This window comes from Anabas testudineus, chromosome 19, assembly GCF_900324465.2.
Source record: "Anabas testudineus chromosome 19, fAnaTes1.2, whole genome shotgun sequence".
NCBI classification, from domain to species: domain Eukaryota; kingdom Metazoa; phylum Chordata; class Actinopteri; order Anabantiformes; family Anabantidae; genus Anabas; species Anabas testudineus.
Window position 1 is genome coordinate 9,533,437 of NC_046628.1, and position 237,425 is coordinate 9,770,861.

The following is a 237,425-nucleotide window of genomic DNA, read 5'->3' on the forward strand; positions in this document are numbered from 1 at the left end:
GTGTCCTTCACTTTCCACTTTGCTGCGCAATGCGCACACTCCTTTCTGCTCTGCCACTGCATGTATAGCAGGTTGTGCAGATTCAGCCAATCTGATTGCTATTTTGTACAGCTCTGTGGTGGTTAAAGTGCACAAACACTCCTGAGTAACTGTGCAAGGTTTAGCTTCTCAGTGCAACAGTTGGTATTCTCAAATACGCCAACAATAGAGTGGCAATACAAAGAGAGGTGTGCTTAAAACGCGGCTAATGGTAATGCACAGTGCACCTGTTTTCTAGATTGATGGTGCATTTGCGCCAGTGCACAATGGAGTTAGAGAACGGAGCATGTTTTATTTATCTCAAATTTCATCAGGAAGTGGCAGGTTTTTATTGTTTGATTTGCCTGAATCAAAGCACCAGCGCTTCATTTTTACCAACTCACTCTTTCAAACAAACAAAGAGAAGTCGTTCTGTTTTCTCCACTGACAGTAACCTCAATACATATTGGTAACAGGAGACATTGTGTATTGAGTTATGGATGTGAGTCACTTTTCAAATGGAGGCAATTTTTTTTGTTGTAGCAATAGCTGTGCGCCAATATTGAATGCACCAAGCTTGCATGCATGACTCTGTGAAATGTATTCGGTTGAATAAAGGAGGTCATGAAATTAAGCTAAATGGGTGGAAACCCTAGTCAGGCACATTGCTAAAACTGAAAATTCAGCATTCGATCTTAGCGTTACGTGCCGTACTAAGTGGTGCATGCTTGGCTGTCAGCTCCTTCTAGTTACTGCGGGGCTACACCTGCATCACCGTTGTTGTTTTCTGATCTGATAGTGTTAGAATAACTGTGAGCGGGCCGCTCGTGTGCTCCCGTGCTGACAGAACAGGCAGTGCATCAGTAGATATCACCAGAATACCACACAGAGATGTAGGTTTGTTTAGCTCTGTGTTCCTCTACGGAATAATTGAACATGTAGATATCATGAAAATTTAACATGGGAAAAAACCTGCTTTGTCTCAAATGGATAAATCAGTTTACTTGGATTCTTTTTGCAGTTGTAACACAAATTGATCTTTCTATACAATGCGTGAGCATCGGGGCATTTAGCTGCTTGCAGGTCCATTTTATGAACGTGTGCCTGTTTGTGGCTGCAAACAAATGCTTTTACTCCATGGCTTTTGGTGTGACACACTCGAGGTTGTGTTTATGCAGATCATATGCTGCAGTACAGCCTGAAGTGCTTGCCTTATGCCTTTCTGCTTGCTCAGACCACCTATTATCGTAAATGCAAGTGCAAAGAGAAATTAATGGGATAGGCCATTAGAAGAAGCTGCCCCAACTCCACTGATTCTTTATTACAACCATAAACAGTCCACTGATACTGGGGAATTATGCAAAACCCCAGATAGCATTCAATTCCAATGTCACATCTGCAGTATCTGCACATGGCAACCTGGCAACCATGTTGTTCAGGTCTATTTACTTACAAGTTTGGAGGCTGTTGAACAGCAGCGATAGAAGGTTATCAAAATAGTCGAAGCAAAGTACAGGTTTATTTCCATGTGTTTATACTTAATACTATCCACATGAACATATAAAGTATTAATTTACTCTCACACTCTCACACACAGTTTAATGTCGCTAATATTTGGCCACAAACACACTTTTCAGCCACTGTCTGTATTTGTTTTTGCCCTTTACTTCAAATCTGTGTGCATATTTTTGTTCATCTCACTGAAGGACTGCCCTCACTCCCCCAGTGATGGTGGTATTTTGCTATTGGTACACAAAGACACACGCATTCATGAGCAGACGTCTTGATTGAGTGACAAGGTGAGGGAAAAAGTCACGGGGATAGATGTAATTTTCCATCATCACCTTCTTCCCACTGTCAGCTCTTCTTTTTAAACTCGTCCTCCATTCGCCCTCTCAGACTCATTTCCTGTTGCATTTTGTGGCGCTCTTTTATTTATTTTCAATCTGTTTGTTCAATTCAGGGGTGCTGGAGCTTATCCAGTACACAAAAGGCAAAAGGTGAAGTACAGGACGTGTACTCTGGACCGGTCTGCAGTTTTTAACAGGGGTGTTTTCCTATATACAGTACATGGAAACACAATCAGATTTAGAACATGAGGAAGAGTCCATATGAATTCTTTAATGAGGAATAAAGAAGTTTTATGGACCCACTAATTCACATGAAAAGCCTTTTGCCGTGTATTCGTGGCAGATCATTACCAACTAAAACCAGATATGATGAAACAGTGTTCAGCTCCTGCACAATTTGCTGACTCGGCTCTTCACACTGGATATTATTTCGATTCGGCTTCAATTGGTGTTGCATTTGCTGCTGTTCCGGCCACAGTTTGTTGACGTGTCTGTGGTTGCTTTCACTAAGTGGGTGATGTCATCGATGCCTGAAATTCACAGCATCTCTTACGGACTGAGTGGGACTGACAAGCCTGTCCCACTCGGCTGCTTGCAATTAGGGTTTGAATGATTTGACATCAACGCGGCTTTACACTGTTTGTAGCAACTCGAACTCCCCTGGGATCAGACACTGAAAACGGCCGTGGAGATGATGTCAGTTAATGTCTGTGGGCATTCACTACTTACGGCTTAAAACCACAATATGCTGCTTTAGGGAATCAAGCTAGTGGGACTGTAGCCCGAGACCCAAATCAATCCACTCCACTGTGTTCATTACAACAAATGAGAAGCTGCAAAACCTACCAGTCAAGCAGAGATACTCTGAAACTCTCATTCTTCTTCTTCCCCCGTGCATGAATAGCAGTGAAGCAAACCTAACTCGTTAGGCACATCAGTGGCTGGCTAGATTTATGAACAGTATTATGCAGGAAGTGGTGCAGCATGAGCAAACAAGCGCAGGTAAATATCAAAAGCAGGTAAAAAGTAATAATAATTGGAGAGCGAGCAGAAGCAGGGACAGTTTAGGAACAACATCCAGGAGAATCACGAGTGACTAATGAGTAAAAGCAGCAGCCGATGATCCACCAGGCTGGAGATGGAGGCAAAGCTGGACAAAAAAAAAGTTACTTACTGCAGCAAAACATTTGAATAAATGAAATATAAACATGTTCTATTTTAAAATATGTTTAAACATTATAATTATTAACATTAGTATTAGTGTTGTTGGAACCCCATCACTAGGAAACAGTTTTATTCAAGATTTTAAAAGCTTTTTTGGATCCATGTGTTTATGTTCGAACAGAGGATTGAAATGATTCAGGAATAATTAAATAATAAAACGTGAGTTTACTGAATTGTAGTAATTTGAACATTTTTCTGACACAGATGAAGACTTGAACATGTACAGCCCTCCAGTGGATTTGTCGTTTAAAAATATCATCAATGTCTCAGGTAGCGTCATATTCCTCTTACTCTGAGCTTCTTAATTTTACAGTGGATGACCATTTGTAGGGGGCATTTACATTTTTACATTACATTTACACATTTATTTAGTTTTTACTTAATTAACATGTGACTTAAGTAGTGTGTTCGTCCTTGACACGTCTGTCAGTTGCAAGATTTACGTGTCGGGCACTGGGATGAAAGTGTTGACAAATACCTTGTATACGTGCTGTGTTGTCCATGTACGCAACACAGTTCTGTTCTTGTAATGAACAAAAATAGACTAACTACAGTGTTAAAGCAATTGCTCATAAATTCACTGCGTGCACTAAAAGCTCAAGCAGACTCCTCTTTGCTCCACAGCATGGACGCTAATCAACATGTACCGATTGTGCCGTTCTGCCTGAATAAACTGATTTCTGCTTTTTACAAATAATAACATACAAACATTAAGTAAAGTTACTCACTGCAGTTGCTTTTTTTGTGGGAGTTTCAGAATCGCTGTCAGTGGTACCCCGGGCTGGCTTGCGACCTTTAAAAACAAACTCAGAAGGGAAACACCTTAGCCGCTCATTGCGCCTCAATAACAACTACATCACTGAACTCGATGGGCTCCAGTTCATGCTCAGCCACTTCCTGGCTCAACCATCGAACCTCGGCTGGCTGGACCTGTCCTTCAACAAGATCAAACTCGTAGAGCCGGTGAGAGTTCTTCTCTCACGGCTTATTTGCCTCATCAGTTTCAGTCTTTGATAGTATTTTCAATTCTTCTATAACATCTAATATCTTTGCTTGCTTGTATTGTTTATTGATTTACAGTTTTAACTATAGCATCCTAACTGGGCATTAACACGTGCATCTGTGTTGTAGGTTCTGTGTGAGCTGCGTGGACTGCGTGTGCTGTACTTTCACGCCAATAGCATCTGGAACCTGTCGGAGGTCGACAAGCTGGGGGAGCTGCCGCATCTTCACACCATCACACTACATGGAAATGGCATAGAACAGCACAAAGGTTACAGGTGGAGACTATATTATACTGCATTTCACCCAGAATCTACTCCCACGCGCATGTATTCTGCTTGGTTGTTACATGTTTGGCTGATTGTGATCAACACAAAGTCTCTTGTAATGCAGTCATAGACTTAAAGAACTTGTACAAACCTGCAGCTATACTGTGTGTGTGTGTGTGTGTGTGTGTGTGTGTTTGTGTGTGTTTTCATGCAGTTTGTAAAAGCAAGCAGGTGGATAACGTTTTAATAGGTGCTTAAATGGAGATCAAGCTCACATTAAGATTCATATCCTGTTCCTCTCTGCATAACAACAATAGATACACACTCATAGAGAAAGAAGGTCACCCTCGATTGCTTAGATTTCCCATGCATTGAGGTTTTTGATTTAATATTCATCTCATTTGAGATCATTTACATGAAACAGAAGGAAAGTACAGACAAGGTCTACTTTGCATACACTGAAAAAATATCCATATTCAACATTCACCATGGGTTCATTACATGGTAGAGCACAAAATGTCATGGAGAGCCTGGATTCAGAGCTGATATAGTGTGTGTACGTGCGTGTGTTTAGGAAACATGTCATTTTCGCCCTGCCTCATTTGAAGACGATGGACTTCAGCGGCGTGACACGCGAGGAGCGGGCCTTGGCGAATGTTTGGCATCAGTGCATGAAGCGCAGGAAAGACACAAAGGAAAATCTCCAGTGAACGTTACCAGTTAGTCAGGTCATTGATTTGAATAACTGACCCTTAACCCCACTGTGAAACCAACTCTGAAAATAAATGTTCTCTTTGCCCGACAGCTAATTCTCATCTGTAGTTTGAATCATCTTGAATTCCTTCATTAAATGGTGCCAGTAAAACTCGCTGAAATGTGATTACTGGATACCCTTTGTGACATTTTTGGAGGCTGCCAGTTAAGTCTGCTCTCACCTCTGGCTGACTGGCTACTTCCCTTGGACTTAGTGGGAATAAATTACAGTATAAAAGGCCATTGACTGAACAACACAGTGTTGTAATAACTTTGATAAGAACTTTGATGCGCAAATAGAAACGGGAGACGGTGCGTTGTTCAAATTGTGGTAAGATATGAGAATAACTGCCTGTTTTACTGTTTTTGTGTACTTTTTCTTATTGAAAAAGTACCATTTCTTGTTTTGCCTGTGTGTAGACTTGCACGCAAGATTAATTCACAGATGCATGTACGCATGCAAACAACACACATACAAATGTGTTCAGTTTACAGTTTGCATTGTAAACAGCTTTGGGTCTCGGCTATAGCTGTCTAGTCTTGTTAGTGAAGAAATGTGGACCATAAATCAGCATTGAGGCAGATTAAACTGGCTGTCCTCCAGGCTCTGTTTGGTGCAGAATCATGTATCAGTGTTTCCTCCTGCAAAAATCTTTAGTCAGTTTGATGGAAATGGCCCTGAATCAGCTTTTATACCATGTGACACAAAGGCTAACCACTGAAATGAAATGGTTAGAAACAGAATACAGATGTTGTTATGCTGAATGCCAGAGCTGATAATTGTGTAAAGTTCTGTAAAGTAATTCTGCACGACAGTGTTTACACCTCCGTTTCCTTAGAAGCTTGTGTTAACATGGTTATTGAGGGGAAAAAAAGAAAAAAAAATATTAAGACCGTGTGTTTTGAGCTGAGAAGCCAATACCAGTGAATATCTAGCACCTGCCGTCAGCAGCGTGACCTGCTTTAAAACAGGCATGCAATATAGATTTTGACTGCTACTGTACATGTGCAACATCCCTTTCACGGTTCATATTGAACAATGTCTTTTTGGTTCTTTTAAGTTTAGAGGGAAATGTAATTAACAGACACACACACAGCTTTGAATCGGCTGTCTAAAGAACCTGTGTTTCTGTTGATTTCACAATGTCTTTTTAGTCTGTTTCGCAGTTCGCCTGAGGGCTAACGTCTACATATTGAAGGGGCCAACTTAGGAGTTTGCTTAATTAGGAATATGTTATCTTTTGTTCAAGCAAGGACACAACAAACTTTATGAAGTATTCATGTAGCCCTGCACTATACTGTACAGGCTGAAGTTTCCCACAGGTCAATGCAGTCTTTGTTCACATTTTACCAGTTCTCCCCGGGGCTAAAGTCCACATTTCTACTGTTTTTTTTTTTTTTCCAGAAAGGACGGGAGGCATCTCTCGCCTGTAAGGTTTTCTTGCTTAAGATTGTGCCGTGTTTTGTTTTATCAGGGTTAGAGGCCAAGTTGACCAGTTATCAAGTGAAGTGTAGTGTTTTTTTAGTGAAAAACACACAAAATCACTGTTGAGTATCAGCAGGATTTTCTGTGGTCTCTGCTTGTTCATTCAGCCACTGAAGAACCTCTTCTATTTCTTTGCCTATGTTCTTGTATATAATGCATTATTGCTTGGCCTTACTCTACATGGGTGCAGATGAATAGGAATTTGAGGAATTTGTAGATGTGTGGAATTACAAGAGGAGTGCCATTTAGCACCAGGTGTTTATCTGAAACACTTAATAATTCAAGTGCTTTGTGAAATCAGCGCACATTTTTGTTTGATTTGGATCTTAATGCGACGAGGTGCAGCCAACGCCTCCCGTAACACACTCTCAGAGAACAGCACTGACAGGCACACAGAGAAACTCTCTACCAAAACTACAGATACACACTTGTAACCAGTCAGACAAGGTCGAAACCTGTGTATCACATGCCGACACCAGAGGGTACAGTACCTTGCGTGTATCTGTCAGACCGCCACTGGCTATGACCGTGGATGTATGCTTTAGACAAATATTAGTATCAGTATTTGTTGCGTTGGCGGAGTGATTTCCTGTGTCATGCTACAGCTTGACTCCCAAAAGTTGCATATTGTGGGTTTAGATTTACAATATATAGTACTATACAACCTAATTAAGCAAGACTGTGCTCTACAAATATGCAGGCAAATAATGTGGTTTAATGTTATCTTCAATTCATTATCATTTCAATTCAATCATGCAATTTATGTTTTGTTAAAATGAATTAATACATTTAAATTGTCACAATAAAACTAATCAGTGTGTAGCAGGATCAGATGAAAACTATCTGTGGTTCGATGAATTAAGGAACATCATGGCAGACAGGAGCTTAAATCTACCTTTATTCTTTATAATATAACAAGGGAATATGCTCATTTCTCATTGGCAGGCAGGTGGCGTGAAATTGTGTTAAGACACCTGAATTAGTTGAACCAGCGTCACGGTGATATAAATGGTGCGATCGCACAGGTTTTGGGGACTGGCTGGCTGATCAGCTGCACTGGAGTAAGGATAAACATATCATTAATGGGCGTAGAGGTGGAGATGCTGGCATCTGCCGCAGCCAATCGAGTCGCCTGTTTTCCTTTCGCTTCCAAAGAACAGAGTGCCATGAATGGTGAAAAGAAGAGCCCAGAACACGTTTCTGAGTGTGCCACACATGTACTGTATATTGTGAGAGATAATAAGTCTTCTTGACTTTTGTGTTTGTTAAGTATCAAAGTCAAAGCCATCATCCCTGAAAGCACACGGAAAAGAGCTGCACCTAGCACCGTGTGGCTTTGATGTGGTCTGAGCAGGCAGGCGACACGCGCAAATCCCAGTAATCCTCGACACTAAAACTGTACTGCACAGCTTGATCGTCACTGACACCCCCCCCAGCCCCCCTACCGAGCCTCTCCTCCCTCTAGGTGCAGATGTTTGCCTCTCCCTTCAGCAGATATGACATCACTACAGGACACTGGGTTTTGTAAGGGATTCTGCTTGTCAGGGCTGAAAGCTCAAGCGACGGCGCGCCAAGCAGTTAAATTTTCAGGTTTGGGAGAGAATTCAGCACGGGAGTCATAAAGGACGGAGTCCAGAGAGCCTTACTTTATGGGCCCAGATGTGTTGAATAAATCATTTTCCCCAGACCTAATTAAACACTTACTGCCTAGCCCTGTTAAGCTATTAACATCTGCTCCACCAAATGAGCTAGGAAGAGCTCCAGCACTGGATGAATTTAAGGGCAGCAGGCAGAATAAATATAGCGTTCTCTTTAATGTTGTTCCTCCATCCATTTCTGCTCCGTTTTTTTTTCTGTTTATCCTCCACTTTCTGTCTTTGCTAATTGTCTCAGTGTCTGCCGCTCCCCCTCTAAACATCTCTTTTTTGTTGTTGTTGTTGTGCTCTTTGCCGCTTTGTCATGAAACAGTCTGCAAATTATAAAAGCTGCATTGAACCTCATTTAAGTGTTTATTGCCGATTCTTCAAATTTGAAATGTAGCTATTTAGTGACTGAAATTAAGACAATGCACACACTCATTAGACGGTTCTGCAGAGGATTTAAAGAAATCACATTTAAAAACGTGTCTTTCAGTTCCACCGACAGTGAACACATGCAGTGCCCCTCAAAAGTACTAAAACTGTAATTTGTGTTTGCTCTACTCTGAGAAGATGAATATAAGACCAAAGTTCAGAATTTCTTCTACTATTTTCTTGATGAGACCAAGATTCACCTCTACCAAAGTGATGGAAAGGCTGAAGTGTGGAGGAGGAAAGGATGATTCATGAGTCAAACCATACAAACTCATCTGTGAAGCACAGTGCAGATAGTGTCATGGCTTGGGCTTGCATGGCTGCTTCTGGAAGTGGCTCGCTAATCCTTCTTGAGGATATAACTGGTAGCAGCAGAAGGAATTCTAAAGAGTACAGAAACATGTTGTCTGTCAATTTACAAAAAAAAAAAAAGTGTGTATGTGGGAGGAAAGTCATCAAACAGCAAGACGATGATCTAACATACAGTGACAACGTGACAAAGGACTTCAGCTGGGGGAATAACATGCATTTTACATGCTGAAGAGGACACTGGAGGTAGAACAGAGACCCAAAGGACAGGGCACGATGTAGGTTCAGTGTAATGAGGGAAAATGAAGAATCAAAGCTTGTGGTTACAAAAAATACACTGCAGTGTCTGCACTGCCAGAAGGGGGCGAAGACATTTGCACCACTGTGGATCAATAATATGAAATCCAGTGTATTTCCTTTAGATAAGTGATGTTATCTCAGACATGGTGCCACATGCTGCCCCATTATTTTTTAAATTCCATATTAACATGATCAGATATTCATTATGCCGTCTACTAATTGTGGTGACTCAGATGAGCATTAATAATCAGGAATGATGATTCTTTTCCCTCCGTCCTGTGTTTTGTTGGACAAAGACAAACCTCTGTTGTGCTCGTGGTTTATCGTGATTAGTTCAGGCCTACTGATCTTGGCTGCCATTCCTGAGCTCAATAGGATTTGGTGTAATCCCACAGAGGAGAGGAGAGCAGATGGACACACAGGTAAGATCACAGTGGTATAGGGGCTATAATTGGCCTGGCCTCTGCCTGCAAACCCCCCCCCCCCCCCTCGCTGGTAGTCATTTCAATCCATTGATTATGTAATCAGGTTTCAAAATTAGCGTAATTTCATAAAAGTTATGTCTGCCTGCATCAGTTTATCATTAATGGAGACATTTCATTTAGAGGTCCACTCAGTGTGCAGCAGACATAGTAAATACAGTTATCAGTGGCTGGAGATATAGATAGAGGTATAGTCACACTGGAGCATGTACTGTACTGGTCGATCTGCTCTTGCCATCGTAGTTCATCTTTGAACTCTGTATGTCTATGTATCGTAGTATATACCACAGTATATGTGGTTTTAGGGAGGACAATTGCTCACAGAATAAAAAACTCTTTTGCATATGCCTAGAAAATAATCTTGCTGCAAAACAAGTAGTGAACAGTTCAGCAGGCTGAGAAAAGCCATTATAATACAAAGATGGTGGGAGCTCCGGAGCAAGATTTCACAAAAGTTTCTCCACATAGTTCAGAGATTCATGAAGCCACACCGAAGATGTATACTCGACTTTTGCAGTTCAGTTTTGCTCCTCAAATCTACATATTCCAAGTAATTATTGTAAGAGGCGCTGCTTAAGCCAGCGTGATTTTGGCATCTCCGCCTGTGCCAAAAGATAGATTACAGCAGTAGAATTATTTGTAGGAACAATATATTTTATGTATGAGCTGCCATTTAGAAAGTTGGGAGACACAGATAAATGTAGTAATATACCACGTAGCCTGTCACGCTCTTGGGCAGCATGTGGTCCAGTTATTAGTAGCCTTATGTTTCCTCACAGCAATAATGTCCTGGGTGCCTGTGTGGAGTTCCTTTTGTGTGTAACAAAGATGTAGCTGAGCTGGAAGCTGTGTGAACTGTTTATTGCACAGGGGTGGAGGTGTTTATTTAGACCAGTCCCAGCTCATATTGTGCAAAGAGTCGGGGTACTACCTGGACAGGGTGCCAGTCAATCACAGGAAAAGTAAGAATTAGATCATGGAAAGGTTAGTTGTGCACAGTGCTGCACATGTTAGTGCTTGAATAGATGATATCAATTCACTGGACTACCAAGAGCATTTCAGGTGGGGCTGGAAGAGGTTGTGGGATGACCTCACTTGAAAAAAATACCTTCAGAGAGCTACAGAGGAGGAATAAGGGTTGCTACAGGCGCCGCTAATCCCAAATAAATAGGGCTGCTACAGCTCCAAAGAAGCATGACATCCAAGTGCTAATTGCACTGTCCGATTTAGTTAGTTACATTTTTTTTTTATGCACTTTAAGAATCAAACATCACCTCTACGCCTCATTTCAATAATGTTACTATGTAGTGCGCCTGTAGTAAATTCAGGACTAATGAGGTCATGTTTGGTGGAGTTCAGCTTTTCTCTTGTCACCCTGAAACGTGAGCGGATAGCGACGAGTTAAACATTTGATGAGACAGTCTGACGGTGCTCCTGTGCCTCCCTCTCCGCCACGGGGCGCAAAGAGCGGAGCGGAGCGGAGTCACCACCCAGTAATCCGTGCGCCTTTTTGCCGTGGACATAATGAGATTACCGGCGGGGTGCACCGATCACCGTCCCCGCTGCTGCTGCTCGCTGCTCTCGCGGTAAAAGCTCGGACACAACCTGCCTTTCTGACTCCGCATCGTGTGTCTCTCTCCCTCTCTTCCTTCCTCATGTTACTCAGTCTCTCCGACTCCCCCCCCCATCCCTCCCTCTCTTTGTCGTTCTGGTTGAGAAAGCAAGTGGGAAACTAGAGGAGATGGACTGTTACTGTGTGTCTCTCCTGCACAGCCCGTAGATACCTGTTAAGACCAACAGTGGAGACTGAAACTAAAAGAAGACTAGTGGAGATCAAGACTATTTTCACCGCATGAAGGTCACAACATTTCTTTTTGTGACTTGAACATAAACTCTTTTTTTTCATGTCGCCTTGAAGACGCGGACACCGGCATTTTTTGCTCCATCCCCACCCCCCAAAAAAGTAGGGGTCGGTTTAGAGTTGTGTGGATGTTATTTCCTGGATTTTCGCTTTGGGCTGTGTCTCACCGCGGCCCAGAGACGGCAACAGTGTGTGGAAAAGTACATTTGTATGTAAAACACATGGACTCAACGAGGATAACACGGTAAGTCGCGTAATGTGTGAGCCTTTGTTCCTTAATGACACATCTCTATTACGCGGTGGTGAGTTCACAGACATAAAAGCACCACACTTATCACATTATTTTTATTTATTTAGCCTCTCCTGCCTGTGCCACCTCTAGAATAGCAGGCTGCATATGTGCCACAGAGTTCATCTTCCTCTGCGGGGGTCTGTCTTCTGTTTCTGTGTGGAACTAAAACGCAGCTCCACCGACTAAAATAGGAAAAAAAAAGCAAGGATAAACAGGTGCTGGTGCTGAGACATGCTTTGAAACTCTGCTGTCTTCCAGGAGATATTTCATTGTGGACTGTGGGAGTTGGACTAGTTGGAGCTTCTTTTTTTCTTTTCACGTGTTTCAGGCAGGATTCGCTGTCCGCGGTGCTGAAACGGGCTGAGGAGGAGATTATTGCTGCTGGGTTAGTGAAGAGACGTCGACTTGAATTCATTCAAAGGACAACTCAGCACATTCATGTGCACTTCCTCTCACATCTTCTGTGCACTGTGATCTTCGTGTAAAAGGTCGATTATGCACCAGCTGGAGCTTTTTTTTATTTATGCAGCCATGCGCCTCTCTTGTCTGATCCCTGCGTTAATGTCGGCCCCCGACGTGGTTTTGAGTTCGTTTTCAACAAGTAGACAGAGGAAGGAAGCGCTTATGAGCTGCTGCACCATCCCGTCCAAAGCAGGTTACCTCACAGCAGCCTGGCTCTCGGATTATAAAGGCAGAGAGAGAGAAAGAGAGTCATCCGATTACCTTAAATGACGGCAAGCTGTCGCCTCCTCAAAACAGAGCAGATAGTAAAGGGGAGAAAGTCAAAGTTGACAAGAGGTGGAGGTGGGGAGGGGGGGGGGTCAAACGATGTGGCTGAGAGGATGAGGCATCCTGCTGTGGGTGTCAACGTACGAGCCTAGATGTGTAATGTAAGGTTTGGTCCTGTCATGTGTGACAAAGTGGGTTTTTACGCACAGGTCGGGCTGCTAAACATCAGTGATGACAAACGCATGAGTACGTACTGCTGCTGTGTCTGGGCGCTGTGGTGGACTGCATTTTAATGTCCTAGTGACTATACCCACTGGACTGTGTGTGTGTGTGTGTGTGTTGTGAGAGGGGTCAGACAGACAGAATGTGTTTTGTGAACCCGGGACCTCTCCACTCGTACTATGTCAAATCTTGTTAGACACGCTGGATGACAGAAGCGCCAGGACTTCAATTTAAATAACTGCTGCTTACTTCCAGCCTCCTGCATGGGAAATTGTCCATGAAGTGATGTTTTATTTGATTTATGGAAGAAATTAGCATTCACCATAGCACAATTTAGACAAAAAATGGTTTTACCTCATCTTGAAATCCATATTTGATGCTTTAGTAAATGAATATCTTTGCAGAATTGTCCCTTAGATCTTTGGCACTGTGTCTTCTATTGAGTCTTTCACTGATTAAAGGTTCCCTTGGTTCTCCAACTGTAGACATGACTTAACCTTCTCTAGATTTAACTATTTTGTTTCTGCTGTTTACCTAAAATATCAAACACGTAAAAACAAAACACGATATGTCCACGATACCCAAGCTATTACCAAATGCATTAAAATGCTAAAACTCATGAGTGTTGCCTTGTTTGAGCTAGAAAATCAATACATATTCAAAACATGGAAACATCTCAAGAGGGTTTCACATTTCAGCAAAATAGGTTTCAGCCATTAGACAAACGTTCATCCAGGTGAACACTGTGCAAATATCTGTTATTAGTTTACTAATATTGGCTGTGCTGTAGCCTGCATGTTCTTATTACAACAGCTGTGACCCCGCAGTGCTGTTGTTGCCTCTCTGGGACCAAACAGAGCCAAAGGCAGTGTTCACAGAGTAGCCTGGTTTCCACAGGGCTTAGCATAGCTGGTAAAGCCTTACTCACATTTCATTACAATCACCTGGAGCTGCCCCACTGACAATAGTGGAGCAACTGTGACATTGACCGCATATGCAGGCAGAAATACTCCCCCCCCCCCCTCTTGGCAGTTGTTTAAAATTAATATTTTAATCACAGGCACGCTCCGAAGTTGTAAGGAGAGCTTCACGGTGAGCTCGGAGGAGGGGTGAAGACGTCATCGTAGAAACAATCTGACCTTAAAAAACCTACGAGCGTTTCAATTATTTGACAGATTGAACCATAAAATTCAAATGAGATTCAGCCCTCGTTTTTATTTAGTCGCCCGTGCTTCATAACTAATAACAGCATTTTACCATCATTCATTAACATGCTTATTTATTGCGTTTTATTTTGGGTGTTTGCCACAAAACATTGATATGAAGCCAGTTTCTATTCCTCTCTCAACACAGACCAAGTGGGACTGTTGTCTTAGATAACTGACTCGTGTTTCTTTGGTCATAACTGTTCCAGATACAATGACCTAATGATTTGATGTTGCTCTAGTAGTTATAATATTTACAAGCAGATTGTTTTGGCTGATCTGTTTTATCATAATTAGCAACATCCAGTGAGACTCTAAAGGTCAAATCCAGTGGGCCTCCTCTTCTACAACCAGTTTTAATGTTACTGCCTCATCCCACTACACTTGCTGAAACATGAGAAACCTTCACCGTAACTTTATTTAAATTCTTTACTTCCCACCTGTGATATCTGTCCTCTCTGTATGTGGTCCGATCCCCCCGCTAGCCGGGCTGCCTATTAGAAAGATGTCATATTGAATTAGCCACACTCATGTGAGCAAGGCTAACTAGGCTATTCTTATTCCTGACAGATAGGAGGCTATGGCTGAGCTATCCACTTTCTGTCTCAGAGTGGAAGTAGACGGTGTAATCCTCACAGGTATTGATGAATTCTCTGTGCAGAACTAAAGGATATGTTCCCTATCATTCTCTCTGTTTTACATGTCTACATATTACTATTTACAACTGTAATTTGGTTCTTTTTAGGCTTAGACAATGGTGCTGTACCTGTGCTGTGAGGTTTATGTTTGACTTAATGCCCATAACAAGCTGTCATGGGCGTCTCATTGTGTTAGTCAGGCCTCAGTGAACAACTCAAGCTGCTGCATAACTAAAGACAGACTCTGTCTGTTCACAAACTTAGTTAAAGTTGTTCCTGCCAGATACAAGAACTTCTGGGGAAAACTACACTAAACTACGAGGAACTGCATATTTCATGCATTAAACCTGCAAATGTAATTACGTTTTTTGTAACAGGCATAATAAGTTTTCTATGTTAAGCCCATGCCGTAATCTTTCTCGAACCCCAAAGTGCTGTGAGGGTGTTTAACAACGCCAGGTGTTGCACTGCACCATCAGGTATTTTGTGCTGCTCGTCTTTTAATTACAGTACTTACTTAATTGTCGCTGTGTTAATAGAAAACATAATCCAGTTGCAATTACATTGTCTATAAAAAACACATTTATGATTGCAGCTTGGCTGTATAGGAGTGTAATTTGTAGGAGTAATTGTTGCACCCACACAATGGGCCGTGCAAGTCATGTGTGTACATTGTGGTTGTGATTATCAACGGTGAGTGTCATAATAGCGTTATGTAACCTGTGTAGAACATAAAAGTGAGACAGGATGAAGCAGTGCACTGTGCTGTTGCTTGGCACTTTCAAAATTAAGACTTCTTTTTGAATGTTCCAGCCTCCTCTATGATTCCTTTATTTCTTCAAAGCAGTAAAGACAGAGATGAATCGCTCTACGCCATCCGTGGTGCTGAAGAGCAAGCGCTCTTGCAAGATGCAAGTTTTTCCATTCGCACTGGGTGAAATCTTGAATGACTTCCACTAGTTTGTTCCAACTTCAGTCCGGGAGGAAGGGTGGGGTTGATCCTCATTGACATTTTGTTGGAGTTTGTTGATTGTGGTGCCAGGTGCTGTTTTGAATGCTTCTGTGTGAGAGATTGAGCTTACGTTCGACAATAATACTGAGTCAATTGTTCCTAACAAGATTATTTGCCTGCCGGCCAAAACACTGCCTAGAATCTGCATATCTGGCAACCCAGGCAGGACAAACAAAGAGGGAAATTAGCAAGAGCTGCCTAACTTCCTTTCTCTGTGACCAAATTTTTATTCTGTTTATTATTTATCAAGGGCATTACACGTTTAATTGAAATGTGCACAGCAACTAACCACTTAATATAATTCTAAAAGGGACATTTAGAACACATTATAACTGTAGCAAAGCAAAAATTAAAAAGTAAGCAAAGCAATTTATGTCTTATTATAATGCTTATAAAAGGAAACGTGAACTTTCCAGTTTGCGTATCACCGAGATTTCCATTCCTGCAGACCTGCTTTTTCTTAAACTGGAGCGAAAATTAGTTTTTAGTTGTTTGCGGCAGGGCCCTGTACAAACAGAAATTAACTAGCGTGCCTGAGTCCCAGGGTGAGATTAAATTAACTCAATTTTAATCCTGTGTGGTAAAAGTTCTGAGAACCCCCTGCCCCAGTTTAATACCCTAAGTAGCTTTCTATCTCATCATGGGCTCCTAAACCTCTTCAGTCCTGGACCCAAATAAGAAAGAATTAGCCAGTGAGTCTTACACATATTATAACATGTTTGTGTGCCATGTATATTCAGCATCTCCACTGCTGATGTTTGCTTACAATTTGAATTTCGGAGTTAATAATACATGGCCCACAACAGTTCCTACAAAGACAATCTCTGTAGTCTGGCTGCAAATGTGAAAGTGGAACATAACTGATGGGCAATGAGGTAACGAAGAAGCAGGCTTTCACCTATGTTGCAGCCACCGAAGGCAGCCTCCTGTTTTGCATCATTCTGCATCAAACACAGCTGCAGCAGTCGAAAAGAAAAAGGAAACTGAAAGGAGAGTAAAGCTTGGAATTAAATCTGCCTCAATGCCAGAAATGTGACTCTAATGGAAGCTAATGTCGCTGTGCGTGCTCTGTTTGTAAGCAAGCGGTGTGCTGACACATAAGCCGTCAAAATGAAACGGCCAGACTGAGTTCTGCCCCTGAGCCTCTAAAAATGTACTCATGCAGGTTTAAACCTGCAATAACCGACAAAAATGTCACATTGTCACCTTTTAAGTTGATGAATCACACTTACAAACAGTTGCTTTAGTATTTTATAAAGTCCACTATTAGTCTTTAAGCTCTGTTTTGGGTCTTTGTCATCTCTTGAGGGCAATATGTGGCTCTTTAACTGCTAAACAGCCATTGTGTTTTCACCAGCTAGCAACCACCTGTGTCTGTCTGATGAAGTTTAAGACCTTTTATTCACTGAAAGCTGAAAACAACACAACAAGCCAGGTAGTTAAACAAGACCACCAGAACAATTTTCCAGTTCTTCTCGATAATCCACCAAACATACAGTCTCATTTAGTAATTTTGATGACCCAAACCCGTGTCTGCAGGCATAAGCATAACTTCCTTTTATCATTAGGACAAGATACTGAAAATGCTTGTGTTGATCCAGCAGAGCAGCTGTTTTTATTGTTTTATCGGTTCACAGGCAGGAGACCCAATCAGAAAGACTAAATACTGGCACACAAAGATTAATTAGTTATTTATTCACGTAAAAGTTTCCCTCTCAGAGAATTTGGTGCATTCGGAGACTCGCAGGTGATTGTGGTAGGAAGTCAGCTTGTCTGATGTAAGACCCAAAGGAGATCTGAGGCTGCAGTGTAGCTAAACACACACACACAGCGGTCAGAAAAAAAATCTATATGTGGCAGAAAGGGTTATGTGAGAGTATTTATTTATGTTAGAGAGAATTTATTGTTGCTTTTTAGTTTAGTTTTATTTTGTTTTCTGTGTGTGTGTGTGTGTGTGAGTATTAGTGGCCACATGCTAAGCCACAGAAGGTTGCCAGTGTTAAGTCTTGCCTCTGGCTCAGTGTGTGTGTGTGTGTGTGTGGCGATGTATGTGTGTGAGTTTGTGCGTGAGAAGGAGGGAGATTACAGCGGCCACTGCCAACTTCAAAGTGTCTACTGGTGTTGTGCCAGGTCAGCATGTTTACGCAGGAGAATTGGTGTCGGGACTCACACACACACACACAGTCGCCCATGTTTGTATGCACACGTGTAGACACATTTTATCTCTGGTTCTGGCTCCTGAGCGCACACACACACACACACACACACACACACACACGTAACATGCATGCCGCCCAGAGTGGTCTTATCAGTGGTCCCAGTGAGTTAAGGCAGGCATTTAATCAGGGTCAACTCACAGCTCTTGGCATCTAACTGATTCCTCTATCTCTCACTCTCTCCCTCCTTCTCTCCACGTCTTTCAATCGCTCTCCCCTCACACCAAGCAGTCTACTTGGCTAAATATTGCTCAGCAACAAAATTTTGTTCCAGAAAAGTTCAAACTGGAACAGTGGAGGCTTAAAATAGTTTCACGCTCCCAGTTTTACTAACTTTCTCGGCGGCTTTTGGGAACATGCTGGACTTTATCAATACTATTTGTTACTGTGTAGAAGTAGGTGGAGTTTGATGAGACGACCGACATCACTCTCGTATCTGTGTCCATTGTATACGCTGTAATGCTACAGACAGGAGCTGTACATTTCTACAAAACGAAACGGCAAACACAAATGTGTTTTGTATGGAACGTAACAGCAACTGAATTACGTTTGTGACTGAGTTGACAATTAATATAAAAGTTTCTTTTCCAACTACAAGATTGTCTTGGTCAGGTTTTATATAAAATTATAAAATATTATCTCGGAAATTAGATGTAGTTGATGTTTCCTTCCCCTATATAAAATGTAATTTCATTAAAATATATGGTGTAATGTGTTTACATTTTAAAAATTATCTATTGTTCAAACATACTAGCATCGTAATCCACATATAAAACAACAAAATATTAATGCAGTTACTGATTTGTAACCAAAACTAGACATTCCTAAGCATCAGTAAGGCATATAAGAGCACGGACGGCTATTCTGAAATTTACCAGGGGATTGTATCAGCATTTGAAACAGCTCAGGTGGTAATAGTGTGGATGTTATGTGTGAATTGAGGTTGAGGATTTTCTTGGGTCAGTGAACAACCTTTAGGGGGAAAGATAAGGCTTAGAGCCCACTGATGAGACTTATCTTTGCCTTACAGGAAAAAAAGTGTTTAAGTCCACTTTAGATGTCAGGTATTGTAACTTGAATGTTCACATTTCTCCCCTAACAATGAGTTATTTCGCCAAATATAATGTGAAACTACTTCAAAATCAGCTGTGTAGTCTCTAGATTGTATTGTTTTAGCAGACCTGAACAACTATTTGATGGATGAGTTATGAATCAGATAAACTGAGATGAAAAATTAACATCAGCATGTTTGTCTTTGGACGTGTGTTAGCATGTTTACATTAGCATTTGGCTAAAAACAGTGCTGTGGATAAATATGGTAGACTTTCAGAAAAGCACCAGCCCATCTATTTACTCTTAGCCCTGTTATTTAATACTCTAACACACAGCAACCTACAGTAGATCCTTATGCACAAGTTTGACCTACGCTCTGGCCTGTCCCTGAACACCTCACGCCAGAGCTGCCGATGGCAGGCTGTCAACAAGACAAAATGTAACTTCCTTAACACACAACAGCTCCGTTTATGACAAGAAGAGAGGAAATATCCTATTTGTGTGGATATTACCTATCATTTTTAGGCATCAGGGAATTGCTATCAGTGTTGCAGGCGAGTTCTGGATGTTCTGGGAGAGGTGGCATATCTCCAAAAGCTACTGCTCAAGAAAAATACAAAGCAAATACTGCACATGATGTCCTGCATGGAAGCAGGGAAAAACAGTTTTGCACCACGTGCAATATTGTTGTGAAACACAAAAGCGTGTCTTCAATTGTTACAAACTCCTCTAAAACACACACGCAGACAATATAACAAAAAAAAAATCACTGTGACAAAAGGCTGTTGGATCCACATCTGCCAAGAAGGTGCCTAGATAAGTTAATTAGACTAAATAAGCATTGTGAGTGGTAATGTTAGTCTTTTTATCAGTTCCTCTTTTTTCTTTTCTCTTCTGTCATGTACTTTGTTGAACTGTTTTGTCTGTTTCCCCACCATGTAAAATCACTAATACCCCAAGAAAGAAAACTATAAGAGCAGCTGCAGTAATTTTCCCACTTCATCCATTATTCTTCCAGTATGTTTCGCTCCCTTTCCATTCTACGTTCTCCCTGCTGCCATGAAACTTTAACCACGCTGTCGGGTTTGAAGTGTTTTGAACTGTTGCTTTATTGCTGTTTCTTAGATTGGCCGTGAACTCGAAGAGCCAGATCTAAATCTAGTCTGTCTCTCAACGTGTTTTAGCTGTTTCACATTTGGAAGACATTAATTGAAGACGGGGCGTTTGTTGTTAATGTTCTGGGAGGCAGCGGTGTTCTCGCATTACTGTTGATGAGGTGATTGCTAGGAAACAAAATGTCCAAATGACTATATCTTGACTTTTAGATGTTAAAGTCTCTTTTACTTTTTTACTCATCATCTATCACATCATGATCAAACCAAAACAAACTCTACGAGAGCTGCCATCTCTGGTGGGTTTCAGCTGTGCTCACCAAATCACGAATTCAAGCTTTGTTCATTTATTTATTCATTCATTATTTTGTTTTTTTAAATAATTGCTGAAGTCTTTAAAGGGGAGCTTTGTGCGTTAGCCCTGTGCGTGCCGACAGGTGTCCTTTAAAAGATTGGATCAGGAGCTTTGTGGCCAAACTATGGTGACAACCTTTAAGTGGTGTTGGCAGTTGTGAGCTGCGTCCAAGCCCTGATGCCTGTTCTAGGGGGCAGTATGTCAGAGCTGCATAGTGGGGGAAAGAATTAGTTCAGTAGACTGACAGAAGTCAGACATTTTTAATTCTGACATTTGTATAAAGGAACTTCACCAAGATTTGAGAGAGCAGGTAGTAGTTAGCATTAACTCTAATCTAACTTCATGCAAGTGCAATGTTGCATTCCTGAGCTATTCCTGTAATTTAAATTAGACATTTAAAATACATTTCATGGAAAACCTCTGAACTCAGAAATGACAATGTGAACAGAGGGGTTTTTCTTTTGCCTCAAAACTCCAGCCCATCACTAGATGTTTTCTGTCAATGACAGATGTCATTCCACACGCATGTCCAGGAAGAAATGACTGACAGTAGTTTCCTTCCCTTAGATGTCAGTGTGAACACCCCTGCTGGTCTATTCAGCACACAGATGCACCACTTGCTGCATGTGTTTGAGTTTTCTACCAATTTTTAAAGCAGTGGAAAATATGGTGACAGGTCTGGAAATGTCTGTTTTTCTCTTCAAACCCGTCACTAAAAAAGTGTCCAGACAGAATCGTACACAGTGTTCACAGAGAAACCAGTTGCTTTGCCAACATATTGTCCAAAAATGAACCTCAGGTTATCATCCAATAGCAACACTAGAATGCATTTGCCCTGCCAGAGACTGCATAGTTGACCTTGCAAATATTGATCTCTTACAATTGAAAGCAAAAGTGAAGGTTAATTTATTGGTCAAAAAGAAAATTGACAGGCAGCAATACCTGCAACCAAGCTGTAGATGTTAGTTTAATCTTTGGTGGGCAGGGTGTTTTTGGAACACAACTCTTGGACCTAACACTCAGTGGGACAGCTATTGCACGCCCATGAGTGTGTCCCGCTCCGTAGAGTGACAGCTACAAGCTCACTCATTGTTAGCTGGAGATTTTCCAGACAAATTGAAATTGGAGCTGCCACTACATGAGGGGTGAAATCAACCGCTCGAAATGAGATGCGAGATTTATTACCGCCTATACGACTACTGTATGTGACCGTGAAATAATTGCAGGTGCACCGAGGTGAAGGCTGTCTTGACTGATCAACCATGGTCACCAGTGGCAGCACCATCTGTTAATGTTAACCACCGGGCATGCCTCATTATTCACTCCTTCACATATGGATGGTGACTTGTCAGTACACCCTCAACCAAGTGAGCGATCGTATATCTATGTACATGTACATAAATACATATACACACACACACACACACACACACACACACACAGACAGACTACATTGTGTCTTATATTGAATCACCAAAACAAGAAGCAGGACAAGAAGATCCACAAAAAAAAAAAAAAAAGATGTGAGATGGGGACAAAGGGACAAGATCTAAACAACATCCACCTTCATTAAAAAAAATGTTAACCAACAAAGGAGGATTTGTGATAGAGAAGAAGATTTCCAAAGACAAGCCAATTATGTTCTAAAAAAGATTCCACTCCTGGGATTACTCCAACAAGTGGCTTAGAGAAGCACTGAAAAGTCAGTGACCAGAGTTCAGGCTGGGAGCTGAAGCCTCTAGAAAAACAAAACAAACCTTTCTCTAGTCGCGTGTTCACTTTATGAAGCTAAATATATATAACTAAAGACGACAAAGGAACTTCCTGTGCCTCAATTGGGCCATTGTCTAGAAAGACAACATGAAACTATTGATTTTCATATGAAATGCCAGCTTCTAATCTAATTGAGAAAATTGAACTGTCTCCTCTCCAGTGGCAAATTGTGCCGTGCTTTTCTTTATGCTTTCACCGCCCTACTCCCATCTTTATTTTTTTCCTGTGTTATCACTTCTATCTTGTAATTAAGAAGTGCCAAGCAGTAAAAGAAGATATGAAACATATGCATCAACAGGGTTGATCGGCAGTGTGAGGTGGTAAATTCTGTGTGGGTCTGTTTATAAGTGGCCTGATCCAAGTAGGCATTTAATCCATTATACATAAATATTTACTGTAGCAGCTTTAAAATGTATTTTTCATCTATAAAACTGGATTTTGACCTAAAATATTATGATCATGCTGTGAATTTCATGAGAGATCAAGAAACGCAGAATACTAGGAGCCACTATCCATAATAGTAAACCATGAGGACGCTTTGCAGTGCTGCTTATTAGGTAAAAGATGCTCGTGACATAGACACTTGCTGCACTACACATGGAGGCAGGAGTCCAGCACCTGGACGCTCTCAACATCTTTACTTCTTTTGCCTTCTCAAGTATTTCTTAAGATGCCAGCACAGAACCTTGAGTGTATTTTCCATCCATGCACTCTCAAAAGAAGCGAAGCCCGGATTTCTATAGGATTTGTGTTTTGATTCCCAGCAAAACTTGAATTCAAATGTGCTGTAAGTTTTCATACATCTCCCATCCAGTCAGGCTGGAGCTGGAGCTGCTCTCACTTAACAGACATTAACATGATAGAGGGATTGATACGATTAAACGGCCTCAATAGTTCAACTAGTAAACGACCACACCTTAGAATACATGACAAAGCATACTTTGCTGGATTTCTGGCTACAGTTCTTTTAAGTGGAGCTAATTCATTGGAGAAGCTTCAGCTGTCCTCAACTGACCTGACTTCCCTCTCTGTGTGTGTGTGTGTGTGTGTGTGTGTGTGTGTGTGAGACTCTCTCTGATAATTAAAACTCTCTTTCTCACTCTTGCTTTGAATTCAAATCGTTTAACGCCATGAGTATTAAACAAAGCGAAATTCAGAAGCGTACGAATACCAGAAAAAAACAAAACACATATTTACACCTCAGTGCTTTTTACTGCTTTATTGCATATTTGCTTAGAATAATCAAATATGTGATATGACTGGTATATTTTGTTTTCTCACTCCTTCTTGATCATCCACAGTTCATCCAATCATTCTTTTCACACTGTCACACTTTCTTCCCCCTTCTTGCTTTCTAGTTTTGGGGCTTGCTTCCCTTGTATTTTTATTTCAGTTTGTGGGGTTGAACAGCTCATCAATGCTTCTATTAACACCACACTTTGCTTCATCGTAGGCGTCCAAGTGCTCGGCAGAAACAGACTGATTACATTTATAAAAGAAAAAATCCTTTGAGGCAGATGCGAGCAAATCCCACAAATTGCTTCATTTGCTTGGTAACACTTGAGGTAACATAACTGTAACAAGTGTCATTTTTGTTGACACGAACGCAGAGCGGAGTAATGTTGCCACTTAGTATTCTGGCTTTAATGCTGCTCTCAAGAGCTGTTGAAAATGATTCAAATTACGACACGAGAGCAGACGAACGCGGCAACGTAGAAGGAGAGAACCTGCAAACTTAATGATGAGATACTGTAATCAGAAAAGCGAGATGTGTTTAAATGCTTAACTCAGCAAACCTTCTTTTGGAAATTAATTATCTTTGTTTGAATAATACCTCATATTAATACAAATGAAGACACAGAGAGCTAGCATCCAACTTCACAAAGTGACGCAATCAATTGTCAACACGGTTTCTTCACCTCCGATCCCTCGCTTGCTATTTTTCTCCTCCTCATGCTTTTTTTTTTTGTTTGTTTTCTTGTTTTTTTCTGTTTCTGCGCTTGTGTGCAATCAGTGAAATTGTTGTGTTTTTGGATGCCTCCTCTTCACACTCACAGGCGTTGACTGTCTGTGCGACACTCAGTGAGATTGGCAGAACAAGACGAGCAAAGTGCCCAACCATTAGCTTATTGGACAGCCTGGTCAACACAAACTGTGTGTGTGTGTGTGTGTGTGTGTGTGTGTGTTTGTTTGAGTATGTGTGTGTGTGCGAGTGTGCGGATGTGTCGGCACTCTCTGATCCTGCCAAGTGGGGTAGATTTTGTCATTAATTAGCACGCTACAAACCTGGTTTAATGGCCTTTTTATCCAGAAAATTGAACTAGACATAATTGAATAATTCCAAATGCAGGTGTGCACTGATGTGTATATTTGCAAATAACATTTGCTCTAGCCTCTATGCATCATCCACTTCATTTTGACAGTATTATATAAGCTGTTTATCACATTAAGGCATGCACACAACTGATTTAAAATGTTTAGCTTGACACTTGCCTCACTTGCCTACTTGTACTTGACAGACTCCTGGCTCTCACTCCCTCATCCTGACTATCCCGAGCCATTTACAAAAAAATGAAAAAGTGAGAGAGTCTAGGGGAATTGAAAGAGAATTATATTGTGAATCTGCCCATTTTTGTTTGTGCCATGCAGCAGCCCGGCTCCATCGCACACTGTCCCGCAGCCCGAGAGTGATAGTTGACTCTCTGGCAAAAAAAAAAAAAAAACACTCTCAAGCAAGATGATAAACCTCACCTAGCAAATCGCTCTCCGTAAGCCTGTCAGCCATCTGCCTTGAACGAAAAACACAAAAGAAGAAAATTTCGAGTCTTGTTTTTGCAGCAGAGGCGCCGTGAAAGACGGCGTCCTACAAAGCAGACAGACACACCGACACATCCAGGCAAAACTGACAGAAAGGGAAACAGACAGATGTCGTCTGTGACAGTACAAGGGAAACATTTTTTTTATTTGTTGTCTTCTTCTGCAGACGTGTGCACTCAGTCGGTTTGCATTACAGTAACAAGGTCTTATCAGTCACATGCAATGACAGGAAACTGATCACAAACACCAGCTTAAAGCAGCATGTCACCACATCTCTCAGTCTCGCTTATTGTTCTGGGTTACGTCTTCATTTTTGTCACTCAGCTTCTTTATTTCACTATTTTTAACAGACACATATTCTCCATCAATGTTTTCTTTTCCCCACTTCATGGTCAAAGTTCTGCTTCCTTTTCCAAAGTTTGTCCTCATCGTCTGCTTGTGTTTCCTCCACCGTGCTCCTCTTTCTTCTTCCTCAGATTGCCATTGTTTCCCTCTTCGCCTCATTCTCTTCTATTCTAGCCTACAGTGGCGGTGCTCGCCTCTAATTCACCCCCCCTCCCCCCACCCCCACCCTCCGCTTTGTGATCACTACACATCGATGAGAGGTTTGGTGATGTTCAATGAAACCAGTGGCCTTTAAAGTGCAGGTCACAATCTCTGTCTCGTTCTTTTATTTTCTTTGTCTTTCCGTCTGATAGTGTCGGTGTTTGCTCTCGCTTCCTCGCTTTTTTTTTTTTACCTTCTGCCCCATCTTTCCTCTTGTTGTCTATTCTCTCTCCCTATCTCTGTTTCCTCTGCAGCTCAATGTTTCCTTTATGCTCTCCTCCTTTGTGTGAGTCTCTCTCTCTCTCTCTCTCACTCTGTCGGGTATATTTCCTCATCTCTCTGGAGGGATAAAACTTCCCTCTTTTTTTTTTTTTTTTTTTTACTTCTATCAGCAGAGAAGTGCCTTCAGTCCTTGTGTGCTCCATACTGGTTATTGACACACGCAGCATGGCCTGCTATCATCTGCCACATTGCTCTGTCAACCTTCCCAGGAAATGAAACATAAGCCAGCAACTCCGTCCAACACAAACAGTCTCACAATAGTGGTCCAGAAGTGGGTCAGATTGTGATCGCAACATGACGAGGAGCTGTACTCACTGACATACTGTATGTAAAGTTGCATATTCATCAGTTGCTGTAGTGCTTGTACTGGTGAGCATTAAATACACAGATAACTACTAAATCGTTTGAATAGTACATCTGTTGCTACTGTTGCGTGTAAATCTGTTATTGCATCAACTTGCATAGCACTGGTAGCCCTCATGAAGGGATTGCAGATGAAAATTAGCTTCTAGTTATTTCAATAAGGAGAGGATCAGAAGAGAACTTATTGCACAACTCAAGGAGATGGTTGGCGGATAGACCCCAGTTAGAAGAGCAGCTTTGCAACTCCTAGGTCCGTGAAGATAGGAAATAGGAAGAAACCCCTGGAGTGCCCTTCAGGATAAAGCAGAGCAAAAACCAGATTTCCCTAATCAGGGTGGGGGATTTGGAAATCTGATTTTCCCAGGTAGATTTTGTTGTATCTATTACAACTTTTAAAGAATAATGAGGCAGAGATTTGATTTTCTTTGGCTGTGTTACCTTTTTACTACATGTGGGTAAGTCACAGTAACAAATATCAATGCTCCTGCTGTAGAACATAGAGGAGGCAGGTAACACTCCACTAGTAGAAAACTAGAAGCTTATACATTACAGATTTGTACTGGATTTTCCTGTTTTGTTTACAAGTTACAAGGTTTCTAATCAGCTTTTTACAAGACTGTATGTGTCAGTCAAAAACGACTGCACATAGTAGCAAGCAACTCTCTTTGTTACTATCTAATAAACAGATGAAAGCACAGTGATATTTTGACTTTAAACAAGAATTGTACTGTACTGTCTACTGCACAATGATAGTCTACTTGTTTATATTTACTGGACACACGTCAAAACATTTTGGCAGGCTATTTTCGGGGGCTGTAATGCCAGCACTAGCACAAAATCAGCTAAGCTCAGTTTAAGAATGGGCATGATTAAAGGCAATAATCATTTTTGGCTTATTATTCTCTCTGAAATCACGTAGTTGGCATTAAGAGCAAATGAATAATTGAGGACAGACTTTGAAAAACATGATGTTACATACACAGTACTCTATTTTGAAGCTACATAACATTACATAAGCTACATAACATTTTAACTTATCTGCACATGATCTTATAATGAGCTCCAGCCTCCTCAATTTCCTTGAACATAATAAGTCTAATAGTATAATAATCTAACTAACTCCTGGCTCTCTTTATCTTCACCTTGTGTGTGACTGGTGTAGATTTAATAAAAGGGTTGTTATCTGGGTGTGTAGTGTGTGTAGTTCACGACACGGCAATAGAAGAAGCACTAGTGGAGTCCACCCTGTGTAATATTAATGTCACCATGCGAGCTTTCAGTCGTAGGTTCTCTTCATGTGTTTGTTACTCATACACAGTAAAAGTAAAAGTAAGAAAAGGTCGTTTTAAATATATTGGCAGACTATGATCCAAGCTCCTCCTCATGTGTCCATTGGTATCTGGCTAATATTAAAATATGACTACCAGTACAAACAAGAAATTAGTTGCCTGAGGACCTTATTTATAAAACTCATCACCAGGGTTAGTGTGACATTGGGGCCTAAAGTAGTCGTGAAAACATCCAGTGTCCCTGGGATTTCATAAAAAACCAAAACATCTGCTTCTATGTTGAGAATTGGAACATTTCTGCAATGTCAGAGGTGCTATCGGTTTCCTCTGCAGGCTTCCTCTGATACTGTGTTACTGGGGGCCGTTAAGAGCAGCACAGCGGTATTGGCTTTGTGAGTCTTCAGAGTCCTGGCTTAACCTGCCATGACTGTGAGATGTTACCTCTGGGGTTTGTTAGACTATAACAATTACATTTTTATTGTCAGCCAGCTCCATCTTGATTTAGATGACCGGCTGGTGGTAGTCTGACTCTGTCACAGCAGTCCCCACCATGTGAACTTCATTTTAGGTGGCGACATCATTGGGGATAAACAATGTGATGCATCGATGCATTGCATGCAAATTGGTTTGAGTGATTTCTTTGAACACTAATAAAGTATTATAAATAATATTATAAAAATTAATATTATTTGTTCCAACATATAGCATATTTGGATATATACATATATATATATATATATATATATATATATATATATATATATATATATATATATATATATATATATATATATATATATATATACATATATATATATATATATATATATATATATATATATATATATATATATATACACACATATATGTATAGTAATAGTTAGCCAGACATGCTAATGCTTTGGTTTGAGCAGATAAAAATGCAGTTCAATTATTACACTGCATGTTTTATTACCAGTTTATACCCAGGCATAAAAACCCAGACAGACTGGAAAGATGGCGGAGGTGGAGAAGTTTAACTGAAGTTTACCCTCTTCTTCTTTTATTTTTTATTTTCATTGATTCCTGTGGGGAAATTGAGGACACAAGGCTGAAGGTGTAGTTGATATTTTTTCAGGCGCTCGGGCAAATTGAGGTTCAGCGTGTTGCTCGAAGACACAGTCTATGCTGTGCACAGGCGGAGCTGGGGATCAAATTGCCAACCGAGCACAATGACCTGCTCTACATCCTGAGCCGCGGTTAAGCAGCTTCTGCTGAAGCGTCCTCGCCCTCCACCTACCTTAACCTCCAGCTGGGGCCACTGTGAGCGATCTTTGTTCTGAATGTGAAGCAGGCTAGTGTGGAAAGAAAACAACTACAGCTCCGTTCAGGCCTTTTCTTGGATGAATCACATTTTTTCAAAGTCTATATAACACCTATAAACATCCACCTGCAGGCGATCGCTAGACCGGTTTATAGACACGCACACACTCAGACAGTACACAAATGTCTTTTTGACTGAAAAACCTCCTCTTCCCCCTTCAGCTATACACGTTCTCCCTATAAAATGCAATTCAACCTAAAACACACAAACAAACGCCCCACACACATCAGCTTCTCTCTACTCTTCTGTATAGCATCTTGCACAATATCTGTGTTAACCTATCAGCTGTGGCAAATCTTCCACTGCAAGGTCTAAGATATTGTTTAACACTGCCGGAATGCTACATTGCACAACATATTTCCTTCTCTATCGTCATCCACGGGTTTCTGCACTCTCTATTGTGGCGGCAATCCCTGCGAAACGATCATTTACTTTGATGCACGAGCGCAGGGATTGATCAAAGATTTCAGATTGTGTCACAGCCAGCCACGAAGTGCAGCCACAAAATGAATAGGTTATTAAATGCCATCTGAAGATTAGACTGTGAGGGCATCTCACCACAGGGATGTAATGGAGGGAGCAGTCAATCTTGAAAGTAGATGTTCATTGAAAGCACACTACTGAAGGGAAGGGGGCGAGAACAGATTGTGTAGAGTGCAGAGTGCATCAAACTCTATGACTGCTGCTGTTTCTTTCAGTGATAGATGTCACCCTGTGGATATGTAAATGTGCGCATCTTAATCACTGAAAGCCAGAGCACAGGTAACGTAAGGTACAGTAAAGTAAGGAAGTCTGTAAATTCACATTTTCCTATTTATGAATTGCACAGCCAGGGGCCACCAGATGTTTCTGTGCTTTCCGTGTTGCATGCTGCACGGCTAAAAATGAGGTGAGTGATGGCGACTGACCTGTGTTTATGTGTTCCTTTTCATTTACCTTTCTGCACGCAGCTGGATGCTCGGTGAAGCGTGGTGATGAAGATGGTTAGGATGCACTTAATGAGGCCCCAGTTGTGGGACTGGGTGAAATGGCCGAGTATAACGGGGACAGGAGTCCTTTATCTGCTGCTGCTATCAACCTGTCTCGCCCAAGATCCAGAAGGTAAAGTCAGTCTCTCTTTGTAGCCACTCCACCCTCTGGTAATCTATCTCCTTCTCAGTCACTCTTTTTGTCTTTGCCTTGTCTTTTCTCTTTGTCTTCATCTTTTTTTCCCCCCCTCCCTGTTTTATAATTCAGAGCCCATTCAGTTCTTATCAGCATGACTTCAGTGTCACAACCGCGCACGTGATTTCAGGCTCGTCTTCAGGCGCCGTCAGCCGCAGTGTTTCACAACGTTTTTCTGATTCATTATTGATCCGTGTGACATCTGCTGATGATTGAAGATGCGTAGTGTGTGGTTTAGACAAGCACAACACAATTTGTCAAAGGGGGTTAGGCGGTTTATTCAGTTTTGCTGTTTATTATAGCGTTTTCCACAGCCTTCTCCTGCTCTTATGATTTGATTTCAGTTGATGGCGTTCACGCAGTGCACCATGCAAAATCGCAAGGTAATAACAATCATCATGGAAGATAGCGGTGCAGCAAGATGAGGAAATTAAAAGAACGTCTGTCAAACTATAAATAGTGCTTAAAAAAAAAAAAAAACATGGTGGTACAAATATGGCACTTATATGTGTTTGTCTTACTGATCTGGCAAAGACGGACGCCAAGTTGATCTTGTGCCCATCACAGTCTCTCTGCATCCAATAACAGAGTATGTATATATACTCTGGCACATAGTCTCCACACCAAAAGTCTAGCGAGTAATGTGTAATGAGTGTAATGTAACTAGGTGGAAGTCAAGGTTTTATGAGCTGTGTTCGTTTCCCCAGTTTCAGTGCCCTGGTGTGTCACAGTGTTTTTTCTCTCCCTACTTAATATAAGACGATTGTGCAATAATAATAGCTAATGGTAAAATTATGACAGGGATTTTTTATTGTTAAAATGTTCTCAGCTCACATATCCCTGAAATGAAACTGAAGCAAGCTAAGGCAGAAATTAAGTCATCACCGACGGGAGAGCTCAGCATAATACTCTCTTGACTTTCTGCTCGATTTGTCAGAATATTAATATTCCGTTTAACTTTTAGTCCTCCAAGATTTATCTGGTTGGCATTTAGCTGACAGAGGCTGCAGCCAGGTGAGCGCCTGTGAGTGTGTGCGCTTCCGTGCAGAGGTAAGGGGAGCATGTGTAAGCATCAAGCATGTCTGTAAAGCGCGCGCGGCGATTTTGTGAATTCGGCAAATTCTGCTCCGAGCGTTGCAGAAACGTCGCATCTCCCCAGACCCATCTGTCTCTCGTCTTCTCTCCTCATCACGACTGTCCACCTGTGTTCGGTTACACCTCTTAAACTGCGTTACCTAATCTCTTGGCAGGGTCTGGAAGGCAGGATTGCAAGTGTTATTCTTGTGGAGCTGCACATAACAGAAATAGTAGTTTTAATGAGCCTGGGTTTCCGTTGACAGACAGAATTTTACTCAGTTTCAGTCCCCTCATGACATGAATGCTTGTTTTTAATGAGCTCGAGTCCCAGGAGTGGTTGATTTTAGCTGTTTGGACCCCCACCTGACAAGAGCACTGGTATGTTTTAATTAGCCTGAGTCCCAAGGTAAGAGACTATATTTACTCACTTTTTGTTTCCCAAGTGACAAGAGTACCAGTATATTTTTAATGAGCCTCAATCCCAGAGTGAGAGACCACACAATGTGTCAAATCAGGACTGGAACAGCTCCAAACCCCTTTACTGCTGTATGTTTTCTTCTCTGGAAACTTTAAACTCATTGAGATTGTAATATTTTAAAGCTCATTATTTAAATTGCTTGGTAACACTCTACCTATTGTCACGGGATTGGAACTTAACAACACCTGGTGTTAATGGCGGTGAAAATAGCAGCGTGAAATGCAAACCCCTCTGCTCCGGTGAATTCCTGTACTTGACTCGAATCCGATTACGAATTCATTTGAAGCCGGCGGCGTGTGGGCGGTGCATCAGTGCTTGTTTTTAATTGAATGTGATTTCGCTGCAAACGTGAACAAGACACGACGGGAGACATGAAAAGAGTTATGCCCGAGTTGTCATATATTGAGTGTGATGTGCGCACATCTCTGTGCTCTTTAAAGTTTAAATGCCGGTGGGTGTGCTCCTTTGCACCTGTGTGTGTGTGGGTGTGTGTGTGTGTGTGTGTGTGTGTGTAAGAGTGCATGCCTGTGATCGTGTAGCACAGGCAGCATGTGCCAAATCGAGAGGAGTACACCAGATATAAGCAGATAACCTTCTTTTTCTCAATCATCATGTGTTTGCAGCTTCCTGCAGGACGCACTAGAGAAAGAGCCTGACTCTATGTAAATGTCAGTCCCTGGCGTGACTAAGGCCCTTTCCCAAATTGATTCCAAAGTGTCACTTTGGATGAAGTCATGCTCACAGTCGTGTAGGGCGCTCTGCATTAAGAGAAATAGTAGGAATAAACAGGTAAAGTCACAATAGATACTGAAATATTCTCATTCATCTTTGTTCTATCCACTGTTTAATATCACGTTTAAAACAACTAGCAAGTGCTGCAAAATACATACTCCTGTATTCGGAGGTGCTACATGGAAAAACAAAAACTATGAATATCTTTTGCAGCAGGTTGGTAATTCTAAGGTTGGTATCAGAGGTTTGTCTTTTAGCCTTCCAGCCAATGGAAAAACTTCTTCAACATTCATCATTTCCAAATCACATGGAAATATGATTCACGCACTGTACAAGCGAGTGAAATACTACCACCGGAGAAGTCTATAATGTTCAACACCTGCCACACTGCTCCAGAGATTTACTGCTTCCCCTCTTGTATTAGACACTATTAGATCGTGCTGATGTTCGTGACATCGTGTCCACTCCTCGTGTGACAGGCGAGGACAGGATATGCTCGGGACGTTTGCAACTGGGCTCATGACAAATCCGCTCCGCCATTAATGTCATTTGTGCCAGTGGGGTGTGCTGGTACCGTAGATATATGGTGCATTACAGTATGTGCACATGTCAGTGTGTGTGTCTGTGTCTGTGTGGGTGTTGATGTGGGTGCAGTTGAGGTTTTCAAGGTGAGTTTAATATTTATTACTGCTTATCTTTGGTTTTAGCTGTTGAATGTCTCTCTCATTTGTCCTCACTTGAGCATTATATTATCTTCTCTGTCTTCTGTACCTCTTAGTGCTTTTTCTCCATCTACCATTTCTTTCAGCCTCTGTCGTCTTCCTTGTTATACCCCCATTTCTGAAACAGGCTTGTATAGTTCTGCAGTGTATTCCCCACTTCCTTTGCTTCTGCAACTTTTCTGCAACATCCGTAACACCACACTGTGGCTGTTCTTTGAGTCCCCGCTGGCCAGTGCTAACTTCGACACTGTGGTCCGCCGGAAGATGGCAGACGGATATACAGTCAGGTCCACAAGGGTTTGAACTGTGACACAAAATGGATTTTAAATTCCACAATCCACAATCCATATGTCCATGTGTACAGAAAAGAAGAGATAGATTTTGCTATAAAAAAGTGTTTTTTGATGCACATCTAGTCTGTAACAAGTAATGATAAACGATGAACAATGAAAACAGGAGGATATATTTTAAACATATTTTTTATTTTAAATTGTGTCATTTAAAACTTTGCTATATTACTCTACATGTTTTCTTTATTTATCAGACATGAGGTTAATACCTCTCTCTTTCAAATACATGTACTACCGACAATGTACCTGTAACCGACTGCACTGGTCACAGGGTTTCTGGAGGGTGTTTATGTATTTCTACCATGTGTCCTCACACCACAAGTGTGGTCTGATTACCACCACTACTGCTGTCAGCTGTGTTCAGCCCGGCACTGGTCGAGAACGGACCTGACATCCTGAAACAGAGACAGGGAGAGAGAGAGAGAGAAAGAGGGAGTCAAGATAATGGATAAGCCAGCACGGTGACAAAGTGTTGATCCCCACAGCGCTGAGCCTGCCCGTGTGTGTCTCTGTGTGTGTGGTTTTTGTGTGCAAGCAGGTCCACAATCAGTTTTCTCCAGAGATATATCAATCTAACACAAGGTCACACTGTCTCTCTTCTACTGTCCCCTCCTCTCATGTCCTCACATACTGTACTATCCACAAAACTCTCCATCCACTGCCTCTTTGTTCTTTTAGTCCTCTTCCAGTACTCCATTCCGCGTCTCCCCTTTGATTCTTGGTCTATATCCTCTCCAGTTTTGTCCCCTCTGCTGTTCCTCTGACTTCCATGGATGAATGGATCGGGGCGATGGGGGGAAATGGATAGATGAATGGGTGATGGATGAATGTCTGACTGGTTGGGCAGAGGAGAGAAGACAGAGAGGAATTGCACCCCAGGGAGAGGCGTAGATTGGTGTATCTGCTGATGGAGGCTTAAAAAGGACACGGCACAACTTTTAGAGACAGAAAAAAAACAAAACAGTTTCACCTCTCTGTCTGCTCCTGTATTTCAACCTCTTTACTACAACAGCTCTCAAATCTCTCGTTTGAAAGGTTGTACCATATATTTTTAGAAGGCAACTCTGTCAGCCAACCAGTTCATACAGTGACAAAGGTTGAAATGTTTTTATTTTATTGATTTATTGTGAGCCATGCTGCAGAAAACCAGGATTTGAATGAATGGAAGAAACAACTAGCACCGCTCCTTGTTTTAACTATTGAATTTAAGCTTTAATGATGTGCTTTTAATAAGTAATAGTCTCAAAAGGCATAATAATTAAAACCCCAATATGTAATTAACTTACCCTGTAGAAAGCTATTAATGGCTACACGCCCTCTCTTACCATGAGTTAGTTACACACGATACACATATTTACAATATGACGTCGTGACTCTTCAATATTCTTATTGCCTTCTTGTGAAATAGATGATTCTCGTTCAGATTTTGCTGCACATTGTGTTGTAGACTTCAGCTTTTTTACTGCTCCCTTGGATTATTTTCTATTTCACGCCAACCTGGCTTACAAGACTGGACAGTGGCATCATAAAAAGTTTCCATTGCCCTTACTTGAACGTGCCGCTTTGAGATTCTGTGGTCATCAATCAAGCCGTGGAAACAGCTTGATCGGTCTCTTTTCAGAAATCTGATCACACATGTCTCTTGAGGTAGTGTCTGCTTTGCTTTTATTGCCACACAGTATGTTCACATATCATACCAGCATATTTTGGAGTTCACCATCACTGGGTTTACCCGTTCACAGTCTAGACTTCAGGCAAAGGTAGCCAAGCGGATGTTGACCAGATGGAAACAAACTGAATGCAGTCAAGTACAGCTTCAATCCAAATGAGCATACATTTTTTCACAATATGGTGTGGTACATTTCTTTTTTATGAAAAAGGTTTAGAAACACTTTTGAATTTCAAGCGTTTTAACGCTGTTGCGGGACGCTGTGTCCGTCTATCCTTTGAAACGGGCCCACAGCGCATCATTCACAGGCTCAGTCGGAAAAATCATTAGGTAAAATGAGTCAGGTTAGGTGGAAGCAGACCAAGGTGGATCAGGGATGCCTTTTTCTAGTCTTCTCTGTCTTTGGGAAGAATTTCTACACATTAATCCATGTTATCTGACTCTGTGCTATGGGATTATCCCAGTTTATTCAATCTGTAATCAGTATTGTGTTTTCCTTTCCTAAGTGGTCCACCTTAACTTTATTACCTCAATGTATAGCAGTACCACGCATGTACTTCTTCTAACATGGTAAACATGTTCAGAATATGGTAGAAACAACCACAGGAAAAAAAAAGTTTGTTAGATATTTTGGGAATATTGTGCTCTTGACAAGAATTAGATGAGGTCTCAGCTTATTGCCATTAAGAAGCAGAGGAAGCAGCGTGGCTGTATCCAAGGCCTGTTAAAGCTCACTAATTATGCTTTGTATTTGTTTCTTAACCCATACAAAAGTAAAAACAGAAAATTACCGTAAAAACAATTGCTCACACTATTGTTATTGGAGGCTCATGAAATCTGAAGCAATTCATTTCATATTAGCACAGTAACACAGCATTAAAAGCTGTATTAAAGCTGAAATCGGCATCTCTGTGCAGAGTGACTCATTCCACACAGCCAATGGATGCTGCCTCACACACACACACACACACACACACACACACACACACACACACACACAAAACCACAGAAACAGCATTGTCCTGGTTCCTCCACTGAGTCACAGTGCGAGCATGTATATTTTATGGAAACTCTAGCACGTGTGAATGTGCGAGTGCAGATAGGCATATGAGCTCAGTTGTGTAAACAGCGTAAAGTGGCAATGTGCACATGGAGATGGGTCACGAAGAACACGGTTCCTAAGCAGCATGGGTGTGTGTATCACAAACATGGCCGCTAAGCCGCGTGTCTGTGTGTACTTAACAACAACAGTTGTCTCACACGAGCTCAAGCCTGCTGGGGGACTGCTGTGGTCTTCAGCTGCAGCCACTCTCTCTCTTCTTCCTCAGTTGCCTTTGCTCTTAATGGGGACTTTTTCTTTTTTTTTATTCTTCTGCCATCCTTGGCACCCCCGTACCTGCTTATTCTGCTTGCCAAATTTAGATGGACAGAATTTGAATAGTAAATAAAGAAGATATTGATTAAAACACTCCAGGTTAAAATAAAGAGGCATTGGATGGATGATAAATCTGAACTGGAGTGAGTGTTTCCCATTGACTGCTTATGATATAATCGGAATCAAGAGGTCTATTTCAAAGTTTTAAGTCTTTTTTTTTTTTTAATGCGGTCCACACCTTGAACGCTTCACCCTCATTCCCCTCACATAGCTCGCCGTGGAGCCTTTCATCAGCTTGACAGAAACCTGGCATTAGATGGATTTATTCTGTTGCTCACGCACAAAGTCATTTCAGTGATTATCTTTTCCAGAAACTTTGAGAATAAGTGAGTGCTTACAGGAAGACAAGTATGCGCCAATGCAGGAAGAAATGCTCATAAAAAACCTTTGAGGGTGAGCATACACACTTAAAGGGGATAAGCGCCTGCATACACCAGAACACTAACTGTGCAACAAGGACCCTTTCGTTTCGTACTCTTGGGATGAAATACGCCTGTGACCTATGTGAAAGAAGTGCAGAGTCTGTGCGTTTCAATGCAGTTTGTTCTATACTGTGGTTTACTTTAGTGAGAGGTAACTGAAAATGCAGAGATAATAATTATTGTAACACATCATTGCATTTAGGTCCTGTTCTTGCAGCTGAATAAATTAATAATTAATAATACACATTTCAACCCGGGCCTGTTGACTACATCATCCCATTTCATTTGTATTATTGGGGGCGGACAGCAGACAGATGAAGAGAAAGGGAGGCAGACGAGAAGAGAAAGAGGAGGAAAGAAACCAAAGGAAAGAGCACGAGCGAGAGCCAGAGATGCCCCATAGAGAACAAATGGCTAGTTAGTAATAGATGAGGGGCATCGGTTTACACTGAGGGATAAAAAGGCAGTCAAGCAGGGGATACACATCTGTCATCTGTTGTGCACACACACACACAGACACACACACACACACAGACACACACACACACACACACACACACACACACACAGACACACACACACAGGGCAGCTGGTAGACTGTGATGTAACTAGTGACTATTGTTCCATGGCTCATGCATCTTTCTGCATCTTGCTACCTAGAGACGAACACTGTAAACTCAAAAGGACGCGGCAGTGTTTGTGGTTGGAAAGCTGAACTGAACCAGACCTGCAACCTGTCTCTTTAATCCACACAAAAACAGGAGCTAACATGAATCATGGAAAGTAAAGAATGTTTTAGTGTTTGTAGCATGTGTTTTCGAGGGGTCAGTTTTACATCAGCACGCCTGTGAGCTACCATCGCTCCATTGTCAGCGTGACAAATAGGAAAACCGGTTGTTTTCATTACAGCTTAACGTGTATCTGAGAACATTCAGTACGGCCACCTATAGCAAGAAACAATATCAATGGATCCTGACATAATCCGTGATGTCACACAGTTGTAAAGCTTAATGGAGAAGGGGGGGGAAAGGCAGAGCAGGAGAGAGGGAGTGAATGTGATCATTGTTCCATGAAGTCTATTTTCTAGGTGAGCAGATATCCGTCTTCCAGCCTTCCTGTGGGATTTTTCTCCTGAGCATCCTCGAGAGATGTACAATAACGTTGCCCCGTCTGGTGGAAGTGGGTGTTGTTAGATTTCTCTATTCTGGCAAGGACAAGGGGGGGGGGGGGGATAAAGGAGAATCCTTGAAAGGCTGCACATTTTGCCTCTGAATGGGCCTTTTTAAGCCTCCAGACCCTGGTTAAAATATTTTCTCCTCATAGCTGTACAGCAAGTGGCGGCGGTGGCTTTGAACGGAGCTGGAAAACGCTCATGGAGATAAACACAGCAACTCTTTTGTGCAATGCATGTGAACACGCAGCCCTCGTACTAACTTTCTTTTTGCTTCTACTCTGCATTTGATGTCTTTGTTTTTGTCTGTTGTTTCGATGCTTTGCTTTTCTCTGAAGGTTAATCGCTATATTTCCCCCCCCCCCCCCCCCCCCCCCCATTCCTTTCTGTTCTTCCTGTCCTCTCTCTGCTGCTTCTTCTCTTCACGTGGTCGTTCCTTTCTGCAGATTGGCAATATGAGGGTAAGAACTGTCTCCTTCCTCCTCCCCTGTTAACTGGGTTCAGTTTCTGTGCCGTGTTATTAACAACCTGTGAGATGTTTGTAAAGGTTACATCTGTCATTACCAATGAGAATAAAAACGGTTATTAGTCTCTCTTCCAGCTTCATCTTCCTTACTTCAAATGCTTTACTACTACATTTCATTCCAGTCCCATCGTCCCTCTGCTCTTGTCCTGGGCGAGAAAAGAATGAGGTTGGAGGAACTTATCAACCAACCTCAGTCTTTGTTTTTCTTTGTTCATCTCTATCTTTTAAATTAGTGTCTCTGACTCTCCATCACATTTTCTCCCCTCCTATTTACTTCATTTTGCTAACCTCTTGCACCTCACTCCCTCTCACCACTCATCCTCTATTTTCACCGTCACTCCTTTCTGTACCTTGTACTTTGCCACTCAGAAACCACTTTCCGCGCCTGACATATATGGATGGAATCTATTTCCATTTGAAAAAGATTCATTATTTGTTATATTTTACATGTCAATCTAGAATTGGTACCAAAAAATAACAATGTTAATTGCTTCGTCTGTCTTTTTCATCCTCGCAGAATGTAAACTGTCTCGGTCTGGTCCTCCTGCTACCATTGTTGCCATAGATGAAGAGAGCCCCAATGGTAAAGTATTCACCTGTTTCACTCTTTCATTCAATGCTGAGAAGTGGGTTTAAGGAGAGCTCTGTTTTAAAGACATGACAAGTGAACTACTTGTCAGAAGTACAATTTTTAAGATAACTATCACCTTTTACTGTTAAGTTATCTTGACCTTTTCACCAGATGCTGATTGGCATGACAAGTAACCTGCAACTCTTTCATATGCATTATGAATGAATGTAGAAGGTGCCAACTGTGTCGTAGTTGGAGTCTGATCCCTGTGCCGAGGACAAGACACGAGGTCATTCAGTTTGAGCCAGTCTCTGAGCATCAACAACAAAAAGAGACAGCATGCTTAAAGGGAAAATCTGACATTTTAGGAAATATGGTTATTTGCCTGGACCTGGATAAGAAGATCGATACCATCCTTGTGTAAATGTGAAGCTACAGCCAATAGCTGGTCAACTTAGCTTATTCTAAAGACTGAACAGCAGGGAAGAACAAGCCTCTCTTCTCTTCTCTTCTCTTCTCTTCTCTTCTCTTCTCTTCTCTTCTCTTCTCTTCTCTTCTCTTCTCTTCTCTTCTCTTCTCTTCTCTTCTCTTCTCTTCTCTTCCCACCTTAAACCTCCCGCCTAAACAAAAATAAGGCTGCCACAGTTTTCAGACCCCTTTTATCTGAACACCAAAGGAAATATCTTCTGTGTGTTTTGTCTCCAGACTTAGCTTTTAAGAGGCTCTTTGCCCATTTGTGGCTTCTGGCTTGATGGCTTGTGCCATTTGGTACAGAGGAATAAATACATACTCCCAAAGACTACTTGGGCCATAGCATAATGGGTGTATGTGGCCCATTTTTGTGAAGTTCAGAGGTTGTTTGAGGAGGGATCACGTTTTAATTGATGAGTTTAATCCTAGGATTGGTCACAAGCAAATTAAAGCTTATGTCGGCCTGGAGAAAGGCCACTGAGTCTTACAGAGGTGAAATGTACACAGGCACGTTGAGCTGTGCAGCTGAATCACACTCTTATCTCCAGCCTATAAATTACTGTTCAGAAACAGCTACCTGTCATACTGTTTGCTATGTCTACTTTTCAACAAAAAAAAAAAAAAAGAAAAGTTTTACACTGGGAGACCTGATCACAGTAATCCTAACTGGCACAAAAAGAAATTAGCATGGCGACACCAGACAGAGAGGAGAGCGGCGCCCATCCCAGCTGGCATGTCTGTGTCTGTTGATAGCTTAATGCATGGTATTAAACTATCTATCTTCTTATTTCTTCTATTTTCCATTTTATGCGTTCTTCATAAAATTGTTTACTGTGTATCCACATCGGCCTAGGAATGGTAGTTATGTACAGGTGCAATTTGCACATTTGCATTTCCCACTTTCTACCCATTCTGGGTGTCTATGACAATAACAACAGGCTTTATTAGTTATTTGCAATATTATGTGAATGTTAGCAGTGATTGTTTATGCAGAAAAGCGCCTTCAGTCCATATACTCAGACTGCAGGCAGCGTATGATTATCCACAATGTGACCAATAGTTGTAGCCTGAGAGGTGAAACTCAAGGCCATATAAAGGTGACAAATCACTCATCACTGCTGTGAGCCTTTTGCTACGAGCACGTATGATATAAGGCAACTCAGCTCATCAAAGTAAGATTTAAGTGAAGTGTAAGAGAAAATAGGATTTTGCCTGTGTGGCAATAACACCATTTTTGGTTTAGGTTGAGTGCTCACAGAGAAATGCATTAAGCTGTAAAAGTATATTATCTATTTGATGAGGTGGTACAATGCAATAGAAGGATATTACAGTAAACATTAGAGCAGCAACAATGTGTGTGCATATAGTGAAGAATATGTGTGCACACTTTACATATGCACAGTACATGAGTGTTTATATATCTCCGATATGTCTCCTAATGTGTAATTTCTGCATGTACAAGTGCTTGTTTGTGTCTGACTGTGCAGTTATCTTCCTCGCAGGGCTGTTGAAGAATAATTTAGTGTGGGTATGATTTGTATAAACAATGCCATGCATTTCTCTGTGGCTGTGAAAGAGTCTTACAGATTTAATAGAGAATCTCACTTTAGGGTGATTATCTTGGGTTGGTGTTAGCAAAAAGGAGATAGACTCTAGGACATAAAAGACGGAGAGAGAGAGAGAGAGAGAGAGAGAGGAACACAGATTAACAAGATACAAGTTAGACATTTTTGTGCTGTGGGAGATGTCACATAAAGAGATAGCATTGCCGTCAGGGATGTGATTTCACTAATATCTTGTAAAAGTGTGAGTGCATGAGTTGGTATGAATGGGTATGTGTGAGAATAAGAGTGGAACAGAGCATTGAACCATCTAAGCATACTGCTTCATATTATTATTCTACTGCTGTAAACAAAATCAGCTTTGCTAATCTAGCTAGACCACTGATAATGCTGTAAGTGTCCCAAAGCCTAATGATTTAGTTATTTCTCTAAGTTATATGAGGAGAATAGCAGAAAAATATAGCAGCTTTGGTTTGTCCAAGGGTTTACTACAAATGCACCAGTGTCATCAATGTATCCTGTTGGCAATGAACGCATGAATAACCATTAAACCCTGAATGTGACCATGAAACTGCAATTGGACAGATTTAAAAAATCATCAGTAAGAGCAGTAGTGAAAAACACAAAAAGTAGCAGTGCACACCTGAGGCTTCTTCTTCTTTTTCTCTTTTCAGGTCATGTGAGAAAACCTGACTGCCCTTGGGCTTTCCAAAAAATGATTAATTTTCAGCACACTTTTTATGCACTTTGGCTGAGTCATGCTGCCATTTGATTGGAGATGAACATGCAATGCTCATCTTCATCTAAATATAACATGCTGTAAGATGACTATTGCCAAGAGCTACAACAATATGCACTCCATTTATTTACTTTTGCTGACTTTTCTTCCTTTCATCATCAACTTTTCCTATAAGTTGTGAAAGGTGGTACACAAACCCACTGATGTAGCTGGAAATGAATGGCAGGTGAATGTATTCCAAAGGCTCATGTGAATCCGTACTAAAGGTAGAGGCATTACTGCAGTGGCATCATCACTTTAAAGTGGTGATAACGCCTTTTTAAGTTCTACCTTTAAAGTGCTTTCGCCAAGAAATACAACTGGGAGATGATGCAGAGCCTGTTGAAAATATAGCCATTGAAATGTCATTGAAATAAAGGTTATTTTCGAAAACACTTCACGTTTACAATAAAATTTGAAAAGACCATTTGATGTCTTATTACTGACAATCATCAAAACCTCGCTTATTCTTCCACACAGTTATCAGATTTTCCAGCAACCAACGTGGAAAACAAAGGGGGGTCAAATCCACGAGCATCAAATTAATTTCACGTCAACTGAGGCTCAGTTCCAGTGGAATGGCAGCATCAGGCCAACTCAGGGCTGCTAAAGACTATTGTGCACTTGCAGTTTGAAGCAGATTTTTGCTAGCTGGGCTATAATGACACTTTTTATTAGAATAAGCATATTATCAAATTATAAAGCATACAGCATACATCCAGATTGTGCAGATTTTCAAAACCCATAACAAATACAGATACTTAAAAAACTAAAAAATGTTCTGTAAATCACTGAATTATTAATCGCTCCTATACAAGTGAGAACTGAACAGTGAGAGTTTATCTTGGCCCACGTTCACTACTTCGGCTGTCCTGTCCGTCTACGTGTATTCATCTTGAATCCCTGTTTCCTCACCCATCCATCAGGCTCCATGGCTCGTACCTGCCTGACAGTGACACCACATTAAGTTAAGCTAATGTCCTGTAAAAATTCTATTAATGCACCACCACAATGTTCATTCTTCTCTATTTTCTGCTAAAACTTTGTTCTTTATTTCTACCCCCCTCTGATTCAACCCTATTTTTCTCGCCTCACGTTCCTCTGCTGTTATTCTCATTTCTCTTGTCTCTAAACGCTCCCAATGCCTCTATTTCTATGAATTCCTTTCTTCTGCTCTCTGTGGCGCTAAACACACACACACACACACACACACACATACACACACACAAAGCTCCGTGTGTGTACTCTTTAACACATGGGTCAATTTAATCAGGTGCTGCTGAGTGCTGCATTCAGTCACACATCCTATAAAGTGGGGTCAGTGTAAAAAGACCTCATTGATATTAGACTGTCAATGGAATTAAATTAGTTACAAAAGGTGCAGGCACTGTCTGTCTCTTTCTTCTTTGCCTCTACTTGTGTTTTCTTGCTCATTTTGCAAGAAAACCAGAGGACAGGATGGCCAGAAGATGGCAAGGATTGAAACTGTCTTAATGAATTCTATATTCTACCCCAATTCTCATATAAAGAAACCAATTTAATTAAATTTCCCCCGTTTATTTAACATTGGCGAATTACAGCGAGGCATTTGACACGGTTTCCATGGTAGCGCAGAAGGCCATGACCCAATTTTATGTCTGGCAGATCAGATGTGAGATTGTTCTGTGTATGTGTGTCTGTATGTGTGTGTCTGTGTGTGTGTGTGTGTGTATTCACATGAAGAGAAAATCTGAAGAACACAATTCCTCTTGCCTCTTCAATTATTCTATCGCTTCCCATAAACCAGTAAGTTTTTCTGTCATGTCTAATGTTCACTCTGTCTCTCGCTGTCTCTCTCCCTCTCTCTCTCTCCTACTGTAGTGCTTTGTAGCTTCTCTGGTGACGGTCCAGAGGATGAAGCCAGTTTTATTTGTGTGTATATTAGTGTGCAGGTGTATGTTTGTGCTGGAATCTGTGTAAAGGGCAGACGCCCGGAGAAGTTCTATCTTAGGCTGCAAACCTGCAATAATAATGTTCTAAAGGATCATTTTGTGCTCTCCCCCAAGCAACCAACCAGTACAGTAGTTTTTGATTAATAATGCAGTATATAGGACCCAATGGGTCTCTCATGATTTGAAACTGTACACAGAGTTCAGATTAACTTTTTGCTTCTCTACTGTTTCTCTTTCTTGCTTCCTTTTAATTTCTCTTTGTAGGACATTTAAAAAAATGTCCTATGTCAAAGAAATGGACATTTATTTTCATCCTGAAAACCACATATTGGTTTATGAAACTGATTAAACACACGAATGAGCATGTGAGTGAGTTTGTTGATGACTTTTTTCCCCCTCCCCTCATGTCTTTGTTATTTTCACATTTCTTTGATCGCTCTCTGATACGCTTTATCTCGGCTTTGTATCGATTTAGAGATAATATGCATCACTTGAAAATATAAAACACAGACTTTTCATTCAGATGATGGCTTCTCATCCTGTTTGTATTTGTCTCTCTCGCTCTCTCTTTTGAGCTTTCTCTCTTTCTTTCATTATTCTTCTCATTCCAAAATCGGTCTACCACCCTCAAATGACTGTGTTAAATGAACTAAGTTTTATTCCATCTGTGCCGTCTGTCTTATTGAAATGTTCACTTTTGTTTATTCTGAAGGGGTTTTGTGTGTGTGTGTGTGTGTGTGTGTGTGTGTGAAAATCATGCAAATGAAGACACTGTATAGTCATTAGAACAGTTGTTGCTCACATACAACCAGCTTTGTCTATTTCTCTGAAATGGTGATTTTCTTTTCCAGCTGATGTAAAATAAAGTCCTAAAGAACACAGAGAAGGCAGACGAATCTGTTCTGCCGTCCTTAATTTAATTTCACTTAATCCTAAATGTTTTTTAGTCACCGTCTTTTATATTTATATTCTTGTCCATTTAATTGGTCGTGTCCGTTGGCTACAACCCACATATAATTTCTAGATATATACAACATGAAGAAATGCCAGGAGTTCTCTTGGTCTCCCTCTCCTAACTAATGAAGTTAGACCAAGGATCAAACCATTTATCAGGAGAAGTCATTTGAATCATGCTTTATTTCTAGGATGTCTGGACTGCGTCTGACTAACAGCTGGCTTAATGCAATTGTTTGTATTCTATTCCTAGGAACGTTGCTGGTGGAGAACATGCAGATAAATGGTATTGCACAGGGGCCGAATCGCACCATTTCTCTGTCTTTGAGGGATAACAACGACTACTGGGTGATCCTTGACCCCTCCAAACAAGCCCTTTACCTCAACAGCACTGGACGGGTTCTGGATAGAGATGTAAGGCTGTTGGACCATTTACAGTACAGCTGTGGACAAATTTGTCAGCACATCAAGAAAAAAAAAAAAAAAAAAAAAGAAGAGCCCATAATCTGAAATAGATAGAACCCAAAGTGAATCTGACGTGTCATACAGTATACATTACTACTGCTGCACAAATTGATACCACATTTTAGGTAATGCTGTTTCGGCAGATGAAGACATCTGTTTCTTGGTCCCAGTTTTTCTTCTCCACTTTGCAGCAGAGGATAAAATACAGTGGAGGAACATTTCCATGGCTCTTGCTATTTGCAGCTCATGCATCTAAAAGTCAGAACGTATTTGATGCACCTTCACTGAGAAATAACCCGCATCTTGCTGTTTTGTAATTCAGCAGGTGTTTTTGAAAGTCTGATTTAGAACACAAAGTAGAATACAAGTAGCTTGCAGTCTCCCGTACAGCACTTTTATTTATTTAGTTCTACTTTCTGTTAATAATTTATAGGTCTGTGCAATTGTACCTTCACAATCTCTGTCTGTCCCACTATTTATCTCTTTCCCAGCCTCCATCCTACATTCACTCCATTGTGGTTCAGGTTCAGTGTACCAACGAGCTCATAGGCACGGTGATATTACACGAGGTGCGCATCGTTGTTCGAGACCGCAATGACAACACACCACGTTTCCAGCAGCCAAGATATTATGTTGCTGTCAATGAGGTAACACACTCACACATGCATACTGTACATTGTCACACATATCAACATGCATAGAGAAATGTAGTGAGGTCTAAAAAAAAAAACAAGTTCACTTCTTTTTTATGCAGTGCTGCTTTGTATCATGACGACAGGTACAGGACTCACGGGTTTTTAGACTGGGGATCATTCGGGGAAGGGACCTACTGTCCAGTACAGCATGAGAACAGTACATCAGTTGTACTTTAACAACCTTTTCCCATGTTGCTCTGCTACCAGTGCCAGTGTTACAGGTTGAATCAGCACAATGATGTTATACACTCATAGCTTGACCTAGGTACTGTACATACTGCAATGTGTTTTAAATAAAAAACACCACAAAACAGTATTATATAATTTTGCTGTCAGACTAAAGCACTATAAGCCTTGAAAAAGCAGTTTTTAGGCAGCTGTGAAAAGGATCTAAATCTGTTATTCCAAGGTTTCTAGAATAGTTTTAAAGATGCCAATCCCACAGCTAGTGTGTCCTCCAGAGTCTGGGGAAGCAGAATTTAACTAGACTAGAAAGGGTTCAGTCTTGAACTGGACAAGGATACATGTAGCCTGCTGCCAGCACAGACCTGGGCAGACCCAGTAGAATATCTCATTATACAGGCTTCCACAGCCTGTCCAACTCAATCTGTCTTCTCAACTTCTCTCCTTCTCTCTCTTGGCCTCTCTTCTGTTTTTGCACCCGCCTCCACCTCCTTGAAATCCATGCCCATTCACCACTCCCTACAATTCATTATGTCACCCTTTTTCAACCTCTCCACCTTTCCTCTGCCACAGTCTATATATTTTTGGTTGTCTTTTTTCCCCCTACTCCCCGCCACTTCTTACAGCCCTCTATTTCTCATCACTCCTAGTAAAATAACTCTCCCCCGTTCTCTTCAACAACCAACATTCAATATACGAGATGCATTGTAAAAAAGCCTAGAACACGATTTCCTTTGCCAGGCCAAGGAAAATGTGGTTTGTTTGGGTGTAATAATTTAAAAAAGTGAATACATTTATTCTTATGTGAGCAATAATTTAAAAGCTGCAGCAGATTTATTCAGAATTGAAATGCAATTCTGCTCATTAGGCAGAGAGCTATTGTCTGATTCACTTCTGTTGCCCTCAGAACTCCTACCACCTAATGCAGTAAATTCAATATTGAGAGAGTGACTCAGGAGTTCATCCGGTCTTATCTACATTAAACCTGCTTTTAGTTGTCTATTACAAACAATTATTCAGTGCAAAAAAGCGAGGCAGGCAGATTAATACACACACAGAGGCAATATGGTTATTTATAAGAACGTCTAGGACACAATTTATGAGTTCACTGTTTTCGGGTACAAGGTGATCCCTGTGGCTGATTTCATGAGTTGGCAACAGTGCCTGAGTCTGGAGTTGTTTCATTAGAGCCATATCCAAAAGTGGAAAAGTGACAGCATAAGATGTTCTGAGGACCATTGTTAGATCAGTGGGAGGCAGATATAACCCCGTTCTCGGGGAATGATGTAACAAATCACTGGCGCAGCTGCTAAATTAAACTTAATCTTAAATGTTTCTCGTGCCGTTTGGAGATTAGACTTACATTGACACCTAATCACAAATCCCAAGGCACATGCCTGAGAAAAATACAGCATGAAAATTTTATGGTTGGAAAAATTCTCCCTTTCATGAGATGTGGCAAATGTTCAGTTCCGAGCTGGCTGAGGATTTCTCTCAGAAAAAGAAAACAAACTGAATAGCTTTCTTAATATCTAACTTGTCTTTTCTATAGGTGAGCTTAAAACCTAAAACGAACTGGAGTTAGCCACAAACATCCGTCTGCTAACATCAGCCAGTTTGAATTTATATATATATATATAAATACTTGTTAACAAATTAGCAAAGTGAAGAGAATTATGTAAATTCACCTGCAATCACCTGCATCACAAAAAGCTATTCAGTAGCTCTACTTACTCTCAGCTACTGTTAAACTGGGAACTTTTTTTTTCTTAGGTTTTATTTAAACTGTAACATGAGATGGATCACTACAATGTCATATGAGCGGCTGACTGACTCTCACAAAGCAGATTTAATGCAGTAAAATTAATACATTTTGTAGCTGCTCTGAAGTAAATTGCACTCGGTGTGAAAATGGATCACAAAGTTGAGCAACACATTATGGCAGTTTGTATTGAACTGTTTGTAGTTCATTATTTTATACTGTGAAACAGGGTAGGCGTAATGAGCTATCTGCCTACATCCTTTAGGTCATTGCTGTAATCTGTTTTGACAGTGACTCATTATTTTATAACTCTGAGCATTTGGGTCCAATCTGTTTGTGCTTTAAATTATTATTTAACATTGCTAAAATCAAAGACCAAATTCCAAAAGCACAGTTACTATATAATTTCACCCAATTTTCTACTTTGATCTAGAACGTTATTAGATAGGAAAACGAGGAGCAGTAAACAGTCACAAATGTGAGATAGACCAGTTAAAAAGTTGGATAAGTCTGTATTTTATTTTGTTACCAGTGCAAATGAAAGTGCACAAACAGCTGCGAGCTGATCTTAGTTCTCACGCCCCATTTGAGCACAATATACATAAAACCGCAAGTGGTTTTCTGTTTGTGTTGTTGAAGACAGTAAGAAGGCCATAAGGTCCTCCACTCCTAGATGCATGTGAAGAGTTCTTTAATGTGTTCCTCCCTCATCTCTGCCTCATACAGGCAGTAGAAGCAGAAAACAGACACAACAAGCTGTTTAATGTCAGTGGGAAAGACGGTGAAAGTGTTTTAGCACCCTACATGACATCATGTAGTGTGAGCTTGTAGAAAAAGACACTGACATTTTCGGTCTTGTGTTTTCAGCTGACGCCGGTAGGAACCACCATCTTCTCCGGTTTCTCTGGAAACAATGGTGCAACAGACATTGACGACGGTCCCAATGGACAGATCGAGTACACCATCCAGTACAATCCCAAAGACCCGGTAGGTTGTTCATCTACTTCCTGAACTCTTTCAAGTGTGATGTAACTCGAATTATGATATCATTATAGACCATTGGTTCAGCAACATGACCAATAGGTCAAAATGCAATTTCACAAGATGTATCATAACATAGAAAAGAGCAAATATATTTTTTCTATTTCAAAACCTGACATCACAGCAGCGTTGTAGTATTTTCCTTCAGTGCTCTGGGTATATAGTAAACAAATAACCAGCAAAGTTTCTCTGTTGAACAGCAAATGCTGTTATAGGGTGCACTACTTCTTCCAACCTCAGTAGTTGGCTGAAACCCTTTTGCAGTAATAAGTGATCCCAGGGATGAATGGAATAGTAATTTATTGTTCAAAGATACAATAATTACCCCTAATTTATCGGCAATATCTACTGATTGTATCAATTACTTTGCTGTGTGAGATAAGATATAACAGGCTTTCTCTAATCTCTCATCCTGTTTCCCAAAGAAACATTAATACTAAGATAAGATTATTGTGGTGTTGTGAAAGTACATTAATTTTTAGCCTCCTATACATCCAAATAATATGAGCCACATTAATACATGTATCTTTTACTACTTTTTTGCATCTTTTATTACGTCTCTTTTCTTTTTTTGTCCCAGGTTTACTCATACAGTAGAAATTAATCTTTTGTTTTAGTCTTTTAGCCATGGAACTGTGTTATTTAGCATAATATTGAAATGTATACCTGACAGGTCTACTACACTTTCACTGCTGTACAGTAACTACTGTAACTCTGCCAATGCTAGTACATGTCTTTGCATACAGTATGTCAAAAAGTTAAACAAGACAAATCCTTGTCCTTGTAAGTAACTAATCACGTTTGTGTTTCTAATGTCTCTGTGTGTTTCAGACAGCCAACAGAACCTTTGATATCCCACTGACACTGTTTGGCTCGGTTGTTCTCAGAGAAAGACTCAACTATGAGGAGATAACACGGTACCTGGTCATTATACAGGCAAATGTAAGTGTTTTGATTTGTTTAGTTTTTTTAGTTTTTCTACATAGAGTAAAATTTTAAGGCGTAAGGTTTTTATCTGAGGCCTGTTTTAAAAGAAAAGTAAAGAAAATATGGAGTAGAGGAAGTGTATAGTAACATTACTACTCAGCCTTGGTATATATCTGCCTTACTGCGTCAGCAGGGAACTATAACACATCCTTAAGTATCACTAATATCCTTGGTAAACTCTTTTATTTTACAGCCTCCTTAAAGTTGTTTTTCTGAAAGTGGTCTACAATATAGTTACTCAGCATGCAAAACAGACCTCTGGGGATTAGTGGACGTGTTTGACAGATCTGAGCTGAGGCACGGCAGATAATTGTTTAAGTTGCTGATTGCACCATTAAGGTTTTTGTTGTGACAGGAAAACCTTTCTTTAGTTCTCAACAAAGTATCTTGGCAAATATTCATATGTCTCAAGGCCCATTTACTCCGAAAGCATTATTAAGAGTCAACAGTGTACTGAAAGATTAATGTATTCCTGACTGCTTGAAAGCCTAACATATTCACTGTTCATCTGAATACAATAATAAGAGTGTTTGAGTGGCTGTGAATCTCAGCATAGACTCAAAGATCATGTGCAACCAGGTAAAAAACATCTCTTGGAATAACGCTGATATTTTTAACAGGAAAAAGTTGCATACTGTACACATACAGCATGACTTTGTGTAAATAATTTATTTAACAAACACAATAACAACACGTTTTAATTACTGATTATACTTTATTATACCCATTACATACTTTTCACAAATACTGTATGTGTGGGTATGGAGTTAAAATAATAGAATTGTGGGCAGAGTTAATCTTTTGCTATGTTTGTTGTTTTCTGCATTTATTTGTCATAAAACATGATCTGATTTTTATTTAAGTCAAGAGTGTTAACAAATATAATGTGTCTAAAATAGTAACACAAAAAAATGAAGTATGTGAACCCTTCAAAAAAGCTAAATGGAGTAAGATGTCTGGAGTCTTGTTAAGAAAATGAGTTTGTAGGTGTAGACTAGAGCTACCTTGACTGACAAGAACCACTCAACTTTTTGGGTTTGCTCTGCACAGTGTACTTATGTGAGCCATGCCTGACCAGAAGGAGATTTCAGAGGATCTACGGTCAAGAATTGTTGATTTACATAAAGCTGGAAAGGGTTACAAAGTGATTTCAAAGACTTTAGAAATTCTCCAGTCTACAGTTAGACAAACACTCTACAAATGGAGACACTTTGGGACTGTGGCGACTCTACCAAGAAGTGGGCGACCAGTCAAAATGACCCCAAGAGCACAATGAACACTTATTATTTAGATAAAGAAACAACCCTGAGAGACAGGCAAAGATTTGAAGGCATCATTGGAACTGGCTAGCATCTGTGTTTATGAGTCTACAGTAGGTAAAACAATGAACTAGCAGGGGGTCTATGGCAGGACACCAAGAAGGAAGCTGCTGCTTACTAAAAAGCAAATTTCTGTGAGTCTGAAGTTTGCCAAAGAGCAAATTGACACTGCACAGCAGTATTGACAAAATGTTTTGTGTACTGACGAAACTAAGATTGAACTATTTGGAAAGAACATCATGATTTTGATTTGAGTTGAGTTTTGACCAGTTGACATTAATCAATTTCTAGACAAGTGTTCACATACTTTTTCCACTAGCACTATGAGGTCGTTCTCAATAAAGACATGAAAGATCAGAATGTTTTTTGTGTTATTATTCTAGAGACATTATATTTGTTAATACTCTTAACTTAGATAAAGATCAGATCATGTTTTATGACAAATTAATACAGAAAACCATGAAATTCTAAATTTCTTTATTTACACTTACTGTGGAGGCTGTTTTCTGCTGTCACTGTCTAGTTTACATGTACCCAGTAATTGTGCAATGGATGCAGTATATAATTAGATTCTTTATGTTGTCAGTAGTTGCTTGAAATGAACTGCCTTTCACAATTCAGTTAGATAACAACAAAACTTGAACAAAACATAATTAAGATTTTTTACTTTTTTTTTGTCTTGTTTGGACGTTTTTCAAGTTTGTAAGAAAATATTAGTTAATGGCATGAAAGTGCTTCTTTAAAAAAGACAACCTTAATTTTTTGCTGCCTAATATGCCGATGCCACCAGGAATAATATTAAAGACACAAGTTTTTTGGACATGCGATGAGAATCTGACATGATTGTGTTGTGCTGAGAATCTAAAACAATTGTGTATTAACTATAATGACACCACACTAATAGTAGTTGCTGTATATTTGCCATTTAGATGAATAGCCTTGTTAAGTTGCTGGGAACACTTCACAAGAAGCAGATCAATAAGTGGATACAAGCACTAGATTTTAAAATGTGTTTAAAAGCATCAGTAAAGGTAGATGAATGTGTTTACCTCCAGTTTTTGATCAAAGCCAGTTGTATTTTACAAAGGTCATGCTTAAACCTTGCAGTTTTATTTAAATGGTCTTCTTCTCAGTAAAAACTTAATGTGTAAGCACATCTGTTTTCATTTAGTGGAGGTCTATATGTGTCAATGTCATTAATTTTGCTGTGGAGTTACATTTGTTTTGTAAAAGCCAGGAACATTTGCACATGAACACATTACTTTAGCATTTACTATTAAATATTACTGGAACTTAGTATCTTTTCTGAATAAAACATTCAGATAGAACTACTTGAGCTTCCTGTATTTGTTGTTAGAAATTTCCTAAAACGTAATTAGATTAAATTTATTATTTTAAGATCAAGACTAGAATACAAAAAAAATATGTAAATGTCAATAATTAATTCATATTTCATTTATGATTTGATGTGTTATGAATTCTTACAATACTGAGATCATGCAATGTATCATGAGGGCTCAACGTTACAGAAGCATGAGATCGATGTTGCAAACTTTGCTTATTATAAGCGACTTTCATTTCTGTGAAGTTGCTCACAAAGATTAGTTTCTACAGTAAAGAGTTTGCTTATTTGACCCCGTTTGCCTTTTTCTCTTAACAGCTTTTAAATAAAGTAAAGCTGTCTAGTATGCCCTGTTGTACAATCAACACCATTCTTTTTCACACATTGCAGTTTATCCATTGTATCAAGAAAGATTTTTTTTTAAAATATTGCTTCATTTGATAAATCACTGTGGTTACGGCAGCAGGATCAGTACATGACCAATTGAGAGAAGACCAGGGAGCACGCACATGCTGTTACCAGTGCTCATGCTGACATCTTAAATCTTCTGTATGAATGGTGCACTTATTAACCCAAACATTTTTGTTTTGCACAGCAAGCAGGTGATCTGCAATGAAATCCTGCAGAGCTCGGGATACCTTTTGTAGCATGTCAAGTTATTTATTACAAGGAGGTTGTAATTTGTAATTAATTTGTCATATGTGGAAACATCACTTTGGGGCTGCTGATGAGTTACAGAATAGAGGAGCTGTTATGTTATATGATAATATAATTACAGGTTGGTCCACACAATGACAAAAGCAGCTTATTAGCTATGATAATAAATACAGCACATATGCCACGATTCATCTTGTCAGGAGTATTAATAACAGCAAATTAAATCAGACACACAACCAAAAACACTGATCACGACCTCGTTTCCATTCACCTGCTTACTTGTTTTTCTCGCGAGATTTGGCTCCAGTCGCAAACTTGGTGTCAGTAAATTCCAACTGCTCTCCATCTTCGAGGAAGAAAAATTATCATGCTGAAGCCAAAAAATTTAAATACGACTGCTCTGTCAACTGAGCCACTGCTGCAGTTGATTATTTCACAGGTGCTCGGACACCCACGACGGCAAACATACAGTTTATTGTCACAGGACAACAGTGAGACTAGGCTGATAAACTTTTCAACAACTTGATAGCAGAGGGCAAACAAAACGTGCCTCACACCGTTTGTCTTGCATGTTTAGTCTCTTCTAATTGATGGCCCCCAGCGAAGCCCCGCATGTCCGTTTTTAATTTGATGAACGCCCTTTAATGAAGCCTGCAAGATGTCGAACATTATTTGTTATTGTTTGTATTTAATTACTACATTTTCTCTGGCCACTCGTTGCACAGTGACAGATGGGAGTGGAGGCACCGCAATATTGAGCAGTTTCATGTGGTTTTCTCATTAGACTGAGTTTATTTCAGCTGTTGTCATTGAGCCATTTGTTTGTTTGTGATTTAGCACATGTCCGTTTTTCTATTCTATAAATGAAAAATGCTTTTCCATCATTTTGTAATGATTGATCAGCAATTTATTATGAGAAAGGGACAATCAGTGTTATCTCAACCTAAACTGTTATTTAATACCATTGTTAATTGAATACATTACTGTACATTTTACTCTAAAACCAGTTCTAGAAGTTTTTAGTTGCTCTTGGTGGCGTATAAACACACATGAAGATGGTAAGTGAAGTAGACACCAGGCTTTGAAGACATTGGGTATTCCCTGCAGCTTTAATGCTTTTCTGCAAATATTTAGTGCTATCCTGTGGTCACTAATTACTCAATTCATACATATAAAAATATCCAAATGTAAAAGTACAGTATGATTTAAAGATGTAGTAAAAGCTGTCTGTCTTTGTTTAGGATCGGGCTCCCTACCCGAGTGAGCGTCTTACAGCCACCACCACGCTCACTGTGGATGTTCTGGATGGTGACGACTTGGGTCCGATGTTTCTACCATGTACGCTTGTGGGAAAAACCCGTGACTGTAGTCCCATCACGTATAGGGCTAATGTACTGGAGCTGACAGAACCGGTGAGTGCCTGCCTGTTATGTACATATATTATATTTGTATGTATGGTGCAGAGGCCGTGTTTCTATCTCTGTCTGTGTGAGTATGTGCACTGCTGCATTACTTTATTCCTTCAGTGGACAGTAGTTGGTCTGTCTTAACATCCAAGACCATTAATAAAGGGCGCTACTGACTTTAGTAATATTGCACATTATTTGTCAAATCTTTCAGCTCCTTTGAAACCCAGTGAAATCAGTAAGTTGAATCCAGCTTTCTCCTGCTGGCTCTTTGAGGGATAGGCCTGAGCTATGGATAGTTACTGACTCAAATGTCAGAGGTATAACATGTGAGATGCCACGCCGTCAATGTATGATACCAATATAAAACATTGACAAAGAACATACTGCCTCAGAAACATGTACTTCTGCTGTGTATGTGAACTCTAACAGAAACTAAGTTAAGCTTTTATAGGCCAATGATAGTTTAATGATAAGTTGTTAATAGTCACACCATGTGTGCTATGGAGTTATAAACTTCAAAAGGTTTTTCTGATAGATCACAATGTTAATCCTTTATGTATGAACAGTTGTCATCAAAGTGAGTCTGCAGCATGGAGATATATATGTTTCTATGCTTATAAAGCTGTTTGTGTAGTTGCGCATTTGTGTCTCGGGCGTTTAACTGATGCAGTTATTCCAAGTGACTTACAATGCTACTTTGTTAATGAGACAAAGTTGCTGCAGGCAAAATCAGTAGGCCATTCATCCCGCACCGCACACAGATGCACACGTACACACACCTTTGATCGTGACAAGCTAGCAGTGCAGTCACGCCTTATAACATCCACATCCACACACACACACACACACACATACACACATAACAGTGTAAAGCTAGTAGAGCAGTCACACCTAACTACACATTGTTTAATTCATCTCTTTGTTCAAACTCATGAAACTCAGGTTTTCCCAGCATTTATTGAAAAGGTTATAATTCTACTATTATTGATAAAGGGTTACACAGTCATATGTGAAGGAGGGGGGGCCACACACCTTAATATAATTCCCTCCAGCACTACTTATCCACCCGCTATAACCTCACTAATAGACATATAGTGGAAATTCTCAACTTGTATAAGTAGATTAATGGCAGAGCTGCTGCTGTATCAGATTGCATTAGATTGTACAGGTGTACCTAATAAAGTGAGTATATGCTCACTTTACTCCAAACACACTCAGAACGCTCTTTCTCCTCACACATACACATACGTTTAAACGCACACACCCTTTCCACCCAGCCAAGAGGGACACGGTGAGGAACAACAGGAGTAAATCAACTTTACACCATGTGGTTTTGAGAAGGAGCAAGTGCACCCAGACAAGGGCAGGGTTTACGATTGAAAGCTAGAGAGGGAATGATGCAGAGGTAAAGTCAAACAGGGAGAAGGGGAGAGGTACAGGCACACAGAAAAAAAATATCCATAGAAAATACTTGTGGGGTTTTAAAATCTGAAGTGATAAAATATGTTCCATCTGATTGTTTCTCACTTGTCAATTTTCTCCCAAACCACAACTGCTGCTCACTCCAGATGCCTCACTGATTTTAGTATTTATGATCTTACAACATTGCAGCAATAAAAAAAAAAAAAGGGAGCCGTACAGACTGTAAAATCAACTTTCATTCGCTGGCCGTGATGTCCATGCTGATCTCCTGTTCACTGCAGGGAGAAACTGATCATGTGTCAGATTACAGTTCATATTTAGGAAAAACCTATGGGCGTCTTTCACATGTCATAGCAGGATAATCACTAGTGCCCAAAATAACATCAACTGTGGCAGCATCCAATGTAGTTTTGCTGGTTTCATGGCATGGTTTACTGAACCTCTAAATAGCCGTGGTTTTAGTTATGCCTGTGCTTCTTTTGGTATAAGAAGTGGAAAAACAAATTGCCTCAGTTGTATCCTTTAGATCATTGCTGTACTGAAATCGCGATCCCATTCTCGGATGAGATGCACTCTGCACTAGGTTTCTTCAAGGTCCTTGAGGTCAAGCTGTGTTTGACTGCAATTATTCCCCCAATTCTGTCCTGTCTCTGAACTGTATTATGGAAAATAAAGGATTGAGTGCTTTTGGAGTTTTACTCATACCAGACACTAAATTCCAGATGATCTCAGCTTGTGCTGCAGCAATTTTGACCGTCTCCTTCTTTGTTCTTATCTTTTACAAGTATCTCAACATTGTAGATGTGCCATACTAAGGCTGCGTTCACACACAAACGTTTCAGTCATTGTGGAAAAACTGCTCGTAAAATAAAATGTATCATGCACCCTCACGCGTGTGTGTGTGTGTGTGTGTGAAATGTAGTGTAAAAATGCTGAATCATTTTTCACAGTCGTATATTTAAACCAAACTATTCCAGGTAATTTAAATAAAGGTGTGTTTATTCCGACAGCATGATCTCTTCTATTAGTCACGCTTGAATGCACCCTCATCTAAATGAAAGCTACTATCTCTAAAGAGCTCTGTTTGATTGATTAAGACTAGACTTTGAAGCCATCCAACATGAGTACCCTGATATGTTCTGCTTGAACGAACCCCAATATCATAAAGGTAAGCCTCCCATTTGTTTCCTTCAAACTGCTGTTGCTGAAAAGAGCAAGGCAGAGGACAACAGCTGACAGACAGCCAGATATTGGATGTGCGATGAGAGGGGTACAAATGCAGAATGAGTGGAAAGGAGACGAGAGAGCTGCAGTTGCTGGTTTATAAGGAGGGTGGTGAGGTGAAGCGAGGAGAGGAATGAATGAGGAGGAGAGTCAAGGAACTGTAATAGTTTGAGTCCTAATCAGACTGATAAGATATGACAGCCTCAGAGCCTTAGAGCCAACATAACTACTTTCTGTCTGTGTCTTTCTCCTTTTCTCTCTCTCTCTCTCTCTCTCTCTCTCACTCACACACACACACACACAAACACCAGGATGCTGGTCATTTATGCAGAGGAGTTGGCTGTCAGGCCATGTTCACACATATACTTCACAAACATTGCTGCCTGTGCTACTCAGAAATTCACAGCTGTGAGCGACAAATGATTGTTGCACAGTAAACAACTCTCCCCGAACCTGACCAATCATTTAGTTTGACCTTATGTCACAGTGGAGTTGATTGACTTGTGGGTATATAAAGGTGACAAAAGCCAAAAAAACTACAGCGCTTTGTTGTATCTTAATTTTTTGGCATTGTGGTGAAAGCCATATGTTAGTTTTCTTTTACGTGATAAGGGAGCGCTAGATCTCTGTTGCGTTACAAATAGCATCTTGATGTGCACTCCTGTGTAGCTGAGTGGTTGACACAAGGCCTCACCTGACCACCAGATGCCCTTAGAAATTTTCTCCCCTCTTCTTCTGTTGATCTTCTCTCTGCTCCCGGGATCAGCCACCTGCCTGCACAGCTGCTGCCGATTTGCTCATTAGTTCCCCACTAATATATGAAGCCCCTTTCCCCCACACACACCTTCCAGGTGGTGGTGTTTAGCTGTTGTAGTGTCGGAGTCATTCACGTCTGCCTAATACCTGTTGCTGATTTCTTGCCTGCTGATTTTGTGGTGTTTGCCTGCTTTCCCGCCTGCATGTTCCTGACAGTAAACCTCTGCAGCATTTTATTAGTGCCTCCCCAGCTTGTGGTATCTGCTGTAGAGGTGAACATGTTGTAGATCGCTGATGTCAACACAGTTTGATGTGGATATTTGCTCTTGTATTTGTCTATGTTGAGCTTGATTAATTTAAATATTTATTAAATCCCAATTAAATATTCATGTGATGAAGACCAAATGATAATTGGTTGAAGAGATCTGTGGATTATTTGATGAAGTCGCAGCTCTTAATCAAATAAGCCACTAGTGAGTCAGTTCTACAGCGTTGACACAACTATGTGCTGCAGCCATAATTAATGTTAACTGACCTCAAGTTTGACCATCATTAAGAACCTTTGTATTGTGCCTTTAATGAATAGCCATAAGCCATTCAGCCCTATTGGGAAGAGAAGTTTCATTTGCATTTTGCTGTTCAAAATAAAATAAGTATAGTAACAACTTTAATTACTTGATTAAGTAATCTTAGAACCCCTTAGTCCACTTCGGTTGATTGGAGGTGTGACAGAGTGAAGCCTCTTACTTCATAAGCACCCTTCAACACATACAAGCCCAGAAGAGGATGTACTTCCTGCTCAGGAAACGCAAAGCACGGCAAAAAAAATGCAAAGCAACAGAATGAATGTTATATTCTACATATAATGTTTGTACTAAAAAAATAAGTTTGGCTGTAATTACTTTGTAAACACAATTGTAGTTTGGGTATTTAATTTTGTAAATGCGTAATTCATCACAGCTGCAGGTGTCAGTTAAAACAGTGTGTAGAAAGTTGATAGAATAATAATAATAAAAAGGTTTTGATGAAAGAAAGTTTCATTAACCCTGATGAGAACTTGAGACTGAAGTGCTGCGTCTCTGCACTGTATTGTCAAAAGCCGCGTTTTTAAAGGCAGACGGTATTCACAGTAAAGTGCTATGCTTTTAGTACGTTCTGTGAAAAGCAGTGGAGAATGTATTAGAGCAAGGTTCAGCCTTTCAGCAGGTAAAAGAATAAAGGCGATTTCTCTGTGTTGATGCTTCAGCATTCAGAAGTCTGAAGATGAGAGGGCAAACTGCTCATGGAGAATATGATCAGGACAGCCAAGGGTCAAATTAGCCTTTTTGATGAAGCTGAGCGTGCTGCATGCCACTTTACTATCCAGGCCCACGTTGTCAACATGTTTCCTTTAGGTTGCTGTCACTCTTACTTTAATATCCTACATTATTAGCTGGCCTCATAATTCTGCAGTATTGCCATTTCTTTCTTCTTTAAAGAAAATCATTTTTATTTTAGTGTTCTTTTCTCAGTCATCTGTCTTTCTTAGACCAACATCTTTCTCTACTCCCCGTTTATCCCCAACTCTGAGAAAATTCTCCCTTCTCCCTTTCTACAAATCTCTTTTGCTCCACTTCATTACTTGCCATAACTTCTTCTCTGACTGTCTCCCTCCTGTTCTTGTCATGGTGACAGGCAACAGGAGATATGGCTGTGTGATGACTTGTAGATTTAAGTACTGCATACCAGGTGCAGCAGTAAAGCATATTACACCAATGCATGTGTGTGAGCATCCTCTTGTGCTGCATGTGGGTTTGTGCTCACACATTAGAGCACATTTAAGAATATGTGTAGATTTTCTTTATTTTTTTTATCCTTATTGACACGTTATGTTTCTCCCTTGGATTCTTTATATTAAACACCATTCGTGAACCCATAGGCCTCCTTGAGTCATGTACAGTAGGTGGCTTGGATGAGATCTAATTAAAAGTAATTCAGCTTTGTGCTTTTATTAAATATTAACTTGGAGAAGTGATTAGGTTGTGAAATTTCTAGAGGGCACCAACAGATCAAATTCATGGTCCTAAGTATGCAAGTCTGAGTTTATCACTATTTGTTTATCTGTATGTGTATTGACCTTAAATACAATTATAAATATATTGTTCTACTATTATTTGCTATTTGTCTTTAAATTGTTAAAGGAGTCTTTCAAGCACTGATAAGAAAACTATCGTATTTATATGAACAAAGACGAGTCTTAAACGTAGACATAAAATTAAATAAATAAATAATATTATATAATATATAATATAATATTTCTCTTGGCATGAAACGAGGTGAGGTACATCAAAAAGCTCTGGTCCTCAGACTCTGCATGGAATAAAAGTTCTCTAGTCTGAATAAAACGAGTTCTACAAACTGTTGAGCTAAAAGAAAATTGACATTACAGAAACAAACAACTGCAATTTTTTTGTTTTAATTATACCCTAGAACAAAGTCTGAACAAAGTCTCAGAGCAGCAAGAAATTCATTTGGTAGTATTTCCAATTGTGTGCTGTTTTAAGCAGCAGCTGTTTTCGTTACAGATGTTTGTGGTGAGCTAGGATAGCTTCATTTGATTTATTCATATAATGCAAAATGAAGCCGGTGGTAATTGGTGGAAGGTTGAAATGTTCTGCTACAGTAGTTTGCTTGTCAGTTTTTTCTTTCTTTCCTAGTTTTTCACTCTTAAACTCTAACTGCACACATAAAAGCCATCTTCACATACCCGTCTGAAATATTCTTTCATACTAACCGGTTTTCTGTCATATTTGTTGAACATAGTTGTGCTAGTCTGCTTCAGTGCTCATTTTTGTTTTGTCTCCAGAATAAGGTGAATCCCCTGAATGTGACTCCACCCATACAAGCTGTGGACCAGGACCGAAACATACAACCCCCTTCTGATAGGCCAGGGATTCTCTACTCCATCCTCATTGGTAGGTTAAACATTGTTATGATTACACTGGTTGGCACTATCGTTGTGCAAAAGAACTACACATTCAGTGAGACACTATACTTTTGCCAAAGATTTACTGCAGTAAATGTCCTGTATTGCAACATCATTGTGGATGAACTGTGTGGGTGTGAATTTATTAATCGCACTCACCGTTGCAATTACATCACATCTGACTCCGCTCTCTTATGCTTTGCACCTCTGCTCCTTCATGAACAGTATTTTGTTGACTGTTACAGAGGTAGAAGTACAATATTGAGAGTATATTCATTCATTCAACACAACATGTAAGAATGCAATGACTACTCACAGACACTGACTGCACAATTAGGACTTTTGGACTGACAAACTGATTATACACTGCTGTTCAAACGTTTGAAGTCACTTACAAAATTCCTTTTTTTTTTTTTCATCAGATTAATGATGACCATCATAACAATTTACTTTTTTTTTTTTAAATATCTCATATATCATATAAAGGCCCATTATCTAGTGGCCTTGAGAATGAACTTTTTAGTGATGAAATACCAGTGCCCTTTGGAACCAACTTTGTATAGAGTAAGACGACAGACAACAAATGTGGTATTTCGATCTAACACTAGTGGTATGTTTTGCTTGTCGACCTCAGGATTTGCTTCAGCCAAGGTCATTGTCAGTACAGCTAGCAGAAACAAAATGAAACTTCATTCCGCCCTCACTCACTTCCTCTTCAGGTTTGGTTGTGAATCCTGCAGAGAAACTTCAGTGACATTTCATACTATCAAAAGTCCTGAAAGACAGACAGATGCATGCACGACAAAAGACGCTTTTCAAGACATAATGACCTTTTTGTTCAGCAAGGTATAGGTGAACTAACACTTTTGGTCATGTCCTAAAGAAGGAAACGGTACCTAAGGGAATCATGCGGTCTTGGAACGTACTATCCCTCAGTAGATCCCAATCAAATCAGTGCTAGTCACACACACTCACACACACACACACACACACATAGAGAAACAAATGCACACTTGAGAAATGTATACCTGTGTTGCTGCTCCTCTTGTCAGAAGTTGATTTCCCCACTGAGCAATGCAACATTCCAAAGCACCATATATATATATATATATATATATATATATATATATATATATATATATATATATATATATATATATATATAATTTTTTATATATATATTTGTGTGTGTGTGTGGGAGGGGGGGTACATGCATGTGAGTGTGTGTGCATCACCAACTGTGGAGAGTTGAGATGAGAAAACTGGGGGCATTAGCCATGTCTTTTTCTTTTACTATCCCTCTACACATTCTTCAGACAAACATACCAATAACTCATCTCTCTCTCTCTCTCTCTTTCAGGTAAACCAGAGTCCTGTGCAGAATATTTCAGCTTGAACAGTACAACAGCGGAGCTTCTGTTACTAAAACCCATCAACAGAGAACTGTACCGCAGATTTGATCTGGTTATCAAGGTGAGAACCACCGCTGCTGCAAACGGGAGATGTGCAACTTGAACATTTTTCCCATAGCAACACTAAAGAAACCTATCACCTCACTGTGCACTGCGTCCTTTTACTGCCTTTAACCTCCAGATACCCCTCAAGCTGTTGTAGCTACGTGTAAGCTTAAATAAAGACTAAATGTTTTTCATCAGTTCATATATTTGCTGCTTCCTGGTTTCTGTCAATTAAAAGCAGTCTTCTCTGAACGTATTAAACAAGAGTAATTGTAACGCATTAGAACTACTCCACGCTGTGTGGAGCCTTTTTTTGTCTCAGTTATACCTGTAATAGAATTACACACACATGAGGCACTGGTCTGCTGAATTTGAAAATTGAATTTTTCCTCTATGGGATATTTTGCTATAGTTAAGGCTGCTTGTGGATTTGTGTATACGAAGCTATAACCATGTTCATATGGTGGAATATTATGATTATGTTTATGTAATGGCACTGCATTAAGTGTGCTTTTGCTCCTGAATACCACACAAACTGAGTCTAATGAGTCAGGGGAGAAAGGAGAAAGAGATGTACTGTAGATGACAATGGCAGACAGAAATAAGCTACAGACAAAAAAGAAGACACAGAGGAAAACCCAGGCCCAAACACATCAACAGGCAATCAGCCTGTTGTGCAGTTGTGTGCGGTAGATTGTCAGACTTCAGTAGACTTGTTTTAATAGCTGAATTCTTCTCCAAGCTCCATTCTGATGGGATTAACATTGCATGGGGATGCTGGGAATAAACTATTCACTTTGCTCCTCTGAAACGTAACTAATTGTAAGGTGCAGCTTTTTAACTACTGAGAAGTTACAGGCTGCGGTCTGTAGCAGACCTGGACACGAGAAAGAAAGTGCCTCCACAGGAGAGTTGAAGAGGTGCCACAACGTCACATTTGATAAACTCTTGATCTTCTGATTGAGAAACAATTTTGGCCCATTGTATTTTCACACAAAAGGCAAATTTCATACTAAGCTGAACTAAGCTTAAGAAAAAAAAGCACAAGAAGCTCTTCAAGCAGAAAAGCCCCAGAGATCCACTGTAGAAAATGATGGCATCACTCCCGACAGGGTTTCAATTATAGGAGAACTAGAAAGTTCACAAACAAAACAAAGTGCTGCCAAACGGGGTAGGAGCGAAATATAATCTATACAAGCTCCTGCAAGGAAGGTAGGTTTAGTATCACTCAATGTCCCCTGCAGAAATAGACTAATCCCAATGGAGCTTTAGTAGTACACTGAGATAAAGATCGACTTTGCAATTATACTGTGTTCAACTCAATTAACAAATAATAAAACCACAAAACAATGCTAATGCAAAGACAGAGACTATGTTTGCTGGTTTTCTCTAATAAAGGACAGTTTATTAGCAAGTCACAGATTGATAACACCGACTGACTCAGCCTCATCAAAAATCACAGTGATAATATATCCAACTTTTCATTTAAGAAAATGTTTTAAACCATCATATCATGGCATTAATCAGAGGATTATCGTGTGAATGACTGAACGTGAAGCGTCACAGCTATAAACAAGATTTTATATTTATTTCTCTCACCTTTAGGCAGAGCAGGACAATGGTCACCCACTGCCAGCTTTTGCCAACCTCCAAATCGAAGTTCTGGATGAAAACAACCAGGCACCCTACTTCCTGGAGACCAGTTACCATGGCTACATCAGTGAGGCATCGCCAGTGGGAACCACTATAGCGACCAACACCAGCCTGTCTGCACCACTGGCCATCATAGCCCTGGATAACGATGTGGAGGAGGTGAGAACGAAAGCCTACAGAGCTGACTAAAGACATTGCGAACTACTTAGGATACTTATAATTATCCAACAAATCTTCACGTTGATGCTATTGTTGAACGAAGCAGAAGTTCATTTTCTTTTAATTGATGTTATTCAACATTGTTGATGACTTAAAAATACAAATGTACAGATCTTTTTGACTTGTGCTGTAGTTATGAGAATATTTTCATTTTCATTGAATTTAATACCTTGACAAAGTCATTTTCTGAATTTATGTTGCATCTACATTATAGGTTAAAGCCAATAATGTGCCTGTACGTATGAGATAAGTTCATTTCTTTACCTCCTTTACTAAGTTTTCTGAAGTTTGAACTGGTGTTGACATATTAAAGATAGTGCTGTTGATTTTAATTACCTGCTCATTACATTATGAGTTTTTAATTACAAAAAAAAAAGCCTCTAGTTATCTAATAGGTAAGTGAAAATGTGATCATAAACAATATGTAGAAATCTTTCTTTGTAGTTATACTTGGAAACATATTTTCAAATTACCTAATTTATGCCAATGGGACCTGAAGAATCAATATAGTCAGTGTGATGCACTTTCGATCTCATCAAGAGTTAATCATTTTGTTAATCTAAACTAACTCATCGCTAGAGTTCATCAGCTTACTTTCTATAATTACAGAATGTAATTTCCTATTTTCGCAACAAAGTCAGAGAGGCCAGACTGAGATGGTTTGGACATGTGCAGAGGAGGGATAGTGAATATATTGGTAGAAGGATGTTGGAGATGGAGCTGCCAGGCAGGAGGGCAAGAGGACGACCAAGGAGGAGATATATGGATGTCTTAACAGAGGACATGAGGTTGGCTGGTGTGAGGGTAGAAGATGCCCATGATAGAGTTAGGTGGAAAAGGATGATTCGCTGTGGCGACCCCTGATGGGAAAAGACAAAAGAGAACAAGAAGAATTTCCTATTTTCCTGTAAACTCATATTTAAAACCTGTAACACCCCAACTACTTATTATAATTATAAGGACATTTTTCAGGAAGTTACATAAAAAGTATTAGAACTGTAAAATACGATGTAAGCTAAACAAATAAAGACACATTAAGTCATTAGATGTTGAGTGTCCTCTCTCCACCACACTACGTACACTTGTTTCCTTGTGGAGAACTCTAGATCCAAAGTCTGACAGGCCTGCCATGCCCAGATATGATAGCTAATACTGAATTTGATGCATCCGATGAAGTGTCCATGTCTTTTTGTGCTATTCAATCTGTGCTTTGTGCCATGCTTGCAGTGTGTGAAGTGCCCTTTCTAATTTCCCTGCGAATATGGATATTTAAAGCCATTTCCCTCTTAAATTGCCTCTCAGTGATAATGTAAGAATTTACAGTACTGCAACCCTGTTATCGCTAGAGCATTCCCAAGAGCTTAGCTTGTTTAAGATGTAGCATAGGCATTTTGACAAAAACAAGCTTTGGTTCATTGGTTTCTAAAATATCCCCACAGCAGGGAATGGGCTTAGTGGGGATAATGTGTGTGTTTCTCTGTGTTCTTGAGATTGTTTCTGTGTGTTTGTGACAATTGATATACATTGAGTTGTTTTAAATATTGCTCACCCCGGTTTTACCTCCAGCATCAAGTACCAACAATGATGATTAGTCCCAATTGCTTTTATGTGCCATCCGTGACTTTAATTTATGGGTGTGCATACGGCTGTTAATGTCTGCGTGCGCGCGTGTGTGTGTTTATTTATGACTCAATATCTACACTGGCTACATCGACAAAATTATCAGCCTCCCTTACCCTGCTGAGCCAGCCTTATCTGGAATGAGAGCTCACACATATAGTATGCACAGAGGAGGTGACTGTGTGGGTAATGTCAGGGGAGGACTTGGATGAGGATTGCCTCTCCATCATTGAGAATACCACACACACACACACACACACACACACATACACGGATGCACATACAGAGCCCTCTAAGGAGAATTTTTATGTCAAGAAAACCTTGCAGGAGATGTTTTTCATTCACCCTCTCCTGTCAAAGCTCTTCTTTAATCCTAGCTGTTTTGCATAAGGAAGCATTTGTTTCTTCACTCATGTGTTAAAGTATATAATTTGTAGGAAATATTATTACAAATACATGCCTGAAGGGAGAGACAATATGATTAATTGCACACTCCTTGTCTTCCTAAAATTTGTGTTGCTTTTATTATCATCTGCTTTTTTTGATTAGTCACTGTGTGCGCAGTCAGTCTCCTCCAGATACTTTAATTGAATCAATAGAGATGCTTGGTAGCCAATATTACATTGCAGTAGATATTCTAGGCAGCACCCAGATGTAAATTTACCAGTGAAAGTGCCTCCCTCAGGTGATTTAATGGTAAAAATGAAAAGCTTGCTCTTGTAACACCTTGCGTGTACTTCTAAACACCTATTCTTTCCCCACAGACCAAGGATCCTCAGCTCCAGTTCTCATTGGACAGCTATTCTAATATTTTCTTTGTGACTGCTACCGGAATCAGAAGATATCTCACCTTGTTGCAGCCAGTGGACAGAGAGACCCAAGACTCATATACATTTACGGTACTCTAGAGTGCATTATTTACAATTTGTACGTGGGCGTGTGAGAGAGAGAGAGAAAGCGATAAAAGTGTTTGAATGCATTTGAATAACGCACCTCGATTCTGAGACCCTTGACAAAACTGTAGTAGTGTCTTGAGAAAAGGGGAAAACAGGAAACAAAACAAGATTGGAGAAAAAGAGAGGAAATGGAGCTAACATTTAGAGTTACTATATGTAGTAGATTTTAATAATAAATGTGATTGTATACTGTAACACCACTTCTTTAAGTTGGTTTGGCATGACAATCAGGGGTTCTGTGAATGATTTAGCATTCAGACCAGTACTTAGCTTTTCCATTGTTCAGTGCAGAAATGCATAAAAAAAACAAAAAAAAAAAACAAGATTTATTCCAGTGGTTGCTGCGTTTGTGTGGATACCTCCCTCCATCGGTTTTTCTGTTTCTTTCTGACTCATTTGTTCTCAATGAGTTTCCCTCTGGTTCACTATCCCCTTTTTCTTCTTTCCTTTTGTTGCTGTTCTTGTGCCTCTCAATTTGTCATTCTCCCTCGCTTATTCTCTATGTTATTTCAGTGAAATCTAATTCAGCTCTTTCTTTATTGGTAGGGCACAGGGAGGCTGCCCGTCGCCAAACACAGAGCATCTTTGTCTCTCTGCGCGCCTCACCATATGATATACGGCATTGTTAGTTCATACAGCAGTCTGTTATCTGCCAAGTTCAGCCTGGTCACACTGCGTGTGTGTGTGTGTGTGTGTGTGTTTCTATGTGTGGAAGTACAGCACATTGTACAAGTTGAGATATCTTTGTGTGCGCATGCTGCTGTTTGGAAGTTAAAGATGGAAAAAGACGAGGGTCTGATGTAGTGATTGAAAGGTAGAGGTGTGAAGTAATCATCATGAAAGCCTTGCAGGAGAAATTAAACCTGAGGAAGAGAGAGTTAGCTCTGAGACATGGAGGTTGCTTTTCATTTAAAGGAGTCAATCAGCTTCTTGGTAGATGAGCTTGTTCAGAAGAATGTTGTCAGCAAAAAAGCTTTTATTTGTATGCAGTGTGGAAGTGACGGGTTTTATTTCAATTAGGTGCTTCACGGGAGGGTGGAGTTACAGGAGGATGTGAGGAGAGAGTGCAAAGCATGCCCAGGAGTAACAGCATGGACAAAATCGTTTTATTTTTATGTTGACAGTTTATGTCTACTTTGGGATGTTTGCATTCCTGGTGTAAAGACACTTTTCAGAAATGGTACAGTTACAGTACAGTTAACTTAACAAAGACATTAATTGTAACCGTCTAATTTAACGCAGTATAAAACAAGGTAATGGTAAAATGTAAAAGGATCAGGGCCGTGAGCAATACTTGCAAAATGTTAAGGACTTGAGTACAAAGTCCTCACATCTCAAGATTTTCACAGGGTCTTTTTTTATAGTTTTATAATTTAGTATTTATTTTCCCTTGTAAAAATAACTATACTATACAATGTTGTTTTTGTCTCTTTAGCTTTTAGCATCAGATGGCGTCCAGCAGAGCAATCCAGTTACCGTGACAATAACGGTGTTGGATGCTAATGACAATACTCCGACTTTTGCTAATGTCTCCTACAATGTCAACCTCTTTACTGATATGATGCCTGGAGAAACAGTAATACAGGTACACACACAATCACAGTTCCTGAAATGGGTAGAATCAGCAACAACTTTAATAGCTGCACTTTATACGTGTGATGCACTTGATGTATTTTACAGTTTTCATTCCAAAATGTGAGTGTTTAGAGATGTGACACTTGAGTGCTTCTTTTCTCAGTTGTCAGCAGTAGATTCTGATGCAGGAGTCAATGGCCAAGTCACCTACCGGATCTTAGCTGGTGCCCAGGGACATTTTCTCATTGGAAATAGGTAATTAAATCGCTTGAGTTGAAATATTGTATAGCGAAGAAATATTTGATTTTAATGTTAAAAGAATAATTCGATTTTGGGGAAAATACAGCTAATTTAATATTGTGATGAGAACTAGATGGGAAGATTGATTCCACTGTCAAGATGTATGCTAAAATATGGAGCTACTGGCAGCAGCTTGTTTTTTCTTGTTGTGACCTTGAGTCTGCCAGGCAACCAACAGCGAACCAACCTTTGGCAAGGACGCAAATAAGCATATTTGCCAAAATGTCAAACTATTCCTTAAACTAATTCAGATGATTCTCAGCGTGAAAAAGCCCAGTGCTGCTGAGTATTGTGGATTAGACCATAAATCCACTTAGAGAATGAGAGAAAAATGCCTCAGTTAACAGTCTGAACACATAGATTTCTGTGGTATTGTCAGATTTCTTAGTCTTGATGTTAATATTATGGTATAAAAGATAGTCTAAGACCACTTTACAGTTTATACATTAATATAACTATGATGCTAAGTAATTACCATAAAAAAATCGGGCAATGACAAGACAATTGAGCTTTAAATGCTATAGCCTGCTCTTTTGGTTTAGTGATTTGTTTAAGTATAGTCATGTAATATTGCATGGACTGTTTTCACAGCACTGGGATCATTACTGTGGCTCCAGGTGTTGAGCTCGCTGTGGGGCGAAGCTATGCTTTGACTGTAGAAGCAGTGGACAATGGGGCTGTATCTCATAGAAGGTAAGTCGGAAGTTGTGCAGTTTATTCTGTTGGGTTTTACGTGCTCAGCCATTGTGTGGTGGGCTCTGAACGCTGCTAAAACACAGGTTTGAAAAGTTCCTGAATAGTGGTCAGGTTTCCAGAGCGTTAGCAGTCATCGCCAAACACTTTATTGCTCCCTGTGCGATTCTCTTCTCCTGCCATTCTCTCTATTCTCATCTGTTCACCAATTTCAGGCGAGGTGTTTCATTTTTAGAAATACATATCACAGGTTGTAGTTTTCTATTGGAAAAATGGCAGAAATCAAAAAGAGGAAAATGAGTGTGTGAGAAGAAAAGGGAGAACAGTAAAGTAGAATGAAGGGTAATGAAAGGATGCCTTGCTACTACTTACCCTGTTCTTAAGAAATGGAAAGAAAATTATACTGTCTGCATGTCAAAGAGAGGACAATTTGAGCAAATGCAGGGCCGCATGGCCACATGGCATCTAGAATAAATGCCACAGATAGTAAAAGAAAGTGAAATGTAGTGCACTCTGGCCCTGTCACACTCTAAAGGATAGACTTAGTTGATAAGGTGACATTTTTGTTATTGTTGTTCCCCCTGCGTTGTTTCCTCTTTCCTGCTCGCCATTTCTCCTTCACGGAGTAAATCAATAAGGAAGCATAACTTTCACCAATTCACAAACTCTGTTTATTTATTTTCCAACTCTGTCTATTTGAAGGAAAAGAGGAGCTGCACCTAACATTGTCTAAAGTATGTGTGTATTGATTTGGTATCCTAAGTGTAGTGGGGAGCAGTTGAATTGAATTTTTGTTTGTTTTAACAATTGCCATGCAACATTTGAGAACAGAAGCAAATTGAGACATTTGTCCAGCTGCATTGCACTACAGAGGGTTTGATTCCTTGATTGTTTTTTTTTTCTGCACTCTACCTCAGCTTTACTTAAGAAATCTCACAGAAAAGCAAGACTTGGGGAACATGCTATGTGCTTTTGCAGGTTACAGAAAAGAGGGACAACATCTGGGGTTGCTGGGTTGTCTATATAATTCTCTATACAGTTATACTCGGTAATATCTTAAACCTTACACTGTAAAGTGCCTTGAGATGACTTCTGTTGTGATTTTGCACTATACAAATAAAATTGAATTGAATTAAACATGCACAGAAAAGGTTTTAGCTCCTTTTAATGCATCTTTTCATTTAATTCAAAGCACACTTGGGAGTAGTTCTTTGTGCGGTGCATTTGGGGACTCCTCAAGAAAAGGATAAATTAATGCTGCAGTGTCCTTGGAAAAAGGACAAACAAGCAAAATCATTGATCTTCTAACATGAAACCACGGAAAAGAACCGACATTCAGTAATACACACAGGAAAACCTTTTAAAAGTTATATATTTTTTTACTAAAAAGGTACACGACAGCAATTAGACCATTCATTCATGAGGGTGAGTCAGTGGAAAAATACATTAAAATGTTTGTCTGAAAATACAATAAAGGCATTTTCCATATTAGACTTTGGTGGGAAGATAGTAAAACAAAGGAAATTAGCCTCTAAATCTGCTTTAACGGTCAGAATATATGTTTAGAATACAGTCGAAGACTACATCTTTCAAATTGGCACTTTAATTAGTTTGCCTTGCTTTGTGGTGATTTCATGGTGTGGTCAGTCCTTGATCATTTGTGTTTGAGAGACGAAAAAGAAGGAGGTGAGAAGTCAAGAAAAAACAAATTACAGTGGCTTTAAAAAGTATTCCGACACAATCACTTTTAGCACACTTTAATGTGATGTGGTGGATTGTAAATTGTTAAAATTGCCAATTTACACTCAGTACTTATCCAGCCACTTCAGTGTTGCCTTGGCTGCATGCTTCGGGTCTTTCTCGTATAAAAGTGAATCATTGCTGCAACCACAGGTGGTGTGCACATGGGAGCTGATTTTCTTTCCCCCAAAAACGTTTATTTCACTTTTACTTTACTTTTTTACTTTATTTAGCTGCATTAATTCTTTCATCAACTCTGACCAGTCTCCTTTCCCTGAAAATGATCACCCGCAGGCTGCCACCAACTTGCTTCACTGTAAGCGATGGTATTAGCCAGATGATGAGGAGTGCCTGGTGTTGACTGGAACACTGTGCTTGGAGTTCTGCCCTAAGAGTTCAGTTTTGTGCCATTAGACCAGAACATCCTTTTTCCAGTGCCGTCAGTCCTTTAAATATCCTTTCTAATGTAAACTCAGAGGATTATTTGTCCTTTAAGTAGGTTTTCCTAACATGTGTGGGAGGTAATGTGCCTTTCTAAACTTTGTCTGATCAGTTCTGCTTTAGGAAAAGTTGTCTAGTCTTTATATGTAACAGTACTTAGCTGTTGATCATGTAATGTTATCCATTAATGTTAAGAAAAATGTGGACATGATGCGCCGGAGCACAATTTGTAATCCCAAAGTAAATGATCTGATAAATAAAATAATTATTTTGAACTAATTTAGAAAACATCATCTTAATCAGTTGCAGAGTGCGATTGATGGACAAAAAAAATACAGTTTTATCTATTTAAAATCAAGTTTTCAATACAGAAAGTGTGCAAAAAGGGAAGAAGTCTGAATACTTTCTGAAGCAATTAAAGTAAATTTGCCCAAAAGCTGATAAACGGTCTGTCCTGAAATGTACAAAATCAACCTAGTGCGTCTTATAAATCGGTCTAGTTTAATGAAACAGATATCTCAAGTGTATTATAACAAAAAGTCTTATTATGGTTTATTTACAACTGTGTTAAAATGATAAAGTACAATTTAGTTATAATTCCTGCAGTAGATTGCTCTCTCCTACAATATTTGTCAGCCATCATAAAAGCTAGAATTATCTCTTCTCACATTCAGCTCCAGTTGTGTAGCTGCCAAATCAATACAGAATGTGAGCCACTGAATATTGATGTGGTTCCAGTGATTGGCACACAGATTGTCCCCAAATTTCCCCAGACCCCCTGTTTATCTCAGCTGAAAACATAACCTGCATAACAAATCAATATCTATGTCTGTGCTACTTGATTTGTTGAATCTGTGGGTCAGAGCCCAAAATGTGCTGCAGGTCTTCTTCCTTGTGGCTACCAACAAGACACGAGTGCACACAGCATTCTTTTTATTTATGACTCTTATGTCTCCATGTTATGGGGCTGGACCCGTGTATGAGCCCTCGAGACACATTCACATTAGATGTACTTCTGCATGGCCCAGATTGATTTGTTCTCCAGAATATGAAAAACTGTTTTATGCTCTGGGTGCCATTTATACTTTCATCAAACTCCTAGTGTAAGGGAGAAATGAGGGCACCACCACACAGAAGAGATGAGATTTGATAAAGTCTTGGATAAATAGCTGGATAGAGAGAGATAATGAGGTAAGTTGCAGTATATTTTATGAGGCTCTGGTAGTAAATTATGGGGTAGATACACACTTGAGTCACTTGAATCCAACTTGGGTTCAAGTCACATAACTTCAGTATCTAGTTCTGGTAAAATGCAGTTATATGAAATATGTAAAGTACATTCAAATAAACAAAAATTCAAATTTCTCTCTAGGATGGAGAAGCAGAAAGATACAGTAAATACGCTCCAACTAGAGTAGAAACCTTGACTGAAAAATTTGAATTCCCTCTATTGGTTTTCATTAATAATGCCGATTGTTTTAATAGAAAAGTGGCTCTCACTCTGTCAGCTGGCTCCCATTTTTCCAGCCTTTATCACTTCATTTATTTATTGTTGTGAACGTAAACAGATTTTGTGGCCTATTGTTTAGACCCGAGGTTCTTTGTTTTTTTTTTAGTCGATGATCCAGTGTGAGTGAAGTTAATCTCTCCCTGCTGGAACTCGACGCTCCCGCCAAGTAGGAACACAAATTAAATCCCTGCTGTTTCCTACCATGAAATTCAGGGTGAGTAAAAACTGACACCACTTGTGTCATGCGTGGGCAAAGCTGGCAAACGGGAGTATTTTAGCTTTCTTTAACCGCTTAATTAAGAAGTGTTACTAATGACCAAACTTCACATAAAAATTTAACTACCAAGGCTGGAATCAGACTGAAGCTGTGCATCAAAATAAAGTCAAAACACGTTTATATCAAATTTAAGTGATGATTCAAAACTTTTACAAGAAGAAAGTTTTTTCTGCAAATGCATGCATAATGCACTGCATTATAAAATATTCCCATATGACTGTATGAGTCATACAGTATAGACTGTATTCTGACAGTGTTCAGTAACATCAGCTTTCTAATTTAATAAACCAAGTCTAACTTATAATTAGTTTGCTAACCTTTAATATGTATTTATATTAATTTTAATACCATTATACAATATTTTACCTGTGGAAAAGGCAGAAGATAGTTTCCTTTTAGATATGCAATGGATGTCGACATCTGCAAATTTATTTATTCCTGTTTTCTTTTCTCTGTCATTTTATCAAAGCAAATTTGTAGGTTTTTTTCTTCACTTGATCTCTTTTCTTTCCTGTTATTATTATTATTTGTACCCAATTAAGTGTTTATACATACAATTTCTACTAAATCTGGAAAGCAAACAACAAGCTAGTTAGTCATGACTCAAGATGAGAAACCAGACACTGATTTGCTTTATTTTATAATGGTATAACCAAGAAATTGTGTTCCCTCAAAGTGACCTCTGCTATCATCTTTAAAAAGTCACGTTCTTTTCCAGCAGGCAGTTTTATTTTGAAGTAATTACTGAGACTTCGCCTCTCTTGCATCTTGTTCTTTTGGGGGATTCAGGATCATAGTTTTACACTAAATTATCTAAAATAACTGCAGTAGCAGATGTCAATTCTGTTTTCAGCTCGGTCCTCACTTAAAATGCTGGTATTTCGTAGTTAAGTCAGGTTGTCAGTTCACCACAGGGCTGAAAACTAGACTTGTCCAAACATGACAACTGTGACTCAGGTAGTGAAATATTTTCAAAAAGAAAAACTGACAAAAGGACACAGACTGTTTACAGCACTGGAAATAAACGCCTATGCCAATTTCAGATCATTACGGGGACATGCTGTGCTACGGTGATTAAAAATGTCAGTGATTACAGCTTATTGGACAACCAAAAATGTGTAATTAAGACTTCATTTTACACAGTGAAACACTGTACTGTCAGGTATTACTGCATTTTCTATTGCTGTTATTTCCTTAAAATGTATAATTATCTTTTTTTTCCTTAACTCGCTTTTAAGCCAATTTCCTCTATAAAACCTCATTCCTATTTTACCTAGTCAAGTCGTCTTACCTCTTAAATCCCTTTATCTAGTCTAGTTGGTTGGTTGATTTATGTTTAACCTTATTATATTTAATAGTATTTAGTATGTAATTACTTGGTTTCTTTCATATTTGCTGTGGCTTACATGTGTGCAAATTGCTGAACAAATTCAGTTCAGCATGATGTTAAAGGTGGATGTCTATGAGTTCTGGGCTTAATTGGAAATAATAGTTGTGATTCTTAACGTCTTCAAATATGCCTCTCTGCGTACAGAGGTTCACAACACTGTTCAATGAAGGGCAGACTGGAGGATGGTAATGATAATGCCCTTAAAAGCTAGCGTTCAGCTATCCTTCTGCTAAAATGGAAACAAATACACATTTTATCTCAATAGGATGGTACGTTTGGTAAGCTGCATAGTACAAACCTTGAGCCCTGCAAAAAGATGTTGGAAGCCCAGCAGCAGTACGCTGTCTAATGTCTTTGCCAGTCACAGTGTTGTCGACTTCATGCTATTGATTAGTTAAACACAGCATGAAGTACAAAGAAACTAACGCTGACCAACTCTTAACTTAAATAATAGACCATTCATCCTTTCTGACACTGCTTTTTTTTTGCCCGTTATCCTCTTGTGCTGCCCTCGAGCTCTTTTCATGTTTTTCTGCTCTCATCCCTCTCTAACATTGCCCCGCTACCATTCCTCTTTTGTCTGCCTCTCTCTTACAGAACGATTCTCAGTCTGTTTCTGTCCTAATTGCCTTACCCAATTCTGTTCTGTCTTTTCACTTTTTCCCTATCTCTTTAGGTCATCCATTACTACGGTCTATATTGAAGTTTTGCCCCCAAACAACCAGAGCCCTCCACGTTTTCCCCGGCAACAATACAGCCTGGAGATCAGCGAAGCTATGAGGACTGGAGCTACACTTCTAAATCTACAGGTGCACTCACTGCTGCTTTTATCGAACAGTTTCAACTGCTGTAATTGGTTAACTTTAGTTGTGACCACTTGCAAACACGTTTTCACACTTTTAATTGCAACCATAGTGTTCAGCTGACTGATCTGATCTGAACATATATATGATATATAAAATAAGTTCACACTTGCATTTGTATCTGTCTGTGTTCACTTCTTAAGGCAGTGGATCGGGAGAGGGACTCCATCGTCTATGAAATCCACAGCGGTGACCCACTTGAACATTTTGCACTACAGCAGTAAGTGCCCAGTGTGTGTTTGTGGTTGAAATAGTCTAAATTATATCATTTAGGGCTTGGGCTCTGCTGAGGTCTTCACACAAACACCATACAGACTCTGAGGGCTTTTGTTGTATTTATTCATTTACTGCTCATTAAAATTGCATTTATGAAAGAATTTCGAGCTACAAGACGTGAGAGAGAAACTAAAGAAAGTATGATGAAACACTGGTAGAGAGGGGAGTGAATTGTAAGGGTGGGAAAGAAATGAGGGGGTAAGAGAGCAGGGCTGGGACCGTGTAAGAGACGAGGGGGGAAAATGTTCGAGAGAGCTGGGAGGGAAATGTTGAACAAGAGTGACTGAAAAATAAAAAATTAAAGCAGAATGAAAGAAAAGGAAGAAGTAAATGAACGCCGCACTGAAACTCATAGCAGCGAAGATTAAAATGAATTGAAGACTTTCTACAATCTAGGAATTTTTGATGGGTCCTGTCAGATGTCGTAAAATCTTCAAATGCCAAATTCTTTCAGCTGTGAGTGTTCAGCGTTATGGCACTCTGAGGACAAGCCAAGTCGTCTCTTTCCTCTGCACAAGCGCAACATTTCATACGGATTGAAGGATTTTTGATTTAACTGCAGTTCGTCGTCACATTTTGTAGCAATTATTTAGTGTGAAATAAGACGGAGAAGAGCACTCTGTGTTTGTGTGTTCGCATGAATCACCCATACTGTACATCTGTTAACAGCTTTACATTTGCATTTGTTGAACACTTCACATCCACCCACAGACACACATGCATCGACTTGTGCGTCGAGACAGACGCACACACACTCCTATACATATCGTTGGCACATAGAGAAAACCTGTACTTCGGATGGTTTCTAGTTTATAAAAGAAGCTTAAATTAAAACACTACAATCATTATGTAAATCCTTATATGGCAAATAAAGACGTGTAATCAAGGCCAACATCAAAGATTTCTTCTGATTTTGATTGAAAATCTAGTCTCAGGCAGGCTGCAGTGATGCTGTTTCATCACCTCACTTACCCCTTTAACATCCTCATCATTTGCATCTTTTATTTCTTTGGTGCATTAATAACAACAATCACTGTTTTATACTGCATTATAAAAAATACATGTCACTGTATGGCAAAAAAAAAAGTATGTGAACCCTTTAAAATGTCATGTTTTTCTGCATTAATTTGTCATAAAATGTGATCAGATTATAGATTAAGATTAAGATGTCCTATATTAAGAAATATAATGTGTCTTAAGGAATAACACAAAACAAATTCTGAGGTTTGTTTTCTTTCTTGAAAACATCCATAAAACCTCATTGTGATAGTAGAAGTATGTGAACCCTTGCAATTAATAACTGGTTGGCTTTTTATGCCAGATGTAGTGCTGTGTGTTCTTTCCAAATAGTTGACTGTCTTTTTAGTAAGCATAGGTGAAAGACATGAGATGCCCACTGCACCGCCAAAGTACCGTAATCAGAATAGAAATGCATTTCTGGGTGTTGAGGCTTTTAAGCAGTGGTAATCAGTGCTTGTAACTGTCTGAAAAGATGTCTCCACAGTGGCGTTAAGAGGAATGAATGTTTCAAGAAAATTAAATGTTTGTTACAAGAGTAACAAGAGAAAATACTCACAAAAGACTGGGAGCATCAGCATGGGAATGAGCAACATGGTTTACAATCAACCACTTCTACTACTAAACTAAAAAAGTCACAAGATTCCCGCCTATGAAAACCAAAGTATGCTTTGGCTTTTTTTTTTTTATTATTGTATTCAGTTTTTTATTTTTCTGTTATGCTCTAGTTTTAAGCTCAAGCCTCGGGGGTTAACAGGACTCTCTGTGTTTTCACTCTCCAGATCAGGCTTTTTGGTTTTGGACAAGCCACTGGACAGGGAGTCTCTGGATTATTATACCCTGGTGGTCACAGCGTCAGACGGACACCCACATGGGGTAAGAAAGTCAGCTATACAACACAGATATTAAGTGGTTGTCTTTACTTGAGCTGTTTCACATCCCTGTGGAATTAAACTGAGTGACTGCTGGGAGGGAATTTAAATCCTTCACAATAAATTCCACCAGCGACAGCTGTGTTGTTATAAGAATTACGACTTTTTGGAAATAGTCGTCATTCAATATAACAGGGATAATCATAATTACCACCATCATCAAAATAAAATGCCTAAATCTATTTATAATAATTACCCTAAACAAATATGGGTACTTAATTAAAGACAAATGAAAAATAATGGGAACTGTAAACAGAATAAGCAATTTAGAAAATGAATAGGAGGAAAAAGAAAAACAATTACCTCGTGGGTGAAAAACGTAATCATTGGCACAGTTGAGGCTCATCTGACCTTCAGATTTTTGTTTATAATGCTAATGGTCAGGTGTGTTGGAGATGACCCTGGCATGAAGTTGTTTAGCCACTAATCATATAGAAAAGACGAGACAGCCATTTGATTATGAAACGAACACTTGCATTGTGTTTTCACACAAACAGCGTTTCCAGATTTAGGTGGCTTAGTGAGGGTGAGTCTGTTTACACAAAATACAAACTGGCTAATTCTTTGAATGCGCTTTACCCCTCTGCAAGGGGCCATTTTGCAGCGGTAAAGAGTGTTTGCTCTTCCTCGCTTTCTCAATTACCTAATTGACCACAGGTCACCCGTGTAATTTTCTCTGCCTCCGTTAGTTTGTGTTCTTCTCGGCTTTCTCTTTTAAAAAGTCACATCTTCGGTCATTCTCACATGAAAGTCAAATGAAGACATTAGACGTTTCCCAGCCCGCCCCTTTTTCATTCCTCTTTACTCCTCTGGCTTTCAGCAGTTTCTCTCCTCTTTCCCCGTCATCATCCATTTTTTAGACTAGCATTAAAAGAAGTTTGTCTCCCCTCATTCTCCTCCTCTTCACTGACCCTTCCTCCCCCATGTGTCAATTAAAACAGAAGGTAAAGTTTAAGGTCCCTCTGAGGACAGAAAATGCTGATTTGAATACTCTGACCTTCTCTCTTACACACATCCTTACACTCGGTATGAAGGGACAGAACAAGTGGGAGGAAGTTGGAGGGAGAGAGAAAGGGGGAGAGAGAGATGAGAGGCTTTCAGAGGCCTCTTATTACTTTAACAATTGTATTGTGTGCTGATACACCGTTATATAAAGGAGTCTTGATGCATACACACTTATACCCATGCACACATACTTAGTCAATTGCTCTCTGGACCTTGACAATTAGTGTATTATCTTTGTGCCCCAAAGGTCTTTAAGTCAGAAAATGGCTAAAAGTAGTTTGGACATTTTTCTGCTTGACACTCCATTATATTTTGAACAAGAGGGAAACTGTGAAGAGTGGAATGGTGTGAGCTGCACGGGGAAGACACAGAAGGGAGACGGCAAAGAAAGAAAGAAATAGAACGAGCAGAGGAGAAGATTGTGGTAGTTGCCTGATATAGGCCCATTAATCAGCATCAGTTGAAAAGCCCTGGGTTGTCTTTATATGCACACACTCTCTTTCTCTCTCCCTCTCCCTCACTCTCCCTCTCCCTCTCCCTCTCTCTCTCTCTCTCTCTCCCTGAATTTCCTATTATCAAATGTCCCATTGTGAGAGTGTCAGACTACAAAATGCCTAATTGGCTATTTGGCCAGTGAATCAATCATACTGCCACAGATTGAGGACCTTGCACACTGGTGCAGTAAACCGGCTCTACTGTAAAGACGCTGTGCACTGTAGGATGTAACTTAAACATACATGCAGGAAAGGTGGTGTTGTCAAAACGACTGTCCTGTATGTTTTCATTGCATAAGAAAATCAGTGTCCACTCCTAAATAATGGGAATTGACTTTGCTGGAGCTACATCAGTTAATGGAAATCACATTTCTACACTAGCTAAATAATAAGGATGGCATTTTCCATCTTTTCCTCGCTTTACCCTAGGGGGGTTTAGGTGACGTCTGGAACTGTCAAGAAATCACATAATGTAGATCTGCCTAAATTGAACACAAACATAAACAGCATTATGTGTGTGCTTATAGAGAGATTCACTTATGTGAATGTTAGAGTTGATGATTTTCAATGTAAAGTGCAATATGGAAAGTTGTGATCTATTTAATAAATTGTATCTATTTTTGTTTCGTGGAGTAGTAAAATTTTCTGCAGAAGAGTTACCGCTTCTGCACTTTCCCCTTTAATAAAATACCAAAAATATCAAACCTACTGTTTTTGTTCAAATAAACACATCATTGGAAAATGATTTAGCAAGAAAAGTACTGATGGACAATACTGTATTGTATCTGTGGCACAAAGGAATAAGCTAGATCAGCCCAAAACCTTTTACTACGATTGAAGCCATTTCAAGATTTAACTGGGTTAGTGAGGGTGAAGCCTGTATACACAGATTTGGTCTTTTCTCTGGACTTTCTAGGCAATGAGACAAAAATATAATGTTGGCATATGAGCATTTTATATTTGCTCTGTAGGCAAAGCACTTTGATGTTAAGGAAAAAGGTCCTGAATTTGTTACAGTAAGAGAGTTTTTAAGCTGGCAGACATCAGTGGTTTCCATTTATCACAGGTGGTTGCTGAGTTATTGTCAACAGAGACCCCAGTTACAGGGGGATGACCTTACAGGAAAAGATCTTTAACAAAGACAAAATCACATTTTGAAAGGATGAAGCAAGAGCACTGACTTTATAACCTTTTACCAGCAGTTGCACTACAGGAGCAGCAACACTGTGTCAGAACTGTCACAGACTGCTGGTAGAATAATAGCAGACTATACAGATGAAACCTTAAAAAAGCATATTTGTCGAGGAGGGTGGGCGTTGACCTTTGCGAGTTGGTCGTAGCATCAGCAAGATAATAAACTCCTGAGTTCAGTTTTAAAAAATTATATGCTTAGCCTTCTGAACTTGTGTCTCTCTGTTTTCATGTGTCCTGCCACCCTCTATAGTCGCTGACTTGGTTACCTCCCCTGACCGTTCCCTTCTTTAAAAGTCAAATCTTCAATCTCTCTCTCTCTTCTGTTCTCATTAAATTCAAATTTTAAAAAATTAGGGACCTCCTACCAGCTTCTCCTTCTCCTTCCCCTCTGCAGTTATTTGGTTACATTTGTATTGTTGTTATTATTAGTGAAATAGATTTTTTGAAATACCTGTGATTGTATGTGATGAGTTAATCCCTTCCAAACATTCACAGTTCTATTCGCTGTACATCATCATGAGTTTATAGTAAACATTACCAAGCAATTGATTACATTTAATACATGACTGCTTATCTTCTATTCCTATCTGGCTTCTGGCAAGAAAACAATGGCATGTGGTGTATTAAGCTAATTAAACCCAACAAGCTGTCTGTTCCTCAAGAAGTACCATGTGATTGATTTTAAAAATGGCATCATGTTTTTGATGATCCTGTTGCGGACACACTGCCTTCTGTCAAAGCTAACATATGCACATTTTGGAAATCAAGCTAGTGCTGATATTCAAAAAGCCATCCACGCTGCTCCTCCCACCCTTCGCTCTCCTTTCTCTCCCAGCACTTCACCTACATCCTCGTCGTGTATGCTGTCTCAGCCTGTGAGTCAGCCATAATGACGCCTTCCAGCAGCTAATACTAGATAGAAGCCTCTGTGTGACAAAAAAAAAAAAAAAACCTTCAGATGGGAATATGTCTGCTCTGCTGCCAGGCTGTTGAGAAAGTCTGGATTGCAGAAGCCTTTGACAGCACCTCTCCAAGTTACATATTGAAACTTTTAAGTATCTACAGTATATTGTTTCTACCATCCAGCCCTGCATATAATAATAAATGTTCTTAGCAGGCGATCACACCAGATAAAAAAAAACAAATCCCAGGGTTTGTTTTTATCTTTTATTTTATATGCCTGAGAGTTGCAGCATTCATGATACAAAGTGATCTGCCAGGGGTTTGTGCTTGTGTGATTCTATAATGCAGTGACATGTTGGATGATGCAGCATGGCTTTGAGGCAAAAGTTGAACATGAAGCCACTTGAAGCCAGATGACCATGATTTATTTCCCTGAGCCCTCGGCTTCGACACGCTTGCCGAGCCACTGCAGTGGTCCCATTCAAATTAATAAGCAGGATGTGTTTCTGAACCCTGTGCTGAAGTTGGTCAGAACACAGCCTCCCTTTCTTTGACACTTGGCTACCCATCTCCAGTAATTTTCTTAATGTCCTTAATTATCTGTCTCATTGAACATATCCCTTTTAAACATGGCAAGAGAAGGTGTGAAGTAAACCAAGAGTGAACTGTATTTCAAACCTATTTTTTACATTAAACGGTCATTAGTACAAAAAGAGTGACCAGAGTGTGAGCACATCTTATCTTAAGAGTAGTAGCTATAAGACAGACAGAAAAACAGTAAATGCAAACTGAAATTTAAAGATGAGTTTATTCTGTAATAAAAAAAAAAAAACTTTAAAATGTTTTGAGAACCCATCTAAATAATAACACAAATTTGTTTATGTGTGTGTGCTTAGACTTCCACTGCGACGGTGAACATTGTGGTGACAGATGTTAATGACAACGACCCACTGTTCGATTCCTCACTGCCAGTGAACCTCACAGTCATGGAAGAGCAGAGAGACACCTACGTTGGACAAGTCAAGGTAAGAGGACGCACACAGGGTTTGTTTTTCTCTGCGCTAATCTTTCTTTTTATTTTTATTAAGGTTTTTTTTTTTTGTACATTTACTTTCTGACCGAACATGTGCAACTGAAGCAACTAAACACAGAAGCGGAGCGTGTGCTGTGCTACGGCAGATTACAATCTTGTATTTATTTCTCTAGTGGTACACATCAGCATGTTTGAAACACAACTCCATTTGTCGTTGCGGCACAGATTGTGCCTCAATGCAAGTCTCATTCCTGACAGAAGGTCACTACCTTGAAAGAAAGGTACATAATTAATCAAATTTTATGGGCTTAATTTGAGGCTCCAGCTCCTTGTTTTCCCCTCCAGTCTAGTACAAACACACATGGAGCACACAAAGATAGAGCCACAGAGGCTCTAATTATATTCAGTTCTTATAATCTTTTACAACAGGGACTCAAGATCAGTAACACTACTCTGCAAAATGTAATAGGACTGTATGTTATTATACGCAGGGGACTGTGTGTGTGCATGTGTGTGTGTGATTATAGAGAGACGTAAAGGATAAAAGAATTTGAGAGTGGTTATTTAAGCTTGTGTGCCCTTTTTGCATGTGTTGAATGTTTGCCCATGATATTAAAAATTATTGCTCCCAAGGAGTATTTCCTGTCAAGCACAGAAGGGCAGATGTTTATTCTTTGAATTGCTGCACAATATTATAAAGATTTACACATGTTTTTTCATATGGACATAATGGCATTTCAATATTGTTGGACATTTTCAAGCATTTTGCTGCAATCCTAGACACCCCAAGTCTCCCTGAGGTTCTGTGAGACACCTACAAATCAATAATGGCTTCTTGATGCCCACAAATCACATGTAATAGCTTGTAAATCAGGTTTTAGTTCTCAGGATCAGTATCAAAAAAAAAAAAAAAAAGAACAGAAGGCGTAGCATGAGTAGTCTGTCTGCACCTGTGGAAGAATCGAGGCATTCAGTGACCGTACTGAGTCATTTAAGTCATTTGTGCTTCACAAATGCTCAGATCAGCGGTCCAACTTCGCTCAGCTAATGAAAAACGCAGCTCTACAAAATGAGTTTTTCTAGTTTGGAATGTCTGCAAAGGGTTCAGAGAAGTGTTCTGGTGGTTTTAAATGAATACTTTAAATTTGAAATACTAATACGATAATGTAAAAAAACCTAAAAGGAATCTAGCAACATGATCCCACCTCATCACTGTGCAGTGCATTTTTACCTGCATCAGCACCGTCGTCTTCACTTATTAAAACGACTCCTGGACTTGCTCCAGTGCTAATAACTGACTCATGTATTCCCCAGACATGGGTCATGGGTAAATCTGACACTTTGATAGGCTCTGATCTTTAAAGATGCTCCCTGGGTTGCAAACTTGCTTGGATTTGCTCCAAGCTTAATTCATTGCCTTTGCACACCAGTGTCAAGGGGTCTTTGATCAGCCTGACACTTTGCCAGCTTCTAAATGTTAATCATGCTTCTTTGGTTGAACACTAGGAATACTCCTGAGATGAGTATATGGCCCTTGTACACCCATGTCTTAACAGGTTCAAAACTTCGAAGTTTAATACTTTTTTCTAGTTGGATCTTTGGCCACAATTCCAAACTTCCCCCCTTTATCCATAAAGAGGGTATTTTATTCCAAGCATTCAAAATTTAAATTCTCTGTCAAACCTTTGGACATGTTCCAAACTCAACATCCCAAAAACCCACCCTAATCTTTAGAGAGGGCCCTTGAAAGTATTCCAGTCCTGAACTTCCTCCTTTTCAAGGACCCTTGGATATTTTCCAAACCATAACAGACGGCATGATCCCTCAGCAGGCTGTGCAAGACACGACTCTGGGCCCGATTCCAAACCCAGGTCTGTACCTGTAGGTATTAAACAGATTTCCAGAAGAATGAATGAATCTGACCTTGGTTTGCTTGTGCTGGTATGGTGGTAGAGAGAGATGGAAAAGAACGGAGGAAGTGAGACATGCTTGGGTGGCATGAGAGAAATGGGAGAGCTAGGGGATGATGTATAGGGAGTATGGCTGTATTCTTATTGTAATCCATGGGTGTAAGACAAAGTCTCAGTGTCAGAGGAGAAATGACCAACGTAGAAGATCCTATGACTAATGAAGAGAAAATGAATAAACATATATAAATTATTGAATAAATTCAAGGAATGATCTTTGTTTTAGTCATTTACTCGACATGTACGTGTCATTTAGGTGAATTTGCAAAACCTGGAGAGACTGTGAATGTCCCTGTGTAAAAGGAACTGCAGTAACTAGTAGCACCTGCCCTTGATAAGCACTTTCTGACATACATGACAGTGTGTAGGGCTGGAAGGCTTGTCTTCCTGTCTAACATATCACCAGGTGATTTTGCTGATCTGCACATCCTCAACCACACAGAGGGGAATGAATCAGTAAAATTGCCTGCTGAAGTTGTTGGAGGCAAAGAAAACTAAGGACTGATGGTGCCTCATGGCACACTTGCTTACGTGTGGCTATTTATGTATTGTTAGTGGCAAAGCGCTGATTAAAATTGGTTTGTAAACTTAGCATTTTTCTTTTTAGATTATTTAAAAAAAAAACCCAATTGGAAGAGAAAAAAAACTGACTTGGCAAGTATTCACCATTTTTAGTATGTGTAAATGTATCAAAAACTACACTCCAAAATGACAAAGTGACAAAGTTTATGAACAACTCTGCAGTGAAACTCATGTTTAGGAACTTAACTGCTCATCACATAAAACTAGTACACGTACTGCACAGATGGCAGCATTCAAAGAGCGATAATTGGCCACTCTTACTGTGTTTGCTCTTCATTTGTCCTGCAGCATGGCATGTGTTACAATTTGATGTCTGCACAGTAGGTGGTGCTCAGGTAGATACATGTGCATCCACTGACAAAGTAATCAGTAATTTTCTTATTCCACATCAACCTGCTCATCACAACATTCAAACAACCAGGTATTTGCGTGCCTGCATTTAAAGTTGTACTTGATCAGTTTACGTTTTAAGTGTGCATGGGTGAACCTGTAGAAAAACGCAGTATGTTATTTGTATCTCATGGGAAACCGATGAAAAGAAAGAAATAACGCAGACACAAGACTTCGATAATAAACTGATGCTTGTCAGTATGTGTAAGAATAGACTTGCACACTGTTGTAATACTTGGCTATATTGTGCAGCAAAAGAAAGAAATTAGAGGTGGAGGTGAGAAAGTGATGAAAGGAGAAAAGGGGGAAATTGGAAGAAAAGAGGGACGAACACCCATACACGTAGCAGAACTAATGATGGTAGAGATGGTGTGGATTTGAGGCTTTTTGTTTTGTTTTGTTTTGTTTTGTTTTGTTTTGTTTTTTCAGTGTGTTGAAAAGCAGTAGACATAAGGCAACAGAGACATTAATCCTATTGTGTTCCTGGCTTTTAACTGCCTGGCAATGTAATTATGCTGAGAGTAGTGTGAAAAGACAGGCAGGGAGGGTGAGAAATAAGGAGAGAGAAGAGAAAGGGAAGGATAGAGGCAGAGATAAAGTGACACACACACACACACACTTGCTACAGTATCTAACTCCAGAAGCTGCAGTCATCAGTAGGTTTGACATCAAGGTGATTCATCCATCCAACTATCCAAATAATTTAATTTGTGCAACTCTTGCCATCTTGAAAGCAGGGTTTACTTTGTGGAGTGTCTCTGCCATGTACATGTCCAAACATAAATCAGTTTTAATGGGGACAGATACAATTGTTGTCCAGTCATATGTTTTTAGTTTTGTCAATTTTGTGTATTTGATTGACCTTAAAGACTAGACCTTGAGGCTCTAGTGCACATTTGAGTGTGTTATTATTTTTGAATATATACAGCATATAGCAGCATATTTTCTGACTCATATTAATGAAGGGAGACAGCTTTAAAATGCCACTGTTTGACAGTTTTGTGCAATAAGCTTCATTCTTGCTTGTGGGAGGATTGATACCACTTCCTTTCACTGGCTCTGTCTGAAGGTAATGAAATTTTTCTACTAGCTCACTTATTTCTGTGGTGCAGGTTCTGTTCAAAAAAGCAAGGTGTCAAAACGATAATTGAGTTATCTGCTATACCGTTTTTTTGTCCCTGACCATTTCCTGGAGCCAGGATAGCTCTTTGTTGATATAATTACTGACACACATTTATATAATCACAGTTTGTGGCCCGTAAGCTGTGTTCATTACAACATTCAAGTTGTAATTACGACTGGGAAGTAGTTTAACTCAGAATTATTAGCTTTGGTGTTGTAAACGCTGTCTTTTAATCCTCATGCATAACTGTCAGATTGTGCACCAGTAGTTTCAGCTAAGCTAACCACACTTTGGCTGTAACCTCATATCAAGCATACAGACATAAGAATGGTATAAATCTTCTTATCTAACATGCCACCACAAAGTGGTTTACTGAAAATGTCAAATGTTTCCTTTAAGAGAGATGATTCACGTAATGTCTGTATTACACATCTTGTATGGAATTTACTGTAGAAACACAAGCATATAAACCTATTGCAGCAGTTTCCTTAATTTAACTTAAACACACAAATATTAATTTAAATTATATAATATATATATATATATAATATTTCCTTTTACCACTATTTTTAATCTCTCCCCACCCCTCCTGTCTTTTTTTTTTTACTATGTCTCTCTATTTCCCGCTCTCTGACTGTACTCACTTTCTCTCCCAGATAATCACCCAGAAGCTGGATGCTCCATTAAATTTATAACACACTTTTACACCCAGCTAGTGATGAATCACTGAATACAAATCACACCAAGAGGACTTCATTCTTCTCGCTTAGAGTCTATATAACACTGGCAAGACAAAGTCTTAATTTCTATTAATTCTAATATTGATTGTGTGGGATAAAATTGATATTTAATGAGCCAAAACTGGGGCAACAGGGAAACTGGCTCACTGCAACAGCAAGAAATTACAAAGTACAGCAAATAGAATTGAATATACAATACAGTTGAGTAATAGGGAATAGATAAATATTTAACAAATATTCAACTGGAAATGTTGGCACACGTGCTACAGTAAATATTCACCTTATATAAAGGTGGGGTCAGTCTGCTACAGTAAATATCAGTGTTAACATTGTCACTGTGAGCATGGAGGCCTGCTGCTGTTAGCTTGTTACTATTTTTATCTGCATCATTAATGTCATAGTTTTTCTGGTATTATTCAGTAAAATGTTTGTTATGCATATGCAAGTGTTACAAAGGTTAATCTTAATTATAAGCCAGTACATGTGTTTTGTATTTATCCAGCTTCAAAATAATCCTCCTCATGACTTACTTCGACTGATAACATTAAACATACAGTACTGTACATACCCGCACACACAGACACACTCAAATCAAGTTCATATTTCCTCTCTAACGCTCTACCCCGCTGCAGTGACATGTGTTTTAATGCCATCAGAGTTTTGATTGGGCAGAATGAACTCTCAAGAAAGGGTGAAAGAAACATTAGCTATCAACTTGTCATCTTCTTAACATTTTATTTTATTATTTGAAAGAGATAATGTGGAGGCAAAGCCAGAGTTCGACTTTGACACGCAAACTTGGAAGATGTCAAATGGAAGAAGTGCAATAAAGACACTGTGCAGTTTAAAAGTTAAACCGCTGTTTCATTAAGTGTAACAACTGCTACTCATGGAAAGTAAGTTTTCTTCTGGACACGTTGCAGTAAGGGTAGGAGAATAAAAATGAGCTGACACCTTGGGAAAATGTGAAACATTGAGAGGCAGATCCCCGAGGCCTGTCTTTGTCACCTTGTCAAAACAATACCTAAAAAGTTGGAATGTTTGTGTGAAACCTATACACTGCAGCATTAGCATGAAGGAGAAGCAAGGAAGCAAGGAAGGAAGAGCAAGACCAGCTTTTGCATGAGACTATGATCTCTAATTGAAGTTTAAATACAGTGCATAGAGCGATGTCTGGTTAACAGTCCAAGGTCAAAAGGCTAGAACGAAATGAAGTGGGACTATTAAGGTAAAGTAGGTAAAATTATAAGGCAGGAAGTGTCATTGATAATTGTCCACTGAGTTGTTTCCATTATCTCTCCCTCTCACAATGACATGCACACAGTCCCTCTCCCACTAATATCTTTATTCCACAAGAAAAGCTTTTTAAATGTAGATTCAAAGAGGTTAAGACGAAGTGGGTCACCACATACTGTACATTCCCATACACACACGCACATTTACCTTGATGTTGGAGGCAGTGCATGTTTAATTTAAAGAGTGATTTGCCTCAAAGACAGCCTGATACATTGCACGCATTTCAAAATGACTTATTGTGTGGATTTCTACATGTGTCTTTTCTCCGTGGCTGTTTTTAGGCTACAGACCCCGATCTGGGGGCAAGCGGTCAGGTCCATTATCGTCTCGTCAACCACCAGACGTTGTTTTCCATCAATGCCACTGGAGCTATCACCACTGCAGTGCCACTGGACAGAGAGGTCAGAGATGGTGACAGATTTGCTCAGATTTCACATGGATGAAATAGTTGGCAGATACAATTCATACTGTCACACTCAGACAGCGGTAAACTTTGACAACGCTAAAAAATAGAATCTTTTTTTTGCTGTTCTGTCATTCTTAAGGTTGAAGGTCACTATTTTCTAATCGTCGAAGCCTCTGATGGTGCGGTGGACCCTCGGCGATCCAGATTAACGCTGTTCATCACCGTTCTGGACGTAGATGACAACAGCCCGATATTTACCCAGCAAACTTACAATGTCAACCTACCAGAGAACAGCCCCAAAGATACAGTCATATTACAGTTAAAGGTACGAAAGTGAAATGATGGGTTAGTGTATTTGCAGCTGAATGAGTAGTTTTGTTTTATTTATAACGTGAAGTTATATTTACTTTTAAAGTACAAGTGCGTGTCCCGCACACAGCTTTGTTATAAAGTACTCCACTACACTGGATGGCAGTAAAGAAGATGTTATCTGGATAAGAAGTAGTCTACTGAGTCTCCGCCCGGTGCCGTGCCTCTGTCTGACATTGTTCTGCTCTCCCTTTCCATCACCCTTCACAACTTCCATCCCATATAGTTTTGTGGTTTGGACTTGGCTCGTGGCGTTTCCAGCCTGCCATAGATTGCTATGCTGCCCTGTGAACAATAATCTATAAACAAAAAAGCAGGGCAGTGAACTGACTCGAAATGTGACTTAAGGTTTAATCCACTGATGCAGTGAGTCATTGACTTTTACAGGCACAGTACTAAAAGCTGCCATCGTACTGTGACATCCTTAACAATGGTACATATTCATTAAAGCGCTTTGGACCAGTTTGAATAAAGTTGCCTGGAGGCTCATACTGAGCCTGTGAGTTCAGTCCAGAAGCAATTGAAGTCATGTATTCAGTTTGCAGAAGCCAGTCAGTGAGACTCATCAAAATAGTTCTTGCGTACAGTAGGGTACAGTTCTGCGTCTCCTTTGAAATGACCGGATTAGTTTCATTTTACATTCTATTCAGCAGTAGAATCCTAAAGAGTCTGACTTATTATTTGACAGCACTGGCAGATACCCTGCGAGTTGCAGAAGACTCTACATGTAAGATAGAACAAAGCCTTTCCCTCCAGCTCCGCAGCAAAATAGCTACAGAAGGGAAAAATAAGATGCAGACCACTAGCTGGACTACAAAGGTTACTACCACAGGCACCTCAGACATGCTGGCTCAAAACTGCCCTAATGAAAATGCTACAGTCTGTTACTGGCTCCATCACATGTAGATGCTGTTCCCTTTTGGCAAATATAAAAAATTCAGCTTGCAATAAATTTCACAAGGCAACGACATTACTTTCTTTCCCATTCTCTGACTCTCTTCTCTGTCTGTAGGCAGTAGATGCTGACCTCGGCTCTAACCTCACGTATCGAATCAGAACTGAAGGCCTGGACCACAAGATCATTCAGCTTTTCCACATCAACCTCGTAACAGGGGAGCTGTCAGTTCTCAAGGTTCTGGACTATGAGGCTCTGAATGACTCAGAACCCACATACACGTTCACTGTAGAGGCCTTGGATCCAAACGGAAGCATGCCCCCTGGACTGGCCTCTGTAACTGTCAGAATAATGGTGAGCGTGTGTTTAAAAGATAACTCATGATGCAAAAGATAAGCATTAAGTCTGGGTTTAAGATTGGTTCAGGGTCTTTTCAGTTTGTTTGGGAGTTACCTGTTATTTTCACGTAGCAGGGGGATGTGAGACTGGCCATGTTGAAAGTTAAAGAGTTTTAACCAAGCTAAGAAGTCTTTTACAACTATTGACTTCGGGTGTACTTTTTTTTTTATATGGTCTATGGCATTGCTCTTCTGTATTTCCTTTACCTTCAAGATTTTATCAAGAAATATAAAATAAAGTGCCGCTGGGTACACAGTCACAAAAAAGTTGCAGATGGTTGTGGTTTGCTGGCTACTTACAATGAAAGTGGCTGAGAAAGCATGTTTGGAAAAAAACATCTGCCTCACTCTACAGAAGATTAAAGGAGGACTTGTTAGCTGGTCATTGAAAGACCTCGCTAGCTGCAAATGCTGTATCTCTGCAGAGTACTATATGCTGGTTCACACGGGGTCATTTTCTAAAATAAATGAAGGATAAATAAGTAATAATAAATAATAATAAAATAATTCTAAAGGGTTCACAAACTTTCAAACTCCACTTTAAGTCAGCATTCATTATGGAGTGGTTATTTTACCTGGGTTAGGTGTTACTGTAAACAGCTGTTGCACTGGTGGCACTCCACCTGTTGTAGCCAGATGTCCCAAAAGTTAAAGAGTAAATCTTTTATGTTGAGTAAATGTTAGAATTTGAATTAGTAGAAAAACAACAGTAGCTTATGGGTACTTTATGTTTACAGTGTTAATGCCACACTGAGTGTGTGTTTATCTCTCCGCAGGACATGAATGACTTTTCTCCGGTATTCAGCCAGTCGGTGTATCGAGGCATGGTTGCCCCCAATGCTGTCAAGGGCACCATCGTAACCACAGTGATGGCCAACGACTCTGACCCTGCGGTGAGCATTTCCAGCTGCTGCTATTCAATCAACCTGTTTTTCAGTCTGTTCTTCAAATTGTGCATGGGAATGATGCAAGATAATGAGGCTTGTCCTCTGTGTTTCACTTTGTGCGCGCACTTTGCTGAGTCAGGTGGACTGTTGTTTAGATGCGTATTTGGATTATTGTGTGAAAAATATAGAAAACTGGTAAATTTGGGATTTTACTCTATGGGAAATCAGTGAATAAATATTACTGATTAAGACCAGCAAGACAAAATCTTATCCAATGTTTTTATTTTTATTTAATGTATTTATTTATTTTTTATTTAAGCCATTCCAGAGCCAACAAGTTGCAGTCCCGTTTTTCACTCCCCCACCTCTGTGTGACGTATTGTGTACTAGCAATGTTGTCCTCTAAAATTGTTCCTTTGACTAGTGTGCCTGCAGTCTTCCAACATCAGCTGAGTTGATTTAGACTTGTTTTAAATTTAATCATCAAGCTAGAATCGCAGATCAAAAGGAAACAGTATACTATCCAGGCTGCAGTCCCAGTGCTCAAACATGGCAGCTGGATATAAATAACATCCATATAGGCTAGAACTGAAATTTATACCTAAAATCACTGTGTCACATTGTCACATTAAAGTTTTGCTGACTCAGTACAAGGTGTTGAACAACAGCAGTGTGAAAGAAAACTTTTCTTTCAGAAGGAATTAAGGTTAAAGGAGTACTTTACTAGTGGATAGCTTGTTTTGAATGCAGTTTCTGGAGACCTCTTTTTAAAGTGGAAACATGATGCTGACACTGCAACAGTAAATCTTTAAGTGGTGTTGCGGTAAAGCAGTCTTTTAGTGGAAATATGACCTTAGAGACTTTTTCCATTTACCTGGGATACCTTTCTTATTACCGGCAGAATGGTTTTGTTGCAACAGTCTTGTAAACATAAGACTTGGATCCAATAGCAGAAAACCTTAGTCACTATGGAACATATCAGTTTCAAAGTGTTACTTCTCATATGTTCGACAGTGTTATTAATGAATGAGACTTAACTAATGCAGATGCCATCATCCTTTGAGAAGAAAAACAGGTGACCAGTCTGTTTCCACACATAAATAAGATATAAAAATAGCAAAGTGCATTGAGAATGTGCTCGTCTCACACACACACTTCCGATGAGGTGTACACACCACCAGTTACCAGTTTCCCTCGTTGTGTTTTTATTTTTGCGATGCAGTCTGTAAAACTTGGACACTCATTGATCAACATTGTGACTTTCAATAATCACGACCCCTGCTGGTGCTTCTGGAGGACTTTGTCGATACCCCATAATCAGCTATGCTGTCAAAATGTTAGATAATATTGAATTTCTTATAAGCTGGTGATCTGCTGGCCTGCTACACCATTGTTCTCCATGCTGTGTCTTAATACTGGGTAGTAACTATTCTTTTATTTATCTATCCTATCCAAAAGCAGATGATACACATTCCCACAGAAATAACACCTTGAGGAAACAGACAGTTTCTGTAATACACTTTCATTATTGAAAAATGTTGAATTAATAAAGCTTGCTTATGTGCTATCTAAGTGACACTAATAATAATAATGGCATACTTTGTTGATCCCCCTGGGAAAATTGTTGTTTGGACTGCTGCAGAAGATGAAAGCTTTATAGTTGGGTGTCTTATAATTATATAAGTCCACAGTCATTGTTTAATCAACATAATACTGTCTGGTAACAGTCTGGACAGGTTCAGTGCTGGAGATATAGTATTACTGTGTACCAATTACTTACAAAACTATGAAAGACGCACCGTGCTTCCTACCTCTTTATTACACTTTTCACACTCCTCTTCAAACTGCTACTTACTGAGCCTGCTAACTGCTTCTCAGAGGAAGGGTTAACTATAGAGGACACTTTGCAGGTATCTGCAAAATGTGCTGTCTAATAAGTTAAAACAGGTGCGAGTAAACCTTTTTCCTCTAAGAACTAGAGTTAATTCACTTGCACACCCTTGGAACACGTGCTTATTAAAGCTTACAGAGGAATTGTTCACCAAAAACAGGTTTGCACTCCCTGCCAGATATTGCATAAAGTAATTTAATTTTATGTATTTCCTGACATTTTGAGTCAAATTAGTCATGCTAACGGATGGTTGCTCATTATCAGCAGTACTTGAGAGGTTAATCAATGATCATTAGAGTCCATAACCTTGGACCTCATTTGTCCCAAGTGGTGGTGTGTGTAACTCAACTGCATTATGAGGATTTGGAAGAAGAGACACTATTTGACATTTAGGTCCAAGTTAATTGCTTTGAATATGAAATACTGTAACACTATGTAACAGTACTTTAATTTGATGCTTCTGTATAAAAACAATGGATGAATGATGGTTTTCTGGAATGTTTATTGAATCTGTCATCCTAATCTAAAAGTCTACTTTTTATTTACTTCTAGGGTACCCCAGCAGGTCATGTCCGCTATAAAGTAGACCACGAGGCTCACACATACTCAGCCAGCATATTTGATGTAGAGGAACACACGGGAAATGTGGTCACCAGGGTAAATCTCAATGAGGAGCCCAACCTGAAGTTCAGTGTAAGTATGCACACACACATTTTATGTCACCTCAGCTAAAATTTTAGTCCGAGCCCTGCCTTGAACAAATTTTGCACCAGGAGTGCAGTAAATTTAGATTTTTATTTTGTCTTGTAACATTATCAAACATGTGCTATTACAGTAGATTGAACAATTAAAGATTCTGCCATTACAGTAATGCAGTCAAATTATTAAACAAACCCACATGTCAATGGTCTACTGTAAATAAATACAGTATGCAGTATCTCTTAACATAATTCCCAATCAATCAAATTGATCTTTTCAAACTGTAAACACTGGTGCCAGGGGTGTAATTCAATAGAGACATCATTACTGGACCTTTCTGATGGGTTTTTGGGCTTTTGCTATTTAGGAATTGCACCATCAAAATCAATCAATCTCAGTTTCTACTTTGTTTATGTGAATATGAACTCTTAAATCCCTATTCACTGTACAGGGAGCACTGCAGTAGCATATTTGTTTCAAAAATGCCCTTTCCCAGCCTCACTCCTCAGTGGGACTGGTTTATGCCAATTTCATTGGGCTTTAATTAATACAACAAGGATTTGTGTTCTCTGAAGATGTTGCTCAAGGGAATATTTCTATCCTTTTCAACTGCTAAAGTAAAAACATCATGAATCTATCCAGCACTGTGTATAAGGATGTGCAAGACAATCAAATAACTGCCTGATATCTTAATATATGACCTTAAAAGCAAAAAGTATGTACAGCATGTGCAGGTTTGTAACTATAAAGCAACCAAAACAAATGTTCAATGTCGCTGGGGGAAAAAAAGTCATTGTGCCATTCAGGAACATATGCTTGAGTGGTTCAAAGGACCTATAGGTTTAGTGGGTTCCTGGTTAAAGTGTGAGCTACTGTATGCAATAATTTTCAGGCTAAATTAGAGAGAGAAAACACAATATTTCAGAGCCTTTATATTTAATTGCGGTCCTCATTAGGATTCCTTTGGGTCCTGTTAACTGAGGTTACCCCCAGTTAAATCATGAAGAAAGGCTAAGCAGTTAAAAATGAGCAGACTAGTGGCATCCGCACTTATCATTCACACTAATGTAGTTCAGTTCCCATTCAAATAATGTGCTTTTGGAATCTAACTCTGTTGTGTGTGTGTGTGTGTGTGTGTGTGTGTGTGTGTGTGCATTTGGCTGACAGCTGGTGGTGGTGGCCTATGATGATGGTAACCCTGTAAAGGAGAACACAACTCTAGTAGAGATCACGGTCCTTCAGCCTTCGGTCATTCCTGTGTTTGCCCAGGAAGAATACAGGTACACACAAACACACACACACACACAAATTTGTTTTGCTTTCTGTGATCTAGTAAAAACAAAGGACACTTTAATCACATTTCAGTATTAACTATTAAAAATGAAAGAGACATAACCAACTTTGGTGCAGTAGATGACTTTTTAAAAACTTGTTTTGTCAGTGCAGATGTTTCCGACGGTGCACAACCAATGTAACACAAGGTAAATCCAAACAACATGATTAATTTAAGCATCTAGAATTCAGTTACACTCAAAAGGATTTGCTTTACTGTCATAAAAAGAACTTTATCTTTCGGAAGATTGTTCCAAGAAATCCATTCAAAACATATGTGTGTAGTGAAATCCGACTCTGAGAAGTTGCCCTCCGTGTACTCGTCACTTATGTGTTTATGACCTGTTGTTAGAAGTTGGCTGGCTAGACTATGTGTGTCTGAGTTACTGTGTGTGCTTTAATGAATGTTTGAATCTTGAACCATGCCCCAAGCATTGGAACAAGCATATACAGAATCGAATTAGAACAGGAATAATGTAATGTCTTGACACAGCAGCACACACGCTGCACTCATTCATACGCATACTGTGTACTTTGAAAAGCTAATGAACCCACTGGTCACACACTACAAACATTCTAACAAATTATATTCAAGTGATAATTAAAACCCTTCCAGTTGGTGCTTATTTTATGAGGTTAGAGTTGTGACTGGCTGGGTGAGCTGAGGCTGTGGGTTTAGGTCAGATTTGGAATTTTTCTATAATCTCAGTAACACATTTTTATTCTTTTTACTATATTCTCCATGCCTGTATGTGACTGATTGTTTGTAAGAGGGCTAGCATTTGTTTTGTGTCTTTTTTTTTTTCTTTCCTTTTGTCTACATTCATCACATGTCAAAGCACCACACAGTTTTATATCCATAAAGTATGTTAGACATTTTCTGTGATGCAACTCACTTTCACATACAGCAGCTGATGTGCCAGCTGGCATGTATCATGCAAAGAATCATCTCTGACAGCTCAGTGTTCAGTATTAAAATCAACATCACATTTTATTTCACATCAGCATTTACATTTGATTTACTTCTAACCTGTTGGCCCTCTTTTTTTTTTTTTTTCTTTCAAACTCCTGAGCACCATCAGCTCTAAGCTAATGAGCTTGTTTGGGAGTAAGTGGGACTTCAATGCCAATACAGATGTATTCTCACACAAATACAGACACAGTTTCAAGATGTCAAGCTTTGTCTTTCACGCAGAGTAAAGCTCCTTGCTATTTTTAGGAAAAGGGTTAGAGGCAAGAGAGAGATGTCAGCCAGCCATATAATACTGCATTCATGAATATGTAAAATAGCTTGCAGCTAAAAAAGTGAGCGTGTGGCTCCTAATGTGCATTTTCTAGAGTCTTTGTATATATTTGTGTTGTTTTGTGATTTGTGTTAATCAACACAGTTCACATTATTGCATCCATGCACACATTTATATCCCTGAGCAATGTAAATATCCTTTTATGGGGTATTTGTGTCTCGGATGTGTGTTTTGCTTGTCTCTTCAGATGCATATGCGTCTTGTATTTTAAATTTTTGTCCATGTATTTTAGTGTGTGATTGCATCTTTATGTGCGCCTGTGTGTGTGTGTGATTGTTCTTCAAATTCCATGTTACACTTGCACAGAGTACGGTGTACCAGCTTTGAATGAATTATCCCAGCTTTATTGAATAAAAGCCACCATTGTACCAATGTGGTTTTAAGAGCTTACTAATGCAGCTTAATGATTTTGTATGGTTTTCAGCAGAGAGGCTTGAAGCCATAGGCAAAGCTGAATTAATAATATTGATTCATATAATAAAACCAGCGAGTGAATGAAGAGATATATTTAAAAGTCTCTTTTTGGCAAAGCATGCATTTATTTTTTTTTCCATCACTACATTAAAATGAGAGCTCCCCATGACTTTTTAAATGCAGAATTGATCATCTACATGCTCTTAAACTTTGAAAAACATTTTGTACGTGCTGTTACTTTGTAATGGTTAAGGACAGGGTGCAGAATTTTGAGGGTTTTGATATTGACACCTTTGTGCCAAAAAAATATTGCACTACATTGACACTGATATGACTATTGCATGTCAGACATCTTGAACATTTCAAGTTGATTTCAAATGGTCCTAGAGCATAAAATACTCCACAGACCAGAAAGAACTTAGCTTTAGGGTTAATAATAACTTTGCTTGGACTTTTCGTAGACTGTGTGCACCATGACCAAGTGTGCCCTTACCTACACTTACTTACTGGTATTTGCATGAACTTAAATGCACTGATAAAGTATATACAGTATTATTATTTCTATTTTAATCTTAGGTTTATGTAAATAGTAAAACTTAGTAAACTTAGGAGAACTGCCGGCATAATAAGAGGAGATAAGATAAACTTTATCAAGCCCTGAAGGGATTAATAAAATGCGCACATATACGCTCAGACAAGCGCTCACAGAGCACTGAGATGTGGCATTGGCACTGTACCCTCCATCGTGCCTTTTTACTGCATGTTTCCTTATCTACTGTAGTAAAAGAGTTAAAAGGCTGAAGAGGAAGTTTGTAAAAACATTGTAGTAACTGTGAGTAGTCTAAAAAGAATTTCTCACTCCCCCTCTCTCTCTCTTTCTCTCTCTGTTTCTCTGACTGTAGGACCCTCTGTGCACCTGCAGAATTAGTATGCAGTTAGTATCACATGCACATGAATAGTTACCAGCCCCCATTGGCAATTACCAGTTTTGGGGTTAAGTGAACAGAAAGAAAATATTGCCTTTTCACAGATTATTGAAACAGACAAACCCATCCCACCACCGCCATGTGCAGATCTGTATGCGATTGTGTATGTGTGAATGCATCCAACCGCACTGTCATAGCCTGTTACTTTATCAATGAATCTAATTAGAAGGTGGTGAGAGCGGCGTTAAGAGCCAAAACACTTCTAAACATCAAAGCTTTGTTTTTAATCTAGAAATTATACGATCAAAGCTGGCAATATGTTGCTTTGTCTTGCATCACGACAAAGACAGAGATAACACAGTACGCCATGGCAGGAGATTAGATAAATCAGGTCATAAGTATGAGCAGCTGATATTCAGTACACTCTGTTCAAGAATTACAGGAAGCCAGACAGGAGGCTTCAGATTTCACCATGAGCAAGATGGACAATATAAACCAGGAGCAGACAATTACTTTGAAAGACAATAGTTTGTTGTGTTAACTGTCCTAAACTAGCCTGTTTTTTCTGCAACTAGAATCAGTCAATCAAACCTTTTTTTGCACACATTTCATTTAAAGCACTGTAATTTTCCACTGGTAAGTTGAAACAAACATTTATAATTATGAGATGAAGGCATCTTTGCTCGGTATATGTATATCTGGTATACATCTTACCAATTCAGATGTTTTATTGGTACATACAAACAGGTAAATGCACAACCAGTGCTCCTGGTAATATTATAATTTTGACAACAAATGGTAAACCACCATGGTGCTTGTATGAGATTGCTTGCGGATGAGAGACAGCGCGGGAGAGGGATGATGTATGAGAGAGCAACAAACTAAGATGTTGGGAGAGGATGGTAGAGAGAAACATGTGTGAGTGAGTTTCAGATTGTTGTAAGTAGTAGAGAGGTTGAAGAAAGAATAGCGGAAGAGGGATAGGACACAGGAGATACTAAAAGTTTGAGAGAAAAAGTGACTGCGGTGCAGCAATACACCATTTCAAAAACACAGATGATAGACAGGCAGAAATGCAGACACACATGAAAACAGATCAACATACGGGCAGAAGAGTCTTTAAAGTGGCAGATGAGCTGACAGGTTGACAGATTGAAGCAAACAAGCAGACAACCAGGTAAAGACTTGCAGATGGACAAGAACATAACACAGAACAGCCAAACGAATAGGCAGGCAGGCTAACATTAAATATTTTTGCCTGCTTGATAGGTAGATAGGTTCAGAGCGAGTACTGTAGCGTAGACATACATCTATAAACTCTCATATTGCTGATGTGAAGATGCAGATCTTTTGCATGTTCAACCTTTCCACTCTTCATCTCTCCTGGTGCTGCACAGCCAAGACATACTTTTCCCTGTTCCTGCTTGTCTTTGTGTAACAAATGACAACAGCGTCTTTAGGGCCAAACCGAGCACTTCAATAGGAACTAACTGTGGAGCAGTATTATAGGCACAACAGATGGACAGCTCTGTCTCTGTTGGAGACCTGCTCTATCAATGTCTCTAAGCCTGAAAAATGGGAATTGTGCTATAAATCATGCAACTGTTTCTGTGGGTTTGCACAGCCTCAAACATTGGCAGAGGGTCGCATGTGAAACCCTTGAAAAAGTGAAAAGCAGAGTAGAGCTAGACGGATTCAGCCTTCCTCATTTCCTGCTTTTTGAACAGGTCGATGTTGTTCCGCAGGATGCTGGTTATCTTCTCTTTAACAACTGTAGAGACAGTTTTCTTGGCTTTGACACTCAGACTGCTAAAGCAACAGATCAAAGAAAAAAGTTGAAATGGACTCACTGTAAAACCCCAAATACTGACAGTTTTTTAACCTGAAAAATCCATTGCTGGCAGCGCTACACCGAAAGGTCAGCTGCTGTGGAGTGCTGTCTTGCAGCTTGAAATTGCCTTCATCTTTGGTTACTGAAATATGACTGCAATATGTATATAAACACAAGGAGAACAATTATGATTCAATTATGATTCATTTATTATGACCCAACACAATTATTTTCCAACTTGTTACACTTAGTCCCATTTGTGTGCACAAAGTATTGTACTAGTGCTCTCTGTTGGGAATGCGCAGGCAAAGATACTTATTAATTTTCTTCATGCCTGCAAGGACTTCGACTTAATTAATTTTTGAAAATGTGACCCATTGTAGCTACTTTTTCAATTAAAATTAAAGTCTTTTCTTAGCACATATGAATACTGTACATCTGAGATGGTCACATTCTGATGACACCAGTATACTGTAATATTATTGAATTGATTATCATCTGTTTTTTTATTAATGGTACACAAAGAAAGAGGAAGTTTATGGATAACCTCGAATTGGAGAATCTGACCAGAAAAATCAAATGCAGAACCAATTAATGTATTTTCTGCAGTTCTGTACTGCTGCATGGAAATGTGAGGAGTTAAACTCGCCTAAGGAAGTACTGATATCATTCCCTTTTATCTGCCTCAGACATTTAGCAGATCATTACATAGCAATCAGGAGTTCAAGAGAGACACAGTGAGGATGGCCAAAACAGTAACAACTTTTAAACATGTAATTTTGTTAGTTGTTGTGACATGAAAGCTAGCATACTGTGTCACTAGACTATTTTGTCAAGTCAGCTGTTTCCCAGAACAAATCCTTATTGCTGGAGACAGAACCACAGTGAAAGCAAGCTTGCATCTGCACACAGTTCACTTTAATACTTAATATTACATTAAGACCTGTGCCTCATCCAGGGCAAACAGACATGGAATAGAGTTCAAAAACAGTGGAGCAACATAGTGGATTTACATTAGGAGTATGAAGGAGCATGCCCATTTAGGATTTTAGAAAAACAACAGAAGAGTTCGAAAAACTTCTTTCAAAGTTTGTTCTTACCTGGATTTTTTAGTTAAAGAGGATAGACCGATGGGTTGAGTCGTAAATACAGCTGCACCAGTGTTCCAAGGACAGACTAATACTACTTTAAATAAGACGAGGAAGTGATGAGAAATGATTTGTTTTATTCATAAGTGGATTTTTATAGTTCTTTAGTAAATGTGTTGGGAGTCAAGTGTCTAACAACAAATGGGGAAAAGGAGAATGAATAGAGAGAGAGGGAGATTGATGGAGTGATTTAAAGAGACAGAGAGGGGGCAACCACAATAGACTTGGTTTTGATTAATAATAACAAGCTAATTCATTACCATACCCCGGTTGCCTCTTTGCTGTCTCTGTCTTTCGTAGACAATGACACACACTGCACAAATGTTTAATTAAAAACTGCCCAAAATGTAAACGACACACACCAGCACATAAAGATGGATGAAGACTGTGTAACTAACTGCGATCTGCCTTTTTTTCCCACTAACTTCCGAGGTGCAGTTCTGAAAATAATATAGCAGGACATTTGCAATAAAAGGCAACTTTTATTGCAAATAAAATTCACAATACCAACAAAGACAACAATAGGTATAGCTGTTAATTGTAGAAATTAAGTTTCCATATAACTAAACCATGACAACTAGCCTGTTTCACTAAATGCAAATTAGCCATCGCACAGCATATGAAGAATATAAAAAAGCTAAGTGTGGTCACCAGTTGCGTCTTTGCATATGAGCACCACAAAATAAAATAATATATGGTTACGTTAGGTCTGAAGTTTTGTTATTTTCGCGTTCAATTCTTTTTCGTGCTTGTTTCATTTTTTTTTTTTTTTGTCTCTATATTACTTTCCCTCTGATTCCCCTCTTTTGTCAAAAGCCCTTGTATATATTGCTGGTCCTCATCCTTTCCCTGCTCTGTCTCGCACATGATTTATGTATTGTTATTTCAACAATGCTCCACTCAGGTTCAGACTGTTTGAGAGATACTAAGACATTTGACTGCGGGTTGACAATTGTGACAAGACTGTAAAGCGAACGGTGAGAAGGCTGCCATGAAATGGGGGGGAAAAAAATACTGAGACGCTTGCTAACAGAGCACAGAAAAGAGAGAATGTTTTTCAGAGATACAGTGAGAACTGTAAAGACTGAACTGACTAAAGATTGATTGACAGAGGGAAAAAGTGACAAAAATGGAGAGGACATGTATGAACCAATGTGGGAGTAGGGAGAGTGCTGGAGGGTATAGAAAATAAATGCTGATTATTTAGACAGTGCTGAGCAGGAATAAGAAACAATGACTAATAAAATCATCAATGCTGACTAACTACTGCAATATTTTACCTACTACTCTTTTATATTCAGGAACAATTTTGGAAAAAAAATTGAGCCTGATGTTGTAAAATTTCCAGCAGTGAAAAATGCCAGCTAAAGAACTCCAGTGAGCCCGTAAAGGTTATTACTGCGAGCAGTTAAGGCTCCTCTCAGACTCCTGATGAAAAGCCCACAGTCAATTAACAACCCAGTGGAAAAGGAGAGGAGAGAGGATACAGTGAAAAATGTGGTGACAGCAGAAAAGAGCAACATGTTGTCCTTTTAGGTTGGCGTTCATGTAACAGTCAGAGTTTGCTGAAAAATATTCCTACTTATTGCAAGCTGAAGGGCACACTGGTCATATAGGATAGCAGGGTTTCTATACTATACTTGAAAGGTTATTCCTGACGTGACATTAAAGCAGTTGAGTGGAGGCAGCTTAGGCACTAACAGCTTAAACAGATACCTCCATAATGCATTTATAACATCAGTTGTTAACCTCCTCTCTGGAAAGGAGGAGGCTTTTCCCTCACCAAACAGTGTGACAGTTTGATGGTTTTGCACGACTGTCGTGTGGGACTCAAAAACTGTCTTTGTCAGGAGGCGTGGCTGGAGTGTGACATCACTAGAGCACGGCTCGAGACAAGGGATATTGCAGTTTGATGTTGGCAGATGAGGAGATTAAAAGAAACGACGGAACCGCAATTTCAATAAGGAAAGGGAGAAGTGTGAAAAGTAGTGTGAGTAGGAGGCAAACGAGGAATGACGAAGATGATATCATATAGAAATGGACTAAAACTTAAGTGAGAAAAGTAAATGACAGTGGCTTTAAGAAAAGGACCCACAGAGACCCACAGAGAGGCAGGTATCATCTGCATCATCTATCACAATCCTCATTATTTTGTCTGTCCCTTCACACTGCTAGCCCGTGTAAACACTAACTGCCCTGTCAGGGGTTGTGTCTTGCAGCCTACATTGCAGCCTGTGTATGTGCTTCTAATTTGTTAATACTAAACTGTCTCGGTTACTCAGTTTAAAGATTGAAACACTAACTGTACAACTGGTTAAAAACTCAGTCAGAGCTTTGGGGTTAATGTTAGAATTGTGATCACAGCCACAATAAGGCTCCAGGGAATTAATCCAATGTCTTCACAAGCATACCAGTTCAGGTTTGTGAAGATGTGTGATTCTCTTATCAGTATCAGCCCAGCTTGCTCTCTAATCATTGCAGTAAGCAATCATTAGAGGTAATGAGCTGTGTGTGTGTGTGTGCGCGCGCGTGTGTGTGTGTGTGTGTGTGCCCACATTCAGGTTAGTTTCTATCTGTTCTTAGACATGTGAATGAAGGAATTTGTATGTTGATGAAATGAAATTCTTTACTCTAAGTGTGTTTTAACCTAAACTGTCCAGTGGTCCAGTCAGTAGCAGTAGCTTTCAGCTGTGTGTGTGTATGTGTGCATGGGCATCATTTGCTTTGTGCTTTTTCACCCTTGTCAAGTAGCCATTATGGAGCGGCAGGGATGGAGGATAACAGTAGTAGCTGAGGTCGGCTGGGATGTTGGCTGGAAGCTGCAGCCTAGGGGTGTAGAGACCAATGAAGAAAGGACGAGACACAGATGCAGAAGGGAACATGTATATGGACATCAATAGAGTCGGCGTAAAAGGGAAATTGAAGAAGAATTAGGAGGATAAAGGATTTTTTTTTTCTTCCATTTTCTTTTTTGAGTGCACAATGTAAATCCCTGATGAAACATGGGCATTTACATGTTGTGTGAATTTGTAAAGCTGTCGATCTGACCTGCTGCTGGGCTCTATATGGATTCTAAAGGAAAACAGAGCGTTTTTCAGGAGCGGATGGCCTAGGGGTTCAAGATGTTGTCCGTGCAAATCGTCTGTTTTTTTTTGTTTTTTTTTTGGCAAGCGGAATGCAGCTCAGCTCGATTGAGATGAGGTTATTTCCTTAGTCAGTTAAAAGTTCCTCCTCCTCATCATTAAAATGTCTTGTAGGATTGTTGCCCTGCTGAATGATAAAACATCAGCCAATGAGTTTTCATGCATTTGGCTGAATCTGAGCGCACACAGTGCTCTTGCAGTAAATGCCGCTGTCGGTTTTGGGTCATGACTGTTTTTTAGAACGTACCTTTGTTGTCTTATCGATTTTTGCTTTTTTAAAGCCTCGTTCTTGTTTTGTTTATTTGTATGGTCTCGTCTTACGACATAAATATATATGGCAACTCTGAATCAACTCCGAGCTACGGGAGAGCTCTTTAGTGCATAAACTAACTTTGAAACAACACACAGTAAACTTTTCAACCAATAGTTGGCACTGCAAAAAGGACATAAACCACTCAAAGTTCTTTCACTACTCATGTAAACTTACTGAAATTAAAGCTGATAGCTGGCACTTATCCACTATTTTACTTCAACTTGAGTATGCTGAAATACAAAGTCCAAAGAACAAAAAGATAGTACTTGATACATGATGTGAACTGTTTACGAAGAATGAAAAACACACGTTTCAATATAAGCTAAATCAACATAGGTATGACAAAATGCACTCTCTTTACAGAAGGCATGTTGACATGTCGCGGTAGGATTAGCACAATCTAAAAAATATATAAATAATGATCAAAGTTGCTTTAATTTCAGGTTCTTGGTATTGATGCATGCTGATTTACTGGCACACTGTTATGACTTACTGGGACACTTAAAATAGAGGGGAGCCATGGTTAGTAACACCTGTAACCAGTGTCTTTTAAAGATCTACTGTGAAAAACACGTTTTCTTTCCACTGCTGCAGTTTATTCTCATTGTTTCATCAATCAAAATGTATATGTTTGTCTATTTAAATCAAAATCTGTATAATAATCTTCACCTTTATTACATATTTGCTTGGAGCAGTGTTTGAAAATGGCAACACAAACCGACTTGCTTACCAACAGTCCCATTTATCACACTGTGATTACTTGATTGCTTAGCTTAGTTGGTCGCCCATGTTATAATGTTTAGCCAGCTGTGACGGTTGGCCTAATGACTGAACTGGGTTTATTTAATGGGGGAAAATCTGCTGGAAATTTGTGAATTGCCAGGATCTATGAAAATATGTCACGGTTGTAAGCAGGAAAACTGCCCAGCACATGCAATGTGAGGCAGGTGGACAAAAACAACACCATGAATGGGCTCAATGGTTCAATTTTAATGATCGTCCCAGGCCAGCAATAGGATCTGTCAGATGCCCTATTGTAAATGTACTGGATCGGAACACTTTTCATCCAGAACAATGTAGCTAATCTTAATGCACAGTGCATAGCTTTGTATGGTTCAGTACATTTCCTAAAGTCATATTATGAAACTATTAAAACATTTGATCATTTGTAGCACCAATTATTACCATATCTTTTCCCAAAACATACATTTTAAAGATCAAGTGAATTTTTTCCGTACTAGTATCAAAAAAGTGTTATTCAGCATTCCTATCTGCATCTGCAATACCATCTAAATAGCTTGGTACATACGTTGTATATTGTGTGGCAAAGTCATAGTAGAGAAAACTGTCAGCGTGTAAGTAAGAAATAAAAAATAAAAAATTGGACGTGCTTGACAGATTTAACTCACAGTTGCCAAATTGCAGTTTGCCCTCCAGAGGAATTGGTCCCACAGTCTACCTATACATATTTATTTTTTTTTATCAGTTGATATTGATTGACTGATCCATTCCCAGGTTTCCACCAGTGAGCGAGGAAGCTGCTGTTGGAACCCTGGTGGGAGTCATCATGGCAGCTGCTGTCAATCAAACTATCGTGTACTCCATAGTTGAAGGCAACGAGGGAGGTGAGTATACTCAGAGCTATTTATACATTTCAGTTGTGGACTTGGCTGGCTTCACGGCCTGATTATGACTGCTGATAAAGTAGTTGGTGACTTTGTGTAGTTGTGTTCTGGACATGGTTTACTGTCCTGTTAGTAGTTGTTATCATTGGTGTAACCAATTTCTAAATTACAGAAAACGCTTAACTCCTAAACTGTAGTTTGATGCACTAGTTATCTCTTTACACACATGAAATGGCACTTCAACATCAAAAAAGCCAAGTGTAAATGCACCCAATCAGCATCAAAGACAGATGGATATCAAGTCGATCAACCTGCCTCCAAAGGGTGGTTGGGAAGATGTTGAGATGTATTCTTCAACTTTTCAATGTTTGATTAATATGTCAAAATACAAAAGATTCATAGGACTTTCTTGATCCCTGATGTGAGATTCACAAGCTACACAGCAAGTAAACTAATTCAAATCATAATATAATCATTAGAATCAAAATGTATAATCATCTAAACCACATTAAAGCAATTTCCATTTGCTGTCAAACTGCAATATACATGAAAGCCAAAACAAAACGGTTTCTTTCTTTTTCCCTCTTTAACCCAGCTCACCTTTGTACCTTTTTCTGTTTCATTCATCATACCTTCCACACTCACACTGTGTTTTTCTGTTTTGTTTTGTTGTCTCTCTGTGTCTCCAGGTGTGTTTGCACTAAACAGAACAACAGGAGTGATTTCCACAGCCAAGCGTCTGGACTACGAGGCTAATTCCAGCTATGTTTTGAAGGTAGAAGCAGACTCCATGAGAGTGGTGTCTTCAAACCTCCGAGCTCCCTCTAAGAGTAAGTGTGTGGTTGTGTCTCCTTCTCTAAGATAACATGACTAACCCTGGATGGCATCTCCAGAAATTTCACAGATATTCTACTCTCTAATTACGCCCCTTCAGTTTTCTTTCTTTTCACTCTGCCTCTCTCACTGACATGACTCGCTCTCTCTCTTTCTGAAGTGCTCTCTAGTTTAACCGTGTACGATTTCTCTCCATCTCTTCCTGTTGTCTATACTGTACAGTTATCTATCTTGGAAGTTATATAGGGCCTTGATTGTTTTTACTTTTCAAACTGTCTTTTCTCTCCCTCAGCTGTCTGTCAAGCCTGTAGGCTACGCCAACGTGTTGCCTTCACTGTTGCTGTTTTGAAAATGCTTTCTTTTCCTGCTCCTGCTAGATTTGTGTCTTATCTTATTGATATGCTGTTATGTAACACTTTAGAATTGAACTCCCAAATATAAAATATGTTTGTAATGATCTAAGTGACTAAAGAAAGCTAGCATTTTGGAAGATGGAAGATTTAATCTGTAAAGACCTACATCTTTCTAGATACTCAGTTGAATTGATGGAAATGTTAAGGCCCTTAGCATAAGTAAAAGTACATGTAAAGTAATGTAAAAAATACATGAAAAGGTCTTACAACATTATTTGTTGTACAGTAGGTGGTGCTTCTTTATATATGCAGTTTGGTATTTTAGTCCAGTGGTTCCCAACTTAGGGGTCAGGCCCCTTCAAAAGCCATAAACCATTACGCAAATTAAACTGTCTAGGAAGTTTAGGGAGAAAATATTGCTCCTGTGGAAATAAATTATAGTCACTGTAATTTGACAAGGGGCTCCTGATACAGAACTATTTTGAAAGGGGTCATAAACATTGGAGCACCGATTTAAACATTTATAAGCTTAATATGCATTTGTAATGTAGGAGTTTTATCTGAAATGTCACTTGTAACTTTAGCTACACATGTAGTGGGATAAAAAAAATATGTCCCTATAAAATGTGGTGAAGTAGAATAAAAATGAGAAAGAGTAATGTGTGTGTAATAAACCTGTTGAAGTAATTCAATCTTTTATTTTCTACTTTATTTTTCGTAAATCTACTTTCATTTCTCTTTCATTTCTATCCTTGTTTCAGCGTATCCAATTATGGAAAAGAAATTTCCTTGCGTTGCATGCAGGAGGAAAATCCAACCAAAAACAAGCTTTCGGGGTTTTAATTGAAAGTATAACGGAAGTGAAAATGAGAAAAAGACTCTAATTACTTTCAAACTCCTTTCCCTATGTCTTTCTTTGTTCTCATTATGTTTTTTTTCTAGCTGGCTGCTGGTCTTTTTCTGTTTTCTTACTTTCAAAACTTATCTGCTGTTTCTAAAATGATCCTCATCTCCCTGGGTTTCTTTTTTATTCTTTAATTATAGTGTTTACCACATGCTGTTCTCATTTCATCCAACTATTTCAATTTAAACAATCTGCTAGGATTAAAACTACAAGTCATTGTAGTCATTAGCAAATCTCCTTAAATTCTTGTTGGTATGCATGTTAATCAGGTAACAAATCGATGGGCTCTAACTATGTGTTAATCTTGTTTTTGAACTGAAGTGAAGGTTCAAATTGTAAATAGCCATTTTGATCGCGTGTCTCTAAGACGGCTGTGATAGATAAGCAGATTAATGTTTTCACCTGCTTGTTTGTTCGTGTTTTTCATTTGTTGTGCCAAAGTTTTTTGTTTTGTTTTTATCTAATTAGAATTTGATTTATTTATTTGCAGTACAACAGTCAAAGTAATCCTATTCTTATTTGATCAGATGGCTCAAAGCAGGATCACCTACAACAAAATATCTCCATACTTTTAGCAGTGTCTTTTGTTTCTCGCAACTCTTTTTCAAAGTTGTAAAAGTCTCCTCTGTTGGTCAATGTCACAATTTCCGCCCACAGAATATAAACATTTAAATCAAATTGTGGCGCTGGTTGGACATGTTTGCTGAGAATGGATTGAACCTTTGGCTATATATTATTTCACTATGGAGGCAGGCCTATACATGTGTGGACATGTCATTGTGTCATAGGTATTATCACCTAGCTCCTGCAGTTGTAACTCCTGTAGGCAGAAACAAAGACCTCTCCTGCTTGTACATTGTGTGTCCACATACAAATATCTAATTGGCTTCTTACTTGGTTGGATTTGTTCTGCAACCTTTGAACTGCAGGATGATGCAGTTTATCAAGCAGCTTCACTGCCTGTGTGCAAATACCATGTATAATTTATGTGTGTATATAAATACTATGAGCTTCCCCTTTTCTACTTTTTGTAATACCAAATGTAAAAAAACAATGTGTAAATTGTATGTATGTGTGTTTGTGCCCTAGCTAACACAGCTAAGGTGGTGATTGACATCCAGGATGAGAACGACCACTCGCCAGTTTTTACCCGATCTCTCTACATTGGAGGAGTTACAGAAGATGCCAAAACTTTTACTTCAGTCTTGCAAGTACAGGTAAAGGTTATTTTTCAGTATCCCAATTTATTAGTTTGTAATATTGTATGGACTTGTTTTCTTTATCCCCTTTTCTGTCCTCCCTGTGAGGGATTGAAAATATTGAATATTGTAATTATCTTGCTGATAGAAGAAATCAATGACAGCTAAATTCAGTTTAGCTCAATGTGAAGCTGCTTCCAGTGGCCATGTGTATTTTTGTGCTCGTCTGAGTGATTATTTTGAACAGAGCTCATGTTCAGTCCAGAAAGCTTCGGGGTAAACTGGTAAGATTATTCTGGATCTTTTCCCCAGCGTCTGTCTCCATCTCCGTGTTAATTGATGCATTTCTTTGTTTCCTGTTGTTTTTACCTAACTCCAAAGAATTTCACAACTGCAAACAACTTGAGCGAGTCTCGTATTATTAAAATTCCTTTCAGACCCAAAATGGGTCACAGAGCCCTTCTTTTTCAGCCTCTGACTGAAAAGTAGCAGTGTCTTTTAATGAGCCTGGATGCCACAAGAGACTCCGGCAGGGTCTCTGGCTGAAAAGTATGCGTTTTAATATTTTATTACAGTTTTTAAGAACATTCTTAGATATTCCCACTTCATTAGATCATACACAGTGAGACTGACAAGAAAGATGAGAGAATAGGGTAGAACGTGCAACAAGAAGTCATTTTTTAAAAATCTGTGTAAAAAAATGTACTTTTTTCACTCATATATATAGGTAAAAAATTATTATATGTAAAATTGGCACGTGTTAGGACCATATTTGGCTGGAAATGTTGTACAGCAGCCTGCTATACAGTTGTTAGACTGTTTTTAATACTCTAACAGACTGACAGGAATAATGTATATTCCACTAGGCTTATCACCACAGGGAGAGGCAATAGATCTAGAGGTTGGAAGGAAAAGAGAGGATTGATGGTTAGATAAAGATGACTGGCATCCTGTTGTGAGACAAACTGACTGGACAGAGGAAGGCAGGGACGACATGCATGATTCATGGGTGGATGAATAGGTGGAGTGGCGGTATGACTAAAAAAGATAGACAGCGGTGCTGGCAGCACACTTGTCAAAAGCCAGATGAAAGAATGAGTGAGACAAACGATGGATGGAGATGGTTTCATTCGAGTATAACTAATTTCATCACATCTGTCTGAAGCATGCGCGTTGTCTTAATGAGTTTGTGTGTGTGTGTTCTAGGCTACATCTGTGTGAATTGGCAAATGCAGGAGTTCATATGTCTTTTTGTCCCTCAGAGGATGCTAGAATACAGATATTGATTGCATTGCAGATGAGTCTCACATTAGCAAACCTCGTTACCTCTGAAGATTTTTATTCTGTTAAATCAATTTGTGTCACATTTTGCTTTCCCCAGACATTTCTGGGGAGATGGGCAAACCACAGCCAGTGCAACTGTAGAGTTGTGGAATTTACTCTTCTTTTTTTTCTCCAGCTTATTAACTCTTTATTGCTAACTCCCCTTTTGAGTATCATTGCACTAAAACGAAGTTGTTAAGGATTTATTAGATGACAAATACACACACATCAGAAAGCACTGTGCAACTCTAATCTAAAGTGGGATCATTTTATGATTCATTATGATGATCTCAAGGTAAATAGTAAAACAATAGTGTTATGTGAGGACATATTTTAGTTCTCTCTCAAACCTCGCTTGGTATCTCACTAGAGGGAGCGCCCTCTGCCGTGACCAATCACCGAAGCTCCACTTCCACCACGTCTGTCAAGGGAGAGACCAGTGAACTGAGTCATTCAGAACAGACAGTCCTCCTTTATAACCCTCTGCCTGCACATACCCAACATTCTCGCTTTCTCCCCCGTGAAGATCACTCGAACTCCAGCATCACACTTTCTGGTTTCCTGCTAAACAGCAGAAACCTGTTCCTGTCACTGCATGTTGGGATGGGCCACCTTTTGGATCAGGGCTCCCCAAGCCCGACTGTCTGGCAGGAGATATGTGTCTTCATGGACCCTGTTCTCCGGTGCTCTTTGGCTTAATCTCTCGAGCCTGCCGGACCAGGATAAACAGGTCATCATGGATTCCCCCTTTGACCCGCCATGGGTGAAGCTAGCAACCTTAGGAAAAAGCAGGGTGAGGTGTTTGATCTCTGCCTCCCCTGCAAAGCAGCAGCAAGCCACGCTCCACCATCCCAGCTGGGATTTGTGGAAATTGCAGTGAGGGGGCACATCAGCAGCATCTATAGGGGCTCCAGGTTCTAGCCTTATGAGAAGCCAACAGGGTTTTAGTGTTAATCGCACCAAGAGTGTTTTGGTTCCCACACAGAATATACATTACTTGGGCCTTGAAATAAATTCTGTTTAATTTTGGTTGTATCTGTCGGGTGGAGCAATTTTGCCACCGCCTAGCTCTATTTCACCAAGGAACCACAGTCTCGTTAAGAGCACGTTTACGCCTGACAGAGTTTATGGCCTCAGAATATAGGGGGACGGTCAGGTCTGAAGGACTCAGTTGATTGGTATGTCCCCAGACAGACGTCGTAGTAGTGGAGCTTCTGTGATTGGTCACGCCAGAGGGCACTTCCCATACTGAGATTCCTCACTCAGGTTTTCAGAAAACTGGGTTTACCCTGGTAACCAAACAGATGACGTTGCATTGTGGCAAAAGTTGAACCATGTTGAGCTTTTTAAATTTTTTGTTCCAGCTCTGCGTTGGCACCCCACATTAATTTCAATGACATTAATGAGGCAACAAAATTTAGTTCACATGGTGTAGCTGAACACGTTCTTTCTTACCAAGTGATTCATTCAAATGATTTTCAGTGAGGCTCAAATGTGCAGGGGCATTGCTTTTATTTTTGGCTTCCATGTTGTTGATTTTCTGCCCAAATGTATCACAATGCTGCATGAGAGCTTTAAAAACACTGAAATGTCTGAGCTACTTACTAATGTTGTTAAAGTTTTATATCAGTGCATTCATTTGTGAAGATACATTGCTTTGTGCTGCAACTGCGGTGAATACCAATTTTTACATTTAGCTGTCGCTGAAAGCATAATATGATAGTGGATGGTGAGAACAACTTTGTAATGCATATAAATCAATATTAATATTATATTGTACAGGAAATATCTCAATGCATACACTATGCAAAAACAAACCCAAACATCCTAGTTGTTCTGCTCTTCTACCATCATTCAGCTTAAACTCAGTATCTATGCAAACTGTTGGCAAGTGTGAACACAACACAAAAGCAAATACAGCTTAGAATCTCAGTGCATTTAGGACACGATTATACCTGATATAGTAATATTTGGGTCTGTGCTCTACATATGTTCTACTGACCGCCTCACAAAAACACTGTGCATTTGTTCCCACAAGTCTTCCCTTTTTCTCTTACTCACCAATTTCCTGCATGTATGCCTCCTTATTGCCTTTATTTCTTCTTTTCTTCTATTTCCTTATTCCCTGGACATAAGAAAAATATTTTTCTTAGTGTTACCTAGCTCTCTCTCGTCTCTGCTCTATTTCGTTCTTGTTACGACCCAGGAATAAATCAATGTCTGTCAGAGTGTTTGACTGTTTGATGTGAATGTGAGCTTTGTGTGTATGTGTGAATGAAGGATAGATTTGATAGTTAGCCAAAATTAGAGAACAGATGAAAAGACCTGTGTACAGCTCAGAACACCACTTTACCCCCTATTGCTTAGTCAGGGTACGATCTGAAACAGTAGTACTGAAAGGGCAGGTTTCCCCGCAGGCACAAAATTCAGAAAAAGCAACAATATTTTTTGGCTTTTGGAAGGAGACAAATAGGATAGACAGGATGTCTGTGCTGAATTAAACTAAACTTAACATGCATAGCCGTGCCCTGTATTGATCAGCTGGTCAAACATGCGGAGACAAAACTATGAAGATAATGAGGTGGATGGCTGATAGTAGGTATAATCATAGTTCTAATCATCACAAATCATATAATTCATTTTAATAGTCACGACAGACATGAATTGAGCACAGTTTTGTTGATGACATTATAAGATAATAGTGACTATGGTGTCATTGTGGTGATGATGGTGATTTTAATAATGATACCATCTAGTGAATGACTTTTATTTTCCTTATTTTCCAGGCTCTGGACAAAGACACTGGTAACTACAGCGCTATGATGTATCAGCTGACGAATTTCACTCCTGCCAGTAAAGACACTAAAGATGGCAAAGATAGCTTCATCATTGAACCTTACAGTGGCGTGGTGAAGACAGCGATCATGTACCGCAACTTGAGGAGGAAATATTTTACGTTTGATGTGGTTGCTACTGACAACTATGGTCAAGGACACAGCAGCAAGGCAAAGATAGTGGTGGGTATATGTAATGTTTACAGGTGTGACATGTTTCTGAAAACCTCTTAAACTCCGGTTTATCGATTTCATATTTTACATGTTGCTTTAAACACATTCATTTGAGATGGTTCGACTTCATTGCAGTTAGATTTATGTAGCACCCAGAGTGGCCTTCAAGCAGATAAAAATGTGACTTTATGAAAATGTATTCACATTGTCACAATCTTGGTGCATAATTGGATGTGAAAAATAATCTTTTACATTGTTAAACCTTTTTTTTCAACTGCGTAGGTGCTAAATGAGAAGGTCTAGTGTCATTATTAACAGCTGAACATGGTGTTTTTTGCACAATGTAAATGCAGAAATGAGTTACATTTGCATGATTCTTCTTGTGTAGGTGTCAGTTGTGAACCAGCTAGATATGCAAGTGGTCGTATCAAATGTCCCTCCAACTTTCATGGAGAAAAACAAAGACAAGCTGCTCAGGTAACGTAGTTATCTATTATTCCACCTTGTTTGTTAATCATCTTTTATTAGAGAAGGTATACGTTAAATGAACTGTTATACACAATTGAAAAAGTTTGATTGATGAGGATGAGGTACTGCCAGTCTGTGGTTCTTCTCTATTGATTTAGCTACGCGCGTCTCCATAAGCAGAACTCAAACTGTAATTGCCACCATGGGGAAATCAATGAGACTTGATAAAGAGCACAAACAATCTTGTGTTTAAAAATAGCGTTTCTGTCATAATGAAGTGTCCTAGTAAGAATAAAGTTGTTATGAAGTGATTTGTTAAAGTAGAACCCACACTGGGAGTGCAACAGGGGCCGGCGTCAGGCAGCCACACTTACAGAGCACACATTGTTTATGTAATAAAGAGACTGAGCTGTGGTTACAAATGTAGTTCATTATATATTTTATTATATTTACAGTAAATCATGCATTTGCCTGCCTTGTGTATATGTATTTTCCCAGGAATGTTCGATTTCCACAATGACTTTCTGAAATGTTACCCATCCCACCAGCTGGCTGGTTTATGATTATGTCCCACCTTCTGCGTCTCTAAAATCTTATTTTAATCAAAATTGCCTTACAACACCACATTGGTTGCTTAAACATGAGCTAATTTTACACCAGTAAAACTGAACAGTCTACTAAACCTTTTTATTTTTATTCATTTAAAGAACGGAAGGATGTAAATACTAAACACAAAATACATTATTTTGTCATACCTGCTGGTCAACCACAAGGCTGCAGCTCATTTAGGTTGAAGTTTACTTTTGCCACACACACATACAACTTTACCATGATATTTTAAAGCTCCTAACGTCGTTTCTCTCTGTCACACACTCTCTCTCACGCACACATGCACACACAGACACACACTCCAGTGAGACTGTTCCTGCTGTGAGCAGGTGTTTCTGGCGGGACCAAAATCGATATTGCACAGCATGAGTCTGCCTACCTGACAGGATGAAAAAATATCTGTGTGGTTGGTGTGTCTATTTGGTGTGTGTGTTGTGACCGGGGGGAGGCTGAAGGATTCATATTGTCTAACCTGTCAATTAAAATACATAATTTTTAATCCTCAGTGTTATAGAATACTACGTCCAAGATCAGATAACGGGAGCAAAGGTTGTCGTGGAAACCATCGGGCCCCATCGCTATGGTGATGCAATGGATCAGGACGACTACACTAGATCCGACCTCATGATTTATGCCATTGACCCGCTGACAAATAGAGCTGTAAACACACAGGAGCTCTACAAGTAAGAACCCTGCCAACCAATCCAATGAAAAGCAAAATGGCAGCTCTCCAAAAACTTTATATTGTAAAGTGAGACCTAAATTACAATGCAGTTAATTTCTAAATTAATTGGATTCAGTTTTTTTAAAGTGTGAAGTTGAAGTTGAAGTGAGCATATTGTACAGGCAATAAGAGTTCTTATGTAGTTATTTAGTCCACACTTTGAGTAGGAGCCCCTTTAAAGGGGAGAAGGTAATTAAGGATTTGCAAACAAATAAGATTATTATAGCAAGTGAGAGGGCTTGTTTTTATTTTATAATTCACACACATATATATATATATATATATTTTTTTTTTTTTTTTTCATCTTAGCGGGAGATTGGCCAAATTATAGTGACCAGTTTATTGATTTTTGACATCTGACTTGATGTTGGCATTATTGGCACTGTGTAATTCAGGCTAACCTGCATATTTATTGGCCACTATAAAAGGTCTCAGTAAAATTGTTTTGTTTCTCATCCCAAGATTTCTTGATGGTAAGCTCTTGGACATCAATAAAGAGTTTAAGGACTTCCTCCCTCCTGGTGGGCGGATTCTGGAGATCCAAAACCCCGTAGTGGTGACCACCGTGAAGAAAGCTGCACAGACTGTAGGCTACACCGAAGGAGCACTGCTGGCTCTGGCAGTTATTATCATTATCTGCTGTGTCCCTGCTATACTTATTGTTATTATCACCTATAGACAGTAAGTATGAATTTAAGTGAAATTATTATTTAAACTTACAGTAAATACTCAGGAATGACTTATTTAGGGTAAAGCATTCTGTTGTGTTTCTGATGGACCTGTGTATAAAGAATGAAGCAGGTAATATTTTGCTGTTTTCTTTTGTTCAACCATTATATAAAAATAACAAAGCTAATTGATCCATTGTTCTAACAATTATTAGCTGTGTAGGCAAAACCTGATTCCTTTGTGCCATAGACGTGCACGGTTGTCCCAAAACTATTGAAACATGCAATTTAGCCACAGTGTTTCATTGACCTTACAATGAACATGACAAATACCATTAATCTGCAATCAAGCCCACAAAAATTGTGTCATAAATACTTGTAAACACTTAAACGGGTATTGATCTGCAAATAACTAAAGCTCCATCTGTTTTAGGAAATTTCAGAGACCTTTAAAAATGAAACAAGATGTTTTTGATTAAAGATTTTTGTGCTCACTAGTAACAGCGGGCGTTTAGAGCCACAGACAGGGTAGCGAGGTCAGCAAGTATAAAGACCTGTGAATGTCTCAGTGATTATCAGATGTCAGCCTCACATCAATACCCAACCCTTCTCTTTTACTACATATCCTTTTTTGTACCTCTCCTGTGAGCTTAGTGAAGTAGGTTATTTTGTTATCTCCGTAGCTACTAAATCTTGATATATTAATTTAAATGAATTAAATCTTTTTAAAACTTATAATGCTCTTTGTAATGTCCATTTGAAATGGGTTAGACTTGAGGTCATTGTGCTTTATTTTGGTCCTCAACATGTTGGTCTAACATAGAAAATCTGACTTCACACTAGCAATGGTAACAGAGAAAACAGGCCGTCTAGAAAACATATTAATTTCTGAAGACCATGCCGACAGCAGGACAAATAGACAAAGGGGACTTTCCCACAGAGACTGTTGGCATCATTTATCATTTTATCACCTGGGCCACTCACTTTCCTAGATGATTCAGCATTGCAGCCTGTCCCACAGAGCAAATTCTAATAGTTTGTTTAGCTAACCACCGTGAAAAGCTATTAATTTCACCCGTCGCCAAAGTATACATAAACAAGTGCGCGCAGACACATTTAAACTGGATCAGTGCATTTTGGAGAGACTCTGTCATCTCAGGAAAGGAGTGGAGAGGAAATTTGATAGAAGAAATCATCAGTATAATAATTACTAGTCTCTGTTGCTAAATGACTATAATGAAGACCAATTGTCTGACTTTGCTTGTAAATTGCAATAAGTATTCCTGGCTAACAAAAGGTACTGTGTGATTGATGGTTTAAATAATGACTAATCTTTCTCTCTTTCTCTTTCTTCCATCTACTGCGTCTGTCTCCACCAGATTCAAAGAGTGAGTACTGCTTCTTATATTCCCATACTAAAATATTCATGTGAGGCCTCTCCATAGACGCCGTTTTTCTGATTAGTCTGTTGACTTTCAATGTACAATAAAATGAATGAGATCAGGAAGGGTGGTGGAACAGGGCAGTGGACAATCAAACAAATGAATCCTGTACAACATGGAATCAGTAAATGTCTACTAAAGATGCTTTTATTTGAGTATGTCTCTGTGTGTTGATCTATGAGAATCAACACTATAGCCGGTTTGCTCTGGGAATTTGCTGCTACAGCCTTATTTGGTCTGCTATGAACATTAGTTTGTAATGTCTAATGTCAGCAAGCATTTCTTAAATTTTGCTGTGTAACTCACATTAGCCGGGTTTTCAGACTTCCCTACTACTTTCTCTACTTTTACCCTTTGTTTTATCATGTCGCAGATTTACACTGCAGTGGTTTTGGACATAACTAAAACATGAAGTATACATTCAGTACATGACCAAGAAATAGACGTTTGATTTTTGCTGTTCTCCAAACTTTATCAGGCACTCGATAATGATAATGAAAGCAGTTATTTGGGAAGTATTGGAAACTGAAGGGAAATTCAATTCAAGCAATTGTCACTTTCAGCATATACACTGTATTGTGGAGTGGTTAATATTAACAAAGTCATGTAGGAAAACATATTGAACTGGCAATTTTCATTTTGGTCAATTTTATTTATATAACATTTTAAAACATGGCATAAAAGCAAATTATACAGAGCACAATTTATCAGTAATATACCTGCCAAACCAAATCGTTAATTGGTTCATACACCAGCAGTTGAATTTTAAAGTTATTCCTGTGTTGTCCTGGAAGCCAGTGAAGAGATTTAGGAACTGGAGTAATATGTTTAGATTTGCATGTTTGTGCAAGGATCCCTCTTCCTCTTTTATAAGTCAGGATTTTAGCCTAACTTTAGATGTCCAACTCTGTATTTTCTCTCTGTGTCCAGACGCCAAGCGCAATGTGCCAAAACCCGAATCCAGATGGCACTGCCAACAGGCAAACCTGGAGGAGGCACTGCCAACAACCTGTACGAGGAGCTGGGTGACAATGCCATGTAAGTGAAGTGTGAAAGTGGCATTTACACTGGTGAGCCAAAAAAGAGGAAAAAAAAAAAAATCACTCACATTTCTGCGGCTGTTAAACTTCAGCTCTTGGCAGTGTGCCTTTTTCTGCTTGGGAGGCTTTGTTGTGTCCACACATGCAGTCAGTCCCACAACATTACATTTCCCTACATTTTAATCGCTGCTATGGTAGATGCTCCTGCAAATGTATCTGTGTTCTGAATTTCCATAAAAACCTTAGTATTACTTACAAAGCATACAAAACAGTTTTTCCCAGTTTCTCTTTTCCATTGAATGAGGATTGAATAGCCAATGATGAACGATATTATAAAATAAGATAACGCTTTATGGATCCCACATAACACATTTCACATGTTAAAGCAACCAGGCAAAGTCTAGTGTACTGTACAAAACTATACTGATAGCGAAGAATACAACATAAATCAAATAGATAGTAAGGCTGGATCAATGCGTTGTCATACACAACTAAAGTTATCTGTAAGTTAATATTAACACAAACTTTGTACAGTTAGGAGAGGACTAGTGACCATTCTCACAGCCAAATACAAGTGTAAGTGCCAGAATTTGCTATAAAATGTGTTTTAAATAGATAGCTTCATCATGCAACACCACTTGAAAATGTGGGTTAAACAATTAAGCAATTAAACAATCAGGTAAGTCATAGCATTTCTTTCCTGTCTTCTTCTTTTTTTCTTTCTATAACTAAGAATCCCAGTTGCTATGACTCAACATCCTAATAATAGAAACACTGATTCAACATATTACATTATTCAATATTACAAGAAAGCGGGAAGTGAACAACACCAAAATCTAAAAATGAATTATATTCCATGAACACAGCGTAACCACACGAGAAATAGGGCTTTTATATCCTCATACAGTACTTAACTGTGATGCAGTTTATTTAATAGTGCACCGTGTGAGTAAACACAACCACGTTATTGAGTAAAGGTGTTCATCTGGTCACTGATCGGCAAACTTTGTTCAGCAACTCAATTTAAAGTCTTGCCAACATTAGTACTCAGTTTTTTTGGATTGACTACACTCCAAAACACTTTCAACCTAGAAACATTTTCAAGGATTTACAGGGTGCATTAATAATATACAGTGACATTGAATTTTGTGGTTTTCTGCTTTAATTTGTCATAAATAATAACATATGATCTGATCTTTAACTAAGTCAAGAGGTTTAACAAATATAATGTGCCTGAAATAATTACACAAAAAATTCAGTTCTTATGTTTTTATTAAGAAAAACCATTAAAACATCATAGTGCTAGAGGAAAAAGTATGTGAATCCTAGGAGTAATGGTGCTAAATGGAGTCAGATGCTGGCATACCTGGAGTCTTGTTAGGAAAATTAGTTTGTTGGTGTAGACTAGAGCTACTTTGACTGACAAAAACCACTCAAACTTTTTGAGTTTGCTCTGCACAAGAAGAATACGCTTATGTGAGCCATGCCTCGCCAAAAGGAGCCTTCAGAGGATCTACATAATGATTTACTTGATTTACATAAAGCTGGAAGAGGTTACAAAGTGATTTCAGAGACTTCAGAAATTCACCAGTCTACAGTTGACAAACAATCTACAGATGGAGACACTTTGGGACTGTGGCTACTCTACCAAGACGTGGGCGGCCAGTCAAAATGACCCTAAGAGCACAATGAACACCAATGAACTCCACATCAAGGAGGTAAAGAAGCAACCCTGAGTGACAGGCAAAGATTTAAAGGCATCATTGGAACTGGCTAACATCTGTTTTCATGAGTCTGCAGTAGGTAAAACATTGAACAAGCAGGGTGTCTATGGCAGGACGCCACAGAGGAAACCGCTGCTAGTTACTAAAAAGAACATTTCTGCAAGCCTTAAGTTCAAATCAGGTCGACCAGTAGTTCATTCATAGGGTTCACATACTTTCTCCACTAGCACTATGAGGTTTTTATAGATGTTCTCAATAAAGCCATAAAAAATCAGAATTGTTAGTGTTAATTTTTAGGCACATTATATTTGTTAATACTCTTGAGTTAGATGAAGATCAGATCACATTTTATGACAAATTCATGCAGAAAACCATGAAATTCCACAACCTTTTCTTGTCACTGTGTCCTAAAGGGTCCTCAGATGTTTGTGAGTTTGCTCTTTTTTGTGTGTGTGTACAGACATAGTAGTGGGCAGAGAAACTGGCATTATGTAGAGATTACACAATCTGGGATTAATCAGACATGACAGAGCCTTGTAACCCCGCATCAAACTAACACCAAACAAAGCTCTGATTTTTGAATACATTGAGAACTGTAGATAAACCCTGCAATTTTATCTTCACATAGTTCACTGACTTTCAGCTTTTCCTTTGTCAGTTTGATTGATGTTATGAATACTAATGTCATCACTACACTAAAGCTAAATGAAGGTCAGTGAAAGAAAAATATTTACTTTAAGTGCAGCCTCTTGTGTTCAAGATTCCCATCGATTGGTGCCTTTCAATAGCACAAAAATCATAAGTAAAGCATTTCAGCAGGTATTTCATAAAATATCTAACTTTCAGTCCTTTGAATCTATCCTCTCAGAAAGACCTTTTTCTTTATCAGGCTTCACAACAGTTTGGAATGAGTTTTCTGAATGTTTGTGTTGAAAGTAATTTGGATGTTTTTGAAATTGTAGCATTGGTAATCACAAGGCCAGGGACCACTACTAGTAAACTTAATTCTGTCCTACATCTCAACTCCTACCGGTGCTCAAGGGCATTGTTGCACATCTACTCTGTGCTGACTCAAAAAGTTGCTTATTATTGTGCAATTCAGTCATATTGTCTTCACTAGCTTCTCTATTACTGTGCAGATTCAAGCAAATTGTGTATAATTTATCCTCCTGCTGCTCCTTGTACTCATTTGATATGCTTTGGTTTCGTTAAATAAGAATGCAATGGTGACCTATGTAGACACACCATAATGACTTTTATCAGGCGATTTTTGCAGCCATACACACACACTCACTGAAGTTGGGACACAAATGGTTAACTGTTCATTTCTTACTGAAGTGTTAAGAAGAAATTGAGGGGAACCCTTATCAACATTACATGCATCACCGGTTTCCTGCCTGTCCTTGATATGCGTCCCTACTCCCATTAACATGAGAGCAATTCATATGCAAGATGGCAGGATCTATTTCCAAATGACAACAAGGGATATCCAACTGTGTGCAAGAGTGTGTGTGCATGTGAGACTAACCAGCCCAAATGATCCTCTGAAAAATGTGTGAGGAAATTAACTTGGATATGAGATAACTGAAATAAATGCAGCTCATAATTTATAAAGACCACCCTGGGTGATAATTAGTTCTATTGATAAGCTGCAGAGCATACTTAATTGTGGTGGGGAAGGTCTTTTGTGTGGTTGGGTAGGTGGATCTATTCACAAAATAGGCAGTTTGGGATTTCTTGCATGATACTTGTGTATTTTGTATCACTCCAGTGTTGTAGGAACTAAAAAATTCCCTAAGAATATAAAACTTGTTTTTTACATTCATAATTAAACTGCTCAGCAGACCGTTTTTCAAGAAAGCTTTTCTATTGAAATACCTTTGGCTTATCCTGTGAAAAGCTTGTGTTTTGATGTCTTTTTGTTGTTTTTTTACTCATGAAAAAATTAAATGTTCTTCAATTTATATTTATATATAACAACAAATAAAACAACATGTTTTAAACATCAAGTCTTAATATTTAGCTAAGCTAAACATAATGCTACCAACTTCTTAAAATGAGATCTGATCTTTATCTAAGTCAAGAGTATTAACAAATAAAATGTGCTTAAAATTATAAGATGACCATATTCAGATCTAGCTCGTCTGTAATACATTCAGCATTTGAAGCATAAACCATAAAAACCTCATAGTGGTAGTGTAAAAAGTATTTTTTATTTTTGTTCAGGTTTGTTCACTGGAATATTTGCTGTTTCCATACCAACTTGGCTTCTGAAGGGTATTTTTTCCCCAAAGTTAATGACTTCTATTCAATGACAGTTTAACACCTTCAGCATCTGCTATAAAAGACAAAATGTTAAAGTCACAATTAAATTAACATCATTACCTGTGTAATATTTACATCAAAGCAACTAAGAGAAATACAAAAAACTGTCAAGATTTGGAATGAACACAAATAAAATGTTTCTTAATTTCTCCTAGTTCTTCAGAAATTGCAGCAAATGATAAATATCAAAAGCAGTGGCACAGTCACCACTCAAGTTTTGGTTTGAAATCTTCTCTATTCACTCCCATAGATGTCAAATAATACCCCTTGTGCACAGGAATAGATGGCACTCAGGGGATGAAGCATCTTTCAGGTGTGAGTGTGCATCATAAAAATGGCACAGGGCAATAAAGCAAACATGCACCACTGAACATTAGAGGGTAGATTAATGCGAAAAGGTTATTTGTCAAATGGTGAAACAGATAACAAATATGACATATACCTTTATATATGTTCTATCAACCTTTTTTTTTTTTTACTACTGTAGCTTTATTTCACTACTTCAGTGAACAATTTAGCTTTGTTTATCATTTCTTCTCTCAATATTTGCTGTTCTCATGTTGATTGATGTCTGTCCTTTTTTTCCCCTCACCCAACCATCTTTATTCATGACTGACAGACAAAAGTGAGTACAGAGCTGGTTGCTTCACGTCTGTGGCCAGTTTGACAGCTGTGACGATTTTCTTGCTGTAGTCTTGTGCCTGTAGTAGGTAGTCTGTGGTTACTGTTGTTTTATGTGTATCAGAAGCCGGGAGACCATAGAGCCAACTTGTTTTGCTGTAGATTAATTGCACATTTCATAGATGAGTGAAGTTGATTTGCCTGCCTTAGTATACAAGCAGCCACGGAGTTACAACTTTTTACAGAGATTTCTCAAGGGCACATTTAACTGTTTAACACGCATATTCTCAGAACTGGCACACAGTTTCTGGTATTGTTTACAGTTGAAATGCATTGTGCACTGTAGTGCACCACTTTTAGTAAATAGAAATCTGGTCTTTGCATTCTTTTCCTTTGTGTTTCAAGACTGTTTTTAATTGCAAACGATCTCTTGACCTTATAGTAACAGCACAAAAATAAATTCTGTTGCTACTTTTAAGATCCATCCTGTTTCCTCTCATTCCCATCCTCATTTATCTGTTAACGTGGAGTCCTTTTTCATGTCCTTTATCAAGCCGCTTTAGCAGACATTCAATTGTTTTATCTCCCTTTCTACCATTCCTTCTGTACACCTCAGTCGTCTTTCCCCTTTATAAAATATTTTATTTTACTATTCTATGCATTATTGTCCATTTATTTAAGTTACATTCAGTAGATATCTTCCTCTGCTATAGGATTTTGACTTATTTATGAAATATTTTCCCATTTGTTCCACCTTCTCCTCCCTCACATTTATCTATACTTTCTTTAATTATGTTTCACTTCATTTCCATCTTGTTCTTCATTTTTCCCTTCATCTCCATATTAGCCAGTCAAATGAAGGTGGTGGTGGGAGTGGTGGCAGCTTGGATGAAAGTGATCGCCAACGTCTGATCTCAGATTTTGCCACACGAGCAATTGCTGCCCATCGTCAGTGCGTTGCCAATGGAGGCGTGCTCAACAACCTGCCCAAATCAGAGTCCAACATCACCTTTCTCTCTGATGAAAACCCCCTTACTATTAAAAATCCCATCTACCATGAAGATGGGACTTTGAGTAGCCCAGAGACTGTTGGAAGAAGCCAGAGGAGAAGAGACCTTCTAGGGAATTTCTCACCTTCCAGAAAAGGTCTTCGGGAAGCTTGGTTAAGGCTCAGCTCCCCTGGAGGCAGTGACAGCGGATGGGGATCTGGATGCGGGCACAGCTGGACCCTACCATCAAGATTACATCGAAAAGATATGTATGATGCTTTGAGACGCCAGGTGGTCATGGATCCGGTGCAATGGGAGCTAGAGCTTCTAAAGGCTGAATTCAAAGAGAGTAAAGATGCTGGTCTGGATTCAGGCTTTGACCGTGGACTGGACTCAGACTTAATGGGAAGCCAAAGTCTGGAACCTAAGCTAACAGTCAAAGAACAAGCCAGGCAATTTGAGCAGCAGGCACTTCAGGAAATGAGGCAAAGACAAAACAGGGATTCACGAGGATCTTTGTCGCCTGATATTCTACTTTCTGTTTTCCCAGACTCTCCTCAGCATCACAAGCACACCCCTATTCTTAATATCCCAACTGCTCAGACTAAAGAGGGTCCCCCAAGTATTATTGTCACTCACAGTGATGGAGGGACCCCTCCTCCAAGTCACAAGCCAACTCCTCCCGTCTTGCGGCGCTTTGGGGCAAATTTAACAGAAAACCAGAGTGGAGAAGACAGACTTCAGGTCCATGTAGAGGTTATCCCTGATCCTCCCTCAGCACCGCCACCACCACCTCCAGGCCCACCTCCACCACCTCCTACCTCAGCCCCTCTCCCCCCTTCATCTCATCCCCCACACCACCCTTCCCCACCTCCCCCTCCTCCTGCTTCATCTCACTCTAGCCATACAGAAACACAGGCACAGCCTCCCCCTCCTCCTCCTCCTCCACCGCCTCCACCTCTTCCTCCCCCTTTGTCACCCTCAGTCATGCGTCCATCCACCTTTGTCCTTCCATCCCTCTCAGAGGTGCCAGCCCTGCGGCCTGTTTCGCTCAGGCCACCCCCGCCCCCACCCTTGGAGCCTGAACCTCCGCGTAAAGAGCTTAAAGGTATCTTAAAGAACATTCAAAACATTGCAGACATTGAGAAGTCTGTGGCCAACATGTTCAGCCAGATAGATCAGAAACAGATCCCACTCAAAAAGGTCATGAAAAGTCGGGCCTCTATGGATTCTCTTGATTCTCTCGACTACTTGGATGCATCAGCAGCAGGAGGTGAAGGAGAAGGAGGAAAAGAAGAAACGGGAGGAGGTGGCAGAGGTGAAGAGGATCCTCCACCACCACAGATTCTGCCGACTCCAAACATGAGCTCCATCGTGGAAGAACTGGAGAAACGATTCCCCTCTCAGTCTACAATGCTCTAGCCTTTGCCTTTCTCATATAGAAAGTACACAGAGGGGGATTTCTTAACATTGTTCCGTAGTTGCTGAGAAACTGTGAAGGGACTGATGCTTAAAATAGCACGGTGGGATGCTGTGATTTTTTTTTTTACTCTGCTTTGGCTGTGCTCTTCCAACACGACTTTGTGTTTCCTACATAAGAAGAGGAAAAAAATAACTGGGCCTAATATAAACTCCATGTGTAGAAGAAAACACGATCCTCCCCTCAAATGATGGCACTTGTTGCGAACAGAAAAAAGAACGAGAGAAGGTGAAACGGCAAGAAAGGTAACACCCTGCGTGGCCTGAATAGATTTAGCCATGCAATAGCTGGAGGGCATGCTGTTACTTTGTTGTACACTGTTTTTTCTGTGACTACAACAAGAAGTGAGATGTATTACTGAAGGACAAGGAGGTAATGATAATCTGGCTTAACAGGTCGAGCCCATTTTTCATTTGTGTCCAAATTTCAGTGAACCTGAATCACTAGCTACTAGGAATTCTACAGCATTGCTTTAGAGCATCTAGGCAATTGTTTGGAAGGCGTACTCATTATCTGGCTCAGCCTTAATTTTAATTTCCTCTAAACAGCATTTCCAGGTCTTGTTTTTTATTTAACATTGGGTAAAATAGGCTTAAGTAGCCGTGGCTGGGATCTGTGAAATAGAGTAATGATTAAAAGTGGTGAAATGGCACCTGGTCTCGCCTCTTTTCGGTTTAACTACTGTCATTAACGTTTTACATCCTTGCCAGTAATTGACATCAAAGAACAGCAAATTATAATCAATCAGGGACTTTCTTAAGGAAAGTTGTCAAGACTTGTGATTGCCTATTTGCCAGGGACTGATTACAAGTTTGGGATGGCTTTAACACTCCTCTGGACTTGAACTGCATTTGACAGGGATTCTTTGTATTGTTCCATGTGACATGATCATATTTTATTTTTTCTCTCCATTTCATTTCTTCAGTTTCCACAGTTTTGTATTTAATTAGTGCTTTAACACCGACTACAAAGATTGCAGGTTATTTTTTGTACACCTACACTTCATTTGTTCCCGTTGGCCGTTGTGTGCATATTATCTTTCACTTTTTAATATTCAACTTATTAATTTGACACAATACACTTATTTATCTTTTATATCAATTCTTAAGGTTATCAGCATCATCTGTTTTGAAAACTCCTCCAAAATCCTCCAAAATGCAGCACAGACACAAACAAAGGACATTATCTTTTTTCTTTTCTGTCTGTTCCACTTTTTGTTGAATAATTTTTAGTTAGATATTTGTATTTAAATTAAATAAGTAAAATAATGTACCTCTAGTTTCTCATATTGATTATTTTAGCTCTGAAAGATTTGCACTTAGTCTCTTGTTGTCAACTGTATTTCATTCATTCTCAATTTCATTTGTCTTTCTGTCTTTTTCTTTGGACCCCCTATTGTTTTTAAGAGGACACATTAACAATATGTAGGTGCATAGCTAAAGTAAAAATGTTTTTAAGCAGTATGTATGTAGAATGATATTTTTATTCACAGTACAGTATGTGCTCATTTTTTATGAACTTTTTCTAGTGGGTTATTTCTTTCACCCAAGTTTTACTTTATTAATATCACTGTTCTTCAAGGACATTTCAAAAACTATGAACATCATACATTTTTATCAATAAAATATGTGGTGCTAATAAGGTACACTGGATTTATTGATGTTGTCCATCCTGCTCGTAAATATGGTTTATTTTTAAGTTGTTAAAAATATACTGTAGCTTCACCAGACCTGCCAGAATATGTGTTTTTATTCATGAAACACTTCAAACATGTAGAAGGAATTTTATGGGATGAGATTTCTTTCTTTAAACAAGTAGAGCATATTTTTTTCAATTTGAGAGCATACTTTAATGATTTCTTACTCTCAAAACCTGTCCCTCGATTAAAGCATGCTCTCAAATTGAAAGACTCTGCTCTTGATTAAAGAGAGAAATCTCATCCCATAGAATTTATTATTTTATTAATTATTTATCACCTCGTCATGAAATGACGAATTATTTTATAGCGCCATCAGATCAGACATCAGTTTGTTTGAGATGCAAAAGTCAGATGTGCTTTCAGTTCAGCAGGGTTGGTGAGAATATCCCATCTAAATACATAAACTATACCCTACAGCACACAATCCACGTTGGTCTGACTTGCAATGGGTGTTGTAATGTTGTGAAAAATACTTTATAGCTGCTTGACGGCTGGTTAGCAAAGGAAGCCAAGCCAAGGAAGAGAGGTGAAAAACCCTGTGAATGGCCACAGGCAGGGTACTCTCGTGAGACTGACGTTAACGTGATTAGGGATTTAATAACTCTACTGATTGGCCGGTCTTGCCTCACTGTCAGTTTAGGTGTGCCCTGTTGGTTTTTATATAGGCAGATTTATTTCAAAGCCTAGCTAGCCAATTTGCCTCAAGCCTGATGCACAAAAGTATTAAATAATAAGGTCATAAATACAAGTGGCAAGTACTATTGTCACACACGTCTGCAAAACATATAATATAAGCCACTTTGATGTATGAGCTTTCATTATTACTCTTTGGTATACGTTTTTACATGCCATTAAAATAAATGTCCTTTGATTTGAAGAACTACACTGCAATGTCACAGCATTTATTCCCATCCATAGTTGCATTCTTTTTAAGTTTTCTTTGGCACATCCTAAAGATTCTCAATGGGGTTAAGGTGTGAACTGGTGTCCGATCCATGTGTGAAAATGATGTGTTGTGCTCCCATTGGCATTGTCATCCTGGAATATGGCCGTGCCATCAGGGAAGAACAAATCTATTAATGGAATAACCTGGTCATTCAGTATATTCAGGTAGTCAGCTGACCTCCTTCTTTGGACACAAAACGTTGCCGAACCTAGACCTGACCAACTGCAGCAACCCCAGATGACAGTAAATATAACCAGTATACACAGAAGACCTTGCCTTTAAAGTACTGATGACACCTTAAAAAAATGGCATTACCATAAAAAAAACAACAACTTTCATTTACTTATAAGGGCCACAAGTTGTTTCAATCAGACTGTTGCTCTGTCAGCGGCAGATTGCCATCCATTAACACAGTTTCAACAAGTTGTCTCCAGACACATGTTGTCATTAAGAAATGACAGAATGATATCTATCCCAAAAGAGAAGTGTGTCACTGGTGATTTTGTCTAGGCAAATGGATCAAATTATGATGTACTGCCTAATAAATCAAACATTTCTTGATGTATGTGTTCTCCAGTGGAATCTATAGAGCTTCACTCTCAGAGGGCGGCTTGAGCTGGATCGGGCACAAACATATGTTTTCCTAACACACAAAGTCGTGACCACAAATCAGTAGTCAGGAGGTGATTTTATATCAAGTTTAATCCATACACCCAGAACAAAATACACAGGCACGCACATTCGAACAAGAGCTTCTGCATAAACAGGAGTGTGAACATGTGCTGTACGCTGATGCACACAAATACACAGCAGCATTACACAGGTTGCAGGTACTGCTACTGTTAGAGCCGACTGGCTTAGAAGTGAAGCTTTCAACACACATACTGTACATACACACAAAGAGTATCTTCATTGTCCCGCAGACAGATTCGCTTTCACTGTTTCAGTTCTTATTATGTGCTCATGCTAGATAACAGACATCTCTTGACATCTTTGGGGATATGTATTGTTTTCAGCATCCTGCGAAGGAGGCTGCATTTAATTGAAACTGAATTGAGAATACAGTTACAAAAACACAGTGAGAAGGTGGCTGTCATGTAATTTTAAACTTCCAGGTTTGATCCTCCCTACAACACAGATTGTCTTTGGGAAATCTGGGTCATTGAAGCAGCAAATAGCTATAATATGTCATTGTTAATGGTTGAGTGCAATGACACTGTTCCCACACAGGAAGAACCTGGTTGGTTTCAAACTCGCCAGCTGTCTGGGTCCAAGTTTGCATGTTCTCCCTGTCCCTGTTTTGGGTTCTTCCCACAGTCCAAAGACATGCAGATTAGGTTAACTGCTGGCTCTAAATTGTCTGTAGGTGTAGGTACTGTACATGAGAATGGTTGTGTGACACTTATATGTAGCTATGCAATAGCTAAATCTGACCTGGGTGTATCCTACCTCTTGCACATTAAAACTACCACACTTATTTCAGAATCTGATGTGCTCTGAGTGCAGCCTTGTGTGGATTGAGCAAGCCGAATATCCCATTATACATTTCGCCCCACTGAGCCACAGTGGCAGATAATGGGCAAACACACACGTACAAATTTGACACAAACGATTGTGTAAAGTTTGTTGTCACGTCATGAAAATCTGTTTTGTTCGCATTTAAGTAAAGAAGAAGAAGAAGAAAAAAAAAAGCCGAAATAAGTTTATTATCTGTCACAAGTGTTGTATAAAAGGGTTATATTCTGGAAAATGTGAGAAGGCCTGGTTATTTTCTATTTTCTGCACAACATGCAATCACAATGAGAGATGGCACAAAACAATGACAGACAAATGGATGTGGAGAGAGAAAATGCTGAAATAGAGAGTGTGAAATGGGTTGGAAAAAAAAAAAGGAAGTTACAAATGAGTAGAGGAGTGTTGGTGCAAAGGGCAAGGGAGCTACAGCAGCTCTGTGACACAGAAGGGAGAGAAAAACTGTAGAAAGAAAATAGAGGGAAAGAAAAGAGTGCTATTGGGTTTGATAGTCTGAGTCTGTTCCAAAAGAGCTAATAATATTTCTCGCCTCTCTCATACACTCTGCAAGACAAGGTGTAGAGGACACAAAGACTGGGAGTCAATCATGTCAGTTGTGTGTATGTTTGTGTACGTATGTGTGTGTGTGTGTGTGCGACAGAGATCAGATAGCTGTCTGTGTATTTTAGTCTGGTGAGGACCTAATAATGTCTGTCAGACCAACAAGGACACAGAGATAGACTTATCTTCACACAGGGATACACACAAATATGGATTATACTGCACACAATGCCAGGCACATACAGCTGCCAGCTATAATCTGTAGACTGTACACACATTTACACAGGCAGTGTGAGAGAAAAGCACCATTCGATAAACTTCATATATATGTACATACATAAAGTTTATCAAATGGTGCTTTTCTCTATATATTCACATCTGAACGTACATAATGAAATGCTCAAGTGGTTCATTCATTTCTGTGTCTTTGTATTTGTTCTGTAAAGACATTTTTAGCTGGTTTTCTTAGTTTGTTATTGTTGTTTTTGTGTTTAGATTTTCCCTTTTGGCTTTTTATTGACCTTTTTTAAAATTCAATTATTGTTTCTTTTTTTTTTTTCCTCAAATTTTTCCTCCATTTTCATTTTGTCCCACTGTCCCTCGGATCTTGTTTCTTTTTCTATCATATTGCTTTTGTTTGAAGTTTGTTTTTCACAATACAAAGTAATAATTTCACAGTATTGTAAACAATATTACACTATTTTTTATTCTGTCATCAACTTGCCAGGTGGAGGGACTCGGTCAGATGTAAAAAAAAATATTGTATGTATGTTGACATTGCAAAGGAAAACAAAGTTCTCTAGTCTGTAGTCCTCTAAATGTATAGTCATGCACAAGGAAATAGTGATAAAGGGTTTTTTTTAGAATTGATGCCATTTTTTGCATGTTAACTGAATATGAGGTGATAAGCAAACAAAACTGCAATCCAGATTTTTTTTAATCTTATGTTTCTCTATAGACACAACAAAAAGTTATATGCTCTAAACTAAAGCTAAGCTAGCGTTAATCTTTCAAAGCATATTTTGATTCTTCAAGTCTATTTTCAACAGTGACTTTGTACTGGGCTCTGAGCACTTCCGAAACACGAGTGGACTTACACTCCTGTGTGCTGTGGCCGAATGCCTCCAGTGGACACAAATACTGAAATACACAGCGATAGACACATGACAGTGGCATCAATCTCCTCAACTAACTCTTGACAACACAGCAAATAAGTGTAATCCCCAAAGTGTTGGAGCATTGAGTGAATAAAAATCGCTGACATAACTGAAATAAATGGTATTCTGCCTTCTGTCTCGCATTCGGACTTGTCCCCAAACATTTATTTCTGAGTTGTTCTGATGCTGATAATAGTCCTGTGCTAATGAAATAAACATCCCCCTTATTAAACCAGTCACAAATTACAAAGTAATTGTAATATATTTTTTATGACTGCAATGTCTAATATTGAGATAACCCAATAATTCGGGTAAATAAAATATTTACCCAAATAAAACAACATAATAAACAGTAAATAATAGTTTTTCAGGTTCCTGGCTACTTATCTATAATATCCTACCCTCTACCTATCTCTCTTAAAACATCTGATACACATACTTGTGTATCATATTGTCTGGCTGCTGGCCACTTTACTTTTGCAGTATGTGAAATGCTGAGTAAAGCGCTGACATGTATTAAACGCACATCCTCATCAAGTGTAACATCTTTCTTGGTGATGCTGATGGTTTTCTATCTCTGTGTTTCGTTCTTTGATCTTCCAGGCGTGGATATGGACATCATGAGGTAAGGTTGTCATTTACGTTTTTCTCTTATCTTTATGGACATGTCTGAAATGTTTTGTGGGTTTTAGTACCAGTGCAGTCGTGTCTTGCATGAAGTGTTTTTTCAGCTGTGAAGGAGAATTAACTCTGTTTAACCCCTCACAAAGGTGAAACAGGCGAGCTCATATGATCCATTTCTCTCTGAAAGGCAGAGAAGCTGTTGCATAAAGACACATTATAACATGTATTTGTACTTTTTAAACTCATGATCACTGTATGGTACATGCCACATAGGCAAAGCATCTCACAATTGAGTCTGTCCTGGACTTGGCTGCATGTCTTAGCCCTTTCTCTAGTCTCAAGTATCCTTTCTCCTCTGCACTGCACTCCTTGCACACGCAAAAAAGGAGCTTCACACTTCTATTTGTCTTATCATTCGCTGCTTTTCTTTCCTTCTGGCAGACGCAACAACTTCTACGACCTTCTCTGCTCAGGCCAGAGGTACTCAGGGTCTTTTCTAGTACTTCTTTTCTCTTGATTTCTGCTTGAGTGTTATTGGCAGGTTGAAGTACAGTTGAAGACACTTTCCTTTTAACAACAACTGTACATGAGGGATGTGTTTATAAATCTGTATATATGAGCATGTGTAATAAACTAATAATGGTTTGTCAATGTCACAGGAGTTATCAATGGAATCTGGCATTGACCCTGGCCAAGATTACTACACACAGGACTATTACAACTATGATCATGGGTAAGTACAACTCACTTTGTGGACACTTTTTGACACAGCCTACACTACATGTTGCTGTTTGTGCACTATATAAATATATGTGTATTAGCTTGTAATCATAACATAGGTCTATCTGTGAAGAAGAGAAATTTGCAAGTTCGACCCAAAGTGCACTAGTAGTTTTCACAATATTCCTCATCAAATGAAAGGTTGAGGTTGAAATTTGATTCAGTGTTAAAGAACTGGGACAATGTGGCAATAGCTCACACAAGGTGTACTACCAGCTACAGTAAAATAGCCCAGGCTAACAGCAGAAAGACCCCCACAGTGGAACAGCACCGTCCATCTCTTGGCCAGTAACATAGAAAGTTGTATCAGCCATCATAGCTGCCAAGATACTGAGCCACTGGAAACAGTGCCAGAGGCTCAATGCACCAGTTGCTGATAGAGCAATCACCAGTGCCTCAAGGTCCAGAAAGACAAATCTGATCACTTGGGACAAATTTCACAAGTGGCCATGAAGTGTGGCAGGGTGATGCAGCACCCCTGCCGCTGTTCTGCATAGGCTTGAGGCTACTCAGGCAAATTAGAATCCCCATCACAGTCAAATGGGAAGTGCAATAAAGAGGCAACGAACCTTCAAAGGAAAGGACGAGTCCTAAAGAGCTCACTGGGATGAACAAGAGACAAGCGATCAACACAAATGCCTTCCCAGTCATGAGATAACCTGCTGAAAGAGCGCAGTGCTAGGAACAGCTAAGATACTGTGCAGAACCCTCAAACACCCAGGACTTAGATGGAGGAACAGAGGTTGAGGACGACGCGCACATTTTTAATCTCTGACAAGGTTCACTGTAACAGTGATGAAACATACAGGACTATATTTCCTCTGGACTTCAGCGTGTGCACAGTTTCTAGCTGAGCCTCATGATTTATAACATGATTTGATATCAAGCCGTCCAGCATCTAACTTCAGTCTCACATTGTGCTGGCTACTGTGAAATGTTGACCTGCCTCACACCAGCTTTCCCAATGTTATATGGTGTTTTTGTGCGTGGACTGCACGTGTGTGCTTTCAAATCCCTGGATGCCTCGTACAAAATAAAAAGTGTTCACGAACAAGACATCTCAAGACGATTTGTAATCCTCCCGTGTGTGTGTACGTGTATGTGTGTGTGTGTTATTCTGCAACCTGTGTGTCATCTGTGATGCATTGTGTCAGTTTTATAATTTTAGCTGCAGACTTTCAGACTCTTGATTTTATACACCCTCCCACACTTGCACATAAATACACATGAGCAGACACACGCAGAAAATCTCCCGTCGTAAACACATTCATTCAGTCACTGACTCGCTCATATACTCACTCATATAGAAATGTTCTTTTGCTCATTCTTTCTTTTTCACACGTGTTCACACACATACACACACACACACACACACACACACACACACACATAGACCAGGCTAATTCCCTCTGCCTTACATTGCAATACTGTAGAAGCTAATCAGGCAACCAGCCGTGGAAGCAGACAATGGGCCAGATGCTGTTGACTTACAGCAACATTCACAAAGTCTTGTCTGACTCTGTACAAACAGAGGAGCAGGAAATCAGACTTAGTAACCCTATAGGACTCAGATCTGATCACTTATCACAGGTAGACTATGCTGACAGGCCACTTTTCCAAACACAGGCAAAGTTTCCATGCTTGAAATGTGTTTTTTAGAAACAGTGGACCCAGTATTTGCTGCCATATGTACAGTATAGTAATCCACTCAGAAACATTTAGAAGCATGGTTCGTAACCTTTCGACCTTTCCTTTCATCTGTTTTCAAAAGATTAGATCAAAATGGGATTTTCTCTACATGTAGGAATGTAGCCATGTGCCATTGGCATCAGTGTGATTGGATTTGTACAGATGCAGAAAATAACTTGAACCATTTGTTTCACGGGATTCATGTTTGGATTCCTGCGTGAAAAAAAAAAAAAGAACAAAACAAGCCAAATTCATATTACCCTCTAGTCAAGAGTAAAACACTAAACCCATACATGCAATGGAGCAATAGGGGATTAAATCTTGTTTTTCCAAAACGGTTATTGGCATGAGTGATGAGCGGCGTGACTGCCACATAGCTGAGAGGTGCTGAGTTGGAGTACCTACATAAAAAGATATAGGCTGGAAGAACGGCAAGATCTGCTCAATGGAGGTGCAGCTTTCATTTTATAATCATATAACGGATGAAAAAGAGTCAGGATGCAAAGTGTATAAAGACACATAAAAAAAAAAAATTCAAGTTATGATTAAACATTTTGAGAAAGTTGATACCACTCTATACTGTAAGTATGTAACTATTATATAGCTGGCAGCCAGTTAGCTTAGCATTGTGCCAAGATCGGAAGCAGGGCTAAGCAGAAACATTATATGCCTTTAAAATTTATATCCAGATACTGAATAGTCCATTCTGAAATAAACAAATTCATGTTGCCAGTATCCACGTTTTATAATGCATATTACAAAGTGCTTTAATTTTTTATTTTAAAGGAGTACTAGTACTTTTTGCCATGCATTTACTATGTGAATGTGATAACACATCCAGGGGTTGGATCATTTCACATCAGTTGCAGTTGGAAAGCAGCTAGAAACAGCCTAGTGACCCTAGTTTGGTTCTCATTCACACATACACATATGGACAGAGTCCTGCACTAACATCAAATCCACTGATGCCAGTGATTCTGACAGTTTTGAACTGCATGAAGTGATTGTCAGGTTGTGACTGCCACCTAGTGGTAAGATGGAGAGGGCAGGGGTGAAAAGGAAAAGAAAAGATGAAGAAAACACACAACCATAAAGGAGGAAAACTACGTGTTGCTGTAGCCTTCAAGTAATTTAATTGCAGGTGCACTTGAGTTTGGGTCTGTGGGTTAATGACTGTGAAATGCCAGGAGCCGGTTTTAGTGGAAGGTTAGAACTCAGTACATTCGCTTCCAGAGGCCACACTATAAAGATTACAACTGTGTAACTTTTATCAGTGGCGTCCTCACCCACATTCAGACTTCATCCACATCCCCTCCCATTTGTTTATTACTTGGCTACTTAATGTAATGGGAGGGCAACTTCTTCCACTGTTGGCCTGTAAGCAGAGTGATTACACGAAGCAACTTTTCTGTTCAGCTCTGTTATGGAATCAAGCCAAAGGACTTCTAGCTGATTTGTTACTTTAATCGCACTGGGACATATTGTTTCCAGGCTAGCATTTGAAAAGATGTGTTTTTTGACCCATTGGCTCTCAGACTTGCTTGCTGCAGGGCACGGAGCCCAATTGGTGACACACAACAGAGTTTTTTTGGCCGATGGAGCCAGGCAGTGCTCCCGGCAACAGGCAACAAAGAGAGTCAAAAGGGAGGAAAATCGATTCCAGTGTTTTCTGCTAACAAAATGTCTCCTGGCAACAAAAAGCTCTTTTTGTGATTAAGGCAGCTTTGCTTAGGCAAGTCATTAGACACTCCTTATCATTCGAGTGAACCACAGTGTTGCCCTGTGCTGTGGAGTAGCTGTGGATAAGCTTTAGCTGAGTGCAAAAGTTTTGTTTGCAAAGCAGATTTCTCTCATGTCTTCATTTCTGATTGGCTGAAGCAGTTGAACAATGCCACAGTGTCAATCTGTTTATTATTGAACATACAAAGATGACAATTGCATGGCTTGTGAGAAAAATAATTAGCTGCAGGGAAAGTTTGGGAATTTCTGTTTTGCACAGACTGTTGCTTGCTTATCTGTAATGTTCTGTTTTTCTCCCCTCCCTCTCTCCCAGGTATGACCTTCCTCAGTACGGCAGTCGCAGGAAGCTGCTCTCACCCTCCGGCTTCTATGATGAATATGGAGAAGTTGTTGTAGACGATGACGGCAGCTACTACTACAGCCCGCAGGGATCTGAAGGAGAGGTAAACACACAAAGTGACTGTAGGAGCACAAACAAAATGTCGTAGGTATCATCAGAGACAGGGAAGTAGATATAAAGAGAACGATGACATTTTCACAGTTTCACTGAAAGATGCAGAACAGAAGTGCATCACTAAGATCTCACTTGCATGAAGTGGTATACTATATATTGGTTAGATGATTTGATGAGGAAATGTATACCACTTGTTTCCAATATACACATGTATAGTAAAAATGTAGCTGAAGTTAGCAGCTGGTTAGCTTAGCTCAACTTGAAGACCGGAAACAAAAACTCACTAATTATTACTTAATTCTTTTGCACAGCAGTGCATTCATTCATTTGAAATTGAACACACAGACATATCTATTATCATATATACCTTTTCATACTAGTAGCAGCCAGTGACAGCTCCATATGGAGACAGGAACTTTCCTGTGGAAGTAACTGATCATAAAATGTTCAAATCTGCTCCATGCTTCTTCAAATATTCTTTTTAAAATGTGTCTTATTTGATGTTTGGCTAATCTTATCATGACAACAGGTGAGGAGAAAGTTTGAAGGAAGCAGATTTGCCCCATTCCCTGCTCATGTCCAGCCCCATTCACCATCTGCTCCACCCCTAAGAAAGACCCCAGGAAATTCTAGAAGTGAAGGTGGTACCGTCATAAACACCATGTCCGAAAGCTCAGGTGCTGTCGTCAGCTTAAAGGCCATGATGGGAATAAGGACACTCCTATTCTCACGGAGTAACCTAACTGGAGAGCCTCCTACCATCCACCCACCGTGGAACAAAACCAGGATCGAACCGATGGAAAAGAGGCATAGTGGTGGAGAAGGGTTGGATGAAAGACAGGGAGAAAGAGTGGGAAGAGGCTTTGAGAGAGGGGAGGCAGAGAAAAGAGAAAACAAAGAGGGGAGAGATGAAGGAAAGGGGGGTGGAGAAGACATGGAAATATGGTGGGGAAGCAGCAAAGGTAGTGCAACAAACAATGGGATGAGAAATGGTGTTGGAGGTGGAGAAAGCATCAGGGGAGAGCTCCCTGGCTGGCCGTCTTCTGACAGGTCTTTCAGTGCACATGACAGCATGCTCATCGATGGGATTTATTTCCAGACGTCCGTTGACGCCAGCAAACCTCCACCGGTAAAACAAAAGCTGAGCAAGACTACCAGTCTTATCTCCCTTGCCAGAAGGCTCCAGGGACCCGCCAGAGTGGGAGACATAGGGTGGAGCGAAGGAAGAAGCTGGGACAGTGGAGAGAACAGTAGGAAGATTTATGGCTCCATAGGAGAAATGAGTGTTTCAGCATCAGTATCTGAGAGAGGCACAGAAGAGGAGAGGAAGAGATGGCAGTTACAAGTGGAGGATGGTTCCTCTGAAGGACTGAGGAAGAAAACGCATAAGCGTGACCCGGAAACAGGAAGTGGCAGCAAAGAGTCTCAATCAGAATTTAGTCTCTCAGATGCAAGTAGCATCACTTCCTCTGTTACAGCTGAGCAGGAATCGGATACAGAAACGGTGAAAAACGAATCTGACTCAGGAACAGAAAAAGAAGAGCGCGAGTCAGAGAGTGGAAGTGAAGACGAGGGAGGAGAGGGGCCTGAGTCAGAGAAGGAGTCGGGGTTAGAAAGTGAGGATGAGGGGACAGGGCCGAGCAGGAAACTAAAGAGAGAAATTAGACGGCGAGAAAGGGGAAGCCTGTCCAGTAGCAGTGGCAGAGACACTTATAAATATTCAGGTTCCACGGTTTCTAGTTCTAGACCCAAAACCTCTAGTCGCTCCCGTTCTACACATGAAACAATAGAGGAAGAGAGCGAGGAAGAGGAGGAATCGGGAGATGAGCATGTGGTGAAAAGTGGGCGAGCCTCCAGCCAATCGGACGTCAGCTCGGGCGCGACTGACCCCTCGGAGGACTTGTCACCCATCATCGAGGATACAGAGGAGGAGGAAGAAAGCGAGGAAGGAGACGAGGGTGATGAAGGACTGGGGGATTTGGAAAATGAGTCAGCTGCTTAAAATGCAGATGAAGCCTAACCCCCCCACCCCACACGTCTAACCCTGTTTGCCTCTAAGTAAGATCTTGAAAATGCCTGGTTTGGGTTTGCAGTGATTACCTGAGTGTAATTTATTACTGCGGTATCTCTTTCTTCCTTGATTGGTGTGATTTCCCTTCGCTGGAGTTTTAATTGCCTGTGTGTCTCCCACACAGTGTAGCTTGTAGCTTCTTTCTTTTGCTTCTATCTTTTATCGCCATTTTCCAATCCCCTCCTCTCTCTCTCTTCCTCGTCTCTCCTTTACAACAGCTCTGGTGCTCTTGAAGTGTTCCACCGGTGTACCTCCTTAGTTTTCCTCCTGAGCTGACTTGTCACATTTTCCTTTTGTGAAAGCTCCACCTCCAGCTGCTCATTTCTTTGACTGAAGCTCAGAGATTGTTTCTCACTGACCTGTCTTTGTTGCAGAGGGTTTGCTCCAGCTTTTTTCTACTAGTGATTTCTTTTTTTGTGCCTATCATGCTCCCTGTATCAGTCAGTTTTTCCAGAGTCTGTTATCTGCAACAGAAAAATATGTTTTCTTTGTGTTTTTTCTTCCATATTATCAAGGTTAAATGGAAAATCTGTGTCTTTTGTGCTGTGCAATACCAGGTCATATATATGTCATATACAGGAAGTGTGTGTGTGTGCACATGGTGTTTGCTCTGACCTAAGTAAGAAGAGGCTTTACTATTACATGATTTGCTTTAAGTACATTATATTCTCCAATTGCCATCCTACCAATCCATATTAAACACTGTGTACTACGTTTGCAGTGCAGGTACTTTTGTACATTTTAAACGTACGTCTCTTCTCTGGACATGAATTGTTGTTACTATTGACCAAACCTCTAAACTGTAGGCCAGTAGATTAATGCCGTGTTTTACGTGTTTCTCTAGCATGGCAGTAGAAAACATCGGATCAAGTTGGTGTTGGACCGAGAGTACGAGACCAGCTCCACCGGTGAGGACAGCATGCCGGACACGCAACGCAGCAGGTTACCCTCCACCCTCAACAGTCACGCTAATGTTAACGGCAGCATCTACGTGGCCCAGAATGGCTCCATCATCCGCACGCGACGTACAGTGAATACCACAGGTCCAACACACACACACACCACAACAAACAGCAACCTCAAATTCCCCTCCCCCATCTTCAGCTCAAGGCTGGCCAAGCACTTTAAAAAACTAGACAAAATGGTTGCAACGTTGGAGGAAAACGTGCCCCTGAACAACCCCAGAACAGCAGGAGACGGTGGGTGCAACATCCTGCGCACCTTCCAAAGTTCAGGAGTGGCCGCATCTGCAACGGCCACTTCCTCTTTCTCCAACACTGACAACAATAAAACACTCAATGTGTTTAACACTCGACAATCCAGCGTTTCTTTAGGGTCGACCAGCAACAGCAACACTGAAAGTGTAGAGTCTAAATCAAACCTGCTCAAAGTGGAGCAGAGAGGCACAGAGCAGCCCCGAGGCACAGCCGAGAGAGAGGAGTTGACAGAAGGAGAGAGAGAGTCGAAAGTAGACGACAGTAATGATGAAGACGACTGTGGACTCGTTATGAGGGGGCCGTTAGAGGGCCCGAGTGACAGAACGCAGTCGGATGAGGAGGAATTATGGATGGGCCCGTGGAACAGCCTTCACATACCCATGACCAAACTCTGATCCTGATGTCACTGTGCTCACTCCTTATTGCCAAGATCATTAAAGCGTTCAGACATAATTTCTTAGGATTTTCTTTCTATTAGTTGTGGAACTAATGGGGATGCTCCAGTCTAATTAAAAAGAACATAATTACTGATTGGGACACATCTGCATATTCTGGTACTCAAACTGAATTTTATTAAGATTTCTATCTGTGGACTGAACTACTGTCACTTTCTTAGGTTCATAGACAGATGATGAGCATATATACAAAAGAACAAGGAAATTGGAAACTCTTCTAACTGTTTATTTTTCCAGTTTGCTCATAAAATGTCTGTTTTATAACTTCTCAATATTCTAGCCGGAGCATCCCTCAAGCCTAACTGATTTCAAAGCTGCAACACCTCCAGAAAACTTGACCTAGAATGAAAGGACGTGTTATATTTCTACTTTGCTAAGAGATAATGAAATGATCTTGAGGAACTTGAAAAGGTCATAGACGAATTCTATGAACTTTTTTTGGCCCTTTAAGCGACTTGTGTCTGTATGAAACCGCACTTGTTTCATTCAGTATTACGGCTGCTGGTGCAACTTGCCTGACACTTTTCATCGACACATGAAGTCTTGTATTGTTCAAACTTGCCTTTTTATCCTTGTCAAGTTGCTTGGCAAACTTTATCCAAATAAAAGACTATTTCATCCATTGAAATGTGGAATTTGGCTAAATTGACTGAAGGTCTCTTGTGATCACTGTGTGTTTTTTGCAGATTTAGTAAATTGTCCTTTGAAATGTCCAAAACTATGCATATTATTCTTTCACCACTTTTAACAATTATTGTTAAAATGGTTTGACATTTATTTGCTTTCTTTCTGAAAGTGAGACGATCGATAGTGCGATTGTTATATCTGTTCACAGAGGTGCCAGCAGGTGTTTAGCTTAGCTTAAAATCGTACATTTTGGAATATCTTTGGTCTTCTAGATGCTAAAATGCTCAGAGTTTATATCAATTCCTGTTGGTAAGATACAGTACCTATACTGGACATCCTGTTAATGTCACAGAATGCACCTGAGCCATGAAGGACGAATGCATATAAAAGGAAGGAGTTAAATGAAAGATTTAACTGAATTTAAAAGTTGTGAGATTAACATAATTACAACAAACAATATTTTTCTTTAATTAAAAGAAAATACTAATTAAACTTTTAAACAGATACTGTCTGAAACAAACAGATTAGCTTTAATAGATTTATTGCACTTTTACATTCTTCCATTGGTAAAATCAATTTAACATAGCACATAGATTCTTCTCCTTTATCAAAGTTCGTCACCATAAAGGTGGGGGAACTTGCTAATTGTGAGCCGCATTACAGTGAAATGTTTTATTTGAAGTTTGAAAGAAACCGGATCATTAAGCTGCAGAATTACCAGGATTTAAAACTCTCATATTTAATTTGATGACTGCATAATTTTGCATTAAGAAACCCAACAGAGGGTGTCGTACTGGCGGTGATATTTGAAACTGAGTGCTCCTTATTACCCAGAATTATTGGACTGTACCTGGGAGCAATATTTTAAACAGTTTCTGGAAGGAAGGGCACGTCTGAGCGCTGTTACTGATTCGGCTAAATGAGCTGATTATGTCCCTGATTTCGGAGTCCACAGAGCTTTATTGCAGGAGAAGAGAGACTGATGTCAGCTCGTTGATCTTGGACACAAGCAAAAAAAACCAAAACCAAAACATTTGATTAGTGGTTTGAATGATGTTAAAAGGGACATTTCACCCTAAACAAGTCTATATTTGCAGCATGTTTGTGCATTTGTTTCTATAAGTTGTTAGGTTTAAAGTTTTCCCTTTTGTTTTGCAGGGTTGTTTCTAAAAGCTTATTCAAATTCAATATAATACTCTTTGGAATATTCTATTATTTTGTTTCAACATAGCTTTTTAAAGCTCTAGTGTAATAATCTTATAATCAGTGAATGTCAACGTTTGACTTAGCTGCTTCCTGCCACTGTTGAACGCAAACACTTACAAACATTCTTCGATATGCAACACAGTTAAGTATTTATATTTTTATTATGATCCTGGTATGAGAAACCCAACAATTAGCATATTTAAAAATTCAAGTAAATAGACGGATGTTCACTTGACAGCCACATTATCATATGTGTAGTGTGGATTTAAAAGGGTATACAGCACAACAGCCTATAGTCAGCAAACACGTGTCATATTCAGTGGACATGATGAATACACAAAAATGATTTAACTCTTTCAGAGGATGGATTTTGTGCATGTGTGAAAACACAAAAGGCATTAAAAGCTGCTGCTGCACTTTGTAAAATACCATGGAAAAAAAAAAAAGAATACTATACTGAGGAATTTACACAGAAAGTAAAATATTTATTTACATATCTAAACACGTTTGGGTGAAGTTAGGGCACTAGAGTTTATCCTCTGTTACACTGAAATAAATAAAAAATAAAGGAACATTCAATTCAACTACTTACAGGAAATGATACATAACATAACAGATAAACGCCAACCAGGGCTTCACATTGAAATAAATAACATCCAAACACACATATGTCTCAAAACATTAAGAAATGTTACATTCAGAAATGAGGTCTACAGGTTAGAATGACGGAAAACAAGATGTGATGAAGCGGCTAGATCACTGATTCGCTATGTGACAGAAAAAGTCCCTTCCTGTTTAACGCCAGTATGGATTTAACTTGGTTATAATGATATCGATTCTACCTGAAAATGTCTAAAATATAGTCTTTTTGCTTTATTTAATGACATTTCTCCATATTTCTATTGTAATAACAGAGCCTAAAATGGGTATTGTACTTAAATTACAATTAGCCTCATGGATCTTCCTCCTGCTTTGACTAAAAAGGCCGTCTTTGTGCGTGAATTGAGTCGTTTTTCTAATGATTTAAAGAACAGTTCAAAGCCAGGACTACAGAGTTTGAGCAAAAGATCACAAGTAAAGGATGTCAGTAATTCATTGACAGTAAGATCCAAAGAGAAAGGGTCGAGGTGACAGATCTTCACTATTGCACTAAAAGTCATTATTTGGCATTGAGAAGTTTTACTTCAAAAATAAAAAGCAGTGTAAAGTTTAATTTGCCAAAAATGCCTAGAAAACAAAAGTCTTTACCATTTCAAATAAAAGAATAGTTACTCCCACATGTTAACATGACACGTTCACTTTTTTTTGAATGTTTCATGTTAAAAAAATACACTTTTTGTTAAACTGTGTCTCGATCGTAGATCAGAATAAGTTCTGCACATTAATAACGGGAGTGTCAACTAAAAAATTGTGTCCTATATAGAGAAAAGTCTTTCCAGCTTTAAAATATGAAAATGTTACAGAACAAAATAAAGAAATGGAAATGTTGCCACAAATAAATCAAGAATGTTTTTTTTGTGTGTGTGTGTTTTTTTGTTTTTTTTTTACATAAAATCAAACTGAAATGAGCAGTAAGGGGAAATAAAGAAAAGCCTTAAGTCTACAATCATTAACATTCAATCAGTACTTGTAATCTTACTGCAAGATACTGCTTTCTAAATAAAAGAAAATCCAATGCAAATCCTTCAATTTAAGGATCATTCTGTCAGGAGAATTCAGGCTCAGACTTCACACCCATTATGTTTGACCAACCACAAACTCTACCTTGTGCTTTCTTCAAAACTGAAATCACAACAGGGCTGAGATCTTAAGTAATAAATACACTGATCATATATTTAAATAAAAAACAAAAACAAAAACAATCATCCCCATCTCATAACAATCGGGCTTTCTGTCATTAATCTGACAGTAACGAGAACACTGACGACAACAGCAAATGGAAAACAAAAATGTGCAAAGTGCCGTTGGTGGAGACCTGGCTGTGTTTCTCTAAAGGACGTTAGTGCTAAATTCATGGTTCCGTTCAAATGAAAGAAATAAAATTCAAGGAGAACGTCATAACTAACTAATAACTTGATAATGAATGAGTGAATGAATGATAGAAGCACTAAAACAGTTTGTGAAAACAGCCGAAGATCATCCTCAGACATACAGCTCCAGAACTACTGAGAGCTAAAGGTAATGTTGCGACACAACAGAAAGACGACACGAGTAACAAGTGTGATAAGAATATTGCTGCAGATCTACGCTGCCTTTTAAATGCTGTGTGTTTTGTCACCTTTAGGCCAGAGACAGTAGTGTCCAAGAAAACTCATAAAGCATCGCTGCGTCCATCACGGATAATCTGAATGTGCCCTTACAGTACTGTGAAAAGAACCAAACAAGCCAGCTTGTCAGCCTCCTTAACAATGCCCTCAGCCAAAGACGCCATACCTGAGAAAGACAGAAGAACACTGTTTCACCTGAAGCCCTCTCCTACACGTCTCCCTCTGTTTCTCCAAGCAGATCTCCCTCCATCTGAGTGCTGGTCTAAGTACACCGGCCATTAAATCTCCTGTGGAGCCATCTTTCACGTCTTTTAGTGTATTTTTTTTGGGAGATAAAACACAGACACAGTTCATCATCCTCCTCCTGACAAACCCCTCCCATTAACTGGCGAGAGAAGAACTATTTGTCTGCTTTACTGTGTCCCTGATTATGATAACTTCCACAACAGCAGCTGCGCCTGCTACTCAGAACTGACTCTGGAGCTGCCCGCCCACGTGACCGCCGCTGAGCTAAAGTGACGCAGGGTGGGATTTCAAAAAAAATGTGAAGCCAACAGCGTCTGAACATCCTCCACCCTAATCTGTTAACTGGGATTAGACTGAATTCTGTCCTCCACCTGCTCAGCTAACACGATGCAGGATCCGACTCCTTCAGGACTCGATGAGGAGCGTATCCCAGAATTCCACACAGCCTGAAACACCTCAGCCACTCTTAGGGGAAAAGGGGAATCCTCCAGGTTCAAGACGTTCCTTCTTCGCCAGCTTTCATTTGTGGATCTTCCAGTTCCTGAGGAGGTGAAGCTTCCAGGTTAGTGGGTTCAAAGAGGAGGAGGGCAGGTGGACAGACTGAAGTTGCCCCCTGGAGGAGGAGGAGGAGGAGGAGGAGGAGGAGGAAGATGCCTGCAGGAACCTTCCTGTCCCCACCCTTTCCTCTACCACCCATGCCTTCAGACCTGCAGCTGCAGACTCGACTGTCCCTGAAAAGACACAGTATTCATTGATTCCTGCTGATATTTATAAGTTTTAAAAGTCACTTAAATAACATCACAGCGATTCTGAATTGTTAAAACACTGCAAAGTGGGACATTCGGTTACACGTGGGATTGAACATTGTGTTATATCTTCCTTCCTTGATTGTTCTTAAAGCTAGAACTGGAGCTTAGTTAACTTAACACAATATTAGGGCGATGGAGATTTTTTTAAATGTAAAATCATTGCCAACAGTTTCAGTTTCTACAAATGCGGCCGACTCATCCAGGTTTCTGTAGTTTCTGCTTCTAAACAAATCCAAGTGTCAGCATAACCTCTTCTATTACCACCCTGTTTATGCAGTGAGAGGGAGAGAGTGTGTGTCCTTGTCACTAAAAGAGATTTAGGGCTATGTGTAGGCACTTAATCAGAGAAATCAGATTCTGAAAATCTTTCTCTTTCCAGTAGTGAGAGAAAGTGGGAACTTCATGATTTACTAGCTGGTGCAAAGTTTCACCTCAATTCTACAAATTTCTTGTAGAAATGTAAATTTTAAATCTAATTTTATTTAGACTGTTTAGTCAAGTAGTCAATATTAGTTTTCTCTGTTGGACGTTACAATTCAAGTCACATTCGACACATAACCTGCTTGTATAATGAGTATTAGGATTAAGAAATTCCACGCACACAGTGAACTTATTTAGCAGTTTCAGTCATTAAGTAACCTTCATTTGTTCTCGTCATATTAAGTTTTGGTCACGTTAGAGGTTAGAGACAACGTCCAATACCTCTGTTGCCTTTCCATGCACAGGCAGCAGGTAGAGTGTGAGCCTCACTCCTGAAGCTCGGTTAGAGCCACACAGCATGCAGCTCTGTCATCCTTACTCTGGGCAGCACCGTCCACTGTGCTGCCAGTCGTCATGCTGCGGCTTCGACTGGTCAGTTTCTTGAGCTCGCTGGCGAAGGAAATGACTTTCTTTTTGTCTTCCCGCACCACCTGGAAGCAGAAATTCATCACTAAAATGAACGATAGAGATAGAGAAATGCATATATGCTGTACTATAGGTCTTTTTTAGAACTTATTAGAACTTAATTCGTGTCAACGTTTTTTGTTTTGTTTTGTCATATGAATGTGTTTCGCACCCATTCTATTGAAAAAAGGTAAAACTAAAACAAAATTAAATATACTTAACCTTTATTCATTAAGGCAAGCCATGAAACACGTTCTTATTCATAAATGTTAAATACTGATTAAAAACAAATATAAAAACATTAAAACAGGACAGACAAAATGTAATAATTTAACATGAAAACAGAGCAGCAGCACAGAGACACAAATAGTTAAAAGCCATTATGAAGGTGTTACAATACAATCACATACACACAATGTGAATTATTGAGACATGACTAACATGTAAGAGACAGTCAGTGGCAGTTCTTGCGAACACAAAGTTGAGACAGTTTACTGTGTTTTCTACTTTCTGCATGCTGCTTGCACAAGCAAAGCGCGAGGATTAGGAAACAAAAGCAGCCGTGTCTCGCAAATCTACAAGAAAAAGCAAAGTACAAAAGCACAGGTCTTAAAAACATGCTCAGCTGAACGACGTAACACACACACAGATGTAACGTTAAAAACGTGCAGCAAAAGCTGGGACGGTATTCAGCACTGGAAATCAGATGCCGTTTTTTAGAGCTACCTGCTCTTTGAGTTTAAGTATGAATTTTCCCGCTCCCCGCCAGCGGTTCTGAGCGTGATAGACACACTCGTGATCCAGCAGCACCCGCTGCAGGGGCTTTGCAGTGGAGGACTTCTTGGAGCCTGCATCCTTGGTCACTTCCTCCATGAGGACGTAGTCACACGGATTAGGGTTTGACAGGATGCTGTAGGAATACTTGGCCTTTGACAGAGTCTGGCCAAGAGAGAAGAGAGAGAACTTCCTAAGACCTTGAACGAAAACAGCGTTAAAAGAGAAACAGCAAGCGGTTCCCTGAACCTCTCACCTGCTGTATAATGTCCTGAGCAGTGCTGAAACGTGGGGCTTTGATCACAGTGTGAGGCTGTTCTGGTGAAACTTCATGGACCTGGACGAAGAACATCTCATCCTCCACCCCTCCTCCTCCTCCTCCTCCCCCCCCAGCCCCTTCCCTACTTCCCACGGTCGCCTCCTCCTCTCCCTCCACCACCATGTTCTTCTCATTCAAGTTCTGAAAGGTTAAAGCCGCAGAGTAAAGGTAAAAATACTGTATTTACTGCATCCACAGCAGCACTGGCATGTGATGACCACAAGGGGGAGACACAGTCTACATAATAAGAAAAATATACAATAAACAAACCATAGCAACAACAGCTTTTTGTGGTAGTAATGAGTTTGATGATAACAAAGAGTGAGAATAAACTAAAAGAAAATAAATCATTCAAGACATTGGATGGAAATGTAAACTCTGTTAACACTAATAAACCCATAAATAGTTGGGGACACAGACCCTTGTATATAAATGAATAGATCAGATAAACAAAGTGACCTCTCTGTGAGTACCTCCTCTCTTGTTTTCAGGCAGATCCTCCCCACATATCCGTCCTCAGTGCTCCAGCTGTTAACCAGTCTAACCACCTCCTCCTCAGGTGTTAAAGCTCGTTGCTGGGGACAGCGCTTCGCCTCGCTGCGCTCCTTCATCAGAGGCACTCTCTCCTCACAGAGGAAGTACTGGGACGGGTTTCCTGACGACGCGACAACCTGCGGGACAGGTTAGAACAGAAATTTTAAGTGCACATAACACACCACAACAAATGATCTCAAAGAGTCAGACATTAAATCAGAATTGATCATCTTTGGCTCGAGGGGCAATAATTCAAGTGGTAAATGTATCTTCTAAGTCACTGACCATGTCCAGCAGCTGTTTGGCTGTTGTCTGCTCTGTAACGCAGACCACCGTGAAGGGCTCAGGACCAGGGGCTCCATGCACCGTCACCCTGAGCTGCTGAGATGCTCGTTTCTCCTCTGAGGCGAACAGCTGCGTACAGGACATGACATTGACATTTCTGTTTCATTAGACAGCGTCTGTTGCTTTGTCCTTATGGACTGTGAGGCAGCAAAACTAAAATAAACTGGATTCAGATGTTCCTACAGTGCCATTTAGAGTTTTTAAAATGTTAACACGACGACTTGAGGACCTGAGCTGATGAAGTCTTACCAAAGATGAAGGTGTAGGGCCTCCTGTGGGAGCTTCCTCTGTTCTGCGGCTATAGATAAATAAGCTGGACACTTCATGTGGCTCATTGTGTTGTGTCCTCAACTGGACGTGTCTGTAACCTGAAAAACACACATGCCAACAGGCATCTTTTAGATTATTCTAGCACTAAATACTCTTATTCTTAAAATGTATAGGATTAAAAGTTAGCGCTTTGAAACATCTTGAGTTTTAGACAGTACCTGGCTTGAGGGCCTTCAGAGGCAGAGTTCTCTGAGCAGTGGTCTGGGAGCTGTTGTTCTCTACCACAGCGAAGCGAAGGAAGCACATTTCTTCGAAATGCACGTTAAACTGAAAGTGCTCACTCCACATGGGGTTCAGGGTGTTGCGGTGGATGGGTTTGGTACGGAAGTGGCAGCTGTCGATGGGCATGCCAAGGACATCCACCTCGATGCAGGGACTGCCGGCGCTGTTACCAGGACACACATTCTGACCAGAGACAATCTGAAGGAAAAACAAAGATGAGAGCCGTCATAACAACAAGTCAAGCTTATTATTATGTCCCTCATAAACAAACACAGGTCTTATCAGTGTGAGATCATAGATCTCTGGTTATGCTGCTGGTTTTTACCATTTCAAAGCATAGGAGTAAATATCTGAAGCTCACATGAGAACATCAGTGGGTACACAGCATTAATAACTCAGAATGATCTTCTCGTCTGCTCCCTAACATTAATTCTTGCTATTATTTACTCACACAAAACACAAGTATGTAATGAATGTGATGAAAAGCACTGACAAAGAAATAAGTGCAGACGAGTTAGTGGAGACGAGAAGGGTTCAGGCAGAGGGTTTATGAGCTCCTGTTCTCATTCACTAGTCTATAGAATGGCTGGGTGGCCTTCACGACTGTTAAATAATGAAAGCACATATAGATCACTTAATACTAAAACTGTCAAAACACACCTTAATGGAGCCACGTACTTAAAGGAGTGTGTGCGTGAGCGTCTAGTTTTAATGTGTGTGCACTCATCCATCTTTCAGGCGTGTAAATGAAGAATCAAAAACAGACCAAACAAAGGATTTAGACCTTCTTAGACCTTGAGTAAACATCCTTCTCCTAGGAAAATGTATATGTAGGGAACATATTCAAATAGGCAGGAAGCTGAAGATGCGAGTGGAAAGAAGGAAGGATGTCGTCTTAACTCACAGTGAGGGAATAGGTGGCGGGGCTCATCTTCTCCACATCCCTCTCTATCGGACAGAACTGCTGATACAGTGGACAGCTACGGTCCCAAAGCACGGCCGGCTTCAAGACGTAGCCACAGCCGCCGTTTGCCTCAAACAATGCTGTGTTCAAGTGCATGGGCAGGTCTGGGAAGATCGGAGAGGAGATAAGAAAAATGTTGAGTAATAAGTTGAAAATTAGCTTGCGATTATTAATTAAGAAGAAGAAGAGACGGATGAGGGGAGGAGTGAACTAAATAGAGTGAATAAAGAACAGAGGGAGCCTCACCATCAGTCTGATAGTTGAGTGCCACCAGCTGAATACCGTGCAGCCAGAACAGCAAAGGGTTGGGGTTGGCCGAGTCGATCCTGGTGGCTGCCGGATACGTCCTGAGCAGCTGGCACGCGGTGTGCTGGATCAGCTTCTGGGAGTAGCGGCGGCACAGTCTCTTGGCGGCGTTCTCGTTCACGGAGGATATGTGGTAGCACTTGGGCGTGCGGATGATGGCGCTGAGGGAGGTCGGGGGGTTGAGGACAGGAGACGTCTGCTGCTCCTCCCAGCTCAGCCGCTCAGAGCCACCTAGAGGAGGGATTGATACAGGAGAAGGACATATATGGACTTTTACAATGAGAGATTTTCAGGACAAGAGGAACTCTTCCACAACTTCTTTTGCACAAACAAAAAACAAAAGCAAAAAAAGGCACAAAACGCCTCTTCTCAGAACGCTTTGTTTTGATTTCTGCTTGATTTGCTCGACTCTACCTCACTCGTTAGTTGCTTTGGATAATAAAATCTGCCAAATGGCTAAATGTGTCTGTCCATATCTTCTTCCACATTGACATATTTTTAAAACACGTCCGAAACTAAACTTACATAACCTACGCTACTCAAGCACACGCTCCCATGGCCCCGTATACCTTTCCCAGTCGTGCGGCTCTGGGTCGTGACCTCTCCTGTTGCGGTGCAGCGAGCGGGAGCTGTGCCAAATATGGACTTCCTGCTCTTCCCCCTATCCTTCCCTCTGTTGGAGCCTGCTGGAGACAGGGTGGACAGCCCTGGGTTCCCACACACAAAAAAAGACAGACAGACAGCAGAGAATGGTCAATAATGCAACGCAGACAGACTGGAGACACCACACTCATGACATTGCTGTCTGTCTCCTTTCTTATCAGCTTGAAAATGCAGAAATCATTTTCATATAAAAGCTATCACTTTCTAGTATGAAGAGGGAGTTGCTCCTCCGCCTCTCAGGCGTCAAAAGCTTTTTTTTTTTTTTATTAAAGGTTATAGCTGCACTGATTTTATATTGTCTAGTATTTACAAAACTAATAAAAAAACATATTTGAAATTCAGCATGTCATCATGTAGCTGCTTCCAGTCGTCTTTGCAAAGACTTTATTCCATAATGGGAACAAGGCTAATATCACTAAATTAACTATTCATTTTGGGAAGCAGTGCGTTCATCTAAATCACTCCAGACAGAACATATCAATGGCCAGCTGCCCTGAGTTCTGTTTCTCAGATCTCAGGTCCCTGGAAACGGTAAACAAATAAAATACGAATGGAAACACAGGCAGGCCTAAAAGGGCAGATGTCATGTAAAGAAAAGAAAAGAAAAGAGAAGACGAGCAGAGAGGAGACACTCGAGGGAGGAAGGAGGAGATAAGAGGTGGATATTTGAGGGAGAAAAAGAAATGTTTGAGATAAATAGCTGCATGGAATGAAGAAACATCCCAATAAAAAGGAAATAAGAGACATTTTATGAGAGTACGGAAAGCTAAATCAAACCCCTTGAGCTGCTTAAAGCATTACATAATTTTCCTGTTTCACATTTAGACCTGGAAATACAGCAATCAGTCCACGAAACCGCTTAGATGTACAGTATTCCTTCCTAAACAACGTAAAATAACCCTAATGTTGCTGCAGGTTCTGTTCTGGGACAGGCAACACAATACAGTAACCATAGCTTTCCCATGAGGGAGACAGGGAGTCATCATCTCGGTGGGTGTCCTCTGTGGGAGAGGAATGAAGTGTAATAGTGGGATAGTAAATGGCGTGTGCCGAAAAGACTCAGAAACATGGGGAAATGTTTGACCTCTTAAATATAACATGGGAGTGGATTAGAGTGGAACAAGGCAGGGGAAAAAAAAATGAGATTATAAAAATGATAGTGTGTCAAAAGTAAAAGATCCAGTGCAGTTACACAGTGAAATGTCTGCTTGAATAGGAGAAGAGAGAAGAGAAAGGACTGTGTGTGTGTGTGTGTGTGTGTGACACAGAGGGAGAACGGTGGAATATTCTCTACCAGGGAATTTCACAGCCTGGCAGTAGATGACGAGGTCGGACAGCTCCTGGGCGATCTGTCGACTCTCCTTCTTGTTCTGAGGAAGGTAGAACTCCTCGCCCAGCTCCATGTCAAACACCTACAGGTGGAGACGGGAGACAGAAACCACTGTTACCGTTTGTCGTGAGGAGACAGTGATGTACTACTGAAGCGCTTTACACAAAGTGGGAACGAAGCAGGTACCCTCCACGCCAGACTCCTATTGACATTTCATACTTTTTTCAACCTGCCGTCAAATTCAACATTAAAAACACAACTGCAGCAATTAGATCATTTTAATGACGCGCTCCCCTACCTTTCCTTTGCTCTGTGTAGTGCTGTCAGTCTTTTTCATCCTCTTTGGTATTTCATCGACAGGTTGCTCTTCTTTGTCTGCTGAATTCTTCCCCTCCGGCTTGTCATCGAGGATGTTATCTAAACGGAAAATGCATTTTTTTTTTTTTTTTGGAGTCAGAACTGGTTCCTGAACTTCACACCAACCACATCAGTGTCAGTGGAGATTCTCAGTCATCCAAATAAGTTAATTTGCACTTTGACGTGCTCGGCTGCCTAAACAAGACGTCTCATTTTATGAGTATATATGGCGGAGTGATTCTGAAGAAGCAAACATTCTCAGCAACTGTGATTTTTGTGACTCGCGTGTGAAAAACATAGATTCACAGTCACAAATTAAATCAGCTGACAGGATTTTAAAAGAGTAAATCAAGCAAGAGATGCATGCAATTATATTACAATTAGTGTTTAAAGTTGGTTGGCTGTTAACAGTTAGCTGCCGTTATCCAAACTAAAGAGACTGAGGCTGGTGATTTGGCACTTCCTCCACACAGTCACTGTTTTTGTCTTGTACAGGACTTTTATTTTGTAATTGTAGCTCATGTACATTGCATTCCTCTCAATTTGGGAGGAAACCTACAAAGCAAGTGGGAGCAATTAGAGAATAATTACAAGGGGGGAAAAAAAGAAAAGCACTTCTAGTGTAACTGACTCATTTGACTATTTGCAACTGTAGCTTTTTTATGTTCCCAAGAAAAAGCCCACATAGGCCCCTCCTTACTGATTTTCAAGGAAACGTCTATTAACTGTAAACAGGAGCAACAGTAGGGAGTTATCCCCTTTGCTTTCATTCCTCCTCCACATTAATCACAGCCAAAACCACAAAAAGAAAAAAACATCAGCTTGAAAATGCAGCAGCCTTTCTTTTAACGCAGAAAACTCGAATTCCTGACATACGGACTCTCTTTCCTAGAAGAGAGTTGACCCTGAATGTCATGCTGGAGACACCAGACACACAAAATGAGCTGGACCAGACTGACTGAAAAGGAGCTACTGTTGAATGAGGGATGGTGGCAACTTGGTAGCTTTGCACTCAAACAGTGGTGTTTTCCGGGGCCAGCTGATGTTTAGTGCACATAGCTAAATGGAGACAGTCGAGGGTGGGTGTCGTGTACTGGAGCCGTTTAGCGTGGACGTGTTGATGGTTCTGCAGCATGGCAAGTACCAGCACGGAAACACACCAAGAGGTTTGACTTCGAGAAACGTTTTCTGAAAGGTCTATGACCAGCAAGTTCCTCCGACGGGGACACGCAGAGGGCAGGGATTACAAGAGAGCAGCACTGGGACTGGGAGCGGGACAGGGTAGTTTCCCCTGGTCTGTTGTTTAGTGCAAGGGCAGCGTAGGGCCTGAGAAACCAGATGGCTTTGTTTTGCTTCTCTGATGAGCCTGCTCAACCACTGGCGAGGTCGTAGGCAAATACAGTACGGAGGGGTGGAGGAAGGGAGGTGATGTGTTTGTGGGGAAAACAGAAGCACTTACACATTACACTTATACATTATTATACCTCTGACTGAAATCAAAAAAATGGTTTTAACATCTGTCAGGGTCCCATTCAGTCAGGGCAAAGGTCACCGCATTTATACAATATAGAGTATATTATATCTGAAAGGACACACTGCCTAACAAGCAGGCTAAACACTAGATCGCATCACATCACATTCACTATACAAACAATATATCATCTAAACACTGCGCTCACAGTGATGGAGTATGATTTGATGTCAGGTGATGGACACACGGGCTGTCTCTTATCATACATGGCACAAGAAAAACATGCTGTAGCAGGCTGGGAGGCAGGGGATTCTTGTTGTATTATTGCTTCTCAAATGCACTGTCACTAATGGCTTCCAGGATATAATTTACAATAAAATAGAGCAAATGCAGTCACATTCACTTTTTCCTTGGGTTCCACATATTATACAACAGCAGTCAAAAAGCAGAAAGCTGGCAGCTGATAAAGTCGGACACAAACACACAAGAATCATTTTACAGCAACGGCGCAGATCACTAACATACCAGTGTTCCTTTGCAGTTAATTCATAGCAGTAGACAAACACAATTAAATTTGCATTAAAAAAATAAACATATCCACAAATTGTGTCAAGGCCGTGATTTTAAGTTAATTTATGTATAATTTCGATTGTTGTAGCTTTGCCAAGAAGATGAATCAGCTCCCGCTGCAAAACCGAATTAGTGGAAAACACTAGTACTTAGAGAGGTGCTTCAGAGCCATGCATTTACCTTCTAGGCCATACGAGGCAGTAGATGCTGTGAGGACATCGGCTGAGTGAAAAAGACGCAAGAATAAAATAGGAAAGGTGTGAAGTGAAAACAGAGAGTCAGCACAGAGATGCAAGTGTTAAAAAGAAGAGAAACAAAAGTGGGAACAGAAACTGGTTCAACTGTTACAACACAGGTATCTACATATATCTTTATGTGACATGTTAGTCTGAGAATCAACAGAAATCATGTCCGTCTTTCAGTTCTTGTGTTGGCTTTCGTTTCCAGGGTTCACAAACCCCGCTGCCGGTCCTACTTACCATCTGATAGAGACTCGTAGTCATAGTCGTACTCATCTTCTTCCTCTTCCTCTTCCTCGTTGGCGTGGTTGCCAGGTGACGTACCCGCCAGCAGCCCGTTACTAGCTTGGGCCTGCATGTGGGCCAGCTGGTGAGCCTGTGAAAACGTCATTATAAAATACACATTAAAAGCCTCGGTCAGAGCCATATCCTCATTAGCTGTAAATACATAAGCTCTTAACTGCAGAGTATATAGTGTGCATGCAGTGCACTAAAGCACATTATGAAAATGGTGTGATGGGGTATACATTCGAGTACACTAACATCTATTATTTATCTGTGATAGAAGTGTAATGATCAGCAGTGCTGAATATTCAATGTGCTAATGCTACCTGAAAGGAAATTCAAAGGATGGCTTACATTAGATATAAATTATGTACATGTTCATTTATACTCAATATTTATTTATATATGCATGGTTAGGGTCTTTCTCTCTGTGCAACCTTCTGTTTGAGTATGTCCACAGGGGCCTGGTGGGCTTTGAGCTTCTTGTTCTTGAGGAGGATCCTCCCTCGCAGCTGCAGTGGCGACGGCAGATGCGGGTCATCGCTGAAGTCGCTTTCAAAGAGGAAGCGCGTCACAAGGCGTTCCCCGAACACAGTCTAGTGAGACATTCAAACGTGACAGACAGGTGTCAGCGAATGATGCGACGTACAGTTAAGTTACAGAAAGTTCAGAGGCCGCAGTGGAATCCTCCACTTGAGAAAATGAAAGTGCCTCTATCACCACAAAGCAACATACAAATAAATAGTGGTGATGTAAGGTGCCCAGAGGCAAACAGCTGACTGTACATGAAAGAGCTTTCTTTATCAAGCCACTCAGAGTTCCCTCTCCAGGGACGATAAAACGCTGGGAAGTTTTGTTAGATGAAAGCGCAGTGATGTTCCATGATGTGTTTGTCGTGTCTATATATGTGCGGCCTTGAGTATATAAGTTTAAAAAAAGAAAAGGGAAGAGACAGTTCAGGCCTAAAGATACAACAATAAGCCTGTAGCTGGAAGTCTGCCAGTTTAAATGCCCAGAGCAGCTGAGAAAATGTGCTTGAGGTAAACAGATAAGTGGACGTCTTCTCATACTACTCAAACACATGAAAAAAACCTGCCTTGAAGATTTCAGCCATCTTGCGTTGCTGAGGGAGGGAGCAGTGGTTTTCTATGGACAGGATGACCGGCATGTCAGAATTGACAAAAGCAGCCCGGTTAATGGCTTCCACCACATCCTGGAGGATCACGGGAGAGATCGAGTCAAATATATGACATCAAATACCAAAATAATGAGACGTATTAAAACAGCCCTTCACCCGTTTGGATTTCTAACCTTGAAGGGGATCTTCGTGGTGAGTGTGTGCCCATGGTAAATAACCGGCATGCCGTCATCTCCGTCCCAGCAGTCCAGCTCGACGCTCCTACAGCCTTGAAGCAGCACCTGAGTAACAAAGATCGGTCATTTTATCGTATAGCACGAGAAGTTATGGATGTTAAAAAAGTTCAAATGCTGGATTGTAACTTACGTGACTGTAGAGCTCCACAGACGACTCTCCTTTCAGCTGGTGTCCAGTCAGATAGGTGTTGTGAGAGGACTCGATGTAGTAGTAGGATAGAGGGTACTGCAGCTCCTGTGGGTTCATTTGAGTTTCCTCGATACGGGAAGCGAAGTTGTCCTTGTCCATCAGGAATCTTTTCAACAGAGAGAGGTGGTTGGTTCACAGTCACACAGTCTGCTTTCATTAGTGTGTGTCTTTAAATGTAGTGTGTGTTAACCTGTACTGATTTAACATTTTTAAATCTTTCAGTATGTGTGAACAACAACTTTTAGTGGGGGTGATATATTTTTTACTATACCTCGCGAAACCTTCAAATGACATCCAACCCATTTGTCTCATGCTCGATGAAGGCTCAAATTTCTGCACGAGATAAAACATCAAACAGTTTATTAATATGATCACTCACAGTCTCTCTTCCTTCCCTGTGTCTCAGGTTTTCTATCCTCTGTATTTTATCATAGTTTATTAAGATGAACTCTTTATTTTCCACTCCTTTCCCCGACTACACTCTGTTCTCCTCTCAAACATTTATCTGTTTCAGTCGGCTCCCGACTCTGACCTGTATAATGCTGAGAATCTCATCGTAGCTCAAGTGCTCTCTCTGACAGTTGACTAAGAAATCATTCAGCTGCGGGATAGCCAATCCCAAGACGCCCAATGATGCGTTTTCCACTCCTGTCCCGTTGGTCACGATGCTGGCGGCTGCAATGGCGTCCGAGATCTGCTTCTGGTTGTCGGACATTTGCTGTCTTGTTCGGATGAAGAGGCCCAAATCGGAACCATTACGTGTTAGTAAGTCTGGAAATGAAAGGAAGAGACTGAGTAGGGGTGGCAGGAAAGAGCAGAGGAATAACCTCTGCTGTCAATACAGTACATAGAGGAATAAAACCATTCTTGTACCGAGGTCTGGTTGTACGCCTGTGTCCTTGTCATCTATTCTGAGGTTGGTGTAGAGAGGAGCTGTTTCAGGACTCGAACGACTGCAGGGGACAGCAAAGGTGTCAAACAGCTCCTTCAGGTCTTTCCTGCTTCGGATGCTGTAGAGAAAAAAAAATTCACATATTCAGAAGAACTGTCTTAGATTAACTTCTATTTCCTTTTATATTTATTGTGGTTAAAAAAAACGAAACTATCCTGACATTGTGTAACAACGTAATTTGTTTTCCTGTCAAATTAGGCAAAAGACCTTTATTTATATTTTGTAGCAACGCGAATGTGGAATTTAAAAGCAAACTGATGGGCAGCAGATGAGAGGATATGCTACAATCTAAGAAATGGAGGGAGACTGGTATGAAAATAATCCAATGCTTATTTAGGGAAAACACTGTTTCCTTCAGTTTGACAGGGGAAATTGTTATGTAAGATAAATATTATATGAATAAGAGTTCCTTTGGGGAAAAAAAAAGGTATGATAACATTGAGAAGCAGTTGTTGAATTTGTTTTATCATACCGTCTTAAGCTTCTGTTGATAGGGACAGAGCTGGTCTATAACGAGAGGGAGTGAGACGACAAAATGCTGAACATAACATGTCTACTACGCTGTACCATCCCTAAGACTAGACTGTTCAGTCAATCTGTTATGTAGTTTCATATCTACCTGAATGACTTGAAGAGCTCAACAAATTCAATGAAGCTCATGGTGCTGTCAGAAATCATGAGATTCTGGAAGCCTTTGAAACAGCCTTTACCTCGACCGTGCCACGACCTGCTGCTCCATGCCCTGCAACCGAACAAAGGAGGAGAGAAGAGAAGAATATCTCAAAGCTGAAAAGGAAGAGGAAGGTTTCACACGTCCAGGGTTCGAATATACAACACACACCCTGGTTGAGATTTGGCAGTTCCAGAAAGAACTGGAGAGGACTGTGGGCGGGACTGGATGGACCCTGCCATGCTGGAAGAAGAAGAGGAGGAGGAAGAAGAGGCTAGCAATCCTGAGTTCTTGTTGGATGACAGGGAGAAAGGTCCAGGGAAGGAGTTGTCCTCTGTGGAGACAAAGACGCAACTAATTCACCTGGACTTGTAACCTCCACTATAATCATGGATAATAATAATAATAATCAATTTGGAAGTTCACACGCACAGATTTCAGAGTCATTTAAATTGTCACCTGGATCTTCCTGGTCGATGCTGTCAGACTCGGGTCCGTTTCGGTACAGTCCTTCCTTACAGCTCCGCGTTTTCCTAGAAATCATCTCGTCATCTGTGGCATCCCCACTGTCTCCCTGTGTCGGGTGTGTAAACATACAAAGATGTGGTTTCTAATACAGGATAATGGTACTGTGGGTAAAGACTGAACCTAATGTACTGTATGGCCACCTGTAACCCTGATATTTCCAAAATCTGCTGTGTGAATGCACAACTCCAAACAATGTCCGGAGCGTTTATGTGAAAACGGCTGTAGAAACAGAACTTGGTATGTACTGACCCTCACAAGAGTTTTCTTCTTCTTCTTGGTCTTTTCGTTGATGCTCAGAGGGCTGTTTTTCTGGGCGCCAGCTTTCTCCACTCCACCTGTACCCATGTTCCACCTGCGTCCACCGAACAGCTCAATGGCTTGGGCCAGCGTGGGGCCTTCATACCTGCCATCCTCCTAACAGAGACAAACAAACACACACACACACACACATCGAGATTAAATGGACAACTGGGTGCAAGTCAAGTATTTTAAGGAAGCACCATTAAATTCAGTTTACCTGATACAAGCTGACGTACTGCCTCCTCAGCCACTGCAACCTTTGGTCAGGAAACCTCTTCAGTTTTCTGGTTGCACTCACCAGCTCTGACAGGCCCTTATGAAGCATTTGTGCTGTGTGGTTGGGGGCCACAAAGTGCAAGAGCCTATTTGCAGAGGTCAGGAGATTTAAATATTTTAGTAGACAATAGTGTTACACCAATCCACCACTGTAGCTACTCTGAACTAGTGTTTAAACTGGATTAAAAAGAAAAAGACACTGACCTGTTGTCTGTGGTACTGAGACCATAAAGGAGACTGAGACCATTCTCCTCCGCTGTCATCTGGCTCAGCTTGTTCTGTAAACACACGGCATGGACGTCGACTCCCTGGTGACCCAGGAACACAGCCTACACATTCAAATAATCAAGATATGACTGTGATCTAGCCAGTGAATCCAAGTCAAACACTGAAGTTGACTACTATCTTTGTCAGCTAAATACATCTCCACGCTCTGCACCTTTGTGAATTTTGGAGCAAATGAGTAGTATGAGTAAATGATTTGCAATACTGCAGCTCACTTTTCTGGCATCAATATAAACTTAAAGAGCATTTTTTTGTATTTAGAAATATACTAAATTCAATGACTCAAGAGTTTTGGATCTTAGATACCAAAGCAAATATTGCTATGTCCAACAAACCTTCACCACAGCCAGGTCCAGCAGGCCTTCTGCTAGTCCTGCCGCTACGGTCTGTCCTAATCCGAATGGTTGCTCTGGAGGGGAAGCCCCTCCACTCTGAGGCTTACCTGCCATAAATCAACATAATAATAGATTTGAAGTGTAGTAAAAGCACACATGCTCACATTTACAACCAGTTTAATTGTGTTACCTAAGAGATAACCTAACTCGAATAAACACATTCACAATATGTGTTAAACTGAATTTTGGCTCAGGAAATATGATTTATTTTATATTACGCATGCAGGGTTTTTTCATTTGTTTAAAAAGTAATAATGAGAGGAAATGGTTCTCGTCTGTCTGAGATATAAACATGCTCTTTATGCTTATAATATCCTGAACAAAAACTGATTATAGTTTAAAGTTGAATGATTACAAGTGGTGTAATAAAAGCTGAGGAGGCAAACATGTCTTTCAATTTACACTGAGATGATTTTACCCCAGGTGAGTGTTGTGTTGTCGGGTTGTAGTCGCAGCAGACAGCGAGCTGTGAGGTGGCTCTCCTGGTCATAGTGGATGACTGTAGCCCCCTGCAGCAGGAACTGGTGAACGTCTGGCTGCAGTGACAACACGTACCTCAAAAAGGAGAATACAAAGAGAGTGAAGTCCCTTGTGAAGTTAGCTGTACATTTTTGGATGAGCATGTGTTTGTTTCTTACCAGGGAATGAGCTCGGTGCCGTGGCAGAATGCTCTGTGCGTCTCCTCCGTCCCCTGAAACTCCACCTCTTTCCCCACCAACTCCGATGACAAGTCCCCATCAGAATCTGACAAGTCCCCAACCATGAAACTGAGGATGGACAGATGTTGGGAAAACAGCATTTAGTAAAAAACTGAAGTTTTATCAAGCAAACGTATTTCGAAGGCAATCTGCAAATGCAGAAGTTTATGCATTCAACTTCAACTACTGCAGCGAGTGAGGCAGGGGTCCAAGCAACAAACCCCACATGCATTTGTCATTCCACATTCCTTCACTAGTAAACAAGCTTTTACTAAAACCATATCCAGTGTATAGTGTTGTTGGGCACTCCTCAAGCTCTGAACCACTTACAAGGCACGGTTTGAATCTGGTGGAGTCCTAAATGATTGGGAACTGGAATGGGAGAAGAGGACACAGAAGGAGGCGAAAGTGTGTAAGAAGAATAAAGAAGAGACATAGACCTTTTGACAAAGCAGCAAAAAGAGAATGTGGAGGACAACAGGAACACGGGAAAAGAATTGTTAAACCTCCTCGACTACAAACTACAATATTTATCATCATCACAGTCCGGACGAATAAACACTTTACATCTAGCCAAACTTTACCATGATACGATAACTCAGAGTCAGAGAAAACTATGTAAGAACAGAGTGAAGATAATCCAGAATTCTTAAATATAAACACCAAAGCAAAAGATTGAAATTAAATCATTTTTCTAACAACATCATACTCTAAGCTTCCTGCCACCAGCGTGCTGAAAACTACCAGAGCGCAGCTCCTTCCTGCCCAGACAGGAAACTCACATTATCTTCTTGTTTCTCTGTGACACAGGAGTTTATGTGAACATCACCTCATCTCAATAATAATCTGTAAATATGTTCCTTCCTAAGCCACTGCCGGCATTTCTGAAACACGGTTGCATTGTGTAAGAACAAAATCCTCCAGAACGAGACATTGCACAGCACTACAAGTGAGCATCAAGTCCACCTGGCCCCTGAAACTGTGCTGTGCATGCAAAAAAAAAAAAAAGTCTGTATATATATTTTAATGAACTCGACAGCCTACACAATCCTGCGCTGCCATGTCCTCCAGTGCCTTTTCAGAAACTGCTAAGTCTGTGTTTTGAATGCAGTGATTTTTGTGAGACGTCAGGCACGCATTCACAGCACGGCACTATTCATAGATCTGATATAAATCTGTTCTAACCGACCATTTTCTTTTAGTCTTTCTATGAGTAATTGTTACCAAAGGGACAGGAAAATAACGAACTCAACAGTGGGTCACAGAGTTAAAGTCACCGTTAATGTTTAATAACAGGAACTTTTCACACACTGCCTTAAAGGAATAGCTCCGCAAAAGTATGCGTTATATTAATATACAAACTGAGACAAAGTAGTTAAATAATTACTATATTTTTATTTTTTTACAAATGAAAACAAAAAAGCCTGAATGAGTTACACACTGGACTGGGTCACATGCTGTGTGCCATTTGATCCTGTATTGTATGTCTTAAAAGCTTGGTCACATCGTTCAACGCATCCCCCACACTTTATCAGGATCATCAGGATCAGCAGGATGGGCTCAAAACCCTGTGACAGAAGACATTTACCCTTCTACGGTAACCTCATAGAAGACGCTGATGTTTTATGAGCTCTGGGTGAGTACCTGCAGGACACTGACCTCTGTCTGTGAAGTAAACAAAGTGTAAATAATCCTCAAATGTCATTAGATAAAGAAAAAAAGCGTTACTGACTGATTGCGGCAGCGCTCTCTGAAAGAGTTGTTTCTGGATGCAGGGGATGGCCCAGTAGACGACGGACTGCCGGAGGCCTCTTCGGGATCCTCTGCCTCCAAACTGCGATTGCAAGACCTGAAGAGCCGAAAGAGAAGAATCGGAGGAAAGTCAAGTGCAAACTGGTGAGTAGAAAGACGAAGAAAAACACAGGTAAGAGAAAACTGCTGTTTGTCCAACACTGTTACTGGCACCTGATGATCTGGAGGATGTTGCTGACAGTGGCTTCTTTCTCTGGGACATGCAGGCCATCCGGACCACATCGCAACATGAAGTTGTGCTGGCCGCTGTACTCGGACACAAACTGGGGACAGAAGGAGCAACAGAATAAAGCTCACTGAATTAGAGTATTGGTTGGTTCAGTTATACGAGACAGGGGCAAGTTTGGGGATCCTCGTACTGTAGAGGGTTGTTGTACCTCTATAGAGTCCTCTGTGTTATCAGGAGGCGGTTTGAGGCTGATGATGCTTGCTGTCCCGTCTAGTGCGTCACTAAGCTCCTTCAGAAATACCCCACAGAACGGCACCACCTTAAGGACAGACAAACGCATCTCATGATGTCTGTTATTGCTGATACCTGTCCTGTATATGTGAAAACAAACTACAGCCTAACCCACCTTGCATCCGGGGATATTGAGAGCTCTGGTCACCACCTTCTTGTACTCAGAGGAAGACTCATGCTGAGCCATGGCGTCCTTTAAGCTTCTCATGGTCTCTATGTCTGACTGGTCCATAAACTGCCACATTTTCAGGACCTTGCGAGACCTAAAGGGCAAAAGAAAACCTCTGTCAGCTGCATGTTTACGAGCACAGAGCTCATTCGACAGTTCCTGACGGTGCGCGTTTGTTAAAACCTGAGTCCTGCCAGGAACTCCATGACACCGTTGTAGTTTCCCATGTTCCAGCAGCATTTCGCAACATGGACCAAGTAGGAGAAAACCTCTCTCTTTTCCTCCATGGAGCCTGCTGTAAGGACCAGCCACGTCACCCACGAACTCACCTGTTGATGCACATAATATTACAATATCCAATTTATTGTTATTACCGACAGAGTGAGACACTTAGTTCATGTTCATTATTCAAATTATAGAGATTTCCATTTGATGTAATATGCTGCACCATCAACACAAAAGCTGATCTCAAACCACAGGATGACTTGTACACGTGTTAGTGGGTTATTACAAGGAGCGTTAAAACCCAGTCGACACAGGCCACAGCCAAATCACAGGCAAGCTGAGCGTCTCTGTTGTGTGTGGTCTCTCTCTTTTAAATTCTGGTATGGCAACCTGTGTCTAAAGTGGTAACGTATGCAGGGGGCTATGCCAGCTGGCCGCACACTGACAACCTTCTTTCACTCGCTCTCTCCGTCTCTCACACACACACACACACACACACACACACACACACACACACACACACACACACACACAAAAGAATGAGATCAGATATCTATCAGCTGCACACTGTCCCTGCACTGACTGCCCTCAAGCACACGCAACAGACACAAACCAGATATTTATCAGGGTCAGCTTCCTTCACATTCTTACACACACACACCCACACGCACACCACACACACACACACACACTGTAACCCCCAGCGTGGGCAGTAAAAACATCCAATAGGCCACAGAGCTATTACTGGGTTATGCACAGTACGGATCTGTAAAGCCCACCACAGTCTGACTTTACAGGGATTAGACAAAGCAGAGCCCACACACACACACAAACACACACACACACACACACACGTAACTAAAGTAAATAGTTTAACATGTACAACATTTAAGAAGTTTCTGATGCCTCTTGGTCAAATTTTACTCTTTCCCTCACCTCTGTTATATAAAAAATGCAACCAAACACCGAGCCCATGTAGATAATACTGATCTTTTACCAACACAAGATATGATCCCATGAACTTCAGGGACATACTCCATACACAATTAACCACAGTTTACACAAACATTTTAGATACGAGGTTGTTCATAATGTCTTTCAAAACATACAGTATAATGTTCATTGTATAATAAAATGCTATCGTGCAGCTATTAGACTCTAAAAAGTTTGTTATCATTATGTCAAACTCACTTAAGGTAACAGTGTCATGGTTTGTTAGGGCTCACATTTTCTCCCAGAATGAGTGAAAGTGCATCAGTTTATGCATTCCTGGGTGATGGAAGCATGCATATGAGGAGGGCTGCAAATGTAATCCATCTCAGGCAGTTAACTGTCTCCTCTGAACTGTTCCCCCTCGTGTACTGTAATGTCTTTATTTACTCAAACTGAAAAACATACAAAGATAAAACTTGAATGTCCCTAATTTACTCTTCAAATCTTCTTAAATGTATTATATAAATGAGTATAGAACGGAAATGATCCCCTTTAACTACATGAAAACGCCTCATTAAAGGTGACAGTTTGGAGAAAGTTATGGGTGCAAGTAAATAAACAAATAAATACATAAAAAGCTTTAAAAAAATAAACAAGATGGCTCCAGAGGAACTCTCCAGAGCAACAGCTTGAACTTCACCAGCAGCTTCTTCTTGAATCTACTGTATATGGATTTCTGACAAACAACCCTGCTGCCGTTCTGTCTGTTGTCTGTTCCTTCGCTGCTATAGGTGCGTGCCAGGATGTGTGTGCCTTAGCATGAAAATCAGCCACCAGTCATTTCTAGCGTTATGACATAATGCAAATCCATGTCAGCAGCTGGGTTGAATTACAGTCACCATGTAAACCATTCTGACCGTCTGCAAAAAAGGCGCTGCCACAGATCAAGGCTTCGTACAGAGCTGGCATCGCATCCGATATTCCAGATAGCGAAAGTGTGTGTACTCAGCGTTGAGCATGAGAGATAATAGACAGGATATGAAGACGTACTACAGAGAGAGAGAGAGAGAGAGAGAGAGAGAGAGCATGTAATGGCACAGAAGAGCAGAAAAGAGCAAACAAGAAGTCTAGAACTGTGTAAGAACAACAACTTCTCATACATGTACAGTATGGGTGATACCTATATCAGCATAGCAACGTTTCAAAACACACACACACACACACACACACACACACACACACACACACACACAGACAGAGAGAGAACCGGAGCCGGGTACAACCTGATCCCACTTTGATGTTTGTGTATGTGTCCATCTGTCTGTCCATCTGTCTGTCTCCATCTGCGCACGCGTTTTATTAGTTGAAACATGAGGGTCGGTTTCTCCTTGATGCACGAATTACATAACCAAGATTGACGGGGAACTATTACAAACTCAACAGATAAGTACATACTGGCCCTGTCAACACTCCAGGCAGACACAACGGGGCCCAAACTGCTTAACCTTCCTTTGCCTCTAGGATTTTCCCTCACCGCGTTTGTACTGCGGGACCTTTCACTCCCATACATGACTTACAAATAAACAGGGTCAAAACAAGATGTTAAAGATTGTTATCTTAACTAGGGCTGCATCTAAATCATTGTAATTATCTACCAACTCATTTCTCAATTACTCCATATCTACAGGTAAAACATCAAAGCAAAGACACGATACTCGTACGGGTCATGTCATCTCACTGTCCATCAGTGTCTTCAAGGGAGAATCGCTCTTGTCATCTGACTCTTGTTCCACTGTGCCCATATATGGCTACAATCCCCATTTGAGAAACTATTTTTCATGCGTCTCTCCACTCACTGACTTTAAATGAAAAGCAGCTGATGAGAAAGGCATGCAACTTAAACATGACATCACCACTCCCAATCACTTTCTCTTGCTCAGCACTGCAGCGTTGTGATTGTTTATTCTCAAAATCACTCACCATAAAAGACACGAGGCCCGGGAGAGTAACTTTAGACAGCTTGTACCACTGTGAGAGCGCATGCTTCAGTCATGAGCTGATAAGTTGGTATGATTCACACGGCAAATACTAAGGAAAACACAATTACTGGTCTCTGATGCTGTTCAACTGTTCACATTAGTGTCAAATCGCGATACAAGCGTTTCACCGTCGCTGATGATGTCATTAGAGGGAGGTCACTAAAGGTCCAACTACACACTAATCATCAAAACAGCACAAGAGTTGTTTTTTCAGCAGTATTTTCCCAATAGTTAGGAAGTGTTTTCTTTTAGCGTGACATCTCTATAAAAGATGTGGAAGGTATTTGGTGAATTGATAGAGGCTGACAGTGCAAGGTTGCTATGATTTATCACAGCCCTTAAAGCTGAAATAGACCCGCCGACTTTAAAAGTCACACAGAGATGTGAGTGTGGATGTTCTGGCTGAAGTGGAACTGATTCGATTCAATTTGGAGAAGTTTAACAAGCGAGTATCAGCATGACACTCCGATAAATCTCTCAGGCAGAACCCCCGTACCTCGTTGAACCGCGCCACCAGGTCCTCCACAGCGTTGCTTCGCCGAGCACTCTGGGTAGGCATGGCAGGAGCCGACAGTGACGCCTTGAGGTTTGGGTGACGTTTAGTTTGACACTCGGGACTGCCCAGGTCTCGAGTGAGGAAACAGAGGTAGTCCAAGGGAAAAACCTGCAGGGAAACACACAGTTTAGAGAGGCAGGAACTGAATTGCCAAAAATCGCTGTTCTCTTGAGATATTAGTAATTTTATCATCTCATGACAGAAATACTTGATCCAGTTCATGCTAACACAATATTAAACATCGCACACAGATTTCATTCTGCTCAGAAATCAAATTAAGTTTCATCTTTCTCGAATCCGGATCGTTGCCGCCAGCATCCACCCACTATTCTTTTCATTTTTGAACATACAGTATATGTGTGTGTGTGTTATTCCTCCTACCCGTTGGTAAAGCTGCTGCTCCTGCTCAGTGAGGATACAGGCGATCTCCTCGGGGAACTGGATAAGGTGGCATAGCTCTGCCAGCTCCTTACTGATCCCACTGACACTGGGAGGGAGAGAGCTGCTGCTGTTCATGCTGTTGGCCAGCTGACGCTCTGATTTGACAGATAAAGAGGAGCGAGGGAGAAGAAGGACGAGAGAGATCATGAACTTCACTGGACTTTTTTTTTTTATTTCACATGCTGTATCACAATCTTGCAAGCGTTTTGTTGGAGAGTGAAAAAGACAAACGTGAAAACACAGTGAGAGAAGGAGAGGAAAAATTAGAGTGAAAGGTTAAAACAGTCGAGGGGAAGAGCAAAAAATGAAGAGATGAACTCTTTGCACTCGTTACACAAAGAAAGGAGATACTGCTGCTGCTCCTGCCAGTAAAAAGACGGCAGAGCAGGAATGAAAATGAAGAGAGGCATTATGTACTCCGATGTTTCCCGTGCACCATTCCAGTTCAAAAGCTCGCTGCAATGTGGATTTCTGTTTCAGGATTAACCTGAATATCTCAAGTCTTTTAATCCAGTTGTCCCTGCATACCATTCTCTATCCTGCAACACGGCCAACAGAAGCCTTCACACTTCAGCCTCTGGAAGTAAACAGCACTGACCATTTGCCAGTTCCTGTGTTTGGATTTCAGTCGGGTCCATTAGTCTGTCTGTTTACACGCATGCAAACCCATCCTCATGTCTGCTAACAAAGGGCTAATGGACAATTTCTACTCCGGTGCTGTGCCTGCCAGGTAGACATACTGTACATTGTCAGGATGGATGCCAAAAAAACTGAGGGCAGTTTTCCACCACAAGAGTATTTCCAGAGACCATCGAAGGGACACTGAGGGATTCCACCTGTATTCAGGTGCAGATTTAGTTCCTGCAACTACTGGAAAAAGCGGCCACTCCCAGAGCCATGACACGACATTTATTCCGTGTATTCAGGCAGAAGTTACGAAACCAAACTAAACACACAGGATTTTTTTTTGTAATAAACGTTGAAGTTGCCTCGGCGTGAATGAAGTGTTTGCGAAATGGCTTTCACAGAACAGGCAGTTCACAGCAGTTCAACGTGTTGGATGAATGAGTTACACAATGTTTATAGTAACATACCTTGAAGGTGAGGAGATGCACATCAAAGAGACTAATCACCAGGAATTAGACATACCCGCTCTGGACATTGTCAGCTGTCATACACACAGAAACCTACCTAGTCCGCCAACACACATACAAAACTGTGCATGCATGGACGTATGCAGAACCACACTTAAAGGTTGTCCTTGGCAACCTCTTGAGATGTGCAACAGGTAGCCATAGCAACAGCAGTGACTGCTCTGCAGGAGCAAAACTTGCTTATTTACACAGTTTGATTTGTGGATCCGGGCTCACGGCTCCTGTAATGAACTCTCAGTGTGTGTATTCGTGTGTGTGTTGTGCTTTTATCCTGTACCTGCAAAACTAACTATCGAGCGAAAGAGGAAGGGGGAAGGAAGACAGGAAAGAAAACCATAATAAACACAGAGATAAACCTCAAAGATGCGAGCTAAAAGACAAAGCAGCGAAGGGTTGTTGGAACGGAGAGAGGATGATTTTAAAAAATACAGGTAGTGAAACAAAGAGTGAAGAATGAGAGCAGAAGAGAGACGGGACGGGCAGAGATAAGAGAGGAAGGAAGGGATAAGTAGAATAAGTGGAAATTTGGTAGTTTACACTATGCAGCAGGTGTGAGCGATCCATCACAGTTAGAGAGACAGGATACTCCACTAAATCCTTTAAATGTTCTACAGAGAGACTGCAGGCCATGAGTGATGGTTCATGGTACAGTCCAGACCAGGAACCTTAACATCTTCAGAAAATGCAGATACTTTTTGAGAATATGGCTCAATTGAATGTCGTTACTTTAATGTGATCTAATCTGGTGTTAAATAATTACACTGTACTAAAAACGCTGGAAAAAGACAACACGTCATAGCTTTGTTTGTTTGTTTTTGTTATCTTGTTAGATTAAAATGTCAGGAAGATATTTAGTTTAAAAAAAAAATCCAGTCTTTTATCCCTCTAGGAAATGGTCAATATCTCCTCATCTCAGAAGTGAGTTTTATAACCTACCCTTTTGAAGTGGAAATGTACACCCACTCAAATTAGTGACTTGAATTTCATGATCATGCAGAGATCTCCGTCATTTACGTATTCATCCGTTAAACTGGACGACATACAGGCCGGCAGCCAAGGCACTGACAAAAAGGTCTTGAGAGATTCTAAGGAATTAATTAAAAAGCATTAATACAGAAACGAAATGATGATCAAAAACAACGTGAGCTGGCGGATTACGGTGTTTTATGAATGTTAATTCCCTACAAACAGCTATAAACCTTATCATTCGCGACAGCTCTCATAATATTATGTCAAAGCGGTCGTTTCATAATTAGAACTAATGAGTTAAAAGTGCAATAGAAAGAATATCAGCAGTTTATTATTATCACATGCTATTCATCATATCTGAAACTTGTGCCTGCAAAGCTTCACACAAAATATATAATATCAACAGTGACAACGCGAAATTCTGTTATATAAACACTGGGACTGATTACTAGAGGGAACGGGGTCTCGGATTCCAGCGATAGTGAGAAGTGTATCTAATATCATCTGTTGTGGACCCCTGAGAAAAGTGCCCTGACTCACTCTACACCATACACAGACGGTCCACAGTGAACATGCAGCACTCTCTCCATGAGACGGAGGGAACAAGAACTTGGACTAGCTGACCACGATGTCCCTGTGATTTTTTATGCATGGGTTTCCTCATCTGTAATGCATGCTGAGTACAAGTGCACAGCGGGTGTGTGTGTGTGTGTGTGTGTGTGTGTGTGTGTGTGTGTGGAGTGGATTCTAAAACGCGGTGGTGGAGTCGATTGGTTGAACATCCTTCTTAATTTCTGCGATTCTGCTTTAACCAATAGAAAGCCATTAAGAGAGCCAGGAAATGGGAATATGTAAGTGTGTGTGTGTGTGTGTGTATGTGTGTGTGTGTGTGTCTGATATAACAGGGCTTAAGTTCCAAGCTTTACAGTGCTGCATGTTCAATTTCCCACCAGCAGGAAGAGCTTTAAATGCGAAGCTGATAGTATCTGAATTAACTTGAACCCTTCTGTGCCGTTTAAATGCTGTTTGCATTATTGCCTTAAGCTTTTGTTTGGTTTCGTCAAATTGTGGCTATTAATACCAACGTAATGAGAGAAAAACCTTGAACGTAGACCCCCGCTGTCTTTCTTCGGTATCCGAGTGCACACAGGCATGTTCAGAGCCGATGACAACTTCCCCACTGGAGTATGCAGGGCACTCAAACAGGTGCAGCACAAACAGTCTAAGTCAAAGGGGCTGTAACAAATTAACCTTTGAACCTATAAATATAGTACCGTCATACATGTAACATGTTTTTATCCAAAAATAATGATCATATGTTGCTTATATGCACATAACCTTGTGTAAATAAAAGTCGAGCAATAGTAAACAAACTAACACGTTCAGAGTAGCAGAAATAAACCCAGAGGAATAAACATTATAAGGACTCATAAGACAGAGACACAGACACAGAGCAGCAGCAGAAGCAATAAACATTGATCTGTCTGACTACTGACAACACTGAGCAATCGCAGGGAGTTTCCTTCATAGATGAGATATGCACGCTACTGCATACACAGAACAACGTGCAGATGTAAATATGACATCTGGGTTCTTCTGACCTTTATTAGTCAGAGGGGAGGAACACAACAACAACAACAACAATAAAAAGGATATTGATAAGAAGTTCCAAAAGAGGCCTTGTTAAATTTGACTATTTGGAGAGTTTGTAATCCAGAGTTTTTGCTTCACACCATTTACTTCAAATTGTACTTCTACTGTGACTGTGGCTCATTCAGTAAACACACTCGAGCTCTTTTACCAGATAAGTTCAGTGTCTCTGGGAAACTTCACAGTGACTTGACACAAATCAGATTGAAAACACAAAGTATTTTTGGTGGTTTTGTTTGTAATTATGAGGCGCATTACTGTTTCCTCAGAGTCAAAACATTTCCCTGGCCGTCGTGTGTGATCATTCATTCTTTGGGTCAAGTCGATGTGAAGTTACCCAGAGACTCTTGAATTCTTGACTGTCACGCTGTCATGTTTCTGGCATAAAGGGGGCGCACAGTACCCAGGACTTTACACACAAACTGCTGCATCATTCTTTTTGCATATGGAATAAATATGAACTTTTTAAAATTAGATTGCAAATGTTTGCTACTGCCTCCTGCAGTTTTCTTTAATTGCAAGAAATTCAGTAAACAACATATAAGAAGTGCAAAACTCTAAAGACAAAAGACACAAAGGAGCACGCTGGTCCCCTTAAGGTTAACTCTTACAAACACCTGAGTCACAACATTGAAACCTTTTCCACTCAAAATAGATTGGAGGCAACAGTGATATCATATACAATCAATCATATTACAAGTTAATTAAAATACAAATGGCACTTAAGGGAGTTAAGACACACAAAAACTCAAACTGTGAGCCAGTGTTTGGCACTAGTTAGACGGCAAAAACACAATCTACTGTGCAAACTGGATGCTGCTGTTGTCAAAACTATCAATAACAAAACCCAACTTTTCCAGCAAAAACCTGTCGACATCTAGGTGTTATTATGTAACCACTATACGACCAATTACATAATCTGGGATTTGACCAAAGTTTTACAGTCTAGATAAAACCGCAGCTCATTGTTGATCAGACTAGACGACATACGGCGCTTCCTCTTAACATCTACGCGAAGACACTGATACAAAAACACACGTGCGGACAGACTTGTGTCATATGAGTATATCTCAGTCACTGAAACCCAGTTGAAACTATAGAAAGACCTGCCGCCACACGGTCACTCACATTTCCTCTACTCACTGATCAGCTTGTAGTCCGTTCTGTGAGAGTGTTTCATGGTTCCTAGACACCGTCGGCCACTCTGCTTCCCACACTGACAGCTCAGTGCCGGGGTGACCGAGGTACACTTGTCCACATCTGAACTGCCAGTCCTCCTGCAGCTGCTCTCTCTCTCTCACACACACTCTCTCTCTCTCTCTCTCTCTCTCTCTGAGTCTCTCTCTCTCACTACCTCTCCTTGACTGTCTGCTCTACTTCTCTCTCCCCTTTAGTCTATTTCTAATCTGAACTCTCTCCAAGTCACACTTTTTCTTTTTTCCCCCCTCTCTTTTCTTGCTCACCCTCTTCATTACATCGACTGTTCCTCTCTCGTTCTCTCTCTCTCCTTTCACCGACAGTATACACAGTTAACAGGCACGCTCTAAAGCTCAGAGTTCGGCCAGCCGGACCATCCCACACACCTAAATGGACTGACTGCAGAAGCATGTGAGAAGTAATGCACCACTATGGTGCTGACTGTTACTGAGGTGTTTATACCTCTCAGTGTGTCTAATGTTACAGTGATAAAACTATTAGTTGATTAGTTGATTGAAGATTATGAATGACACACTGACACAATGTTCAGTTTTATTGCACTGTAATACAGTATGGACATGTACGCAGCTTATATAGATGCATAACCTCAGTATATTTGATTCATCAAGTGGGAAAAATGTCACAGTCTAAGAACCTCCAGTAGAATATTTTTAGCAATAATGGCCATGTTAACAATATGTGTTCTTGAAATCCTTGTGACTTCCCCTCAGTATGACTCCCCACCGCATCTGCTGTCAATAGGTCCTAAATGCCGGCAAGCGACACAATATACAATGACAACCGAGAGGAAGAGAGAAAAGCAAAGAAGGAAGGAAAAAAGGAACACCAATACTGAGCAAGAAGGATGAGAGCCTATAACCGAGTTGTCTACTTCCTTTTCAGCAGTAGGGTAAATTGTACTATTAAGGAAATGAGCTCAAGAAAGGCACTTAACCCACTCCCTTCTAGTTCGGCTGAATGTGAGTAAACCCCCAGTGGTCTTCAGACTTTCATCTACACAAGAGGACGAAGTCATAAATATTTAATCCCAAAATGAGAACCGCTTTCTGGAGACTAACACCTACTCCGCAACCTAAAAGATCTATTTCACTTGATTAATATTTATGGATTATCATAGTGCATCATCAGCAGCGCTACTGTAGCAGTGATTTGTGTATTGTTATTTATGATTTATTATGTTGGAATTATGCAGTCAGTGATGGCTTCACTAAATGTTTACTCCACGAAAGGTCAAAAATAATCACAAAATGTCCATGACACAGATCAAAATAATGCCTTCAAATATCTATTTTTGCGTAACCAACAAGCTTAAGTTGGTCAGTTTTCCATGATAAAGAGAGGCAGATATTATTGCCATCTAAGAAACTGAAAACTGACCATGTGAAGCATTTTTACAGCAGTTTTTCCGTCTTAAACATCAACTATGTCTGAGCTGACATGGACCGAGAAGACATCAGACTTGACAAAGACCAAGTGCCATAAAAAAAAAAAAAAAAAGAGATGCCAGAACCTTAAAAAGCTACAAACACACACCACCTTGCCTTACACTTGTCTTATAATGTATCTTGACATGTTATTCCACCGCAGAATTTCTCTTTATAGGTGTGAATAGTCTATTCTCACAACAAACACCTGTCAAACTGACCCAGACATGTGCCGGCTCAACCTGTAAAATATTCATTTATCATCTCTAAAACACTCTTCCTGACCTGACACCTCGCAGGCATCCACTCACACTGAACAACTGGTACTGTATGCTACAAAAAGACATAAGTCATAGATACAGAGTAATCAGCTAAATGCTTTCAGATCACTATAGCAGAGGCGGACTGGAGAAGAAGTATACACTACGGATAGTCAGGTAAAGATGTAGTTTTTCCTCTACTACACTGTGTATTAAGTCATTATATCATAACTATGGGAGGAAAAAAGAAAATTATGAGTTGTATATTTGGAGGTAATGAAATTCATACTACCTAAATGCATCAATGCAACATTTATTATTTAAAACTGAGTTACATACAATGCAATGTCAAAATTGTCATTTTGGATACAGGAAACAGTTTATTTGGACCAACAAGGATCAACGACAGTGTAAGTAGCCTGATGTTGATCCAATTCAACTCACAGTTAAAAGGAACCATACAGACATAAAGAGCACAAGACTGTCAGGTTTGTTTCATACTTGCATTACATGCATGAAAAAGGTGTGCATTAAATGTACTTATCGTAATTTATCAACGGACTTTAATAAAGAAAATAGACAGTTCTCTGCCATAAGAAACATGCTGGATTCAAATAAGAACTTTAAAGAGCATGTTAATTTGTAATTTAATTATGCAGCTTTGATGCAGAATGAGCTGTTTCACTAATGCTTCGAATGATTAAGAGCAGGTTGCTACGTTGAAAAACCGAAGAGAGGAACAATACCATAAATGGTAAGAAGGCGATAACTTCACTAACACTTTCCAAATTTGAAACTTAAGACAGACCTTAGCCAAACCATCAGGATAATGAAAACCTATGCCCCGACTTTAAATGACATTTGGAGTCTCTAGGAGCAGTCTGTGCCTCGTTCAAAAGCAATTCTGTTTTTCTTAAGCCACACGTTTGACTCTTTTCAACTCGAAACTTGACTCTGTCCATTTAGTTTAGTAGGTCAATCAAAACTACTGATTGCTGATCCAGTAAATGTCACAGGTGTTTTTTTCCCTGTGTCTGTGTGTGTGTGAAAGGCGGAGGTGAATGGCAGATCAGACACGGATCAATGTTAAGAGCAGAACAATGTGTCTTAGAAGGTAATGTTAATGCACAATGTTCAGTATCAGGGCGTCTTTTATGCTGCGTGTGTGACTGTGAAATCCTAGTCCTGCCAAGACTCCTAAACTGCTACGTGTGCACGTGTCTGGCGCTATTCTGTTTCCTGCAACACCCGTGTGAACAGCACACAGTGTCATGTCGAAGATATGCACACAATATGTGTGTGCATGTGTGTGTACGGTTTTGGCCCCCAAAAGCTTGCTTGACCTAAATTAGAAGGTTTCTTATTAACGTGATTAACAATAAAACAAGTCACAGAGAAGTTGAAATTTTTTTTTGTATGTTTTTGGCTTTTGTGTGAGTGTATGTATGCATGCGCGTCTGTGTGTGTGTGTGTGTGTGCCTCTCCCTAAACTGGCTAGAGACAGCATGTCCCCTGGCCAGCTGCCAGTGGAAATTAATGTCAGGATCGACTGCCGTTTATGTCATACAGTACCTGACATCATTGCAGGGAAGGTGGAGAGAAAGTTAATAGCTGAGCAACAGACGGACAACCGGACTGGTTGGACAATGAAATCATGTGGAGAGAGGGAGAGAGAAAGAGAGAAAGAGGAGAGGAAGAGAAACATACTAAACATAGGACGAACAAAAGGTTTAAATTAGGTAAAAGTGTTTAAAATTGACCTTTAATGTATTTCTTGAGGCATTTAAGGGATACACACTTATGTATTGTATGTGTGCATGTGTCTGAGAATAAATTTTATTAGCATGAAATGGGAAGATAAGGAGGGGAAGCGGACAGCAGAGGAAATTAAGAGAGAAAAAAACGAGGAAGGGGCAACCACTAGGATCAACAATAAACGCTTCTATCGACCCAAAAAAGCCACTGTGGACGAGGATCCACGTGGGAAAAAGAGCTGAGAGGAAGAAGAAAGAGTGGCTCAATAAACCACAGAGGAATAGTGAGAATCTTTACTTCAGACAGATACAGCCCCTGTTTGGCCCCCAAAGTTGCTGCTTTAATGGACATTCAATTTAATGTCCCCTTGATGTTCATTGCATAAGTATAAAGTGCTGTACCTATGTGGAACTAACGCCACGAGTTCAACTTAGTGTTAATCAACAAATCCAAGCTCACGCACCTTTCAGCACGGTGTGGCTGTTGGGACCCTGCGGCAGAGGGTAGAGAAGGGCAGAGCGGGCACCAAGAGCGGCTGTGGCCTCTAGAAGGGCTCCGGTCAGCAAGGAACAGACGGACGTCCTCTGGCTACAAGCCCGATAAAACCTGGAACTAAATCAAGAGTGGGAAAAAGTGTTTACAACAGGTTTCCAGCAACTGCAGCTCCAAATGCATCGCTAGGACTAACGCAAACAAATTTGCTGACTATTTATTTACCACATGATGGACAACAGGCCAAGTTTGCAAAAGCAATGACCGCTGTGGATATGTGGCGTTTAACGTAGCCGTAAGGAAAATTGGTGCCGTTTTTTTTAAACATGACTGTGATAATGGCTACAAACCTGAGTGGACGTGAAGAACGACAACACCTGGGATTAAAATCAGGTTTAGGTGGGCTGGCACTGACAGTTGGCAACGGCCAGCGGGACTTCCGGAGACACACACATCCAGAACAACACAGCAGGAGTTTTTTGGCCGGATGAACCAGGTTGAGCTCCTCTCTGTTCTCTACATACCTGGTGACCTGTGGATGAAGTCATTGAAATACACAGTCAGTCACACTTGATCAACCTTGAAGCATGCATTAACAAAACAACCGAGAAAGAAGAGTGCCGGCACCTTTCAAACCCCTATATGACATTTGAATAGGAGGTCACCGTCATCAACTCCTCTGCTGGGGTCGTTCTCAGAAGCAATTTCCTCATCACAGAGCAGAAATCAAAGTGTGAAAAGAAAGAATCAATAAGAGAGAAATATCACCGAGGCACATAGCCAATAAAAAGACAGGTGGGGAACTGATCCAGACAGAAACTACCAGAGACATATGTAGAGAAGGATAATACCAAGATGGAAACAGAGACAGTGGGTGCAGCTGACAGAGGTAAAGAGAGAAAGACGAGATGTCACTGAAGAGTTTCAACTGAGTAAACATTCTGACCTTAAAAAAAAAAAAAGCTTCCTTTCAGTTCACATTCTTCTTGGAAGAAAAAAAAAAATCCATCTGACATAAAAGGAAACACTTATCCTAAATGATTGGTTTGTTCTTTGTCCTTGAGTAAACCTGCAAATGAGCTCTTCTGGCACGGATTTCGGAGAAAAGCCATTAAGGCAACATTTGGTGGCAATGTAACCGGGCGATAATGCCTTCAGCAGGGCTGGATATTACAAAATCGAACCAAATCAATGCAGGCGACAGAGAAAAGGATGAATACAATACAAGTTTAATGAGAAAATACAGCCTGGGTGCCATCATCAGTAGCCATTCCAACCTGCACTGGTTCCTAACTTTGCCAGGAAGGAGGCAGGAGAAGGCCTCCAGCCTCGGAGTGTTGTTTTACTCCAGTGCATGCTACTGTAGTAGTAATGTGTCAGAACATGTGCATAATCACACAAACAACCCATATGAACTAGTTTCTTAGTGGGATGGGTTTCCTACATGGGTGTTGGCCCGGCTGTTGTCAGATCTAGACCATCCCGAAGGAAAAAGGAGGCATACCAGCCTGCAAGTTCATGGAGGAAGGGAGCGAGCGTGAAAGGCACAGAGAGAAAGAGGGCATACCTGCTGTGCATGCACAGCACAGAATCGTGGCTGATACACTGTCGTGAGCTGCATCGTAGCAACAAGCTGAAGCTTTTAACAACACTATAAAACCTGGAAAAAAAAATGTGATTGAACACATTTGGAGGAAAAGCTTCTCTTATTTCTATTCCCCTTCCTTATCCAGAGCATTCACTGAGTCACATTTCTGGTAAAAGACCTCACTTTATCTGCATCTACAGACTGTGCATGCACGCTGCACAAACATGAAGTCTACCGCTGACTTTTCCACGTTCAATACAGAACTAGAAGCGAATGGCTTGCACACTGTAGCACTAATGCCTTTATTATTTACTCAAGGATTTGGTTAATTAAGACTGGGATTACTAATGGGTAGGCAGGTTTTCATGCAGTCTTACATGAGTATGAAGTACCAAAGAGAGAGAGAAATACCAGTGGAATAGACTGTGGTGCTGCTTTTGATGGACACATGACAGCTGTCTTCACACACATACACACAAACTCCAGACAAACACAGCAAAATACAGCTCTACTATGCACGCACACATACACACACCCACAATTCAGCTGTCACTGTTTTCACGAGTGCTTTGTCAATCGCTTTATAAAAAAAATGCACTTTTTCACAAAATCACCTATAATAATGTAGGTAGACAAGCTGAAGAGCACAAAGTACGCTTTTGTGTAATGTAGTTACATCAGGCACGGGGTCAGTAATTGCATTTCAGCTCAATTACATAGGCAGAGGTCATCCAATCTCAAAACTGTGTGTTCATCATGTTCTTCCTACTCCGTTATAGTACTACTGATCTTGCCATTTAGCCAGTTAGCAGAACTATAAATGTAGTTACAGTATACTAGTCACTTTACACTAATACAGCTTCGTGTCTCATGTTACACTGTGTGTTTACAGGAAATGCTAATAGCATGAGCACAACGAAGGTGAATTACGACGTCCCACACTAATTCTCCCCTATTTCCCCACTGCTGGAGACTTCCAAAACATGAAGACAACTGGAGGACTTGAGATGATTTCTCCACTTCCACATCAATGCCCGTCTATATGCGTAACCCACAGTTATGAATGAGTTTGCCATAAAGAGCCATTAGAGCCCACTGGGTAATTTCTCTGCCTGGCAACAGCCATTCTGGGAAAAGATTAGCAGGGGATACCATGGGGCACCAGGCGAATCTACTGAACTCTGAGCTCGAAGGCGCACACAAAGACACGTAAACATACACATGCTGAAATGCCGACATGCAAACCCACTCTGAATCATGCCCGTGCCATATTTCTATGAACATGCAGGACACTGGAGAGGCTGAAACCCAACCACCCACATCTTGACCTCTTTACTTTGATGTCCCTGACCCATCACACATACTCACATACTCCCACACTGACACCATCTCCCCATACAAACACTCTCTTTCCCTCAATCACAGACACATACCTATTCCAATACTCTAAATATTGTCTAGTACTCTAAGGCAGTAGTCCCATGATACCGCATATCCCAGCTGCCTGTGAAATGCTGCAATGGTGTGTGTGACTGCACAGTATAACCTCCATCCCACTATTACCATGCATGTACCACAAAGTTTAATCTGTTAACGATATCATGCAATTAAGTGCACACATATGATCACATGGGATAAGACAAATTGCTGCAACTATGCCATGGCACCACCCAAAAAAAAAAAAAATTCTCCCACGAAGCTGACATTCAAGAAACAGAAATACATCATTTCAGCTGTAATCTACTTTTAGAAGTATCATGCAGGGTCGGGGTTAGCTAAGGTTAGCGGGGGGTTAACGTTGAAAGAACGCTGTTATTCTGGTCTGGAGTGGTCACTGGGAGAGACGTCAGTATTAACCCTTCCTTTGCTGAACAAGCTAATTGTTTTAGGTCTTTTAGTCCACTACACCGTTCAGTAATGTCAAAAATTATATTATAAAGAAAGGGCACTTGGAGGTGAGGTACACTCAGCATTTTTTATATATCCCTCTACAAATTAAGTGATAAATAAAAATAAAAACACACACAAACACAATTAGAAATATAGTGCAGTAAATATATAAATATAATATTTAACATTAGAAAACACGATCACCTCTACATTGCTTTTCCTTCTCAGCCAAAAATGATTTTGGCCGAGCAGTAAGACCTCAATAAAACTCAGCGAACTTCAATCCGACAATATAGTAAATCACCGTCTGAACAGTGCGTTTGCTTTAATGTAGTGGAAAAAACTGAGCTGACAAAGCTGCCGGAGGAAAATGAGGAAAATGTGCACCCTGCCCACCCAATGCGACGAGCGCGTTTAAATCATCTGCACCTAGTCTATTTGAAAATGCGTTGAGGAGCCAGGTATGTTCAGCAGCTCTGGTATCTCAGGACCCAGACACTCTAACTCTACCCATCCATGACGGAGTAAACCCCATCAAAAGACGTGAGCCAACATAACCAACCCTGCTAAACAGACATCCCATGTCTCAGGTGGAACATGCCCAAAAAGCCCTTTCAAATGCGTCCCCTACTCTGCCATCACGTCGTCTTTCTACGTGCGTACGTGTTTGTTTTTGTGGTGTTTACTACACGCACACAGCACACATGTCTCCTTTACCTAGCTACTCCTAATCCTGGTTTGCATCATCAAGAAAACAGACAAACTCCTCTGCTCTGTCCTGTTTTGCTATGACCTTTTCTGCTGTTTCTGTCTCCACAAGGTAATGTTTGCTTTCGTGCAGCCTGAGCCTGGACTATTTCACCGTGGCTGTGTAAATGCTGTGTGTGTGTGTGTGTGTGTGTGTGTGTGTGTGTGTGTGTGTGTGTACTAGCTCATGAATCTGTGGACTTAGGTGCATGCAGATACCTCTTCTTTATGTACAGTTTACAAGTGTTTTATGTCTGTATCTGGCTCTCTATGTACAGTTATATGTACCTTTTACTTATTATTTGCAATGGTCAGTGATGCTTAGACTAGAGAAGAGTGACGCCTAAGGATTTGCACACAACCAATCAGCACATGTTCATGTTAGAAAAACATAAACCATGAACAGTACATTCAAATTTCAATAAGACAGGTTCCCTCCTGATTTTCTACTGATTCTTTTTAGACTAGACTTTACAAAACATTGTCTTCCTGAGAGACTGAGCACTGTAAACCACACAGAGAAGATTGAACTGGAGACAAGAGGTGTTTGTAATACATCAGCACATACAGCAAGTAATGAATTGACAGCAACATCCACTCCAATGGACTTTCATAAAATGAATGAATAAAGGAGAAAAAGAGAGAAATGGACACAATATGAAGCCTGAAAAGTAAAATGATCGCACAAAAAGCAGCAGAATTTGGTGCAAACCATGAAAGAAAAACCTTCTTATGTGACTCACAAGGTCAGATCAGGTCCTCTGTGGCTCATTGGATGGATTATGATGCTAACATTTCTAAGGGTTACATTTATGCAAGCCTGTACTCTAAAGTGGGCCTGAATATTCTCAGGAAGGACTTATCCCCAGTATTCCCACTGAGGAATTAAGGTTTAATACAGAGTAAGAGGAGAATGAAGGACAGAAGCGGAACAAGAGATAAAAAATGAAGGATGAGATCGAGGAGGAGGAAAGATATGACAAAGGTCAGTGCAGCAGGAGACAAAAAAAGAGAGAGTGCAGCAGGAGAAACAGGGGATCACAACAGAGGAAATGGAGTGGGAGGGCAAGGGTGACTTGAATCATAATCCCCTGTTGAATTTCACAAGGAGCTGTTTCACCAAAGATCCAAGAGCTGGGCCCACCTCCTGAGCACTGCCTCACACCTTTAACAAGCTTAGGGAATTATTGTGTCTACTTTGAGTGTGTGTGTGTGTTTGTGTGCACAAATGACTGACTGCTTTTAGAGCATGCAAAGAAAAAAAAAAGAAATGTGTGCAACAGAGGACACATTTACAGGAAAGGACAAAATAATCTAATTTGTAGACAGTGAACAGGGAGTAGAAAGGGAATGACCATGTCACCAGATATCAGTGGAGGCTTAGTGGGACAGTTGACAAAATCAGATACTAATAAGATATCGATTTAGTAAAGCAACATGAAATCAATTTATAGTTTGCATGACTTGTGCAATGTAATATATTTATATACTATAACTTATATCAGTGATGAAAACAAGCAGAAACACAGTACGAGAAAACCATAGGACGATATATACGTATATATTATAAGAAGGAGAAAGTCAGAGAAAGAAAAAAGCAGGGTCATCACGAGGCCCAAAACAACCTGGAACCCATTACCCGCAGCACCCATTGGGACCCGTCCACACCACCACACTCCCCCACTTACAGTTCTCATGACTTCATACTACAGCGAGCCGCTGCACTCTCCTACATAACAGCACACAGCCCTGGTTGGACAGCCAGAGATAAGCCTGATGAATGTTTTTCACTTATGAAAGTTCTGGACATACCAATACTCCTGGTACTACAGACTGACAAACACAGTAGAAAAGACCTGAACACAATTATTATTTGACTATAGTCTAAATAATAGTCTTATAACTGCCATTACACCTGTTTAACACTTTAACAGCCAAGCAGCCTTTAACCGACTGCTGTGTTGAATTTTCATTTAAAACATCTACAAACAAACTATTTCTTTCTATTTATTTTTTCCAGTAACATCATATTAAAAAATTTCCTGTTTAATTATGATTTAATGTAGACATGATAAGTCGTCCCTTGAGAACTTATGGTCAAAGAAGCCTTTCTAAACAATACTCATCATACTTTCCTTAGTCAACACAGCAGCCCACAAGTTCAAATCTATTTTAACTGCACCGTCAGATACTTCATGTTCAACTTTGTACAAGTAGTTCAGCTCAATGATCAAGAGGATCTCATCTTTGCATCACTGATCCTGCTGAAGTGTAAATCTTGAAGTGCGGCTCCTCACAGTTATAAAAAACAATGAATGAAAAGTTGCATAAAGCTGAAAGTTTTAGTCAAGTATCGCAAGAACTTGTAGTAAACAATTTACTTACCGGAGATCAGGAAAGGCTGATATATCGAAGAGAACAGAAGAAGAAAAACCGCCAGGCTCTAATCCCTCTTAGTCTGTGTACACTTAGTGAAGTGAGAAAGGAGGCTTGAGCGAAACTGAGAGAGAGGCGGCGAGAGAGAGAGTGAGAGATCTCTACATCAGTAAAGCTAGTGAAGGGGGGGTGTGGGGGGAAAGATGGGAAGGAAAGAGACTGAAGTAAGAGAGACGACAGTGTGGGGAAAGACTCTGAGATGTCTGCAGAGGGTACCCCCATATTAGGTTATGAGGCCCATCACAAACCGGCAGCAAGAAGGGTGATTTTATCATAGAGCACTCTTTAAACACACAAGACGGAGGAGACACTGGTATACAATGTTTCAATCGATCCTCCTCTGGGAGCCTGTTCAATGTGTAAACAACGTCCGACATAACTTAAATAAACCTCCTGTGTTTTGATAAGTATCTATTATACAGAACCTGAAAAAGCCAGCACTGAAGCATCTTTTTCAAACGCGACATCGCTCACGTTGGCCGAAAACCTAAAGCGATCTAAATTTCTACCACGTGATCAATTCCTTCGTTAAGCAAATCAAAATTGGGAAGGGCTCATTTCGAAGATAAAGTGATGTTTATATAAAGGAATAGTGGTCTATTCATTTTATGAATACACAAAGTTAACTTGTGCTTCCTGCGTGAAGTGAAGAAGTAGTGCAGAACCTTTCCCGAGTGGCCCTTACTAAACTGTGCAGTAGTAGTACGAGAAAGCATATAGTTCTAGTAGAGTGAAGGGTGCTATCACCTAATATCTGTGTGTTTTCAACAGAGGTAAATTCCATGTGGTAACAAGTGTTCAGATAAAAACGTATACAATACTTTAAAATACAACCTCACATAATAAAGTCACCCAACATTGCAGATTAAAAGAGAGCGGCCCTTCGCTGCTGTAGGGCTTAAATTAGAGCCTGGTTCCTCCATTGGAGACACAGGTGGAGGAACTGAGTTCTTGAAAAGGTTCCTGGTTCATGGGAAATGTTCCTGCAGTGGAAACAGGTTTAAAGATAATGTTGAAAGCTCTTGATAAATAAAGCTTATTGGTGAATCTACAGTTATCTCAAACAAATTCCAAGGCCAATAATTAGTTGTCATGCTGGTCAAACCCTAATTTGTGTAACTGATCCCCAATCACCTTCAAGGTGTCATAAGGCTAAACAATATTCACGGTCTGATGTTTCATAGGGAGAGGTGACGCTATGGGGCCATTCAAGACTAAGAAACAGCCACTTGATCCTTGTTGTTAGCTTTGCTCTGCTCTGCGTTTCTATGCCAAACTCTAATTAAAAACAACTATTGCAGCGTTACAGTTTAAGCCAGATCACTCAATGGGAACCAGCCATAACTTTCAGTGACCGAGCCAGCTAGCCCTAAAACAGAATATGGACAAACACTTTACACAACAGACATGACCACCAGTATTTATCTTCCTTCATCGAAACAATATGTAATGTGTGCTGTAGTAAAGCAGACGCTCTCCTATGACCTATGTAAGTAGTTGCACTGGGGAAAGTGATATGACACAATAAAAGTTTTTAATTTAAAATGAAAACTAAATAAAATTATCAAAAACTTTCCACAAAAATTCAACTGGAATTGTAATTCCTTGCCTAATCAGTAACTGACACATAGACAAACACAGGTCTACATGAATACTGTATGGCCCATTGAATCGGCCTAATCAAGTGGAAAAATATTCCGTTTCGTGGCCAGTTCACATCAAAGGGGCTTGCTGAACAAAGCAAACAGCTGGCCTGCCCCCGGTCTTTGCTTTGCATTTCTTTGATCAATCCTCGGCTAATGAGAATGGAGTAATGAAGGGTCAGACACATGTATTATACTAAGTGTCTTACATTAATTGCCTTGAGAAGGAACAAGTCCAGAAATCCTTGTTGTTGTCTTGTTCTGTCACTGTGCATAGTTTTCAAGCACTGATGCCAGCCTGCCTTCTTCTGGACATCTGTAATGGCTTAATATAAAATGTTAGTAACACAAAACTAAATATGTGCAAGAGCAACTCTGGAAAACATTTTATTTCAACAAGTGTGCTGCCCTCTGCTGGATACTCATAGACGCACTGAAAATCTAACCAATGCACCTGTCAAGTAAAGTAAAAAACAAATGTAGAATAACTTCTATTATCTGAAAGATTAATTTGATTATATTTCTTCCTAAAAAGAAGTGGGATTGCATTTTCAAAGTTCCCTAAATAAAGAATATATATAATATATATAGAATCTAAATTATATAATATAGATTTCCCACTCTGAAAATCCACATATTATCTGTTAATAAACTAATTATCTTTGATAATGATTAGTTGGGCAATATTGACAGTTATGTCTTTTTAAATCAATTTAAAGCAAAAATAATGATAATTACATGGTCAGTAAAACAAGTTTGTTTGTTTGTTTTTTTTAATTAAAGCAAATCTATCCTTCAAGCATCAGCAGTAATATGGTGCAACCAACACATTTAGGTATTAACAACTATTTGCCCAAAGGAATCCATGAAGTATCATCAATATTGTTCTGCAGTATAAAATCTTCTCTTCTCCACTAGATGGCACCAAAGGCTGAAACTTCATATGTCACCTCACAGCCTTTCAAAGTGTTTATCTCACTTTTAACTTTAAGATGTGGAACACAGAAAACTCTATTCAAACCATTACTGTACAATGTTCTGCAGGATTTGGATTTTTCTACATGCCTAATTGTTGACCAATCAAATTATGGGTCGAAGTGTTAACAGGGGTGGTGGTGCGCTATTTTTATGGCAATTGTTTTATTCTTTGAATGCAACAATAATAGTAGCAACCCACATCCCCTTCACTCTCATTTAATCTCTTTTGGGGATATTGCTGGTCTATTTGCAGCCAAATACCCTTTTATAAATTAAACCAATAGGTGTTAGTGGTGTTGACGGGTTATCTTTCATACAGAAATGTGATTACATCACTGCAGTACAGCAAAAGAATGACACATGAAGTCAGTGTATTGTGAGCAAAAATGCTGTGTCACATGAGGGTGATGAAACTGGGAGAGGTCTAAAGAGCAAAACGTTAGAGGGTTAGTCAGGACGGGAAGTTCTACTGTGTGTGTTTATTTACATTCCACATACTGTCTGTTAGTCTAAAAAGAAATAATTAAAAGTCCATTTGGTTATTTTGATGAAATGGCTCTAATGGGACACAGAAATTCATTTTGGAGGTTAGCCCCAAAAAAGTTGCATGTAATCAATGTCCAAAAAAAAAAAAAACAACAAACATAACCATCTGGATTTAAGTAAGCAAATAGGTAAGAGCCTCCCATTAGTAATAATTACTGCATGGATGATTATGTTTAAGCTGCCAACAAGTTATTTAACCCTAACTGATGCAGTGAGTAGCTTCTCATTTCACATCCTGTGGTTGTGGAAAAGATGGTAATCTGTTTCAGAAGGGTCAAATTATTGGCATCAAGCAAAGAAAACATCTAAGTAGATGAAACTACTAAAACTGGGTTAAGAACTGTTGATTGGAAGAAGTTGGTGTGGTCTGATGAGTCCAGATTTACTCTGTTCCAGAGTGAGAGGAGCATCAGGGTAAAAAGAGAGGCGGGTGAAGTGATGCACCCATAATGCCTAGTCTACTGTACAAGCCTGTGGGGGCAGTGTTATGATCTGGGGTTGCTGCAGTTGGTCAGGTCTAGGTTCAGCAACATTATGTGTCCAAAGAATGAGGTCAGCTGACCAGGTTATTACATCAATGGATTTTTTCCTCCCTGATGACACGAACATATTCCAAGAAGACAATGCCAGGATTAGTCACTCAAATTGTGACAGAGCGGTCTGACTCTCCCATCATCGATACAAGATCTAGACGAAACATTGATGCAGCTCTTGGCGGGAACAGATGTTGTGAAAATGCAGAAACTTGAAATGAAGCCAGATGTCGTGAATGAGGGCTGTGATTAAAGCTAGAGGCGTGTGACTTTTTGTTATGGACAGGCAGTGTGATATTAAGATTGTTTAGGAGTGTGTGTGTGTGTTTACATAAAACATTCACCTCAGGGGCAGAATTCTCCAGCGTGTGTGTTTGTGTGCTAGGTTTTCACCATCTCTGGATTTCTGTAGGGACACTTTTCTGATTTTCTGGAGCAGTGTCATTTTCCCACACTGTCACAGAGGCCGGAGCCAACTATCTAACACACACACACACACACACACACACACACTTTAACCCCATGAAGTGAAAACACACCCACGTGAAGTTTTCACACCCTTCTGTGACCCTTCAAAAGTAAACACATGGAAAGATTTTTAACAAAAAGTAGTTTGGCAGGCACATGCGCTCCTGTGCAGCACATTTAGTGAATCGCCACGATGCTGAGAACGGAGCCTCGCTACGTTTGGAGACCAGAGGTCACATTGCTCAAGACACTGTCATTGAGGAAAAACAGTACTCCTTACAAAAGCATGCTAGATATTTACTGTCCAACCCCTTTTTCTGTGGAAGCCGACATCTGACAAAACAAGAGTGTGTCTCAATACGCACACGTACACATACACACAACGCATGCGCACACACGCACACTAATCTCTGGCTAAGCCGCAACACCCAGCTGAGTGAGAAAGTGGTCGGCTCGGCACATTCCTTTGTAGTGGCACAACACTGACAGAGAGAACATAAGAGCGATAGACTGGAGGTTAAGTGAGTGTGACACACACTACAGGGAGAGTAAGCATGTCTATGTGGGTGTGTGAACGGAAACTGGGATTTGATGGTTATAAATTTCATTCAAATCTGAAACCGTTTGCTGAATCTGTGTTATACCAGTGACCTTATTTTAGAGATGGAATAGTCATCGTTTCCTTTTTGTAGTGTGTTTTGCTTTTCATCTTTATACCTGACAATAACCTGACAATAATTTTCTACATTATGGGAACTTCTTATCTTAAATCTCCAGAAGATAAGATAAAGAGTATAAAACAAGATTTTACAATTTGATTGAAGTTGGAAATCCTGTTCTACGTTACATCATCCTGTTTGATGTAAGGGTAAAAAATCCTAAATACTCAATCCAGCATCAGTCGTCAACTTTAATGGTACCTAGCAACCACTGACGCAGCAGGTCCTCCTCTTGAAGGTGCATCTAATAAGCATCCAAATTATGAATTGCATGGTGCAGACCACTTCCCTTTGAAAACCGGGTCAGCATCAGATTGGCTTCAGCTAATTACAGGATCTGCCATAAGATTTTCAGTGAATAAGTTCCACCTGTTGCCATTTTTTTTGTTGCTTAAAAGCTATCAAAATCATATAGCTATGTTATATAGCTAATATGTTAACTGATTGCACGCAGCTACATGAGTGCTGTAAGCCATTTATTAATTTCCAACAGCTCAATATGTGACTGTAATTCACTAACTGTTTGAGCACTGTTCAACACTGTGCACATGAATGCACAGCTCACTTTCTTGATGCCCATCTGGCGCCATGCAAATATAAACCATGCAAGGACTGATAACCCGATCAAAAAAAGCAAACCAATCCAAGCCAATCAACTCAGCCTCTCCTCACATCAGTGTCTGGCATGGGATAGACGTCTTCAAGCCGGATATTTTATCTCAAATGGCACCTTTGTAACAAGCCCTAATCTGTAACCAGGATGTGGGATGTGTTTGCAAGAGTTATTACTGGAGCTCACGAATAACTTGTCTTTAAACATTTTTACAAGCTTTGATATTTAACTAGCAAAGAGCTAGAGAGCCCATAGCATTCAACAGAGCAAACAAGAATTCAAGTTTAACAAGTGTTTCCATGAATCACGGGCTGTATTTTGATCGTGTTGTTTGTGACAGCCCAGACCAATATTTGCTGACTTAAGAGAATGGCAGTAATTGGATTTGATCCAGTAAATAAAGTTTTCAAGCTATTCAAATTCAATTTCATATATTTTATGACTACGAATTTCTAAATTACAAAGAATGTGTAATGAATGAAGACAAAACACAAGTGACATCTAAATAGCTTAAAAGTCAGTTTTGTGGATCTACAGGTTGAACGTCCACACCTACTATTCGGGCTACTCACACAGATAATTAGGCATAAACGGATGATATTTATGTCTATAATGAGCACAGCAGTTTATTCCCAGCTGGAGGCTATCCTGTGGTGCAGCTGTAGGCCTCTGTTAGCTTTAGACCAACTCGTGTTGGGTTTAAGATGCTTTGGTCAAGAACACAGTGACAGGAAACATTTTTTTTATTTACTTTCCCAGCTCCTGGTTTAGAACTGGAAGCATTTTGGCTGTAAGTCTGCTAACGACAAGACGTACTGACAGAAACAGGAAAGAGTGTCCCTGGAGGGAAGAACATATTTCTGTCGCTGGACAGTCCCAAGACTATTTAGTATGGGCCATAATGAGAAGACGGCATATTTTGAAGCATCCATCCGTCCCCCCCTACTCTCACCCAAGCAAAACCACTTTGTAAGAGGTATTTGAATGTGTGCACCTGTGCGTGCATGGTCGCTTCCCACTTGGCCGGACAGCACTTTGGGTTAAATGAAAGAACTCAGCAGGGCTCTAATTGGTAGACTTCACAAAGGCAAACAATAAAATGCTTCTGATTACAGAGAGCGTTTTAACCCTAGGCCAGCTGCACAATATGTGAGCAATCCACCATTAAACCTGCACGAGTAATGAAACACATCGCTATTCTGCGTTAAACCTCCATGACACTTAATAAATATTATTATAGGTGCGTTGATCTGCACAAACACAACATTAACAGGGTTACTAGTCATTTTGCATTTTAGAAGCCAAACCCACATCTGAAGCTCTGTTACTTAATACTATTTTAACAAGTATGAACCTTCCAGTTAGTTATAAATACGGGCTGGTAGTGAAAAAACACAGAATATTATGGGTGTATTACAGTTAACTACATGAGCCCAGTACAAAGCCACAAAAAGTATTATAATGTAGATAAGTAGAAAAGACCCAGAACCCTCAGGACAACAGGTTTTGCAGAAGTAAAATACAGTTTTCCCCTGAATAATGCAAAACATTTGTGAAAGAAAAGAAACCTGTGTCCCCCCTGCCATTTATCCATTTTTCCTAATTGTTCATTTTCCATTATATATAAAACACAAGTTCATGACTAGTTTATTCGCTCTCCGTGCTCTCCCCTTGTTTCTCACTGTGGTACATTTTCCTCTTTTTCCACTGTTAAAATCTCATTTTCTCCCTCTTTCTATCCTAGTGTTACCCATTCCTTACTCTCTTTATGCTGCTGTTGCTGCTGCTGCTGCTGCTGCCCCGCTCCAGTCCCTCCTTCATATAATCCTGTGTTCTTTGGCTTGCTTCATTAGTTGTAGCAATAAACACACAGAGGGCCACAGAAAACCTCCAGAAAACTCCTCAACGCAATTACTGAAGAGTCAGACATGCCTGCACAGGAGCACAGGAGGCCTGCACACTGTACTATAAACTAGTACAGATGGTTTGGCATGAAAACAAACAAACAAAAACAAAACATGCTTTCTCTTTTTAGCTACATTATGTATATGATGTTGACTGAAACATCATGTTGAACTATATATGATCTAAAAAACTAACAAACCACATATAAATGCACAGAAAATGGGAGGAATATGTTTCTTTGTGACCTCAGTTTTTATGACCTTGATGGCATAAGTTGAGCTTCTACTACAGCTCAACTTATTCACTACTGCGCGGTGTTTTCAGAGTTTCTCTGGTGACCCCTTGCAGGAACAGCGGATGGTGTTTTGACAGGGTAGGTTCTGGCAACTCCCCCATTCTGAATAGGCTCATTATTAAAGCAGCTCTGCCTGGACTTAACTCATATTTAAACGACCACAAAGGGCTCATAAAAACACTCTGGCAAAGTCGGAACCCACACTGCAGCATGAACAGGAGTACGAGTGTGTGTATTTGTGTGGCACAAAGTGTGGAAGGCCCCCTCCACTCCATACATGAGTAACCTTAGACAGTACTTGGCTCTGTTGTTTCTACGTGTGAACCATAAAGACACAAATACACCGGCACTTATATAATGCACACACGTCTAAATGTGCACATCTAGGAATCTCATTATCATGACATAAGAGATTTTAAAATGTTTAGTCACAGGTACACAACGTGCACTATCACTATGTGCTCACACTACTGGCCCTCCTCTTTCAATACCTGGGTGACATCATTTGAATTTAAAGCATGTTAGATAATTTTGGAGACATTAAATGTAGAAATACAATTTGGTTTTGTGTAATTTAGTGGTTGTATTTGTCTCATCATCCTTGATCATCCTTTGTGATACTGCTGATTTGTTGTTCGCTGATTCACCTCCTCTCACACTGAAAAGCCTCACGCATGTCAACCAAAGTGTTTCTTTGAAAGGTAGCCACTTGCTGTATATTGTTTGTATTGTGGCTGCAAATGTTCCTCAAGCCAAACAGATTTTCGTGACATGTAAAACACTCTCTACCTCACTTGGAAATCAGACAATAGCACAACAGTGTCACGGCTCTCTCCCCGTCTCACTTTCTTTTCCCCTATCTTCCAACTCTCTCCAGCTTCCTCCCTCTGTCTTGCTCATTCACCCGCTCTCCAATTTCCATGGCTTGAACTTGTATGCACATGCCAACTGTACACACACACACACACACACACACACACGCTTCTCTGTTTTACCTTTGTTAAGACACTCATGGACATAATGCATTCCCTAACCCCCAATCCCAATTCTGACCTTAACCCTAAAACCTCGTGCTAACCCTCAAATAGTCCTGGAAAGTTGTAAGAACCAGCCAAAATGTCCTCACTCGGTCAGGAAAACCCTTTTTTTAGTCCTCGCTATGCAGCAAGTACAAGAACACACACACACACAGAAAGCTCAGTCATTCAGTCTGTCAGTAATATGGAGAGCAGAACTAACAGGGAATAAATCATTTTTCCGCAGCAGGGGCCTTCTCCGAACAAAGAGCTTGTGTGTATGTGTCATTGGGATGTTGGTGCACCCATGTGCACGTTGAACTATTAACATATTCCTTGGACACGTTATTCATCATCCGTGCATAACAGACATAACATTTTAAGACAAACCAAGGAAAGCGAGAGCCAAGAACAATCTTTGTGCGTGGAACCAAGAATCAGTCGAGTCATAAATAACTCTTAGGCCACTGCAGCTAAGTATTGCAGCTTTTCTTGTGACAGAAGAAAGCAAGTTTAAATGTAAAGCACCTATAAATCCAATCCATTGTCAGGAATGGAAATTTCATATAAAGTTTAAGCACATTATAACTCCAGGCAAAATGTCAGTGTTATAAGGCCATAAATGCCATAAAGATTAAATAAAGACAGTTTAAACTAATAAAAAATACAACAGTAGCATGTACTGACTTAGGGTGATTATGGAAAATATGTTTAATCGTTGTGAATCAAGTATGATTGATTTGAGACCCCGTGTGTATTCATTCTCTTACCTGCTGCAGCTTGACCCCAGCAAAGCGTAGCATGTCTTTGCGGACCCTGAATTCTTCCACCCAGCCACACATTAGGACTGACCACATATCCTTCTTGCTCAGTCGCCGCGTCCGGTGATGAACAACCACATCCCAGACCTCCTCTGAGATGTGTCCCGAAGGAAGTGTCCTGACAATTGCTCTGGTTCCAGTACACACTGACTTTGTCACCTTTTGGAACAAAGAAAAGAATTTCTTGAATCTTTTTTTTTAGGATAAAAACTATGAGAAGTAATAAAAAGGAAAGACTTTTAAAATATTAAAACAGAAAAGAGGTAGCATGTAAATACCTTCTGATTATTTTTGAAGAAGCGCCTCACCAGGACAGTGGAGCGCTCTTTACGGTTCCTAATAAACTCGGCGTTAACTGCGTTATCCAATAAACCATCTCCATCCACCTCGTTCATGCAGTTCGTGCTCGCTCCTGAGGGTGACCTCTTATTGTGCCCCAAGGTTGCTGTTGTCAGGGTTTCAAGAGAGTCCGTTTGTATGAATAGTTTCTCCTGCGAGTATTCATTAGCCCGAGGCCTTCTGTTCAGCCTCTCTAAACTTGAATAGCAACCTTTGAGATGCTGCCGATGGATGTGTCCATTTTGATGATGCTGGCGGGAGCTGGAAAGGGGGGAGCCACAGGGAGATGACACCAAAGAACTCGGCTCGCTGGATGTACTGCCCCGCGATGAGATGTAGGGTGACATCTAGAAACAGGCATTATGACATCTGGCTTACTCATCTAGTGCAGACAAGCATTTTAGTGCATAAAGAAACATATAGACTAGATGTATGGAACCAGCACCGCCCTACTTTATTACCTTCTGGAAAGCCAGCATAGACACAGGCAGGCTGCTGCGGCGGATGTGTTGCCAGCTGCGCTGAGAGGGGCTGGAGCCGAGACTAGGGCTGTGATCCGGGCTGGAGTTGGGGCTTGGACTGGATCTGGGGCTGCAACAGAAGGTGGCTGGGCTCGTGTAAAGGCTAGAGAGGGTGCAGGAACCGTAAGTGCTGCCAGTTCTGTTTCTGCCTGCATCCACACCCTCTTCAGAGGTGTCCAGCTGGCACGGAGGTCCCTCTGAACTCTTCCCAGGTTTCGGCGTAACCGTGTTAGTTATTCTGTCGATTCTTTTGCCAGCTGACGGTTTTGGATAAAGCTTCTCTGCAGCGCTCAAGAGATTCGTTCTGTAATTCAAACACTCGTTTTCCTCATCCAGAATTGTCTGTTTCCAACTGTCACACGACAACTTTCCGTATAAGAGAAGGGAGGGGCTGCTCTGCTGTTTTGACTGCCACAGCTGATCAGAATATCTCTCTGCTTGCTGGCTGTCACTTATGTGTCGGGCATCTCTGCAGGTTCTGCTTCCAGCGGGCTGAGGTGAAGAGACTCGTGTTTGATTTTCTCCAGTGGCCATCGTGTCTCCCAGGAGAGTTTTATCCTTTATCCTAGCTGCAGCTTGCAAAAGAAGTAACATTGTTTATGACAGTTGAGCAGCAGAAGTCTCACCTTTAGAGCAGGGGTGGCCAGAGGAACCATTTGGTTTAAATCATCAGTTATACCAACATCTTTTTAATAGCTTTATTACCCATCTCTCGTCAGCTTTAAATCTATATTTGTAAATGTACTTACTTAGATGATCAGCAGGATGCATTTTGGGTCATGCTTCACAGAAGTCTTCATGTGCCTAGAGGGCAATAGGCCTGTGCTGGGGCAAAAAAAGATCTTCAGCATCCAGTGGCCTCTCTGGTGACTAAGATTGCCCAGCCACACAGTTCACTGTGTGCGTGTGTGTTTTGTTGAAACAGAAGCTTCTGCAGCTGTACAAACCACCAGATAGAGAACCCACGGAGGTGACCCTGGAGGACGGGGGAATTTCCTTGATAGCACAGTTCACAATCACAGCTTACAAGGCCATGTGTGTGTCTGTGTGCGCTAGGTCTGATAGGCCCTGACATGTATCTGTGGCACAGTCATCCACTCACAGGTCCTGAGAGAGACAGAAAAACAGAGAGAGAGAGAGAGAAGTGGACAAAACACAAACACCACTATTATTCAAGTAGTTTGCAGTGTGCGTCTTATACACAATAAATGCTATGTAAAGTATAACTCACCCCACATATACCAATAATGAATATGAATAGAAGAAATCAAAACTTATAACCATAACAATTAAAGCACTAATCACCAATTCACATCTGATGGAGGGACCTTTAAGCGCAGTTAGGGTTTTCCCTTAACAACTGTCACAGGGGAACGTGGACTTCATATATCAAGAAAGGAAAAGGCTCCTCAGCTGTTTTGATTTTCAGAGCATCGCCATACTTCCTGGCTTTTAGAGTGAGTCTGCTCCAAGCGGCTTGAGATGAAGCACGCCAAGTCGGGACTGCAACTCTTTCACATTCTCACTTATCTTATACCTTCCATTTCTCTATTGTCCTTTATCATTAAAGGAATGCCACCTAAATAAAGTCTGGATTAAAATGAGAAACAGCAATGCAATCATGACTCACTTCATTGTTATCTGTGGTAAAACATTTGGCAAATTAGTTTGGAATGCCAGTAAATATGAACACAATTCCCCTCAACACACAAGACAGACAATGTTATTAAAAACCATTGCAATTTGGCTTATTCTATGTAAATCAGACCTGGACAGAGACTAATTGTGCACCCTGCTACCACAGTTACACTCACCCACAACATAAACGCATACTAATTGTGTGGTTCTGGTGTCACCATCGTGGCCAACAATGTGTAAATCTGAAAACTAGTGCCTGAAGTCTTACAATTAGAGTGACCACAGCCCTTCATTTGCTGCCAAAAAGCGTGGGCTACAGCCGGAATGTGGGACCGACCCAAAGAGGGAGGATGGACGTTTGTGTGTTTATGTGTGGTGGTGTGTGTGTGTGTGTGTGAGGAAGAGAGAGAGAGAAAAGAGTTGAGCTCACTGATTCTTCATAAATTCATGTCAAGTCCCACCCACTCACCCACTCACACACTCACACACACACACATATATATACACATCCAGGCGCGTGTTTGGGTGTCTGTCTGACTTTGGAGGCTCTGTGATACATTCACACGGGCAGATCTTCAAGCAAAGGGATGAAACAAGAGACAGTTGCTCCATTCATAAGCTCACAGTGACATCTAACCTTCATACAACTTCCTCTATTTTGCCTTTTGAGCAGTCTGATGTTTTGTTTTGAGATAGCGTTGTTTGATTTAGGTGCATTTTGTTCAGTGGCCGAACACTGTTCCACACATTTACAATGGGATTATAAATCAACAGGACTACACCACAAACACAAAATACCAGCACTGATCAATGAGCATCATCATATTGTTGCTGAGACCCTTGGTAAAAGAAAAAAAACACTACACTACAGCATTGCAAAATAAGATCAGTGGAAACTGCACAAACTGGATTTGTGGCATTTCATAAAACTGATTTGGGAAATCAAGGAAGGCCAGGTTGGTGATTATGGTTGTGCACAGCATTTACATGTGTTAACATTCCTTGAACAAAGTAATTTTAGTATTAAACATACTTAAAACAAAAAAAAAAAAACAAAACCTATAAAATGAAATATGCAGAGTGCTATAAACATTAACTAACTTCAAGCTTCAAGGTAAACACTGGATTCAATCTGTAAGTTGAACAATGTACTTCTAGACTGAAACTGCAACACCCAGGAGCGCTGCACTGATGATTAAGAGCAAACACCTTCAGACCTTTGACCCACTGAGGAGTTTAAAAAGTTCCCTCACAACCCTCCAGAGACTTTATGATATGAGAAAAAAAATACTTTTCAACTCTTTGGAATCAATTAAATCAAGATGGTTTTTAAAAGCCAGCTTCATTATCATTTCTTTGACATAGTTTTTTGTGATGCCCATCCTCTGCACGTTTCATAGTCAACTAACAGGTCTGACCAAAAGAGTTGGCAAAGAAAGCGTGTTAAACCTTTAGCCACTACATTTCACAGTTTGTTTTTCTTCAGTGCTTGTTCAACTGCTGATTGAACATATTAAACAATTCAATGTTTTTTTCATTTTTATTTTTTCTGTGAACAACTGACTAAAATCCCAATTCAAGTTTGCCGTGTATAAGTTGTAATGAGCACAACTTGCCATAGGGCTCGTGTGTAGTGTGTAAAGATGGATGAACAATTGAGGCACATAGAAGTCACAACCCCCAATTAGAAACAAACGTGATTAACATGGTATGTAAAACATCTGTTTCATAATTGCATCTATGTTCGTCGCCTTCGATCAATGTTGTAGATGGACAGATGTCAGCAGTTGCATTGAGGTTGTTGTCATTTGTGGAAACACACTGGCATATGACATCCTTTATGTTACAGCATCCACTATGCAATTATGGGTCAGGAGGGTGACACTAGCACAACACGTTGGTTGCACACTGCAGCTTTAAATCCTGAAGCCATGTGCCCAGAAACATGACAGACAGCTGTGCTTGTCATTAAACTAATTTAAAAACACTCTGAAATTAGCAACAGGATAGCATTTCCACACTGTGGTTACTTAAAATCGAGCATGTGGACTTTAAGTAAGGTTTGATTTAGCTGTCCTACAGTGTAATTAGGTTTATTTGTGGCTATAATTTACATTTACTTTAATACACACTTCTCAGCACCATGAAAAGACTTTAACCCTGATCAGGAAAGCAAAGGGCTCTTCCAGGGTAAATCTCAGCCTCGGGCCAAAAAAACAGACAGACACAAGTACACACCCACACACAGGAAACCAGGTCAGGCAGAGTGACAAGTGCACTGACCAAGAAAACACTCAATCACTTCTACTTCACTCGTTGTATTATGCGCAATATTGTGCAACACAAGGCTCTCAACTCTTCAAGCTATAAAACCCCAGCAATACTTACATTTAACGTAGATAGAGGTCTTGAAAAAAAATTTAAATAATAATAATAATAATTTTAAAAAAAAACAACTTTGGAAAACTAATGCTAGAACTAATGCAGATGGTGACTCAGGCCTACCGCACACTACTGTACCTTGTTGTAAACTGCATCAGAAGAAGCGGGAAGGACAGTGCATGAAAGACAGTGTGTGTGTGTGTGAGAGAGAAAGAGAGAGAGAGAGAGAGAGAGAGAGATGAGGGATGGGCCATATGCAGCCAACTGGACTGGGTTTTTGACGTTTGTGCACAATTTACTGGCATTTGGCATTTCACCTTGATAGTCATCTGACGGTTACAGCACAAAACAAAAAACTGCACATGGGTATAGACATGGACAAACTTTTTTGGTAACCTTCCACAGCAACATAATATCTTATAATCTTTCTCTAAAATAACTTGAAACTAATGATTAAAAGGAATACAAGCAAATAAATAAATACATTAAAATTCACAATCTGAATTTGGCTTAGTTTATGTTTTCTATTATTGTAAATTAGTTTTAGTAAGTTCTTAATGCTTCTTATTAACAACAAGACCATTCTTGTAAGGCTTGCAGTGATGCCTTATGGTACGTTTGATTTTTTGTATGTGTCAAAGGAGACAAACTAAGAACTAACTAAAAACTAACTAGGAAAAAAAAAATTAAACATCATGAAATAGTGGTTGTTTTGTAGTCAGCCATTCAGCCTGTTGTCAGTCTGCTCGTCTCTCCTTCACTGTTGGATAGTATGTCTAGGGAGATCCGACATTCTTTGAGCTGCATCAAAGTGTAATACAAGCTGATGAAAGCAAAAGCAACATGGGGATGATCTCAGCACCCTCTGACAGAGCTGGGGAAACTGGATATAATCTGAATCAGATGGTTGAATAAAAGCACTGTCTAATTTCTTTGTGGATTTGTGGGTGTGTCCATTGCTCCCTCGTTTTTCTCAGGTTATTTCCAAACTGCCACGGATCAATCCAAAAAAATCATACTATGAAATCCTGGTTTTGCTTTTACTTATAAAGCATATTACAGTAATTCAGTTTAAGGTAATTTACAGACACAACATGAAAATAACTGTCCCGCTCTCAAAACTAAAACGTGTTCAAAAAATGATTTACAGTTGAGACGTTCAACCATCTATTGAATTTATGGATTTTAACTTCATGGATTTTAATTCCCCTTATGTGTAATAATCTTTTTATCTCAAGCTACCAGATTAAAGTAACAATTTGTTTTAATGACTTTCTGTCTCTGGACTGGAACATTTTTTTGAGCCCCTGTCCTAAATCATTGTTTATCCCTTCAGCAGGGGGCCTTCGCTGCCACATAAAAGCCTTTTTCTAATGTCCATTCATGAGGGATTATTTCACAACTCATCCAAACGATGACTCACAGCCCGGCATGTGATTTAGCGCCGCAAAGTAAAGTCCGATCAGTGAGGTGGAAAGCAGCTACTTGATTTAAAAATAAAACCTTTATACTTCATATGTGCAATAATTGTTAAGCTTACTTTAATGCTGAAGAGTCAGTGAGCAAAGAATGGCGAGTAACAGGGTAAAAGACATAAGTGAGAGCTGGATTCAAACGGAGCTGAAATCCCACTTAACCGCCCGAGCTTCCAAAATACTTCACTAAATACTTCACACTCTCATTCATTATTGGATCCTTAGCATTCCACCCATAATAAGCAGGTCAGGGAGTGAAGGAATCCCCTTTTCTGTTGTGTAGGAGGCCACAGAAAAAAAAAAAAAAAAAGCTGTGCGAGTACAATAGAGTGACGCGCCAACTGGTGACACCCAACTACAAAAAGAAGATAAACACTGAGAAACACTGATCTACTCAACATTAAACTATACAACTACATCGAGCTTTATGTCTTTTTGATTGCTATCCAAACCTTTTTGATATCCAAAGTTTTGGATGTCAAAAAACATGCATGCTCAGCAATTCCTAAAATCCAGTAACAGAAAATCCTGCACAGTTTATTTAAACTCTCCAGTGTAATGCTGCACTGTTTCGTGAAAGAAGCCCCCCCCCTCTCTCTCTTTAACTCAGGGGGTCAGAGAAGAAAAGACACGTCATATGACTACAATAGAATCACATTCCTTAACCTGGTCATAGCTGAATGTTACCATGTTACTGTGCACTGAGAAAAACCTGGACAAAAAGACAGAGATCAATGATGTCATTCTAAATGTAACTGGAAGTCCATCCTATAAGAACAAGTACTGCCCACAGTGTATGTTAAATATCCCAATTTGATTTATGCATTAAAGACAATAACTGTGTAGCAAAACAAACAAACCAGACCGAACTTCAACCATCAAATTTCAATATCAGGTTAAAATGCATTTACACTTTGGTTACACTTGTGTTAATTATTGATTTTTACAATGGAAACAATGTGCAACAGGATTTCTTGAAGAAAGATATGCAAGAAACTATTAGACTCCAACTCTATTCAAGCTTGAACACATTCAGAGAACTTAAAGAGGAAAGTCCAGCCAGCTGTGAGCAGAGAATCACAGTTCAAGTGGGTACGAACTGATGGAAAACTGATGGATTTCCATCTGCTAGACTCTAACTTGCAGCGAAGAAAACTGAGCTGAACGGAACTTTTATCCACAGCCAGATAAACAGGATGCCACCCTCCGTATTAAGAGAATTTAAAACATGTAATACCAATCATTTGAAGGGAGTGTTAAATGTTTGGGGTGGGATCCAATATGAGTCGCATGCCTGTTTCTGGTGGGTCACCACATCACAGGAGTTTTAGTTATATTAATGCAGTAATTAGTCATGGTCATATACTGGGACTAAAACGATGACGTTTCCTAGTTGAATAGATCTGGACTGCTCAATTTTGGCCTCCTGAAGCCCATCTTTTTTAATTTACCTAGACTTGCACTTCATCTGAAGACGCAACATGCAGACAGACATGCTGAAAACACTTTTATCTGTCAGGAGGGATGAAGTTAACGGACTGAAATATCTTTCATTTGGGAAGATTTCATCAAACCAGTTGCCAGGAAGACTCGCAAACACTGAATTAACTCCCGAGGAGCGCGGGAGATAACCGGCTTTTATCACTGCGGGGACATACTGATAGCAACAGAATCCGACTTTGAACGCAGAATGAAAAGGAGAAGAAAATAAAGTTAAAAGGATTCTGACGGACTCTGCCGCTAAAAAACGTGAGGGGCCACTTACACTGAGAACAGTGCAGCAAACAGAACAGACTTTTCATGCGAGGGATCTGGGGAACATATGGCTTTGATTAGAGGGCAGGGCAGAGAGAGACGCCAGTGGAAACTGCTTCGAAAGAGAGAGGCGCTATGTGTGAGCGTGTGTGAGTGCGAGTGTGTATCTGTTGATGTGTGCATCGGTGTAATAACAGGGGGGGAGAGGGGCTGACTCAAGAAAGGGTGACTGTATTTTCACGGTGCTCGAGTGTGTGAATGCTGGTGCATGTGTGTGTGTGTGTGTGTGTGTGTATACAGTATGGGTGCATGTACTAGTTAAAAGAAGATGACTCAAATGAGGCAGACTGCTGAACTTGGAGAATAGAAACGAAAGGAGACCCTGTGTCTGTGTGTACTTGTGTAACAACAGAAGGGGAAATAAGGCCTAACAAGGGTGCCTCACGCCAGTAGTAATGATGCTGAGCCATGTCTGTATCGCAGTCTGCAAATGGTGCAAAACCTCTACTCTGTTCAGAATAACTGGTCTGTGCAGCAGTAGGGCCACTCTTCTATGTAATCACTGGGAAAGGACTAAACATTATGGAAGAATACGGCTATCCCACTACATATGCCACAGCCTAACTACAATCAAGGTCTGAGTAAACTATTCATCGGGTTCATCCACTTAAAGCTCCAATATGCCACTTTGGCTAATCAAACAATCGTTGAAATGAATCCAGTGCCCTCCCTGCAGCCCTCCCTCTCCCAGCTCTGCTACACTCAGCTACACTCTGCCAGGATCTCCTTGTGTTAGGGCCCGGAGACAGACACAAGGCAACATCAAAGTACTGGTGGAAGGAGTCCAAGCGCTGCGTCACCTCACATCACCTTCGTCTGGGCCAAAAAAGTGTTACCTGAACACACCGCAAAGACTTCCCCCTACATTCTGCGAAACCAATAGAAAATATTAAACAAAGAACTTGGTCTTTTAGTCGCTGCACTTGTGCACTAACCACATTCCTACTAAAGAAAACATCGAAATAGCTTTAAACAATCAAGTCACAGTAGTTGTCCAGACATGATCGAGCAAGAGTAAGAGACTAGTCCAAACTGGAAGTGTGGTTTCAACGTGGAATCCAAATGTCCATCTAAATGATAACATAAAGAAGCTGCTTTGTTTTTTTTCCACTTTGCCTAAAATTTCTTTATTTGAGTTATTTATATAAATTCAATGACTAAATATGAAATAATATATAATAATTTATGTATATAAAAATAAAAAAATAGGAGCAATACCGAGACTTCTTTACAGGGTTAATAGCACACTGTGACGTTCTGGTCACCAGTAGGTCTATGGTGCAGTGTTACTACAAATGGCCCCTTGCTTTTTTTGTGCTGCACGCGAGCACAAGGGTGCACATACACTCCCTAGTATGTGAACAACGCACTGCACATTCCTGCCACTGTGGACGAAAAAACATAAATAAGACTAACTGTGTTAATGCTCCAGCGAATGTGTGGGAAGAAGAAGAGGGTCTGCAAGTAAACGATGCAAGATTTAAAGAATTCAAACTGACTGGGTTCGACGTGCTTGATGGAGTTCAGGTATTCACACAATGCATTTTGGCAAGAGGCACCTAGGTTTGTTTATAATAATAAATAAAACTCCACAGGGCACCATCAGTGCAGCAGCAAAACCAACCCACCGACCCTCTCCTGAAGCCACCCAGACATGAAAATCTGAAATGTCATAAAGGCACCGGATGCACATGCAGCGGTTGCTGAAAATCAGGATGTACAAATGCAGAGATTAGCAGGTTTTGGGAGCAACAACAACAAGTCCAACCAGTCTCCCAATCCAGATTTCTGTCTCAAGGCATTACCACACCTGCTCTCCAACTGCTGTCTCTCAATGGGCCACAATCTTGGATTGGAGCACAAGTGCTGGAAGGTGACCAAAAATGTTTGTACATGAATATATGGTTATTTATTTACAGTAGGCTGAGTGCTGAGTGTGTTTTCCACCTGTAACCTCTCACTTTGATAAATATAGTGCATGTATCCCATTACTGCCTGTCATATGGAGTGCATTTGCCTCAGTAGGCATTTTTTCCTGCGCTTCTGTTAGACTTGACTCCGATCTGGATTCGATTATTCAAATGATCCCATTCATTTCCATTTGGAGCTGATTATAATGTGCTTCGCTTTACTTTACAGGGAGCTGCGCTGCAACATCAGATCGAGGCTTGTGAAAACGGATCGCTCCCTCGGGGCGCACGGGTAGCCTGGCTGTGCAAACAATAAGTCCTGACCTGTCAATGGATAAATAATAAGAATTAAATAGCGATCTGCAGCCGAGCTCCGAGCAGCAGCTACACGACTGTGAGGCGACTTCCACCGCTGACACTCCGAGCAGCTCTCCAAACAAACTCCCCGACCACAAACACCCCGTAACTCCGCTCTTTCAACGCGTCCGAGCGCGCACCGAGCTGCTGGTTATGGCACAAACTTACCGAGCAGCGCCGCGGAGTCCTCTTAGCATCCGTCCGAGCCGCGCATCGTGCCCGCTTCAACACATGTTCAGAGAAGTTTTCTGCTGACTTGCTCCCGACAGTTGATGCGGCTCATGCTGCGGTGAGAACCCGCTCTCTCTCTCTCTCTCTCTCTCTCTCTCTCTGTCTGTGCTGTGGTAACCTTCACGGCGCGTCGGACAACTGCCATTCAGGAGGCAGCAATTATCGGTCATGTTTGTTAAGTGGGCCAACGGGCCATTTGCACGGATATGTTTCTATGCATGCAAATTAGGACTAAATATATTAGTTATGCAAAGACACAGGGTCGTTTTTCTTGGGTTTTGTATAAGCATTGCATTTAAGCTGACTTCAGCTGCAGGCAAGTGAAGACATTTTTTATTTTATTTTATTCTGATTTTCAGCTTTCAACAAGGAGCTAAACATGTTTCACACCTGTTAATATAATTCAATCCAGTAGGACTCCACCACCCACTGGGATCTTAAAACCAACCATACAGAACTTACACCTTTCTGACAATTTCATCAAAAACTGAAATATTGTCATTATTAAGTATCCAGCGAGCGCACGCAGGCTATTTTAACTGAGTCTGTGTCATAAATACCTTATTGTGGAAGACTAATTGCAAAGTCTCCAACGGCGCTCAAAGGCAGCATCTGCTTCTGTCAGTAGCCAGCCGAGCTGTGGACAGGAGGACAATAACTGCGGCTCTGCTCTGTGGCACTGTGCGCGTTTGTGTGTCACTTCATTGGAATGTCTGGCAACAGCTTCTCACCATAGCCAGCCCTCCAAATTACCCAGCGCAGTCCTGTACATTGTTTCCTCTAACCTTACCCTAAAAAAAAAAAAGATTGGTGTTTTATTTAGTGTAGTAATGTGCAAATTAAAAAAAAGAATTGGCTCCGGCTCATAAATATTTGACAATTTGAAATTCTATATAATAACTACATATGCTGTTTTCCCACAGCATATGGATATGGATGGATGGGATGGTCTATTTGGGACATGAGTTCAGCAAATAGCCTGCTCCTGCATGTTATTTTTATTGCTCTTCTCACGCATGATTCGCAAAGGTGCTGTTGTTCCGCCCGTGAACGCACCGCCGCCCGCCCGCCCGCCCGCCCCCCTCGGAGACAGCGGCAGCACGTGCTTGAGTAGAAATCCTGTCGAACTGCCTAAACGTGCATTTATTACTACTACTTGGAAAATGAGAGATTATTTTCCATCCGCTCCACTGATGGGAACTCTTATGCGATCCAGCAGGAATGTGCAACCCTTCAATTCATCCATGTCTCCTCCGCCCAGGAGCGCGCAAACCTTTGGGAATCCCCAGTGCGCACATAAAAAAAACAGAAAAGAAAAGAAAAGAGGACGTGGGGCGTGTGGGAGGGTTACATACCCACATGTGCTGTCAGACACCTAGATGGGACTTTGATCTCACTGTGAGTCACATCTCATCTTAACTAACATGCTCTGTCATGATCACTTTGACTCACTCAAAGCTGAAAACTGGTTTTCATTCTGGTTCGCATCAAATGAAGCAAATGGAGCAGTGACCAGCATAAGTCGCTACTCGAGGCCCTTCAATGAGTTTTACACTTTCTATATGAAACGCACTCTGGACAGAAACACGAGGCTGGTGAAGTCACTGACAGGTGAAATTTGCATTGCTCTTTATTTTTGTGGCTCCTGCCCTCTGCTGGCAGAGATCGTGAATTACATCTTCAAGAAGATGATTATAATATTACTGATTATTGTAGAACTATCACACCAATTGCTACCTGCAATATATAAAATAAACAGAATAAGTCATTATCATTTAAATACATTAGTGTATTTGTAGATGACGACTCTTTGCATTGTAAAGGTATAGTAATGGTGGCTGCACTGAGTTGTGAAAGTGAAAGTAATATAATAAATAACTGTTCCGAAAGTGTCGGTGGAAGCCAGGAAACCTGGTCTTAATTCTCATACAGGACATTTTTAGCCCTAAGTTATTGTACCCTGCAACAAAGAGCGACTTTGTTCCAATTCAGCCTTGTTCCACTTCACTTATCTGAGTGCTCAGCTGAAGAAATACTTTGCAACCGTGCTTAGATTCCGAGTAAGGGCCACAGTACCATCTGTACGGGATGTGTAGGGTTTTATTTAGTAAGAAATTGGTTGTATTGTGACACATAGAGACACAGTAGAACACGGCCACTCTGCATAAATACACAATGGCACAACTGATTTTTTCTTTTTTTTCTTTTAATAAAAGGAACAGAAACAAAACCACAGTAGAAGTCTGTGTTGGGCTAACAGAGTGTGTGCATTTGTACACACATGAACACAAACATGCACACACAGTGACTGCAATTCAGTCAGTTAGGTACTGTTCTGAGCACTCCTGTGAACAGCTGCCTGACTCAGTGGTTTGCAAAAAAAAAAGGTAGCCTAGAGTGTACTATTGTCACCTACTGAGAGCTATAGGCTCTGGGGCAACGATCACACGGGATCGGTTCCACAAGTTCAAATCGTTTTCAAGAAAACAGACAACGTTTATAAATTCATACAGTTTATTCTTGAACCATAAAAAACTAAATAATATCCATCACTATGCAGAAATATATGAATCTTATACAATAGGCCGATGTGATACATTACAGTAATGGTACAATAAATACCACTGAAGCACAGTTTAAAACCCTAAATGCAGCTTTACTTAGTTTATAAGGCTTATAGGTAGTAAAAACAAATGTTTACGTCACCATTTGACGGAATAAAACGCATTGTGCTTACACTACCAGTAATCAAGTCAAGTAAACTAATATTCAGAAAAATAAAGATTAATGTCAAAGCAAAGCAAACTAAAGAAATGTAAAATTAGCCTCTGAAGATTGGAAATGACCACAGTAACTCATGTAGTTGTGTAATATTACATTCCTCCACTGTAAAGTACGATGTTGGGATCTTGTCTCGAAGGTAACAACAACAGTATCATCAATTACTCTTTAGAATAAACAGGTCGGATCCAATATTAGGATCCGATTTTTCAAGCTAGCTTACGAACGTAACATTTGTGATCAGAATGACTTCTTCTTGCATAATGTTTGCGCATAGCTGACATGAGAAAAGTACACTGAGATAAACTGTCAAAAGGGAGTGCCTTGTCCAGTATGAAAAATGGAGTATTGCATCATATAAGCTATAGCTCATGACATCGCATCATGCCTTAAAGGACCATCTCTATATTCCACATGGAATCTATGTTTGACTTCTTAAAGAAGAAAATAAAAGACTTCAAAACAATAATGTGCAAACTCCGAGTTCAGTTACACTGTTAGTTTCAGGTATAATGTAGTTTGTATAAAAAAGGAGAGATTATAATCATATGCAAATCTGATGATGCAGCAGCACTGACACAATTCTCAACAGGTCGAACGAGAACCAAAACAGCATCATATGAAAAACAGCACGGGGGGAAAGTGCAGGGTAATGCATAGCTGTCTAACAGCACTAGCGCTCATCATCCCACTTTTTTTCTAGTTGTACTGCAGCCAACTAAACCGAAGCTGCACTATGACTCCATGTGCATGTTCATCTGTTTAATTCTAGTGGCAAGTTACTGACACTTGTTTGACTAATTCGACGTTTCAGTTCTAAGATGACCCCGGGTGTTGAAGAAATGGTGAAATCACTGTGGTTTTTCAGGGGATAAGGGGCTGTCTTAGTTGCCTGATTAAAAATACAAAACATTCTGTTTGATTTTGTAATACGAGCATTTTAAAATAAATACATAATAAATGGAGATCATTCTTTTCCAATAGCACCCTTCTTCATGTCACACCTGAGAGTTGCCTAGTTCAAGCTGCTGGTTACTGAGCAGCTCCACTAATGGAATCCGGCAATTAAAGGTCTCTACTTAAGGCACTTCAGTATTATTGTTAAGAAATTGTTTCCAGTGGGTTTGATCTAGGAGATAAATTTCAATATGTCAGGAAAAACTGGAGTGAAAAAAGTTATTATTCCACAATGGAAGCTTTTCATGGATAAGATTTAGGTGTAATTCAAATCTGGGTATTGTAAAAACGAGTTAAATCCCTGAGAGAGTCTTACATTGTGTTTTCAAGTAAAAACTGTGTTAATAATCTTGTGTTCTTAATTGGTCAGCATTATATTTCCTTTCTTTATGTGAATGACAGTGATTTTAAATAGACAATACATACAACATGAAATGTTTTTTGCAGGCACTCATTTAAAAGTGCCTAGCACACACCATAATAAGATTAAATATGGAATATACTTGTTGTTGCACAGTTTTAAGTGGTCCTCTTACAGTAAACCTCACTCTTTGGTTATTTCATTCAGGCGATTATATACTGCTTCATTACACTAAACTGTCACCACCATGTACGCTGCACACAGTGTGTGTGAGGAGAAAAGAGGAAAATCTTGGTGAATAAGCACCTAATTAGCTACATAGGCTTCCAGGAGAAGGATATAGTTTGGTGGAGCACCGTGGATCTACAGTTTTTCTGTTCCTTCATGTGCTTTGTGTTCATTTACACGCAAATAAATGCATAAAAATAATTTAGTCTGAATGTAAAACTATCAAAAGCTCATAACTGATCTCTACGATACAATCCTTCCATATTTTCGCTTGAACTCTCCAAAGAGCTTAGACCTCCGCACAGGGTTGCATTTAAATAACAAGGAAAATACGGAATAAATCAATGACATATAATATTGCAAAAGTAATGAATAGTAATATTCAGTGTTCTAAGTCTCCTTCTCGGCTTTGGCGAGAGCTGCTGTACCACTTCCTAAGTGCTGCTCCACTGGTGCTCGCCACTACGCACAGCGCCCCGCCGAGGCTCCACAAGTTCGGTTCAAGGTTAAAGAAAAAAAACTGTAAGATAAACGCCAGCACCACATCCACAGTCCTCATCAGGGCCACGGGTCCAGCCTTCTCAATCTGCAGGGCCTTTGTGAGGAACGTCTGGCCAACGATGCCGAGGACAGCTATCAAAATCAGCATCCAGCGATCCTGGCCACAGAATGGGATTTTCCATTCCCCAAGGACGGAAACGGTGATGATGCATTCGATGAAACCAATGACAGCGTAGTACCAGACAGACAGGTAGTAATGGACACTTTTCCCCATCTTGCGAAGGACAACGAACGTACAAGCAGCAGCAATTGCTCCTGGGAATTAAAAAAAAAAAAAATATATATATATATATATATATATATATATATATATATAAGAGACTGAATGAAAAAAACAACAACAAATTAATAGTAAAAACACAAAATGTATGTTCAAACTTTTCATTTCATCACTATGTATAAACTTATTTTGGAAATATTTTAGTTACTTAACAAAGATTTAAATGAATCTAGTGTAACTTTTTCCTCAGAACCTTACAAAATCATATTTGAATTTCTCCTTGATGACAACTGATCATTTCTGCCAGTTGAGGTGCACCTGCATATGACGTGCATACTGTACAAACTTGCAGTGCATACTGCACTCAGCAGTTCTTTCCTCCTGTGTAGTCTTGAGGTTCCTAATAATTTTACCTGCAAAGGCAGCAATAGTCCCCTTGATGTGGTTAGTGTAGTTGCCCTCAATGCCACGGACACGATCACCAAACAGGAATGGTGGCCGAGCGATGAGGATGACGCCGGTGAGGGTAAAAACCGTGAAGACACAATCCCAAATGGTACATCTCTCCTTCAAGAAGACCCAAGCCAGGAGTGAGGTAAAAACTGGATTACTGAGGGGTCAATGGCGATGGAAGAAAGGGTTTTATTAAAAATGAGGCTGATGCAGATTAAAACTTGTGAATATGTACTCTAGTAAAAGTTTAATAACCGCTACACATTACGAGGAAGCTGAGAGAAAAGTGATGAATGTTGAGCACTGTGTACACAGAGTTACTTCATAAGGTAGAGAGGTATATGAGAAGAATGAGACTGAGGGGGAGATGAACAAAGCCATTCAGTTTGTAGAGGGCACAGTCCATTAGCAGTGTTCGTATAATCTCCACTAATTCACAATCAATTCAGCTCCCCGCTGGCTCACCTGAACATGATGACAGTGGCATCTGCTAGAGGCATCTGCTGTACGGCATAGAAGAGGAGGATCATAGCATTGGAGCCAATGAAACCCCGAAGCACCAGGTATATACGCTTATCTCTGGGACCAAGGAATCCTGTCCTGGAGGAGCAGAGACATGAGGATGATGATGATGGATGAATGGATGGATGGACGGATGAGTGACTACACTAGAGTGATAAAGAGAATTTTAGAAAGGGGTGCATGAAGTAAAGTGGAGTGGTGAGACGCACTAAGAGATGAGTAAAGGTTGGATGGTTGGTTCTAGGTAAGGTGGAAATGACGGTGATGGATGGGGACGGGGCTGTGAAGAGAGAATGGGATCCAGATTTCTGATGATGAATTCATGTAATGTAAGAGGAATGATGCATGAAGAGGTGTTTGGATAAATAGAAGTACTGCTGATAGTCTTTGAGGAATTCTAAGGGCCACAATAAAGTTTGATATCCTGATAAGCTGTGGGAATAAATGAATAGAAAGTAATGACTGACTACTTTCATGTACTTTATTTAGATTATCTGTGTTTCTTGATCATGTCTTATCATACAAATCGATACTTAAATCTGAGTTTTATTGCAAATTTAAGAGTTTGGGCCATTTATAAAGTGTGAGTGTATTAAAAACATCTAACTTTGTGTGGAAGCCATTATAATAATCCTTCCCAACAGTGGAAAGTTACAGTACATCGTCATCATCAGGGCTTTAGGGGATGAATACATTTCTCTCTCAGTATTTTGACAACTTCAGTTTGTTAGAGCAGCAACTGTATTTTAATCCAGGACATTTTGCTAAGTGTGTGGCAGGTCATGTACACAAAGGAATCCACAAAGATTGCTAACATGTGTTACCTCAGTTAATCTAATCACATCAACATAATTGCTAGTTCGATATAGAGACAGTTTGGGAATGCTACTTTAACCCCGCTTAACCCTGTCATTAAATGTTAAGCGTCTAACGGTGGAAATCTAAATGTGTGAGTTTCTCCGTCATGCCTACTTGTGGTAGATGAGTAAGGGAATAACAAAGAGCATCTGGAAGAAGCAGCGTATGGCGCTGATCTCTACGGCGTGGACTCCCTCGATGGTTTTCACCAAGAGGGAGATGATGGAGAAGAAAACCGCGGACACGAAGACATAGAACAGACCGAGACCTGCGCAGCTCTTTGGTTTTTGGCCACCTGTGACAAAAAAAGGGAGAGAACAGCAGGAGAAGGGGAGCATAAGAACGGCATCGTGTTATTGGAGCTCAGGGTGGCCACGTGACCTGGGCAAAAATTCTGTTGCAAAAAGCCGCAAACAAAAGATCTCCAAAAGACAGTGGTGTAGTGTTTGTGAAGCCTCACTCTGGAACAATAAGCTGCCGTGCTAGTGGAGATAAACTTTCAACATAAGGTCACTCGGACATATTTCTTTGTATTTGCTCACACCGTGCGGTCTACTCACGTTCCATTTATAAAACATTAATGGTAAGCCAAAGACGTGGATGTTCATCATCCCTAACTAGTTTTATTCCTCACATTTGTGTGGTGTGGTCTTGTATTTTTCAGCTTCGCTTTAGTGGGTACTGGTGGGGTGCAACAATGTCAAGTTAATACGTCAGTTTTGCAGCATTACACCCACTTTTGTAAGTTTGTTGATAACAAGTACTGTAGCTTAAAACCCTCGACTTAGACAAGATCACGAGAACACAAGAACACACCATGGCACTTCTTTTTTTTTTTTTTTTTGGACTGAGAGTAGTTCACTGAGTTCAACTATTATCCTCCTTCTCCAAATAGTAATTTCACAAAATCCAGATTTGCTGACTCATGGAGTTAGTATTTCTCATTTCCTTGTACACTTCTGTTAATGGACACTTCGTTTCAGGACATGTTGTGAGCAAAGGATGTTCACATCAATATTACACTTGCATCCCAAACTCAAATCATGGCTTTGTCTAGAGTAAAGCACTAAAAGTTATGTATCCAACACTGTCGTCCGTCCTCTCTGAGGATGATGCAAATGTCCAGCTCTATTACAGCAGTGGAGCTGTTTCAGCAAAGGGGAAAAAAAGAAAAGTAGTAAAACATATTTTCCATTTAAGAAGTATTTCTGAACTTAACTGAACTCTGTACACATGGGGGAGGGAGGGAGGATGGGGTGCCGCTTTTATTGTGACGCAATGCAAATAATCACATTACATCATTCCTTACTGAGCATTAAAGAAAAATAACAGCGTCTCCATTTTCTGCGTTTGAACTAAAACGCGCTTCGTGTCCCTCCTAACTGGACGGTGACTTTTCCTGCTGCTCCCACAGCCTAATACACGTGACATCAGCCGGTGAGTAGCTACTGATGTGACGTTGCACGGTGGTCTGAGCTCCTCTAGCGTTACCTTCCCGTGCGCCTCCTTCCCTGGATGAGCGCTCGTCTCTGACGCAAAACGCCGGCGGGCACAGGGCTCCCCTGTCGCTGCTTCCTCTCGTTTCCTCCACATCATCCTCATCATCCTCATTTCCATAATCGCACGACAGATGACAGTACGTCTGCAAGTGGATCCTCTCCGCTGCCCGCTCGTCGTCGTCGGCGCACTCGTCGTGATCGCCGCCGCCGCCGCCGTGTGCGCCACGGCTGTCAGCTCTGTGGAGCACCACGGCTATCGCGTCGTCGCCTCCGGTTAAAGCCCTCTGTTGTTCGTGTGTACAGTGGTTCCAGTCGCCCATGGTAAGATGTGACGGCTGGGCGGCAGCATGCCTTGGGTAGAGGACCGTGCGCCTTCTCCAGTGCCCCGAGTGACTGAGCAGCCCAGGTTAATGACTAACCTTGATGGCAGGATACTAACTCCCATGCGGTGGTTCCTGTACCCACAGGGTGGCAGGACTGAACATAACCATGTCTGTTGGAAAACTAAAACAAACAGCAAGCGCAACGCCCACCGCACAGTGTGCTGGTGTTTGAACCAACCAAAGCCCAGCTCCCAGTGACGTCTCTATGAATTACGACTACGTGATAACAAAGAGTGAAAGCACAGCATCACTCTGACGAGGCAGAGCTTGTGATAACCGTGACCTCTAAATCATTTCTGTTACATGATTATGACCTTCACCTGAATATGATGAGGTTTAAAACATTTGACATCCAACAGTCATTATTAGGATGTAACTCACAAGATACTTGCAGCATCTTCTCAGTTTTCTTGTGTAATTTTTTTTTTTTCATTTAAGCTGGAATTGATTTGGTTGTTAGACCATTCGCTGAAGGCAACCGATGCTTTCATTCATACATCTGCACTTAATTGCACATAATGGATCCACTTCCCGTCATAGTAACCCATTTTATTTACCGCCACAGTGGGGTGCCCACAACACACTCTCCAACATAGTTTAGCTTGTGACTGAAGATCAGTAAATGTACTACAACACACCAGAAGTAGACTTGACAGAGCAGAAGTTATCTGTCCTTATCAAGAACTGATAAGAAACACTATTACTCTTTTAAGTATCATTAATTCCAGCTCAGATCTGTATGTGCAGCGCGGGAAAACATTATCCTACATGTGAATATACAACCCCAATAAAAGAAAGGCTCCTCTGATGTACCATTTTAGTGTTTTATTACTACTGTACATAAAATACAATGAGCAGGATGACAATGAAATAGCTAATATCCCCTATCCTCACCTAACTAGAGTAAACTGACACATGTAAGTCTAAACAATTTAGCAGACGTTGGATGTTACACAGCGTTTAAGGAGATTATCCTCTTTTATATCTACACTAAATCTATATCTAAAAGATAAAATACAGAGTGTGGTCCCCTCTACATACAAAAGCAATATATAAATTACTTTACACGGTATTGCAAAAAACGTAAACATCATATTTGGCAAACTGTTGTCAGTGGACTTGTTAGTTGTTATCAATGTACAGTTTCTTTTGTGTCAGAATAAGAGTACAGTGTGGACGTGCAGGTAGTAGGTGCTGCACAGTGGTAGGCTTTTAGTTGAAGAGACAACAATGGTTTTGTCAATGTGGGAGAAAAGGGGCAAGAGTGCAGTGAAAGAGAGAGGGCTGGGTGACACAGTGGGATGCTTCTAGCGAGTCATTCATCAGGAATCGACACTATGAGCATCTGTATCATCTATACAGTCTTGCTTAGCTGAAAGTAGACAGAGCAGATACCCCCTCCCAATTTCTCACTGCGTTTAATGGATTCTTCATTTTATATAATGGGGTCACTTCTTGATGCGTAAAGCTGCCCAACTGCTCTCAAAGACTACACCTAATTAACTAACTACACTGTTGCTATTAAATATTTAACTCAGATTAGATTTCAATTTGAAAAAAAAAAAAATATTCACACATATTTAGGAGATTGTCCATCTTCTACTAGCTACACGTATATAACAACTCAGACTTTCTCACAATTCAACCGAGCGTCTTTGTGAGATTGAAATGCCAGGGACTCCCCACAGTCACTAACATTAACAAAGCTTTGTTGAGTTCAACTACAGTACAGTAAAGAGTAGGTGAGACTTTTTAGGAAGTTATTTTTAGTAAAATTTCTTGTTTAGTTAAAATAAACGAAAAATTAAAGAACATCTACAACTGTGCATACCAACCTGGACTTATTTTGCCTCATTTTCTCAAGACGTATTCACCATTTAGCTTTTATAACAATATTTCTGATCACATTCCTGTTACAGAAAGTACAGAGCTGAATAACCAGACAAAAGCTGGGATTTCATTGTTTGGTTTTCCTGAAAGATGGTCAGTTCATTTTTCAAATAGAGCAGAAGGCATTCGCAAATAGTAGAGCATTAAGATGAAAATAAAGGACAATCTGTTGCAGCATATTTGCCAAACCTCAGGCTTAAGGGACTGTGAATTAGACATTTTTAATGTGACTGAAATGATGTCAACACTCTAAATATATTCAGTCATGATGTTATATAAGAATTTCACCCATTAACCTCAACCTAACCTAATGCTAAGGTCCTGAATTGCATTTCAAATATCTCTTAATTAGTTAGAGCTTCTGCTTGAAACGTACTTTTCTTAAACGTAGGTGAGACTTGCTGGTGGATTCTAGTCACAGAGGAAAACACGTGAATGGTAATGTACATAATTTGTCCTGAATTTACGGTTGGATTAATTGCTCAAATCGATCATGAGGTGCTCATATATCTGTGTTTTTCCCTTGAAGCTGGATGCGAGAAGGAACACCCGGTCGTCAATGGAAACCAGAGAAAATCCTCGAGGTGCCTGGATATTCAGCTCCTGAGATGGGACAAACTGGCCCCTGTTGGTGTCCCATTGGTAGACCTGCGTCAGTGAATAATCGCTGCCCAAGATGGCGTACTGCCAGTTGCCGATGGAGACCGGCTGGAACACCATGGAGCCACGGGAAGGAAATGTCTGGACCTCCTTGAACATGGCACCGTCCCAGCGCATCACCTTGGAGTCCCCAATGAATCTTGTCAAGCATATAAACAGATCACCTTTGAAAAGGACAAAGATTCAGGGGGCTGTTTAGTTTACACATTCAGCTACTGAGTCTGGATCTCAAATAGAAACCATCACATAGACAGTTTATGTAAGTCTGAATATTTCATAGTTTGTTATTAAAAACTGTTTTTTTAGAGCTTTTATTAAGAAGTGGCTCAATCAGTCAGTTATGCCGTGTCACGGCTGAGTTATGACAAAGTGACTCACACCAGTTTTACACTATGATGATTATGATTAGAGAGAAGTGCTGACAATGTTTATTTTTTTCGTCAGTGCACGATGAACCTTATGGGTGTGTGTGTGTGCTGCTCTACAAGCCACAGCTCTCACCTTTGACCCGAAAGTGTTTGGCGGAGAAGACGTCCTCCATATCTGGTATATCTGTCCTGCGGTCAAACTGCTTCTGGCTCCTGTTCCACTGATACACAACAGGCCTCTGGGAGCTGCTGGACAAAATCAGATGGGGTTTGTTGGAGATCTCCAAATATTCAACATCTGTGTCCCGGTACCATGGATGGAGTGACTGGTGGGAGTAGAAGCCATTGCCATTCCATTTATACACTGTTGTTGAGCCAGCCTATGGGAAGAACACACACAGGATGACAACTAAAGTTAATTTTATTCGAAGCACCACTTAATATAACAACTGTTACACATCTGTACCTATACTGTGGGCCTAATACTGATTTGTAAGGACAGAGAGAATAACAGGCAATATTTAGATTATGAGGTCAAAGATGTGTGTGTGTGTGTGTGTGTGTGTGTGTGTGTGTGTGGTCTGTGTGTGTGTGAGTGTCCCCAAGCATATGTTGCCACATATGCGACCATTTGGTAATCAGCAGAAGCAGGCGTAAAACAACATGCTGCTGAGGAGGACACCAGAGACAAAGACTGGCTGACATGGTGGGAAGAGTGGTGATGTAGTGAGGCGCATAATGCATGCAGGAAAGACACTACAACAAGAATACTAAGAGTGTAATCAAATACAACAGTGTTATTAAAAGTTAAGTACAGTGTACACTGAAAACGGAAAGACACGCAACCTTAGAGCTGTCAGCGATGACAAAGAATGACTCTCCATCAATCACGAAGGTCTCAATGTCGTTGGGTTTGCGAATCTTCAAGATGTCGATGTCCTGGATCTTGATGAACTTGTTGGCGGAGGTGTCACGTTTGTAAATGTGTGAGCCCGCAAATAACTGCGCCACTATGACAAAGAGGTGGTTGTTGATCACCATGGGCTTGCAAACCACAGTGGAGGTGCCTAAGCAGGGAGAAAGAAAAGGCGATAATACTTCAATTCTAAAGTAATTGCCTGAAACAATTTGTTTTGATTGCACTTAACCACGCTGACGTAATGCAATTAACATATTATACCTCTCATTTCTGGCCTGTTAACAATTGCACATTGCCATTTGTGGTGGAAAACAGTGGCACAGGATTCCTCCATAACACCGACGATGCTTCCAAATTGTTTATGTACTCACTTTCAATAGTGTCATAAGTTCGGAAGGTCATCTCAACATGATCCCACTCCAGGAAGCTGCATGTCCCAGCAAAAGGTTGAGCAAACACAACATACTGATCTTTACCAAAGGTGAAGGCCTCCACTGAAATAGACTCGAACTTCAGCGACTGATAGGAGGCGAACTCTGTAAAGTACGACATGACAACGAATCCGTCTTTTATCCTCAAGCATGTTTTCCTCATTGACAAATTTTTCCATGAACAGATGCATGCACGGTTCAGCATTTATTCTCAGCATTAAAATAGCAAGAAACACATCATATTTTAGCCATGACTGGTAAAGACAGGAAGGAGACACAAGAAAGAAACTGGTAAGCCAGCTAAACTGGGTACAGAGAGTTGTTGTAGATACAATTCCTCCATACGAAGTGGACAGACACTGGAAATGTGATACCTGCTGTGATGCAGTCAAAAGAGTGTGGCAGGAGGTCATTGATTTTCTTCCCCTGTTGACTGGGTGGACCGCTGCAGTAGATCTGGTCCAGGGTGGCATTTGTCTGGTGCATCCACTCCACCAGCCACTTCAGCTTACAGTCACATATCAGGTTGTTGCCTCGTAGGTCCCTACGTGCATGGATGCAACATGCAGACCATCAGTTATCAGATCTAATTAATTTGTCATCACGATAAACACAAATTACAAACGGTTACCACGTGTATGTGGTAAATGTTACGTACACACAGCATAAGCTCCTTATTTCCGCTCTCTATTTAGTTTCTGCTCACTGCTCCATGTCTCTCCCCTGCTTGGTTGCATTTTGGCTTCAAGTTAACAAAGCCACAACAAGTGCTCTGTCTCCAGAGTAGTCTGAGCTTGTTACATACTCTCACCTGATTAGTTCTTGGCCTTGGTCGTGCGAACTGAATCCAAACACACCTGCACACACTGTAACCTGCATTCATTCAGCTGTTTGTTGTTGTGTGACCAAAGCCAGGAACCAATTTCTATCTTTCAAATTACCTTATTTACTGTTTACACTCACACTGGTGTCTAAACCCCCGGGAGATGTTGGTCTTCCTTTTGTTTTTCTTTTCTCCATTTTCAGCGAGGAATGGCGTCGCCTACGATCTCGTATTCTATGCCTCTGTTTATTCTTACTTCCTTTCCTTCTCATTATGTTCGTCTGTTTCATGTTTAGATTCTCTTTTCCTTTTTTTTTTAAGCGTGGCCCTATTAATATACTGGTCAGATTAATAATACATCCATTACATGCACGTGTTGAAGAATGTATTACTGAGTATATACAGTAGTATCTGAAAACTCACACTTTAGTCAAAGCGTCCATGCCCTTGAAAACATCTTTGGGCAGAGTCTCAAGGTTGTTGTAAGCCAGACTCCTAATCAACAAAAGGAAAAAAAAAATACACACAGTGATTGTTTATCTACAGACAGTAGACATGAAGTCATTAGACTGTATTATAGGGTTGTCATAAGTTCTTTTAGTCAAAGTAGCCTAAACAAACTCTTATACCAACATAATTACAAGCAATAAAGATCAAAATGCCAATCCCCTGACAATGTTCCTCTAATATAGAACAACATGTAACAAGTGTTTGAAAGGCTAAGCAGTGAAATGGAGTGGGATGAAAGAATTAGCAATTAGTTAATTAAGGCAGAGCAATCAAATTGATTAGAGAGAGGGGACCGCATTAGTTTGAAAAGGAGCAACAAGCTGTTGTTTCTACACCCAACTGCTCCACAGCAGAGATGCCCACAGTAAGATTGTATTCTCTTAATACTGCTCACTGAAAACATTATTTACTGTTTTTAAACCATCCATCCATCGGCTAACTGAGAGAAATAGTCCCTCCACTGTGTCCTGGGTCTTCCCTGGGGCCTCCTCCAGGAGGGACATGTCAGGAACACCTCCCCAGGGAGGTGTCCCGGGGGCATCCGAAACAGATGCCCAAGCCACCTCATCTGACTCCTCTCGATACGATATGTTTTGAAGCAACTCAAACAAAGGCCAGTGCCTCAAGGCCATCAAGTGGATGACACTGTGTCTTTGCCAGGCATTTTACACCGACCAGCAAAAACAGGCACTGAGGACACATCTCCTTTGTGAGTGAGAGCCTCAGCTCCCAACCAGTAAGAGATGGAGTGAAATGTCAGCGTAATTCATGGGTGCTGCATTATTTATTTGACTGTCGGTTTTCCCGGGGAGAGAGGCCCTTTGAGTTTGTGCAAGAATGCTCTCTCCAGACAGACGGGGATAGAAAAGGTGGGGAGAATTCCAGCAGGGTCCATTTATTAATGTGTTTCCAGTATATGATGCATTGAAAATGCCTTCTACTAATGCATTTATTCATAATCCGTTGTATAAAACTTTGTTTACTTTCCAACAAAACAAATGAATCTATCCATGGAACAGGATGGGAACACGTCAACATGACTTGTGTTGGAAACACTGGTTAATCTAAGTTGACATTTGTATCTGTTCACAACTCCAATGACCCTAGACTATAGTACTCTGTATTTCCTAAATGTGAAAACATGATGCGGCTAAGTTGAAAGTCATCCACTTATACATCAGGTCATACACGACAAGAAACCCAAGCATGCAGTCAGCTGGCTGCACCTCCCGGCACAAACGTAAAACGTGTCAGAGTTAAACTGGGACTCGGGAACAGACTATAGGTCATTTGGTCATTTGGTTTGAGGTTACAGTACAGTTATATTTAGTGTTGACCTACAGGTCACTCATGTTCTCAACTATCTTTTGGCAAGCATTGCAGTTCAGGAAGGTGAGCTAGTGTTTACAAACTGGTGTTTCCTGTATTACATAATTTCTTTATATCATTTATGAACTGCTATCTTAACACCTAAATACCATAAACATAGATTTACACTCTAATTTACTTTTCAATAGCACAATAGAACCCACAGCAGTCTACAGAAGATACTGGTCTCCTAATCATATTGCAACTTTGACTTTTTGCATGTACATTTAAAGCACGGACAACAACTCTGCTAAAGCAATGTAGCATCTAGTGGCGTCACGATCTGTCCTTTAGCAACGTGATCCAGATGACACCTTCAGCCAGTAACCTTGCTGGCTAAAGGTGTCACATACTGTCAGTGCTCCTGCTTGTATTGGAATAAGGGAGATAATACAATAGGAAGAAAGACAGGGAGGAAAAGAAACGATACTTACAGATGTATCAGTGCTTTAAGGCCCCGGAAAGCATATGGGGATATGGATGCAATCTTGTTATTTTCAATAAATCTGTGAATGAGGTGTATATCATTAGTATTTGTGAGATATTTGCATATAATACTTACTTACACTTAACTACAGTTAAATACAGGATTTACATTTCTGCTTTGGTTGATGGTGGAAGAGGAATTACACCAGACTTTGATAACTGACACATGCATATTTTGACTGTTGTGCCACAGTTTAATCGTTTGATTGATGCTCGCTGGTATACGCACAGTATCAGTTGATACTACACTAGAACAGTACAATAAACAACTTACAGTGTCTGTGTGCCTGCAATGGGGAAACAGTTTGCATATTGCATAACACAGAATATATTTAACATCCATTAAAGATAAATACTTACAGATATTCAAGATGTGGTAAACCTAGGAATGCATCTTCATCAATGAGGTCGAGTGAGTTTGCTGTGAACAATCTGTACAAACAAATGAGAAACAAAAAAAGATTTCACAGTTATTCTTCGTAAGAGTATATACTGTGTACAATATACCTATGAAAGTATATGTGTAGGTACACAATACTTGGAGATGTATTTCCAAACTTTTTTAGATGACTACGACCAAAACAGAAAAAAAAAGAGTTACTGTAACAGACAACAGACTCATTCTGCATTTGTGCCCACAGAGAGTGGTTCAAGAATGAATGAAATGAAGGAAGCAGCTCACTCCTACGTGCTTTTCATGAAATGAATGAAAGAGAAAAATGGTTGCCTCCTCCCACATGTTTCAGAGTCACCCTTAAAACCAGTAATGTGAAAATAGCCTGCAACAAAAACATATTGATTATGAGAACTTGAGGGGTTATTCAATTACCTCAGCATGAAAATAATAGCTGAACTTTAATTTACCTTCTAGTCAGACATAGTCTGACACCCATGAGACTACCTCCTACATTTGAGTTAATTCACATCCAGACGGATTCATTCTTAGTTATACTGCTATAGTTTAGAGCTCTGCTGGGGGACCACCAGAGCTCCTCTCCTCTCCTCATTTAATATTGCATGCCATTAGGTAAACTAATACTGGTACTGTTGTACTGTTTCTGTAAGCCCCTCCCTGTATCATCTTAAGAACGCGTTCATTATTATATTTCTCTTCCTCTCAGTCTCTGCCCAGCACACACACACACATACCTCCTCTCTCCCCAGCCCGTGCTGTTCTGTAGCCATGTGGTGTGTTGCATAATCCTGACACCATTACAGAGAATCCCCCCTTAAATCTGCATATCAGCCTCTATGCAAGCCCTCTAGGGACACCAGGCTTCATTGTTTAATGCTGCACAGACAGATAGATAGATAGATAGATAGATAGATAGATAGATAGATAGATAGATAGATAGATAGATAGATAGATAGATAGATAGATAGTTACTCACAGCAGTTGCAGAGCAGGCGTGTGAACAAAGCTTCCTCCAGTGATTTCATTAAATCCAGATTTGACAAAAGATCTGAACGGATCAAAAACATACATTAAAGAGGAATTTAGTAGAAAATATGATCAAGATAAGATGTATATATACACATGTAAAACAGTGCATTTTCATGGGAATCCCCTAGAATCTATCATATAAATGACACAATAAATGGCACAATGACATCAAATGTGTTCAGCAGCAGCACCACCACTCACAGTGACACGACGTCGGTGGGGAAACTGTGAGGCACAGATCGGGCATTCTCACACAGGGCATTATCTTTGGTGCAGGTACATCCAGTGGGGCATCTGGGCTGCCTCACTCTCCGTGCGTCTGCTAAAACCAAGCTGACAGCGGCGACCCAAACCAGGAGCGTCCATCCTCTCCATCCCCTCACTGCTCTGCCCGGGTGTCCCATTCCTTCTGTCCCGGCCGAGGACTATCAGTCCTCCACATGCAACTTCCCGGCAAAATCCACGAGGAGTATTTAGTAACGTTTTCTGATTTAGTTGTATGTCTGTCTGTCTCTGTCTTGTTTGCTTTAATAATAGATTGCGCTTCGATGCAGGCTTGTGTCTATGCCTCTTGCGTCTCAATAGGAAGGCACCAGTCCAGTGGATTCGTTCTGCAGGGCGCAGGATTACAAATGCGGGACAGACGGGACAGCAAACAGTCTCAGATTTTTTTTGTGTGTGTGTGTGTGCGTGCGTGTGTGTGTGTGCGTGTGTGTGTGTCATGATCTCGCAAATTAAACACGCTGCAAAAGAAATGCTCTATTTCTAATTAGGGTGCTGCTTACAAAGAAGTTGTCTCGTAGACTCAATTGTACAGAAGTGAAAAGGAAAAAAAAAAACCGCGTAATTTCCCTTTGAGAGAAAAAGAAAAAGGGGAAATAAAGACAGAGATTGGGTTAAGAGAGGGGGAGAGGCCCCAAGGTGCGCTTTTTTTTTTTTTATCAGCAGTGTCAGCTATTATTTATGCGCGCTTCAGAGCCGTGCATGGCTAATGGGAAGCGGCTATTCATGAGGCTCTGTGCAAATGCACCTGCCTCACTCATTCAAATGCTGCCTCTTTTCTTCCCTGCTTTGGCATAATGATGACATTAACTGAAAAAAAAAAAAAAAAAAAGAAGAGGGGACTTTAAAATGAATTATCAGCTCAGTGGCTTTATGGTATAAGGCACGTTTGGTAAAGTAAACCTCTAGAGAACACTTGTTATAAAAAAAATGGGATTAATAAAATGTTTTTCTTTTTTAACTCCTACATAACCTTGTCTCAGGCTGTGATAATGATGAGGACTGTGTAATGCAGAATACATAATACGATAACACAGCACCGAATTTCATAAATATTTAATAGCCCACATTTTTCTTTCATGGGGGTCAGTCTATTCATACTCTTTAAAGCATTTGTCTCTATATAACTTCCTCTCTTTCTTCAGCCCACTCACTCCTTTGTTCAGTTCAGTGGTTTGTAAAAAAAAAAAGTTATGAAACACTAGAGTTTTGTTCCTAGACGGAGGCGAACTTTTCACCTCTGCCACCTCTAATAACCCAAGGTTTCAAACATCCAAGCAGCATAATACCCTCTTTATTCTCCATCTACAATTCACACGATATGAATCCTCATGGGCTGCTCCATGGACATGATCATCTAATTAATCACTATTGTAATTAGACAATTTGTTCCAAAAATGCAAAACATTAATGTCGTATTCTGACATTACTTTTCTAAGCAGATAAGACCATGTTTTGTGCTTGGTTGTAATCACAAAGTAGCCCCGACATGTGTAATTAAATCCATGCAAAATGATATAAAGACTTATTTTCATTCTCTCTTTATCAAGTTAGACTACACGTCATCATTCCGCGTTTTTTTTCTACGTGACGCCACAATCCGGCGACGTACTCTACATTTTGTAAACATTGGGAAGCCGTTGCTGGAAATTAAAGTGAAGAAACACATGGATAATCTTGTCAAGGTGTGTAATTCTGTATTTAAGTCTACTATATAGTGTTTCATGTCTTTGTTATTTATTAGCCAGATAGCATGAAGCATTAACCTAAACATTAGGTAGCGTTACTCGGTTGAAAACAGGTAGACAACTTATTTCACCAGCTAACGTTAGCTAGGTGCTGCTTGAGCACCACTAAAAATAATCTAAAGTCGCCACTGGACGATGTTATGTTACATTAAAACGTAAAGCGCCTTTAGGATGTTTTACTTAGTGTTTCCTTAAAGTGAATAACAATTGTGCCTCTATACATTAACACCCGTATGTCTGTGTGCATCTGTGTAGTTACATCTTTTAGCCGTTAGCCTATGTAATATTTCTTTTGGTCTGTTCATTCATACAGCAGAAGACTATACTAATTTTTAGCCAATTTAATTAGACACAAATAGTGTTTAGTAAACAGTGTTTATTGTATTGTCAGTCATAACCTGAACTTACACAGTTTAAAGTTACTCTGACTAACTTAGTATGTCACATTACTGTGCATTTCCCCCATTTGTTAAGTATATTGGCATTAAATATATATCGTAGTGCAACATCTATGATCCACTACCATCCAACAAACACAAATGAGTTCCTGTTTTTTCTCAGGTGCACGGAGGAGGCGGTTATGACTCTGACTTCAGTGATGATGAGGGGCAGGGAGAGTCCTCAGAGAGAGGCCTTAAAAGGTAAAATTGGAGACTACAGAATTACATTATGATCACCACTACAGCTGGCTGTTCAGAGGATAGTGTGTGTATGCTAAACAATACTGTAGTTTTATTAAACATTGTCTCCTTTTTTATTTTTTTAAAGAAAACATGAGGAAGAGATCCTACAGAAGCCTTTCCAGAAGGGTCGGCACTCTCAGGTAGCTCACCGGAGTTTACACTCTAATGAACTGGACAGGTAATGTACAATCAATCACGTTTTAATACATGAGTCATTTTGTCTTTCATTATATTTTATGTTTAATTATGGCAGATTGTGTCACATTCATCATGTATTTTAATTCCCCTTCACAAAATGAGCATTATTCCTTTTTTCGCCACATGCATTATGCTGCGTTGTTAATCACGTTGCGATTAATGTCAATTTGGATAATATACAAGAATTGCCTGTGTTAAAATGAAATCATTCAATCAAATTGAAATTTCATGTGCAATTTGTGTGCTCGTGATATATAACAAAGTTAAATGATAAAAGTCTAATTTTCATTTCCATGTTTGAGAACCCATCATGCTGCCAATTTAAATTCCTATTATCCTTACATTACCAACCAGAGAAGATTTATTGATTTATGCTTCATATAAAACAAGATTAGACCATACTGTAGCTCTTTTCTATTTTACTGCTTTCCCTCTTGTGTTCATGTCTCTCACTTAAGCAGCAAACTATTTTGTGTTCACATTGATGAATGTCTTAAGTGATAAATGTGCTGTCAACATTATTATTAATAGTTTTTTTTATACTTGTATATTTCAGAGAGGAAGCCAGGAACAGACGAGCCCACCTTATATCAATGAATGCTGTATCCTTTTTTAAACGTACCTTACCTTCCTTTTTTTTCTTTGTGTCTTTTAATGATTTTAGCATAAAATTTAACTAGTTTACTAATATTTAAAACTATATAACTATCCTGTATGCTAATTTCATGATTTCAGTTCACAGTGCAAAAGATAACATTCAAAAAGAGACTGACCTTAACCAGATGTCCACAGTTTGAACGACATAAGAAATTTGTAGGTGATTACATACTTTATTATGGGGGACAGATGGTCGACTTCAAACGTTCAGCGTAAGCATTGTGTCTCACAGTCAAGCTTGTCATCTATTGTCACTCAAGGATAAAACCATGAATATATGAATATGTTAACCCTAGCAGATGTATTGTTGTCATTCAAATATATATTTAATTACAATTTATAACGAGGAATTTTTATGTAGTTTTTGTATTTATCCATGTGTCATGTGCTTTTGCTCCAACTTTTATTTCCCCACAGAGTCAAAGACAAAACAGATACAGATGTGCTGCGTGAGAATCATCGCTTCCTCTGGAGGGACGAGGATGAGGACGACATGACATGGTGATCTTCTGTAGTTAACTATTAATACGTTGTTCTGTTGTCTACTAAAATGGAAATATATATACTCTTAATCTTTTCTGTTCCAGGGAAAAAGAACTTGCCAAGAAGTATTATGACAAGCTGTTTAAAGAGTACTGCATCGCTGACCTCAGCAGATACAAGGAAAACAAGGCGAGATAAATGAATGAATTGATTTATTGATTGATTGATTTGAACAGGAGGCATTAGGTTCAAATCAATAGTGTGACAGCAGGTGACTCCTGTCCTGGTTGGTATTTTGAAAATAGTATCTTAAAATTTGTTGTGACCTTAGTAAAAGTTTAGTTTAGGTAAGGTTTGTTGTAGATTTTGTCTGTCTTTGCCGTGTTATTAAGAGTTTGAGTGAGGGATGCTCTTATAGCAGTATGACAGAATCTATATTATATAAATCCATGTAATTTATATATAAAAATTGGGATGTTGTAGCAGCTAAGCAAAGTTTCAAGTAAAACATAAGTTCTCATAAGGTACCTACAGACTGCACAGAAGGCTGACAGCCATTGGCAGGATGATTAATTTTTGCACTGCTCTCCAAAATGACACCAATTGTCCCAGTGGTGGGGCCTTGAACAAAGGGTAAAATGCCATAACTCAGACAATAATCTCCACCACCACTGGTCCACTTTAGATAGAAGTTGGGAGTATGATGTGTTTTGGCACCGTGCTTTGTCTCTAGTGACCACAGGGCCATTCTGGTCTGAATCCAAAGCTGTAAAACTGACAGTATGTTAAACCAGAGAGCAGTGTGCTTTTAGCTCTGAGCTGCACACTTTTTTCTGTCAAACTGATGACATCTCAGACTGTGACGTTTACTTACTCTACCTATGACTTATGTACTGTATATGACACATAATATCCAGATTGATCCATAATTATTAGCGACAACATAGTTAAAAACCAGAAACCACTTCTGACAACTTAAGGCCTACATGAATTAATACAAATCCAGATTTGTGGATGTACCTAATGATAACAAAAGCAGTGGTGAGTTGCGTCATTCCCACATTTCTAGGTAAATATGCTCAGCAAATAGATTAATCCACACGCAGCCAGAGCCAGTGCCCTATATAAAACACACTTTCTAACACACTCGGCTTCAACAAAGTACCACACCTTCCACATTGATTGTTCATTCAAGTGACTGAAGATACAAGTATAAAATACACACACACACACACACTCAAAGATGACATTTACAGTAAGGTGTAAATGAACATTAATTTGAAGATATCTGCTGCTACTTACTTCAAACAATTGCAAGGGAAATCTAATCACTACACAAAGCCTGGGTAATTATTGGGTTATGTTGCTTTAGATGAGTTTTTCCAGCTTTATTTATGGGGTAAACTGTTTTGCTGTGTGTCTGGTTGTTTCATTTTTAATGATTTTGGTGATTTACGTGGATATTATCAAATCTGTGCCCAACAGTTTGGATTTCGCTGGCGAACTGAGAATGAAGTTGTCTCTGGCAAAGGTACAGTATAGCACGTTATCCTTATATTTAAAAGTATACATTCCTGTAAGTGTACATATACTGCTTGCAGCATAATATGTACATTTAGAGACACAGTGAAGGATGCTTGGACAATGGATATATTTGGTCCATTTGGTCAGTCTGAGTGTGCTGCGGATGGATGCTGTTCTCCAACATTACAATGCACGGAGGAAATGAAGGAGCTTAAAATAAATTGTGGGTGGTGGTAAAACAGCTCCAGAACAATACTGGAAGACGAAAATACGAAATCAATAGTTGTGTAGATTTGGGCCATGTCTATGATTTCTCCTTCTAACGTGCCGACAAAAATAGTTTTCAACCTTCTCCACTAGATGGCGACAGAGCTAAAGACAAATTGCACAGCAGTATGTAAGGGATTGTGGGTACTTGCCAACACAAATCTCTCCTCATGGTACACTTCATTACAAATGGGATTTTTCAAACGTTTTAAATGTCCTGACCTTTTACTCGAGTTTCCTTTTTATTAGCTTGTTTACTCGTGGCTCCCAACCTTGACTGTTCAAACCAGTCAATAATCAATTGATTTATTGATTCACACATATGTTAGACACACCCAAAGAAGAACCTCGGTTTACCTTTGCACTTCTCACGGAGCCTATCTCAACAGTTTGGCAGTGCTTTGATGATTAGTGTATATTAAATGTTTAGGATTAGTAGAGCGCCTCCTCTCTGTCTGCGGCTCCTTAGTGTGACTGTGACAGATATTTATAGGAAGGACAGTATCAGCAGTTTACAGAGGGTAAACCTGCCTCACCGGCTCATTAACATAACCAGTCACACAAACACACACACGCGCACATTTCACATTTGAATAATTTACTCATTCTGATATCAATACAGCCTCACAAACATAAACAGTGTGTCTGAGAAAGCTGACTAAGCCAATATATTGTTCCTGATTAAGATGAGGTAATCCTTGTCTCTGACAGCTCGCCCCTTGTAGCAAAACTCTACAGGAAGTGGGATTAGATCAGGTCAGAACTTGACTTCAGCTGTCACATCGGTGATTTGTGTACATTGATGATTCCCAGAGAAATACTTCTTAAGCACTATTTAGAGCACTGGACACCAAACACACAATTAAATCAATACTAATCTAATTCTGTAAAGTGGACCAAACATCCTAATTTAGAGGTGGAGAAAACACTTGTGCCAAATCAAAGTTAAATGTGTTCATGTTGCAGATTATAGGTGGGGGATTTGTGTTTAGCATTGACTGTGTACTCAAATTTGATTACGTTTAAGGGTTGATACAGGGTATCAGGTGTAGTGCTTGTCAAATGACCAGACTCAAGCCACACTTACAGATAAATAAGACAGCACTGCATTGAGCACTTAGGTCATGTTGGTGTTAGGTAATGCTGAGCACTCCTAGCCCGATCACAAGGTGGATTACAAGAATCACTGACCCTGCTATTCATGGCCGTGGTGTGATATGGTACGCAGTAGTGTGCAGTGTACTACCAAAAAGGCATCCTCCTGACTTCTTTTAGGGGTTGAAATACTTTTCTTTTAAATTCCCAAGGAAGAGGAGAGCAGTCCTAAGTTTACCTGCAACGTCCAGAATTCTTGAAGGATGAGACTTACTATTACTTCATGCTGCTCCTTCTCCTGTTTGTTGAGTCCAGAAATATTCATTCCTCTCAAAAATTCACAGTTTCTTCCAGTCAAATACCAGCAAACCTACACAGATCTCATAAACAGACCTGAAAGGTTCTTGGTGTTGGTTTTCTAAACAAACTTGGGATCACTTGTGCATTCTTGAGGTCTAAGAAATGTGTTGAACATGTTTTTCCTTGCTTGCTGATTTTTAAATCCTTTGTACTTGTACTATCCATCTTGCTAACTCGTCAAGTTTGTCTGTGTGTACATGCTTTCTTTTGTACACTTGTACAACACCAACACATTTGTGAAATGATTGCTCCATAGTAGTCAAAAACTCCACAGGACACCTTTAAGTCAGTAAATTGAAACTATATCTTGTGCACTGCTCACATTGCACATCAACCCTAAAACCCCCGAAAGCTATTATGGAAGTATTTTGCCAAATATCATCTTTGCCTTCCATGAAATGTCAGTATGCGGGTCATGTTTTTAAAATCCCTCACTGAATGATCAGACTGAATATGAAAATGTGTCTTGAGAGTCTTTTATGCTGGAGCTGATGTACATGTGGAGTGTAATGCATACAGATGCTTCATTCTATGTCACGTTTTCCTGTGAATCTTCCCTCTAGGTATAAATTGAGCTTCAGGTCTTAAATCGGGTAAAAGTCAAAGGTCTTGGCTTAGCTCATGTGACTTTCCTGTCCTGACATGTCAAAAATATTTTGTTGTTTTCCACCACATGCTCACTTACAGCGCAGCAATCAGGTTTGACCCACTTTTGCTGCCTCTGTGTAAATCACCCTGTTAGCTGACATGTTAGGCCACTTTAAGACTGCAGTGAAACATCATAGTTTCTTTTTCTTTTCATTATTTCTTCATATTTTTTTACATTTCTCTTTTTACATCATACAATATTTAAACTTATTTCAGCCTGCTCTTGCTTGCATTTTCTTCTGTCTATCTGTCCGATCCTTCCACTGCTCTGTCCTTAGACTTATTTGTCAGGTGTATATGTTGCATTTAGTTCACTAACAAATGATTGAGAATATTGTCACATCCTATTACCTCCTGGGAGCTTTCCTTAAATTTCTGTTTTCACTTAAGTGAAAGTGACGGACCAATTTAAAGGTGTGATCATTTCGGTTGCTTCAAATGATTGCTTTAGTCTGGCCTGTGCTACAATATAGTCAGGGTTTGCACTTGTAAGGGTATCCTGCTGGTCTAAGTCTTGCCACACAAAATACATCCGTTTCAGAGACCTAATTGAGTGTATTTTAAGTGTTAGAGGTAGCAGACAGATGTGTTGCACTTCATCTAGCATCTCAGCCTGCTATGAAATAAATGATAGTTGCAAAACAGAATTAGTGTTGAACTTGATGTCAGCAGTGTGGTCTACTTGTCGATGTGAAAGACATAAAAAGTCAAAATCTGTTCCAGAATCAGAGATGGGAGTGTGTGGTCAGAGAAGCACTCCTTTGCTTACATATAATATGTATGCCAATATAAAAAAAAAATCTGTCTGAAGCAGTGAGTGTTGATCATTCAGTGTTTCTCACCGACTCAGAATTTATTAAAGATGGTCGACACAAGGAGAGGTGGGGTTAGAGGGGGGTGAAGATCAAGAGTTGGCTGGATAGCAGCACTGAATGCACAAGATCAATAGCTATTGCACATGAATATAGCAATCTGACAGACTCAGTCAGTACCGGTGAGCAGAGTCCTAACATTCTGCACTTACAATACTCGATAGCCAGCAGTGGAGGCTCGTGAGTAACAAAACTCACCTACCAGCACCTGTACACCCAATTAATTAATGTCCTGTTAATTTAAAGCACACAATAAGTGTAGTAATCAACCTTAGTGATTTGTCATTACTGTTTAAATTCACTTTCTGGTTCCCTGGCAAGACCAGAATAGTCCTGCACATAAAGGTAACTAACTAACAATTTGTTAACAATTTAATTGATAACAAGTGTTTACAGATGACATGACTGTTCTAATGTCAGTAGCCGAGTCAGAATACCCCATTAAGTTTAATTATGCATGTTAAATTACATTTTCACACACAAAAAAAAGAAACTTTGTGAACTTTTATTAGTTTAACGGATTCAAAAGTAAAAAGTAAAAGAGGTTTGGCCCAGTTCACTGCCTTGCAACGTCATCCGGGGAACGTTAATCATCCAGCCATCTGTCCTGTGGTGTATCCTTCTTGATCTCAGGCTGCTGGCTGGTGGTATTAGTAACCATTGACGTAGGAGGACAGGAGTTTCCTCCTTAAACGGGTTTACTCAGCCAACCTAGTGCCAGCTCTTTCAAGGAGCACGTGTGGCCCAGCTGTTATGTGATGATACTCGACATGTCAACAAAACACACGGGAAATCCGTTTTTTTCTGAAACTTCTAACCTGCTCAGGAGCTGTTGTGTAAAGCTTGTTTTATAAAGCAGCCAGGCTCATTGTTGCCCTGTTGTAAAACTCTTCCTGCCAAGCACCGCACCCTGTGATTAAAGTGGTGCTTATTAGCTTTCATTTGGGAAATTGTGGGGCCTGAAGGCTGAAAACGATCAGAAATAAGTGAAGAATTGTTTTCTGACCTTGATTTTTGTCAAAGATGTTGCCTAGAAACTGATTTTCATTGACTCCACTCTGCCAGAGTTATGCTTTTGAATAGCTGCAGGGTCAGACACATTCACATTCTCCATGTTGTAACCTTCGAATATATCACGTTCTTTTATATTTGACACTGAGCTGCTTCTCTGCATCAGCGAGGGGATTCAGTACCTTATTCAAGGGCGCTCCGTTTTGTATAAGCACAGCACAAACTTTCCCTCCTTTTCTTCAGAGATAAAAGCTAGTGTGTGCTTGTGTGTGTGTTCTTACAGTGGATATTTGATTGTTTAGTTGGTATGCATGCATAATGGAGTGATTAAGATACCATGGGAGGGATTTTAGTGTTGTAATTGACATCAGCGATGATGGTGAGACACGACCAGGAAAGGATTCTCCCAGGTCTCTGCAGCACAAATCGCTTCTCATGGCGTCATGTTTGCACAGAGTTGAGAAATGGCCCTGACCCAAGTCACACCCACATAGTGCCATAAAGCTTGGAAAGGACCGGTCATCAGGGATTTGCTGAGAAATTGTAAGTTGTAAGACTTTTTAAATGAGGTAGGTGATCGTAAGGCCTAAATGCACAGTAGCTGCCTTCTAAAAAGTGTTTTTAATTGGTAATTGGTTGATTTGTATCAATAGTATCAGTATAACAATATTCGTTGATCAATTAGTCCACCACTTTGGTCTTAGTATTGGTATAGGCATACCAAAAATGTGTGGATGAAATGTGCTGAGCTTATGACTTCTATATAGTGCCATCATTAGGTTAAACCTAATGCTATTCCCCTCAGCTCACCTGTAATTTGCATTTGGTGCAAATTAGCAAATCTTAGCATGCTGTAGCGGTGAACACAGTAAACATGCCATTAGCATTTGCCTCAAAGCCAGTGTTGTTAAAAATACAGGGTGTTTTTTTTTTACTAGAAATATGAGTATTCTCCTTTATTGTAATTTCATAATGAGGACTCCCTGAAGCTCTGGACAGAGGATGCTGGAGTAAAGCAGATCATAGCACTGCAGGGCAGCAAGAGGGAGCGCGGGGTGGAGCAAAGTGGATTGATTCGGAGTCTCATGCTAGTGCCAGCCAGTACTGTTTAAGTTGCTTTTTGTTGAGCCATTCAGAGTTTGATGATCGCCGAGAATCAAGGAAATAGTTCTATGATTTGTGGCAGGCAAATTCACTGGTTGTAAAAAAATAAAAAATAAAAAAGAATACCCATGTGACATCTTTTAGTGCAGAAAATTTAATAAAAATGCATCTTATAACTTTATTTCAGAGCTCCATTGACATATTGACCGTCTCTATTTAATTTAATCTATAAACTCATATTCCTTTGTATTTCTTTTACTTAATCGAATATGATATCAGGCCCTCCCAATGAAACCAAGTCAACCTCATCACAATGCAGGAACCGAGCCAGAAGTGTCTTTTTTAGCTGACGTCATAGGACCTTAATCTAATACAGCATGTGAAAAGAAAGTCTGCCTTACGGTCCAAGTGGCCTGAAGCCATGATGGCCAGAGTCACCTCATCTGAATGTGTACAATCTTGATCTCAGGCGGGTGAGGGCAGGCATTACTTTCCACTCACAGAGTAAGGAGCATTTCTCATCCGTGTGCCAAAAACGGACTGCTCTGACGCATTTGCTCTCTTTACTACAATCTGGAGGAACCCCAGAGACCAGATCAGTACCACCTTAAGCTCCTCTGGGGATAATAGGCAGGCTGTGCAGCGGCTAGAGGGAGGCCTTAGGGGATGAGGCAAGGTGAAAAAAAAGGTAGATGAGAAAGAGCAGTGGGATAAGAAGGGTGGGGTGAAGAGATAGACTAGTGTGGTTTGGAGCCTGAATTCAAAGCATTTGGTGATTTGAATTCATTTCTCAAGCCTGAAAAAAATATTTCTGTACATAATAATAGTTTACACACACAAATATTTGTACATTTAATTTCAAGTCTCTGTGGTTTGTTTAATATTACTTATTACTAATGAATAATCAACAGCTATGAAATGCCTTTCTTATGTAAATTGTAAATTGCTGTGAATTAGAGCGAAGACTCAACATGAAAGTCAACGTGATTGGAATGTACACGTTTGTTTGTATGTACTGCATATAGTACATAACCTGTCTGGTCTTCTAGGTCAATTCCAGTGTGGAAATAAACGGTGTGAGAAGCAGGAAGGCCTGAAAAGCTGGGAGGTGAATTTTGCGTATGTGGAACATGGCGAGAAGCGGAATGCGTTGGTCAAACTTAGTAAGTGACAAATGATCTTTCTTTCATTCTTAGGAAAAGTGTGTGCACATGTATAAGGCCTTGTAGTCTAGTGGGGTTACAGAAATCTCAATCTTTACTTTTGCATCATATGCAATAGTCCTCATCCTTCTTTGAGAATTAAACAGGAGTTCCACAGGGTTCTTTCCTTGGCTGCCTTCTCTTCAGTTTATACACAAATAATTTATTCATGTTATGGACATGAAATTCCCACTAAAAGATCTCAGTTGAAAGAAAATTCAAATAAATGTTAATTTCAGCATATTTTACCTCATACAATATAGACATGTGTGCCATACATGTAGTCATTGAAATACACTGCATTTCAAGTATTTCTGCTTTATGAGAAAGTTTTGAATCACGTTTATGTACTGTAATTTTATAATGGCTACCTGAAGCGCTGGACAGAACATGTCAGAGAGTAGCAGAGTGTAGCAGAGATCTGGTGATAATGATACTGTGTTGTTTCTCTTCTAGGACTGTGCCCCGAATGCTCTTTCAAACTGAACTACCATCACAAGTAAGTTACCTTTTACACTTGAGGTATTGCGCATTAAAAATGGAGATCTTTTTGCACACAGTGATCGATTTTAAAGATTGTGGAGAGTGAGTGCACTCTTCTGCTACAAGCAGGGCAGGTCACGATGGACAGTCAGCACACATTGTTTTGTAGCATGTGGTGGTTTAGAATTCAGTCTCCTCTCTGTCTGCTTTACCAGCCTGAGTGTCATGATTTTATTACAACTTTTTTGACACAACTTTATGTAATAAAGTACCTAGAGAAGGGGTAAGGGTGGAAGTCTCTAGTACCCATAGGTTTAACACAGCATTAGCCAAGTGTTAGATGTGTGATGTCATGCTTTTCAACAGTTCTGCATATCATATTACATAAAAACTCTCTACCCTTTGAAAGATTTAGCTTTGGCTTTGATCATGAAGCGTTCATGAATAACTGGTCTGCTTTATAGTGTGAATACAGTTTGCTTACTGCATGTGTCTGCAGGAGAAAAGAGGTGAAAGCAAAGACAAAGACTGAAAGGTTATCAGAAGAGAACCAGAAGCCACCACAGAAGAAGACGAAAAAGAGGAAGAGATTGTCTTCACACTCCAAGAAGCACAAACACAAAGACAAACGTAAGCGGCGCAGAGGTGAGACTCCTCTTAAACTGTCCCATTAATTAGAACAGTAATCTTATCAGATGGGACCAGCCTGTGGGAGTAGCTTTGTTTATGTTTTGTTCTTGGAATTGATATCATTCCCATTTTTCATTTTCTGACATTTGCTTGACAATATTATTTTCCAAGAACTCCCTTTTGCTTTAAACTCACCTTAGTTTTTGACTCTCTTTTTGTTTCTCTGCAGATCGCTCTGCCTCTTCGAGCAGCTCAGAAGAATCGCCGAACTCTGACAAAGGTAACAATGGAAATCCCTCACACACCACCACACCTCCATACCTAGCATACCTCTTACATTTGAAAATAACCCACACAGTGGACAGTTTATGATCTACTCCCCTCGGCCTCCGGGCTGTGGCACTCCTCCAAACCTCGGGAGTGAAAACGGCACCGCTCTCTGAACACACATCCATTGTCCCTATATTTAAAAGTAATAGGCTGACAGCAGGCCTATTTTTCCCCGGCTGTCTTTCTCCTCATTCCTCTCTCAACTGCTTTGCTTTTTCTCCTTTCTGTGAGCAAAGTTAAATGAATTACTGTATCTCTTTGCCCCTGTGCTCATGCTTTGTTTGCTCTGGGTTCTGGATGGATAGTTGGATGGGTGTACACAAAAACAAGCAGTCTTTCAGAGGTTATATGACTGAGTCCAGCATGCACTGTATTTTATTTATAAGGTGAATAACACCTTCAATCAGTCTCACACACTTGTCTTTGTGTCAGTCTTACGCACTTACAAACTTGATCAAATGTAGGAGTCCTAGAATGTGATGTTTATTGACTTATTAGTGAGCAGTGCATTCAGGAAGTATCTGACTATCTACAAACCATCAGAACCACAGGGAAACAAGAGTTTTGAGAGGTTGGAAACACTAAATATGATCACTATCAACCAAACCTTGTTTCTAAACAAATGCAGAACTTTGCTGCATTCATTCATTCATAAATACACAATGCAACTAGTAGATTTATTTTCTGTTTCACTGTAGTTTGGGAGTTTGGCAGCTAGACGTGCACCGGTGTTGTCCTATTCCAGTTTTACAATTCAACTAAAGAGCCAGTGAAATGAATTACTGCCACAAGAGGCTGTCACTGTTTCTGCCCAAATGAGGGTTATTGGTCGACCTAGTTTTTACTTCCTGGAAGCGTGACTGGCACCTCTCTCTCTTCCTCTCTCTCTCTCTCACTGTCTCATTCGAGATTCTGAAGCCGAAGATGAGCCAGAGGGCCAATCTGAAGCCGACCACTGGCGAGGACCAGCCCCTGCAGTGGAGGAGAAGTCAAGGTGAGGGCAATAGCTGATGTTCATATTAAATAACGCCCAGTAAGTTGGTGCAAAGCCATCACAGGCTGTCTTTACCACTTAACCTACATAGGTTACTGCTCTGTATATAGCCCAAAGCTGTTCTGAACTGCCAGGGAAGACACTAAACCTTTCGCCTTCTCCTGTCATGCTACTCATGATATTAGATTTTCTGCCTAGAGAACTGATTGAAAAGATTAACAGTAAAATTGGCCATTTCTCAAGACAAACCACACTCAATAATAACCAGCTGTCCTGACTACAAATTACAGAATTATAATATATAATATATCCATATACAACACTAAAATATCTAAACTAACATATCATGAAAAACAAAGAAATGCTTTACATCCACATGTCCTACTTTGTTAGATTTACCAAAGATGCTGGGTAAATTAGGTACCTGTTTGTTCCTGTTACTGATGTTAGTACTCCTCATCTTTTAATAATTTCTGGAGCTTACATAAAATGTAAATGAAATGGGGGGGGGGGGAAAGCATTGTAACTGCCAGAGCTACTCAGGGGACACCCAAAGAAAGCATTTACCTTGCGAGCACTGCGTGACAGGAACTAACATTTCTATGATTTTGTTTGTCTGTTTAGGGAGGAGGAGTTTGATGAGTACTTTGAAGACATGTTCCTTTGACTCTGCTGGCATCAGCAGGAACCCTGCTGCGACAAGGCTCCTTGTATGAGCCCTACTTGAGATGACGACTCGCCTGCATGTTAGTATGTTTCAGTACTGCTAAAAAAAATAAACGGAATGTTTACCGTGTACCTGTCAGAGTCATTGATTTACATGTCTGTTATCGTCTACTTTTTAATCTCACTATTGACACTGTAGAAAAGTTATTAGTTAGTGAGTGTATCCGCGTGACTCCAGCGATGACGTTAGCTTGTCGGCTGGTTCACAACCTTGGTCCAGACTGAAACATCACCACAGCTTTTGCCATCAATGTACTTTTGGTGTACTGGTACATTTGCTCTCAGCCGCCTGTCAGCAGATAAACCTATTGTTGCTCCACCTTTACCAGCTGCTGTTTTTCATTCCACACCAAGTCTCACCAAGACAGAAATCTCTGTGCTTTGTTGTTTTCACCTTTGAAAGAATTTGAAGTAGTACTCCTACTTGGAGTATTTTTCAGGCAGGCTGTCACACTTTCTTTTCTTGAATACTGAGTTTGTAAACTTATAATTGTGAGCATGTTAGCATTTAGTTCAAAGTACCGCTGTAGACTCATTACCATAGGTGTAGTTTTTATTAGCAGTTAGTTGAATTTTCTAAAAAAATATAT

General features: G+C 40.2%; 6 protein-coding genes across 11 annotated transcripts; 3 read left to right on the top strand and 3 right to left on the bottom strand.

Annotated features, from left to right (window-relative positions):
- Positions 1 to 3,310: 3,310 nt before the first annotated feature.
- LOC113156631 (leucine-rich repeat-containing protein 51-like) lies at positions 3,311 to 5,073 on the top strand. The gene is made up of 4 exons (XM_026351868.1): positions 3,311 to 3,362; positions 3,850 to 4,055; positions 4,224 to 4,372; positions 4,938 to 5,073. The coding sequence occupies exons 1-4, from the start codon at positions 3,311 to 3,313 to the stop codon at positions 5,071 to 5,073; spliced, it is 543 nt and encodes a 180-aa protein (XP_026207653.1).
- On the top strand, positions 4,251 to 126,013 carry LOC113156348 (protocadherin-15-like). Its single transcript, XM_026351433.1, has 36 exons — positions 4,251 to 4,372; positions 29,844 to 29,994; positions 38,560 to 38,574; positions 39,157 to 39,222; positions 45,160 to 45,320; positions 45,863 to 46,018; positions 48,879 to 48,998; positions 49,884 to 49,994; positions 54,599 to 54,769; positions 61,014 to 61,122; positions 62,494 to 62,606; positions 64,196 to 64,402; positions 66,847 to 66,981; positions 68,474 to 68,623; positions 68,777 to 68,868; positions 69,505 to 69,606; positions 75,641 to 75,773; positions 75,971 to 76,047; positions 77,903 to 77,996; positions 82,545 to 82,673; positions 89,061 to 89,180; positions 89,325 to 89,510; positions 90,567 to 90,803; positions 91,624 to 91,740; positions 94,178 to 94,318; positions 95,492 to 95,604; positions 106,251 to 106,360; positions 107,050 to 107,190; positions 109,541 to 109,668; positions 113,760 to 113,990; positions 114,370 to 114,458; positions 115,565 to 115,741; positions 116,245 to 116,463; positions 117,830 to 117,838; positions 118,823 to 118,930; positions 124,450 to 126,013. The coding sequence occupies exons 2-36, from the start codon at positions 29,868 to 29,870 to the stop codon at positions 126,011 to 126,013; spliced, it is 5,958 nt and encodes a 1,985-aa protein (XP_026207218.1). The 5' UTR covers positions 4,251 to 4,372; positions 29,844 to 29,867.
- Positions 126,014 to 142,951: 16,938 nt separating this feature from the next.
- plce1 (phospholipase C, epsilon 1) lies at positions 142,952 to 204,460 on the bottom strand. Of its 5 annotated transcripts, none has more exons than XM_026350971.1 (44): positions 203,754 to 203,907; positions 194,758 to 195,115; positions 193,949 to 194,583; positions 193,427 to 193,834; positions 193,098 to 193,307; positions 177,301 to 177,482; positions 176,922 to 177,070; positions 167,969 to 168,123; positions 167,528 to 167,695; positions 164,018 to 164,163; positions 163,781 to 163,928; positions 163,583 to 163,693; positions 163,359 to 163,468; positions 163,126 to 163,242; positions 161,334 to 161,462; positions 161,114 to 161,250; positions 160,636 to 160,742; positions 160,220 to 160,344; positions 159,957 to 160,101; positions 159,689 to 159,853; positions 159,371 to 159,485; positions 159,083 to 159,245; positions 158,861 to 158,983; positions 158,163 to 158,299; positions 157,822 to 158,060; positions 157,561 to 157,622; positions 157,230 to 157,395; positions 157,037 to 157,144; positions 156,822 to 156,938; positions 156,163 to 156,321; positions 155,681 to 155,816; positions 153,102 to 153,220; positions 152,768 to 152,885; positions 151,380 to 151,517; positions 150,751 to 151,041; positions 150,445 to 150,608; positions 149,477 to 149,738; positions 149,238 to 149,356; positions 148,929 to 149,057; positions 148,583 to 148,780; positions 148,047 to 148,250; positions 147,743 to 147,955; positions 146,931 to 147,042; positions 142,952 to 146,053 (listed from the first exon to the last, which is right to left on the bottom strand). In XM_026350971.1, the coding sequence occupies exons 2-44, from the start codon at positions 194,777 to 194,779 to the stop codon at positions 145,842 to 145,844; spliced, it is 7,173 nt and encodes a 2,390-aa protein (XP_026206756.1). In that variant the 5' UTR covers positions 194,780 to 195,115; positions 203,754 to 203,907; the 3' UTR covers positions 142,952 to 145,841. The 5 variants fall into 5 exon arrangements, with proteins under 5 accessions (XP_026206756.1, XP_026206751.1, XP_026206752.1 ...); XM_026350966.1 differs by having other exon boundaries at positions 146,834 to 147,042; XM_026350967.1 differs by lacking the exon at positions 142,952 to 146,053 and adding an exon at positions 203,451 to 203,552 and having other exon boundaries at positions 146,878 to 147,042.
- A 1,613-nt stretch (positions 204,461 to 206,073) lies between these two features.
- slc35g1 (solute carrier family 35 member G1) lies at positions 206,074 to 212,742 on the bottom strand. The gene is made up of 5 exons (XM_026352064.1): positions 212,249 to 212,742; positions 210,872 to 211,052; positions 209,843 to 209,977; positions 209,338 to 209,534; positions 206,074 to 208,959 (listed from the first exon to the last, which is right to left on the bottom strand). The coding sequence occupies exons 1-5, from the start codon at positions 212,574 to 212,576 to the stop codon at positions 208,526 to 208,528; spliced, it is 1,275 nt and encodes a 424-aa protein (XP_026207849.1). The 5' UTR covers positions 212,577 to 212,742; the 3' UTR covers positions 206,074 to 208,525.
- A 2,172-nt stretch (positions 212,743 to 214,914) lies between these two features.
- On the bottom strand, positions 214,915 to 222,095 carry lgi1b (leucine-rich, glioma inactivated 1b). The gene is made up of 10 exons (XM_026351568.1): positions 221,740 to 222,095; positions 221,486 to 221,557; positions 220,455 to 220,526; positions 220,043 to 220,114; positions 218,154 to 218,225; positions 217,282 to 217,451; positions 216,848 to 217,012; positions 216,404 to 216,624; positions 215,691 to 215,937; positions 214,915 to 215,353 (listed from the first exon to the last, which is right to left on the bottom strand). Exons 1-10 carry the CDS (start codon positions 221,940 to 221,942, stop codon positions 215,004 to 215,006), a joined length of 1,644 nt encoding a protein of 547 aa, XP_026207353.1. The 5' UTR covers positions 221,943 to 222,095; the 3' UTR covers positions 214,915 to 215,003.
- Positions 222,096 to 223,419: 1,324 nt separating this feature from the next.
- fra10ac1 (FRA10A associated CGG repeat 1) lies at positions 223,420 to 236,907 on the top strand. 2 transcript variants are annotated; one of them, XM_026352116.1, is made up of 14 exons: positions 223,420 to 223,505; positions 224,130 to 224,209; positions 224,337 to 224,429; positions 225,006 to 225,051; positions 225,242 to 225,318; positions 225,524 to 225,607; positions 225,694 to 225,778; positions 227,075 to 227,120; positions 233,520 to 233,633; positions 234,129 to 234,171; positions 234,655 to 234,800; positions 235,015 to 235,065; positions 236,025 to 236,109; positions 236,734 to 236,907. In XM_026352116.1, the coding sequence occupies exons 1-14, from the start codon at positions 223,488 to 223,490 to the stop codon at positions 236,774 to 236,776; spliced, it is 1,011 nt and encodes a 336-aa protein (XP_026207901.1). In that variant the 5' UTR covers positions 223,420 to 223,487; the 3' UTR covers positions 236,777 to 236,907. The 2 variants fall into 2 exon arrangements, with proteins under 2 accessions (XP_026207901.1, XP_026207902.1); XM_026352117.1 differs by having other exon boundaries at positions 234,655 to 234,785.
- Positions 236,908 to 237,425: the final 518 nt, after the last annotated feature.

Coding starts and splice junctions, on each gene's coding strand:
- lgi1b (XM_026351568.1), bottom strand. CDS start 221,942: ATGGGACACCCGGGCAGAGCAGTGAGGGGATGGAGAGGATGGACGCTC. Junction 220,527..221,485: donor ACGCCTGCTCTGCAACTGCT/GTGAGTAACTAT, acceptor TTGTTTGTACAG/ATTGTTCACAGCAAACTCAC. Junction 216,625..216,847: donor AACTTATGACACTATTGAAA/GTGAGTACATAA, acceptor CTCCCTGCTTAG/GCACCTCCACTGTGGTTTGC.
- LOC113156348 (XM_026351433.1), top strand. CDS start 29,868: ATGAAGATGGTTAGGATGCACTTAATGAGGCCCCAGTTGTGGGACTGG. Junction 91,741..94,177: donor CCAACGACTCTGACCCTGCG/GTGAGCATTTCC, acceptor ATTTACTTCTAG/GGTACCCCAGCAGGTCATGT. Junction 95,605..106,250: donor TTTGCCCAGGAAGAATACAG/GTACACACAAAC, acceptor ATCCATTCCCAG/GTTTCCACCAGTGAGCGAGG.
- slc35g1 (XM_026352064.1), bottom strand. CDS start 212,576: ATGGGCGACTGGAACCACTGTACACACGAACAACAGAGGGCTTTAACC. Junction 209,978..210,871: donor CCCTTACTCATCTACCACAA/GTAGGCATGACG, acceptor CTGCTCCTCCAG/GACAGGATTCCTTGGTCCCA. Junction 208,960..209,337: donor GACTATTGCTGCCTTTGCAG/GTAAAATTATTA, acceptor TTTAATTCCCAG/GAGCAATTGCTGCTGCTTGT.
- fra10ac1 (XM_026352116.1), top strand. Junction 225,052..225,241: donor ACCTTATATCAATGAATGCT/GTATCCTTTTTT, acceptor AGATGTCCACAG/TTTGAACGACATAAGAAATT. Junction 225,608..225,693: donor GATGAGGACGACATGACATG/GTGATCTTCTGT, acceptor TTTCTGTTCCAG/GGAAAAAGAACTTGCCAAGA.
- LOC113156631 (XM_026351868.1), top strand. CDS start 3,311: ATGTACAGCCCTCCAGTGGATTTGTCGTTTAAAAATATCATCAATGTC. Junction 4,056..4,223: donor AGATCAAACTCGTAGAGCCG/GTGAGAGTTCTT, acceptor TCTGTGTTGTAG/GTTCTGTGTGAGCTGCGTGG. Junction 4,373..4,937: donor GAACAGCACAAAGGTTACAG/GTGGAGACTATA, acceptor GCGTGTGTTTAG/GAAACATGTCATTTTCGCCC.
- plce1 (XM_026350971.1), bottom strand. CDS start 194,779: ATGCATCCTGCTGATCATCTAA. Junction 193,835..193,948: donor CTATGCTGGCTTTCCAGAAG/GTAATAAAGTAG, acceptor GCCTGTTTCTAG/ATGTCACCCTACATCTCATC. Junction 148,251..148,582: donor GCCTGAAAACAAGAGAGGAG/GTACTCACAGAG, acceptor TTAACCTTTCAG/AACTTGAATGAGAAGAACAT.